Source organism: Lasioglossum baleicum, chromosome 20 (genome assembly GCF_051020765.1).
Source record: "Lasioglossum baleicum chromosome 20, iyLasBale1, whole genome shotgun sequence".
NCBI classification, from domain to species: domain Eukaryota; kingdom Metazoa; phylum Arthropoda; class Insecta; order Hymenoptera; family Halictidae; genus Lasioglossum; species Lasioglossum baleicum.
This window is the reverse complement of record NC_134948.1, coordinates 4,609,738-4,839,668: the sequence shown is the minus strand read 5'-3', so window position 1 is coordinate 4,839,668 and position 229,931 is coordinate 4,609,738. Positions and strand designations below refer to the sequence as shown.

Below are 229,931 nucleotides of genomic sequence, written 5' to 3'. Positions count from 1 at the left end.
GCGGCATTCCTAACGAGACATATTTCCGTTTACAGAGCGTCCGAAGAAACAGTTCTGCGGCAGGGCAAAACTATGTCCAACTTCACTCCGTTAGCAGGTTGATTTAGAGTTGGAGGATCATTCTCCCGGTGGGCGTCCGGGAAATTCTTGTCCCCGTTTACCGATGTTTAACGCGACTTTGTCACGCCAACGAAGCAGGACGCGTTCGCCTGGCTGTTGTAATTCCAGCGGAATGATTTTCAACCCTCGGTTCAGTTGGATCGCGTGAAACGTTTTCTTGGAAACTATACCAGGCAGCGACTAATTATTCCAGGTAATACTAATAATTCTGTTTCGATAATGCAACAGATTTTTCTGGAGTGGCGAGAAAGCACTTCTTTTGTTGGAAACACGAGTAATAGTAACTGAACCCTTTTTATTTACGAAAGCTTTGTTATCTAGGATTAACTGAAAATTGGAAATGGAACACGGAATTGCTTGGTTCCGGAGACAAAGCAGCTACATATTCAACTGCAAAGGCTCGGAGATAGAAAAATGGGAATGGGTCAAACGGAGCAGAAGAACGCAGCAATTTTCCATTCTTTTGAAAAATTAAATTTCTGAGAAATTGTAGGGGTTGGAGGAATCCTATGCGTTGGACAGTGTTCGTCGGGGAATCAAACGATTCCCGTTGAACAGAGCACGAGAGATACAAAGTGAGAGGAGAGAGATAGAGATAGAGAGAGAGAGAGAGAGAGAGAGAGAGAGAGTGAGCGATGCAATGAGAGAGGGGAAGGGCTGAATGAAACCTGGAGGGTGGGGAGCGAGCAAGAGAGGGAGCCGGGCGAAGAGGATAGAAAAAAAGGGACACCATAGCTCGATTTAGTACTCCCATACGCCTATCCCCGCCCACCACATAGAGCAAACCGACCAATCGCCGGCACGCGTTCTACTAGAGACCGGCTAGATCGAACGCACGTTGTGTGCACTCTCTCTCCCTCTCCTCTCGTCGCTCGCGAATTGCAGGCCTGGATGGGACCTCGTCCTCGTCCTCGTCCTCGTTCTCGTTCTCGTCCTCGGTGTGCACGGTAGCCAGCTCGCCTCCTAAAGAGCCCAGGACGGTTCGATAGCCTCCCGCACCGATTTTTCAAACTGTCCTGGCTTCCCGCGCTTTCCTGATCCCTCCTGTCACCTAGCGAATCGTTAATCGTCCTCCAAACACAAGTTTAGTCCTCTCTTCCATAATCTTTGCACCCCACAACTGCGCGAAGATCCTGCAAACCCCATTTTTCTGTAGGAGAAGTTGTTCCTCCTGTCCGTTGTATTAAACTGCACTTAGGACACAGTTTCGCCATAAGTGCATAAAACCCACAGTGTAGTCACTGCCATCAAAAAACATTGCCTTCTTATTGTTAGATGACCTTGTGAATTAACGCAGTTGTTCATAATAGCCATTATTCGATCATAGATAGAATTCTAGATTTTTCCTAGCTGCACACACGTTACACGGCTCGCGTGTCCGTTTCCGGAAGAAGCATGTACTCATGTGCTCCCTCAATGATGGCCGCCATTGTTCTCCAGGCCGACGCCATTTTTATCACCGAGGGATATACCGAACCTAGGCCGGGTTTATTAAAAATAGTAATGGACCATTCTGAGAAATATGAAGCCGCCCAGCTGGCTAAATTATAATATAATGCAAAGAACCGACTTTTGTTTATAACGAAGGAGTCGTTCCGAATGACAGAGGGTCTTTGGAAGTTTCGGGCCATGAAATTGCTGGTCTTATGGCCGTCCCGTAAGTTGCTTTTACCTTAACCACTTGTGAAAGTCACAGGGTTTATTTGAATTTTCCTTTCAAACGGGTACATACTGCGTGTACAAAGCAGATCGTACTAATAATAATTTCTAGCAAGTTGATGAGTTACTTATTGTTGGACAATCGAATGTTTGAAAAGAAGTATCCTAAACGCTTCGAATACACACTGTGGACGAGAGGGTTCTTGAAGGCGAAGAGAGATATTTATTTAGCCAAGTGCAACAAATAAAATGTTGACTAAATTACTGACGCGTGTTCATACACGTGAAACGCAGTGAGCAATGACCTGAGACGACGCGTACTAATTTTTTATAATTTAGATAGGCAATTTATTAGGTCATTGGAAAAGTTCGTGCTCGATTGCTTGTTGCGCTGACCTGATACTAACAATTATCGTTCAATTTACAGGTGGAGGAACGGAATTGGATTAGCGTAGCAACGGATCGGAGGAAGCAAGGCGAAGTAGAAGAAGAGATAGAAATCGCGAGCGGAAGAATGGGCATGCAAGTCAGCCGGTTTTCGTCGATTCTATTAATGAAACTCGATGAACGACGGGCGTCGCGACGGTGACCCACGCCGGCCGATATTGAATTATCTCGCGAACGAAACGACCGACGGGGATCACACCGATAGACGGAAGTTTATCGCCGAAAGAGGACCGCGTACAGAGCGTTTCAGCTTGTTATCTTTGCTCGTTTATTTGTATCCTGTCGAACACGCCAGGCGCAAGTATCCACAAAGTCGATCGACTATAAAAAGAATACGAAAAATATATTTTCCAGATATGTCTTAAACTATTTCACCGCGTGGTTTCACGTAGACATGAAAATTCTGAACGACTTGCAAAGATCTTGCGTCCATTTCGACCCAGACAGACGTTCCATCTAAATTCTAACTTTCTAGGAACCAGATCAAATCATTAGCTATTTTCATTAAGTCCAATAAGGAGATTAAGTCTAAAGACGTAGGCTCGAAAATATATTTAAAAAGTTGACACGTATGAATTGCCCATGGATGTAACTATCGCTGCCATGAAATTCTCAAAAGTATCCGTCTCTAGGAAATGTTCGAAGGCAAAAGAGTGGTTCGCGTATTGTAGATTAAAACCGTAGGAGCGTTCTCGATGGAACGATGCTCGGCCAATTACCCGTCAAAGCCTTGTTAATTGCAGCTGTCCTAGACGTCGGCAGGTGTGTAACCGTGCACCGTTCACTGTCAATGTCGGGATCGGGTGACGGTCGTCGTCGTCGTCGTTCCAACGAAATTCTACGCGCGCGTGTTCGCGTGGTCTTTTATTCTGTTTCCAAATCGAACTCTCTCGCCGTCGTGTAACGCTCGTAAAAAAAAACTGCACGCTCGGCATCCTACCGCGGAGGAGCGAGTGAAAATCACGGCCGGGATTTTATAGCGACACACGCAGGTACCATTTTATGGCGGAGGCCGCGGCGCGGATCGATTCCGGAACGCGTTCTTTTTCCTCCTTCATCCCCGATTAATTTATCAAACGCACTCTTTACTCCTCGAGGATATCGGCTCTTCGTCGGCTAAATATCTGACCTGCGATTTCGAACTCGGAATCGGAGGATAGGTAGTTGCACTGCAGGCTCTGCGTTGCGTCGACCTTGCTGTTCGCAATTATCCAGTTTGTCTTTTAAGAAGGTTAAGCTCGGGTTTTCGGAATCAAAATTTGTAGAGCTCGATGGAGGAGGATTCCGTAAAAGTGGGCTTGCCTGGTTTTCCATGCCAAGGTCTCCCCTCGAGGAGATTGTCCGCGACAATTCGCCGGAACGAGATTAACGTCCAGGTTGGCAGTCGGTATCGATAATACTGACCTGAGCCAATACGCAGCTAGACGAGGGCTAGGCTGATAGTTTCGTGTGCGTGTATAAGAGAGAAAGAGTGACCGGGAGAGAGAGAGAGAGAGAGAGAGAGAGAGAGGGTTTGCCCGTGACGCGGTTGGAAATCGTGGCATTGCACGTTGCACCGGTTTGCAGCGGGCGTTGCACGCGCACAGGCCACACGCAACGCACAAGGCTTGCGCCAGACAGTCTGTTGCACAACTTAGGTATTGATCTTGCCCGGAACTAGTTTCCGTTTCCGTGTTCAGCACGTCTTCGCAGTCTCTCCGCGCAAACAACCGTCGCACGATCCACGATCGATCTCACGAATCGCCGATCGATTTGGTCCGTCATGCAAATACTTTGAATTTGAAACACTTCCAGGTTTCTACGATGAATGGTTGCAGCGACGCATTTTTTTGTCGCAGGCTAAATCGATTAACTTTCAAGTTCTGTCGCATTTTACGGCCAGAGCACCGAAGCAACTTTTTAGAATAGATGTACCGCTTGGACGACTTTCTCTGGTTTTTCCTTCGCAGAGTCGATCGGTAGATTTTGTCCGGAAAATTGACACAATTAGCAGGTTCCTGGTGGCCTCGTTATTCGCCCAGCATTCTTGTTCTTCGACCGAGCGAACGCGATGGTCAGCGATTCGAGCAGCACGCAGATGTTTTCAATGGCAATTGGCCGGCGCAGAAATAAATCAATAAGTGTTAAACAGCGTGATATCGTATCACCGCGGTAATGAATCAATCGCCTACTGGGTCGCCTGCGTGTACAACATTAATCGAAATCGTTGCTCACCGGAAAACGCGGCGTGCAACGGAATAATGCGACCGAGAATTATTTGCCAGATTGGGTCTAATCGTGCGTCATACTGTGCAGTTTAGAGATCATTCGAAAAGAAGCGAAAAAGACCACGGTGTAATTTGATCGAGGGCTGATTGCTCGTCGAACGAAGATTTTTTCCGCGGCTAATTCTGCATCGTGTACTGCATGTTCCAGGCCGAACTAGGAACTGTTTTCGAGCGGCGCGGCGTGGCGACACACAGACACAGGGTTTAGCGGAGTGGTGCGGTGAACAATCGCGCTGCAACAAGGAGCGAGCGCGAGTGCATTGCACCGCTGAGGTATTGATCTCGGTCGCGCTCGTGTTTTTTTTCGGTCGGCTGTCCCTTCCTTGAACCTTCTCCCTTAAAGTTTCGCGGCGTCTAGCTTTCTGTCCTTTCGTTCTTTTCTCGCGAGCCACCGTTTCCCTCCTGCTGCTCCCTGACCCTCTTCCAGGGACCATTCTCAACTACCCACTTCCGCTTCTCGAACTGCACCGTTTCCAGACGATTCCATTCCACCCGGAGATACCAAACAATCTTTTCCAGAACGTGCTACTGATTTTATCCCATATTTCTACTTCGCTCCTTCTGCAGCACACGACCTACGATAATTGTTCCATTTAGTCAACCATTTAAGCGTTGCTATTATTAGCATACTATTTCGAAATCGCTTATACGAGGTCATACAGCTGTACATTAGATGTAAGGATATAGACGAACATTGTGTTCTCATTTTCAACTTATTTACCCTGCAGGGATCATACACTGACCCAATATTTTTCTCCTGTTTTAGGTGAACAGATGCACGCGAGAAAAACGACGTTATTAGGCGAAGAACAGGCGAAAGCGACTCCTCTTAGTTTCTAACAATCGGCTGCTGATACGTTATCGCTCTCCGAACGACAATGCTCGCTACAGTGGCAAGAGCACGCCGATAAATCTTCAATTCCCGTGCATTTATCACTCCTCCAGTGGAGCTTGATGTTTGTTCTGTCCTCTTTCCTCCGCTTCTTTGTTTATTTCTCCCGGTTGGCGTGTTCGCGCTCGACTCGATCGAAACGCAGAGAAGAATGCAGGTTTCTCCACGAGAAGAATGACGAGCCACTTCTGCGGCGTGGAAATTCGATCTTTAAACAATTAGTCGGACAATTGGAAACACCGTCGAGGGACCGTGTTTAAAAATCAACTCGAGCAGCATAGAACATTGAGCTTCGAGTACATTTCTGCGGCGACTCGAGCCGGCCGTCTTTTATTATCGACGACTGTAGAAATATTTGTTTGCTATCCGCAAACATATGCAATTGTTCAGAGAGCCGACTGTTTACAGAATCGGAACAGTGCCGGTAACATAAAGAGCCACACAATGGAATATCACGGCCGGTTCTCTCGGAATTCCATTTAATCGGAATAATCGAAACGAGTCCTCGCTACCATCCAAACAGACGATAATCTTTTTATCATTTCGTTCTGGATAAATTCCTAACATTCGAGTTCGAATACTAGATTTGGAGGATGTTAAAAATGGCGGTGGCTGCTGAAGAACGGCCACAGGTTTCGAAATTAAATCTGTTTACAGCACAGGGTCGATTGAAATACGGGCAATTATATCTTCCAGGGCTATTCGAATAAACTGGAATTAACTATGAATCTTCGTTGCGTTTCAGAGTTTCTGTTTTGACTTATTCGGTAGCCGGAAGTGGGCATCTGGCGCGCAGGTAGCAGCGGCAACTAGTTACGGAGGATCTTTGTTGCGGAGAATGGCAGCAATGTTTTGCTGGTAATTATCGGCGAGACAGGATCAGATATTATCAGCACGGTCGGCTTTGTATCAACAATGTGTATTGCATGCGAAGAGCCAACAATCAAGCAAATTGTATATCGATCTGAAATGCAGACCTTCAGGTTGGACGTTACGATATTAGTTGAGTCGATATTTCTTTGTGACATGCTACAATTTCTTTACAATTTTAGGAAATCATATTTCCCCGGAATGTTTGCCTACGAAAGTGAGCGATACACCGATCGAATTTTACATGTCAGAGGTCGTTGCGACCCCCGGTCGAAGAAATAGTTGCAATTAACGCGGAATTTACCGGGTCAGGTCGTGGAATACGAGAAATCGAAGTATATTATGCGTTTCGCCGAGGGAGAGAAAGAGAGAGAGAGAGAGAGAGAGAGAGAGAGAGAGAAGCATCGTTGACTGTGCACGGACCTGTCAAAATCTGCGCATGCGCATCGCGAAGCGACGCGAGCGCGGGGGCAAGCGAAACAACAGGGAATGTCATTGACCCCAGCCGTATGTATCCAGCGCGAGAGGTTAAGGTTAATTTTATCGCTGGATGGCGAAAAATACTTCCTTCCTCTACTCGCCAGCCGGGATTTCGCTTGCGAAAATCCGCGGAGTGGGCCGGGGAACGTTTTCGTCAACGGGAAACGACCCGATCCTGTTCTCCCGGTCCTAATCGCCGTCGTAAATAATGCGTAAATGCTGGCTGATAATTCGGGGCCATGTCGCGTCACCCGGTCCCGGTTCACGGAACGATACGAACACCACTCTGCTTCTGCTATGGCGACCTCTGACCGACCCTTCTTTCGCGCGCGAAACCGAATATATTTTTTTGAAACTTTCCGCGATCGGCCACTGTACGGGAAGAGACATACGCGCGATTAGGAATATGCAGATATCGATTTTCCGTTCCTACCTTGAAAATTGCGACGTTACGATTGAAACAATAGGATTCGAAGACGAACGTGGTCTGTAACGTAGAATTAAAAACAGCCTATCCGAAGAAAGTGGTCAGGTGCGGCCAGGGCAAGGGTTTCAGAAAGCCTGGAAAAGTATTTGCGGTCGATACCACGTGCTGTACGACGCCAGGACGGAGGGTAATGAAATTTACACCGATCGTTTATTATCGGAGCCGGAGCCCCGCGGCCCCGGGGAACGTTTCCCGATGCCGCGACGACCGCAGGGAATGGAAAACGATATCGCGAAACATCGACCGCAGTGACTCGCGGCCAGGATGATTCGAGGCGATGGAAAAATGGGAAATGGATGCCTCGTTAATCCCCAATGATTCGTTTCCAGAGGCCCCCGGGTCGATAGCGACCACGAATCTAGTCCACCGTTACTATTGGGAGATTTCTAACTTGACCGTTTCCACCGGTATGCGCAACTCTGTGCGTCCGTTCGCTGGGTCCGCCGATTTCAGCGATTTTTCCATTGTCTTCGCGAGGAAAAATAAAACAGACGGACACTCTTTTCAGCCACTGTTCGTCGAAGATAATTGGTGCAAAAGCTCCTGCCCGATGTCGTGTTAACTCTTGACGGTGCAGAAGTATTTCAAGTTTACTTACCGCTGGCTCCAAGCTATTTTTCGTACGAACAGTAATTATAATAATCAAATATTATATGTATTATAATAAGTAAAACTGTCATGCCGCATGTATCGTGGCATTGGACCGCTGAAAGTACGAATACAGCAAGAAGACAGCTAGGAACTTTTGCACCGACCTAATAGTTTTGCTATTATTTCTGGGAAAATACAGTCACGATTGTGACTTACCGCAAGGACGTCAAGAGGAGGGTTCTCTGAGGCAGCAACCGGCCGAGTAGAGTCGAGGCGAGTCGAACCAGGTATCCGGTCTCCGGTGTATACACGGAGCTCCTGAAAGCCACATGACACTACGAGGACATGGCGCGCAGCACTGCACACACCCGGTATCACAAATCGCGGCACTACGATGCACAGTAGCAGCAGCAGCAGCGACGAGGGAGAAACAGCAAAACCCGTGCGGAGCCGCATGAATCCGGGGAGGCACTGCCACTTGGCCGTAGAGAGAGCGTCACTCGGCTGCGTGTATGTAGTTCCCCGTTGGGCATCCTTGCGTATACAGGCCCGCGTCACGAGAGGGCAGACGACAGACCAGAAAATTCACCGGTGTGCTTTCCGGGATAGCCTTGAGAAAAATGAGCCTGCTCGAGAGTGGAGAGGGTACGCGGGGGTACGGAGGGGGGATCGGAGAGAGAGAGAGAGAGTACAGAGGAGGGGGAGGGAACAGTTTCTTTTCGGGGGAGAATGCAGCGGAGAATTGATAGGTGGCGGAGGAGAGCTTGGGCGGGCAGCGATTGGATCGGAGGTGGGTCGAGGGGCAGGCCGGGGCTCTCGAAAGGGCAAAGAACTCGACCGGCTGGAGCGCGCTCGAGGCCCGAACAACACTCTAACTACTCTCTCTCTCTCTCTCTCTCTCTCTTCGATATAACCGCGCGCACGGCTCTGCACGGCTCTGCTCGGCTCGGCTCGGCTCGGTTCGACGCGGAGCGGAACGGAGCGGCGGGACAAGAATGGGCAAAACGCTACTCTTGCTCCCCGGGGCTGTACGGGGATGCTTCTGCCGATCCGAGGAAAGAAAAGTGAACCCGACCGAGGGTTGGGACACCGAGTCTCTCTCCAACAGAAGGTGAACAGCACGCGCGCGGCGGACAGGAACGAAGGATGTCGCGAATGTCTCTCTCTCTCTCTCTCTTTCTAATTCTGCTACTCCTTGAAGCCGAGGAGCGATTCTGCTCGGTGACAGGGACAGACTGCCCGTGCCCGTGGGACGCTACGTTTACAGGAGAGCAGAACGCAGCACGGCAGAGCCAAACGGAATCGAGCATCCAGCGAACGAACCACAGACGAGAGGAGAATCACGGGAAGGGACGAGCGAAACGGAGCTTGCACCTTCGAAGCGACAACGATCGACGGGGTGCACTCGCAATTCGGCGGCAACAGCGACCGCATCCGACGGAACACTCCGTTCGACCTGGACAGAAGAGTACTTCTTGGAAAACGCTAGAACAAATATACCCACCCTGTACGCTCGGATCTGAACGTGTCCTTACCTCTGGAGATCTCGCAGACGTCCTCGGTAGAACGCGGGGTATATGCTCGGGTGTGCCTAGACGGTTGCAAAGACGTGGACCAAGAGATGTACTACGGGAAAGAAACGACAGATATCAAACGGGTGAAGAAAGAAGCCTGCCTCGGGGTCCTCTCATTTTTACTTCCGGACGAGGTCGAGGCACCTCGTGCGGAAAAACCGACACGACGGGGTCAGACGGCCGGGTTCACTGACACGGAGAGAATTTGCTTTTCCGCGGGGGTGGAAAGTCGCCGGGGGAGAAAGAGAGAGAGAGAAACCAGGGGCGGAGATTCCTGAGGGGAGAGGGCGGCGGTGAAGCGGAGGGGGAAGCTATCGACGGGGTAAACGTACTTACACGCTAGCACGAATTCGGCGCGAAGGAGAACGAACCGAAACGTTCCTAGCCGTGGTAGAGAGACTGTCTCTCGGGCGCACATGGCTGCCTTCTCCGTCTCTCTTTCTCTGGTTCGCTCGCATGCGCGTGTGCATCGTCCTACGAACACACCGATGCACGCTCTCGCAGACGACGCACCCCGTTCATCTCTCTCTCTCCCCCTTTCCCTCTCTCTCTCTCACCCCCTTCAGCCGGTGGTCCGTCGCGTTCCATCCGTCCCTGTTCGCACACAGCTCTACCCGTGCGAAATTCGCAGCCAGTGGCGTAACCAGTAGGGGATCGCCGACCCCTGTATAGTCTCGATCTTGCCCCCCTACCTCCCCCTTCCACCCGCCCTACCACCGTCGAACAGCGTTGCCGCTTGCCAATGGCGTTGCCAGCTCGTTGCAACGAGTGGGAGGGAGAGCCCGTTAACCACCCCGTCCCTTCTCGCCTCCCAAAGTCATCTTATCAAAGGTCGTCTTCGAAAATCAGCCAACAGTCTTAGAAAATTCCCGTCAATCGCCTAACGTCTCTGATCAATTTTTCAGCGTTCGCGAACGCAGCCACGGAAAAAGGGATCCTTGGATCCTCGAAGGAGATGGTCCCACCGGACGGCCGCCATTTGGAATTTCGAAGAACGCGTCGAGGACTATCGGATGCACGATGCACTCTCCGGACCAGTTCGTTCTCTCGAGGATATCTCGGATGGATGCGTGCGTACGATCACCGCGTGAACACAGCGGAGAGGAGCGCAGCTTGAGCAGCTTGAAAAGTGCAACGGACAATATCTCGGCGGTCGGACTGCATATAACGCGTGTTCCAGCGTTATGGTGGGGGCGGTGGAGGCCGGCATGGCGGCCAGTTTTCTGGAACGTGCACCACCAGGTCTGCCATCCGGCAATTTTCTTTCTCTACCTCCGAATCTTTATCTCCTTGTTCCGTGTGCGCGGCGTCTCAGCCTCCCTCTCCCCGTTTGCCCCCTCTGCTCCTCCTCCTCCTCCTCCTCATCACCCCTGGTTTCACGGCGCCGATCTTGAAACGGAAAGGGAACGACGACCGGTGCGCGCCGAGCTCAGCCGAGACGAGTCGAGACGCACCGAGCCGCGTAGAGGCGGTCTCGAGATCGAGAACCAAGGAATCGAAAGCGCGAGGAGATTACCGCCGGGATTCTCTATTGATTTCGAGAAGAGGAGTCCGACAGACGTCGTCGACGACGACGACGACGGCGACGACGCGAACACGCTGTGAGGCACCGCCGTTGATTTATGCTCTTCCACCAAGACAGTCGACCGAATGGGTACACGGGGTCTCGCGCGAAACTAATCGGCCGTGAACATCGGCAGGCGAAGGATCATAAAGCGTATCTCCGGCGAAGAGGCCGGCTACGTTAAATATTTGTCGCCACAGGCTTCATTACTCTCGAAAGGTTGATCAAGGGGCTGGCTGCGGGAGAACGCGCGGCCCCAGGAGTCAATAAGCACAAGGGCCGAATGTTGGCGAAGGTTTCGCGCTGATGAAACTTTGATTCGTACCGAGTGAACATCACTCGATCGAACGTCTCGTCTCGGGGATGAACATCGTCCGAATTGTGAATAATCGAGCGAGAATCACGTTCAGAAATTACGAAGACCGTTTAGTAGTTAGTAAGAGGGCAAAGCGCACAAAATTCAGATAAAGGGAGAGAGGGGGGGGGAAGAAACTAGAATTTCGTATGCAGCAACAACCCGTACTAATAATATTCATTCTTTCCCGCTGCATTGTTGCCCCCCGCTTCTCCCTCGATCACCGCTGTTCGACACTGTCACGGATAATCGAGGGTGAAAGAGCGAGCAGGAAAGGAGGGGACGAGGGGACGAGATCGGTAAAGAGAGAGAGAGCTAACGAAAGAGGTGGGGGGGAGGGAGAGAGGGAGAGCAACGAGCGAGCGAGTGCAGTTCTCGCGATCCAGCGTGCGTTGCACTCCACAAGAAAAAACATCGTCCAGGCGGGCCGAGGAAGGAGGAGGTGGGTCTTCGTGCATCTCCGGCCCGCGTCGCCGCTTATATTGATCACGAGAGAGTGCACGATATTCGAGAATACATTATACGCGGACTCTAGCCTAGCCGGACCGCCTATAGTCGCGCGGAGTATAGGCGGCCAGGCCGCTGCACTCTGGCTCTCCCCTGTCCCCGTGATCCCCTCTCGGCCACCTCTCGCCGCCATCTCGCTCCAATCTACCCGACGAAACCCTCTCGTCCCGCCGTTTCGCCGGTCTCTCGTCCCGTCTCTCCACCCTGCCTCGCTCGCTCCTTTGATTATCTATCCGTCCTTGTCCGCCCCGCGCGTTCTCATCCCCGTTCTCGTTCGTTCTTTCGTCTTCCTCCCTCAACCAAGACGGTCTCTGCAACCTTGTCTAGCGATGGGCGCCGTCTGTTTCACCTCTCGCCAGTTTCCGAACAATCTCTACCCTCGGCGTAGGCAGTCTTGAACAATCGAGATTCCGATCGCTACTGTACAGTAAACGGTAGCAGTTTCCTCCTGCAATACCGAAGCTGCCCCGTGGGGCATTGCCCTCGCTCCCGGCTCCCGCCGAGGGCACAGTAAGCCACGCCTTCTCCCCAAGCTGTAAGTAAGTACTCGCTTCTGTTCTCTGTCGCGAGATCGTTGCCGTGTCCCGCGATTCGAAACTCCTCTTCGTAGGGAACGTCTCCAACAGTGTTACCAAACTGTGCGTATTCCCCTCGAGATGTTTCCCCTCCTACTGCTAACTGACGCCGGATTCTCCTCGTAGTGGGAATAATATGATGTCACGTATTCCGTCCCGCCACCGATACATCGGAGAGAGTCGCGAGAGGGGAATCCATGGTGGAGAGGGAAGCGTACAGACTTTTTCTGGCAACGCTGATCTCGAGCCCATCGCTACCTCTCCGCCTCACTCGATTCTCCCTCCGAAACACACAGAGCTAGACTGCTCGATCTCTTTCCGTTCCAGGCGTGTTCGGTCTTCTTTTTCTTCGTTCCGTATACTTGCACCAGCGTGTGTCTGTGCCTCTCTCTATCTCTCTCTCTCGTTCTCCCTTCGTCCACCGCTGCACATTGTCTTCCATCCAGCTCTCTCGCTCCTCTTTGTCGTACACCTCCTATCTATCTCTCCGGCTCGGCGTGTTTTCTGTCGTTCTTTTTCTCTCCGTTTCTCTCTCTCTCTCTCCCTCTTTCCCTCTGTGTAGCGAGAGAGCATGAACCCTCTCTTTCGCCGATCCTCTCTCGGTTTCGGCCCTCTACACCCCCGCCGGAGGGGCGATCGTCTCGCGAGAGCCGATCTTCCTTCGACAATGTCTGCGACGCGCACGGGAGCCTCCGGCTCTGCGCGAGGCGCTCTTCTTTCTTCGAAATTTATCGTCCGCCCCTCTCCCGGGACCCAAATCTCGCGAGATCTCGAACAGGGTGCGCGACCACAGCTCTATACTTCGTCCGACGAGACCTGGCAAGGAACAACTGCACGTAGTAGCCACTCGAGTGCCCGAGAGTTCGAGTTGCACTTGTCAGACATAGTTAGCAAAGGACTAGTGGTCCACTGACTCGCCTCGACGAAGACCTGTGTACAGTCCTTCGAACGAGACGAGGCAGTAAGATACCACCGTGCATCCTTTGCCAACTGTCTCGGAAGGGTAACTTCAACTCTGTCGCATTCGAGCGGCTATGTTTACAGAGGAGCGATCCGGGACCGGAGACGTTATTCCGCATCAATTTTCCCGAATGCACCACGACTGATCTCGGGATCGGGTCGCATCGGTTGCAGCCAGCTAGGACACAGCAAGAGGGACGAGGACGTCGGAAAGTTATCGCAGCAAGTTGGTTCTCTGAGTGAGAGAGGAGCACGTTCAAGGGACCATACTCTCCCGAAACGCGCGGGTATTAATCCAGAAGGTTCTTCGTAACATCCCCCGGGAGTCTCCCCACTTGTCGAGAAGACGCAGACACGGAGGACGGAGATGGAGGGGAACGGGAGGCCGAGGGAAACGGGCTAGGCGCGGGGGGCAGGGGACTGTCGGGTATGCACGGTAGGGGCAGGAGAGGACCTTGGCCTTTTCGCGGAGCAAAAATAAAACCTGTTGACACCGAAGCCCCGCGGACGCAAAGGAACTTCTCCTTCTCCTTCTCTCTCTCTCTCTTTCTCTCTTTGCTTGTATCCCTCTCGGCTCCTCGCCCCTCGGTTGCTACTCATCGTCTCCCCCTCTCGAAGCCTCTGTTTCCAACCTCTTCAGTGTATATCTCTTCTACAGACACGGGGTGCGATTTCAAAATTTCAACGTGAGCTCTTATCCTTTTATTCGACAGCGGCGCCCCTGTCCTCGGGAAACCGACTCGACGACGCTCGGGAATCACAGGGCCATTTTTACCCCGAGTTTCAATCGACGCGCCATCGTCGTCGCAGTCGGTGCGCGTGAATTCGACGCCCCCGCATCGGGCTCCGTCGATGGACACCGGTCCCTTGAAACTCGAGGTTCTGTCCCCGACGGGCTTCCAGATACTGTCGTACCTCGATTATGAAAAATACACGAAGATATCCATCCTTCCTAGGATGGATCAAGCTCACAGAGAACAGTCTGGATGTCCTCTTAGAGGCTCGGATCCCTCCACCGATTACATTACGCAGGATACAAGCACGCGTTGCAGTAATACCGGTTGAATGCACGCCGTTCCGTCAATTTCCCCTCGAGGACTGCGTTCGCTGGCCGCCAGGTTGCAACGAGCGCTCGCGTTCGATTGTGTGCGCTTCATCCACGGTGCACACTCGCCGAACGCATCCACCTTGGCCCGACTAGACGACCGAGAGACGACGAGAAACGGGCTGCGGCAACCTCAACCTACCCGCGGTGATAAGTATGAAAAATGGGAGAAAAATTATTTTTGGAGCTGCGGGCATGTACGAGTCGTTTCTAAGCTCATTTTTGTTCCTATTCTTAGAAAATGGACCACTGTGCGGCTCGTGAATGCACCGTCCCAGTTCTTCTTCTACATCGACATGCTCCTACCGGAAGAAAAACGGGAGGCGTGTGCGATGCACCGAGGATCTCCATTGCGAGGCGTTCCCTGTTGCATGGAATCGGGAAGGAGACGCGGGGCCGCGTCCGGAAAATTCGGATTACGGAGCCCGACCAATAAGAGACCAGGTGGGCCAGCGATGAAAAACCCTGCCGCGGGGAAAGGGCCACGCCTGTTGCCGTCCCGGGGGAGCTTAAATGGGGCCCGTCCGCTCCACACGGGCCCTATTCCCGGTGCATCTGCATCCGGGAATTAAGACGCACTCGGCCAGACAATCGAAAACCGCCGAACCTCCGATTCGTCTCGCAACGCCTGTCCTTCTCGAACGATCCGATGAGACGCGTTAACTTCTGCTGGATGGATGTCCATTGTCTTTCGAGTCCTGGGACGAAGGATGAAAATTTCGCCGGCTGCGAAAGTGGCAGGGATAAAGAGAACACCGAAGACAAAGAGGAACTGAAAAGGAAGAGAGAGAGAGAGGGAGTGAGAGAGGTAGATGGTACGTCGAGTAAAAAGAAAGGAGAGGAAGAGAGAGAGAGAGAGAACCTTGGCCCACAGGCCTACTGCAGCGCTAGCTGCAGCCTGCCTGGCTGCACACAACGCACCGTGCCTCTGCCATTCATGTTGGAAACTCCCTACGTGTCCGTGGGGTTGGGCCAACAACTGCCGGAAAAATTTCCTCTCTCTCTCTCTCTCTCTGTAGCGATGCAACTGGAAATGCCCCGCCCCGTCCCGTCCCGGTGTCGTACCGCAGGGCGGAAAAGTTGATCGGCTGCGCTGCAATGTCTACCGGCCTCACCAGCTTTGGTAGCCAGGTACAGCAGCCAGCCAGCAACGATCCCTTTACGATTGGCTGGTTCCTTCGTCTCTCCAGATGTGCGATTAATCGACGAGTTTGAACGGTGAACTGCTCGATTGGTAGGAAATTGAATATAATAGTTGAAAGGATTTTGTTTACCAACGGTGGAATTTTCTCAGGCGAATTTTTACTATTTTCCAGTCGGAGCAGGAAGTGGAAAATGAACGTTTCGGAACTGCGAGAAACCGCGAGAAGTTAGTGAACAATCTAATAGTATATGTCAGGTCGCCGCTCCCTGAGAGATCACTGCCCTCGCACGCACACCCGATGCTTGTGTGCCTTCTCTCGTTCCTACGGCCCGGCCGGCCGGCTCGACGTCGCGTCGTCGTTCGTCCCTCCATCGCGACCCGACGGGGGCCAGGGACGTAACGCGAGAACCGCGGCCCGGCGCTGGCCACGAAACCGTTCCGTTTCCAAAGATTGTCACCGGCACACCTGGCGTACGCGCCGTGCATGGTCCCGCGGGGAGCGAACGTGCATGGGAACAATCTCGAGATAGCTAGACCGACGACCACCCGGTACAAAACTCGTCGATCGACTGGACAACATGTATTTTCTTGATCGCCGATTGACAGCCTATTCTCAAAGAGACATCGTGTAACGTACCAACCACCGTATGTACCAGTAAATGTCGAAGCGATAGTTGTTCGAACAGTCATGCGAGACCATTGTAATTTTTCAGAGGAATTACGTCTGTCACGTATCTGTCAGCTGTGCAGGCCACAGGACGGAATAAATACCTTATGGAGAGATCGTTGATGTATCTGCTGGTCTGATTCCGAGACACCGAGACGACGTCTCGACGAAATCACAGACAAGGAGAGCACCGGATAGACATGAGAGAATGATATCACTCGCGAAAACGCCGGATCGTTGTGCGGGCTCTCGCTCGAGCCGAGACCGGTCGATTGAGACGTGTACTCGGCGCGTGTATTCGCGCAACAACTGTCTTCTACACGCGAGATCACAGTGTGCACGGGACTCGGACTCAGGCGAACCGACAGGTCGCTGAAACCGTCGTCTTTTCGCGGGAGATCAGCCGGAGGGTTTCAGAGACCCCTCGGCTCGAGACACGTGCGCCTGTGTACGTGCCAAGGTGTACGTACATTACTGTGTAAGTACACACGCACACAGCCCACCAGAGAACGAGATGTGCACGAGCCGGCGACGAGACGACGATTCCATTCGACCGACGGCACGCGTGGCACCGCGACACCACCAACCGGCGCAATGTCGCCATCTGTATCGCGAATTTTACGCCATAATCGTCGGCCACGATTTGACCGACGATTATGCCAGCCCGCGAGGGGAATCCTGTGCGAAGAAAGCGGACCAATCGTACTCGCCTTTTTCGCAACAATTCGATCTTGAAAGATGTCTACGCGTATTCGTACGATATTTTCTCAGCGATATTTCTTCTCATTTCTGGAACACCTTGTATACATATATAATCTGCGAATTGTCTGTTGCAGATTCGAGATGAGAAAGGATGCTTTAATTTTCCCGCCTTTCTTTTTCGTTCAGCCAGTAAACCTCGGAATGATGATCGGAATTCGTTGATATTAAACGACCAATAAAAGAATGAATATTAACAATGGGTCCAAAACTAGTTAACAAAATTTACAATTAGTCAATATTAAAGTAGGAAGTCACATTATCAACATCTTGACAACGTAGCAATCTATATTATCGACGTCCGCCACAGCCTGATTTGCTCTGTCCGTAACATTTGGCTAGCAGTTTGCGCGTTTTCCAGAAAAGTGGCAAGAATCATTTTCACTCGAGTAAAATTAATATTTCAATACTTTCTCTTTGGAGTTTGTTAATTTTTGAGGTCTCAAATCAAAGCTAAAAGAATATACTTTTCGATAGGTGTATAACCATTTAAAACCAATTACAATACATTTCATTCTGATTTCATGTAGTTCTCGAATGATTTCCTGTCGGAATCAGTGAGCCGCACTAGAGCCTGCTAGAGCCCCTGTGAACTTGTCATGAAGTGATAAATATTTATTTACGTCGCTAAACGAACGAGTAGAAGTGACATTTTAATTATTTTTTTACACGAAATAATTTTATTCTGTTTGTTTACGTGTTTGTTAGTCGATATTGACCATATGTAAGAATTATTGAAGAGCGTACATTAAAAAACGCACCTGAACTCGCAGTTATCAGCTGTCTAACCTATATCAAGAGCAACGTTTATTTAGGCTTGGTTCTGTTTCCTTGAGTGAAATCGAAGAAATGATTACTTCGTTTTGAAATGTCGTATCAGGATTCACCGTTTTCGACCATGTATGGTCACGACGATTATGATCTTGAGGAAGATAACGAGGAGTATTTAGAAGACGACCGCGATGCGGAGGAACAAGATGAGAGTGACGAAGGTAATAATTAGAATATAAACAACGATTCAATGGTTTTTTACGAGTTATACATATTTGTAGACACTGAAGAGGCAAGTGAGACCGACTTGGGGAAGTCGGAAGAGTACACAGAGATAAAGGAGCAGTAAGTCGAACGATTGAAAAATCTCAATCCAATCATTCAACGATACATATACGTTTTCAGAGTATATCAAGACAAATTGGCTAGTTTGAAGAAACAACTGCAACAATTGAAGGATGGTACCCATCCCGAGTACAATCGCAAGTTGAAACGCTTGGAGGCCCAGTACAAAGAAAGGTTGAAAATTTACAAATGCGGTCATAATTAGTTTGTACGCAAATCGCATTGTACAAGTTTTGTTTGCAGGCTACGGTTGAATACAATTTACCGGGACTATCTGACCGAGTCGGTAGAACGAGATTACATATTGGAGAAGAGAGCGGCGGTGAAGGAATTTGAAGAAAAGAAAATAGACTTGAAGGAGAACTTACTGACTGATATGGAAGAGAAGAGGAAAATGATAGAGAGCGACCGACACACTATGGAGCTCACAGGCGACTCGATGGAGGTGTAAATAATAGCACAAGCATTTCTTGGTTATAACTCTGCTCCAGCGTGTATGTACTAACTTAACCGTCTTGTAGGTGAAGCCTGTAATGACGCGAAAATTGCGTAGACGGCCCAATGACCCTGTCCCTGAGAAGGTAGAAAAGCGTAGGAAACCTCCTCCGGCACAGTTAAATTATCTCTTAGACGAAAAAGAAATCGAAAGTGATTTGAAAGCTATCAGCAGGGGTAAAGTACTGCCTACTGTTCGGAAACCAGGTACTGATTGGAAATTCCAAGTCATTATGCATGGTTTAACGACATTCCTTTAATTTTAGCGGTTTTTCCACATTATAATACAGTAAATATACCTTCGCAACATATTCCTCCAGCTTCCGAGACGCCACTTGTAGAGACTAGGATAGAAGACGGGAAACTTCTACACGAGAGACGATGGTAATTTATGGTAATTATAGTTTCGAGCCGATAATACATGTCGGATAATTACAGGTTTCACCGCGGCCAGCCGGTCTATGTGGAGGGGAAAGACTTGTCGAGATTCGCAGCAAACATTTCCGCTATCGGAACCGAGGCTGTAAGTAAATAATCGTGAGATTTAACATAATTTGTCTGTCATTGTTACAATAATCTTCTCGATCGATAGATCTGGGTGAAGAAAGTGTCGGACGGGAGCAAAGTGCGTATATATATATCCCAATTGAGTCGGGGGAAGATATCGATTAAAAGACGAGCGTCCTAGTGGGGAACTGCTCGTCGCCACGAGCGGAAAACTGTCCAGTAATTGTTCAACTTGTGATACGTTGTATTTATAGATTGATGTATATTTTCGAGATCGAATAGAATTTTTTACTGTACTTGACTTGTAGCATTAATAAAAAGCAGAGCTTTCGGTAATGCCGGAACGCTAGATGCATTTTTACAGAAGGAAAGAAGTGAAGGAGTTTGTACGGAATTGTTCCTCTCTTACGTGTATAAAAAATTTGTATTATGTTACGAAGAATACAGTTAAGTTAGCCGAATCAGATAATATTAACGCAATACGTAATTATGTGCAATTTGTAATTAACCGCTAAACTATAAACGAATGTGTGTCACTCAGCCATCATGTCTACGCTGAGACAATCTTCACCCATATTGCTGGGAGATGTTTCCAATTCTCCGATTTCGTTAGATTCGCTGTGAGCAAAATCTAATTAATACAGACATGTCGACGATTACAATTGTACTTTCAGACAATTATTCACCTATCCAGGGAAGGGTCATTGCTAAACATCTCTGTTGGAACTGTAGGTGGTGCTTTCTCCGGTACTAGTTCCAAATATGTCTGACGAGACTCCAAGTGCCTTTCCACTTCTTCCGGCGTCATATGGCCGTCCGACATTAAAGACATTGGTACTATATTATTGGACGATTGTACCTGGACGAGTACACAAGCGTTATACAATTGTTACACACAATATCGTTACGATACAACTTACTATGGGTGTACTGTTTGATTTTGTCACTTTAGGAGTGGGCTTCTTCTTTTTAGCTGCATTGAACGATTTTGTTACTGTTGGCATGTGGTGGGAAGTGTGATTGCTAATGCCCATCTCCATCTTTTTCCTAGAAGAAATGGTCTCATTTCACTGGTAGGTTCGTTAAAAACAACAGCACCTTTTCTCCATATACCTTTTCGACGTATCCAGACGTGTGACTTCTTCGTCGGATGATTCTGTTTCATCGCTTTCGCTGAACGAGGCGTCTACCTTTTCGTACTGCAATAAACGATCCAATAAAAAACTTTTATCTCTATTAACTTTAAGCAGCTTCCTTTGTGTGGACCTCAGAGCTTCTTGGAAACACTCGTTCTCCTAAAATTAAGCATTATTAGCTATATGGAATATAGTTGTTATCGTGGATGCACGTACATAAATTAAAAACTTCAATTTCCTCTTAAGATTCCGATACTGATCCTTGTAATTAGGCACTTCCTCCTCTGGGCTGTCCTCGTCATCGTCTTCTGCATCCGCATTGTTGTTTGCGATTGAACGACAATACCATCCTTCCAACATTGATCATCTGCAACTAAGGATAAAAACGACGTAATGTTAGAGAGCGAAATTGTTTACCAACGCGTTAATTGTATTGGTGACACTTAACGAGTTTCCTCTTCGCTTTACAGTTATCGAAAACACTGTCGCGCGAACGTATCAGTACGTGTAACAAATAAAACGAAATGTTTTCTGTCAATATTATTCCAACACTACTTGAGGTTAAGTCCTCGGCGATAGAAGATAAATGGTGAACGACGAGACGGAACGCCTGGGAAATCAGAGCGCACTCGACGACGCCCGGCAAACTTGCGATTCAAATGTGGAATTTCGGCAATACCTCCGCGAAACTTCAAGATGATTTTTTCTGTGTCGTAAATAGCTGAGGCGAACGATTATTAGGAAGATAAATAAGCTGTTTATGACTGGCTTCCATTCTGAACTTCTTTATCGATTCTATAGTAACTTCGAGAATGCTTTCCATGCGGTTCCAATTTGATCAAGCTCTTTCCTCTCGTAAGAAAAAGCAGTAAATAGATCATTATTTTAGCAACAATCGATCGAACAAAATCGAGCAATCGATCAATTTGTGTCTCATTATTTTACGGTTTTACGTACATGCCATTAGAAATAATAATAGTAACAACGGATCCCTACGATAATTACGAAAAATATTTGCGCGGCGTATCGTTTCACGAGGAACAATGATAACGAAGCTCAAATTATATTGGCTGCTTCCTGGTAAAAAATTTAAATAATCGAACTTTGAATTTCGACGATTTCAGGTAAAATCGTAATATCGGTAAAATTGTGGAATTTAATACCAGCGCAACCTAGTGATAGGTATTGGAACTACGCTGTCGGTAAATTTGGCTATCAGTTTCAACGTTTTGCCATTTCGTGATTTGGTGCTGTATGCACGTTCGAAAGGAGCAAATGATTTCCGCCGGAATTTGCGTTACGCGTTATGGGAGGAACGTAAAGAATTATTTAAAAACATTTGAGTGCGTTACCGTTGAGACTTTCCTGAGAACTTAAATGAAAGCTGAAAGAGAATGATGAATGGATTGCGATGTAAAAATAATTATTGACTATCCTGCACGACTGTCCTCATTATAAGAATTGTTTTTCCGTAAAAAACAATTTCTTGTTCTTCTGTTTGACCTTCGGAAGAATTTGCGCGCGAAACGAACGTTGTCGAAAGTCCATAACATTTTCGAACATAACAAATGATCCGGCTAAAGATGAAGAAAATTCGATCGCCTGTGAAAAAGGTATTGTACTTGTTTCACTGTCTATTTAGTTACTGATATTGTTAGCTCGCTCTGACGTTTGATTGTTTATTGTATATCGTTACAGAATAGCCCTGCTCGCAGTGCAAAAGAATCTCAAAAGAAAATATCATTATATTTCACAAAAACATCGAAAGATCAGGCTTCTATTAGTAAAGACACTATAATCGCCGGTGAGTTTAAAGAGAAAGGTAATGAAGAACAAATACCACGTTCAAAAAGGAAATTGTTAGAGGAATTGGCAGGAAGTCCATCAAAAGTTACCAAGTACGACAGTGCACTTGACACGGTCAAGTCGAAGAAAATGCTAGAACCATTAAACAAGTCCAATGTAATTCGCAAAGTGTTCCATGACAGCGATAACAAATTCTCTAAAGAGAATATCGTTGCAGGAGAATATAAGAAAAGCGATGGCTTAGGTGGATCCAAGAATGCATCTTATAACGAACAAAATGAACAGAGAGCACAATCTAGGCACAACAGTGTACTACACAACAGTAACTGTATGAATTCTCCTGTAAAAGAGGATAATAAAGGATCTGTGAAAAACATTGAAGTGTGCGATAATGTAAAAGAGTCCAATGAACACGACAAATGTAAAGATGAATCAGATTTCGAATTAGAATCGTGTATTATAGATGATTTTACTGATTGCTTTGATGAAGCATGGTCTCCAAATAATCGAATAAACTTTCATTCTTTCCAGAGGTGTAAGGTTGTGCATGTAAAAAGAGAATGTAATAGTCTACTGTTGACTGTGGAGCAAGAGAGCTCGGCATCTAGCGGAACTGTTTTGTGTTCAGGTTTTTGGTAAGAGCAAAAATGAAGGGTCGAAGTAGTTATTATCGAGCAAAACACTTTATGCCGATTTAAATTTAGGAAAGACGCAAAAGTCGAAGCAGAGGACATTGTAGCTGTTCAAGCGAGGAAAGAAACTCCCCATTGGGTTGTAGACAATACCAGTGGTTTTCTTGTTGTTCATCCAGACACATTGATATCTGGAACAACGGTAGTTGGCGCCTTATTTTGTAGGAGGAAAGCAGTATTTGCGGAAAAGTTTAGGAAAATGGAGTCTTTGCCATACTTTGAAGGAGATCAAACAGCTATAGTTATAGGTAACTTAGCTCATCAGTTGCTGCAGAAGGTACCAAGCAATAGTTCGCTTCATATTTGAAGTAATTCTTCCAATATTCAGACACATGATTAATTGTATAGGCAATGCGCGAGAATATTCAAGAGATGTCGGACATTAGAAAATTATTGGACAATCTATTGCAGTTTAAGGAAACAGCTAGCATGCTTTACGTGGCGGATATTTCATTAGACACTTGCAAGACACGGATGCTTGAGTTTGTACCGCGTATATACGAATTCATTCAACATTATGTAAAAGGTAAATCAAAATATACCGCATGTTTCCCCTGTCCGTTTTTTAAACGTTAATATCGCCCGCAGATAAAAAGCATCAGGACATAACTACGAAAAAGGACAATTTCAAAGGAAAAATCACTCGTGTGTGCGACATAGAGGAAAATATTTGGCTTCCCGTGCTTGGCGTGAAAGGCAAAGTGGACGTCACGACGGAAGTTAATCTGCACTCGCGGAGAAAAGTTATGCCTCTCGAAATAAAGGCTGGTAGGCCTTCGTTTTCTTTGGAACACAGGGGCCAAATTATTTTGTATATCATGATGATGGCTCTCACGGGTCAAGATACAGATACAGGACTGCTGCTGTATCTTCGAGAAAATAGTATGCAAGAAATTAAGGCTGTACACCCTGAGAAAAGAGATTTGATATTGTTGAGAAACACTTTGGCCCATCACTTTTCTCCGAAGTCGGTGGAGAGCTTGACTTCCGAGTCGAATTGGCAAACGTTAGAATTACCGGAGCCGATCAACCATCACAACGCGTGTTCCAAGTGCTCTTACAACGCGTTATGCTGCGCGTATTTGAGCAGGGACACGGAAACACGATTATCCGAGTCACATCCACTAACGAAACTCGGTAAACAGATTCTTAGCAAAATTACGACTGCTCATATAGACTATGTCTTCAAATGGATCTCGTTGTTACAAGTAGAGGAGAGTGCTCAATTTTCTGATAACACATTGAGATATTTGTGGACGTTGAGTCCCGAAAAAAGGTAAAAATTCGACGTACAATTCGCGCGTATCGCACGACTAATTTTTCTGCTTTTCAGAGAGTTAAAGAAGCTTTGCATCAGCGGCCTAAAAGTAATAGGAAAAGTCGTTGAATACGATTCAAAGTATCAACACACGCTCGTTCGTGCAAATCGCAGTGAAAATTATTCTAACGTTAATATTCCACACTTGGAATTCCACGAAAACGAATACATCTTAGTGAGCACGAATGAAAGGATAAACATATCCGCAGGATTTATAGTCAACATAAAGGAGGATTCTGTAATTGTTTTGTTAGACAGGTACAGAAGCAATGCGGCTGTATGTAGACTAGATTTCTTTTTCTTTAATATACGAAGATCGATTATGTGGTTTCAGGGATATCACTAAATATAATGTCGATGGACTCGTGCACATAGATAAATATTCATCGTCCAATCTAATTTCTTATAATCTCGCCAGCGTAGGTGGATTGATGGGTGACAATGAAATTTGCGAGAAATTACGAGAAATTGTGGTGGACAAGTTAGTACTCGTATAGTTGTTTTTCCTAGAAAGAGAAAAAGAACTACTTCTTATTGTTATTGTTTCGTCGCTTTTATCAGGAAACCGGCAACATTCGCATCAGGCTTACCGCGTTCTGTAATTGGTAAAAGCGCTCGCGTGGTTCAGGGATTGAACGAGAATCAACAGAGAGCGGTTCTTAAGGCAATGGCTGCCAACGACTACGTCTTGATCAAAGGAATGCCTGGCACGGGCAAAACGCAAACGCTGGTGGCTTTGATACAACTATTATACGAAACAGGACATTCCGTTTTAATCACGGCGCACACGAACAGCGCTGTCGACAATGTCTTGTTGAGACTGTTGGACAAGAACATTGACTTTCTACGATTAGGCTCCTCGTCCATTAATCCATCGTTGAAACATAAAACTGAAACGTACGCGGCTGCCAACTGTAGCTCGCCCGAGAGTTTCGACAAAATGTACTCCAGTAAAGTACGATATCATTTCATACAGCCGATTTTGTTCGTCGTAAGAAAAGATCATGATCTTGTTCGTTTTAGAATGTTATAGGGGTGACTTGTTACGGTGCTCATCATGCACTTCTTGGTAAACGAACGTTCGACGTGTGTCTCGTAGATGAAAGTTCTCAAGCGTTGCAACCGATCGTGCTGAGACCTCTGTATAGTGCACGTAAATTCGTTCTTGTAGGAGACCCTGATCAACTTCCGCCTCTCATCAAAAGTAAAGTGGCTAGGTACGGTATCATACTGACGATTAGTTTCATTCGAGAATACAGTAAGTCCTCGATAAACATTTGTGGCGTTGCTTCCGTAGGAAATTGGGCGCAGACGAGTCCCTGTTTGCTCGACTGGACAGTACCAATAATACCGTCAACTTGAAGAAACAGTACAGAATGAATAAAAATATTATGCGCTTAGCGAACAAGTTAACGTACAACGACATGCTAGAAGCTGGAAGTGCATTAATTGAAAATGCTGTGTTGAGAGCCGCACACGCCGACGTAAGTTCTATCGTACATGAGCGCGTAGCGTCTTACGTGTTACAGTCTAGAGAAACGTTTCTGTGTTTTAGAATCTATCGAAACGCGAAAAATGGATGCAGAAGGCACTCTCGCAAGATATAAACGAGTCTGTAATTATCTTAAACACGGGTTGTACCCGCGACCTGAAGACATCCGTACTAGTTAGCGAGAAACATTCGAAAGTCGATCAAAAAATAAGTAATATTTGGGAAGCCGCCATAATCTTTAAACTGTTGAAGACATTACTAGAGGTAAAACTTATTTTCGTACGATGCATCATCGTTACGTTTATGAAGTTTGTATTTTGAACACTGGTTTGCTCGTAGATGGGATTAAAAGCCCAGGATATAGGGATTATTGCACCGTACAGGGCGCACGTTAATTTATTGAAAGAAATTGTTCAGAAAGATGTCGAAGTGAACACTGTAGATCAGTATCAAGGACGTGACAAAGATGTTATAATATATTCCTGTTCCAAAAGCGTAACAGATAACAGTGATATAAATGAGGTACTTCAATTGAAATTGTATCTGCGCGATGTATATCTGAATTACGAAAATTAACTTTTTATTTTTCTTGAGTGTAGGATATCGAGATACTTGGAGATCATAGAAGATTAACTGTAGCCGTAACGAGAGCGAAGCATAAACTAATCGTCGTCGCGGATAAATACACTCTATCGAATTACTCGGCATTCAAGAAACTGTTTAGCTTGGTCGAGACAGAAAACATAGTAGATTTATGCGATGGACAGAATGATTTTTCATGGGAAAGCTTGGTTTCCCAACTGTAATAATATTATTATAGTTTTCACGTGGTCTTTTCACTGTGCTGTATGAATTGGAACGTTTTACACAACTTTATTACATATTTTATACAATACTTAAGCTTTCTGTACAAATGAAAATATAACTATTTACTTTTTTATAAAACCAATCGTCTTGTGACTTCATATTTTTTATACATTACAGATTATACATGTAGGGACCAGTCGAGGAAACTCGAAGTCCTGGAAAATAACTAAGCGTAAAAAAAACAGCTGAACACGATTTATGGTGTACGTGACTAGACAAAGCTATTTTTGAGAGAACTGTTTAATTTCAGAGGCTGACAGGATTTTAGCTTTCGTTAGTCACAGTCTCAATAGCAGCATACGGGTACCATAAATCGTGGAGAACCGAAGGACCTTCGACGAGAGGGCAGAGGTCGTCCGCGACCGGAAGAACCCTACGTGCGTAAGGTCTGGAGGAAAACCAGCATTATTTGGAAGGGATTTTTCCTTCTTCCAAAAAACAAGGACCGAGATAGATAGAATAAGAAGAAGGGTCGACAGTGACTCCTGGTCAGTTGTTAACTAATTGTAAGAGTCAGTCGAGACCCAGTTGATTATATTTACATGCTGTAAGCTTAAAAATAAAATCCTTATACAACTATATATATATCGTGTGTACAAAGTCGGTAATAGTAATACTCTATATACAGATTGACCACTTCAAAAAATTTTAATTCTCTTATCTGAATATGAGATAACTTTTGAATAATTGTTATTCTTTGACGCAAATTAGTCCAGACGTGTACTGCAGAGAATGATAAGATAACAGTTTCGATTATTTTAAAGTTCAATAATTTAATGATCAGAAGAAATTTATTTGAAATAAAGAGATAGCACGATAGCAGTGTTTGATCATTTTTCTCTTTCATGTAATGTAATGTATAAGTATTATACATATGTACAATAGGTAGGAGTACTTGACCGGTTTCGAGTGGTTCAGATAAAAGCGCGTGAAAATTTAAATTCATTAGTGCATGATCGATAAAGACTATTTACTCAAACTGTGACCTCGACTCGATCTTTATCTATTCGTTGATCGACATTGCTTCTATATCTACAATTGATTTTGGTAAACATTATTGTGATTTGTTAATTATCATCGATATGAACTTGGCGGTGACAGAAATCAATATGATCGCTTCCCGCGTAATTAGTATCAGTATCTGTGGTACTGTCTTTTGTTTAACGCTGGACGGTACTGTCGCAACATACATTTCCTAAATTTTTTAATGATAATTTAATACTAAAAAATCATGAGGCTCCTGAAATTTTTCCCGTCCCGGTCAATGTGCACAGGAAACGTTTTTCGGAATAGGTACCTAACCTACTAGTTTCTTATTTTTAGTATGTAAATAGTATTTACGTCGTAATTGTACGACGTAATATTTTAGTAAATAGTAATTACGTCGTAATTGTACGTCGTAATATTTTAGTAAATAGTATTTACGTCGTAATATTTATCCTACAATTCGTTGTTTTAGATTAACCGAGGAACAATTAGACAATTCTACAAGAATTCAGAGATCAACCGTTGATCCTGCTACAGTAGAGCATCATGCAAAATTGAGCAACAAATGGTGGGATGCGAACGGCGAGATGCGTGCTCTGCACACATTGAACCCTCTTAGAGTACAGTTTGTTAGAGATGGTTTAGCTAACACAGGCACAAAAGTCGACACTCATTATTTACCCTTAGAAGGGACTAAAATCTTAGATGTTGGGTGTGGCGGAGGGTTGCTGTCGGAACCGTTAGCTAGAATAGGAGCAGACGTAACTGGAATTGACGCGTCTTCGCAGTTGATAGCAACTGCCAAACAGCACGCGACGTTAGATGTAAATTTAAATGGAAAATTGAATTACATACAGACTGCTATAGAGGATTTTTCTATGGAAAATAAAGAGAACTACGACGCTGTAGTCGCCTCCGAAGTGTTAGAGCATGTAAACGATAAAGAACTATTCTTGAAGGTATTTTATTCTTCTACATTAGTAGAAAGCACGCTAATGTTTCATTCGAGCATATATATACTCAATTTCCACAGTGCTGCGTAAATACATTAATGCCTGGAGGTTCAATATTTCTCACAACATTGAACAAAAGCTTACCGGCTTGGCTCGGAGGTATCATAGCTGCTGAACACGTGTTGAAATTAATACCAACTGGGACTCACGATTGGAACAAATTTATTACTCCAACTGAGATTCAACGTTTACTAGAGACATGTATAGTAATTATTCCTAATAACGATTTCTACTCGCGTTGACAATTGCTAAGCATTATGGTTTTTATAGGTGGTTGCAAAACCAAGTTGATTCATGGGATGTTTTACAATCCTTTGAAAAACGAATGGTTTTGGACGTCGTCTACAGCGATAAACTATGCGGTTCACGCGGTGAAAAAACGAGAATAGTAGCAAGGCATGTATTTTTTATATTAGTTATAATGTATCTGTGAACCGAGTCTATTTGATAATACTGTACAAGGCTGTGATCGCAAATATAAATTACAAATAAGAGAATTTTTATTGCAGTTCATAACTTTTTATTAGATAAGAGATACAGTAGCAAAAAGGCAGCAGATAATAAAGCTAGCGTTATCGTATGTTCAGTACATTTTTTTCTTTTATTTTTCTCTTGAAATACATTATATACAAAAGAATACATAAATGAAAAGAATGGTTTCTTGTATTGTTCCTTATAAATTGTTTCTATGTTACAGAAAATCATTTTACGCTCTTTACAATTATGTATATGTTTTTCTCATACCTAGCGCTATTATCGAGGAGTTCACTATGCTCGTAAAAAGACAGATAACTATAAGTTGATCAAATATACAAAACAAAAATAATTGCTAGACGCGACGAAACGGAAGTATCGCGGAAACAGTATGCAATGTATGAGCAATTCCAAGTATATTATATCTATTTAGCTTCAGCGAAACCAATGCGGTTGTTGCCCATATCGAATTCGGTGTAGTAACGGCCGATGAATACATCTCCCAAGATCCATAGTGGACCATTTGGTGGGGGAATGTCCATTCCCATGAATCCACTCAGACAGACTGTCTTTCCAAGTTGCGTGACCTTTTGAAAACAAAAACAAATTTTTCAGTCATTTTTCTGTCAAAAAAAATGGTTTACATCGATCTATTATTATGTTTGTAACGCGTTTGACATTTTACCTTCAAGACGTAGTCTTCTCCTTTCAATGCGAACTCATGACCGCCAAATGTGAACGTAATCGTTGGCAAGCTGGGGATTAAGTTACAGTCGACCTGCGGAAGTTAAAAAATAATCGTGTAACTTCTTAGGACAGACAACAATGTTCTACATAAAATTTTCTATTTACCATGGCTTCTCCAGCTACGATCGATACTGCTCCAATTCTCTTATTGAGAGCGCTAACTTCATCGACAGGCCCGGCAATTAGAGAGGTGCCCGTATCGGCAATAGCTTCGCATCCTCCTTTACATACGGTAACATCGTTGCCCACTTGAATTCTGTGATTCAAATTTTCAATTACAAGATGATACTTCTACGATTTTGATAAAGTAAAGTATCGTGAACAACATACTTGTCCATCTTGAATTGCCAGTAACCCTTACGGTCTACAGGAACATAGATAAGGTCACCCACATAATGGTTTGGATCTGAACCACCCAAGAGCATCTCTCCACCCGTAGGCGCGTTAGGGTCTCTGAATGAACAAATTCGTAAATGTGTAATTTGATTAATTTTTGTATGTAGACGTGTGATTCGATGAATTGTTTTCTTAGAAAGAAAACTTCAAGAGAAACATATACATGCCTGTTCAAATAGAAACTGAAAACAGGCTGAGGTACCAATGATTGTTTAACCATGTTATAGAAGACTGGTGTTACACCGTCCACAGAAATGGTAGAATATGCCATTCCCATAATACCATCGAACTTGGCAGCCACGAAAGCTAAACCGGGTTCTTTCACTGCCTCTGCGAATGTTTGATCCTTAATCTTCATTCCAGCAATCTGAAATGAATAATAATTATGTCAAACGCGAACTAGTGTATGGAATAGACATATCGTAGGATTAGAAAGTTAAAAAAAATATCCGTTATCTTACGTCTACAACATCGGTGGACAAATAACCGGAAAGGCTACCAGAGCCATAATGAATATCAAACGCAGTGCCGTTTTTCTTGTAAGTGGACGACTTTGTGCTATCGTATTTGTGATGCAATTCTGAAAATAAAAAAGATAAGAGACATTATAACACCGGTTATAATGATCGAATGTATTGTTCGTAGTAGTGTGGTAATAACACATATGATAAAATCACATGCAGCGAAACAATAGACGATTGTTTTCGGTGAATTAGATTGTGCAGTAACAGAATCAGTACATCTGTACACATATAAGTGTATACACACGGTCTTGGTAGATACTCATGAGTACGTGGAAACAATTAAAGCTATCGCCTTGTAAACTATCAATAATGACTTATCATCCAGGCAAAGGTCATCGATTTTTTATATTAAAATATCTGTATCTTACAACTTGGAAGCATTATTTGTTAAACCTTTCAGACGCTTTCTCTTTTATTGCGAGAATATAATTTTGAAATATACTTACTACAAGCGATGTTGATCAAGCTACACTTTTTGGAGGGTACCCAAAGATTTGAGGAGCCCGTATCGAAAACAACTTTGAAGTCCTGTTTTGGAGTACCGATGCTAATGACTCCATAATATTGAGCATCCAGGTAGTTGGAAAGAGGCTCCGGTACAGGGGTAGTACTTTGTACGAGACGTACTTGCGCTAGCTCTGTATCGTATTCTTTCAACTGACTCCGGACAGTTTCCATTTTATGCAATGGAATCCTTTAAGAGAAATAAACAATATGCGATACATCCGTAATAATTGGAACCGTGTACTGACGATAGAAAAAATGTTAAAAGTATAGCGAACGGTCATTTCCTTTGTTTGAATGTTACTGTACTTACCTGACAAAATCTGCATTAGCTAGCGCTGACACAGCGCACAGGCAAGCAAGAAGACCGAACATTTTTAACGTATTTAGAAATTCCCTTCGAAGTGTGAAACTTTAGTACATTCTAAACAAAGACAATTCTCTTAAAATTAACTCTTATTTTGGAGAATTACTTTTCTACGCCTTCCAATTACTGACGAATTCTCCGTTAAATCTCGATATTATATATAAACCTCCCAATCCCAATTCCCAATATCTTTGAGATTCATCGCGCATGCGCGATGCTCAGACTGACGAGTATTGGCCAATTGGCCAGGTTTCCCCGCGCATGCGCTACGATTTAAGCATCAGTAAAGTAAAATTCTGAAATAATAGGGTACCTTGATCGCCCTGCAAAGTTTAAAGAAATTGTTATGATTTGATTGTGAAAAATGAACGTATAACATGTGTATTTGTGTATATACCTGTATCTACATATGAAATATTACAATGTAATATATCATATATAAATACATAATAATTGTACAGATTGTTCCGGTACTTTCCTGCAGAGAGGATGTCCCCTCTGTTTTCTGTCAATATCACTGCTCCACTATCTTTTAATTTTTATGAAAAAGATAGAGTCAGAGAGAAAAGTTCTTCTTTAGTGGAATAAACAAAGTTTGTACTATAAAAAATAACTGGAACATCGAGATGATTTTAGTAAATACTTTGGTTGAATTTTTTTTGGATTGTATGTACGGCACTGTTGGTCAATTGTCTGATAAAATATGTATGCGTGAACACACACAACGTTGTAAATGCGTCATGCGTATTATTGCGTATGCCACCGACCACCCACTCTCACCGACGAGATACGTCGGTGCGTAGTGCGTTGCGATGTGAATTCTGTGATCGGTAAGTCAGCACAGAAATGTCATAGTGGTGCTATCTCGTGAAGAAACGATGTTTTAATTGAAACGTCTACGATATCGGTAAAATCGAATGAACTATCGAGCAGATTACATTTTTTAAAAATATAATTAAAACTACCGTATTATTTCGAGGAGAATCGAAATAATATATGAAACGATACATTCGCATCGAATAAGTATATTTAGATTTTCTCTTTAACGAGAGTTAGGTGTCACGAATAGCAATCCCATTCGCTCACAAAATTATTCATTGACATTGCCATTGCAAATATTGACTCTGAGATTGGCCTAATTTACATTCATACTTCGATATAAATTGCATTTTTGCATGTCACAAAGTATTTTCGATTCTTAGCATTGTTTCGACCTTATAATCAATTCCTTATTTACAGAGGACACGATAATATTGTAAAATATAGTTGCATCTATGCAGTTTCGTTCATGCATGTTGCGTAATCATCTAACTGAATAGTTAAAAGACTGTAATAAATGAAATTGTAGGGATGCATTTATATCTGAAAAGGAGATTCCTTTTGATACAATATGCGATGGAAATCTGATCCGTAAACCAACAAGTTATCTCGAATAAGGTAATCGAGCAACTCGTTTCGAGATTATTATTTGAAAGGAAACGATTAGGCTTGGTTAAAATACGACACGGTCGTTAAAAAGTCTATTTATAGGGTAACGAAGTCGAGCGATTCGAAATTCTAATAAAGCATCGCAGAAGAAACGTAGACGGAACTGTTTCAAAACGTTCCTTATCGATTTCTCGAAATTCATGTTTACGCGGGTTGCTAGCACCGGGGCATGCTGGGTTGATAGAAGACCGTGATAGAAGACCCTAATCGCGGGCCAATCACGGGCCGGGGATCGCAGCACGAGCCACTTCAGTCTTGAACTCGATCGAGCAATAGTCGGGCTGCCGGTTCGAGCAAACGAAATTCTCAGTGTGGAAAAATCAAGTTCACGTCGAATAATAAACAGAAGGAAGCACCCGTGACCGTCCGTGGTCGAACAGAGCTGTCGTTTTCGCTGTGTGTCCGTTGGTGAGAGTGTCAATCCAGGTATGTCCAGTTGTTATTTCATTCGAAACGATATTCCTCTTTCCCTTGTCGACCGGGCGAACAGGCAGCTTAGAGTCTTGTCAAGCTCGCCTTTCGACACGGGATTTTCTTAGCGGAAGCTGTGCTTCAGAGTTCGCGGATCTATCTCTCGATCCTTTGCACGATATCACGATGATCGCGTGCGGCCCGATTATTATTCTTATCGTCGCCCCGTATCGACAAAACATTATCCTCCCGCGTTTCGCCTCCGCTGCCGTTCAACCGATCCCCCATCGAAATATCGCGCTCGTTCATTAACCTGAACACCGATTTATGCTTTCCCGTGTATTCGCCAATCGTCATGCCGGCACATGACGTTTACGCTACTGTCAGAATCGCCCGTGTTCCTCTGTCCAGGTTCAAAATCTGTTCTCTCTCTTTTTCTATCTTTTTTTTTCTCTTTCCCTGTCTCTCTCTAATCCCACCCTTCTCTGTTGCTCTCTCCTGTCTCTCCTGCCAACAGTATTCCTGTTGCTAAAATCTGTTTCTCGAGAGAAGAAGTTCAACAGCTGTAATAGATGTCCATTGTACACATATGATCCATGTATTACGTGCCCGAAGTAGGCTGGACTCTTCTCTGGAAAAACTTTACGTCGCGTAAAGTTCTCGTGCTTCCAACTATCCCAGACCAATATTCGAGACTTGTTTGGTCTGCCGAGCACAGCTGATTACAAGTAGACAGACTCTTTGAGAGAAGCTGGAGAGAGAAGGATAGCTCAAGGAACATTTTAACTGTCCGCACTTAAAAAAGTGCAGCATATCTCTTGCAAAAAAGAGTCTATAAATAGAGAGTCTACATAAATCTCGATGGATACGCGTAAAAATTCAGCCAGCTCTGCTTGGTAACCGAACATCAGAAATTCTGAAAGTATTTGTCCGTTCTTCTGTGACTTCTAGAACCGTTAAAATGTCTGACCGAAAGGCTGTGATCAAGAATGCTGACATGTCAGAGGAGATGCAGCAGGATGCAGTTGATTGTGCGACTCAAGCGCTCGAAAAATATAATATTGAAAAGGTATGTTGCCAACTCCCATCTATTAGAGCTGTGGAGATATACGATTGACAAACCCGTGACCCTTTCATATACGTAGAAATAACATTACGCACAAAATAATAATGCCAGAACAATCGTAACATAGACTACTGTTTGTTTGCAGGACATCGCAGCCTTTATCAAAAAAGAATTCGATAAAAAGTACAACCCAACGTGGCATTGCATCGTAGGACGTAACTTTGGCAGCTACGTGACGCACGAAACAAGACATTTTATCTATTTCTACCTGGGCCAGGTAGCCATCCTCCTCTTCAAGAGCGGATAAACTCAATTCTTATTCTATGTTCTACCATCCTTTCTTCCTCCCTTCACACACGCTACATGGAATACCTTAAAATCACGTCGCCGTCTGTAAGAGAAATTACATTTTGTATACAATGGAAATTTGTTTTACAAGCGAAACTGCCGCTCCCAGTAAAAGAGTAAAAGTATATATATACACACACTAACACTCATTGGTACTATTGTCTTGCTGTTTTACTTATCACGGGAGATAAGACAATGACGAAAAATTGTGTAGAGAAATACAAAGAGAGACAGGAGAGGTAATTAGCCGAACGTAAATGAAGGGGTAAAAAAAAACCAATTTGACATACGATCTTACGTGCTAAGATTTATCATGTATGCCAGAAAGTTTGTTGTGTTCTTGTTTTATATTAGGTATATATATATAGAAACGATGCGAGGTTGAGTTCAATACTGGCGATTATGGAAAATTTTAATAAATTTTTAGTGTTCACACACTATGAAATGTACATCCGAGTATGCGTAACATGTTTTATACAAATTATATGTATGGTTTTTATTGTTTTATGATGCTTGGAAGAACAGTGGGAAAAAAGCAAAGAGATAAAACGAACTGTGTGTACCCGATAGTCGTCAATAATGAATGTAAGCCGCGCCCGATGGATTGCCTACAATTCGTTATTTAAACGTGACTTTGTATAAATTATCCTTTTGTTCTGTGATGCTGGACAAGAAATTTGTTAACTCTGTCTCGAATTCATAATATATTTCCGACACAACTCGCTCGCGAATTTAAAGAAGACCGGAGAGCTGAGGGGACGTTTAATTAATTATTGTATACAGCGCGTCGTGTTACTCCGCATTCGAGCATAATAACTCTATTTAAATGAATATAAATGCCTGTACACGATGCCGCATAATATCGATAATCGAGTCATAGTCATAGTTTTGCAGTTTTTTACATTACGCACAGAACCTTTGCAAAAATGTATTACACCTTAAGGCGATATACACATAGAAAGAAATTTTTTTTTAAATTTTATTTCAGTCTTCTCTTTTGTTTGTCTTTTTTTTTTTAAATTTCGTTTCTTTCGAACATATTGGAAAATTTTGAAGAATTTCTATGTATTCGAGCCGACCACTTGAATTTCTCTATCCTTTATGTAACATCTAATACTCAATACCTACGGTACTTATATATATATATGATAAACATAGATTATACATATATATTATACTATTTATATATATAGTGCATTCTTCAAATGATTTTTTTCATGCAGTATTTGATTATCACAACGTTGCTGTATTGTTCAAATTTTAGACTGATTATTAAACATCACAAAATATATATATATGACTTGCATGGTTCTTTTATGTAAGATTTCACAAGCCATTTGTATAACACAGATATTCTAAGAGTTAACAAAAGAAAGAAAAAGAATAATAAGCTGGGAAATGAGGTTCGCCGATCACGCGTGAAGTATGTATACCTAGAACAGCAGAACAGAGGGAAAAGGAGAACAACGATTCAAAAAGTCATGCTCGAGCCGATTCTCCAGCAACATATTTTTCAGTCGACGGTAACTTCGATGTACTCTCTCTCTTTCATCTGTTAACGCACATAAGCGAGTAGAGAAATGTTGTTCTAGAGGCATCTATTATTATATATATATATATAATGAAAAGAAACAAAAAAAAAGTACGATAAAAGAGAAGAAAAAGTAAATGGGAAAACTGATACTGTTTAGAGTCGAGGTTTGTTAAATAATAAAATTAAGATTCAGTATAGTATTACAAGATAAACTATGCTCAGAAAGTCGACACACCGCTGATATATGAATATATACATATATAATATATATATATAGAAATTCCCGCAAGATTTAAATACATACATTTAAATATCACTGTGTTATATTGTATCGAGGAGAGCCGGTTCATCTCGAACGAATCTCAATTTTCATATCGAAATTGCGTATTGAAATATGTGATGATGATGATGATGATTACGATGATGATGGTGGTGATGGTGATGATGATGATGACGATGACGACGATATATGATATGTGATGACGATATATAAAAAACGAAGAGACAAAGAACAACACAATTTTCATGTGTGGAATAAAAACTTTCATGTTCGAGCATATGGAGACTTGCAGTTTTATAAACGATTAAATCGTACGTTAAGTTTGAAGGAAAATAAAGAAGTACGAATGGGCTACCGTATTGATTGTCTAACTAATAGTTTCATTTTAAATAAAACGAATATGATTATTTCTGAATCAAATCCATAAGTTTATTTGTGGGAGACCAACGATAGTTTTTAAGAGGCGACAAGTTCAAGTCACAGCAAAATTTCGTTTAAGAATGATCTGAACTTTCGACTCCGTTATAACGGCTGTTCAATGATTGTGCAATAGAGAAAAATTTAATGTACGATTTCGATGATATCCCCACCGTTCTTAGAAGTATATATACGGCCGATAAACGTCGACCGCTCTTTTTTTTCGCACGGTTAATTATTCTGCGGTTGCATCGCAAATTAGTCGAGTACAAATTGCTCTCGGCTCCGGCAATCGATACCGATACGGTGCACGCGAGCTGCATCAAACAGTTACGCGTAGTTGAAAATTAAATGACCTTTCAGGAGTCTCGCTCTCTCCTGCACCGTGCTGTAACTTAATTAGCGCACTAATTTTCCCTGAAAGGTCATCGTGTGCAAACTCCAAATACTCCTGCCGTGTGATACGTGCGGCGCACACCGGGGGCTGCATTGTATGCACGCGTTAGATTTTAAAGAGGCCGACCGAGACACGACGTGCTGTCGTTGTCAGGACGACGTATTATGGCAACAAACGCTAGATTACTTCCATTTCTAACCGAGTTATCGTAGCCCGACGAGAAAGCCCAATCATGAAGGAAAACATGAAGTTCATTGTGTCGGAGGTGAACAAGCTGCTCGGCCGGAATTATAATATTATTTACTTTAATTCCCTGAGCCCCGAAGAACTGTTGCAAGTAAGCGTGTCCCAGTTTTGAAAATGTTAACTGTTCTCTCTGATTCGCGAACCGTCCACTCATCCGCTGTTCTTTCCAGGTATTGAGAGAGGTGTTGATCAAGATACAAGATCAGAATGCCCCGAACGTTGATCCAAGAATGGAGACACCCGAGGAGATCGCTATTTACATTTTAAACGTGTTGCGCGTGTTTAATTACCAGCCGCAGACAGATCCTCTTAGCTTTAGGTATAGATCCATATTTATTCGAAATCACACGGGGCCGGGTCCCGGTTTGAAAAACCGCGGCGCTGATTCAAATCGATTCTGATTAATTTCTGTTCACTTTCGTTTGTTAGACAAGGCCTGATTCGAGGTGATCCTGAAACGATTCATCCCATCCTGACGTGGCTTCTATCTCACGTGGACGTTGCTCGAAAGAGAGCCTATTTGTCTCGTTTTCTAGTGAAGGTATACATACATATACTTTATTATTTAACAGTCTTAACCCTCATCCGTTATTTTTTTTAATGCGACACACATAAACGAACAACCTAAGATGTAAATATTAACTCGTCAATTTGACACCGAGGGACGGATTCAGTTCGCGAAATGAGGGACGGATGAGGGTTAAACTGATTCGCGCCGAGTAATTCAATTATTACTAATTAGGTGGATGTTCCCGCCGAGTATTTGAGCGATCCTGAGGTCGCCGCTTTGCACGAACAGTACACGGCGTTGATCGATCGATTTAAAGCGGTCCACAAGGAGAGAGAGATAGGAAAACGGGTAAAACGAAAAAGAAACGAAGCGTCTATGTATCGCGGCCGTCGTCGCGATCCTTGCTAGTTGTTAATCGTTCGTTGTTGTTGAACGTAGAACTTCGAGAATGCCAGCGAGCTCACCGCGGACCTCAAAACGATGGAGAAAGAGAAAGAAGTAAGGAAAGAGAAAGCGTACCTCTCGCTGCTCGTCGAACTAATCCCGTGATTGATTTGATTAGGCGGTCACCATACGCATCGAGAAAATGAAGGCGAAAGCGGAAGCGGGAATTCATTTGTTGGATGCGGCTAGATCGTTGCGCGTCGAAAGGGACAAGGAACGGGATCTAGCGTTGCAGGAAGAGCAGGAGAAGGAAATTACGTCTAGACTACAGGTAGAAGCGTCTACGATCTATATCGTGAAATCGTGTTCTTCGACAAATTTGAATACATCTCGGTGCTGACGTTTTAGACTGCTCTCCAAAGATTAGAGCGAGAGCTGGAAACGCTGAGGAAGGACGAGAACGAAGTTACCGCGCAGACATTGTTGCAACAGCTGTCCGAAATGGTGACCGTGCAATCGATGGTCGCCAATGAGAAGCTACCGGCCGAGTTGAACGCGAAGAGGAATCGCATGAAAGCGTTGCAAACCGTGAAACAGCACTCGTATCTGGGTCCGGATCAGATCACCGGGATGCGAAATAAATTGGACGCGATGGGCAAGGAGATTCAGGACCTTGTGGAGAACAAGGTAAACCACGAAGACGCGTTGATTCCGTCCTCCGAATAAAATGACAACACGGACATTTGTTTAGATCTCGAAGAGCAATATCGATAAAATGGAGCCTTTCCGGCAACAAGCGGCCGCCGTTGCGAACATCAAGAGGAACGTTCTAGAACGATTGGAGAAAACGGACAATTCTTTGCAAGAGCTGCAACAGAAGCTGGAAGAGAAGCGGGAATTGTCCAGGATGATGATAGAAGACGTCGCGCCGAAAGGAGAGGAGTTGAAACAGTATATTAACCGATTGAAAACCAAAAGTACTCTCTACAAGCATTGCAAAGGCGAGCTGGCCTGGCTCAATGCGGAAAACAGCGTGCTTTATCGGACGGCCGCTATTTTGGAGAATCAGGTAGCTCTCGCTCGTAGGAAATTCTTTATGATAACTAGACCAACTGTAACCGTTCGTTGCTCTCCAGCTCGGCCAGTGTAACCAAACGAAAGAGATGTTGGAAATGGTCGAGAAAAGCACGCCGACCGATTTCACGGAGGAGAATGCGTCCTCGATAAATCATCAGTTGTCGAGGGACATCTCTTCGCGTCGAGCGAAACTGGCTCCGCTAATAAACGGTATGTTTGCTCGATGCATCTCCATCGATGGGCGCTTAGTGATTTAAATGCATTTCAGCGGTGCAAAATTTGCGGGAGAAGTCGCGGCAATTTGAGCAGCAACACGAGAAGGCGGAGAAGGCTCACAACGACGTCGAATCGAGCATGAACGTATCGATTAATAGTCTGCAGTCCGAGATAGAGGCGATCAAAACAGAAATAACGGAAGCCATCGAAGAGAGGAACAAGCTGGAGAGACTCGTGGCTCACATAAAAAGCACAGAGGAGAGAATAAAGCGCGAAACAGAGGTTGTTCAATTTGATTGGGAATGTTCAACATTGTTGTTTTATAATATAGAATCGAATGTTTCCTATAGAATCCCAGTAGCTTCGATCCGAGCGAGAAAATAAAAGAGGAATTGAACGCCGTTATTCGGGCCGAGGAAAGCAGAATTAAGAGTTCTGCGTTGGAAAAGGAAGAACTAATGAAAACTAGCGCGGTACAGGAGAATCAAGTTCAAATGTGGAACGATATTGTTTCGTGAGTAGACTCTTGTTGTTAGCTGTATTCATAAATATAGAATTCGTTTGGAGACGGTATCGCAATTATATTCCTCGTTCTAGGATCTTTAAGTGTAAAGTGAAATCCGCTGAGGAAAGCAAACAGTCAAATGGTATCGTAGTGCGGCGAGGAGGTGCTGAAACCTTAGTTCTACAGTAATGATTATATCGTCTCAGTTTACAAAACGTTCGGAGTAGAACTAACAGTGTCGCTTGCGCGTTCGACTTAACAAACTTTTAATTATCTATAAAATACAGTCTCAATATACAGATGTAGTTGATCACTTTAATCATAATTTTAGAATCAGAGTACAGGAGGACGTGTGTGTATAGATATCGATACCTGTCATCTACAATTATCAACCGTTTCTCGCACGATTTACAGTGTCTCGTCAGCGAATTACATATAAAAATAGTAGATCAAGAGATAACGTCTAAGTAGCAGTACTTTTGGAAGTTTCTTAGAAACTAGTCATTTTATTAATCGAAAGAAAAAGACAGATTCGGATAGCACATACCAAATTATTTGGTATCGTATGTTGTCGAGTATTTTACTTTTCGAATACACACACACACACATGCGCACACTGTAAACATATTCGACTATTATGCTATAAATTGTACCCATATACGTGAACGATAGAGCTGAATAAAACGAAGATTCAGACTACGACAGATTGATTTTTAAACCAGGAAACGCGTTCGCGTTTCAGTAATCTCACAATCAGTTCTATGTTCATTGTCATCTAGCTCGCATTATTGTTGCTGCCGGAGTCATAGCAATTCTTGCGCTTCCAAGACAATTAATTCAATTGAATGATATGTCATTGAAATCTATCACTGCACTATAATAATCTACCGAGTCAATTGCCGAGATTGCTATAGTCTAAGATACAAAATACATTCCTCATATCAGAGCTCTTCGGTTGCCTCGGATGTATATAGGAAAAATATTTTTATTGAAAAAATAATCAGTTTTTGATGTTCTCTGACTGGGTGTTCCGTTTAGTGCATGTTGTCAAAGATAAATGCATCGCTATTGTTTAATACTTATTCGTCAATAAATGCAGTAGTAAAATAAAAGGATCTATACGACCTAAATAAACCGAGAATAGTTGTAAAATTGTTCTATCTCTGTCTTAGTATTGTTCCACGTGAAAGAACAACGTCGGAACATCTATAACTCTATTTTATCGGATGCGTCTCATCTATTTACATATAATCGACTACCATTCAGTTTCACCTATCAATGTATTCCTTCTACTGTACAAAAATGTGATTTGGTTCGTAGTATACACAGTGAGCCAACACACATAACGCGCGCACGGTGTTCCCATTGTGTTAACAACGAATAACTATTTTCGAACGATAGTTTTCATTGTATGGAACACGTTCTCGTTTAGTCGGTGGAGTCCGCTGAACGAGAGCGACGAATTACCGATAGGAACATCGCGCGGTCTTCGACGACAATTAACTTGGGGAAAAACGATCCTACGGTCGCTAAACACCTACAGAAGTATTTCTAGTTGTTCACAGCTTTTTAAAGTATCTCAATAATTGTGTCTCAATTGAAGGAGGAAACGAATACCACCCGGTGAAACGATTCGTACATATAAGGTACAGTGCTATTTATCGTGAAATAGTCACGGGGTAAAAACCTGTTGCCCTCGGGATGGTGGCAGTGTTACAAGTTCAGTGTTTTACAGTCGTCGTACAACATATCGTTCAACTTCAACTGACCGTGCATTGTTACCTACTTCGAACGACCAGTTATATATACTACAGTACAGCGATCCGCGTGGTCTTCGTCTCGATGCACGGCTCAAAATAATCAGGCTACTTAATATAAAGTATTTTTTACTAAATATATGTGGCTCGTCCGTTGGACCTTCTAATTATTTTGAGCAGCACAGGGATAGGGGGTGGATAATTCAATTAAATATGTACAACCTATAAGAAGATACACGCCTCTCTCAACCCTTGACCGGCATCGGGTCAACCGGCTCGACTCTATTGTTGCTAATGTTATTGTTATTTTTAGATCCGACGGCGCTCAGAGCGATTCCCAACTGGGCCGCGTAGTACGTCAGCATGATAGATACCTGGAAAATCAATGAATCAAACACCAACATTGTATCGACGATTTACATAATGCATCTCCGCTGTTACCGTACCTGGGAATAAGGCAACGGGGTGTGGAAGTAGTGGAAACCGAGCAACGTATCCGATATCAAGAAACATATACTGCCGATGCAACTGCATAATTTAGTCCACGTCCATAACTCCTGTCGGGGGAAATCATTTATTGAATACATCGTGTCGGCCGATTACAAGAAATCGAATGGCCCGTTGTCTTTCTAGGTCAGCACTTTCCGATATCATCATATTGCTTAAATAATATATTAATCGGTTCTCCGTTTCAGATTCCCTTTAAATCGCCGAAAATTTCAAAGGCCGGCATTTTTAACATTACTAAATTAGTTTGTGTTTAATCAATTCCTAAGAAATTAAGTGTCGTACGAGTGAGTGTTCAATTTGAAGAAATGTCTTTCGAGGCTATCTAAAAATTGCTGTACCATTATTTCAAATATTGTGTAATATAATAAGCTTCTGTAAGATATGAAAAAATATTGTCGGTCGCGCATACCCTGTAAAACTGCACTCTTGAGATCGCTCTCCACGCCATGGTGGTGAGTAGCACCGTGTACACCGGAACTCCAATGACCAGGACACCGTTCAGACCCGGCATCAGTGTGTATATAACTGCGAAAGTACAGAGTTCGTTTTTCTTTTCAGGTGTATTTCGTCAGAAGAAGAAGAAGAGGACACGAAAAAGATAGAGAGCCTTACCTATGGAACACATCGCGTACAGCACCGTGCCCAGTATTATGTTAAGCGGTATAAAACCGAACGCGCTGATGTACATGATCTGAGCGAGGGCAAACATGCACATCCCACCTATAAAACAACTCGGCCAGACCAGTAACGCATCCCCTATGCAGCTGAATATCAGTCCAGTCAGTATGCGCCTGGAGAACGTGTATCTGAAAGGAGCAGACGATTCTTTGCGAGCATCTGTTTCTGTTTGTTGGTCGGTTTTACGCGAGAGAGAAGCGGACACAATGCGGTTCGACGAAACGTGTACGAGAGAGAGAGAGACTTCTAGCGAATAATAGTTCAGCGGAGAGAAGCGGCGAAGAGGAAGTCTTGCTTACACTTACATTTTCAGGTGGCGCTTTTTTTTCTATCGACACTCTATATCCGAACAAGTTTCACAGATCAATTAACGATTTGATTTCTCTCGTTCATTCTCTGCTGTAGGCTCACCCGGGACACGTGAGGGAAACCAGAGCAACGGCCTGGGCAACCATCGTGATCAAGAATTTCGATCGCGTTTCGTTTTCATTTTCCCGAGGGAAAACTTGCTCGTGCCGTAATTACTATTCGAAAATACGTATTCGTCGTTAATAAAAAATAGCGAAGGAACTCTGAAACGTGTGTGTGCGCGCGTGAGTGACCTATTAGGGCAGCGGTTTCCAACTTGGGAAGCGCGGACTATTGCCAGGAAAGGAGCCAAAATTTTTAAAAAATTAATTTTCATACCGTAATATCTATTAAAAATTTAAAAGGCAGGGAGGCGCGAAAAAAAATTTTTTTTGGGAAGTCGGTAGTAGCATAAAGATTGGAAACCGCTGTATTAGAGAAATTAAAAAAGAAGCGACCTGAAAACAAGCGTGCAAGCAAGATCGTACGTGGAAACGCTGCGGCTGGTCTCCAGCACCTATAGTGGTCTAGGAAATGTAACGCGCAGCCTCGATTAACTCGTTACTTCCGGCTCCGCTAAACGTTTGCTCGTTAGAGGTGTTGCCTGTGAACGGTTGCACCGCGACGCAACGTATTTTGCACATGTAATAAAAGCTGCAGAAGAAGCCATTCGTTCGCAAGTTAATTGATTATCTATAGCGTTAATCGTATGTTGTTATGCCTCTCGTTTGTTCGTCGAGAGAGCCGCGTACCACGAGAGCGGATGAGAATTAATTTGGATGTTTTCAAGGCGAGCACACACTAGAGGGAGATCAGCACATGCGAAAATCGGTTTCACTTACTCCTGCGATAAACTAATTCCGTGAAGGAGAACAAAGACGATAAGACTTATAATTGGCAAACACTTGAAGCATGCCGTGAGTAGGGACGGCTGCTCGGCTAGCAATATAAAATACACGGACACACTTTTAAAGAACGGGACTAGCTTTGGACCAACGCTTTTTAACTGCAACAGACAAAACAGGGACGTTCGAGTCCCGGTTATTGCTCATGGTGATTCATAATAAAAAAAAACACATTAACACGATTTTCCGTTAGTGACACGTTGATATTAAGGATATGTATATTGATGCGATGTTATCTTTCGGTGAATGTACGAGATCGTTTGTTAATGTAATTTCGAGTTAACACCGTCGTATTTATGCGCATGAATTATGATTCCACGCCGAGGGCGAAAAAGACGATGATTTAAGGGAAAAGTCGTGTAAACAAACACAAGAGATAAGATAGTGGGACCGTGTATCGTTATAACTTGACAGCACAGGATGCATTATCGTTGCTCAGTTTGTATATCTCTGTAATCGCAATGTTTGTTTGAAGTTGAACTGCATGAATGGAGGAAGCTTGTAAACACGCATTCTTCCCATCAAATACAAACAATTACGATCGTGCTGCATCGTGTAATCTGGCTGGCTGTTTATAAATACATGCCATATATGTACCATTGGACCTTGTTCGATTGTACCGATGATAAAAAACTCTGAATAATTTACGAGCAACTGCAGGAAACCTCTTTTGACTCTACCGACATCCTTTGTTCTCAACAGGGAAACGTATAAGGCTATATTTGGCACAATGAAAGAAAGCATGTACGATTTCAGTTCTCGTGTCAGGAGGACACTGATTTCAGCAGAATTCTGTACAGAAGCATAGTGTTGAACAGCGAATTAAACAATCATTAGAAGATTGCAGCAAATTAGTCAAGGTGGACATTCAATTGGTCGTTGAATTGATTCGAAGTTAATGCGATACAGTGACGTTCGGTAATTTATTGATCCAATAAATCGAGGACTTGTAATTTTTCATAGCGACAGCGGTGGCATCGATGTAGAATGTAGAATTTCTTGTCAACATAAATGTTGCACCGAGGGAATCATCGTTTTTCTTGTTTTCTCTTTTTCGTTGATTCGTTCATTCATGGAAACAAGCAAACGCGTGAAAACAGAATTCGCAATAGTGCCAACGTTAGTTATTTTAATAGTCCAGAGAAACGGAAAGGAAAGCGAGCAAATGCTGCGCGGAAAAAACATGATGACAGCCGTCGTTCAAAACAAAGGGAACAGCTGTTCGACAGGAAGTTTGTTTCTGACGTTTGCGTATCTTGTTTCTCGAAGCGATATAAACAAAGGCATGACTTGTCCGATGAACGATCGGACGAGGAAACAAAGAGAACGGAGATATTGTGCGGCAGATGTGTCAAGACGAAGGCGAATATTAATGAAAACATATAAATGCATCGGGGGTAATCGAAGGGAATGACGTGAACGGGTCGATCAATGAGAAAAAATGACGCTCACCACTTGCGTAGGCGATGACATTTTCGTTGAGATCGATTAATATTCCCAGTGGATATAATGTTACGCACTCGCATCCACGATATTTTCCGCTGGACTGTCAATTGCTATACTATACAATTATCACAGCAGGCTGCTGCTCCCCCGACGACTGCATTATTTCTCCCTCGCGTTCGCGAACGACGCTGCATCCTATTGGCCGGCCCGTCGGTAATTACCGACATCGACCAATGAGCGCGAATCTCTTTTGTTTTGACGTCAAGATTTACACGCTTCTACGTTTATTAACAATGTTTTCAAAATTGCGTGCGATTATTCGACGAACATTCGCCTGAAAGTCGGTCAACCGCGAGTAAGAATATTCATTCGTGTATAAGGCTTTCCTTTCAGGAAAACAATCGGAATACATATGTAAATATTCACGGGTACCGTACAAACAGGTTTAATTATGTTTTTATTATTCTATTGCGTAATTGAACATGAATGATAAGCATTTATATTTCTGATTTTTTGAATCGAACGGGGGAAATGCGATCTGCATTTTCGACCGAGTATCAGGGCATGCAATCCGATGCGCTATAAACTGTTTCTGTCCCTAGGATTAACAATTCTGAACTAGGATGATAAACAATTGTAAACAATATTGAACAATATGCTGAACAATTTAAATGCACTCTTCTTCGCGGAGGTAAATGTTTTGTATTGAATAGGATTGTTTGAGACAATCGTGCCAGTCAGATGATAATTCAAAAGTGTACCGTTTCCCGCGGACAGTTATCGCTTTGCGCGCGAACTCGTTTTCAAACATTTTATCCACACGGATTTTCTATTTCAGCGGAGAAACGACCGATATTACCACGATAAAAGTGTTTCGTTGAATTTCGTGCATGCTTTGACCATCGGATAGGTATCAATTTTTAACCGGTTGCTATAAATATGTTTCTCAAACGTTGTTTCTTCGCAGTAAGAACGTGATTTTGACTGCAGTTCAAACAGGCGGAGAAAACGTGTGCAATTTGTAAGAGGAGTTTTTGTGAATCGGCATAATGTTGTTGCAAAAATATAAATGCGTAACAAACAGCAGATTCAAATTGCTCGCTCGTAATTTCGGAGTTTTTCAGGTAATTATGATACGTACAAAAATACAACGAACCTTAACCTATCATATCACGAGCATGTATCTTTTACATCGTTATCATTATTTCTTTGAAATGATCAGCCGTCTTTTGTCCTCGGACATCCTGCGCCTCAAGTAACCGTAGCACAAGTCAGACACAAAACCAGTGGACCTATAAATACCATTGTAATGTTTGTCCCGCAACAGGAGGTAGGTTTGTCATATTTGTAAACAAGCTCTAGTAAATGATATGCTGACAAGTGCAATACTTTTCCAGGCATGGATCATCGAAAGAATGGGAAAATTTCATAAAATCCTGGAGCCAGGATTGAATCTACTAGTACCGATAATCGATCGAGTCAAGTACGTTCAATGTCTGAAAGAAATAGCTATAGAAATCCCACAACAATCTGCAGTGACTTCAGGTACGTGTCGTAAACCATACGCGTGAAAAGAATATTGTGAATTAACTAGAAGATCCTTACTCGTAGATAACGTTACATTAAACATCGATGGAGTATTATATTTAAGAGTAGACGATCCGTACTTGGCGTCGTACGGTGTCGAGGATCCAGAGTTTGCTATAATCCAATTAGCTCAGACAACAATGAGATCGGAATTGGGAAAAATTTCTTTAGACAAGGTATTCATGGAGAGGGAGGGCCTCAACGTTTGTATCGTCGATAGTATCAATAAAGCGAGTAAAGTTTGGGGTATTACCTGCCTTCGATACGAAATACGTGAGTGGAGAGAATATAATGTCGTCAATTTTGTTAAGCACAGTTAAACTACTGGATCGTTTTTTCCGTCAGGTGACATAAGATTGCCACAACGAGTACAAGAAGCGATGCAGATGCAAGTGGAAGCAGAACGCAAGAAACGAGCTGCGGTTTTGGAGTCGGAAGGTCAAAGGGAAGCAGAAATAAATATCGCTGAAGGAAAACGTTTGGCACAGATTTTAGCGTCAGGTTATTACCGTTTCTGTTTTCGATTAAAAATTAACTTGATGTCGGAATTAAAATTGCTTCGAGTCCAAAGGGTTAAGAGTCTATTCGTATGAATTGAATTTTACAGAGGCCGCGAAGCAAGAAGAGATAAATAAAGCGGATGGTGCAGCGAAAGCGATGGTCACCGTGGCCGAAGCACGTGTAAAGAGTTTAAAGCTAGTAGCTGGTGCTCTGACGGTAACAGATGCGAAGAACGCGGCAGCGCTTAGTATAGCAGAGCAGTACGTCAAGGCGTTTAAGCAAATGGCGAAACACAATAATACTCTAATATTACCCAGCAATGTATCCGACGTGTCTTCCCTAGTAGCGCAGGTAAGTTAGGAATGAAATAAACACAACTCATCTGCAAACTATTTTACTGTATTTGATGTTTGCAGGCAATGACGATTTACAAACAAGTTGTAGCTCAGCCGAATTTTAGCGACGATCAGCCGAAATTAACGGACAGCTCTCATGTGAATATCAACGATTCGGATGAAACGTTTGAATATTTCAGTGATAAGGAGGAAGCGGAAAAACATAGAAAGAGTGGAAAACGAAATCCGTAAATCTTATAAAATATTTGTATACAATGCATTTTATTTTAACTTTACTCGTCTACCTACACTTGTAGCAGTATAAGTATGTTGATACAAAAAGATAATCACGTATATGTTTTCGTCGGACACGGGAAGAAGAATAAACGATTAGGAGCCTTTGATAGGAAGATACTTAAATAGCCGAATTTTCGATTGAGCACGTGGTTGTAGTGGAAAAATTGCATTAAATTAGTACAATTCTCTCATTTCCTTTTTTTTGTATGCACAGCAACTGGTACAGGCATTGGCACGGAGTATGTTTCCTGAGAGATTCGATTGATATAATACAATGCGATCATAGAAAATAAGAAACAGGTTGTAATTGCAACACGATGCACCAGTCCAGATGCGATTAAGCTCATTATCAGTGAGAAGACAACTGTAAAGGGAAGAATACTTTGATTACTTTGCTACCTTGCGTGTACGGACAAATGAGTGGAAACTGTTGTTTACCTTCAGGGAATAATTTCTGTTGGAAAGATTTTCCAAATATCGTAGCTTCTAAATTTCCTATAGCAGTTAATATACATATAAACAATATGGAGCCAATGTATCCTCCAAGTATGGTGTACAGTTGTGAAGATGCCAGCGAAGATTTGTATATCTGCATTCCGGAGAACACAAGCACCGTCAGAATCGACGATAATGCGAACGATACTCCACTGTTAACAGCTGGAAAATCAGAAAATTCAACTTAACATCGACTAAACATAAACGCCGACGTATACGATCGCTTTATTGTGGTTATGTCACGTGTTATCAAAAATGAGATCTGGTACGTTGTTCCTAGATCTATTTTCTACCGGTTTGATAATAGTCGGCATTGTTCTGGCTCGTTGAACCGTTTTATTTTATAAACCAGAGATCGTACGTACACATTTTGACAGAAAAGCTCGTTTATCGTCTTCGTGTTTTGAATTGATTCGTGGATCTTTTGATTTCCACGGTGGCTAAAGTTCGTACCAACATTGGTACTCAATTGTACTCAATTGCCTGCATTTGTGCGAATCAAAATGTTCCTTGGTTTCGTGTCGGCATCGATTGGCTGATAGGAAATTAGTTAGAAACGTGTGATAAGTGTATGCATACACGTTTAAAAACGTACAGGCAATAATAAATTCTTTATCTAAAGCAGATGAATTTTCAGAAAAATTTCGAAAATTCGTGGTTCCGTTCGATCATTGGTAAAATGATACGCTAGATGGAGTATCCGGCAGGAAATATGCATGCGCAGAAATTGGACTGCCATTATCGATTTGGACCTCGTCACGGTGACACCCTCCTCGATCGATTTTTTCAGCGGGAACTCTCGCTTTCTTCGTACTTCTCTCGAACGCATTATGTCTACAATATTACGCAACGTGTCTTTGGAACACGTTAAGTTCGCCTTAACGTGCTTGGACATAGAATCTGCGAAGAACGAACATTCGTCGCGTATAGTATATACGAAGGACGGGCTGCCTGAAAAATAACTTCGAGGAGTTTACGATCGATCGTGAACATGAAGTTTCACGAATCTTTTGCTAACGCATCTTTGAAAACATCGCATTCAAGGGTGGTCCCTTTATCGCTGGCATAACAAGTAAATCAGTATCGCTGGAAAAATGTTTAAAATTGCCGGAAAAATTTCTTTCGCTCTAAACGATGAGAATAGCGTTTGGTTGCAACCGATTTTACCATAAGCGCGATTCGGTATTGTCCAGCAAGGGGTTGAAAATTTTGCGAGACGCCTAAAATTCCGTGGGTCGGAGAGCGCGTGCGCGGTGATCCGTCACTGCTTGTTTTGACTAGCGTGGTATGACGTCAAAGGCAGTAGGCCGTGTTTGCGTACGGAGGACCAGGATTGGCTGTCAGGAGTGTCCGGTCCGGCGAAGGAGTAGGAGGTCCGGGTCGCCATATTGGTTGGTCGAGCGAGCTTTCTGTCGTTCGCGGTGAGAGCTGAGAGCTGTCGTCTGCCCAGCTGAGTTGTTAACGCGCGCGTACCAAAGAGAGACAAGGAGAGAGAGAGAGAGAAAGGGCGAACGAGGAAGAAAGAGCGAGAGAGAGAGAGAGAAAGAGTGGGAGAGCCAGATTCTCTCGGCTCGATCGAAACGCGATTTCGAGGGCAGCCACCGGTTCTTACAAAACCGATCTATCAGAAGGGAACCGGATCGGGACGGGACCGGCGCGGCGCGGCGTATCTTTTTTCTCTCTTCACATTGCTGGTCGCGCTCTCGCGTATCGCTGGTTACGGTTTGGTGGTGTGCGCGCCTGTGTGTCTCTCCGTCCGTCTACCGTTGTGTGTGTAACACGTTGTTCGACGCTGTCGTCGAACCCGGAGAACAGCCTCTCTCGGTGCGAACACGCTACTCCGGTCGTCGGATCGGGCGGTGTGCGTAAGCTTGGATAAAAGTTCGAGCGTGACAGCGGCGGCGACGACAGTATGGCGGGACAGACGATAAACGACAGGCTGCTGGCAGCGAGACACAGCATCGCCGGGCAGGGCCTCGCGAAATCTGTCTGCAAGGCTACCACCGAGGAGATGATAGGCCCCAAGAAGAAACATCTTGACTGTAAGTACGCTGTCTTATCCTCTGTGTCTTGTCCCTTGATCTTGGCACGATCGAACGGCCGAAAGAGTGAAAGAGAGAGAGAGAGAGAGAGAGAGAGAGAGAGAAAGATAGGGTGAGAGGGAGCGACAGAGAGCGAGAAAGAGAGAGAGAGATAGCGAACCGTGTCTTGGATTCGTTTCGAGGCGAATTGATCTCGCTGCGGGGACTATATCGTTCGACTTTTTTCCACGGATAAGTCAAACAAGATTCGGCTGGTGTTCCCGACAAGGTTTACCGATCGAGAAAAGTGAAACTCGGACCAACGGTGGGACAGGCGTGTTCTTTCTTTCTTTTGAGCTGCGCAAATAGAAAAAAAATTCTAAAGTGCACGAACTTCGCGAGGAGGTGTTGACATTACTGTATTAGTCACGTCTGATGCACGGGAATCACCTTTCATGAATCCGTCCCCCCACCCCAGACTCCCGTGCACGGGTTACTTTCCATTTCGAGGCGTACCACGAAGGAAAGTGGCTGGTGTTCGATGGTTAATCGTGCATTTTCCGTGGGAACTATCCGAGAATCTCGTGTGGTCGTCCGGGAAACGGACGGGGAACGTCTCGGTTACCGACCGGGTCACGCTTTGACACATTGATTCGAAAACCGACCCGACTCGACTCGGCCGTTGTAACCCAACGGGGCCAATGGGAAAAATCAGCATGCGTCATCGAGATTCGACATAGCGAACGGTCTCAAGCCACGGTTTCCCATTTACCATTTCGCTGACGAACACTTTCGTTCGCGAATCATCGAAATCCCGAGCGAAGGCAGCTCGGGGAGAACAAGAAAGAGATGGGTCTAATTTTTGCTGGAACACGGGCAGAACTGCACGCGAAGAGAGCTGTTCGTATCGATTCCACGGTTCGTTGCAAAGCACCTGCCGTCACGTTACATGTCCGTCACCGCGATCACGTTAACGTGCGTACGTACGCGGGCGCTGATAACGATCTGCGTGCATTGTAAAACGATCATTTTCTTTCAATATCCAATGTCGCGCAAACAATTTCGCCGAATCGCGAGAAACCGAGTCGCTGCTGGCCTAACTGCAAGGTTCAAGCAACTGCAGAGTTGCTGAACGACGTTGTAATATCGTGTCCGCAAGCTACGGTTGCATCATCGGTATCGGATTCGCGAATAATTACTGCTCGTCGATACTCGGTTGCGACTCGGTTCGATTCCATTCGAATCGTATCGGCGTGTTCTTAGTTGAGCAACGGTGAAAGTTTTTGCACGGCAGGATCCTTATTGATAACAGATGTCTCACGCGAAAGTAGCTCCCCGCGGTACCGTCGTGACAGCCGCCAAGTCGTCTGCTAACAATGTATGTATGTATAATGTAATCGGTCTACAAATGTTGCCGTTCATGACATAACGTCCCGGGTATCCTCGCCACAAGGAAAAACTGTTTATTCGGAAACCACGAGCCTCGAAATCGCTTCGAAATTGTCGTTGGCAGATATCAGGGTTATCGTACATTTGTTCCGGTTAGCATCGTTGTTATGAACGGAACGCTCGGCCGTATTGTCTCGAACACGGCGAGCAACTTTTTTCCCCGATTGTTAGTAAACAGCGTACAATCGATCCTCGGATAGAATATCGCCCATTGCTCGATCGTAAATAATCGTAACGATCGGCGTACGCTCCTGATCGAAACAATGGAGATATCTCTCTCTCTCTCTCTCTATCTCATTCTTGGTATGTACCGGGCGTCGATCGATTTTCGGTAACAGTTGGCGTCGCGAGCATTGCAATTATCGATAGGAGAGAACGTCTATTTAAACTGAAGACCAGGAAACCCCGCACGAGTTCTTCGCGATTATCGATTCCATCGTCGCATGGTTGCATCAAGGTTTATAGGATACTTGCGTAGGTGCTGTGACCTGTATCCGTTCCAATTGAAAAAGTCCACCCCTGTCGAAGAGCGCGACACGTCAGGTCTTTGCACCTTCCAGTCGCCACGAATTGTTTCCAATTGCCCCGTTTGAACCCCGTCGCTCGAAAATCATGACGAATCGACGACGTTCGCGTGCTTCGCCGCCTCTGCCCGAATCTATGTATACATGTACCTCGGACCACACGTGCCCGTAATGATGAAAATCACATTATTTTAAACTAAATGAATCCAATGTAATTTTTACGATATTGTAAATATCAACATTATGTGGAATTCGTTTAGGGATAATGTCCTTTTCCTGCAAATATCTCGAAACAAGAAATCTATGACAATCTGTACACAGCGCCCGCTCTAGTGGTTACGTCGCCCCGGACAAATAGACAAATTGCCGCCCCTTAAGAATATATATATATTTTTTAAATAAAGGAATCATTTTATTTAAATTTTAATAATAGCAAATTTTCTATTAATTGAGTATCTAAAGCGTGTTTATCTTTCGATTTGGCCGCATCTCAACATTCGCCTCGCTGTCCGTGAATCTGTGCGTTCGAGGATTGATGCAACGTCGAATCTCCCCAGTGGAGTCTTGAAATTCAACAGAACTGCCGTTAGAAGAATTTTTTTTTCCCGCTAGTCATAGAATATATCTCTCGTTGAATATTTACACGTGTGCAAACACGCTCGCGCGTGCGTCTCGTCGTTTCGGCGGGCGAGAGCGCGTTTCCTTTTCAGCGGAACGGAACTTGCGGTCTTTCTTCCGGTCTGCTAATTTAGATAGCGAAATGAATTCCCGTCGATGATGCTTTCGTCATCCTCGGACGCTCCCCTTGCTCTCCGAATGAATCACTCTGTTATCTGTCCGGTGTGGTCGATCCTTTTATCAGAATTCGCATCTGCCTGCAATTCGCATGTGTATAATTGTAACGTGTGTACATATGTACATTTTCTGATTCTTCTCGGGAATCGAGGCTCGCCATCTGCCGGTTCGACGGAGCCAAAGTGTCGTCAACGGATCACCGTGACTTCTTGTTTCTCGTGTGCTGCGTCGCGATTAGGTTACCGATAACCGATACGGCGTTCTAGAATTCCTGGTAGCCGCCGATGAGAAAACGTCCTCCTACTTTTTCTTTGTTTTCTCGGAGGCGGTGTCTCCGTCATGAGAAAGTCCCATTAACAGGTTGCATAAACCGTGACGCAACGCCGACGACCGATCAGCCTGAAAGGATCCTGCAATTATTTCCGATTGTGGCAAAACGCTAGTCAGAGTCTAGCCGCTTTAAGGTTTATTTTTAGGCCGAGGACACCGGGGCGTAGAATTTTTAAGCCCAGCCAGTCGTCGTTTCGTTTACGTATGGGAAAATGTTTCGTCGTGGAAGTCGCGAGATCTCGAAAGGATCGCATCGATCGCGCGATAGACAGGCATCGCGTATCGGCCGCGCTCTCTTTCGCACATGCTCACTAGCTACGCTACCCGCCTGCCTAGGTGTACTGTTTCGTCCGAGATTCTGTCTGCGTATCGATCGACCGTACACTTGATTCTCAGACGATGACCTCGCGATCGTTCCGTTTCCTCGTGCTCTTTCTCGCAGAGGCCACGTTGACGAACGACCTCGCCTCTCGAAAATCAGCTCGCGCATTCGATCCTCCGTGAAACCCAGCGTGGTCCACCTTTCCGCGTTCCCTTTTCAGCGCCGGTCAACTTTGAACTTTAACTCGCGCGCAACGGTACCGATGGTTACCGATGCGCGATGCTTGAATATCAAATATCGTCCGACCAGGATTATTGATATTTTATTTGTCGTTTATTCATCAGCTTTTCCGTGACCCTCGAGCCTCATCTCCTCGATCGGCAGATTGCCTTTCCGACTCGTTCAACGACTCGTTCGTCGATCCATTCATTATCGACCGGCATTTATGTAACGTGGTCTTAGTCATACATTTCTCGTTTCAAGATGTTTAAAGGAAAAGGATACGAACACTAAATGGATCTCAGTTTAGTTTATCTTGCCGTGTTGTTGTTGTTTGCGTCAAATCTTGTAATCGAATTTTAAACCTCTTCCCATAGTCCAATCTTGCTGAAATTTTGTATACACACTTGCTTCCGGTGACAATAAAAATAGAAAATAAAATATATTGAAAAAACTGTTTAAGAACCACGCTTATATTAAAATGTACTAAAAAGAAGGATATAAGTTTTTCCCTGGTTCCCCATAAAATACCGAATCCAGTTAAATGATTAATAATATTTTTCCCCAAAATTTCTTCTGTTATGAAATTATTGTCGGAATAGATAGAAGCATAAAATCATGACATTAGCGAGTATAAAAATAAAAGCGTGGAGCGCTGAACTATATTGACGTAATCTTCGTGGGCGCGCCACGCTTTTATTTTTATAGTCACTAATGTCATGATTTTATTTATTAAATTTTTCTATCTATTATCCGACACTAATTTTATAACGGAGGAAATTTTGCACTAATTGCTGAAAATTTCGGGAAGAAAATATTATTAATCATTTCACTGGATTCGGTAAGTACCGAAAAAATATAATATTATTCCATAAAATTATGATATATATTTATATTATATACCGGGTATTTTTTTCACCTAACTTGATCACCTCAAATATCTTTGTTGTTTTCAAAGATACGTCGAATGTCTGAAGGACAAAGTTGAATGGTAAAATGGGGCTCGTACGATACCAAAAAATTTTCGTTCTTATGTAATTTTTTTTTAGAGATATGAAGGTCACCTTCATCTTTTTCAATAGAATGAGGTATTTTTTAATACATCAATCGATGCAGCTTGACATTTGACGTATCTTTAAATACAACAATGATATTCAAGGTGGTCATGCTAGATGAAATATCCGGTATAGTATGTTAGAAATATACTCCATAAAATTATGGAGAACTAAGAAAGAAAATTATTTTCTCCTTTCTAGTGCATTTTAATATAAGCGTGGTTTTTAAACAGTTCTTTTTCTCAATTTTGACGTGGACCACTTTCATAATTGTGGCCACACGTAAACGCCATCGCCACTGGAAGTACCCACAATTATCCGTTCCGAGATCCGTGCAATTTAATCGCCTGTGTAATTGCGAGTCGCGGGTATTGCACGCGGTGCCTGTGAATCACGCCGAAGATTTTTACAATAGACGTGTAGTAGCCTTATCCATTGAATGATGATGTTGCACCGGCATAGATCGATGTCCCGATCCTCTCACGTTTTTTATCTCTCATAGTTGGAACGGCCATCGACTGTCCTTCGGCCTGTTCCATTTTCCGTTTCGAATCTCGTAATCGTCCGACTCGGTAGTTGTGGTCCGAGCATTTCCATATTTTTCGAACGACTGTCGCATGCCAATTATTTCGAATGATTGACAGGCCAGATACCGCCGCGAATCGTAGAGCTGGACTAGAAGAAGCTATGTACTTCTTGGACGAAACTTCATTGGGGAATCTAGGGCAACAACCTTTGACCTGTTATTAAATAATACATTCTTTAGATAATATTCCTAATGTTTCTGTACTTTCAATTTGAAATTCGCGCCTGATAAGTTTGTACCGAAGCGACGGAGCATAAATTTATGTATCGACCTTCTGACAACGGACGATTTTTACCGCCATGTAATTGGTAATGCTTAGGATCGTTCACAGCTCTAATAAATAATTTTTTAAAATTTAATTTTGATCGTATCTCGTGAAACAGCTATTTAGTTAGTTTAATTGCCATGAATTGAGTACTCAAACGACAATTTGTATGTTCCCCGTCGCACGGTGGTCTATTTGGCCTGAAAAAGTGGAAAAAAGTTTTGCGTATGTCATAAAATTTTTGTTGCCCGTCGTAGTTAAAGTAAGAATAAGGCTTCGATGTTGTTTTTTCTATTTGTACACCCGTGAAGTAGTACTAATTACTATAATTGAAAAGTATACATTTTATGCAAACTGATATCGAACCTCGGAACGAGTACTTACAAGTTTCGAAAAGATTGTACTTATACATAAGTACTTCGATGTTGAAAGGGATCGAATCTTTCACAAGTAGTACTCGATTCTTGGAAATCAGAACTGCATAGTAGGTTTCAAGCACTTTCTTTATTAAATTCGTAACTACTTAAGAATAATATTTCCGATAGATTATGAAATTGTAGTCATACATGTTGAATGAAATTATGCACTAGAGGACAACATAATTGATGTTAAAGGCAAAAAAAAATAATGATTAGAAAAATCAGAGAATTTCCGGTACGATATTCATAAAAGTTTCGAATCTGATCGACCAAGATTCGAATATACTTGCAAGTATTATTTCCGTTTACCGAAGTACTTGTAAAAGGTTCGAGTATACTTAGGAGTACTATTTCTGTTTTTCGAAGTAGTTATAGAGAGTTCGAATTCAATCAATCAAAGTTTGAACCTGTTTGCGGGGTACTTGATCCCATCCCTACCAGTGACGTATGGTTCCAGTAGGGTTGAATGTAGGGATTGCAATCCCGCGATGCGGGATCCCGCGTCATTAGTCCAGTCAACGAAAAATCGTAGAGGAAAATGGAAGGAACACAATTTTCAACTTTGGGACTTTGTTTGGACTAGTTAGGAGGTAAACATACTAAAAGTCCCCACTCCTAGGAGGTGAGCGGGTGCAGGGGGCACGTAGAAGATCCCTTTTTCGGTTTTCCGCTTATATTTCGGAAACTATGTGCCCCCTGCACCCCGCTCACCTCCTAGGAGTGGGGACTTTTAGTATGTTTACCTCCTAACTAGTCCAAACAAAGTCCCAAAATTAAAAATTGTGTTCCTTCCATTTTCCTCTACGATTTTTCGTTGACTGGACTAATGACGCGGGATCCCGCATCGCGGGATTGCAATCCCTAGTTGAATGTGCCTCGCGCGGACAGGTTCAAATGTATTCCCGCCTCGAGAGCGCGGAGTGGAGGGAGGAAGGTTGTGATTCGTCAGGTTTCGTTCGGTTTCCGATCATCTGGTTCTCGTTAGTGCCATTATCGCCTTACCAAAACACGCTATCGGTGACGCCCCCGGTCAAGCTGGCACTCTGGAGAAACATCTCAGCGTACACACCCCTTCAGCTCCCAGATAAGTCTGATAACGGCGATGTTCGTCCGCATCGTTTTGCACGATTACGGTCACGGCAGGCTCGTGTTCCCAGGCCGTAAGTTTCCCTCGATTTATTTCTTGGATGAATATTCCACAATGTTATCGTCGCGCCGTTATAAACACGTCGTTAATTACCGTCATCGTTATCGTTTCTTTATTTATAACGGCGACGATGAAAACAAAGGGGACCAAATCAGCCTCGAGACTCGATCGATTTAGCGAGCCGCGGCTGCAGCCTTGGAAAATCAGTTCCTGTAGAAAATCCCCGTTCTACAGTCGAATCGGAAAACATTACTGGTTCAAGGTCACCGACGTCGGCTCCACCCCCCTCTCCACTTCTTCCTTTTATTCGTTTCTTTTCTTCTTATTCTCTGGCCACTGCTTTACTAACACACTCCTTCTCCTCTCTTTTTTTTCAGTACTTCGCGCGATATCCTTGCAAGGTTATTACCGCTGCTGCCAAATTATGACAGTTGCAATACGTTCAACGTAACGCCATCGGTTTTGTAATGATCCCGTTGCGGCGAAGTCTTCGGACGTTGTTCATCCAGCATTTCACTTTAACGTTATTGAGAATGTTATTAAAAAACCAAGAACGTCCGACCGAATTTCATGGAAATGCACGTGCGAGTCAGCAGTTTGGGAAACACCCAATCTTCGCGGCGACATGTCAGCCACTTCCGATATAATTAATCTAGCAAACCAACGTTCCCAAGAAAACTTAATCAAAACATATTCAGAATATACAGGGTGTTCATTTGAAAACTTTCCAGCCGAATATCTCGAGAAGTATGAAAGATATTAAAAAAAGTGTAAAACACTAGTACAGGAATGCAGAGCTATTCCAACAGACACATTCAAAAATGTTCGTTCAGAGTTTGAGAATCGTCTGTATTGTTGTATAGAAAACAACGGAGAACATTTTGAAAATCTGATATAGTTATAAAGGCGACTCGCAGTAATTCTCTTTAAATATCTCCGAAACTAGTGCGCTGATAAAAAAAGGATCCTACGAAAATTGCTGGCCTTTTTACGTACAACAAGATTCTGTAATAAAAAATATAGGTTTCCATCTGAAAAAAACAAAGTTGACCTTCAAATAACCTTGAAAACGCCACCCACATAAAAAACTGATACTGCCCCCCTCTTTCCCCCTCGAAATCCTTGGACACGTGGTTTACACTTTTTTAATATCTTTCATACTTTTCGCGATGTTCGGCTGGAAAGTTTTCAAACGAACACCTTGTATAACAATTCGAGAAACAATTTTTCTTAACGGAAAATCAAGGCTACTTTGATTCCTTGAACATTCAACATCCATTTCTGATCTCAGGATGTTGTAGCTGACGATAAGGCAACTCCAACGACCTACTGTAGCCTTGAATCTATAAATAACGCACGGGATAGTTTTTCCCCGGTTTTTCTCTGGATTAGGTGTGCAGGTCTTCGGTTCCACTTGTTACTCCGAATCGATCCGAATCGGTGGAAAAAGCGGTTTACAATGGAGTCTAGGTGTTACGGTTAGACGAAGGGTTTGCGATCCCGCGGGACTAAGAATTTCGTTCTTCGATCTAATATATGTCAAGTATTCGAATAAAAAATAATTATATCAATACACCGAAGCTACAATACGGTATAATAATCGCCGAGGTTGCTCGAAAGAATTTTCTCCTATATCAAAATGTTGGTGAAGGTCTCGTTTTCGAATGATGAATGAAGTTAAGGAAGTGAAGCAAAGGTAAAAATTGTTTAGAACGAATTATATCAGATGATTGCACAAGTTCATTGTTAAAATAAAACTCAATGGTTAAATTTCAAAGATTGGATAAAGATTGGTTAGATTGAAATTAAAAAACGGTTAAATTTTCTACAATTAGAAAAGAATGAATATAATTGATTAATAAAGTTGCATTCTTTAAAACTTAACCATTGAATTTTATTTCCAAATCGGACACGAACTTGTACAATCATCTAAGAAATAAACCAGCTGTCTGTAAATATAGCTTTAATGAAATTGATACCTTTAGCGGCGCCTCAGAGCCACCATCCGAGCGCTAAGGATTAAGAAATGCGGGACTGAAAAATTACGCGGTATCCTGCGGGATTGTAATTCCTAGTTGGACGTCGCGGATAGGGCCAGGCGAGTCAGTTGGGACATCGACAGCCTCTGTTCGCGTTCAGGAGGCGCATTATTAGAAGAGGAAGCGCGACAAGGTCGAGCGTGCCGCTCTCCGGTGTGTTTTGGCACATCGCGGTTGCACGCACGCACGCGATGCACTTTCTTCTCTTTAAATAAACGGTTGCGCCTCTCCCCTTCTCGGCTACGGAGGATTCACCATCGGCTTTTGTTTTGTTTTTTAGGTTGCACAACCGCGCGCGACGACAAATTGTGCAAGATCGAGAGGACGCCTCTCGCCGGCGACGCACACACGCGCGGGGAACGAGAAACGAGAATGAGAATGAGAATGAGAATGAGATTCGCTGACAGCACTCTAGTAAACAGAGGAGACACGTGGTTCATGATCGTTCTACGCGTTCGGAACCGCGAGACGTACGCGTCGGGCGTGGATATTATTAGCGACCGATTGCGAAATCACTTGGCGATTTTTAGCCCTTCGCTCTTCCTCGTTGTCATCTCTAATCTTGCATCGAAATTTGTTTTATTACTCCGAATGGGTCATGGTACCGGACAGAGGAACCTCGTGAAAGAAATACAAACGGCTTGCAATCTCGTAGCTTATACAGGGTGGCGCTAAATGACCTTTCTGGTTCGAATTCGTAATAACTTTTTTAATTTTAGAGTGAAACAAACACATTATTGGAAAAAGATATAGTGTACAGAAGAGGAATCTCGCAAATGGCGGCCTCTTTCTAACACATTTTCCATGACTTTTCGCAAAACTTCAGGTGTTATTGCACGGATTTCATTGCGAATATTGGTTTTCAGTTGGGGAATGGTTGCTGGCTTATTGACGTACACTCGCTTTTTCAAATACGCCCAAAGAAAACAGTCGGCAGCGGTTAAGTCCGGTGAACGCGGTGGCCAGTTGAAGTCACTACATATTGCTTGTTTTTCAAGCAACGAAATGGCATAATCCATCCGTTGCGCGAAGTCTGTCGGCTTCAATTCTTGCACAAGCTGAACCTTGTATGGGAACATGTGCACTGTGGCTAAAATTCTCTGAAGAGACCTCCGCGATAGCCCCAGTTGAGCCGAGCGTCTCCTTGTCGATGTTTCTGCACTGTCCTGCACACTGTCCAGTACACATTGGATATTTTCATTTGTGTGCGCCGTACGAGGTCTTCCTGTACCGGCGAGGTTCCTTACTGACCCTCCTTGCCGAAACTTTGCAACCAAACGACGTATTGTTGGCACTGTGGCACATCGACGATATGCACGCTGCGTCAAAACAATTGATCGTTGGTTTTCAAAATAAAATTCGATGATTTTTGTTCGTTGCTCTGTTGTGCATCTTTCCATATTAAATTCTAGAAGCCTTGTATACAAAATTCTGAAGAAAAAATTGAAAAACATGTTGAAATGAAAAAGTTATAAAGAATTCAAACCAGAAAGATCATCTTGCGCCACCCTGTGTTTGTCGTGGATTATCGTAAAACCTGGTCGGCGCTTGTTCTTCGCTCCGACTCGAGAGCGATCCACGTTCCGGTCGGACAGAATCGGTTGCCGCTTTGCTCTTTCAATTAGCGGTTATTGCGATTTTCTTCATCCCGAGAGGCTGCAGATGATTCTTTGACAGAGAGGGGGCTAGGGGGGGCTGTTAGAGACAAGCGAGTAATCCGGCGGCGTCGTTTTCTAGCGGGAATAATAGCGGAGTAAGAAGCGCGCGATTGAATTGTTTTGTATCTCAATCGTGAGCGGGTTTTATTCATCGGCTTTTCCAATGAGATCAATTCACTTGGTCCGACACGTGTCAGTGAGCCTGTATGGATGGATTAATCACCATAATTCCGACTGTTATCGATTCCTCACGGGGAACAATGTGCCGGCGGTAATAATAATGGAAACATGCTCTCTCTCGTTTCAGATTTACTTCACTGCACGAACGAACCGAACGTGTCGATACCACAGCTGGCGAACCTCTTGATCGAACGGTCGCAAAACACAAATTGGACGGTGGTTTTCAAGGCTCTAATCACGGTGCACCATATGCTCTGCTACGGCAATGAGGTAAAGATTGTTCGTCCGATCTGCAATGCAGAAATGGGAATCGACGAAGTGCTCCTCCGTCGAGCGAGGTCCCCTTGAAGCCGCACGAACACGGACTTGCTTCGGTGTAGGACAGAAGGCGCAAAAGTATTCAATTAGAAAGAAATGCGACGGCGACGGTACCACTCCGCTACGTTTAATTGGCTTTCCATTGTACCGGCTTCATCCTAATTTTATATTCTGATCGCTCTGGACCCGGGAACTGAGGAAACTCCTGTTCGGAATTCGTAGAACCCGGAAACTTAAAATTCCAATTTAAAAAGGGCTCTGGGAATGTGCTCCCAACGGGGGAAATTGATCTTTCATCGTACATATACTCTCCGTGCCTCGCAAGAAGCAAACTTTGTGTAAAAAGCAAAGCACTTTCGATAGAAATGAGATAGAGCGATGACTTACCATTTTCGTATCATAATCTCCCTATAAAAGATGTACCGATTCTCTCGGCGCACTGGTTCGATCTAATTTTACATCAAAGCAATTTCGCAAATTGAATCAAATTTTCGATCTATGTTTAGATCATTTCCAAGAAAAATAATAACTGCGTCTGTGAATTGTTAAACAGAGAAACTAGCGTTATTACCATCAGTAAATTAAACCTTGAATGTCAAAATTGTGTACTGTGTTACTCACTTGCTTAACGAAATTATTTTAACTAATTTGGAACAACGGAACACGTGCTGTTCTCATGCCGTTACACAAGCCACTGAGGCAAACGTGAAACCAATTGAAACGGACCAATCAGATCATCGATCGACATACGAACCAATCGATATTTGGCGGTTATTTCGAACCGTGAAAGGTCAAATCACAACTTTTAGCTGCTTGTATACCAAGATGTCATGGTAATATTAAATTAACATCAATTTTGACCAATTTGTGAACATTTTTCTTTGCAAAAGATTACATTTAGGTGTTATTGCAAGTGGCAAAGCCACAGGATAATAAAGTTGTTTGGAAAAAATGCATCATCAAACATTACTGGTTCCTTATATTATATAACACGTTCCTTAATGATGTTTGATGTAAAATCAACCGGGTACCCGTTTCGCCTCAATACATCCTTTATCAAAAGTAAATTATCCGATCTAAATTCATGATTTGCCAGTAGGATTGCACGATCAATCAAACCTGTAATCTACCTGACCAGCTGGATTTGTGATATCAATTAGTTTTTAACTTTTTATCAGCTCTAATAACTCTATTATTCCCACGTTCTACAATATTTTAGCTTCAATTGAAAACGAAATCATCGCTCTATCTCATTTCATACGAATTACCCAATCTGACGGCTTGCTGCCGCATTCCTTTCGAATTCCTGCCTGAAGACGTCTTGCGAGGCGCGGCGAGTAGCCATTCTCTGTGTGGCAAGTTTGAAGTCGGCACTCGTAATGGTATGACGAAAGATCAGTTTGGTTTGGGGGCATGTTTGACCGTGTTATCCGACTATACCCTTTGTAGGAAACATCGCGAAAGAGGATAGTTGGTTAGAGGTCTACGTAGTATCCGAACTCGAGCATCCGGGACACCCGAGTAGCGAAAGAGACCCAGCTGCTCTGTTTCGAGGGAGCTCTCCTTCAGCCCGTGATGAGCCCGTTAACAACGCCATTGTGTGGAACTTGTTTCTGTCGGTTCGCGGCTGTTGGATCGCAACGAATCTCGAGCCGGGGTATTATTTACATTGGTACAGAGGTCGTCCAACTCATTTCAGGTTCAGTAATGAGTTGAAGAGGGGAAGTGTCGTCGCCCTTGCTCGCGCGAGAGAACGTGCTCCCGGGATCGAAGTCCGGCACCCGCGATGCCCGCCGATTCGAGCACGATCTGCGGGTTCAGGACCCGCGCGTGTGTGTTACGTGTGCGCGCACGCCGCAACCTTACTAATTTGCCAAGAATTCGCGTCGTGATCATGATCGTGAACGTGAACGTTCCGTTTCAAGTACCTCGGGACTCGAGGGCAGTGATTATCGCAGCCAATTCGACAGTGGTCGCGTACATCGTATTAACGGTGCATTGACCTTTCTGTTGCAGAGGTTTACACAGTACCTGGCATCCAGCAACAGCACGTTTCAGCTCAGTAATTTTCTCGATAAGAGCGGCGTGCAAGGTAACTTGGCTTTGTTTAAAGGACCACACCGACGACCGTTCGGTCGGTCCACTCTCTCTCAATCTCTGTCGGGTGGTTCAATTAAACGTACGATCGTTCTGGCGCGCAGTTTCCGCTGCTCGAAATCCCAGGGGACACGCATCATCTCCGGGATAAATGTGCATACGATAATTGAACCACCCCGAGAATTATGAGAAATCGGGATCCTCTGTATCTCCTTCGTTGAATCGTCGAATGCTGATGCACGCACGCGAGCACAGTCACCGTAAACTGTCAATCACTTCTCTACGGATCTCCGCATTGATATCTTCAGGGAGTCTTTTTACTCACACACTGAACTTCTGATCTCTCGATAATGCAAAGATCAATCTAGGGCGCTGTTTGCACCAAAAGTCCTTCGTTTACATTTCCGAGCAATGGTTTTGCAATATTCAGCCGCATGTTGCCCGTCGGAGAGGCTAGTCGCCGGCGTGACTGCAGCGCCATCTGACCGGCAACATGCAGCTGAATATTGCAAAACCATTGCTCGGAAACGTGAAAGAAGGACTTTTGAGGCGAACAGCGCCCTAGATTGATCTTTCATCTAGCGATTTTGACTACTAAAAAACCCCCGTCTCTGCATTATCGAGAAATCAGAAGTAGTCTAGCGGTGTGTGGAATGTTCACGCGCGAGCGTCGTCTGTTGCAAAAAGACTCCCTTAACAATCTCTTTTTGTTTAGTAATGCATGTCGCCGTTTAATCTCTCCTTAAATAAGAAACTTGACTATAAAATCTTCCCGGCTAACCCGTTAGCATTCCGCAGCTATCTGTATCTGGCCTTTGTCTATGATTTACTAACCTGGAACTAATTTTCTCTCTGTATTTGGCAACAGCAGGAGCACGCATCGGTGAGTTTTTCCATTTAGCCGTACTACTACTCTCCTTTCGCGGACACTTAATTGTCCCTCTCTCCTTAGTCGTATACTAACCATAAGCCTAACAATAAGCGCGCGTCCCTACGGGGTCGGCAAAGCATACTGAAGGGTGTTGGTACTTGATTTCCCATTGGGAAACGTTGGTCCGCCCTTTGCTGAGAATTTTACCGGGTATAGAGTCGCGGTGTATCGAGGACCAACAGCTCGTTCGTGAGATCTCTGGGTTTCTAATTAAATTGACGGCGTTCTTTCTTTCTGATTCACAGGGGAGACCGAGACGATTCTATTCACCGTAGAGTTGCGTGACGCACTCTTCCCGTGCTCAGAGACTGGAAGCGTGTCGGGATCGATAGTTTTAATAACGCCCTCGCGCTTCCACCTGTGCTGCAGTTGCACTCGGACGTGTTCGCACCGGCACTAATTCCTCTCGGTCTCCCCCTACACGCGGAACAAATAACGCCGTCACTGGGGCTGATGATCCGGTGAAAGTTATCCAATCGATTGACCGGTCCCGACCAACGATGAATATCAATGTACACCTTCGTGGATACGCCATGCCAATCATCGACGCTTTACCTACCCGGAAGCCTGTCCAATGTTATTCACAATCACCGCGCAATCACGAGAAGCAGCTTCGAAATTTTCAAAGGATCGTCGGACCCACGAGCATGAGAAATAATATTCGGTTGGCAAGAAAGTAATTTCGATTAAAGCTCATTGCTTGGATAAAAATATTGGGTTTTATCTCACCTTAAAACACCGAAATGTCTTTCTTGCCAACCCAATATTTCGTATGGGTGATTGCCTCTTGTTATTCAAACCCCGCGATTAACAACCGTTCGTTGTAAATGCCTTGGAAAGGTTTCCCTTCACCGTAGCTTTGACATTTAATGAATGAACGTGTCTCTTGTTCGTCAGGCTATGATATGTCACCATTTATCAGGCGATACGCGAAGTACCTCAACGAGAAGGCCCTCTCCTATAGGACCGTGGCGTTCGACTTCTGTAAAATGAAAAGGGGGTAAGGAATTTTGTCTTGTCGAACGATTGTTATCTTCTTAAAGAGCGTGTCAACATTTTGCCGTTCGGTTCCAGGAAGGAGGTGGGCACCCTGCGCACAATGAACGCTGAGAAATTATTGAAGACTCTGCCGGTGTTGCAGTCGCAGCTGGACGCGCTCTTGGAGTTCGATTGTACAGCGAACGATCTGACGAACGGCGTTATAAACATGGCTTTCATGCTTCTTTTTCGGGACCTGATTCGATTGTTCGCCTGCTACAACGACGGCATTATTAATCTATTAGGTAAAACGCTCTCGAAGCTTGTCTAATTTGTATTATTCGGCGAAAGTCCGACGGATCCGCTGATCGTCGTGTCTTCTCATTTCAGAAAAGTATTTTGATATGAATAAAAAACAATGCCGCGAGGCCCTGGACTTGTACAAGAAATTTCTTATAAGAATGGATCGGGTCGGTGAATTTTTGAAAGTAGCCGAGGTAAGATCTATTCGTTTTTCTCACGGAGAACATTATCCTAATTTTGAAACTGATTGTGAAAGTAATTTTTGTTGTTGGTTCGCAGAACGTCGGAATCGATAAGGGAGACATACCTGATCTAACAAAGGTAATGAGACATTAAGGACACTATTTAATTTTCAGAAAGATGATTCAGGATATCAGAGTGAATTTATTTTGATATAATCGAAGCGATATTCTCTAGCCGTCGAGATATTAAAACTAGACATTTGTCAGGCCCCAAGTAGTTTACTGGACGCGTTGGAGCAACATCTTGCCTCCCTGGAAGGGAAGAAGGGCTCCGCGGCGAACACGCCCACGCAATCCGCAAGGTATGTCGAATCAGAATCTCCCTATACGATTCGAGTTTATGTTAACGTTCAGAGTATGAGTAAAGAGAAACTAACTTTGAAGAATATTTTGCGATATCTGAACGTATATTCTCTCTCTGGTTAGTCAAAGTCAAAGGTGTCATTGTTGTCGAGAAACCAACGAGATCTCTGTTCATTCAGCGAAAAGAAAAGAAAAGATCAAAAAGCGCAGACGCATCGATCAAACAAAGAATAGGCATTGAACATCCCAAAACAGACTTTCTCCCCACGTTTTTTCTGCCGTTTCTACAAATTCTGCAAAACACAAAAATACAAATCCTATTGATCATCCGACCGATAATCATATTCTATTCTCCTCGCAAAATGTTTTGTCAGTTTGTAGGGTGAAAGGTAATGTGGTCATTTGTTTTTTATCGCTTGCAAAGATGCGCTTTTACGTTGAACGATTCTTTTCGATCCCCCACCACCACAAAAATCCCCCGCCGAACCCGCCCCACCACCCCTCAGTTATTATTTTTGGTTGATTAGTCTTTTACGTTGCGGTCTACATAGTTGCAGTTCCTCGATATTTTTCTATATATGTTTCTATCTGAATTGTGTTTGCTTTCTGACTTTTTAGATATTGGTGAAGCATTTCCAGTTTTCTTGTTTGAGCTGCGTACCGTGTACACTGCTGCTCAAAAGTTGTGGATCATTTAGTCGACGACGCTTGTATGTATGGCACATTTCTTTTTCTCTCTCGTTCCAACGATCCAAGTGATCCGAAACTTTTGAGCGATGGTACATATATATGTATACATGTATACGCGCGCATGCACGCACGCATCAAACGATCGTGTATGTGTAACATATATGTATGCATATATATTGATATAATTTTCGCTGAATTTTCACTTAGCTTGCAAATTCGTACCTTTCAGTTCTTTTTTCTCTGCGCAAACTATGTTTTCTGTATTTTTCCGTTGATCGTCTCTCGCACATGTCCAAGGTTCTCCTTCTCTTCGGTTCTCACTTCTTAATTCTGTACAGTGTTTCGGAAACAGCACATTGTCAGAGTGCACCGACTCGCGAGAAACGACTCATTCGTCGGGTATCGATTCCGGACAAGTAAAAATACGTAGCTTCTCTCTGAAAATCTTCACCATCGCGATGAAAATTCTGTTGGCGAGCAACGGAATTGATTCGTTTTGCTACCGACGAGCCAAAGCACAACAACTCTCTTTTCCACGAATTCTCCCATTCAGGAAAGCTAGAAGCTAGGCGATACTTTGTTGCACACAATTAAATCTGTATATAAGTGTACGTGTGCTAGCGGGAGCGTGTCTGTGCGTGTGCGCGCCGCGTGTGTGTGTGTATGTGGATAAGAGGATACAGTACCAGTACGCTGTAGCCAGTAGCAAAGACAAAAGAAGGAGCGTCTTTTTTCTGTTGTTTTATTCGTTCGTTGCAACACACATTGTCACTAGGTGGAACGAGTTCAAAGTAACCGCTTGCGTGTGCTTCCGTTTAACCTGTTAACCGGAGTAGAACGGATATACGCGTCGGTTCTACTCGCCTGTGAATCCTTCTCTTCTATCTTCGAGAATAATTGCATCTGCAAGATAGTTTCTTTTATTACATAAAATCAATCGAAGCGAATGCTGCCTGTAATTATCGTCGACGGTTAACGGGTTAACAAGATACGGGAAAAATAGCCTAGCTAAATATGGTCTGGCGAAAATGATGTATGTGTAAAAAGAAAGAGAGAGAGAGTGACTTGGTGAGAATGCGTGCGCGTATGGGAGCACTGACTAGTTGAAACTTTTTTACACATCGTTGTATCTTTATACATATTACACCGTTTCTTTGTTTTTTTGTTTGTCTTCTCCTTTGTTTTCAATGATCAACGTTCCTTTTCGCTCCTTCTCGGCCACACTCGTCGTCGTCTACGTTGAAAACGGCTTCTCTGTTCCCATCCCGGTGCGAATCCACGACGCTCTCCATCGAGACACGTCCATTGCCCCGCCCCCCTCTCACCCCCGCCCTTCACCCCGCCCACAACCCCCGCCCCTATCATTCTCCAAGCAGCAATAGAACGAATGTAAAGTCGGGAGTGTCCGCCCTGTCTTCCACCAGTACTGCGTTTGGAACAGCAGCCAGTAATAACCGTCTCGACCACACCGGAAATGGACACATCGACGAAGCACTCAGGCAGCAGGCCCTCGCTGAAGAGGAGGCCGCGATGAACCAGTACAAGGTACCAGCAATTACAGTGAATTCTGTAGGTTCAGTCTTTTGTTGAAAGAAAATCGCCTACTTCCTGCTAGAGCGTGCTCGTGTACCTTAAACGCGTTTCATAGTGTCTATGAATTTCAGGCGAAGGTGCAATCTCCGTCGGGTGGGCCCAGCACAAACCCATTCCTCAGTTCACCGACAAACAATGCCGATCAGCCGATCGTGGATTTGTTTGGCGCACCGCAAGCAGGAGCGGCCAACGAATCTCAGGTAGCTCGATTTAGACCCTCCTCTCGGTGGTCCTGTAAATCAGAGGTCGACGAGAAGAGGGCGTGGCCTTTGAAAATCAGCCGAAACGAGCACTTCTTGACGGCCTCTGCTGTAGATCAAGCATGAGCAGAAATTAGCGCTTACGCCCCGGCCGACTCGAGAGCGAATAAGCCACGCCCACTTGAGTAGGCGTTACTCTCGGGAGACACGCCTAGTCCCAACGGGGCAAAGAGCGCTCACTGTCCATGCCTGACCTAGATGAACGTGTTGAACGTTCAGAAATTGATTTGATTCGTTTGAGCCGCAGAAAGCGTCGGATGATCTGCTCCAGCTAGCAGGTAATCCGTTCGCGGACATGTTTGGTGCACCTCAGACTGCACCCGCCCAAACAGCGCAGCCACAGAACAACATGTGGATGACTAATGGTAACGGTAAATACAAGTTTGTTTTTTTTGGTTTATTTCTTTTTGTTTGTTTGTTTGTTCGTTCGTTTAAATCGTTTGTAGATTAGTGATTCACGCATTTGTTCACACCATCGAACATATTTAGATCGATTGGCACGATTAGATTAATTCGCATTGTTCATTTAAATGCGGGACACTTGTCACGAACAAATGTAGGAGTCACTGTATTCTCCCGCTCGATCATTTTGCGTTTGTCTCATTTGCTTTTTTATTTTTGATTTGTAGGTTTCGCGGCAGTACCACCGGCAAATAATAACTTTGTTACAGATAATAGCTTCTCTTCCGTATTCGGTAATCAAGACTCTCAGTCTGGTAAGTATCAAATCCTTCGTTTCTTTTATATCACTCTTTCTTTCTATCTCAGTTATAACATGATTTTATTCTGCACCGTTTCTTCTCTATCTTTCTATCTATCTATCTATCTCTCTCTCCCGTCTCTCTCTCTATCTCTATCCTCGTTCACATTGTACATATACATACCCCCGTTTCTCTATACTGCAAACAGTTTCTTATCGCTTAACTATTTATCTTTTTCTCTCGTATCATTGCATCTGTGACTAAATTGCCTAGATCCATAGGTGACGATGCCTGTGCAAGTTAATCCTCGTTTAAGATTTTCGACGGGAATGCCCCTGTGACATTCCTGTCCAGCAACACACAAGGACAACACGCTCCCATAGTTCACATACTCGACAGCGATTTAACCCCTCGGATCCGACATCAGTACGCCGTACTGGCCCCGGGGAATAATTTCAATATTGATTACAGAAGCGCGCGCGTTATTGTTCGCATTCTAGAATTTCAAGATAACTTAGCGAAAATATAAAGAAAAAGTGTACGTCGTCGCCGAAGGGTTATCTGTCGAACCGTAAAAGTAAATGTGCTTCGTAGTATGGGGTCTAGCGGATCTCCAGCAATCTCGGGACACCTATGCCAGCGTAGGAAGAAGTATCGATGTTCTAACCGAGTGTTCTGCCGAGGAGAGGACGCTGTCTCGATCTAAGGTGCTAGTCCAGACAGTGTCCTCTCCATAGAAAGCCACGCAAAGAGAGTCGAATCCAAAAAGATCAGAGTCATTCGGTCTTGTACTAAATGCGAATAATGTTGCAGCGCGTTAGCCCGAAGAACAACGATGTTTCTTACCCACGTGATCATCCACACATCATCTGCTCATCATCATCATCACCACCATCACTACCACCACCACGATCATCATCTTCATCATCATCGTCATCGTCATCATCCTAACCATCATCCCAAATGAAGAGCGTGCACGCAATAACACTCTCATGGTCTCATCGAGGAACTCGAAAATCATTCTTCTAATCACTCTGAAAAGTCGCAAAATTAACCCAAGGCGTGAATGCCGAAGCTAATCAATGCACACCTTGATTTTTGCGCAAGCTGGTGCTCCAGGAACGTCCGGATCCGTACCGAACCCATTCATGTCCGACTTCCCCTCCCTCGGCGGTCAACCACCGCAGTCGAACGCTCCTGCTTTCGGTCTGTTCGATCAGCAGCAGCAACAGCAAGCTGCTGGTGGAGCAGACGGGAGCGGTGCGATTGGCGGCGACGGTCAACAACCGTCGCAGACCGGAGATCTGTTCGGTGCCGGCGGACAGGCGGACCTCTTCGGAGGTGATTCGGCGGTCTCGATGGCCGGGGACGGGGTCGCCGGGGACCATGCCGCGGAGACAGCGTCCTCGGCGAACCTCGCGACCGGCAAATCGAGTGCAACCCCGCCTTCAAGACCGCCACCTCCCACGACAACCGGTAGCAGCACTCCGCCAGCGGGTCAAGGTACTGCTGCTCCCGGCAAACCCGGCGCTGTAAACCCAGCCTCGAACGCATCCAGCAAGAGCGCTTTCGACGATCTAAACGATAGCATTCGCATGGCACTGGGCGGGTCTCCGTCGCGATCGGCACCCCCTGTCGCTCAACAAATCCCAACCGCGCAACAAGCACAGCAACCTCTGCAACAGGGTTTCGGCATGTTCGATATGGCCGCTAATATACCAGCCACCGGGCAGCCTGTTATGCCTGGTGGACCGATGATCGGCTACGGTATCTCTAGCCAAGTCCCGGCTGGATACGGTTCCCCGGCAAAACAGCCGATCTCAGGTGACGGGAAATGTATGGATGTTTCCTCACACACACTCTCTTTCTCTCTTTCTTTCTATCTCTCTCTGTCTTTTTCTTTCTTTCTGTCTTTCGTTCGTTCTTTCTTTCTTTCTTTCTTTATCTCTTCGCTCTCTGTTCTCTGCATGCTCGACAGGAATCGATGATGCTTCGCGTGGATCACCGGCTATCGTACTCTGTTCGACACTTTGAAATTTTCTTCAATACTGCTCAACTTTCGTTGGGAACATTTATTCTTTCGCCGGGAACGAAGTACGTGCTGCGAGAAGCGAAGCGTCAGCGACTCCTTCTGTTCTACGCCGATCGAATTCTAGACCGCTTTGCTTGAACGTCTCATCTCATTTGTAGTGTAACAATTGATCCACGATCTAACACCGTGTACACTATCACCAGTAGATCAGATTACTTCTGTCCACGGTGCATTATACAGGTGTGCCGACTTAGCATTTCTGTAACGTTGACGTTTTGTGATAGATGGGTAGTAATTCTCTGGCCGCCGCCAGACGGCGCATGGTCTGTAGGTACCGTACGTGTTCGAATGAGATTGTGTGTATTCAACAGCGCGCTGAATACGCACAATCTCATTCGCACACGTACGGTACCTACGACCCATGCGCCGTCTGGCGGCGGCCAGAGAATTACTACCCATTTATCACAGTTTTCTGAGGGAAGTCGCCACACCTGTATAATGCACCGTGCTTCTATCACGTTTGGTTTGCTCGAAAAGAAGCATGGCATCTTTGGCGTGTTCAAAGTGTATACATAGAGAAATCGGTAGACTCTCTTACGTGCAATCTCGGAGAGGGATAGCACGTTGGAATAGTGCTTTCGAGCCGTTTATTTCTTTTCTTTCCAGTTCTAGACTCTGTGGCACAGTTATGTTTTAGTTTATCGTTAGCAAGAGAGGCAGTAGTTTTATTCTCCGTTCGAGATCCATGCTTTTGTTAAGGTACAGAATTATGTTGTCACTTCTGTAACCAGCAAACTATTGTCGTTCCCGATTCTTGGTTTACGGGGCTTTGGCTGATGTAGATGTTGCTTAGGTTTTGACGGTATAGGCTCGGTGATAATGCCGACCGCTGTAGCTGGAGATAATCACATTTCAGCAGCAGGACAGCAGCCTAACGCCGCGTCCACCGGCAAAGTATTGACCGGGGACCTTGACAGCAGTCTCGCCAGCCTTGCCCAGAATCTGACTATCAACAAGAGCGCGCAGCAGCAGGTCAAGTGAGTTGAGACCGCCCCGCATCTGCAGAGTGTACCGAATGGCCTAGAAGTTATTCCTCCACTTGTTGAATTAAATAGTTTCATCAGTCTGCTGAGTTGTACTATAATATTTCTCAAAAATTTTTTTCACGATCAAAAATACCATAACCATGAAGATTGAGACCGTAGGTTTACAACGACACCCACCTAGATTGGGCATTCGGTACACTGCGCGGTAAATATTGACAAATATGTTGTCAAGGTCATCATTTTGAACAACTTCTTCCTGTATATGTACGTCTTAGTTCAATAAATCGAGATTACGAGCACAGTTCATTCCGCAATTTTTATTAATATTAATATCTTGAATCGAAAGTATAAAGTCTTTTAAATAAAAATTCTTGTAGGAGGATGAAGTTGTCCTTGAATGTTGACCTTGGCAACATAATATGCGAAGATGAAGGTCGTCGGAGTCTTTTGTCAATATTCGCTCACTGTGCTTTTGTCAGGACCGTTTTTGTTAACGATCGAATAAACTTCCAGGGGAATGCAGTGGAACTCGCCTAAGAACGCTGCGAAGACCGGTGGCTCGGTCGGCGGATGGACACCTCAGCCAATGGCAGCGACCACGGGCGCTGGTTATCGTCCAATGGTAAGCGGATCTGGATCGTCCAGGCCGATCCGTTTTTCCAGTCTCGATTTGTTAAACCGGCACGTTGTTCTTGATCGTTACCGAACTGTCTGCCCTTAGTATCGTTGTATCGCGATCCGTCTGTGTTGTTTACCATCGCACGAATGCTCCGCGTCCATAAGATTTCGATGAGCGCTGACAAATTATCTGCTCTTACAATTTAACATTGAACCGTTATCCGCATGCAGTTCTTTTCTCTCGTTATTACGATAATCAGTGATTGCCTTATCACTAATGTTATTACAACATCGCGACTATGTCTTTCCGCATAGTCACGATGCGATAAACGTTTTCGCTTTCTTTTTTTCTATTTTCGTTGTCTACGGTGCGGAACGCGATCGAACGGGACGCAACCGGATCACGTCGGTAGATATAACAGAGGGGAGCGAGTTCAATGACAGAAAATAGAAAGTTCCGCGGAGAATTTGTACTTTGCTGACCCCGGGTCACTCTCGTGAACCGGTACACGTGGTGTACGCGACACACTGCGTTGGCACGCTTGCTTTATCGCTCGACAAGCTTTCGCACAGATAAATCACTGTCAAACACGGGGACGTTTTCCTGTTCTTTTCGTCGAGGAATCCGACGATCGAAGGACTGTGTTTGACCCTCGATCGCGGTGCATTCCTCGGAGGAACTGTCGCATAGCTTCCCAATCCGACTATTTGAAGATAATCATAGCAGAAACGCGAATATGCTCGCGGATGTGGTTTACAGAAACGGTTGGGAAGCTATGGATTAGAATTAGAGCAACGCTGGGATAGCATAAACATTCATAGTTAGGATTATAGACGACGAGAAGGTGATTGTTGATCGGCGCACTTAGTACAATGCATGCATGGCGTATGGCATGCCACATGGCTGTTGCAGGGTCAAGGAATGGCGCAGCTTCCTCCAACTACCCTGGGCTTCCCTAGCCACGCCGCAGCGTTGGTAAGTTAGTATTCCACACTCCGCGAGAAAAAAAAGAAGTCCTATCTGTTTCACGTGGCTGCCGTGTAACAACTGTCCCCACTAACTCTGCGTAGAGATGAAAAGTATATACGAGCGGCAACCGAACGGCGGAAGAAACGATTGATTTTGAACATTGTCTGTCCACGAGTTTTCTTTCCACTATGTTATGCTGCATCTTGCTACTCTCTATCTCTGCTTCTACTATATTTATCTCTCTGTTGTACAGTTGATATGCACACGTGTGTTTTTAGTTCGGAGACTAGTCTTTCTAGTTAGAATTCTTGTATCTTTTCTCTGTGTTAGTCGCACGCGATGGTACCTTATCGATCACCGGTATACATACAGGGCGAGTCGTTCGATCACCTAGATCGTAACCAACTTGTTGCACACAAAAATGGTACATACAATGTTTTTATATTTAGTAAAAAGTTATTAAGGTATACTTCGATGAAATTTCAGTGGAAGTATAATGACGAAACCCTTCTTTTCTGTTTTTAATTATTTTTTTACGAAACTTCTACCATTTTTCCGATGAAGCGATTCGCCCTGTATATTCTATATAGTGTACATAACGAACTACCAGCAGCGATGCAACACTGTTTCCATTGTACATAGAGAAACTTTGTAAATACACTATGGTTGCAGCGGGTCCTCTTTTACACGCATCCGAACGAGTCTAAAACCACTGTACCATCTGTATCTGTCTCCTATCTCGACCCACTGTCTCAAAAGACCTATTAGACACTAACAAACTCTAAAACAACACTGTACACTTCTAAACGTTGCGACCCGAGAACGGTTGGGTCCTCCGGACGATATAAAAAAAGTACCAAAACAAAAAAAAAAAGAAAAGAAGATTACATGGAAACAGGTGGACGTGAAAATGGTAAACATTCCAGAAAAGTACAGGCTGGATCTGATTGGGCGGCTTTCTGGTGTCCCTAGGGAATGCAAGGTGTCCCAATGGGCATGCAGGGCATGAGGCCGATGATGAACGCAATGCCTGGCGGTGGTCCCGGCGGCATGATGGTTGCAGGAGGAGCCGCGCCAATGATGATGCCCAATGCGAATCCCATGATGGGTGCTAATCTACAACAGCAACCGCAACAGCAACCGCAACAACCTCAGCCTGCTGCGCAACCACCGCAAAATAACGCGGTCCAACTCGATCCGTTCGGTGCTCTGTGAAGCGATTAGGTATCTATCCTCCCAACTCATCGAGTAGAGATTCCGCTCCAGCGACACAACAAGCAAACGAGACCAAGACCGTGTACATATATATAGTTTTTCCGATTAACTGTAATTAACGCTTCCGTTGTGATTAACAAAGCCAGAGTTCGCTCCCAAACACCGATCTCTCCGAAAGTAGATTGATCCACTAACTTCTTCTCTTTCTCACAGTCGAGTCTTGTTCACATGCTCGGAATAATTAGAGGCTTCGACGGCTCGCTGACAGGTATTCGACACGCACAGCGTGTCGGAGCAATGCTATTATCATAGTAGAAAACCGCCTGGAAATAACGTAAACGTTAGGTTTCTATCGTATTCGAAATTGTTTTTCGTCGAACCTGTTTCCCGCTAACACATGGTCTGTGTCTGTTTTCAGGAGTTCGGGTTAGAACCGAGCGGACGAAGCACCAATTCTGTACATACTGTGTAATATGCCTAGGAAATGTGCCCTGCTTGCTCTCGTTATTCTACGTAATACCCGTGACGACCAGGCTCCCCGTCCCCAACCTCCCCGAAACGCAAGTGTCTGCACGACGTGGATCATCGTCATCGATCAGCGGGAGTACGCGAACGACGGACGCCCAACCACCTCTCCCCCACCACGTTACATTTCTACATGCTGATTGAGTATAATCGCGTATACGGGTTTATTCGGTTTACGGCGTTGTTGCCTTAACACGAGAAAAATATATGTGTAGTCTCAGAGAATTGTAAACACGCTTACGAAAAAAAAAATTGTACACACACATAGAAGAGAAAACTAACGAACGAACAATATGTACAAGGCAACTAAAAAGCGAGAGAGAAAGAGAGATTAGAGAAAAAAATCACGCTGCAGAGAGAGAGAGAGAACGAACCGTATTGCGTTTAGAATTTCATGAGCGTGGATGCGACTATTCCGTAAAAAGAGTTGACTGTGATAGTACTGCATCGACATTGTAGCGTTTTCCAGTAATTTAGCCAGGGAAAGATTTTGAATGAGGATCGCGTGTGATGAGTACGTGCGTGTGCGTGTGTCTCTGCGTGCGTTTTCGCGCTCGAAAAAATGGGGGAGAGAAAGAGCGAGAGTCAACGAAAAAAAAACAAACAAACTGCGGCCGCGAAAAGAACCTTCATTCGTAGACGAAACAGAGGGTGTCTTGAATAGTAGCTCCGCCAAGCTTTATACACAATACTGGAGATGGTGTCGAGTAAACGAGCATTCCTTGACGCAAGGGAGCCCGTAGATCGGTGGTTTGTCATGATTCTAAACGTACATACGTCTCGGGAATATTCTATGTATATTATACATATATATATATATATTTAAATATATATATACATATATAGTATATGGTGAGCCAGGCCGTTCTCCGGCTAGATTGCACGAGCACGTTCCCCGCTCGTCGAGATACGATTTAGTGTATAGCATTCTATTCGGAGCCGAATTCGCTGCGAATCACATTTGTCGGGCGTCCAAGTTCTCCTCTCCGGTTGTTGTTCATCGAACGTGCTGGCGCAGTTCAACGGGAGAATTCTGGGACACTCGATTATACTTGGCCGATATGCATGCATCTACATTATTGTAAAATTATGCGTACCGCATGAGCGTGTGGGCCGTACGCTCGCGATCGAATTCGCGCGCGAGATACAACGTTGAAGATATAAATATATCTAAATGAAAACAAAAAAACAAATAGATAAATATATACACGTACATAATGCGTATAAGTTAGGTCAGTGCAGAAGATCACGCCTTTGTTGTATTTTCGCACGAAATCCGGCACGAAATTTTGCACTGACGTAACAACATATGTATGTGTATATGTTTATTCGTATTTACATATATATGTATATATAAATAACTGTATATGTATATGGCGTAATACTAATCTAGCGCATCCGTGTCGCTCTCCACGTTTCATTTTCGTACTCTTTACCATGTATCTTTGATTTCGACTCAGGGCGCTGAAGCAGTTACGACGTATCCTTTGTTAAAAAGTATTAAATACTAAATGAGAAGTATATATATAAATATACATATATATATATACATATATAGATAGGTATACATATAGAGGGGGAGAGAAAAAGAGAGAGAGAGTGTGTGTGTGTGTATATGTGCGTGTGTGCCTGAACGACGAGTGTATGAAAACGAGAATGAGCGAAGAATGTGGAATATTAGTTAGTCTCACTAATGTTCTTTATCCGTATACCGTTCCGAACTGTCTTAATTAGGTATTCGAACGAACTATCTACGCAAGTTAAGGTTTATGATACTCATATGGTTATTATGAATGTAATATCGCGAGTCTACAATTCAGTATGGTACTATTAATATAGTCAATAATTCCCGTTCGAAGGTCTAATTCGGGATTCGTTCTCGTCCCTCCCTCGCGTTGGGAATCATGCGTGCGCGCGCGATACGTTATCGGTTCCGAATCGCAAACAATCGTTGTTTCCGTCGTCGAAAAGAAAAAAAACGGAGGCCGTAAGGATCCTAAGGGGGGCGACGATTCGGTCGCGCGTTACACCGACGCGTTGAACCTTTGTTTTTGTTTTTCCACGGGCTGTCCGTGGGAGTGGCTCGTGTACAGATGAAAGAGAGAGAGTGTGTGTGTGAGAGAGTCTAGAGTTCAACGGAATCGCGGGAACGCCGTTGCGTACCTCTGTGACCACTGCTTTGCGCCCGATCTGACGTCGAAATTGTTTTCTCGATTCTCGTTTTTGTTAACGGAAGTCCGAGTTCGTTTGCTTGGCGAATTAAAACTGGTCGATTCGAAAGAGTTCTATCTTGGCTCCCGCGAACCCTTGCTTTCCAAAATGAGAACAACAAATCTTTCTTCTGTAATCGACGAGCGATGGAATTAACGCTTTACCTACCGATTTAGCAGAGTCCTTGACATATCAAAGGTGAATAGTTTAGCTCTTCTCGCAGTCGAAGCTGTTTTGACTCCAAAATTTGAGTATATTTCCATTTTGTTTATGTGTAGTGCATTTTGTTGGATTGCGGTAACTATTAAGTGGACGTAGCTCGGAGATGTTAGGAAGCCTGCCGATAGGTTTCCGGTAGCTAAAGCGTTAAGGATAATCGCATGATCAAAGCCAGCAAACGTCAGACCGTGATGTTAATTTAATGAATCGGAACGCTGTTCGTCGAGATCGCGACGCTGGTTGTCGGGAAGCGACGTCTCGATGGGAATGACGTCGATCGGAAAACGTTGGACCTTAAACGTGAGAAGCCAGGGGTGCGCAGGCACGTTTCGTTGGATTGTCAGTGATCGGTGACAGGAACGAGTCTAGATCAGTTTTGTGCGGCCTGCTCCGAGGACACAAGGAACCGATTAAAATGGTAACTTTTGATCAGTAAAACGTGTGTACATGGTCTATTTATTACTCTCCAAGCGAACCTATCTGTCGAATAAAACGACTGTCTATATGTACGTGTACAAGAACGGACGTGTACATTTTTCAGCCGTCATCCCTCGACGATTTGCACCCCTGACCCCCCACCAGGTCCAAGTCTGCGACTTACTTAGCTTAGGCGTCCTTGTATAATACGAATACGGTTCCAGGATTTGGCGAGAACAACGGCCATAGGAGACTAAATCATAAATCACGTACGTTCAATTAATGACTATGGATCACGCGAGAAAATACTGGTCACCAATAAGTTTCGAAGAACTCGATGCACTCGTGGTAGCAAGCGAAGAAGTCGTGGACCATCGTTCACTGGCCTCTCGTCGCAAAACTAGGGACAAAATCTGTAGAATCGTAGCGACGGTATTTGTTTATATATGTATGCATTGTATATACAGGGTGAACCACGAATTATGATCAGTGGAGATTCCTCTGTTATTAGCAGTCCGATCGAAAATGTTTTTATCAGACACGGCATGGTTTCAAGAGAACTTTCACGTGATTATAGCGATTTTTTTGTCGACTCTTTTTTTTCGTGATTCTTCAAGATCACCTTTTGTTGTCAATCTTTTGCTAATACGCCTACAATTTTTTTACGCTTATCTGTTAGAATACTTCGAAACGAATTCGGTAAGTATCATAATCGGACTGCTAGTAACAGAGTAATTTCTACGGATTACGATTCGTGGTTCACCCTTATATATGTATATATACAGCCTCGTTAGTTCGGACCAGACCAGTTATATCAACGAACGACTAGCAGAGATGAATGTAGCGTCGAGACAGGAAAACGGTGTAAACTTACTGGTGATCGAATGTAACAGGACAATATTACATGTACATGCATAAACGCATATTTTATCGAGAATCATAGAGCAGTAGCGATCTACGTATCTCTCCCTTGTAAGTTAGCGGAAGACAACGCGAAGTTCAAAGCGGAGACGAAGTAACGAAACGCTATGTCAAATCTTTCGTCGATACCGCCATTAACGCGTTCAGCGCCTCGCCTCGGGTGACCGTAATTTTCATGTCCACGCCGATTAGTCAATTGCGAGCAATCGTTTCGTTTGCTAGATTACGCTAGAACAGGCACGCGGGCGAGAGCTTCGAGGCAACGGAGAAAAATTTTCTATTTTGCTCCGCGGACGCCTGGCTAACTGTCCCGCGGGGCAATCTCTGCCCGTGCCTGCGCTAGACGCTCGTAGGCGTTCTGCCTGCTGTACTATAACCGATCGCATTACGCGAGACTGGAGTATCTTACCGTTGCTTGGCATTTATCATTGTGAAACTACATACTTAAGGACACTTGTAATTATAATTGTAGGATTAGGGGCGGGGTCGAGGGAGATGGCAGCGATGCCGCTGAACGCGTTGAGAGCGCCAGCCTAGAAGAACGTGTAAAGTCGCTAGCACTTAGCGGACATATTTTGTTTAACGAACAAAGAGTGTAGCCGGATTAGATGGTCACATGTGCCCCCAAACTAAATTGGTCTTTCGTATCGTTCGACTAGGTCCCCATAGAAAATCCGCGATAATGATTGTCATAAAACTAGTAGCGCTGAATGATCAATCAACTAATGTCGATCGTGCCCCCAAACTAAATTGATCTTTAATTTTAAAAATTATTGTCATAAAGCTAGTAGCGTTAGATATCAATTTATTCGTTCCGAGATGAACGAAATTACAGTGCAAGGTGCAAACATCTGGGATCTTTCTGAAAATCGAATTTGCAATCGGAAATTCGGACTTACCGACTTGAAACTCGGCACACAGATTTTCGGGGGCGCGTTTGACCACCCCATCCGGCTACTGCCTTACCAAGAGAACGGACGAGCCCTATCGAATCTATATCGGTAGCCTAGGAATCGAATAGAGGACGGAGAAGCTGCTATTTTTTCGGACCGCGATACATACGTGTCTGGTACTACACCTCTGTCATGCTACGTTATCTCGATTTTTCCGTTCTACCTTCCCTTCTGTCAAGGACGTCTCTCTCTTGAATGGTAGCGATAAGCGCGCGCGCGCGCGCGCGTACTCGAGTGAGCGCGAAAGCTCTTATCGATTTCAATGGGGACGCGATATACATATACACTGTGTACCAGTCTTGTAATATTAGTTGAGACGCTATTATTTACCATTTTACTTTGCATTAATTGTCATTGAACGTCATTATGCGCTGCGGATATGTTGTAACGATTATTATGTAAACATGAATGGCGTTTAATAGAGTATTTATTGAAATTAATTCTTTGTTCTTTAATTCGCGGACGGAACGCGACGAACGGTCGCCCGCGAAAATGAAATCTGTCTTCGGTCTCGGTTTACCGACTGATAGGCACAACTGCTTCTAATTGAACTTATTCCGCAGGGATCATGAGCAAGAGGAGGAAGGTAGATTATCATCATCTAGTCGGACACACTCGGAAATTGCGCGCCGGTCAGAATTGTTCTCAGCAGACTTTGATCTTCCACCCTTTTTCGTTCGAACATTTTTCCGGGTGTTGGAGGTCAGCAGGAAAGAAATTGTTAGAAACATGTCCGGCACCATTCAGCACTAGACGAATAATGCCAGAAGCTAATGGAAATTTCAGAAGTACTCACAGGTTCATTATTTTCATTTCAAATTCCATATCGGAAACCACGGCACAAAACGATTACTTTCAGGGACCATAATTGTTCTAACTGGACTGCGGATCTTTATGCATTCATAGAAAAATTTAGTAGATGAGATTCAAAATTGTTGGACAATTTTTAAAAGTGAAGTCGTCTTAAAATCATTAAGGGAAGAAATAACATTCAATTTAGTTTCTATTTCTTGTAATCGATGCAGACATTTCTTATTTTGCATAAAGATCCGTAGTCTAGTTATAACCAAAAAGAAGAAAAGTCATAGAATAACAAGTATTTCATCGACTAAAGTCGTATTGGTTGCAAATAAGGATTATAAGTAACCGAAAATTTGTTCTGTTGTTGGTAAATGTTATCGTTGAGGGAAATTCATTTCGATCACTTATAACTAGACTGCGGATTTTATGCATTTATGACAAAAATGGGTACATACAATTTAAAGCAGTGAACATGTTAAAAATATTTAAGAACATCAATGTATTAGTTTCAGCTTGATAGGATAATTAAAGGAAGAATAGAATTTTTATTTGGCTCTTGTGACCTGCAATCGATGCAAATATATTTTATTTTGCATAAAGTTCCGCAGTCTACTTATAACACAGTTATCAATGAGAGAAATTTATTTCGATCGTGCTCATAACAGTTATTGATGAAGGAAATTTGTAGTAGTTATTATTAAACAGTACAACTTTCAAATGGTAGACAATCAATTATTTCATACAATTTTTATTCGTAAAATTAATTGCTGCAATCAAAATTGAATGTGCAAACAAACAGATTTTGTGTTGTTCTTATGGTCTATTGATTCGTCTTGTTGTACGAAACCTTCACAACCTTGCTCCATCCGAAAAAGAGTAGACAACTCAATAATTAAATTAGCAACCAAAATTAATTTTCTCATCAATAATTATTATGAACAAGTGAGATAAATTTCGCTCATTGATAACTGCTCTGAGCAATCGAAACAGTTTTTCTTCATCGATAACAGTTATCGAGGATGATAACAACAGGATATCAGGACTGGCTCGCAGGACTGTGGTTTGGTAGCTTTGTGAATAACTGGTCGAGTGTGCGGATATTCCTTGAGTTTATTATAAGAGCCTGACAAGCTCTCTTACTGTAACTTTCAATACGGCGATTCGATTCTCACCGATCTCTTGAAACCGGCACGCGAAACGGCAGCGATTCGGCATATATTCGTTACAATTCAATTTCGCCGATCAGGAGCTGAGACGACACTTACAATTAGCTAAAGACGCAGGGTCATGTAACAAAAACTGTCAACAGTCACTAGTGACTGAATCTCCGGAACGCTTGGAAACAATACCGGCTCAAGCAACCGGCGAGCTATTAACAGCTATTTGAACGATATTTCGCTCACGTAGATATGGTTTTAAACAAGGAGGATCCAATTTTTCCAACACTAATAACTGTTATTTACAACCAAAAAGTATAAAAATCGATATTTTTTAATCATTTCGTACTCCGAATTTTTTAAAAAATATTTTGTCTACATTATCTGAAATTTCAATAATAATCAACTTTTTATGAATGATTTTTTATCGTGGAAAATTTTAGAATAACTGTTATTTCTGGTCCCTGATCACTACATTCTTCCGCTTTCTTCCATTAGGTGCACGCTGTACAGAACGTCAAATTTTATCGTCCAGTAACAAATACCCGAAAGAACTCGACCCGAAGTCATTGCAATAAGCGAAGCAGTGAAAGGACTAGCGCTGAATGTCTACGGAGAAGATAACAATGGATACGGGATAGCGAAGAAAATGAAATGACACGACAGCAAAGTAATGAACTTAATGCCTATTAAACACGGTCATTGAGATAGGACAGAGCTCTCCGCTAGACAATATCTAATAGGGGCCCGCGGATGATTTGCCACTTATGCAAGCGTTCTTGTTGCATATGCTGTAGTGGGAGATCACGATACAGATGTCTGCGAACGCTATAGCAAACACTTTCAACGAGTTGCCGCCGTGACATCGGTCGAACGTAGTTGCTTTCGACCCGCCGGTGTCGATTGATCGTGATTGACGTTTTACGCTTATACTTTGTCTCTGCCAGTTGCTCCGAGAAGCATCTCCGTGCCGATCATGCACTGCATCAAGAAAGACGTTGGGTGAGTTCATCCAGACACAAACGATCCTAATGTGTAAATAATAAGAGTGTATATAGAGGATTGGAAAGAATTCGAAATTTCGTGCAATGCGTTTTATGTAAGCGAACTGGAATTCCACTAAAGGGAATACCTTTAATGTTGTAATTCCCAGATAATTGCTATACCGAGGCACGTTCTAGATTCGAGTCACCGAAAAAAGGAATAGCGCGCGGCGGTTCGAGAGAAAGTGGAATGCAATTCTGCAACCCTACACCAATGTTTGTAAAGTGAACAAAGGAGTGAACGTGCTCGTGCGCTGCAGTTGTATACATCCTTTCACAAACAGTGAAAGTGCATCGTGCGAGCACGTGCGGTCCTAAACAATCGGAGCACGCCGCAGTTGTTTAGAGAAACAAACGAAAATTAATCCGCAACTTCGACCCCCTTGATAATGATTAATAGACTGCGGATCTGTGTGCAAAATAAATTCGTCAATTGCAACAAGTGACTCCGTGGATACCATTATCCAAAACAGTTTTAATATTATTAAATTCGTCTGTAAAAAAGATTACACAGAATGAAAATGGTCTGGGTTGAAAGAATTGTCTTGATTTCCGAATTAAAATTGCTTCGAGTCCAAAGGATTAATAATTCTTCTAATTTGCCTGCTACTTTGAATCGCGCCTAATCATTTTCGTCATGAATGCATCAAACCCGCGGTCTATCAATTGCTCTCTTAGTTAGTATCCCATTTACCTTTACTTTAACCCCGTATTATCTTTAGCTCGGTTGCATGAGTGCACGGTCTTCCGAGACGCTTCTTACTATTGTCCTGTATGGAATGTTATATAATCATGATGCATTACCACACTTTAATCTGCGGAATATTCCGTCGAATCACGTAGATGACAATATAACCGTACATTTTGTATACTAACGCATGTAAGACGACGATGCAAACGAGTAAAATTATATGAAAGATTGTTGACGGGGAATGAGTTTAATTTTCCGAGTTGCGGAGTTCCTTGAGAATGATAGGTAATTAGACTGTGCCGGCTGATTATCAAGTTGCTTGGAAAGAATAGGAAGTTCGTCATTCTCAAGAGCCTCCATTAATTTAGTTAGCGAGGCATGCAGTCGAACGAGCCTGATACGGTTCTAATAATAATTAATAGGACCCCAGTAAGCGAAAATGCTCGATTCTGCCCTCGGCACCATACCGGCACAATACTGGCCGCTCGGTCCATTTTGCCGTTATACAGGGCATTCGCCACATTAGTGCGACCGTGCAGCCCTCTTAAAATGAGCAGAATTCAGGACCGAGCGACGTTCGGCCAGTATAATGCCCCTTACCTGCCCTCGGCACGCTGGGCTCGATTTCTGCTACGGCAAGCCTGGTTGACTGGGACGTTATCAAATTGCATAACGATTTGATAATCGCTATTAGTCTAGCTCAGCGACCTTGTAGATACGGAACAAGAAACACAGGAGTGTCTTGTCCACGGTGCATCAATCTATCGTGATTTGATATGTGGAATAGATTAGATAATAATAGGAATAGGAAGTTCATTATTCTCAAGAGTCTCCAATTGATTTAGTAAAATTTAGTCAGCGAGGCATACAGACGAGCGAGCCTCATACGATTCCGATATAAAGACATTATCGAGTTGAATAACGATTTGATAATTGCTGATCAACATAGAATTATTATTAGTCTAGCTTAACAACTTTGTAGTCAGGGAACAAGATAACACAGGAGGGTCTTCTAAATATAGGGAGCGTCAGCGTAATGATATTTCTCAATAGTGGAATAGATTAGATATAGCAATATCCATACTCAGTCATTTTCTGCTGATTAATTCGAAGCGTATTTATTATATAAGTTGGTCCGGGAAAAATTAATTTGATTTTCTCGTTTCTAAAATGGCATACCGTCCCGCTTTCCCACTATTCCCTTTATCAGCTAATGAATTTTATTGAAATTCTGATAAATATAAACAATTCTTTGTGCAATGCTATAAACGATAACGACGATGTTCTACTGAATGGTATGCGATGCAAGAGGCGCGTGTACCAACGTAATATGCGGCACTGTCGCAAGACGAGCAATTACGTAGCGTGAATTGTGAATCCTGTTCTCAGATAATTGAATGGAAAGAAGGAGAATACGTTTATCACTTAGCTCGTGTACGTATTGCAAGATTGACTGCTGAATATTTGTTACAGGGACTCTAAATCCACCGTTGAATTCACCATCAATGGAACACCTTACACCGGTGCGTGTCTTATAATAATATTAATATAATAATAATCAATCGGGTGATTCTCGGGTCGGGTCGGGACCCGGAAATCTATGACGTTCGGGCCTCCGAACAATAAAAATTTCCGGGTACCAACCCACCCCGAAATAAAAGAAATGATGACATTTTGGAACAGGCAGAACCGGCAGAAACATTTACGTGAAGTTTCTTTGCAGTTGATAAGAGTGTACTGCCTGGAACATCATTGAACGTGTTCATCAGGGACCATGCGAAGCTGCGAGGCACCAAGGCCATGTGCCTCGAGGGTGGCTGCGGTGCTTGCATCGTATCCGCGACGGTGAAGGGCGTGACGATGTCCGTAAATTCCTGTTTGGTACCAGTCCTGATTTGTCAAGGGTGGGTGGAGCCTTCATCTACTTCTCCGCTCTTCTAATTTCTGATTTCTTACAAAATAACATTTTCTTGTCGTTACAGCTGGGCCATCAAAACGATCGAAGGACTAGGCAACCAAAGGGAAGGGTACCACGCGTTGCAGGCAGCCCTGGCTCAGAAGAATGGCTCCCAGTGCGGTTACTGTTCTCCAGGCATGGTGATGAACATGTACAGGTACGCTGTTCCTCTATACAGAGTGATTTTAAGAACTGGTACATGTTACTGCTCTTTTTCAAGTAAAAATTATAGAGGAAAAAATCATTTGCAGTCTTCATCAGGACAAGAAGTTGACCATGAAAGAGATAGAGAACTCGTTCGGCAGTAATATCTGCCGATGCACCGGCTACAGACCGATTCTGGACACGTTCAAGAGCTTCGCTTCGGACGCCCCCAAGGAGCTCGTCAAAGAGCTACACGACATCGAAGTGAGTCGAACGAATTCAAGGGATACATAATCATCTGCTCTGCTGTCGACTTTCTTCTTGGCAGGAGTTGTACAAGATCAAGATCTGCAAGAAAACCGGCGAACCATGCACGAACGGTTTCAACGGGTGCGCCACAAGTGATCCAAATGCAGACACCAAGATCGACATCAAATTAGATGGAGCAGAGTTCCGTAAAGTTCTCTCGGTGGACAGTTTGTTCGAGGTGTTTCAGAACAATCCCGACGCTAGTTATGTTCTTCACGGTGGCAACACCGCGCACGGTAAACCGATCGCGTTTCACAATGATATTGTATGCGTTACGTACAGTAGTACTCCCGTATAACGCGACCAGAAACTTCTTTGAAAAGACAGCAAATGTACTGCCGCAGAAGATATAGATACACAGTAGTTTTGAACAATTTTTTCATCGCGTTATATGGGAGTCTACCGTACGTGTCATGGTCATTGTAACGCCTACCCGCAGGTGTGTACCGCTTAAAGAGACCCGACATGTACATCGACATCAACGATATTCCCGATCTGCGTCGCATTACCAAGGAGAACGATTCCTTGATCATCGGCGGCAACGTCTCCCTCACGGTGGCCATGGAAACCTTCAATAAGTACTCGAAAGAATCGAAGTTCGAATACTTGCAACACTTAGCCAAACACATTGACCTCATCGCGAGCGTGCCCGTCCGAAATGTATGTACTGACAATTAGACTCTTGGATAATCGGTGCAACGACGACCTGCTTACATCGCTGATTGATTGCAGATCGGTTCTCTAGCCGGGAACTTGATGATCAAGCACCAACATCGCGAATTTCCCTCTGACCTCTTCTTAATGCTGGAAACGGCTGGTGCTCAAATACACGTTTGTGAGTAGGCCCGTTTCATTGCTGCTTTAATTAAAATAATAATTGCTGGACCTCTCTTCTCTGTAAACAGTGGACGCCACTCTCAAGAAGAGCATGAATTGCCTGGACTTCCTCGATTACGATATGAAGCACAAACTTATATACAGCATAATGTTGCCGGCGCGCGGCAGCGAGTACTCGTACAGGTCCTACAAGGTATACTTTCACGCGTTAAGAAATAATCAACCATAATTATATTATGATACTAAATACGATGGATAACACGTCAAATGATTGAGCAGATCATGCCGAGGGCTCAGAATGCCCATGCCCTCGTGAACGCCGGATTCCTGCTGAAGTTGGACGGGGCTGGGAAAGTCCTGGAGAAACCGAACATTATATTCGGTGGCATACACAAAGATTTCGTAAGTGGCTTTCTTTCTAATGTTCGAAATCCGGCTATTCACCTTCGCGAACTTCGATATCGTTTGATTTCAGCTCCACGCGACGCAAACTGAGAATTACTTGGTTGGTAAGTCCGTCTTCGACAAGGAAGTTGTCAAGCAAGCCTTGCAAACTTTGGACACCGAGTTGAAACCGGATCATGTGTTGCCTGATTATTCTCCAGAATTTAGGAAGACCCTTGCCGAAGGGCTCTTCTACAAGGTACTTTTTTCAGGTATTCTATAGATCGTATAGGATACGAGGTACAAAGCAATTTTGCAATCGTTGAATTTCTGTAGTTCGTCATCAATTTGAAACCGGAGAACGTGGACCCAAAGATACGTAGCGGAGGCACTGTCTTAGAGCGTGAATTGTCTTCCGGAAAGCAACAGTACGACACGGACAAGAGTCTGTGGCCTTTGACTCAACCGATTCCGAAGATTGAATCCGCGCATCAAACCTCCGGCGAAGCGCAGTATGTCAATGACCTGCCGCCCTTCCACAATGAAGTTTTCTGCGCGTTCGTTCTCACCACTGTGCCGAACGGAAAAGTCGCAAGCATCGACGCATCTGAGGCGCTGGTACGTGATTTACATCGGTCTGCTGTTCTTCGACGATCGTATCGCTAAATTTAGACGAACTATTATTCCAGAAAATGAAAGGAGTTGAAGCATTCTTCTCAGCCAAGGATATTCCTGGCAAGAACTTCTTCATCCATGGGGTCTGTCAGGAGATGATGTTGCCCAACGACGAAGTGGTAAACGCAGGAAGTTCATTCGTCAACGACAGTCGCTGCGACGTGTCCACCACACTCAAATTGTTCATTGCACTTCGTAGTTGTTCGCCGACGATAAAATCGAATTCCATGGTCAGCCGGTTGGCGTGGTCGCCGCTATTAGCCAAGCGATCGCCAACGAGGCAGCGGAGAAGGTGAAGGTCTCCTATGCCGATGTGAAGGAAGACAAAGCGGTGTTCACCATAGAACAAGTGATCGCTTCGAACGATGCAAGCAGACTGTTACAGTCGGGGCATTACGATGCCAAAAGCAAAGGTGATTCGCGTTTGTTTCGAACGAAATGTTGCGCATCGAATAGAAAAATGTATTTAATCGAAATATCAATGTATAGGAAATGACACGAAGCACGTGATAAAGGGCGCGTTCCGTTGCGGCGGTCAGTACCATTACACCATGGAAACGCAAACTTGCGTTTGCGTCCCGATCGAGGATGGTTTGGACGTTTATCCGTCGGCGCAGCATATGGATCTGATTCAAGTGGGCATAGCTCTGGTCCTAAACATACCGAACAACAGGTAAAACGTTCGCAGGATAAAATACTTCACTCGCCTCGGCGCTCCTGGCCCGATTAACCGAGGCTTTGAATCGCAGTATAAACATCAAAGTGAGGCGACTGGGTGGTGGCTATGGTGCGAAGATATCCCGAGCTGCCCAGATAGCCTGTGCGTGCGCGTTGGTCAGTTACAAGCTGAATCGACCGGCTCGTTTCGTAATGTCGATAGAGAGCAACATGCAGGTGGTAGGCAAGCGATTCGACACCCGTCAAGAGTACGAGGTCGGCGTGGACGACAACGGACTCATACAGTACTTGAACGCGAAGGTTTGGGGCAACACTGGTTGCAATTTCAACGAGCCTCACGAGTACTTCACGCTGGAGCACATGAAGAAGTAAGCGTTGCAACAGTGTCTACAAACAATACTCAATTAGGAATTTAGGTACAATAGTTTATTTTCTCCGTGGAACTTTGCAGCTGCTACGACACCAGCACTTGGACCTGCGACGGTTACGAAGCAAAGACCAATTTACCAAGCAACACCTACTGTCGAGCACCAAGTATAACAATCGCTTGTTTCTCCGGTTTCTTTCGTTTCTCGGTTGTTACTCTTCCAATTTCTCCACAGGCTCCACGGAAGGATTAGGTATGACAGAGGTCTTGATGGAGCACATTGCCAGGGTTGTTCAGAAAGATCCCATGGAGGTAAGGATGACGAACATGAGCTCGCTGTACAAGGATTCATTGAAGCCTATGGTGGACGAGACGTGCACGAATGCGGACTATGAAATGAGGAAGAGAGCCGTGGAAACGTTCAACAATGTGAGACGCAATTGTATCCGTGCTTTCTAGTTTCATGGAGACAGAGTGTTGAACGACTTGCTGACGACTGTTTAGGAAAATCGATGGAAGAAAAAGGGATTGGCCGTGGTACCGATGATGTACCCTCTCAGTATTTGGGGACAGTTCAACGCGCTGGTATCCATTTATGCTCGCGACGGTACCGTTTCCGTCACACACGGTGGCATCGAGTGTGGCCAGGGAATTCATACGAAGGTGGCTCAAATAGCGGCGCACACTTTGGGAATCGATTTGTCGCTGGTGTCTGTCAAGCCGAGCAACAATTTAACATCTCCGAATAATTTTGTCACCGGCGGCAGTATTACCAGCGAAAGCTGCGCATACGTAAGTCGTGCTAACCGAGTTTGAACTATCGCAACACCGATTAACATCGTTTGTGTATTTTTAGGCGACGATGAAGTGTTGCCAAGAACTCATGAAGCGGCTGGAACCCATCAGACAGGAACTGAAGAATCCCACTTGGCAGGAATTGGTGTTACAAGCGCACCTGAAGGACGTTGATCTATGCGCGCGTTACTTGTATGCATAAAACAATATATTAGCGTAATTTACGAGTATTTCTCTTCGTCCAGTATGCAGATATTTAACGCATGATCTTCAGGTACACACTAAACGAGGACATAAAATCTTATGAAATATATGGCGTCACGATAGCGGAGGTCGAAGTCGATATTCTGACCGGGCAACACATCGTAAACAGGGTGGATATAATGGAGGATGTTGGTGTTAGCATGAGTCCGGAAATAGACGTAGGCCAGATGGAAGGTGCTTTCGTTATGGGGCTCGGATACTGGACCTCGGAAGATTTAATTTACGATCCGAAAAGTGGCGCGTTAACGAATTACAGGACATGGGTTTGTATTTGTACTTGGCCAGCGTGGGACTATTCTTCACAGGGATCATTTCACGCATGATATTTTTTGTTTGCGTAGAATTACAAACCGCCTGGAGCGAAAGACATTCCCGTCGATTTTCGAGTTTATTTCCGTCGAAATGCGACTAATCCATTGAGCGTTATGCGTTCGAAAGGTAGTATTAATTACGAGCGAATTGTATCGAGATTATGTATCGCGCTAATGCCATAAATCTTACAGCTATTGGGGAACCGCCTCTCATTATGAGTATTGCAGTTCCAATAGCAATTCGTCATGCATTGGATTCGGCGAGAAAAGACGCTGGAAATACCGACGCGTGGTACCGGTTGGGTGAGTTCATGTTACTTTACTCTCAAGTTTTGTTGTCTTGCAGGTTTGTCCACTTTATGTTTGCCATCGTCGATTTTTCCAGACGGTCCTGTAACCACGGAGAAGATTCTACTGAACAGTTTAACTAGTAAGGATCAAATGGTGCTTTGAACCGAAAGAAGAATTGAGTTTTTCTTAAATAAAGTATGACATTCTTATTTGATATTTGTATCCTGAAATCACATAGTCCTATCGTCCTCTGTCTCTCGAATAAGAAGCTGCTGCTATTTACGAGTTCATTTTTGAATCACTTCTACCAATCTTCGTAAAAATCTTGTTACAAATTCAAACTTATTATAGTATCCTGCCTAATTCAATTAACAGTAAATTACCCATGGTCCGTTGCAACATGTACAATGCCCGATCCCGATTAAACGGGCCACGTTCAAACTCGGAAGTTGAGAAAACATAAATATAATTCTGTGTATTTACCTGGGATGATTTTAAATGGTCTACAATTACGAAAACAAATATTACTCTCATCATACTGGCGACAGTTATCGCCGTTGACGAAATTTAACTTCGTATATTTCATAATTCGAATGTGCCATGCATTTATACATTCCTGAATCAGAGTTGCGCGGTAGACGATTTCACGTTCGGTGCGCAGGACTCACGAATGGGAGGACAGTTCGCGCGTAGCAGTGGTCGAGTGAGGATTGTAAAAATTCTTCTCCCGTCAGTGTTAACGATTGATGTCGTTTTTAGTGATTGAACCTGTGTGAAACGTGAAGAATCGACCTCGACACGAAGCAGCACGCCTCCACGAAACACGGAAACAAGCTGGGTGCATGTTGTGGCCATGGAAATCGTCAAAAATCAATGTCGGTGAGTGACGCTCTCCAAACTTGTCAGTACACATTTACCCGATGCGATCACAATGTTCGCTGCCGTCCTATACCTCCTCCGTAAACTGAAATGGCGTCTTGTCTTCAAATTTCGCAAGACCCATGCTTTGAATCGCGTATCTCTGCCGACAAGTACGATATTTCGTTATTGTTGGTACGCATTCGAAATGGCACACAGTGACTATCTTGTCCCGCCGAGCATTTGGCGGTTGAAACTTTTGAACCATGTAAATTTCACTGAAATTTCCCTCTCGAAGTACAAAACGAAGCATCGTTCGAGTCGTTAGCAAATTCGGAATATCGTTTTTGCCAGCAGTACGCGAGGTACGCTTTCTAAAAATAGTAAAACGACAATCAATTTTGTTAACCTTTAACACATTATTCTAATCGAATCGTTCTAACAAAACAGAATGATAGAATCCTGTAGCATCGGGTTCAATTGACTCGCAAACATATCCGCTGAAACCATAGCTAGCATCGAAACGTTAAAAAATCGGCGTGGAGGACTGTGTAAATATTCTTCTTATTAGAACACAGAAATCAGAGGTGGTCGTAATGGCGGCAAATTCAAATGGGTACAAGTTGTTCGAGCGCGAGCAGTAGGGGCGCGCATGTACCGACCGTACAGCAAAGAGTAGGGATATAATAAGAGGCGACACTCCGGGCGGTACCTTTGATGTCGGTCGTTCGACTGTCCCTTTAAATTGGTTGCATAGGCACGCGGGAAATTTATCAACTGGATCTAATATGCTTAGATCGCGGCAATCTGTGTATTTGTGGTTACGGAAAAACGTCGAATGTCACAATTTCCAAAAATTTCAGTTTACAGATTTACGTATTTACCAGAAAAAGGTCATGAAAATAAATAACCGATGTCCAATGTCAAAGCATTAGTGATCACAATTTGAAACTTTCTTACGTTCTTCCTTACAACCACAGATATACGATCGCCAGTTCCTCTGTCTTCTGTAACGGTAGAAAATCTCGAAACACAGAAGGCATAGAAAGTTGAAATTTGGAGCACAGGTAGCCGGTAGCCCAAAAGGGTGCACGAAAATATTTTTATCCCGCGAATCCTACAGGATTAAGCGCTAAAAATAAATTAGTGGCATACCTGTATAAATAAGCCAGCCGTTGATTTTCCAGCGGGAATTATGCTAGTATATTTATAATTTTAACCTCACAGAGACTCATACTATCATTCTTGCACACCGTTATTTTATTATACAAATATTTCCAACTATTATTGCTTACAATCTTTATTTACAACAAGACTGCGGATCTTTATGCAAAATAAAGATTGTCTTCTTCTATTGCAAAAAATAGAATCGAAATCGAATATTATATATCGACATTTTCAATTTTTAAAACTATCTTACAATTTCGAATTTCACCTACTCAATTTTGCTATAAATGCATAAAGATCCGCAGCGTATTTATAACTAATAATATAAATATGTATTGTATGTATAAAATGTAATTTTATTTATAATAATTTCGAGCTTTCAACGAGCTTTGCCGAAGTTCACCGATCCTTACCGAATGGACCTTCAAATTGGTTGTATGGGTTGTTTCTTGTTCCTAACAATAAGTGTCGCCTCTTGTTTTATTCTTACTCTTTGCCGACAGATTCGTTTACCGACCGCGCGCGCGATACTTGCCAGAGAGTAATGCGTGAATTCGTAACGAGATGGCGCATTGAGTACTTCGCGAATATGGCAACTCGGTCAGTTGGCCACTTTTACCTTCGAACGTGAAATGCTGATTGCTAAGTAGGTTATGTCCCACGAAGAATGCCTCGTGACCGTCCGATTATTAGCGTGGATACGAGGGAGACGTGATGAACAACGAGTTTCATAAAAACTGGCGTTTCCTTTCTAGTTGGGAACGGATCGTCCGGCCGGTGCTCGTGACGTGCGCGCCGTTTGACGTCACGGCGCGTCTACACGATAATCAAGTGAAATAGATCGCATTAATTCGCGGCAATGAAATTAATTTCGCCCGTGGATGTACGCGCGCGTCGAAATTAACAGCGGTGGCGTCGGTGGTTTTAATACGCGCGTGACGTCAGAATTCCACCAGTTTCGTTTCGTTGGGAACTCGTTCGAACCGGAACACGGCCGATAAGCGTATCGTATAAATTTTTTCTTCCGTCTGCTGCCTGTTCTGTCCGCCAGACGGGCGAACTTCGCGATTCTCGTTACAACGCGGAACGTCGGCGACGACAAAATTTTTACTCTCGAGATAAACGCGTCTGCGAGCTCGTGTTCGATCGTTAAAAAACCCAACCCACATATACAGTCGTCGGCGGCGGACAGGCGTGCGAGCGCGCATGCGAGCACGCCAGAAAATATGGTCAAGGAATGGGACACGGCGGATTTTTCTTGGCAGAAAGTGTTTCGAGGTTCCGGAACGGCGTTGCCCCGTAAGAGGTGAAACGCGTGCGCACCGCTCGTCCCGCAGAGACCCGATATCGAAGATCATCGCTCTTACCCGACATTTCCCCGACAAAAAAAAAAACGTGGAAAAATCCTTGTAGACGAAACCACGCGTTCGCAAACGAGATGCGATCCATTTGAACGGCGGGAGGGGAAAGGGAGCGAGGGAGGTAATCGAACGGAGAGAGAACGAAGCAGAGAAATCGTAACCCGTATTCGAGATCTTGTATACGGGTCAGGGACGTACCGCGGTGCATAATTCCGCGCTGGCATTTTCTCTGAACCGAGCGACAGAGTGTCGGCGACGGCGCGACGACGGCCGCCAGTCGGGATTCCGCGGAACTGACCGGGTACGTCCCCGAGAGCATCCCGAGTTATTAAGAAATAACCGAGAATCGTCGGATCGTGCGCGATCTTTTCGCACCGGAAGGCATCCGAGGTTTTTGACATTTCCCTCGAGTGTGCGCGCGTGGTGTTCGATAGGCGGGGCGTGGCGGGGCGGGCGAGGATCGTGGGGTGGGGGTAGCCCCTCGGCGATCCTGGACAGAGCGCGCATAAACACGGAACAGAACGGAACGGAAAGAGAAAGAGAGGGAGGGAGAGAGTGCCTAGAATCGTTCCTGGGGTTCTATGTTTGAAGCTCGGTCGAGTACGTGAATGAAATTGTCAGATAATTTTCATGCGACGATCGGGATAAACGCGTTAGGGCGTGGGATGAATGGGATATGTGAGAAATGCTGAGCGAAACGAAAAGGACACTGGTGGGAAACGGGGGTACTGTGTTAGAGGGTTGGACGAGAGAGAGAGAGAGAGAGAGAGCCGAGGCCGAGGCCGAACGGGGCGCGTGGCAGGTGCGCGTGCGCGCCGACTCCGAATGCTTCGAATAGTTTAGGCAGGACGGCACGACAGTCGAACGGAGACCGCAGTCCCGTACGGACCGTGCAGTGGTTCGCACCGAATTCGTGCGCACGAAGGACCCTTTGGTGGTCTCTCGTTGTCTCGCGCGCACTCTTATCCGTGTCGCTTTTCTTCTACCCCCACCCCCTCTCTCTTTTCTTCTCTGTTTCTATCTCTATCTTCTGTCTCTTCTTATTTGCACAAGCCATCGAAAGGATCAGGCACACACACGCACGGCTACGTCCTCGAGACGCACCGAAAAGGAGAAGAGTCTCGGGGGCCACGCGACACCAGGTACACTGCTGGTCCAGCTCCTCCTCATCGGTCACAGACCGTTCGGTGTAGGTCTCGTTCGCGTAGGTCGTGTGTATTTACACAGGATGACAGGATGCACGCGCGACCGCCGACCACGATGACTCGCGTTGTTTGTCGGTGGTGATTCATCGAGACTTATTGCCGATAACCGGAGGGGGTCCCGGTCGGTTTTGACGTCACGAGCCACGCTTATGATAAAGTATTGTAGTTCATAAGCGGGTATCTCGATTCCTCGGTCCGGTTGAGTCATCGGACCTCGGAACTCCGCTCGAGGACGGCTTATCGTAATTCGAAAAGTTGGAGAAGGTCTCGCCAGATCGAGAGAGACATCGCGCTCTCTTCGATAATTCCCCTATTCGATCTGACCTTGCGTGAATCTAGATGCGCGATCGCTTTGAACCGTTTTGTCTCGCCTCTGATCACACGCGAGAGCAGGGGCGCGCGCGCGCCCCGGTTAAATATTTATGAGCGGAAAGATCAGTCGGCGAGACAGGGCTGTTCGACGCGACCCCTCGACTCGAACGTCCTCGACTCGGACTCGAGGGTCCACGGTGCGCGCACTCGTTCGAGAACGTTTGCCGATCGAGAGAGAGAGAGAGAGAGAGCGATATCTTCGGCCAATTGGAACGATCACCCTCGTCCGCCGGTTCTCGGCTAATTCCGAGACGGGAAGAGAGAAAGGAAGGAAAAGAGCGCATATCTGGGCGGTGCGCGCACGGAGAGAAGAGAACGGAAGAACGCGCGCGGAGGATCGTGGTCGCGGAACGCGTCCTCGCCGCTTCTAAAGATACCCAACATACCCGTACCGTAGGGACGCGATAAACCGAGTGTGCCTGGGGGTATAGGTGTTCCGCCGATGTAGCTAGGGGCGGAGGGGGTGGCAACAGGAGGAGGAAAGTAGGGTGTTGGGAAAACGGTCGTTGAGGAAGAGGGCGGGCGGGGGTGGAGGCGAATTTCCAACGTCGGTCGGTGTAGCGCAGTGCATGCGCGGCGCCTCGCGAGGAAACAGTAAGAGAGGATCAAATCCTGTTGACAGTTTTCTCTTCCCTCTCTCTCTCTCTCACTCTCCTCTTTGCTGTATTTCTCTTGCAACCTACCCGAAACGCTCGCGCGGCGTCTCTTCACTCCTCTCGTCGTTGCACCGTCGTTCTCGAGCCCTCGAAACCGAGTCCTATTTCCTCGCGAGCCGCTCTTCTTCTCTTATCCTTTTTCGAGCCCCCACCCCTGGAGAAGGAGTCAGAGGAGAAGGAGGTGTTCCCCTTCTCTCCTCCTCCCACCCGTGGTCTCGTCGTTGCCCCTCCCCTTCTCCGGCCGCCCCCTTCCCCTACCCGACCGTCAGTGTTTTACACACATAATACTACCGTCGGTTACACTGGCTGGTCGGGAACTCTGGTCGGGTGTCGAACGCGAAAGCTCTCCGTGTTCCGGGGGCCGCGTGTATTTTCGTGCGGTGCGGGCCTCTCTCCCTCGGGTTCCTTTTGTTGGTTCGTCGGCGGCTCGTCGTCGGTCAGTTTGATTCAGTTTTCGGTTGCGGTTCGACGTCGACGGAAGAAGACGTTCGTCGCGCGACGTGTATCTGGCGCGCGCGGGGTGATCCGAAACCTGGAAACGAAACGAAGAAGGGAGAGGGGGGGTTGTGCGTCGCTCCGTTATCTCCGTCGATCTGGCTGGCTGGTTGGTTGATTTTCTCGCTCTCTTTCTCTCTCTCTCTCTCTCGCGTGTTCGATCCCGAGGCGAGAGCGCGTTGTCCTCGTCTCTGTCCGTCCGTATCTCGGTAACGGAGCGGGACGAATAGACGCGACGCGGCGCGTCGGCGACGGGCACACAGCACCGTGTCTCTCGAGATCGTGTCGGGATCGTGTTGAGATCGTGTCGAGAGCGAGTCGAGAGCGAGAGGATCGGCCACGTACGCCGTACGTTCTCGTTCGTCTTCCTTTTCTCCTTCTGTTCCTTTCCTTTCTTTTTCGGCAGTCCTGTTCTCGCGGCCGTGTCCAGGCAGCAGCGGCGACAAGCGGCAACTGCCGGCAACACATTGAGCGAGAGAACAGCCGGGCGGTTGGTCGTTCGTTCGTTCGTACGTTTGTACGTACGTTCGTTCGTTTGTTCGTTCATTAGTTCGTACATTGCGTTCGGTTACGTTCCCGGTTGCGTTCCGTTCCATTCCGTTCCGTTGATTGGTTCTGTTGGTTCTCTCTCCTCGTTGGTGCGCGTCCGTGACACGGTGTATATTTCTCTATCCAGGGAATCGAGCGAGTCTGTCTCTCTCTCTTTCTCTCTGGTGTCCCGCTCCTCTTTCTCACCCTCTCTCGCTCTTCTCTCGTAGATCTCTCCCTCTCTCTCTCTCTCTTTCTTTCTCTCTGTTTCTATCTGTATCTCGCACGATCTCCGTCTCTCCCTCTCTAGTTCTCGCTCTACCCCGTGTTTCTCCAACGTACGTACGGCTCGCGTTCGTTCGTGGTTGCGAGTACGAGTGCCACCGAAACCGCGGATAAATGTGTCGGTCACGGTACAAGACGTGAAGCGGGGGCATACCACGGCAAGTGAGTATATTTTTAGTGGCAAGCGCGAATCGCTAACCAGAGTGGTATAAACGGCGCGCAGTGGCCTGATGAAGCGGCGTATGTGACATCAAATTTCTCTCTCTTGCCACCGGGAAACGACACCGAGACATCTTGCTGACCATCCGCGGTGAGTAGAGATATCGGCCCCACAACAGCACCTGCTCTCTCTAACCTTCCGCCGATTGATTCGCCATTCCGTTCCCCACACGCGCACGCAAACACGTACACACACACACACATGTTCTCTCTCTCTCTCTCTCTCCCACCCCCCTACGGCCTCTCCGATCTTGCCCAAGTCTCCCTCCCCACGTAACCACCCATCTAGCTTTCTCTCTCTCTCTCTCTCTTACATTACATATACACGCGTGAGAATCTTCGATTTCCACTTGCCGAAAAGTCTGTGTCGCCACCCTCGTCCCCGAAGAGAGCAGAGTGTCGCAACGTATTCTAGGACTCGGCAGACGCTCGAGCTTCTTTCTGAAAGAACGAATCGACTCCGATTTAGGGGGTTCAGAATTGTTCGCTGTACACGCCTACAGAGGAGAGACTCTTTCTCTCGCTCTCCGACAGAGAGAGGATCTCTCTCTCTCTCTCGTTGGTCGGAGAACTGGAAAGAGGTGTCCAGATCATAATAGTTGGTCGAGGGCTGGTTTCGGTTGCGACTCGGTATCGGCGGTGCGCGACACGTGTCATCTGGTGCCGATCGAGCCCTCGCCTCTCGGATCATCGCCATTTCCCCGGGTTACGCGGGTGTGTGCTCTCGTCCACGCGGTTCTGCGCTCTTCGCGTCTCTGTCTGTCGGTCCCTCTAGCCCCCTGAGCCCGGTCCCTCGCCCCCGGAGGCACACGATATCCCGAGAGACATTACGAAAATTATGTAACCATCGTCGGCACGGGCGTTCGGCCGCGCGATCTCCCGTCCTTCGGGCTGGTTCCTCTCCTCTTCCTGTGTTCCTCTTCTCTTCCTCGACCTGGCCACCACCATCGCCGTCCACACAGCGCCCCTCCCCTGCGCCGCTCCTCTCGCGGCCCCCTCCTACCCCGCCCACCCTAGATTGTACCACTTCTGCTTCGCGGTTGAACATTATTTCGGGAGTGCCAGCAAGCCTGCCAGCCTGCCAGATCCCGACACAGCCGAGACCGACGAAGACGGTGGAGAACCAGCCCGTACGAGCCCGACAAAGACGCGCTCTGTCTCCTTGTACAACCCTCTCTCTGCTTCTCCTCCACCACCTATCCTCTCCTCTCTCTCTTTTTCGCCGCGTGCTCTCCTTGTTCCTCCTCGTCCTCGTCATCCTCGCAACCCTCCCCTTCTCTCGGTCGACTCACCTCGTGTGTCCCGGGATCGAGCAGGCGCATTATCGCACCGGCCCGCGCGCAGCTTTTCCGTACTGAACGCGCGAGCGTCCTCTCTTTCTCTCTTATAGCTCCCCACTGTCTCTTCCTCTCTCTCTCTCTCTTTCTCTGTATATATATACACGTATATTTTCCTCTCACCCTCTCTTCTCTACCCTCTTTCTCTCTTTTATTCGGTCGCTCGTTTCGCGTACCCTTGGAGGAGAAAGCGCGTCGATCGAATCTCTCCTCGATGACTCCGCGCGCGGATATTCTTCTGGATCGTCGCTTCCGCATCCACCGCTTCCGATGTCCGTTCGACACTTCGAACTTCCTCGACAATTCCAGAAAATCAAAGTTGAAGCGTCAACGCGGGCGTCACGCCGATCGTACTCCTTTCTCGACCTTGATTGCGAATCCTCGCGGATTCGACACACACGATAACATCGATGAATCGACGAGTCCGGAAAATCCGCCGTTCAGGAGAATTGGTTGGAAGGAAAAAATTCGTGAACCCCCTCCCCCCCGGGTCCTGGTCGAAAAATCAATGTTTTCGTTCGGGGAACGTTAACGACCGGTGACTTTCCAGCGATTCGTCTTTCTCCCCGTTAAGCTCGCTGCGCCGCTACCCTCTCTCTCTCTCTCTCTCTCTCTTCTACCGTTCGAAGTTCCGAGTCTCGGTTTCCTAGGAATTCCGCGGCGAGAAAACAGAGGATCGTAATAATAACGTCTTTATCGCAGGCTGCGCGAAAGGTACGCACGCACACGCGTATAGATAGACAACAACGACGACGACCACGACGACGATGACGGTGTAAAGGCGAGGCAAGGCGAGCCAAGCCTCGCCTCGTCCGCAGCGAAGCCTGACCTGAATGCATCGCGGCGGGCTGACAATCGGCCCGAGTCGAACACAGAAGATACAGAAATTGGAGCGATAAAAATGAAGAATGGACCGAAGATTCGCGAGCAGATAATAAGCTTGACATTAGATTAGAGGCGGCGTCGTGTCTGCGCGACGCACGGTGGGCTGGAGACACATTTTTTTCATGACCGAAATCAACTTTAGCATTGTAGGGTAAACTTTACAACGATCGGCACTGTAGGCCAAAATTTTTATCTAATTTTGAAATGTTTAAACGAGCTTAACTTTCTATTGTTATGAGCTAACGGAGATTTTTCAGCAAAATCAAACAGTTTTACGAGTCGTAAATCTTTCATTGTAAAATATATTCAGCGAATAACAATATCGTAAGACAAATAGTAAAGTCATTGGCACATCTGCTAAAACTTACTGCGAAAACTTACAACGTTGCTTTGAGATATGAATGAGAAGCAATAAAAAATGATTTTCTATACCAGGAATTCTTAATATTTCCCGTTTAAATAAAACATGCCAATAACTACCGCAGTGCCAGCAATAGTACAGTTTACCCTATCACGGTTTAACCCGTTGCACTCCTTTGTCGAGTGTGACTCTAAATCGGAGCAAGAAAAATGAAAATGAAACGGGTTTTCATTTTCATTCCTCGGGGAACTATATTTAAAATAAGTAGCGATCAAGGATCTGTCCTTTGAAGTAAATTTCAAAGAGAACACTTAAGGATGTTCTGGAGGTATATAAAAACGCAAGAAAATTTTTGAAAATTTGACAAGATATAATTCTTACTAAATTAATGCAATTACTAAAGCTTGGGTTCGATTCACTGCACCGTTTAAGAATTATAGCAACTTAAAGTTCGCACATCTTAACACGTCTTCTTATTGAGAATTCATAAAATTCCACTTTAAACCCTATTTGAACCTTGAAAAAACGCAACTAGAAACTCCAAAAACAAAAAGAATACACTTAAAAACAAAAATATACTCATGAATGACTTCCATTGCCAGTATATTGATGGATCTCGAATTTCTTGTATCTTTGTCTCCCATTGTACCTCCAGAACATCCTTAATTCAGTAGGAAATTGTCGGCAACAAAATCGAGAAATAATTCGGAGTGCAAAGGGTTAATGTCTTCCACGCATTTCCGAGTGAATTTCGAGATCCATTGATTTTTTTTCTCGATCGCACGGGTAGGAGGTCTCGTCTGGCTCGTCGAATTTCAAACGTCTGTGTCACGGGTTACGTAAAACCCGCGCCACAGAAGAGGAAGAGCAGTACGAGATCAAGGAGAAGGCGGTGGCAGAGGAGAAGGGGTGGGGGTCGGTGGTAGCGGAAGAAGCCGAGAGGAAATGTTGTTACAACGGGATCCACCGATGATTCGGTGGTAAACGGAAGCCAGACAGGCTCGGGTTACAGCAACGCGGGGGAACCGAAATTAAACGGAACTCGCCGTGGCCGCGGGCCTCTCGTTCGCTTCTCTCTCTCTCTCTCTCTCCCCTCGCCTCTGCTTTTCTCTTCTGCTCGGAACGAGCACGTTTTCCGCGCCGGGGAATATTTATTTTCTCGGGCAGCGCGATCTCAGGTTACCAGGAACACCACCGACAGAATCGTCAGTCGGTGTACCTTCTCTGCCGAGATTTCCGTCCACGGAGTCTCCTGGGCCTGCTGTTCTAGACACTGGCTTCTCGGGGCGGCGAAGCCACGCCTACTCGGGGCCCGGTATAGACAGACGAAGCATAATTTTTAGAGAACACGAGTTCAATTAAATCTGTTCCGATTCCTTTAAGACCAAGGAAGTAGTCACCTACAAAGCTAGATTTTTAGAAGATGTAGAGCTCGGTGAAAAACCGAAATTTTGCACTCCAGTCACCCAGGTGGTTTTTTGAAATGCAGGGAATTGTCGACTTGCGGTTTGCGTTACTGCGAGGAGCAATCGAAAGCGCTCCTCTGTTCGAGACACTGGCTTCTCGGAGCGGCGAAGCCACGCCCACTCGGGGCCCGGTATAGACAGACGAAGCATAATTTTTAGAGAACACGCGAGTTCAATTAAATCTGTTCCGATTCCTTTGGAACCAAGGAAGTAGTCACCTACAAAGCTAAATTTTTAGAAGATGTAGAGCTCGGTGAAAAACCGAAATTTTGCAACTCTAGTCACCCAGGTGGTTTTTTGAAATGCAGGGAATTGTCGACTTGCGGTTTGCGTTACTGCGAGGAGCAATCGAAAGCGCTCCCCTGTTCTAGACACTGGCTTCTCGGGGCGGCGAAGCCACGCCTACTCAGGGCCCGGTATAGACAGACGAAGCATAATTTTTAGAGAACACGAGTTCAATTAAATCTGTTCCGATTCCTTTGGAACCAAGGAAGTAGTCACCTACAAAGCTAGATTTTTAGAAGATGTAGAGCTCGGTGAAAAACCGAAATTTTGCAACTCTAGTCACCCAGGTGGTTTTTTGAAATGCAGGGAATTGTCGACTTGTTGTTTGCGTTACTGCGGGGAGCAATCGAAAGCGCTCCCAGGGCAAAGAGCGCTCCAGTGGCCGATGCCAGGGCTCGGAAAAATCCGATCGTAGCGGAGGCCGGCTCGCATCGCTGGAGAGAGAGAGGTCCGGCCGTGTATAGATACATACACTCGGTTCGCCACAGTAGAAAGGGTCGCGATTAGTCAGACCCGAGCAGTCCCGGTCCCTTTGCCGGCCTTTGCGATACTCTTTCCCCCATGAAATGTGGGTCGCTTCGGATGTTGTCGATGTTTGCGCTTAGCAAGCTACTCCGGTGAGCCTGTCGAGCTCGCCTTTCGCGGTTTCAAAATATCCGTATACACGCGAGTCCTTGGCGTCAGGATTCAAGCAAATATCCCTTATTGTTTTCCAAAGGGAAACCCGGCACACTGACGTCTCCGCGTCTGGATTTCAAGAGGATAAGGTGACAAGACCTTTCCTTCGTTCTCGTGTTCTCTATTCGGCTCGATCCAAAGGACTTTTCCAGCCGCTTTCACACCCTGTCCCCGATACAGCTCTTCACGCGAAACTCGACTTCCTTCTATTGCTCTGCGTACACGTTGAATATCGCAGCCTCGATCGAAATGTGACCGATCGGTCACACCCCGTTCGTGGGGAAAAATCTCGAATCTTGAAATTATCGGTCTCGTTTTCAACGAGCGAGTACCTAATGTATATCTGTGGAGGAACGATCGGTGGAATGCTCGCACCGCCGAGATGGACTTACCTCTCCGTTAACGACTCACCGTGAAACGCGAGGGAATTTCGTCGGGTTCGCGACTACTAATAATAACGATCGTTTTGTTCGGAAATAAAGACTACGAACCTTCCTTGCGCTCACCTAATAATCGTGCATGAAATTCCTCTCCCCATCCGTGTGGCGTCTATCCCCGCCACAGCGTTAGCGGGCACACGCCGTCGCTCCCCGATTCGCTTTGTCCTGAAATACATCGATGGCTGCCTCCCTCTCTCCCTCACTCCCTCTCGCCCTCTTTCTCTCTCTCTCTCTCTGGTCGTGCTTCCCCTTCGCGCCCTCGCACTCTCGGTCTCTCTCCCTTCGTCCGAGCCCCACCATGAGTCGATCTCTTTCCCCGTCGCACGTTCGGTCTCCGTCCTCCTCTTTGTCCTGCTTTCATAGTATCGACCCAATACGGTTGACCTAGACTCACTTGCAAGGAAGTGTACTCAACCTTTGACACTTACTCGTGCGCGCTGACGAAACCGGCCTCCCGCTACCGACCGACCAACCGATCAATCGATATCTCAGTCTAAACTAATTACACACGTGGAAATCGGTCTGCTCTGATCTCTCTCTCTCTCTCCCTCTCTTTCCTGCATCCCGATGAGGTACACGGTCTGCACGGCTCTGTGCTGGTCGTCACCCTGCCCCCGATAATCCCCATCGGTTGGCTCGGTTTCAGCGAGAGCCGAGCAGAACCGAAGCTTTTTGGCGTCCAGACGCTAGAGCGGAGGCGGCCGCCGCGACGCCCCGCGCCGTTCGATCTACAGGACGAGCAAAAGCTGCCGGACAGCACCGGTTACACCCCTTTGTCCCAAACACTTCTCCTTCCTCTGTCCTTTACCACAGAACTTGCTTTATGAATGCTCATAAGAGGGGAAGGAACACAATTGTTAACTTCGGGTCTTTGTTTGGACTAGTTACGAGGTAAACATACGAAAAGTCCCCACTCCGAGGAGATGAGCGGCGTGCAGGGGGCACGTGGAAGGTCCCCTTTTTCGGTTTTCCGCGTATATCTCGGAAACTATGCGTCCTAGCCATAAGACCATTCTATAGAAAATTAAAGCTGACAAAATGTGCCATCAGATTGACTACATTCAGTTTTTCGCTATCTCGCATAGTTTCCGAGATATCACGCTTTAATTGACAATGACAAAAATGAGTAGATGCAACATAAAACAGTAAAACATTAGAAGGATTTTATTTTCTAAAATTCCAAAGATTTCTATGCTGTCCCCCATCTCTTGCTGCCTGAATCCTTAAAGGTCGGTTTAAACATACTAAAAGTCCCTACTCCTAGGGGGAGCACGTAGAAGGTTCTCTTTTTCGGTTTTCCGCTTATATCTCGGAAACTATGCGTCCTAGCGATAACACCATTCCATACAAAATTAAAGCTGACAAAATGTGCCATGAGATTGACTCTATTCAGTTTTTCGCTATCTCGCATAGTTTCCGAGATAAAAGATATTTTTGCCTCACGTTTCTTGCCTTATTTGACTAGCTAACTCTTCAGCACAATTAGTGAACTTTCAGCGCGGATATCTCGGAAATTATGCGAGATAGCGAAAAACTGAATCGAATCAATCTTGTGGCACATTTTGTCAGCTTTCATTTTGTATAGAATAGTCTTATCGATAGGACGCATAGTTTTCGAGATATACGCGGAAAACCGAAAAAGGAGAGTTTCAGTATGTTTACCTCCTAACTAGTCCAAACAAAGACCCAAAGCTAAAAATTGTGTTCGTTCCATTTCCCTCTACAACTTCTCGTTGATGGACCAGGGTCGGATTAAGCCTAATAGCAGAAGTAGCAAATGCTACGGGCCCCGTGCTTGAAACAGAAAATATTTAGCTACCGTTAACAGGTATTTTCGCTAAAACAAAAGAGGAGGTCATTCGTTGGGTTTTATTTTATTATCAAAAAATCCTAGGGTCTCCTGGTAACATTTGCTACAGGCCCCACGCTGGCTTAATCCGCCCCTGGACTGGACTATGAACCAAGTTGCCAAATCGTCAAGGAACCGATCGACGATCTCCGTTTCGATCTCGAATAGGCTGGTGACTCCTGCCACATCAGGATGCTTAGAATCGGGCGGGGGCGTCGCGATTAGGCGATCGGGATGTGCTCGCGGAGGTCTGATCGACGCGCGACGTTCCGTTACGGTTTTGTATGCTTCTCCGATGAAAAGTTAAACCGTAGCCATGAGTATATCGACCTATCGACCTATATCGGCGGTGGTGCGGCCACGGATAGAATTACGTAGCCGGTTTCCGAGGAATTGGTCTCTGCGCGTCACGACCGACAGAAAACTCTGATGGTAGAATCGCGACTCCCTCGCATCCGTTCGATTGTTCGATCGTTGCACGTAGGAACCTGCCCATTTCTGATCGACTTCGAACACTGGGTTATCAGGTTCGATCTTTTTCCCGTTACTCCGCAACGAATGGACCAATCGCGACGGAAATTTCCTTGTGGCTCGTTTTCTCTTGTGACTCGCTGGAAATCGGGCAGCTCGTAAGCGTTCGACGAGCACACGCGAAATAATTGAAAACACCACGGGGTCGCACGCGTGCGCAATAATATTCCGCAGTGCCATGCCGGTGTCGCCGCCGGTTCCCGTGGTCTTATTTTAGGATGTAATCGACAGTCTCGCGAGGGAATCGATCGAGAGGGGTGCACGTGCCGCGAATTTATCGACCCGAGCCCAGTTGTCGCGCGTCACCGTTCCGCGAACACCAGGAAGCGTGCTCGTGCGAACGGCTTCGACAGAAATCGGACGATAGACGATCGATGGAAAATCTGGGATCGGGAGATCAGCCCCTCCTCGCCGTCGGAAGGAGCACCGGTTATTCGAGGATCGATTAAGGCCCGATCTTTATCATAAATTAAAATGTAAATGTCTGCTTGTTCATAATCGAAGATCTCCGAAACGGCTGAACGTAGAACGCTGGGGTTTGAGCCATTAAGGTTCTCGAACAATCCGCATTCGAAAAAGTCCATTCGTTCAAAAGTTGTGACGCAATTAGTGACCAGAGGCGACTTTTTCGCCCTCTTTTGGGCACGTTTCTGTTTAGAGCTTTTAACTGGTAGCACCAATATTCAATTTGAGGCACTGGTTGGATTCCGCTCGCCGAGTTCTTTGAAATGGCCGCTGATCCGATTCTGTAGGTTGCATAGTTTAGGAGTTATAACACGAAAAGTTTGCGTTTCCCTTAAACTTTTTGGTTTACCTTTTTAGCTGTAGCTTTTCAATGGTAGGCTTCAGAAAATCTGGGATCGCCTTCACGATTGGAAATTTAATTCTCGACAACTTTCGTATGTGACACTTTTTTCTCCGACGCGATCTAAGGCGTAATACTTAATACTTAGTGTTACCACTAATACTTAGGGTATTTTCGGCCGTAACTTCTGAACCGTTTGTCGGAAATGAGTTTTGAAATGAGACCAACAGTTTTAGAGAAGTTGGAAGCAGAAATATGGTCAAAACGGTAAAATATGGTAAAAATGGTACATGTTTAATTAAATCGCGACTGAGCTACAGCAACGCGTGGCCGGGTACAGCTAGTCCAAAATAAAAATTGTCCAAGTCAACTGTCAGGAACAGAAACAAACATTTCTCTTGTAATAATTATAGCTGGACTGCGGATCTTTATGCAAAATAAAAATTGTCTGCAACGATTGCAAGAAATAGAAACTAAATCGAATGTTATTTCTTCCCTTAACGATTTTAATAGAAGAGAAATCATATGATTCGCATCTTCAATTTTTATAAATTTTTCAACAAATTTGCAACTTCATCTTCTCAATTTTACTGTAAATGCATAAAGATTCGCAATCTAATTATAGCAAATCGAAAATACATTTTTAAAAATGTTTTTAGAATATTATATTCGACCATATTCGTTGTATAAACGCATCAAATCCGCGTTCTAGTTACATTTTGTTTGCGGTTTTATTGGAGACCGGCTATTTATTGTTTTGCTGGTGGTTGAAGCAACGTCCATGAATCGGGTTCCGAAGAGGCAAGGGCTCGCAGGCGTGCCGTGCCTTCTTCCTAGCAGCTGACGCGCTTTTGTATAACAGGTGCCCCGGTTGTTTGCGATTCCGTGCAAGTAATCACGAGAATCGATCCGGAGCAGATTCGCGGTCGGGAAGCCTGACTTCGTTCTTAAACGAGTCGAGCCATTCCTTCGCGTCGGCCGTAGATCGTCAATGTCCTTGGCGATTTTAACACTTTACCTACCGAAAGCCTATTAACCCCTTGTACTATAAAGAAATTCACTAAAAATTATGAAATAATTTCCATTTAATTTATGTGAATACACACGAACTTAAATACAATAGAATCTTCTCGGAGGCGGCGCAAAATCCGAAGTCGGATAATAAAATCGAGTTTGATCATTACAATTATATTGAAATGCTGAAGTTGTTTTCGTGGAAATTAATTAGTTTTTACTCCAGGACGCAGAGTAGGGCAATAATCAACTGATATTTAAAAATGACTACTGGTCTTTTTGAATATTAGTCATAGCAAAATAGTAATTGGTCAAAACTTTTTGAATAGTTAGCGATAACCAATTAATAATATTAATTTATATTAATCGCGCAATAGTGACTGATGACTAGACTGCGGATTTTTATGCGAAATAAAAAATGTTTGCATTGATTGCCAGACACACAGGAACCATATAAAAATTTCATTCTTCTTTTAATTATCTTATTAAGGCGAAACTGATACACTGGTGGCCTTCAATCTTTTTAATACCTCCACTGTTTCAAATTGTACGTGCCCATTTTTGTCATAAATGCATAAAATCCGCGGTCTACTGATAACTAAAGATTGATGACTGATCAGCAAGTACTAATTCACTAATAAGCAATAGCTAACGATCACTTAGAGCTGTGGCTAACAATTTGCCATTTGGTTATCACTAACTAATCAAAAAGTTTTGACCAATGATTATTTTGCTAACACTAACATTGAAAAAGACTATTAGTCATTTTTAAATATTAGTTGATTATTGCCCTACTCTGCCAGGATGTATTATGATAAAAATCGCACAAAATGTAAATAAATTTAATCTTGTTTTTTGTTCATATAATCCAATGCACACATCAGTCACTTTTTATGGTCAGCAGGTTTAGTGTTAAGGTGGAAGTGTAGTCACGTGACTTTTAAGATAGGGAACTGGTTTTGGGTGGAAACACGGGCTTCTATTTTTTATCTTTATACGAGCATATTTTTGAGCCGCACAAAGGGTCATCTGATAGAGGAAGGTTTAGCACGGTCAAAAACGTTTTTTAGCGACAGAAAAATACATTAGATTTTGCGAGTGTTTTCTTGATTTTTTACTTTGGACGTTCATACTATTAGAAATAAACATAATCTCGTTGAATCATGAGCACAGCACGGTGTATTTAACCTTCCTCTTTAGAATAAGCCCTCACCCAGCCCAATATCTACTCAAATAAGGACAAAAAACCGAACCCTGCGAACTCATGTTTCGACCCAAAATCTAACAAGTTTTTTGTCCCTATATAGTTCCTTCCGTAGCCAACTTCCCCTTCAACGGGTCGAAGATTCTCGAATGATGGGGAATTTTCGATTTTTGTGGGAATTGAAGTCACCGTGGCGCGACGTTCGAACCGCTCGGCAGGTGTGCCGTGCGCAACTTCGATTCGAGTCGTGGTTCAAGGCTGCTTCGATCGCGAGTCCCGCGATTCCCCGTGCCCCGTTCCCGTGAGACAAGGTAGCCCCAGGGAAGCCCGTTCGAACTCGTTAGTCTCTGTCGATTTTTCACAGTTGGATTTTCGTGTCGCAAAAATTGGAGAAGATTTTCTGATGCTTGTCTCTCCCAAACACTGCCCCTTCCTCTCCGTGACGCCTTTTATGTCTGACAAGGGAAGGGCCCCAAGTGTACGACTTCGATTTTGATAAGTTTTTGTGAGACGATGGTATATGGATCCCTAATGATGTCTGCAAAATATTAGGTGTAGTTACTCAATAGTTTTAAAGATATAAACAATTAAAGTTTCATGCTCATAGTAGTTTTCGAAGTTCCATTAGCCGTAAGCAAGTTGCGTGAAATTCAATTGTTTATATCTTGCAAACTATTGAGTAACTACACCTAATATTTTGCAGACATCATTATTTTGTTTTGTTCTCATAAGATTAATAATCCTATGTCAATCTTTGATCACGATTACTCCACAATATTAACCATAGTCAACCTGGAAACATTGTCTGCTCGCAGAAGAGTAACCGACCAGAGCTTTATTTTTAAATTAATTAATAACCATATAGATTGTACCTCTCTCCTTATGCAAAACAATTTTTACGCACCTGAACGTGCTTTGAGATCTCGAGCAGGTTTTCAAACACTTAAATGCAAATCCACATATGGATTAACAAATCCTATAAATCGAATTATTGCGAACTCCAACACTCTGTATAATAGTATTGACTATTTTAATGGGTCGTTACAAACTTTCAAAAAAAAAATTACGCAGGATTAACTCATAATATCAGTACCTTTATACCAATAGTTTTTTTTTCTTTTGTACATGTCCTTTCTTAGTAATTTATGTTAAGTCTTTATTCTATTGTAAATGGACCTCGGTCCGTTCATAATAAATAATAATAATAATAATAATTATTGATCCATACACCATCGTCTCACAAAAGATTATCAAAATCGAAGTTGCGGTCCTATACACATGTACAAAGTGTCATCGAGATCGATCAAAAATTGTGAGGATCTGTGATTTCAATGAATCGCGAACCCCAAATTCAAAGATTTTTGAAAAATTGGAGAACATTCTCCGATGCTCGCCCCTATGCATGTATACTAGAAGACATCATGGGGGTATATTGTTCCTTTATGGGGATCCATCGAATGATCCATCGGGCCGGTGTAATTTGGTTCAAGGGCGATTTCGACCCCCTTATCCGGCTCTACCCTTTTACCAGGAAGCGTATCTAGTTCCCGTGTGTGGCTGGTACGTGTCATGGTGGCTTAAAAATAACTAGACACGTGTGGGAGACTGGTGGAGCGTGCGCCGCCTCCAGAAATAAAGCACAGCGACCCGCCGCGACGAGCCGAGCCGAGCCGAGCGAGCGAGCAAGCCGAGCCGATTAACTTTTTCCACGGCGAAACTGTCGGTTTTCCTTGCCGTGTTCTCGTGTTCGTGCTAGCGCGTGCCTTCGAGACGGATGCGTGTGCACAACCGTGTATTGTCGGCTGCCAGCCGAGAGAGAACAGAGAGAAAGAGAGCGCGATGCATCGTTGAAGCCCCCGACGGTTTTTCACCGGGCGTCAGCTATCCACGCCGACGGATATATCGTCGTCTTCCTGTTAACAGGACCGCGAGCTTATTTTAACGCTCGCCTAGCCCGGCTCGGCCTGGAAACTCGTTTTGTCGGACAACCGAACCTCCCTTCCTTCCGCCTCCCATCTTCCACCTCGCTGCCTTCTGCCTTCTATATGTCCCGGGAATTAAAAATATCCAAAAATCCGGAAAAATGCAATTTCTCATAGAAATTTTCGAGACACCGGTTTTATAATAATTCCATAGGAGGACAGTCTCTTCCTTCCGCCTCCCATCTTCCACCTCGCTATCTTCTGCCTTCTATGTATGTCCCGGGAATTAAAAATATCCAAAAATCCGGAAAAATGCAATTTCTCCTAGAAATTTTCGAGACACCTCTTTTATAATAATTCCATAGGAGGGGGGACAGTCGCTGCCTTCTGCCTTCTATATGTCCCGGGAATTAAAAATATCCAAAAATCCGGAAAAATGCAATTTCTCCTAGAAATTTTCGAGACACCGGTTTTATAATAATTCCATAGGAGGACAGTCTCTTCCTTCCGCCTCCCATGTTCCACCTCGCTGCCTTCTGCCTTCTATATATATGTCCCGGGAATTAAAAATATCCAAAAATCCGGAAAAATGCAATTTCTCCTAGAAATTTTCGAGACACCGGTTTTATAATAATTCCATAGGAGGACAGTCTCTTCCTTCCGCCTCCCATCTTCCACCTCGCTGCCTTCTGCCTTATGTATGTCCCGGGAATTAAAAATATCCAAAAATCCGGAAAAATGCAATTTCTCATAGAAATTTTCGAGACACCGGTTTTATAATAATTCCATAGGAGGGGGGACAGTCGCTGCCTTCTGCCTTCTATATGTCCCGGGAATTAAAAATATCCAAAAATCCGGAAAAATGCAATTTCTCCTAGAAATTTTCGAGACACCGGTTTTATAATAATTCCACAGGAGAACAGTCTCAAAAGCAATGCTCTCGATTTTTTTCGAATTTTTCCGTAAACTAGTTCGTAAAAGAAGAAATCGATTTTTCTCTAATTTATTGTAACCATTGACACAGTGCTGGATTAGTTTATTTTAGCTATTTCCCCAATGAAGTTTATCTTAGCCAGTCCGGCAACACCTCACTACCCTAGTTTTGTATCCAGTATTTTCCTTCCCCTTTTTTTCTACGATCGTAACTTCTGACCGAATTCGAATTACTTGCCGATTTCGGTGCCATCTGGAAAGAGCGTTCTTTTATGAATAGTCAACGAAAAGTTGTAGAGGGAAATGGAAGGAACACAATTTTTAACTTCGGGTCTTTGTTTGGACTAGTTAGGAGGTAAACATACTAAAAGTACCCTTTTTCGGTTTTCCGCTTATGTCTCTGAAACTATGCGTCCTAGCGATAAGACTATTCTATACAAAATGAAAGCTGACAAAATGTGCCACAAGATTGATTCGATTCAGTTTTTCGCTATCTCGCCTAGTTTCCGAGATATCCGTGCTCAAAGTTCACTAATTGTGCTGAAGAGTTAGTTAGTCAAATAAGGCAAGAAACGTGAGGCAAAAATATCTTTTATCTCGGAAACTATGCGAGATAGCGAAAAACTGAATGGAGTCAAACTGATGGCACATTTTGCCAGCTTTAATTTTGTATAGAATGGTCTTATCGCTAGGACGCATAGTTTCCGAGATATAAGCGGAAAACCGAAAAAGAGAACCTTCTACGTGCTCCCGCTAGGAGGTAGGGACTTTTAGTATGTTTAAACCGACCTTTAAGGATTCAGGCAGCAAGAGATAGGGGACAGCATAGAAATCTTTGGAATTTTAGAAAATAAAATCCTTCTAATGTTTTACTGTTTTATATTGCACCTACTCATTTTTGTCATTGTCAATTAAAACGTGATATCTCGGAAACTATGCGAGATAGCGAAAAACTGAATGTAGTCAATCTGATGGCACATTTTGTCAGCTTTAATTTTCTATAGAATGGTCTTATGGCTAGGACGCATAGTTTCCGAGATATCCGCGCTGAAAGTTCTAATTGTGCTGAAGAGTTAGCTAGTCAAATAAGGCAAGAAACGTGAGGCAAAAATATCTTTTATCTCGAAAACTATGCGAGATAGCGAAAAACTGAATAGAGTCAATCTCATGGCACATTTTGTCAGCTTTAATTTTGTATGGAATGGTGTTATCGCTAGGACGCATAGTTTCCGAGATATAAGCGGAAAACCGAAAAAGAGAACCTTCTACGTGCTCCCCCTAGGAGTAGGGACTTTTAGTATGTTTAAACCGACCTTTAAGGATTCAGGCAGCAAGAGAATTGGAATTTTAGAAAATAAAATCCTTCTAATGTTTTACTGTTTTATATTGCACCTACTGATTTTTGTCATTGTCAATTTTCGGGTCCCGACCCGAACTCGAATTTCCAGGTACGCACACACCCCTACTGCTTACGTGCACATGAGAGAACTCGAACTTTCGTATTTTACAGTCGAATTATCGAATAATCTAGCCTAATCGTACAGGTCCGCCGACACTGTGCGTCGAAGGATCAAAATCTTTATCACTGTCTTTAAAGATCTTAAATCTAGGGGCCGGAGAACACGGCCCCGGCGATATTCCTTGGCCGGATGAAATATCGGTTCTCGTCTGGCCGCGAGCCACTTTGCTGTGTGCTTCTTATTCGAAACTTTTCTATTCGTAAATTTGCACGTCGCGCGCCGACAGTTATGGTCGCGTTGCCCGTTCCTATTTCTCATAGTTCTTTCCACTGGAATCCGACGGAACTTCGCCTGGCAAATAGGTCAGCGAGACACAGGATTTCGGAAAACTAGAACCGACCTTAGCGATTGTATGGTTCTGAGTACACCCTAGTATGTAGCATTTATGGTTGGGAGTTGGTTGGAGGATAGGGTTGGTGGTTTCGTCTACAAATCCGGATGGACTAGCTGCCTATAAAAAAATACAATTTAATTTATTATCTGTCGATACAAATAATAATTGAAATTGTATTTGTAAATAACAATTAACCTTATTATCTGTCAATACAAATAATAATTGAAATTGTATTTGTAAATAACAATTAACCTTATTGTTTTCAATAATTCTATTTAGACTTGCTCAAATAATAAATAAATATTTCTGCCTTTTATTTGAATATCCAAGTAACAAATAACTTGTTATTTAAATTTTTATTTAAATGATTATTTATTTAAATAAATTTATTTATTGCCCAACATTGCCTACGATATGGCCGCCTGAATGTAAGAACTAGGTAACTTGAAATTTGGACATTTTGAGTTACCCGCTTCGTATTGCAGAAGAAATCAAGTAGAATTTAATGGGAAAACTGGGTATAACCTATCAAAGTAATCTACGACATCTAGCGAGCAGTGTTCAAAGTAGACAAAAAATAAATACAGATTTCTATTTATGTTATAAACGGGCAACTCGACTTCTCTAAAAAAATTGTAATCCAAAATGATGTTTTTTCATGTATTGTTCCACTTAAAATAAAGAAATATATAGGCAGATGTTGGCATTATGTTTAAAATAACGGCGCCTCCGTACCGTAATCTTAAAACCTTAAAATACTGTTTCATCAATTTCTCTAAAATAAGGAATTGTAAGTTACCCACAGTTCTTACATTCAGGCGGCGATGTACATACTGCAAAAAAATAACCGTAAAAGAGAAGATCAGAGTAATACGTTAGCGAGTTCAGTTGACCGTTTGTATTATAGCGACGTTGGCCCTTGGTTGGCCCTCCCGCATAAAAAGGTGGTATTTCTAACGGTTGCCAACCAACAAAATGCCAACCATCGATGCTACCAGGGTAGTTTCGCAGATCGTGGAAGAGAGGTGGGCGACGGGGCAATTAGTCGCGGCAAACAGGATGATTCACGGCCACGAAACGTTCGTGATCAAGGATCGTTCCGGGGGAAAGGTCGACGCTCAGACGAGACAAAGCTTTCCGCTCCCGGTGCCGGTTTGATAATGTCGCGCGCGTCCACGGTCTCGGAATAATTGGATGGAAACCGATACGATATCGGCGAGGGAGAGAGGGCAGGGAGGAAGATTCATGTGTGTCTCTTTCCGTGTTTCCGTGTGTGTCTGTGCCATGTGCGTGGTATCGTGCTCCCAATCCCCCGGCCAACGGGTTTCTTTTTCCCCGGCGGAGAGATCGGCCGGCCAGAAAATATTGATCGCGAATGCGGGGGCGTGCGGAACCGAAAAGGCTCACTTCGAGTCGACTCGAGTCGAGACGAGACGAGACGAGTCGACTCACTGTCTCGTCGTGTCGTCGGTTGATATTTTGGCAACGGTCTCTCCCAGACACACTCGGCTCGGCCCAGCCCGCGACACCGTCTGCCAACTTTCTTGATTGGCGCGGCTCATCGCGTAATCTTCGAGTGTCCCGAGACCTCGAGCAGAGTCCTCGGCTTCCTCCGACTCCCTTCCCGCTGGTTCGACGTCTCTTAAGGGGCTAGTATACCCTCGATTTGTAACTAGAAAATACCTAGAATCTTACTAGAAAAATGGCTCGAAACATGGGTTTGCTGGTTTTCAGTTAGTGTCCTTATTTGAGCAAATTTTGGGCTGGGTGAGGGCTCATTCGAAAAAGGAAGGTTCACCGCAGGGGGCTCTGGTCATGAGGTTAACGAGAATATGTTTATATCTAATAATATTAGTGTCCAAAGTAGAGTAAAAATCTAGGAAAAAAAACCAGCAGATTTCAATGCATTTTTCTGTCTCCAAAAGACTTTTTGACTGATGGGATGACCAGAGCCCCATGCAGTGAACCTTCCTCTTTCGAATGAGCCCTCACACAGCCCAAAATTTGCTCAAATAAGGACACTAACTGAAAACCAGGAAACCCATGTTTCGAGCCATTTTTCTAGTAAGATTCTAGTTATTTGCTAGATATTTGCTATTTACTAGGATCTTACTAGATTTTGGGTCGAAAACATGGGTTTCCTGGTTTTCAGTTAGTGTCCTTATTTGAGCAAATTTTGGGCTGTGTGAGGGCTCATTCGAAAGAGGAAGGTTCACCGCAGGGGGCTCTGGTCATCCCATCAGCCAAAAAGACTTTTGGAGACAGAAAAATGCATTGAAATCTGCTGGTTTTTTTCCCTAGATGTTTACTCTACTTTGGACACTGATATTATTAGATATAAACATATTCTCGTTAACCTCATGACCAGAGCCCCCTGCGGTGAACCTTCCTCTTTCGAATGAGCCCTCACCCAGCCCAAAATTTGCTCAAATAAGGACACTAACTGAAAACCAGCAAACCCATGTTTCGAGCCATTTTTCTAGTAATATTCTAGGTATTTTCTAGTTACAAATCGAGGGTATACTACCTCCTTAAGGGGGTAGTATAGGCTAGATTTGTAACTAGAAAATACCTAGAATCTTACTAGATTTTGGGTCGAAAATATGGGTTTGCGTCCAGACGTTGATTGACCTTATTAGAACAAACTGTGGGCTGTGTGAGGGCTCATTCGAAAGAGGAAGGTTAGACGCAGCGCGCTTTTCTCACGAGGTTAACGAGATTATGTTAATAACTAATAATATGAGGGCTCAAAGTAGAGAAAAAATCTAGGAAAAAAACCCGCAGATTTCAATGCATTTTCTGTCTCTAATAGACTTTTTTGACTTATGAGATGAGAAAAGCGCGCTGCGTTTGAACCTTCCTCTTTCGAATGAGCCCTCACACAGTCCACAATTTGTTCTAATAGGGTCAATCAACGTCTGGGCGCAGATCCATGTTTCGACCCATTTTTCTAGTAAGATTCTAGTTATTTGCTAGATATTTGCTATTTACTAGAATCTTACTAGATTTTGGGTCCGAAAAAGTGGGTCTGCGCGCTGTCGGTTTTTGTCCTTATTTGAGCAAAGTTTGGGCTGTGTGAGGGCTCATTCTAAAGAGGAAGGTTCAACGCGCTGCGCCCTGGTCATCTCATAAGTCATAAAGTCTTTTGGAGACAGAAAAATGCATTGAAATGTGCTGGTTTTTTTCCTAGATTTTTTCTCTACTTTGGGCCCTCATATTATTAGTTATAAACATAATCTCGTTAACCTCGTAACCAGGGCGCAGTGTGTTTAACCTTCCTCTTTCGAATTAGCCCTCATCCAGCCCACAATTAGCTCAAATAAGGACGAAAACCGACAGCGCGCAAACCCATGTTTCGAGCCATTTTTCTAGTAAGATTCTAGTCCCTTTCTAGTTACAAATCGAGCCTATACTACCCCCTTAACCCTTTGTCGTCCGGACTCTGTGTCCTCTCTTTGATTTCAGAACTTGCGTCAACATGTGCATTTCCTTATACACGTTGACTCAGCTGAACGAGGCCACCTAAACATCTCCTTTATTTTGAATGGCACAAGAAACATTTATGCCATAATTTAAACGGCATCGAAGGAGGAATATCATGGGAGAACAATTTCTTTCGTCCGGTTATTTTTCCATAGTTTTTTCAAGGTTATTTTTTTATCGGGAAAACTTATTTCCTTTATTCCATCTTACAGCGGCTGAAAAAACACATTTCAATATGCTTAAGTCATTAACAAGATGGAATTTAAAAAAGATAAGTTTTCCCGATAAAAGATAACGATGACCTGGAAAAAACTATGAAAAAATAGCCGGACAAAAAGAAATTGTTCTTCTATGATATTGCTCCTTCGATACCATTTAAATTATGCCATAAATATTTTTTTCTGGGCTGTTAAAAATAGAGGAGATATTTAGGTGGCCTCCTTCAGCTGAGACAGCCTGTATTATACCATATGGGGCTTTGGTCATGTGAAATAGCTAATTGGTGTTCTACGTTATGAATAAACTGCGCATTTTATGCAGTCATGCCAAACTGGATAGGTAAAATTTAAAATGAGAATAATGATTACGAGGATTTTTAGAGAAATCTGTCTTTATCGGATAGTTTCCTAGAACATCCTAGAACATCGCATTCCTATCGGCAACGCCATCAGATTCTACTAGCCCGGAGACCCGTAAAATCAATCTTTGCCCAGCTTGTTGCTACATACGAGTGAGTACTATGCGTCGCTTAGGCTCGCGATTCCTAGGCTCGTACTACTGGAACTCCTCCCGCTTCTCGCCGTGAAAACGACCGGACCTCGATCGAACTCGCAAGGGAAGGACCCCAAGTGTCCGACTTCGATCTCGACAATTTTTTGTGAGATGATGGTGTATAGATCCCTGATCATGTATGCAAAATATTAGGTGTACTTACTCAACAGTTTCAAAGATACAAACAATTAAAGTTTCATACCTGTTTACACGGCTAATGGAACTTCGAAAACTGCTACGAGTATGAAACTTTAATTGTTTATATCTTTAAAACTATTGAGTAATTACACCTAATATTTTGCACACATAATCAGGGATCCTTCCATAATCCTTCCCTTGTCAGAGTCACCGCTAAAAATTGCTGTACCATTATTCACAATATCGTTTTCATTATTAAATATCAATTACTACACATTTCACTATTGTACGAGGTATCATATCGATTTCATATCCATAAAATGAAAAAACTCATATATATATACAAGGGAATTATTCTAGGTCGGAAGAAATGTTTAATTTTCGAGTTGAAAAAGCTCTCACTGTACAGCGTGTGCCTGAGGGGTTGAAACTTCGTTCGAATACCCGGAATGTTTCCAGAAGCGCGAGCCTTTGTGACGAGATCGGTTGAAAAATCAGTGCCAAGCTCGAAGAGTAGTCTGCTCCTCTTTAGCGCGTGATTCCAGGTCGATGTGAAGGGTGTAATCCCAGAGGATTCTTGGGGAATCCTGGTTCTCGAGCATGTCGCGACGTCGTTCGGTTATTTTCAGGGAGAATAGCGATCAAAGGTGTTCGTTAACGAGAGGCTCGGGCCGGTCGCGTTCGAAACTTTAATTAAAAACTAGCATCGATTAGCGATACAATGCTCTCTCTTGCTCTCTCCCTCGGCGTTTATCTGAAACTGTTTGAATGGCACAGTATGACCCAGTTTCGCCGGTGGGACGGCCCACATATAGCCGACCTTCGTTATTCCATTTGCTTATTACGGAAAGACATTTGAAACGCGCTCTGCTCTGCTCCGAGCCGGGCGGAGCGGAGCCGCGCTGGTGTCGATCAATTATCGGTAAGAAAGAGGGAAATATCAGCGATTATAATCGACGCGCTGAACAACAGCACGAGGTGGAGGGAAGCAAGAGAAGGAGGAGGAGGAGCCACTGCTTTTATAATATGCTCGGGGATAGGAAGCCGTGTAATTACCTGACGCGTATGTTTTCAAGGTTTCCCTGGTTCGTGGCTCGCTGGAAAAGGCCGCGCACGGATCATATACCGAGTTCCGCGAATTACTTCGGAAAATCGCGTTTGCTCCTCCCACGATAATCGCCTCTCCTCTCCTCTCCCTCGCAAACGTCCGTGGCATCGCGTCGTTCGTGTCCGTTCCGCGGAAAAATCGCTCGATTAAACTCCGCGAATTTCCACGCGATAATACCGCAGCTTCCTAGAGACTCGGATCTGCTCGGTCACAATCGAACCGAACGATCGGGCCGCTGTGACCGACTTCTCGGTGACCGGTTAAAATGTGAAACGCGTGCAAATACAACACAAACATAGCGGAAAACGTTGCTGCACGCCGCGCCGCTCTGTTGTAAATATTTTCGTATCGTGTTTGGTTTTCAGATTAGCTGAACTTCCCTTCTTATCTTCTGCACAGAATTACGCATCCGGCCCTTGAACCCACCGCTGGCGTTTAAATCACTGCATACTGAATCATAGCTTGACCCGCTTAGCAATACCTATTCGAGAAGCCCTATCAAGCTAAGATGTATGACACCGAGAATGCTCTGTTCGAGCCTTCTCGCATACTTCAGATCCCAAGCGAATTTCGTGACTCGGTTACAAGAGTCACGAATTCATTCATAGCCGGATTAAATGGTCGACAGTGCCCTTGAGCACTGGGTCAATCGATAGGACATCAAGAAAAAACATACCGTGTAAAATTTCAACGTCGTACCTCGATCGGGAGGGTGGTTATGGAGTAAAATCGAGAAATCAGTGAAAATCAAAAACCTTTATTTTACGTGGAAGTCTTCGTGCGAACATCGTCTCCTGTCTGAAGCCGTTGAAACCGTTAAACGGTTAATTTTTGCGAGGTAACGTGGAGAGAGGAGAGTTCGGTTCGCGATGAAGTATTTGATCGGTTCACGGTCGTCGAGGAGGGAGGAAAGTTTTCGCGTAAAGTCTTCTCCACTTTAAACGATCCAGGGAACAAAGAAGCTTGAGAAACACTGGCGCGGTTTACGTTGGAGCAGGTCGTCGCGACGCGGAGCGCGTTGGCGTGGCGAGGCGTGGAGGGTGTCGAGAGACCGCGCTTTAGAGTGCAATTTCCAATACATCTCGAGGCCTCTTTGGCTGCACTAGTGTCCTTAATGCGCACATAGTTGATAGGGATCGATAACGGGAATTATTTTTGCGCTGTCTTTCGTGACCCATTTTTCACCGCTCGACGTCCCTCGCCTCGCCTTGCCTCGCCTCGCCTCGCCTCGCCTCGCTCGTCGCGACGCTCTCCACGCCATTCACGCTAATTCCTCGTCAACCCCCCCTCCCAACTTTATCGCGAAACGCAACGCCCTTCGCGTGAAACTTGGTCCTGTCCCTTTCACCGCTTCCATTTCGCTCGTCTCGGTCGTTTTATCGCTCGCGGTCCGATCCGTAACCCGTTATGGAAGACCAACAACGCGAAATCAAGGACGCCGCTTATTATTACTAAGGGCTTCGATACCGATCAATACCGTATAATCCAGTGCCGTATAACATTCGTCTGCTCTCTCGCGATTTTACTCTCCGACCACTCTCCTCCTTCCCCTCTCGTTCTCTTTCGGCGCGAGCAGCGAACACCGTTGTTCAACACTAAACCTATCGAGCACTAACAGCGATTCGTGGTTTAGCTTGCGAAAAGCTCTATTTATTTAGATTTGAAAATTTAAAGATGGAGACTTCTGACCCGTGCAGTAAGGATCTAATATCTTTGGCAGAGTTGGGCATTAAACGATTAAAATTTTCATCATGATCGATTGGTTATGCGTACGATTAAAAAAAGAAATCGTCGAAAAATCGGCGATTGATTTAATCGTCAATCGTTGATTTGAAAAAGGAATCATCGAATAATCGAATGACTTGATCAATTATTGAAGTTAATCGTCTCACGGTCTATCCATAAATTGTAATAACGAGGTAGAGAGAGGGAGCAGAGAGCGGATGGAGAGAATGGACAGAAATAATCATATATTTCAACAAACACATGGTCGTAATTTTCCAGGAATAATAACTTCAAACATAAAAGCACGTGAACAGAGTTTTTTTTTTATTATAGACCAAAAGACGATACACCTAAACTCAGTTTATATTTTCTTCAGTATTCATACAGTTCTGATTACGTATTTCATTTCGAAATTTCAGCAGTTAATCATTGATCAATTATCCGATTGACGATTAATAATCGTTAATCGCAAATTAACGAGTACAGTAGAAATTTAATCGTTAACCACAATTAACGATTAAACGAGGAGATTAATCGTTAATTCCGATTGACCATTGAAGTAGAAATTTAGTCATCAATCGTTGATTAAATTTTTCCTCAACTCTGACCTTTGGAAGCATAGATCACGGTATCGCCTCGCTAGATGTTCGGTTAAGGACCCGGGAAGAAAACAGGGCAGCCTCGTTGTTAGTTCCCGGCGGGACCCGCGCCAGTAGCGAGTAGCGAGGGAACGCCCGGATCGATAGCAGTTTAAAAAGAACAAAGAAGCGTCGGGGCGGCGTCGAGGCGTCGGGGCGTCGGTCGACGCGTTGCGTCCGACGCTTTTAATTTCCTCTTCATCGACGTCTGATGTGAATTAACCTTATTGTTGCGCGTTTAACGGTTTATTTAGCATTCCGGTCTAATCTTAACCGGCGCATTAAATCGCGCGTAATGGTGTCACGATTGTTACGCTCGCCCGTAACACTTTCGCCGGCAGCGAACATGCGAATACTTATGTGAAGAGAGACACCCGCCCGGGCCCCTGTGTACGTATGTACATACACAACTTGACGAGAGAGTACCTATTTGTATTTATACGGCGACCAGCCTGGAGCGAGGCGGCACGCGCCCGATATCAAATTAATATTAACAACCAACTGGAGCACGCCGCGAAACTACTCAGAAATCCCCCGGATTCATTCGATCGCTGCTATCCTTGCCTCGCGGAAATATTATCGTGCCCGGTTTTATTAAGGGGCTTCGCGCACCTTGACGCGTGGAAAATAGGGTCAAAGGAATTTTTATACAACCGTATGTGCAACTATCGTGTATAAATGTGCGCTGCAATTTTTAATGAAAATGTCAGGAAATGAGTCCTGCTGATGCGACCTCGTCAAGGTTAAAAGGACGTCAGAAAAAATGTTCTCTTGAAGTATTGGGTTGGCAACGGTGTTGGGGAAATTTTATTTTTAATAATAAACGAACGTGTGATTTTAATTGCAAATAATAACTAAACTTTTTATTTAAACAAAAGCAATTCAAATAATTTCAAAAGTGATCTATTTATTAATTCGTATTTGCTAATGACAGATTATTTATTATCTGCATTTTGAGGTGGAAATCAAAATAGTTTTTGGTCTTCTCTTATTTCTTGTATTTTGTATATTACAATGAACACGTGCGCGTTTTTTGTCTGCTACAGCAACCTTTCCAGGTATAAAAGAATACAATTTAATTTATTATTTGTCAATACAAAAATAACAATCGAAATTGTATTTGTAAATAACAATTAACTCTATTATTTTCAATAATTCTATTCAGACTTGCTCGAATAATAAATAATTATTTTTGCTTTTTATTTGAATATCGAAATATCAAATAACTTGTTATTTAAATAATTGTTTATTTCTTTATTCAAGCGATGGACTGTAATCAATAAAATATTATCTTATTTATTCTTTCTGGCAAAAGATCATCGAACAAAAGGTAAAATATCTTATTCATTAAAATTCATTGCTTGAATAAAAAAAATTCGAAATAAAATGAAATAAAAATTTAGAATATTTTTTAAAATATTGATTTTTCGGAAAATGGCACAATTTCAATTCCACCGATATCCACGAGTGATACAGGACGCAAAAGCGAAAGAACGCTCGCATCTTCTGCAACAAATATCGTCGGCAGAACCGTGGAACGTCGTTTCACCGTCTCCGAGTCCCGCGAAAGTCCGACTATCGTAGAAGAGGTTCAGAAGTCCTGGAATTCGTTGGATCGTTCTGCCGGAAGATCTCCGATTCGGCGATGGACAAAAGTTGTTCGGGCTTGAAAGTTGCTAGACAATCTGGCCGGAGAAGTTTGCCTTTTGTCCGACTGGGCATTTTATTTATAATTTCCAGAGCCGTGGGAAACGAGTCGATCCTGCGCCTCGACGAACTTTTCGCGGAGTTTTCCGTTTATTTTTAGCCGGCCAAGTTGGTTAACTGGAGAAAGTGAGTGTCTACACCGGGGCGACTCGTTCGATCGGTTGAGCCATCCGTCAAATTTTTCTCGTCGCGCCTCGACGACGCTGTTCCCGTGAAACGATTAATTTTTTACTGTTTCCTTGTTGTCTTTTTTCTAATTGATCGCGCACTTGATAAGCCGCGCGATTATTATCTTTCGAGTTGTCAGGAATTTTCTAAATATAGCTATAGTTCCGCGGTGAGTTTCTTCGGGGAATAGGCGAGACGGGCATGGTTCGATTCCTTAGTGTCATTTATGGCTGGCATTTTGTTAGAAATGTGTAGTGATAGTGTGCAAAATTACTAACCGTGATTTATCACGGATTAAATATTAGGTTGCCAACTGACAAGGGAAGGACCCCAAGTGTCCGACTTCGATTTTGATAATTTTTTGTGAGATGATGGTACATGGATCCCTAATTATGTCTGCAAAATATTAGGTGTAGTTACTCAATAGTTTCAAAGATATAAACAATTAAAGTTTCATACCTGCTTACACGGCTAATGGAACTTCGAAAACTGCTATGAGTATGAAACTTTAATTGTTTATATCTTTAAAACTATTGAGTAACTACGCCTAGTATTTTGCAGACATCATTAGGGATCCATACACCATCGTCTCACAGAAGATTATGAAAATCGAAGTCAGACACTTGGGGTCCTTGCCTTGTAAGTTCGCGACCATCACATTTTCTCAAACAAAGTAATTTATATATATATATTTTTAAGCACGAGTATATATATTTTATATCGAATTAATCGCAAAATTCAGAGCTTTCCAATGCAGTTCAAAAGGTATGGCCACTGAATGAAGTTATAATGATACAATAAAAGAATTACGAAACAGAAGGTCGCGAATGTAGTAAATTTCTAATCAATTGAAATTGAATAAACTTCAATCGTTAGTCGCAATTAACAATGAATCTCCTAGTTTAGTCGTTAATTGCGGTTAAAGATTAAATACTTATGAATCGTTAATTGCGGTCAACGATTAAATACTTATAAATCGTTAAAATTGCGGTTAACGATTAAATACTTATTAATCGTTGGTTGGGAATAACTGTTAAATATCTACTTTAGTCGTTAATTGCGATTAACGATTAGATTCCTTGCAATTGTAATCGTCAATTGGATAATTGTTTAATGATTAACTGCTGAAACTTCGAAATGAAATACGGAATCAAAAATGTATGAATACTGAAAAAAAATGTAAACTGAGTTTTTGTTGAGATATATTTCTGTCAATTCTCCATCTTCGCTCTCTGTCTCCCTCATTCTTACAATTTATGGCTAGACCGTATGGCGATTATCTTCACCAATCCATTGAATTAGTCTCCGATTTACAAACATCTAGTAAATGCATTTTTTAGCTCGCCGACACAATAAAGTCAATTTCACAAAATTTTACAGTTGCGTCATTATACTTCCGGAGAAGCGATATATCCCGACCGACTTCCAACCTTTGGCCTGCCATAAATGCTACTAGGGTTCCGCTGGACTCGAAATGGAGAGGAGGAGAGATAGATAGATAGATAGAGGGAAAGAGGGAGAGAGAGAGAGAGAGAGAGCGAGTTGGTCGGGCTTTTTGTCGTTGGATGATAATACGAGCCACGTATCGATCGGCCATCCGGCCAAGATTCGTGACGTAATAACACTGTATGCGTCACGGTTCAGGAACACGAGATATCCTGGCCGAGCTTCCCAGCGAGAAACCGAATCGCGCGAAAGCGATCCTCTCTGGGGCCGAAGGTCTGCTCCAGTTATCCCGGAGCACTAAACGGACCAATCACAGCTCCTGAACCGTCCACGAATCGCGGAACGGTCGAACGAATCCCAAAGAAAAATCGACTCCGCGCGCGACGAACCTCGACAGAATTCTCGGAAAGTCGATTTTCGAACCGTTTGTTCTATAGAGTTCGAGGCTTTCCGACGGTTTATCGACTTCCGAGAGCAGGAACGTATCCCGGACCAGCCTGGACCAGGGACTCTCTGCTCGCGGGAACAAGCGATGGCGCGATTTTGGGCGTGGACGACGCACCTACGTGGGCGAACGCCCAGACGTTAGGACAGTCGGGTAAAAATAAACAGGCTCTATCGAATCTATCGAAATTTTCGGAGCGTCGCCGACGTGCCAGACAGATCGGCCTGCGATCCACGAGAGCGCCTAGGATCTCTGCGAAACACAAATTCGATAATCGTGCCCATAATTATGAAAGTGGTCCAAGCCGTTACATTGAATTAATTTAGTAAATAAATCGTGTGGCGTGAAACGGAGTTGGGCAAAAATCAACTAATTTATTAAAAATGACTAATAGTCTGATTGATTGTTAGTCAATACTTAAAAAAAGTTAGTTAGAACTTTTTGATTAGTTAGTGATAACTACATGGCACTAGTTAGTCACAGCTCTAAGCAATCGTTAGTTATTGCTTATTAGTAGACAGCGGATTTTATGCATTTATGACAAAAATGAGTAGGTGTGATTTAAAATAGCAAAAATATTAGGACAATTTAAACATACTATTATATTGTTTTCAACCTAGTAAACATAATAAGGAAGAAATTAAATTTCTATTTCACTCCAGTTTGTTGCAATTCAGGCAAGAAATGTTTATTTTGCATAAAGATCCGCAGTCTACTTATTAGTAATGATTAATAGTTAGTTTACATGAGCAGTCATCATTCACAATTGTGCAATTAACATGCATTAGTGTGTATACTTAAACTATATCGGAATTTGCAGTGACCAAACGTGTCATAATCTGTATTTTATATGTTTACAAACTAATAGGATACTTCTTTGTTATTGTTATGTCTTACTTTAACTTATACCCATTTTTAGTCATTAGTCATAGTGAATTCTGATTGTGTAGTCATTAGTTATGCCATTATAGTCACTATTCAATATTCATCCTTAATAAAAATTTAGTCATTATTCATTAGTCATTACGTTCAAATACTTATGCAGTGATTACTCATAGTCACGCTCAAGTATTTACTTAGTCATTAATTATTAGTCACTTTTGTAGAGCTTATGAAGTTATTAGTCAATAATTATAATTGTGACTACCGTTTGCCCAACTCTGGCGTGAAATAACTGATAAACTCCGCAGTCCATTTATGATGATCCAGAGCCCATAAATAACGCTAGTTTTTCCCGACTTTTCACCAAAACTCCACCGTGCGACGCACAGTGGTCAATTCGACCCGAAAACGTGGAAAAATATGCCACGTTTAATATTCAAATATTAATAACTATACTAATTTAGATGATAACAAAATGAAATCTGTGCGAAAGTGCTCTGTACACCTATCTAAAATACTTCTGTAATACAAGAATTTACACAATTTTCCTTTAAACTCTTGGAAATCGGCAAAGAACGCACGCTGTTTTAGAGACTGTTTAAGAGCGCAAAGCACGCCTTAAAATCTCCTAGACTTTCGATACAAATAGAAAAAAGCAACATTGGAGCCTTTTATTCTTCAGACGTTCAACTGCGACGGACAACAAAAATTTTATGACACACGCAAAATTTAGAAATCGTCTTTTGTCCCACGTTTCCGAGCCAAATTGACCACTGTGCGACGGTGGTTGTAGTTTCGAGTAGAAAAGGTATGTACAGCGATCAGACGCGGAACGACTCGCAGTCGGTTGCGGGAGGAATCGCGAGCACGCTCGCATGCGGTCGAGCGGAGAAGCGGAAAAGCGGATGGAAGGTTTATTGCCTCGACGAGTATCGGACAGCTGGTTCGAGCCGAGTTACAATTCGATCCGTGAAGAAGAAAGCAAACGGGGGATCGGTGAAATGAGGCTTTCGCGGAACTCGGTTGGAATCGCAACTAACTTCTGTCCGTCGAGCCACGCTTTCCCCGTGAACGATCGCCGGTTATCGTTTCCATCGTGCTTCGAGAATCGTGACAAATCGATCGTCGAATCGGCGGAGACGCGAGAGAATAGTCACGGTGATTCGCACCGAGGTACGAGAATAAACACGATAGATTCTTTGCGCGAGGCGTCATAATTGAAAGGAGCGAGGAATCCCGAATGGAACGGAGCTCGCGCGTGGCGACAACCGATATACACACGACACACCGGCATCGAACCCGCTAATCGGTATTCGTTGCGCGGCATGCGTTCGATGCGGGTTCGCAGAATCGGTGGGAATCGCGCGCTGAATATATCGAGCCACGCCACGTTTCAACCGCGATAACTTTATCTCTCCGTTTGTCTTTCCACGGTAGTACGTCAATCGCTCCACGCGAAACAATTTTCTCTACCGCACGATACCTTTCGGAGGCGATGCCACAGCTTTTCGAGAGACCAAAGCCGCGTTCGACTTTGAAAACTACAGCATTGCGCCCCCTATCTGGATGTACTAGACAGAAGCCACGCCCCTGGGGGAAGCGATGCCACGCCCATTGGCTCAGCGACGTTGTGTCGCTACGAAACGAATGCGATATTTCTCGAATGTTCGGTATTGTCGTGCTCCCGAGGGCGGTCTCGGGGCAAGAGACCTCTCGAAACCACGCCCCCGTGGGGACGAAGGCCACGCCCATCGGAGCTGCGTTGCTGTTTCGCTGCGGAGGGACTTCGATCTTGGAATATAAATATTAGAGCGTCTTTTAACCGCGATAAACACGATAAATAATGGAATCTCGCGAAGAAATCGGGAGTGGCTATTTTCCACGAAATAGTTCCGGTACCGTAGGTTCCTGTTTATCGGCCCGTGGATGGTTCCATCGGTCGGTAAATTGCTCGGCCCGGCCCGTTATCGCTCTTATCAACGTCCAATCAATTAACGTTACAGATTACGTACCGGATTTTTTTTTTCTTGTTTCCATGCGCGAACGCCGAGAGATAAAGGGAAAAGGAGGGTAGTGTGTCTCCGGTTATCGTGTAATGCAAATGCTCCGCGGGCCGTGTAACAGATAAACGGCGACGGTTGACGATCGAAGAGCAAAGAAAACACACACACCCACGCGCACACCCACGCGAGCGTGCGCGCGCGGGCGCGGACGCGGCCGCACACGTGTACGCGTATGTTCTGCCAGGCGAGAAGACGAAACTGTCGGAATCGAACGGTACATGGGTGGGGATGAGAGAATCGCGAGCCGAGATCCCGCGGACAAACACATAAATCCGGAGTAGGCATTTTATACGGGCAAGTCAATAAAATATTTTTACTTCGAACCGTGACTGGGGAACCGTGCGATTCTGTTTGCGCTCGGTTTGACGTGCGCGCGATTCAAAATAGGATTCCGAGGTTCGCGCGATTACGATACCGCGAGCTACACCGCGAAAAACTTCGATTTCACGGAACTCGACTCGTTCTTTCCGCTGAAGACCGCGTCGAACGTCGACTGCTGCGCGATTTTACGATTTTCACGAGTTAGTCACCGGTCTCGAAAGTCAGCGAAAACGATGCTCGTTCGGAACGTCTCGGAATGCGCTGTTTGACTGAACGCTGCGGAGCTTGCGCATTTATAACACGCATTTCGATAAGCAGAATGCAAACGAGGACGCTGGATGGATCTAGGAGTGCCATTAAATCGATTCTAATTTATTGCAATTATTCAGTCGCTTGGAATTCGATAATTCTCACTGCGCATGGAAATCCGAACGTCCGTCTAAAACGTCGACGCATGTGCGGAGTAGAATGTGTGGCAAAAAAAAAAAAAATGCGTATGAATGGCAGCATCGGTTCGGGACAAGGCTTCGTTTGTGGTCCTTCCTGTAGCTCGCGAGCGATGCGAGTCATGTCATGGTAGACTGCGGATTCTATGCGTTTACGAGAAAGACGAGTTCGCGCAATTTCAGACAATAGAAGAATTCCGAGAATTATGGAATGCTGACTTCAACTCGTTAGGTTTATTAAAAATGGTGAACAGCTTCTACATGACTAGCGCGGGTCGCGAGTCAACTAGACAATTTTTATTATCTCGCGATCCGCAGTCTAGACATAAGTGTCCGAGGCTCGGCTGGAATTATTTTTGGAACGAAATGCGGACGAATCGTTGATACACGTCGATCGAGTTCGTCCCGGAGCGAAACTGACCCAGCTACCTGCCGGTCGTTTGCCCGCGCGAGATCCCGACGTCATGTCAGCTCATTGTTAGTTAGTCGCCCCTCGCCGCTTCTCCCGTCTCTCGGAGAGAGACACATCCGCCTCGTTCTTCGGTTTCGTGAGATCCCGATTGACGTCATAATACGACGAGACCGCGGAACGCATTAGCGTCACCGAGCGTTTACACAATACTTTACTTCGGCACGTTATCAATCGGTTTGCTTTGTAACTCACTAGGCTCACCGGTATGATATCTTGAGATCTGTCAGCGCGTTATTATCGGCGATATCGTATACGCGCCTCCGTATATCCACCTCTCTCTCTCTCTCTCTCTCACTCTGCCGCTGTTTTTCTCTGTCTCTCTCTCTCTGTCTCGTCACGACGATCCAATAAATGAGTTTTTGCGGAAGAGTTAGCCGTGTCCAAGTCTCCCGGCACTGTACGTGTCCCCTCGGGACCTTGAGTTTATAAATATTCGTCTGTCTACGAGCCGCAAGATCCGAGAGCGAGAGAGAGAGAGAGAGAGCAGAGGGCCGAGAACCGCGAGCTGCACATTTTGAAAACGCGATAGACCTCGCCACCGTAAGTAGGTTCTTTGCTGTACTTCGAATAGAAATAGCCGGGCGAGGATTCTTCGCTTCGCGGGTCTACAGTCGACCAGAACGCGTTCTCTTTCTCTCCGAGAGACTCGCGAAACTGTCCCAGCGACCTTAAGACACATCAGTTCGCGACGATAGCTCCGAATTATTCGTTGTTCGAGGGCCACCGGTCTTGAAAATCACGCGAAAAATGCCATAGTAGTCCAGTCGCCAGGTACTTTTACCTGGGAAAATATTCCGAACTTAATGAAATTTTGACACGTCATTTAGGGGTACTCTGGGGTGTCGAATCTCAGTTTTCGACCTCGAGGACCCTGTGCTAACTTGGGGAGGGGGAGAAAACCACGATTTTTATTACCTTGTTTTGGTTTTTCGTCTATTACTCAAAAACTGTGGGTCCTATGAACTTTTGTCTTCCATTTTGGGAAAGAGCATTAAATTTCCTTCAAATTTCATTGGTCAATCTTTTTTTTCGACCAAATAGGCACCGAGAGACTCGCGAAACTGTCCCGGCGACCTTAAGACACATCAGTTGGCGACGATAGCTCCGAATTATTCGTTGTTCGAGGGCCACCGGTCTTGAAAATCACGCGAAAAATGCCATAGTAGTCCAGTCGCCAGGTAATTTTACCTGGGAAAATATTCCGAACTTAATGAAATTTTGACACGTCATTTAGGGGTACTCTGGGGTGTCGAATCTGAGTTTTCGACCTCGCGGACCCTGTGCTAACTTGGGGAGGGGGAAAAAACCACGATTTTTGTTACCTGTTTTTGGTATTTCTTCTGTTACTCAAAAACTGTGGGTTCGGAATATTTTCCAGGTAGACGCCTTTTTTCGACCTGCCGACTGGACTATAGTGCACGATAGTGATTCCCTAATTGACTAGTTGACGCTCTAAATACGCCGCGGAGAAGACGGCACACAGTGGTCTGAATTGGAAAATCGTGTGCCTTTTTGCCCCAAAAACGAACTTTCTTGTATCAATTGCTTCCCAGATGTCCACAGACCTCGGAAATGAAGAAAATAGTACAATTTAATAAATATTATAGTTGTAATAAGCATTGAAAGCTGGACATTCTAAGAGGAGTATTTTTCATGAGAAAAATTGCTTCTCTTTGATGCAATGCCCTGACGTTCCTATTTAATATTTTCTCTCGCTTTTTTTTTATTAAATTGAAGAGCAGACTTTTCTGATAAAAATCATATCTTTCTATTATTAATTAATGCAAATACTCTATTTAAATATTGATGGTCAATGCTGTGAGAAACATTTGCGAAGTCCTCCGAAAATATCAATGAAAATTAATAAAAAATGATTGTTTAACAAACGCAAAAAATATTTAATTACCTATAGTTAAAAATGACTATTTTTCCAATATTTTTAGCGAAAATTTCATTGCAATATCCCTAGTGGTTCAAAAGTAATAACTAGACTGCGGATCTTTATGCGAAATAAAAAATGTTTGCATTGATTGCCAGACACAGGAACCATATAAAAATTTCGTTCTTCTTTTAATTACTATCTTATTAAGGCGAAACCGATACACTGGTGGCCTTCAATCATTTTAATACCTCCACTGTTTTAAATTGTACGTGCCCATTTTTGTCATAAATGCATAAAATCCGCGGTCTAGTTATAACAAAATGGCACACGATTTTCCAATCCAGACCACTGTGGCGGCAGTACACGCTTCGATCTAATACAGCTTCGGCGCGCAGCAATAATAGCGAGGACACTCGTTGGTCGAGTCCAAAAGTGGGATCGGTTCGATTCCGAAAGACTCGGAACACCGATTGGCACTCTTATAGTCTAGGACAGAAGGGAGTTCCCCAAAGACAGCTCGAACTGCTCGGGGACATTGGAACCAGCTGCCATATTTTCCGAGTGTATCCTGAGCCTCCGAAGGATCGAGAGCCGCGATATCCGAAAGATATCAGACGAAATTCAAAAGAATTCCTTGCCGGCAAGGTCCCTCGACAAGATACACCGCGGACTCGTAAAATCCTAGTATCTAGAGGGAGCACTCGTAAAGCCGTAGTATATCTGGACTAGACCTCGTAAAATCAGATCCTTCGGCGCTGGCGCCATTGATCGGCCGAGATCCACCGAGCGCCCAGAGCCAGGCCTCGAACTCGTCGAAATCTTCGTTCCCTTCGAGACACGATCTTTCTGACCTTGATCGGCGTTTTATCACGAGGCTTGGTACAATTGTGAAAAGTCGCGGGTCACCGGAGAGGTCCAAAACATTTTTGAACGGCGTTATCTTGTTTACTACGCGAGGTGACGATTTCTTCTGCTTCGTTTTCTCGAACGTGTTCATTCGTACGATACATCGTTCGGACGAAATACCGATCTTCTAGGTTCGACCGCTATGTATGTAGTCTAAAGAAGGAAAATATTTATGGTCTGGTTTCATGTAAATGCTCAGGCTTCGCAGTCTACTTACATGTAAAATTAAACCGACTTCGACAAAACGCACTAAAAAGTATGAAATAATTTCCATTTCATTTATGTGAATACAGAGGCACTTAAATGCAATACAGTCTTTTCGGAGGCGGCGCAAAATTGAAGATTGTCCAAATGACAGACGTTACTGATTATGATTTCATTGGAATATGGTGGTCTTGGAAATCAGTAGGCGGGAAGAGGAGATACATTAATGTGTGAAAACATGTAGAAGAGAATTTAAGGATTTTCGTAATTTCCAGTGTCGAAAATTTGCAATTAACCGCAAGGAATAAAGAAACGCAAAATTTGTTTTCAAGGGACCAATCCGAAAAAACATACCCTACAAAATGCAGAACGTTTCGTCCAGATTAGTTCATCCGCTAGGCGTAATCGGTGAACAATGTGAACATACATAGAAAAAGAAAAGGCACATACAGATCGAATTGAGTAACCTCCTCCTTTTCCGAAGTCGGTTGAAAAGACAAAGGATCGCAGTGTTACCGGCAATGCAAATTAACTGTGATGTGTAAATTAGTTCCAACTGATCAAAATTCCACTGCGTTCTCCTTGTATTCAACACTGAATCTACCGGGAACATATAAAAGCGAAACACACCTTGCAGAAGCGAAAAGATTGTGAAATAGAAAACCGGCCATCCGACCGTGGTAGACTCAATGTTAAAAAAGAATTGCAAACCGGTGCAAAAATTGAGTAGGTCTAAATCCTACCGTTGCCGGTCAAATCACCGGTTTGGTATTTTTCGTCTTACAATTATTGAGATTATGAAGTTGCTTATACGTGGAAATTGACTCGATAAATTCACAAAGTCTAACTAAATAGAGCCTTGTCACTTTCCTAAGCTGAAACGTTTTAATCGCTTTTACTGCTCGGTAGGTTTAGCGTTAACACTAAATCTATCGATCCTTCAAAGTAACTGGCACATGTTCACTTATATAACAAAAATGACAAGATTGATTTTATTTAGTCTTTGTGCGGCTCCTATTGTAACACGTGCACTCTACTAAAAAGATACAGTGACTAAACTCTTAAACACTCTTAAAAACACCATAATTTTTTTAATATTGGAACATACGACTTGATATTTTTGGGGAAGTCAGAACAATTAATTTGTTACACGACGTGATAAAGATTTTTGAAAAAACTGCAAATTGTCGGAATTCCATAGAAAATACGAAAAGTTGTGTTTTTCATCGTTTTTATGTGGGCTTATACGGAAAATTTCGAAAACACGTTTCGTAGATCTGTATCAATGAAACATATTCTGAAAATTTAATATATAAACGTTTAAAGACGGTAAAAATTGCAGTTTTTCACGATTTTCGGCCTCCGACTGCAGTAATTCTAAGGATTCCTACATCTTTCAATGCCTGTCGTTTGTTTCCCGCATCAACCGATTTCTACGAAACATTCACAGTGCATATAATTGACACAGATTTATAAAACGTATTTTTTAAATTTTCAGTATATGTCCGCATAAAAAAGTTGTAAAATGCAACTTCCAGTATTTCCTCTACAATTCCGACCAAATTGAATTTCTGAAAAAATTTCTTTTCGCATCCTGTAGTAAACTAATTGCTCTAGCTTCCCAAAAAAAGTTCAAATCGCATAGTCCAATATTAAAAAAATTATGGTGTTTTTAAGAGTATCCAAATATTTTTCTAATTGTAAAATGAAAAAAGCTGGAACCGGTCACTCGAACCGGTGTTGGTAGGTTCAGCGTAGAAGTTCGACTTCCGCATAAAAATCGTTTATGCAAACGGTTTCGCTAAAAAGCGGACTTGGCCAAGATCTTCAATTTGTCTAATTATCATAGCGCGGCCAAACATGGTCGGGCCGGGCAGAGAATTTTTCTAGAGCTGCGAGAGAGATAGCGTAATGTTTGACCTCGAGTTGTTCGCGCGCGCCTGGCGATTACTGGGTATTATAAAAAAAACCGGTGAATTCGGCGTTGCGTCATCGGCGTTGGCCGAAACGAGCATCGTTATCGTAGCGATCGTGCGCGCTGGCTTGGTCCGGAGGCTGAAAGTTCTTGTTGTACGAGCAAAGTGAAACGAGACGAGACGAAACGAGAGCTCACCGGACGAGAGACGACCGACGACAATTAAGCTGCGGAACACGCGAGATTTACAACGCGCCGAGGCATTCGCGTGCGTTCCTGCATTCGTATGCAATTACTCGCGCAATACGCGGTCGCGCCTCACCGAGGGCCTTACAATCCATTCACTGTTCACGTTCTCATTACTCGCGCATACTCAAGCATGTACATATGTACAAGGCATACTCAGCCGTATTCAAGCACAGCCCCGGCCCACGGTCGTCCGGCAAATCGAATAAAACAACGCGACGCCACGGTTCCTTTGATCCTCCTCCGGCTTCGGATCTCGCGAATCCTTGTCTTCTCGCGCGACAAATTACGCGGAAACACATCGCGCGTACTGCCTTCTATTCTCCAGTTCTATTTCCGTTCGACTCCGCTCATCCGAACGTTCGTCAAACTCTTCAACCCTTTCAAGTTCTGTAGACTCAAAAGACCGTAAATTAACAGCGAAACACGTACGACGGTTTAATTCGATCTAAGGTTCTCTTTTACTCGCGATTACTAGCCACGTAGTAGTTGCTTACTGGCCACCCAGTACAGCAACATTTATCACGGTGTCTTTTTCCCTTCTTCGATTTATCGCTATCGCTTATCGTTATTAATATCATTATCATTATTATGGTAGCCGGACCGACGAGTAAGTTTGATCTCGTTCGAGCTGGCATTACCACCGCGGAGGCGTTATCGATCGGCGATCGATCGCCGATGATAGATCGTTAACGTGCTCTCGCTAATCGAGTCACGCGATACAATTAACCGCTAGAGTAATGGAAATGATCGTAATCTCTCTAGATGCCTGAACGATAGAGGATCGCGACAAGAGCACCGGTATTCGATCGATTTGTAGCCACTCGAGATTCGACCGGATCGCGAGATCTCTTCTCTAGCTTGTTTCTTTTTACCGTCGTCGTTCCTAGATGGAGGCGTCGTCGCCGAAATCGCTGCCTCGAATCAGCTCTGCGCCGGGGATCCGAGCGAATTACACGAAAACTAATGGAATTAGTGAGATTAAATTCCGTCCGCTCGACTCGATCCGCGCGGGACCGGGTGTGTCGTTTTAACAAGGACGTTAACACGCGATCGATTCTCTGAAAGATGACAAACCAGCACAACGCGCGCGCACCGATTGCCCTACAGGGCAGTGCCCTGGCTCCGAGCTCCGCGCCTGACCCCGCCTACTCTCCGTGACTCGCAACAACTGTCTCCTGGCAGGAATTCGAAAGGAATGCGGCAACAAGCCTTCCGATTGGATCATTCCACACGCACGAAGGGCCTAGTTGCCTATAAAAAATACAATTTAATTTGTCTATACAAATAATAATTGAAATTGTATTTGTAAATAACGATGAACTTCATTATTTTCAACAATTCATTTAGATTTTTGCTCAAATATTAAATAACTTGTTATTTAAATTTTTATTTATCAATAAAAATGTATTTATTGCCCGACACTGGTGTTAAGTGAAATCCTCTGCGCGAATAGTAGTAAATGCCGTTTTTTAATTGGGATAAACATACGAGGTCGATTACCGAGGCACGGAGAGTACTGCAAAAGGGAGCGATCAAGGATGTCGAAAGGGCTAGAGTTGTTCCTTCGCTTGAAGTCGGCGCTATCGCTTTAAAATCACAGAAATAGACAAGGGGATGGTACTAATATAAATACATGCTGGGAGAGACAGAGAGAGAGAGTGAGAGTGAGAGACACGTGCGCGCCTGTGGTTACCCGTGCCGATACACGGCCAATAGAGACACCTAATAGGGAACCGGCAGGTTGAATTCCGAAGGGGTCCAGAAATAAGGTGTGCACGGTGTGTACAGCGGCGGCTAGTGGCTCCCTTATCTCGTCTCGAGCATGTTCCTACACTAATTATACACGAGTCGGGCGCACTGGCCCGGACCGCTTGTCGAGATAGGTCGATTTTATCCGATTCAATGGGAGTCGATCCCGAGTGCCATTATAATTAGACGCTCGATAAGTTATCGCCGGGCGAGCACCCGTCTCGATCGAACTTCCGATACGATCGTTTTCGTTGTTTCTATTTCGCGAGTTTGCTTCCGTCCACGTCGGAGGACGACGACGACGACGACGACGACGATCGCGTGTCGCCTCACGGTTGAATGAAATGTAAAATAAGGGCAGTTACCACCTTTGCGCTTAGTAAGGCAGTAGTTAGTCTTCCCATCGAATCAGCTTCTAATTAAGGAAGCCCTCCCCTGGTCAACAACTCCGCACGCATATCGAACCTATACCGTCTCTCTCAGGGAGGGGGATTACTCGATTTCTTCCCATCCCCCCGCGCACACCCACGCCCATACTCTCGCCCCACGCCCCTTCGCGATTAACACCTCGCGATCAATCGAACCGGGGTCAATACACGCTACGCGAAAATCTTCGACGATTCTTTACTCCCCTTACTCATCCGTGGAAAATATTTACCAAAAATCAAACCGGACGATATAACAGTCCGACCATTATCCAGACTTTGAAAACAGATAATTATTGCGAATTCCAACACTCTATATAATAGTATTGACTATTTTAATGAGTCGTTACAAACTTTCAAAAGAAAATTACGCAGGATTAACTTATAATATCAGTACTTTTGTACCAATAGTTTTTTTTTCTTTTGTGCATGTCCTTTCTTAGTAATTTATGTTAAGTCTTTATTCTATTGTAAATGGACCTCGGTCCGTGCATAATAAATAATAATAATGGAGAATCCGACAGGTCGATTAACATATCGGTAATTCCTACAGCGTCATAATGAACGTTTATCTAAATCTCTTAATACTTGCATCGATGGGCATCGTGCAGTTATCATTTGTTTTGAATCTGATTGACGCAAGCTTACGTACTTACTATCTGTCCCGTTCATTTTATATTTGATTGTACACCTGGGAAAACATTCGAGCAAACGCTCTGTATGATTTCGCGAAACGATTGCTTCTCACGACGCGCACTTACGTTGCGCAATGTGCATATTTGATTGCACATAAAAGAGCAGTATCGTTTCTCGAAGGAATATAACGTATAATAATATGTAGTTGGTAATTCGAAGGACGGCAACAGCCGGTAAAACAGTCTCGTAGCCGTCGAACGAGAACGTGATTTCGACGGGGACATCGATCTCGAGATATCGCGTTCGATTTCAATTTGATGTCCGTTACACGTCTCGACAAGTCCCGGCTTTAGTCGAGTGTTTAACGATTAAAATGGTTGGACGGAGGAGAGGGCCGTGCCGCGCGAGAGTGCGACGAGAGTAGTCGATAACGAGAATTTTCCTCGATCCCGTCGACGGCTGTTCGAGTGCTCGAACCACGGTAAACAATGGGCGGGAGGGTGAAGGGAGAGGGAGTCCGCGTGAAAATACGAAAATAGTTGGAATTGAACGACAAAAGGATTCCTTGTCCTCCTCCTCTTACTTTGCCGCTCTGTTTGCCCCGTATCGACTCTCTGACCGTCTCTCTCTCCCTCTCTCTCTCTCTCTCTGCGGCTTTTCAGCTCAATCAACGATATCGAACGCGCGCTCGTCCTGCACCTATACACCCTCTCTGCTCTCCGCGTACCGAAATATATAGAACAGAAAATATCTCTCGCCTCCACGCGGCCAAGGAAATGGCCTCTGACCGCTTTCGAAACAATTCCTTTCAGTTAAACGACGCTCTCGAAACACTGGAGGGCTATCGACCGAGAGGGAGCACATCAAGGAAAGGGAACGTCGATTATTAAAAGCGACACACCGCTACTCTCCCGTTAACGAAAAATCCACGTTCCATCAATCCCTCGCACTTACGGCAAGAATCGCTCGGTCGTTCGATCTCCAGCATCGATCCGCTTTCCGATCGACGGGTTTTCGACGCTGGACCCGCCAATCTGCGCACGCACCCCTCCCCATAAACGTCGATTTATACTAGCCGCACAGACATGGACCGTTTCCGTATCGGCAGACGAAGAAAGACCTTTTCATTATCTTAGAATGTTACAATAACGAAGAGGAACACCTCAAGGAATTTCAATGTAGACGTTTATAATAGGAAATCTGTATTTATTTCCTCGCAACTTACTTCATTTGAAAGAGAGAATTGTCGGAGAACGATATTTATGCGATATTAAGTATGAAATATTTACTTCCGAAAACGTATATACATTTGTAGCACGGTTTTGTCGTTCCTTACAATTCTTTATGCAACAAGTTTCCACCGTTCTTCCGAATGTTTGCGGAATAATACATAAAAAACGCATAGGCTTTTGTAAAATTTTTTTTAAATATTGCATTGTCATCCAGTTCTGAACTATGTTGAAAATTTCAAGTCTCTGGTTGATCGGGAAGTTAGTTTAAAATCAATTGCAACATTTGTACCGAACAAACAAACAGACAGACAGATAAGAAAGCGAGCTAATAAAAACATGGTAATATACTTGAATTACATCTTTGACCTTCTGGGCACGGGCCGCGTGTTGTTGGCAAAAGGTGGTTCGGAACACACCGTAATAAACAGTAGGTCCCGCTGAAAATCAGAGTGGAAGAAGGGGAGAAGTGGTGAATATATGGATTCGAAACCCTGAGGGGACCAAATATCATTACACTTTTTTTTTTAACTTGAATTACATGTTATGACGCCAGTTGTGGGCATCAGAAACTCCGTTATCTTGAAACACTGTGTCCTATGCAAATATTAGGTTGTCCCAAAAGTTTCTTTCCGGAATGTGTTCCTTTAATGTCGCTAAATAAATACAAACAATACGATAATGTTTATGTTAATATTTTTTAGTACTTCTTAATATGAATTTGCATTATGTGCATGCATCGAAAACCAACTTTTGGGACAACCTAATATTTATTTAGCAATATTAAAGGATCTCATTCCGGAAGAAACTTTTGGGACAACCTAATACTATACCTATGCCGGGTCTATTATACAGGGTATTTCACCTAACTTGACCACCTTGAGTATCTTTGCTGTTTTTAAAGATGCGTCAAATGTCTGAAGGACAAAGTTGAATGGTAAAATGGGGCTCATACGGTACCAAAAAAATTCTTGTTTTTATGTAATTTTTTCAGAGATATGAAGGTCACCTTCATTTTTTTTTAAATGGAATGAGGTATTTTTTAATACATCAATCGACGCAGCTGGATATTCGTTATAAAAAAGTACTAACCCATGTATGTCGAAAAGTCAGTAGTTCAGGAGATATTTCAATGTAAAGAGATATTTCGTTTACTTACTTGTGTAACGTTTTAGTACGACACCAATGGTGTTTTCGAATTATTTAAATTGAAATATCTCCTGCTAACTTTCCGACGAACATAGGTTAGTACTTTTTTTATAACGAATGTCCAGCTGCATCGATTGATGTATTAAAAAATACCTCGTTCCATTTAAAAAAAAATGAAGGTGACCTTCATATCTAACAAAATAGTATAAACACAAAGAAGTCACATACGCCATTGTGTTGCATATGAAAAACAGCACTACTTTTACCTTTTACATTTTTTTTCTAATATTTGCTATTTACAAGGAAAACGCTGGCTAGTAATCGCGTGAACACCCTGTATATGAGATAGGCTGAAAACATAGGAGTTCCAGTAAATTGTGCACAGCACATTTTAAACTGATTTATTCAAACAAAGAGATTTTTGAAAGTTATATGCTATTCAAATATGTGTGATACAGGAGATCAAGTTCAAATATAGAGGACTCATATCAAAGATCTGGCAACCCTAATTATATTGTCCGCCTATTATATTTAGTGCCCTGCCCATAACCCGTGCTTATCTACGCGTACGCGCGCGCGTCTCCATCGAGAAGCTCTCGCCCCGAGCAGAAACAATTGTGTGATGCAATTATCCCGACGAATTTGTCGAGCCGTCGATGATGAATTAATTGAAAGACAAGCTCGCGCGCGATCGTCACCCCGGCCATTACATCACCGTCCGTGTCCGCGGGACTCTCGTTACAAAAGGAATATGCTCGCCGCGAAAAACCAGTTGTTTAACCGGCGCGACGGCCGCCTTGTAATGGGATGAAAATAGAGTTGTGAGTAAAAATTACGTAAACGCGATGAATGAATCAGGTTGAACTTTCCAAGTGAAAATGCGCGGGGAGCCGCGGTCGGCTCAGTCGATCGCGAGACACGACGTGCGATGCGTCGCGACTCCTCTCGCGCTCCCGTGTTCCACGTTCCACGGTCTCGTAGATCAGCCAATGCGAAACAAGCATTGTTCCGGTGACAGGACACTCGTTCCGCGACAAGCCACGCCGAGAGAGCCGGATCTTCCCGATCGAGTTCAATCTCTCCTCTCCGCGATCGATTCGATTGCACGCGCCCAATCGAAACCAGTCGGGAACACTCGGAAGACCCGTTTCACCCTCGGCCCTGCGTTTCCCGCGACGTGTTCTATGGCCTCCGGGATTCGAAACGAAATCACTTGTCTGATCCACAAAGGTTTGTACTCCCGGAACATTAAAAAAAATTCCTGCGAAGAAAATCGTACGGTGCGGAGATCGGTTCCGGTCAATTGTGAATTCGCTGTAAAATCTGGCAATTAATCGGAAATCGTGAACGACAATTAAAGAGCATCGGGTATGCAAATAGTTTCGATTGTGTGTTCGAGAAACTGATTCGCCGACTGGCTCTCCCTGTGCGGCCACGTTGTTTGATCCAGCGCTGTGCGATTCGAGTTTCGTGGGATCCCGAATCCTGAGTCCCGAGGAAAATAGTGAACTTGGCGCAGTACGCGTGCGAGCGGCTAGAGGGCAACACGAATCGATTACCGCTTTGCTAATGGCTTATTTCACTTAACACGCCTTTCCGTGGCGACCACAGGTTCACTGCTACTGGATTGTGTGGTCGGCGAATCGGGTTTTCCACGTTCCGCGAGAATCGGCAGGGAAGAATGAAGCTCGAGGGACCGTGTCAGTGACAAGAGAGATCGGTTTGCATGCGAATTCGCGATCCGCTCTCCACGTTAACGCGTACACTGTCACCAGAAGGTAAACGGATCACAGTTTCTCCCTCTTTCTCTCGTTCTTCTATCTCTTTCTCGCTCTCGTTCTGTCTCTCTACTTACCTGTCCTCTGTGTATGTGTATGTGTGTGTATGTATGTATGTATGGTCGTTCCCGTCTCTGTCCCCGCGGTCAGTGTTATTTTTAGACCCGAGTATCGATGATGCCGCCCGTTCAATCGCTCGGTCCCGTTGTTCTTCCTCGTCGTGACAGAATTTCGGAAGTGACCGTCCGGTTCTGTGTCCAGGATCTTCGGTAACGAGCAGCTCCGGACTTCAACGGCCAGCCGCACATAACCTCAAAACCGTGTCGGCGTTCGGTGACAGCCGAGTGGCTAGCCACGTTCCCAGACACCGAAACACGCCGTGCGATCTTACTCTAGAAGCCTCCTACGCGTTCCTCGACGCTGACCAGTCGATAAATGTGTGTCGGGTTCATCGACACCGATTTTCCCTGTTGTGTCTCCGGAAATTCCTTCTATCTCTCTCTCTCTCTCTGTGTCTTGGCTACCGAATTCTCTCGTTTCCAGTCCCTCGACACCTGGGACAGGCTTAAAATATCTATTGTGGGTGACACGCGCTCGAGCTATCTGTAACCTTCACGGTTCTGCAGATTTCTTGTGTCAGGCCTTCGAATAACAGGCCACAGCGGACACTGGGATTATTCCCTCCCTGAAATATTCTTCCCAGTGTTTGTACTATCGATAGTAGTATAGCCGTTAGGGTTTTATGTCTGTGTTTATTGCCGATGCGAAGCATAGGCCTGCGAATATCATTATCAGAGAATGACACACCTATTTGCATTCGTGCGACCATAGGCTTATATATAACTATGATTCGGTTCATTTTATTATACGCTAATGACCCCTGCTCCTTGTTTGGTGTGTTGCTGAGAGATACACCGCAATTGGATATGCAATGTGTTCACGAAGCTGTTTGTTTTTCTGTTTCAGCTGTTGGTCCTCCAATTTACTGGAGGCCAGTGGTGTCAGTGACACCAGAGAATAATAGGAGCTGCTAACTTTACGAAGCGCAGTGGAGTTGGCTTAGGCCAACCTTGGTGGACGAGGCAAAATGGCAACAATAGACGGCCGACCGGCCCAATATGGTGTCACTCTCAAGCAACTTCGCGAGCTCATGGAGCTCCGGGGACGCGAAGGTGTCAATAAACTCAATAGCTACGGTGGTGTGCAGGAGATTTGTAAAAAGCTATATACTTCACCCAGTGAAGGTAAGGTCGCACAGCTGTTCCTCTTTGTGCTTAATTTTTGTTTATTTCAAAAATAATCTTTGCGGAAACAGTGTTCTAATGTGCGCTTGAATAAAACTGTGTTTGTTTCATTGTTAGGTCTCAGTGGATCAGCGGCGGATATCCAACATAGACGAGACACATTTGGTTCGAATCTAATACCTCCAAAACCACCAAAAACGTTTCTACAACTAGTGTGGGAGGCTTTGCAAGATGTTACGTTAATCATCTTGGAAGTAGCAGCATTGGTTTCGTTAGGTCTTAGCTTTTATCACCCAGCAGATGAAGACGAATCGACGGGACGTAAGTAACAATTCCGTGATACCGAGTGTCTCGGTTAAACGGGTTCGGCCAAATAACCGTAACATTTAACGCTGTATGAAAAATATTCTTGGATCAAAATCACGCGATTTTCGACAAGCGCGTGACCTTGAAAAAGAACTCTTCCTGGCGTGACACGTGCCCCTCGAAATAGCATAATTTTGTCCTCGTACAGCAATAAATAACACGAATACTCGGCCGATTCCACTTAGCCGAGTCACTCTGTACATACAATCTACAATCTTTTGCTGATATTCTTTAATCATTGGATAATGGACACACCATGCTCAGATCTCGTACAATTATAAGAAGTAGCATCGATAATATACCTGATAAAAAAATACTTTTCACACATTTCATAACATAGCATTACATAATGGTTTGATAAGAGGCGAAATCTGTTGGCGGCATGTGTCAGGACGTTGAGCGGTCACGTGGCTCGGTTGTAATGGAATATTTGCATGTAACAAGTTTCGAGGAAACCGTTGTCGAGAGGATAATCTCGAGAACTCGTCTTGTTTTGGAAATTTTGCAGCTTCGATGGAAGAAGACGAGGCGAAGTATGGCTGGATCGAAGGACTCGCTATATTGATTTCTGTGATCGTGGTGGTAATAGTAACAGCTTTCAATGATTATTCTAAGGAAAGACAATTTAGAGGCCTCCAAAGTCGAATAGAAGGGGAACACAAATTCTCTGTTATTCGACAAGGGGAGGTCAAACAGGTAGCTGTGTCTGATATTGTTGTCGGCGACATATGTCAGGTAGGTGCAACGGCAACCTCTGCCAACATCGATTTTTTACTAACGAAACACGCCGGGCACGAAGATTTTTTACGATACAAAGGAAAAATTGATTCTGCTCGATTTAGATAAAGTATGGAGACCTGCTGCCAGCGGACGGTGTCCTTATACAGAGCAACGATCTGAAAGTGGACGAGTCCAGTTTAACCGGAGAGTCAGACCATGTAAAGAAAGGGGAATCGTTCGATCCCATGGTACTCTCGGGTGAGTATTCCATTTGACTAAAAATCGATGGCTCGAGAATCCGTTCCGTTGTCGTTAACGATTATTATCTTTTTGCCGCAGGTACTCACGTGATGGAGGGCTCCGGAAAAATGTTAGTAACCGCGGTAGGCGTTAACTCGCAGGCTGGAATTATCTTTACGTTGTTGGGTGCTGCCGTTGATCACCAAGAGCAAGAAATCAAGAAAATGAAGAAAGGTACGTGGACCCGCGGCGTTCGCGGTGGACAGAAAATCGCTGCCTCTCGATGGTCTCTGAAATTTACGGGATTACTTTCCGAGTAGAATAGCATAGCATAGTATAGTGCATACACACGTATTTATTTCCATTTCCATAGAGTTTCTTTTGAGAATGACAATGCTGACTATGAAAAGATCTTTCGTCACTTCTCTATTGTAGAATTATATCGAGCGAGTCGATTATTAGAGATTTATTCAATACGGTTTCTAAACAGTAGTAGCAACCGATGCAAAAAGTTTTCGCACGCATGACTTAACCGTAAGTGCAATCGTAGAGAAACAACAATGAGAGCATGGTATTTATTTTATAATTGGTGTGAACACATTTCTCTATGAATTTAGTTCTACTTATATTACTCTTTAATTTCTTTGGCATGCTTTAGTGTCGCTCTTTAAATGATTTACTGTTTACTAATTGCTATTCGCAAACGAGGAGAAAAAAAAAGAAAAGCGATTGATCGAGAAGGAGTAAAATTATTTCTTGTAATCTCACACGTTTACCACGAATTCGATCACGTGGTGTTTGACGTTAGAGAATGGTTAAGTATTATATTATCTCTCACTTGACTGGCATGTTAACGATCACGTTAGTTTGCATTTTACTGTAAATGTTTGTTTTCCTGTCCTGTATATGTTCCGCACAACATTATTTTTTTTTGTCGAACGATCGCAAAAGAAGACTAGCTTTTTAGTATTTGTTTACCACGGTTGATTCTCGCCGTCGATTGAACAGGAAAAGAGGCTCCGGTCGAACGGCGAAAATCCACCTCCGTACACAACAAATTGTCGAAATAGTCGAAGACTTGGGATTTGCTTTCTTGTGACTTGTGTTGTCGTGTATGTCTTTTTTCATGTTTTTTTTTTTGTTGTCGCACAACCTGGAAGGCTGATTTTGTTTGACACGCACACACCTCGCTAAAGACAACGCTGTATCGAGACAGCCATCGGCATTGCGACTAGAGTCGATGAGTCTTGCTTCCGAGAATGGTTTAGAGCCGAGAACCTTCTGGGCTGTCCACTTTAGAAATTAAGCCGAGTCCCACAAAGACCTGATACCAAGATACTTAGAATATTAAATTACGAATATGGCGTAACTTATTCCTGGCATATTACATTTTTAGATAGATTGCTAATCGATTTTATTTTGCATGCGTTTTTTTATCTAGAGGCTAAGAAGCAGCGGAAGAAGAAGTCATTAACAGGTGAATAAAAAGCACTATCATAAATTATTACTGTCAATCATTTTTCGGTGTTGAGCGTGTACTTGTACATTCAATGAGCACGCCCGCGTTTAATTTACTTCACAATATTTCTATACGTAATATTATTTTTCTATCTCTCTACTTCTCTTCTCTCTCTCAATCTCTCTCTTGCTCTCTCTCTCTGTGACTCGCTCCCCCTTTGATTTTGTGAAGTTTTCTCTTTTAAAGGAGGATAGAAAATTACGCCACAGAGAGAAAGACAACGCGATAGAGACACTATATTTTCATTTCGTATCTATGACTATTCACTCTGTCTCATTTTTCTTACTGCACACACTCTGTTCTCGCCTATAGATTTTTGAGAGTTGTTTGCGTTGATCCGGGTCAGTCTATTTTTTAATTTTGCCAACGATCTTCCGTAAACGGATGATCCGTGTGACCGAGGTAGACACGATTGTTTCGTCCGTGCTTCTCTGTACCTTCTTCTACCACGTTTATTATATACATATCTCTTTGAATGTTTCTTTAACAGCAATGGTTTCTTCTGCATTTGGAATACTTAGCCGGCTACTCGATTACCGTACGAGCTTCTGTTCTTTAGCATTACAGCAACAAAAAAAGAAAATGGTCTTCTATTACGTCCTTGATTTTCCTCCACGTATATGTTCTTTACGTATAATTGTCACTGCCCCTTTAAATCACCTCCTTATTATTATTCTATTTTCGCTTATGTATACTTGTTGTGTATCGTTCACGAAACTTCTTGCCCTTCTAAGTAAGGATACTGATCGTTGATCTAAGTAATCACCTGTGTATCGCTGCCTAGTAGACACGATTAGAAGGTGTAAGCGTACTATAGCTCTAAGTGTTACAAGGGGGCTCGATGCCTGCTCGTTTTACGAGGACTCGTGACCGTTTCACCGTTGAACCGATTTTTCGAACAATCGTGGTGTTGGTCGATTCGAGAGTGACACCTGCGACAGTTTGTTGCGAGGGAGCAGGCATCGAGCTTCCGAGGCGAACGCGTCCGTCGAAGGACGATTGACTAGATCGTTTCCTATGTTGCAAATGAAGGGGACGAAGCTGGTGAGATCACTGGAAACAGCCATGTAAGCAGCGGAGGTAAAGCGGAGTCCGGAGAGCATCAACAAGGTGACGGCGGCGGTGGCGGCGGCGGTGGTGGAGAAGGGAAGAAAGAGAAGAGTGTTCTCCAAGCCAAGCTAACTAAACTCGCCATACAAATCGGTTACGCCGGCTCGACCATAGCAGTGCTTACCGTTCTCATTCTAGTCATTCAGTTCTGCGTAACGACGTTCGTTATAGAGGGGAAACCTTGGAAGAATACGTACGCCGGTGATCTGGTGCGGCATTTGATCATCGGTGTAACGGTACTGGTAGTCGCCGTTCCCGAAGGTCTTCCTCTAGCAGTCACGTTGTCTCTCGCTTATTCCGTTAAGGTAACAGAATCCACTATTTTATTGTCTCTCTGTTGCTCGAAGATCGTCGAGAGAAAAAAAAAGAAAACTGTACAGAGTTTAGCAAAAGCGTGTACGTTTCTAATCGTTGACAGAAAATGATGAAAGACAACAACCTGGTACGTCACTTGGACGCTTGCGAAACGATGGGCAACGCAACGGCAATCTGTTCGGACAAGACTGGTACCCTGACAACCAACCGGATGACCGTCGTTCACTCGTACATATGCGAGAAGATGGCCAAGTCGGCCCCCAAGTTCTCGGACATTCCGAACCACGTCGGCAACCTAATCATTCAGGCGATCTCCATAAATTCAGCGTACACATCCAGAATAATGCCCTCGCAAGACCCTACAGAGTTGCCGCTTCAGGTCGGCAATAAAACCGAATGTGCCTTACTTGGATTCGTAGTAGCCCTGGGCATGAACTATCAAACGATACGGGACGATCAACCGGAGGAAACCTTCACGCGGGTCTACACGTTCAATAGCGTTAGGAAGAGCATGTCCACCGTCGTACCGAGGAAAGGCGGTGGATACAGGCTCTTCACCAAGGGCGCTTCCGAGATGATCATGAAGAAGTATGTATTGCTTTCGTAGTTTACAATGTGCAACTAGTAGAGCTGTATTAACCGAATGTCTCGGTTGCTGTTTCTGTGACGAACGGCAACCGAGATAATCGGGCTGAGTATGAAATGGTTTTCGTGTACGATGCTGACGATTGTGTGAATTGGTTTGTTGCAGATGTGCCTTTATATATGGTCGCGAAGGTCATTTGGAGAAATTTACCAAAGAGATGCAGGAACGTCTGACAAAGAACGTAATCGAACCAATGGCGTGCGACGGGCTTCGTACCATCTCCATTGCTTATCGCGACTTCGTTCCTGGCAAGGCAGAGATCAATCAGGTTCACGTGGACAACGAGCCGAATTGGGACGACGAGGAGAACATAGTGAACAATCTGACGTGTCTGTGCGTCGTCGGTATCGAGGATCCGGTGAGGCCGGAGGTGCCCGACGCGATCCGGAAGTGTCAGAAGGCCGGCATCACCGTCCGTATGGTGACGGGCGACAATATAAACACGGCGCGATCGATAGCACTGAAATGCGGAATCTTCAAGCCGAACGAAGACTTCCTAATCCTCGAGGGTAAGGAGTTCAACAGGAGGATCCGTGACACGAACGGCGAGGTGCAGCAACACCTGTTGGACAAGGTGTGGCCGAAGCTGAGGGTACTGGCCAGGTCTTCGCCCACGGACAAGTACACTCTTGTCAAGGGTATCATCGACAGCACATCGAGCGTGAGCCGCGAGGTGGTCGCTGTGACCGGCGACGGAACAAACGACGGTCCCGCGTTGAAGAAGGCGGACGTCGGGTTCGCGATGGGCATCGCCGGTACCGACGTTGCCAAGGAGGCTTCCGATATCATTCTAACGGACGATAATTTCTCCTCGATCGTGAAGGCGGTTATGTGGGGTAGAAACGTCTACGATAGTATAGCCAAGTTCTTGCAGTTTCAGCTGACGGTAAACGTCGTCGCTGTTATAGTTGCTTTTATCGGGGCGTGTGCCGTGCAAGATTCCCCCCTTAAAGCGGTGCAGATGTTGTGGGTGAACCTAATCATGGACACGTTAGCATCCCTCGCACTCGCCACCGAAATGCCTACGAACGATCTCCTTCTTCGCAGACCATACGGTCGCACGAAACCGCTCATCTCCAGGACAATGATGAAGAACATCCTTGGTCAAGCCATCTATCAGCTGACCGTTATTTTTATGCTTCTTTTCGTTGGTGATTGTCAATTCTTCTCCATTTACATAATCGCACCTATGCCGCACAGTGGGCCGGGATCGATCAAGCATCAGCTTACGAAAGGACTTAGTGTGAACCTATTTCGTGACATGAAAATTTTTTAATTCATTCCACATAGTTTATAGAAACGGCCCGCTGTGCGACGCCGCCTGGCTCGTCCTCTGAATCTATACACTGTGTCCTCAAATCTACACACGCGATTACTTCTCCAACTATACAAAATAAGGATTCGAAGTATCAACGGTACTTTGAATCCCCGTGTTTAATACTTGGGGAAACAATAGCTATTTGAACCGCATATATTTTTCTATGGATTCTGAATCGAGCCTAAAGCTAGAATGCATCTTCCCGAGTCTAACTACGAATCTGTCTCCGATCGATAGGTGATAAGATGCTAGACATCGAAACTGGCCGAGGGGTGGCGCAGGCTGGCGGTGGTCCAACGCAACACTTCACCGTCATCTTCAACACGTTCGTCATGATGACTCTGTTCAACGAATTCAACGCCAGGAAAATCCATGGTCAGCGTAATGTCTTCCAAGGAATATTCACCAACCCCATCTTTTATTCTATCTGGATTCTCACGTGTCTATCGCAGGTAAATATCCAGCAGATCACCGTGTCCGTTAGCTATCGCGTCGTCGCTACATAGTACATACTACTGTAGATTATACCATGCTGGCCCAGCCAGGAAACTGACAGCTTCAGAAAGACCTTGAAACTATGTACAGTGAGTCCTCGACTTACGCGGATTCTTATAAGCCATTATAAGCGAATCAGGAAACCAATTCCGAACTGTGAAATTCATCTTTTAATCGTACCGAAAGCTCGTCCGGATAATAGTTTGAGAATCGAAGTTCGCTGGTCAGTTTCCTCCTAGGACTTTCAGCCGTTTCAATGTTCTTTGCTCTGCCGTTATCGTTTCGTCTCTGGCTGCGCGTGTCAACGTTCACGCCTTCAAAATGGGACCAATGTCGTTGAGAGAATCAGCAGGTTCGTTTGTGTGAAATTTTAGGGCAATTCGGTGTTGAACGTTCGCGCGGCCAGATACGCTCGTTAATCAGCCTATTCTCATGGAAATTCACCAAGGTATTTCTAAATAGTGAGAACGAGGCTGTAGGAAGATAAAGAATCGGCGAATTTGTAGCTCGATCGCAGGCAGATAGGTTGACCGAGCAAGAAGAGAGAGGCGAGGCGAGCCGCAGCTTTCCGGATGGAAAAAACAGAGAAACGCAAGCAAGCTAAGCTCTCTGCGGCCAACCTGTGGTTAATCTCTGATACACGGTGACTGTGAAACGATTCTGATCTGCCTATCCCCGTTAACAGACCCATATGTCTCTTTTCTAGGTAGTTATCATACAGTATGGTAAAATGGCGTTCAGCACGAAAGCTCTCACTTTAGAACAATGGATGTGGTGCCTGTTCTTCGGAGTCGGTACTCTATTGTGGGGCCAAGTAGTTACGACTATTCCTACGCGCAAGATTCCTAAAATCCTTTCGTAAGTGATACATTCACCTATACCAACAACAAAAAAGAAAAAAGCAATATTTAAGAAATTGTCTCTCTCTCTCTATATATATATATATATATATGTATATATATATATATATATTTATATGTATATATATATATATATATTTATATGTATATATATTTATATGTATATATAGTTGTGTCTATAGATGATGAGAGATACTTCTGTTCGATTCAATGGGCGTTCATTTGCTCGCCCGCTATTCAAATTACTTTCGAGGACCTCCGATGTATTATATTTACACGACCCACCTGTGTACGTATAGAGGGTGTCCCAGACCGCGTCACCGTAGACTTCCGGACCCTTTATCGTTTATGTTTATAAGATCACGTGATTTTATAAAGACAAACGCGTGGTTGGCAGTCGGAGAACAGCGGAAGCAACGGGTCTCGGCCACTCTCTATATGCTCTCTCTTCTTTTTTTCTTTCTTTCCACGTATTTTCTTTCCGTTTTGTTTGGTTTCTTTTGCTATCTTTCGTCTATGCCTCGTTTTGAGTTTCTCGGATGCTGGTATAACGTGTCGCAGCCGAAAAGAAAAAAGAAGCGTATGACCGAGGAAAAAGCCGGGCCGTGAGAGATCGTGTACGTGTTCTCGAGAAAAGCCAACGCGCATCGAGAGATATGGATGATTTCTTGCTTTCTTGCATCGGTGCGACGTGCAATCATGCGAATCGCCACGACACGCACGCACGCGTGCCAGTGATGTACCGCGCGAGCTTCTATCCCGACACGGAACGTTGTCGCCGACATTAACCTCCCCGTTTCTTCTCTTTCTTTTTTCGTTGCTCGTAATCGTTGGTAACTAACGCCCATGCCTCCAACCCTTCCACACTCTCTGTCCGGAGCAACCTGTTGTTCGGGTTCGAATCGTACACGTAGCGTACACCGAGTTTCCAAAGAGACCCTTCTTCTGGTACACGATATACAGAGTGAGTCGTTTAACTATAACCACCTGAATCCACTCGGTAACATACTCGTTGCACGATAAAAAGATTCGAGCACAAGTTCCTTCATATCGAACAAGATATGCAATGTGATCATCAGTCTTTTGATGTCTTGATTTTTTGTCGAGATATAAAGGTGACCTTGAGCTTTGTGTCATAATGTGTGATGTTTAAATATTCTTTCAAATTGCATATTTAAATATTACACATTACGAAGCAAAAACGGAAGGTCACCTCCGTATCTAAAACACTGATTATTACATTGTATGTACCGGTTAGTCGCTGACAACTTTTGTTTGGAAGATTTTTCGATGCAACAAGTAGATTACGAGTAAATTTCGGTGCTACAGTGAAGAGACTCGCCCAGTATAGAGCTACCTTTGCATGAACCTCGGAGAAGTACCGACTAACGCGTATCGACCGCACTCGGTATCGATCCATCGCGAGGGACACACGGTTGCGTCGCGCCTTCGCCGAACGAGCTCGACCGTGAGGAGGAAAGTGGGCGGGTCCAGCTCCGCCCGCGAGTTTTGCTCGGTGAACGCCTCCGACGAGCCGATCTCCCGTCGTCGTCGTTTGTTCCCAGTAGATTTTGTCGACAGTCGTTGATCGTTAGTCTTGGTCGTTGGTCGGGCACGGAGAACATTGTCGCGATCTGGAGCATCTCGCGGTACTCGACCAACGTACCAGCTTTCCCAGCCGAATTTTGCTCGTGAAAGGCAGCAAGCCGTGACACGAGCGACTTGTGCGCAAAAAACGTATAAGCATAACCGGTGTTGCGAGATATACGACGCGAGAAGATAAGTATCATCGTGTATCGGTATATCGTGTGAACGTGTAATAGAAGGGAGGCATGCATCGTGGAAAGAAAGTTTTATTACATATATATTATTATAAATATACTATTAACTGGTAGCTGTAATAGCGTAGTGCTTACGTTTGTTTACGTTACGTATATTTTATATGTATACATATATATATTATTTTTTTATATATATATATACATATATCTCGCTTCTAAATGAGCCCTCTCCCACCACCACCCCGCCCCCTTTATATATCGCTTTGTCGTGTCTTTTTCACCTGTTACCTCCGCTCTCTACACCGAGAGAGAGTCTATCAGCGTGTATCGCTTTACGTAGCATGCTCCCTAGACGCCCGACAGTCCGATTCAGCCCAATCGTGAAACGAATTGGACGCTATAGTCGCGACAGAATGATGCTCGGCTCCTCCCTCGCTCCCCCCACCCCTTCTCGATGATTATACGTCACCGGTAGCCCGACACGGCCTTTGGGAGGTTCCAGCCCGACCCCTATTTCTCGGGATAGCTGGAATCTCTCATCGGTCGACGGACCGAGTGCGTCAGTGTCGAAACGGTGGGCTTGTCCGAACCATCTTGGAGGCGTGGCCCTAACACCGGTAGATTTTTAATGGATACAGGGTATTCCCGAAACTAAATCGCTATGCATTGAACGAGTATTGTTAATTGAGGCAACGTAGTTTCCATCTTTGAAAGTTCGCTAGAACTTTTTGTGAAATTTCCAGGGGAATGCTCTGTAGTCCCGACGAGATATCGCTTCCTAATCGCTTTTGGACACTGAATCACTGCGATCCGTGAGACTCGGACCTGCCGATACAGCAGACTTAGCCGTTGCATGCACTAATAACCACCACCCTGCCTACATACTTGTTTGTTGTAACTGAACGATCGAACGAACGAACGAACGAACGAACGGCGTCCCTACGATCCACATTCGTGTCGTTCGATTTTGGTGCAAGGGTTTTCAGTGGCGCATAGAACTAGCCTCGATCTATCGGTGTCTCGGTTCGAAGCCGGTGCAAAAAACGATCCTCGTGCATAGACGATATACCAAGTGGTACCTGCGCTTAGCACTTGTCTGTATCATTCTATCGCTGGTGCTATATTTGATCGTGTTTCTTTCTGTCTGTCTGTCCGTCCGTCTGTTTGTCTATCTTTCTTTCTTGCTTTCTTTCTGTCTGTGTCTCTTCACTCTTGTGTTTCTTTGTCTGTCTGTCTGTCTGTCTCTCTCTTTCTCTTTGTATTTCTGTACTACCCTCTCTCTCTCTCTCTTTGTCTATGCTCTTGATTTCTCTCCTTCGGACCGTTTCTCTCTTTCTGTATCTCTGTCTCTCTCTCACCCCGCCCCGCCCCCACACATTCGTCCATCGCATAACACACATACACGGAGCCAAAAAGAGACAATAATACTTTTCCCGTTCGACACCGGTGTCTACCCTTGGATTCGTCCTCCTTTTTCTTTCGCACGTTCACTTTTAGTCCGTCTCTGTGCTCTTAGGTGACAACCTTCACACCATCTCCTTCTCCCTCTCTCGTCTCGCAACAAGGATACAATGGCGATCCGGTTCGAGATCCGCTTGCGAATCTCCGGGGTGCGATCGAGGAATCGCAAACTAACACCACGGACAACGCTCTGTAACAAAACCCCGTATCACACCGAATCCGTGGTCCGTCCGATCCACAGCGAACGGACCCCGCTTCTGTGCTCTCGCCCCGCCCACCCGTAACCCCAGCCCTACCCCTAGTCCACGGCCGTGTATACGCAACATGCTCATACGTACACTCACACGATCCTGTGACCCGCGAGTCTCCACACCGACACACGCACACAGAGACACGCACGGTGTCGGGGGTTTATTCTTAATCTTCTGCATTCGCTTTGTTCAAGCTTCACAAGCCACTTTGTGTCGTGTGTGTAGGACACGCGTTACGTGTAGATACGTAGCCGCGGTTCTCGAGCTTTGATATAACCCGTCCCTCCGACAGGTAAGGGGAGGAGATGACGCGCCGCAGAGCATCGCTGGCCGATCGATCAACGCCGACGATCCATCGAGAAACGGGCCGGGAAACGTAATCGCGGTCGCGTCCTTCGATTAATCGGGAATCGGAGTCGATCGAACGATATCCCGATCAGCCAGAGGAGAAGGAACGAGCTGGGAGATCGGAACCGATATCCCGTCCGTCCCGCCCTCCTCTCCGTGTCCGTCTCTAGATTCGTTCGGCCTCGGTCCGGCCCATGCCACGCCCACAACCCTTCTCCAGCCCCCGCCCAGTTTTTTTCTACATCTTCATTTCTTTTTCTTTTCTTTTAACTGTGTTTTTTCTTGTCTTGTTTCGTCTCCCGTTCATCGCTGTCGCCTCTCTTACCCGACAAGTACAAAAGTATCTCATCATCTCCGCCACCACACGACCCATATACCGAGTGTCTCGAACACACAGAAACAGAGAAATTGGTTTGTGCATACAGAGCGTCCCGTACAGCGCGACGCCCGCTTCAGCGAGGTGTCTCCGCCCACTTTTTTCCGAGGTGTCTCCGCCCACTTTTTTCCGAGGAGGCCGAATTCGACCCTCCCACTTGATTCTTCTTGGCTCCGCCCATCGCTCGCGAGCCCGCACGTTACGACACGCTCTGTATACGCGTATATGTATACATATGAACATACACAGACACACATACACGCACACAGAATCTCCACGGGTACACGCTTTTCTACAAGTGACATTCGTTTCCGTTCCATCAGCAGAATACGCATTTATCGCTCACTCTGTCTGCATTGCACCTCATCGCATCCCCTCGTTCGTTGGCTCATTCTTTTCACGCCGTAAAACATTATTTTCTTCTATATGTGTATGTTTGTGTACCGGCTGTTTCAAGGATGAGGGAAGGAGGCTATCGCCTGGCAAGCATGAGGTAGAGCTTCTTGCTACTCGAGATCTACAAATACTTGCATTTGCCTATCCGCGCGCACGCTGCTCGCTGATTTTATTTTGATTCTCTGAACGCATCTCGGCTAGAGAACCTTCCGTTTTTCTAATCGGTAGAACGGGATTCAGAGCAGTGTGCGCGCGGGACAAAAACGAAGCGGAAAATACGCGTTTTTTGAATCGCTATGCGATCAGCCATGCCGCTGAGACAGCCTGTACGCATCTCTCTGTCCGTCTGCTTTCCTTTCTCGGCCACTTCCGATCACCGTTGCGCCGCCGCCGATAATCGAACAACTCGCTAACAAACGGAACTAACCGGGACAGAAACTAACAAAAAAGAAAAGAGAACACTGAAAGATCGATTATGCCAGCGCAGCATCGTCGACACACCGTAGCGTGGTCATTAGGTGTCCAAGCTAAGGAGCGAGGGGAAACGTGTAAAACATCGAACGAGTCCAAAAAAAAAAAAAACGAAAAAAAGTTACACACTCACACGTAAATACGATTAAATAAATTTATTAAAAGTGAAAGCCAAAAATCGATAAGAACAGACTCAAAAAAAAAATACAGAAACAGTAATCGGGGTGCAGTGCGTCGAGGAGCCGGCTCAGCGAGAGCTTTTGACGAAAATCCAACGGCGTCGTGTAAAAGCGAGACAAACCAAAAAAAAAACAAACAAAAGCAAACAAAACCATAAAGTTAAAGCGTCCAAAAAAAAAGTTAATAATCTGACAAAAGTCCAATCAAACAGAACAAAAAAAAATCTACTTTGATTATAGACCAATATGTGTAACAGGGATCGAGTGATGAAGAATTGGTTTCATGTTTTTCAAAAACAGATGGGGCCGCGGCCAGCCGGATGATATCGGTGCGATCAATCTCGGAGATGAGAAATTCGACCCTGACTCGGATAAAAAGCCGCGCAAAGGACAAATTCTATGGCTCCGTGGTCTAACACGACTACAGACACAGGTAACTATCCCTATCTCTCACTCTCATGCCATCACTCGAAGTCAGCGTTCTCTCGGGCCCCGCCCCCCGCCCCGTCTAACCCCGCCCACCCCGTCCCCTGGTTAAAAATACCGAAAAACTCGATCGTATCGTCGAGAACACGATAAAGAGAAGGACGGTGATAATTGAGACGTATAGAGTACAGCTGCGCGCGACGCTCCGACAATTCTCGTCGTCGTGCTCGTCGTCGTCGTTGTTCTCATTGTTGTCGTCGTCGTCGTCGTCGTCATCGTCGTCGTCGTTGTCGACGCCCCTTATCGCAGCCGCCACGCCCTAGCCATGCCCCATCGATATTCGGGGCACGGCTGGGTCACGGTTCACCGGTCTGTCGACCATGACCGCTCTACCATATCTCACCGAAAAACTGTTCTCGATTTTTAACCACCATTGCCTGTGCAGGTTGTACTCCCGATTATAGAGAGCAGTGAATACCTTTCCTAAACAGCTGTTCGGTTCTTCGGTGGTACAAGCCTTTAGGAATTATTTTCCCAACTTATGGCAAGTATAGCTCCGTCAGGGTTTGCAAGACACACTCTGATTCGTTGTAGTATTTTGCAGGGCGTTGGGATAATCGTTCCAAAAGGACTCGGCTTATACTGGAAAGGCTCGACAGCGAGAACTGTATGAGCAGGTCTCAACTCTCTGATCGGTGTCCCAAAACTGGCAGCTGTTTGTATGATCGGAGTACACCCTGTACGAGCATTCTGCGACAAGTACGCGTCATATACCGCGTGATTCACGAGAAATGGAACGCTCGAAGCATCTTCGATCGACTCGACGACGGAGGAGGTAGAATCGGCTGCTCCTTCGTTTGGTCGAATCGATCGTGGACGTTCGGAGCGTTCGATTTCCCGTGACCCGCCCCGTACACTCTGTTCCATGCGTTTTCTTTCGTTTCCGTTTTACTCGTTTACGTTCAAACACGTTCTTTACCTTGGTTTGCATTTTCAGTTGAGTTCTTAGCCGCGCGGAAAAGCGATCGTAGCCGCGCGCGAGTTCGCGCCCTCCCGACGAACCTTCGAAGAAAGCCGACCCAGCGAACCGCCCAACCGCGTCTCCAACCAGTGGAGAGCCACGCCCCCTTCTCGAATGGGTCACGCCCCCGACCCCGGTCCCGTCATTCGCTCGGTTCCTCGACGAAAAGGGTACTTCTCCGCGAGTCGAACGATCAGGAGACAAGAGAGGAGACTGCGTCGCGTAGACGAGGCGCAGAGGCGGATCAAGCCGAAAGCTAAATCAGTTTCTTGACCTAGGGTCGAATCCTCTAGGGACTTTTCCTCCGGCTAGGTCTTCCAAGATAACTTCCTCGATAATCTCCGCAGGCTGGCTTCTCCGTCGAGAGAACTCGCTCCCACGGTCCATATGGCGGTTCGAACCGGGTCCATCGAGTCGCGACGAACCGATCTCGAGGTGACACGACCCTTTCCCGTCTACCGAGTCCGGTGTGGACTCTGTAGAAATTGTTATAGGGACGGCCAAGGGTCTCCCAACGAGTTTCGGCTCGCCAGGCTTAGAACAGCAAGTCCCCGGATTCCCTAACCCATCCGAGTCCCTAGGACCCTTTAGACCGCTAGTCGTCGATTTAGCGTCCAGTTAGCACTGGTCCACGCAGTCCTCGGTCCATCCCAAAGCAATCTCTGGTCCCCCGCTCTGCTAGGATTTTGATAAGGGTCAAGAGGACCAGCGGGAAATCTGTTCTACAAACACTCGTTTCAGGGAATCCTCGAACTGCTGATGTTCGACCTTTTGGCGACCGTTTCTACTTGCTCGACAGCAATATCGCATTCCTATACTCTCAATAGTGGGCTTTGATTTCACCCTAATCTGCGAAGATTTTGTATTTTGCCTTTGTTGTAAAGTAATTGCATATTTGGTAGACTTTGTTTAACCCGGTAATATTTTAGAGAAAGGATGAAGCGATTAGTCGAGATTCTATTTATCGGAATTTTCCACTTGGACATTTTTCTGCATAAACAATTATCTGTGCGATTATACGATTGTATATTTGCTCTGTGTTCTTTCGTCGAATCGCCTGTAACAGGTGTCGCGTCTGACCATCGTCAGCGGTTTCCACTCGAGTGGTGCAAGTAGAAACGTCGAGCATCTGTCGGACGTTGAATCTTCGTGATCGATTCCCTCCGAGACAAAGTTCCGCTTCCGAATGTGTTGAATCGAGTTTCGACATGGAACGAGGACGACTTAGGAATCGACACTCGAGCGAGAGTCGGAAACAACGAACACAGCAGCAGCCTTTTCTCGTCGACGGCGACCGTGTGTATAGTTTTTCCGTTTGACTTTGATTTTTCCGGTTGTTTTCTTTCGAGGGAACACGGGTTACACCTGATGAAGCTAGCGCATACTTGACCGAACCGTTGTTCTCGCGATCGCGCGGGATCACGATCCTCGTTATCGCGAGATCGCGGTCGATCCTGATTTCGTCCGAAGATCCTACGTTCGCTCGTGCGATCATGCTCTCTGTCGGCGGTGATTTCGAGTGGGAAATTGTTGATATCGCACGGTCGAACCGCGGATCTGGACGCGACCAATCGAATATATCACCACATTCTTTATTCCGTAACGACTCGTACTTCACTTTTCTCTTACTCTAATTTCCTTTCTTCTTACTCTGATATAACGCTCTACTGTGTATACTATAACCGTTGGTATTTTTTTTTTGTTCTCTCGAACATATTGGGAACAAAGCAAAACGAAAAAGTAAGGAACAGAGAACGTTCACCCGGATGTAAATCGTTCTCTGCGAACACGTAATCTGATAAGAACAAACAAACAACAAGCAATTAATCACCAACGACACGGTTAAGCTAATGATGTAAATTGAATGTGTAACCTACTTTCAGACGAGCAATAGAACTCTGGTGCAGAATGTATCTGTGAAAGGCAGATCCCCCTCTCAGGATTACTATATGGTTAGTCCGCAACTCCAATCTCCGCACTGTTTGACCGTTCTTAAATATTAATTATTGATTTTTTCTATCTATCTATCTATCTATCTGTCTGTCTGTCTCTATCTATATGTTTGATTTTCCATTAACCAGTTTTACGCCAATTTACCGATACACTCTGTTTGGTTGTTCCTCTCTCGATCCAATCTTCATTTCTTTTTCTTTCTCTTCTCACCGTTTTGCTTTCCAGTTTGACGTACTTGGTTTCCCGATTTCACTTCCGTTGTCTAACCGTTCTTTCTCTCTCGCATCTAATTTCAATCCTCACACAACAGTTCTTTTTACTTTCTCGACTACTCCGTTCTCTCCGCTTGATTCGTTTCTTTGTTCATCCTCTAACAACCTGTTCTCCCGTCTCTGTTAACGCGCGGATACGCTGCCAATCAACTAGCGACACTTCTCGCGAGAGCAACTCACAGAAGTCTGTATAATTTTGTTTTTTTTTTTAAATAAGCAAGTCACTTTGCTTGTAAATGAAAAACACATGAAACAGGAATTGACAGGTTATCTGAAAGATGGCAAATTATATCATTGAATAATATTAAACATATGTTTCAACAATTAGTTCAAGTTTTGCCGATCGCTGTTTTCGAGTCGCTCTCAGCAGAAACGTTGCAAGTCAGTTGCTAGTGTATCTGCACCTTGACAGCCGTCCTGTACCCGTTTTCAGTTTTTCTATTCTGGTTGGTTGTCTGCCTCTCTCCGACGTTATATCTCTCTCGCGCGCCTGTCTTTCGCTGTTCCGTTCACGTCGCAGTTTTGCTTGCGAATCGCGAGTTGCTTCTACTCGCTTCATTTTTGTTTGTTTGTTTGGTACGCCGCGCCGGGTTCACACAGCGAAGAGATATATCCACCAATTGGTTTCGCACCGTCACAACCACCCAACAAAATCCGAATTCGAGCTTCACGATTTTCCCAAGACCGCTGACAATTTTCTCGGTTTCTCTCAACTGTGAACCAACAACTCGCCCCCGAAAATACAATCGAATAATTTCAGGTCAGATCCGGTTACATGAAAGATGAATTTTAAGCCTTGTTGCTGATACCGTACAATTATTAACATTATCTTCTGTTCTCTGTATTTTAGATTCGAGCCATTCACAGGACAAAATTCGATCGACCATCTTACTAGGTTCCTTACATTTTATAATGTAAGGAACAATTTTCTTTTTATTTTGAGGAGCTGATCGATTATCTGACAGATGAGTGGCTCATTTATGGTGAAGCCAGGAACCTCTCCGCGTTGCACAGTGTGCACAGTTGTCTTCGGAGAAAATCGTGGAAAGTCTTATCCCAAAATTCGCTACCCCTTCTACTCGACCTGTTGGCTTCGAACATTTCATTGGACGATAAATTGTACTAATCTGTTCGATCGGCGCCAACAGGCTTCTCCTTCGATACTGCTTTGTCTCCTTTGGAAACGACACGTTCAACTTGCCAATGATTTTTTGGTACTCTTCGCTGACTGTACAGTATACCACACGGCGCCACGCCAAGCGTTGATATAGCCGCTCCTGTTTTTTGCTTTCGGTGTGACAAATTATTCGTAAGGACAATTTATATTTGCAGCGATCGCGGTGGCTCGTCGAGTAATAGACTGCTCTAGGCGAAAACTGTTCGAGAGCCGTCGCAAACTTTCTCGAAGACTCGAGGACTCGAGTTGAACGTGTTGGTGCACTGTATGCCACCCGCGCAGAAACGATTTCATTTATAACGAACCGGAGAAGAGCCTGCTTCTCTGTTTCTCTTAAAAAAGTTGTAGGTAGGGGTGGCATACAATAGACCCTGCCCCGTTCGAAGGGACAACCCTCTACCAAAATCCACGAATCTTCTCGACCCAGTTCTCCACCTGATTTTGTTTCTTTCTCCGGCCCCCGTTTACGTTGAATTCTGAGGTGTTGCATGCACGTCTGTGCGTCTGTATGTACGTATACAATTTGCCCGTATATACGTCTATATACGTAGATATATGTATATATACACACGTGTATGTGACATGCATGCGCGTATGTGTACGCGTATATGTATGTGTATGGGTATATATGTGTGCAGGACACACATACACGCGCGACAAGGTACTATTTATTATTATGATTATTCTCTCCCCCCAGACAACCCCCCCCCCCCACCCCCACGATTAATTAATTGATTTTTCGTTTTCTTCGAACCCCTGCAAACAATGATTTTACACGTCGATCGCGTGTCGACGTCTTCTCAGTTTTCTCCCTTCTCTGAACCCCCCTCTCTTCTCTCTACACAGGATATACAACCGGCCTAGAATTATTTTTGATTCCTCTACTCTATCTCTCTGTCTGTCTCGCTCTCTCTTTTTTCTCTCTACCGGTCAATCACACGTCAGTTTCAGTTTCAGGGGAGGATTCTGTTTGACGACAAGAATCATCGAGCTACGACATGGCTTACTTTCCATTTTCCGGAGACTCTTAACTGGGCAAGCACCGTGCTGGGGAGCTGCTGAAAGATCCTCGGAGGACTAGCCGAAATCTAGAGACGAGATCGCTATCCGTTCTCGCGTTATCCGTCGTTCGAACGTTTCTCCGAACTCGTCCCGAGACAATCAATTGGGAAAGGACTTGCGACGGTCTTCCTTCCTTTCTAACTGGCTTTTGTACAATGCCGGCAGACAGCAGATACATCAGCTGTATGTATGTCATCGTAGAAAACCTCGTCGAGTTGGGATTCTTTTCTTCGAGCGGATAACGCGAACGGATAGCCTCGGTGGTTGCCACAACCGGTTCCCCGGCACGGCGCGTGCCAGTCAGAAACGAAAAAGAAAGAAAGTCTGTGATCACCGCGTTCAGAGTTGTTTGTTAGCGCTGAGAATCGCTTCGGGATTCCTGCGCAAATATTGCCAAGACACCTTAAACACTGTCAGAGGTTCTACATGCTTGTTCACATCTCTCCGTCGAGGCCGGCGGTAGCCGACGACAGGAACCGGTGCGAGACGAGCCAATCGAAATTACGTTCGAACCAGAAAACGGCAATTTCTATTGGTCCGCCTTGTACGGGAAGTAGAGCGTCCGCTCGATAAGGGCTCGCGCCTATCGAGCAGCCGCGGTGAATATTAAGAGATACGATGCACCTGCGACAAAAGCATACCGCCCCGCACCACCGGCAAAGCCCGCTCCCCCAGAGTACCTTGTGCGTGTGTAATGCGTGTGAAAGCTCTGCATGCGGACGGAACACGTTCCAATCGTGCAATCGCCAACACAGAAAGAAAAAACAAACAACAACAAACGTGTGATCGGTGATCGAAACCAAAAGGGCCGGAAACGAAGCTAATCCTCCGAAGCCACTTTTCACCGAGTTTCCTGCTGCTATACTACTCCCTTAGTCCTGAGAAAAGTTGAGAGCCCCTGCTCTCTTTCTCTCTCTCTCTGTGCCACTACTTTCTGTCTCTGTCTCTATTTTCATTTCTGTTTTTTAATCGTTGCAGTGTGCCGTTTGCTGTGGTTACCATTAACCTGTTATGCAGTGGTGTATGCATCGCCAAACGCATCGTGTGTCTCTCGATGTGCGTGCGTCTGTGATGTATGTGCAACAACACAGTCTGTTTGTCCGTCTGTCTGTAACGTTTGTCTGTCCGTGTTCGTGTCAGTCTGTGTCTGTCTGTATGTTTGTCCGTCTGTTTGTCTGTTGTGTACACGACGAAGCTCAGCGAAACTCTTCACACAGGGGCATATTTGTACGAATTGGCAGTCAGTTTCTATTTATATATATTATATATATAAATATATATATATATATATATATATATTTGATTTGCATTGGTTCACGCTGGAAAACACTTCTTCGCGGGCTCTCTGACGGGAACTGGAGGCTCCAGATACTTCAAAATGGCCGTTTGGCGTTCCTGTGTCGATCGCGAAACTTGAAACTTTCTCGCAGGGCTGTTCCGAGGTTAACGATCAACGTAGAAAACTGTTTAGAGCCTCCAGAACCCAAGGCAAAAGCAGAGAGCCCTTTGCACAGATACGCACACCCGCGGAACTCCTGTTCAGCAGGCCCACGTGAAGCTTTTCAAAGGTATAGAGAAAAAACGAAAACAAAGAGAAACTAAAATATCCTGGGACACACACTCACTACGCCCAGCGTGCAACGGATGACTCAGAACGCCTAACTCAGAAACAGACTAAAAAGAAATCAAAAGAAAAAAAATACAAGAAAACACGCTGTAAAAAAAAAAAACGTTATCGACGCTAAGGAGAGGATAGATATAATTAAGACTGATGGTATGATTTATGGTGTTTGTTAGCCAGCGGAACCCATTCGGGAGACTGAGGTATAACGGGGCGGCAGTCTTGCCCGCCGCCACACTTATCCTGTCGGAGTACAAACAAGTACGTAGCTCATAGTAGATCGCATCGCCTGCCGTTTAAGATACCGTTGTTCCGTCGACCTCGCCGTCGTCACGTACGCATACACACAGGACGGGATATCCTCGACGTACGTGATTCGCGGCGATCGAGAAACGTCGCCGTCGAACCTGGCCTCTCTCTGACACTCTCCAATCTTCCTCCAAATATCGCTCCCTCAAGGATTCTCCTCCAAGGATCGCTCCTCTTCTCTCCAAACGTTGACGTACACTTCGGAGTCCTCGTAAACACGTTCTCTGCCAGGTAACCGCTATCATCGACACGGTTAAGGCCTTCCGCTGTAAACTGTGTCCGTTTGTAATGATTTCTCCAACATTCCACAAGCGTTGCAATCTACGAGCAAAAAGCTTACGTTACATTTCGTAAGTTATATACATGTAGACAGTTCCGTTTCTGTGGGCATTGTAAGATGTAGAAATCTTTGAGGTGTTTGCGATTCATTTAAAAATCGCAGATTCCTACAATAAAACTTACAAACCTTGATCGATTTCGATGGAACTTTGTACATGCATATAACTTACTTAGTCGTACCAAAGACACCTTCTAAATTTTCGTTATTTCAAATTTTGAAGAAGTTATTCGTTTCGGAAAGGTGTACGAACACTTAGTGTACAGCCACTGTAGCTGAAGTGCTTGCAGAACGTTGAGAGAATAATTCCAAATCGATGCCAGGCTGCGAAGGCTTTAAGAGGGTGTTCTGGTGTTCTCCTTCTGGATTTTTGCACAGTATAATTGATAAAACGGAACAACCAGAATAAACCTTGTTGGTGTCTAGAAGTATAGACAGCGGACGTGCTCCAGGTGCGACGTTAGGAAGATTCCAGTGTGGTGTTTCTGCTACTTGATTTTTCTTTGGTGCGCAATGATCGGACCAGGTCGACGGCGACGGATGCTTCGTGACAGCACTGTGTTTTTGTGTCTGGCCAGGGGGGTTTTTCGGCTGGTCTCTGCTGCTGGCTGGTGTCAGTGCCACCGACCCCCCTCGCTCCTTGTTCAGTAGCCTAGCTCTGTCTGACATGATTGTGTGCTACGTGTATTCCCGCGCCCACTACTTGTGTCGTTTCACGCCGTTGTGTCTTCATGGATACACTACTACCACCACAACCGCCGTCGCAGCGATGGTTAAAAGAAAACTGTCTCCAGAGAACAATCTGTAGAACGTTCTCTCTTTTATCCACGCCGCGTCGTGCTGCTTATTTTCTTGTTTCGTGTTTCTTGTATCTTGCTTTGCGTTTGTTTCGCCCGCATTCTTGTCGAAGACCAGTCGAACTCTCTCCCATCCGCAAGCGTGTCGATCCATCAGCTTCTGTCACCTAACTTCCATCAGTGGGCTCTCTCGAGCTTCGAGGTCCACGGCGATTTAACGCGCGATTATCGCTGAGCAAAGTTACCTTCGTTTCAGTATTATTATTAGACCGTGGATCTTTCTATGCATTTATAAAGAAATTGAAGATCGAAAGATTCAAGATATTATACAAAACATTTCTATCTCGCATAAAGATCCGCAGTCTAATTGCTACATTCAGTATTATAGGCGTTAGGTCAGTGCACACGCTCGCCACGCTTTTCGTTCATTTACTTCTTACGAATCCGAGTGTGTTCATCCTTCATCTTTGCTCAGCAACAACCGCGCTCGAAGTCGCCGTGTGATTAACTCCATCCCGAAGCGTTCCTGGACGTCACGATTCCGTTCGCTTCGAACGTAAGCTCTGGCTCCGCTCACAGTGCCCCGAGGAGCCTGTGCCCGTCCAGGATAGCCGAGAGACGCCCGTCCCTCTCTCTCTCTCTCTCGTGGTTCGGTGTGCGAGTGTGCGTGTGCACGAGTGTTCCGTGTGCGCATTGCGTGTGCGTATTACCATTAACACGCCGCGACTATAGATAAGGGTGGTTGACTTGCAGTGGGTTGTCTGTGTTTTGTTGGCGTGCGAGTTGTGTGTGTCCGTGTGTGTGTGCCTCCTAAAACAGACCGACGAGAATCGCGTCGAGCGGAAGCATCTATAGTTGGCTTGTGTACGAACGGTTTTCCCGATTTACCCGTGCCTCGATCCGGGATCGACGGAACGATCGGGGAGAATGATCATCGGAGGAGCACAAGCGAAAGATTCGCCCGAAATGTTGTTCGCCCCCTCTCCCTCCGAAGTCTACCGGAACTGAGAAGAGTCCGGGACACATTGTTTCTCGAGTACACCGCGTGTAAGTACTGGGATATTTACCAATGAGAACCGGCGAACAGAAATATTTCCCGAGTGGGAAAGCGATTTATCAAGCAACATTGAATGGTTGAGTAGCATGACTACCGAATTCTATTTATGATGTCACTAATGCTCTCTCTCTTTCTCTCTGTCCATCTATCTCTGTTTCTCTCTCATTCTCTCTCTCTCTGTATATATGTATATATATGTGTGTATATATACATATATATATATTTATTGTGTATCTGTGTCTTACTCTGTCTCACTCTGTCTCTGTCTGTCTGTCTATCTCTTTCTCTTTTCAGAATTATACACAACACAGTCCCTTCTTCACTGACTACTCTACTCGCTTCACTCTGTCGCCAATGATTTCACGCTGAATACTCTCTGTCCCCTCTGTGCTCGTCGTGATCGACGGGTCGCTGGTCAAGCGTGTGCTTCATCAAAGAAAAAAGAAAATACATATGTTCGGTTCAGGACTGTCGCGGACCATTCCTAATTGGAATTAGCCTAACGGGAAATTCGGTTCCCAGGCAGTCGTCTAGAATATGTAGAAGTCCTCCGAGAAGACTCACTCAATCCGAGAGGTCCTCTCCTCCGGTCTAGGTGTCCATAAGACCGTTTCGGACAGGTTTCTACGTGCCATCCTACCCGGTTGTCCCTTCGGGGACAGACTAGGCGTGAGAATTAGTGAGATCCAACGAGGCGGGTCGATTTCAGTCCCACCTCGGTTCTAGACTATCCCGAACAAGGTTCTGACCCTTCAGTCTAGAACCTCTTCACTCCCGTTTTTGATTTAACGCTGTTGCGCCAAGGCTTTCAGGCTGATTACCTCGTTACACGTGTCACTGAAACGTGTCACACCGCCAATTAGCATCCAACGAGGCTGAGTCACTTTTGCCTTCGTAAACCGCGACCTGAAGGGTTCGCGGAAGCATCGAGTGCTACGGCACGGTGCAAGCTGCCTTGGGTCCTCCTCTGGAGAAGAAGATGCTGCTGCCGAACCCGTCAGACTCGCGAGGAGACGTTCGGCCGAGGACTGCGCTTCTGGAACGACGCTTCGCATGGTGGACCGCTCCTGTAAAATAGCTGAACGTGTGAAACGTCCCCTACAAGGGTAGTTGGTCGTCCTAGCAACTGCTGTGAGTCCCTTCGATATTCGGACACTGTACGATTTTTACCTTGCCACGCTTTATCTGAGGCGAGGAAGGAAAACTTGCATTGCATCCGAATATTAAAGTGACTCGCTGTGACGAGGACCAATTTCTAAAGCTAGACAATCCCGAAAACGGTTCTGTCTGTAATTGATAACGTACTTTTATTATTAACGTAATTTTGTACAGCTTTGTCGGTCCACCGGGCGCTGCGAGTGTCTCAGCCGGATGACTCCTCGGTCGTTTGTAGACGCAGTCCGACGTCCACATTCAGCGCAAGTAGATACAGAACGATCTCTCGGGCTCCCGTTTGTTTGCCTCCCCTGCGAACGATCCCTGCGGCTTTCCCAATACAGTTATCTAGATAGGTACGCACAGTAAAAGGTAGATGCGCGCATGTTGTACCGCCACAGTGAACGTTGTTCTCGGCCTATTGCTAGGCGACGTAGTAGCGAACACACCACCCACCCTCCGTGAAAGCCTGACTAACCTGTGAACTCGGGTGAAATGCAACCAAGTCCAAGACTACCAAGAGAGAACGATCCACCAACGTGTGCAACATACATACACCCAGACCCGTACAACCTCGTATACTCGTTCCGGAGGGAACGCAAAACACAGACACGAATATACATAATATACACAGACACGTACACAAAGAAAAAACTTCTTCAATACGAGAAGCAAAGCCCCGCAAGAGAACCGGGAAGTACGAGGAAAACGCACCGAAAGAACCAACGACTAGAACAGCGTGCACCGATCACCGTCATCCGGATTGCCAGCACCGAAACGATCATAACCACCCACAGACCGGATTAGTGCAATTGTTTGTTTAATATTATAGGATTTTAGCGAGAGACTCGTAAACGTTAATGCTGATACCGTTCTATCTTTTCTTTTTCTTTTTTTTTTTTTTTTTGAACTTGTTGCACTAAGCCGGACTGTGTCATAAATGCGTTTATACAGGGTGAGTCACGCGACACGGAACGCCGAAATTTTTCTGTTCGAAGATTAGCGGATTGCGAATTTTCAGAGTTTAAGTTGCATTATCTCCAGCTTATAGTAAAATTATTGAGGAAAGAAGTAAATGTCTGTATGTAGCTTTTGCACCTTGACATGAATGCAGACAATTTTTATTTTGCATGAAACGTCGCGGAAATCTGCATTTTTACTGAGGTTCAGGCGTTCCCATTTTTGTGGCTCACCTTACGAATATATATGTATACAGGGTGTTCTCGGAACTGTACAGCTCGAGAATAGGCGAATCTATTTTTGATTTTGTTTGAGGCAGGACAGTGTCCTACAACGCATTCTCTAAGTATAGTCGACGCTTGTGTCGTCGCATAAATTCGCCTGTTCTCGAAGACACCCTGATTATATGTATACAGGGTGTCTCATCTAATTCGAGCTCTTTGAATACCTTGCTTATTATTGACAATGAAAAGAGATGTCGGAGGAAATCACGATTAGGTTTCAAGCGGTGAATATTGTGCTGGGCAAATAATTGTTCTCAGAGCGACATTTTGCAACGTTTCAAGGCTGTCGACATTTTCTAACGAGACTGAAAGAAATCTACAAAGAAAATTATTTTCTTCACGCCAAGATCATACAGTACTTGCAATCTCGTCTACATTAGAAAATATGCATCTTGCATTGAAGTAGTTAATTTTATTGAATAACAATTTATTTATGTATTCGTGTATAAAGTTCCATGTAAACAATTACGTAGAAAACTGAAAGATCGATGGCCTCGAAATCTCCGAAAAGAAAAATGTTGCTCAGCCATAGCGTTTGCCACTTTGAATCCGATCGTGTTTCCCTCCGAGATTTCTTCTGATTGTTAACGGTGAAGCGTGGTATTGGCGGCGATCGAGTCCGATGGGAGAGCCTGTATACATTTGTACACGGGAGAAAGAAACGTCGAGCCAGCCGCGTAACACAATCGCGAGGCCCCAGCGGAGAGCTCGCCAACAAACAAAAACACACACAGTCTCGGGCGAAAAGAAAGAAAAAAAAAAAGATGGGCGTGCTTGTGTGTCGCTAGCTTAGCTCCTCGCTCTCCTGATTAGAACGTCCTTGTTCCCTGTCTTTTGCAGCTTCGAGTAATCAGAGCGTTCAAGTCGACTCTGGAAGATTTGGAGGAGCGTCGCTCTGTCCATAGTTTACACAGCTTACACAGTATGCGCAGCTCACGCAGCCACACCGGGCCCCGACCATTCTCTGACTTCACATACATTGACGAAGACCCGACAAACACCGCGGTGATCGGCATCGGCAGGTTGCCGGCCAAGGGGGCCGACACTGCTAACACAGCCACGGCGATTGCGAACACGGTTGCGGACCACGCTGCGGCCAGGATCAACAGCAACAGCGCCGTTTCCACGTCGCCGCTGTTGCTCACCATCTCCGGACCCGGCAACAACGCTTACAACCATCATAATACCATTCACAACACTACCACTACCACCACTGCAACCACCACCACCACCAATGACAATAGATCCTCATCCAATAGCGCCAACCCGAGCCAAACCAACCATACGCAGATGCCGAGTAGCAACAGCAGAGACAACACCACCACCATCACCGGAAACTCCCCGCTTCTCAGCTCCAATAATCTGGCCCTCCCGGAATTGACGAAGCTCGTGCATGAGACCAGCATTTAAAGGCAGCTTTGCGTGTCGCCACTCTACACAACCCCCAAACTCTTTCTCCCTCACCCCTCGAAAAAAACCACCACCACCACCACCCCCTCTCGTTTTATCTCTATATACCACACTCTGTTCTTCGCGAATCTAGAGAAAGAATCCCACTCTTTCTATTATCCCCTCGTATCTCTGCGTCTCTGTCTAGCGTGACCAGCGAATATCTTCGATATATATATCAGCTTTTTCTACACCGTTCTTCTATCTCCGTGTTTCAGTTTTGTTTGTCTGTTACAGTATACCGATTAGCTGCTGCTCGTGCTCTCGCGCGTCGCCTGCGACCAATTTCGAACGATCGTTGTGTCTCGACTACCCCAGGACCCCATAGCTCTTTGCGGTCCAGATTTTCAGAGTCGCTTTGCCGAACAAAGCTCGAGGTAAATTCGCAAAGGGGTGGACCGGATCGACGATCCTCGACCGGAGATTCAAAGTGGAAGGTGCTAGACAACGGTAGACGATAAATCTCTGATCGATGATCGTCTATGCGGCACGACGTCCTGGTCGAGAGACGGCTTTCGTCGAATAGCGCGGGCCGAGAACACGATCGGCTCCTCGAACCGTGTACGATGCTGGACCACGAAAGCCTCGAACCTCTGACTCGCATTCGTCTGTCGATAGTTTCCTCTTTCTTCGTTGCCGGAGAAAAAAAAAAGGATAAACGACCTCTGTCTCTCGTCGCACGCCCGCGCGTGGACCGATCCTCTCTGATAATTCTATCGTGCTCCGTTTTAAAGTTATATCGTTTCGATTGAGAACTGTTTTTTCGGATCGTTCAGCGCGCGCGCGGAGCGTTCTGTTACTTGGAGAGCCGTATACCGGGTGACTCGCGCGAACCGTTGTTGAATCGAGATTACACGCGGAAACCGGTCGCGCGCGACTCAGCCCGAACGTACTCGTTGTCAGTACACACACGTTATGATACTCAGCTGGCGTTTCGCGAGCTACTCTCTCGGTAGGCCGAGCTCTCGGAGTAGAGTCGGCCGCCGTGATCTTTCTTTTTTAATTCTCGTACACTCGATGATGATTATGATAATTGGACTCTTCGTTTTTTCTCGATGATCGTCTGTAAGCCTCCGCCGTTTTTCTCTTGACGGCCGCGTTTTCGAACAGGCCTCGCGATACTGGCCCGCAATCCGCAATCTCTCTCGGCTTCGTACGGCGCGATATACGTGCGTTCCCTTTCGTTCCTCAATCCGAAGAAGAGCGTACTCTGTTTTTACTCGAACGACTAAATCGCCCACGATCGCATTCCGATCTTCTGCCGGAATCGTGTGTTACGGTTTCGTTCTTTTGGCTCGTTTAACTCGATGTTGGGAGAGCAAGAGAGAGGGAGAGAGAGAAAGGTACAAGTACTTAACGCTCGTTTGGAAGACAATTCTGGGAACGACCGTGGCAAAGGACGTACTTAATCGTCGGATCGAGTCTCGTCGCTGTCCCCACACTCTCCTTTTACCCGATCCGAATTTCTTCAATGGAACGCGCGACGGAATCTTGATCTCGCCGATGGATCTATCGATTGCGTATCGTCGCCGCAATGTTTCGTACAAATTGCTATCGCAGGAAACCTCGGTTACCTCGGACAACAGCTGTTTACGTTCAACACGTTCGCTACCATCTCGCTATTTACTTAAAGACAATCAAATCCATTGTTACACACTTTGCTATTCAAAGTTCAGGGCGCAATGTTCGCGCGTCGCGTTCAACCCTCGTGTCGATAAGCGAAATGTTCCACGATATTATTCAAACGATGTTGCACCGTATATATTTTTGTACTTCGAATGTAAATTAACCTCTAACTACACTGCGGATCTGCATGCATTTATGAAAAGATTCCGAAAATTCGAGAAAGCTGTAAGAACATGTACGATAATTTTTTTGCCATTTCGCGACGAAGATATTCAAGAGATCTCGAGAAGAAATTGATGAGAGGTTGTCGACATAAGGGGCTAACAAGACGCTTTAACAGCGAAGATAAGCAGCGAAACGAATGCTGGGAGCGAACGTTAAAAAGAGTCAGACTTGTCTGACCACTCGTGGACTCGTACCACTGAGACGCTGTGGACGTGAACGAAAATATCATTTAGATATCTTTTAGCAATCGAGGACCTATTTATTTTATTTATTAAGTTCCGTAGATTAAATTAGGCTAAATAATTTTATTAATCTGTTTGTATGGTATTTATTGTATTTTATCGTGCACGTTTGTACATTCACGACCGCGCGCGATCCACAGCGTAGACTTTCCAATCATGTTCCGTTTTACGTCGAGCATTCGTAATCGGAGGATCTACGCGACACGTTGATTTGTAAATAATTTTAATCGAACAAAAAACGATGATTATTTTGTTCGTTCCGCTTCGCGCGTGATCAAGGTTTCGTTCGTTGCTAGTTCCTCGGCGATTTCGTTCCACGAATCCTGATCGAATGTCCCAGATAAGACCAGCAGGGACGGCGAACGAGAAACGCGTCACTTATTCTACCTTTTAACCGCGAATCAAGCCCCGGACGGAGTCAGTCGTAAACAATCGTCGTTTCTGTTCCGTTTCGATCACTTAAAACGTCGACTTAAAAACCGCCGCGCCTAGCCGCGTCCACTGCCAGCTTCGCGGGCCAGAGATACCGAAAGAAAACACACATGCACACATAGAGAGAGATCATTTGTGTGCATTGGAGGGGCAGATAGAGAGCAGCTGCCCCCGAGCAGCCGTCGAACGTTAATCTTCTCTCGAGCAAGATGCTTTCTCCAAGGATCTCGAGAAAATGATCTTTGCGATCGCCGCCTCGGCGATCTTTGCAGGATTTGCGTGTGATTCTGATCGTATTCTTCTTCGACTCGTCTCGTTTCTGTCCGCTCAGGGTTTCCCAGGAAAAGGACTTTTTCTTCGACGACTATCCTACCCCGAAAGTTTCACCCTAAACGAGTGAAGCGATCGCGGAAATCGATAGGAGCTTTCCATCCTCGACGGTGTTAAACCACTTCCCCGGATCTTCGCGATCCACGGAAAGAAAACGTTCGTCTTCGATTACGCGTGATAGTCCGCCGGGTCAACTGGAAAGCGTGCGCGCGCGCACGCTCGCGTGGGAAAGAGCGAATGTGAATGCGAACGAAAGGGAGAGAAGGAGAGAATGGTGTCGTTATTGGAACACACTCGCGAACGAGCACACACGCACACGTTTACGCATACACACACGATGTACAATTTACACCGGCGACCAGCAGCGTTGCGATCGAGAGAAGACGTGTTCGCGATTTTCTTTCGTTTTGAAACGTGTGTGGCGTAATTCCGAGGAGAAAATAAGATAGAAGAAGCGTTTCGTTTCGACCGCGTTTTCAAACGAAGAGAATGAGAAAAGCAGAAAAAGTATATTATATACGTATATACATATAGGAAAGAAAAAGAAACAGATGAAGTGAAAAAAAAAAAAGAAACTGAACGATATTTGACTAACGATAATAACGATCACGTAGGGAGTATAATATATGGACATATATTATTAATTTTTCATTAATTCTTATTAGCGATTATTATTATTGTTATCATATAAAATAAAGTTTAAGACACGTTATCCGAATGTTAATTGATCCAGGCCGATCAGCAGAGGGCGCGTCAACATTCCTTGTTTCGTCGTCTCGCGTTTCTATTTTTCTTCTGCTCTTTTTAAAGTTTGTCCGTTTGTTCGTTTGTTTTTTATTTTGCGATTGTATTATGTACCGGTCGTGTCTCGCCGTTTTTGTTCGAGCGTTCTTTTGATACTGGAAAGCGTGCGTGTTGAACCGTCGCCCGCGTTAATCCTCTGCACTGTTTTCGCCGCTGCGTTTTCTTTTTATCTCACTCGGGTGGAGACGAGCAACAGGTTGTTGTTGACGCGAGAGAAGAGAAGAGAGTAATAACAATAACATTGTAAATATATTATACTGTTCCGCCGCAGAGAGTTTTCTATTCGACTTCTCGTAGCTTGTAAAACACTTAATCCGTAGGTCGTATTAATTTAAACCGCTTCTCGGCACCGATTAATCGGGTTTTGGGTTCTCTCTCTCTCTCTTTCTCTCTCACACGTACACATTGCGAGAGAAACGAGAATCGCGGCGTTTTGCCGCGCGACAAAATCGTTCAGATGGAAACAGACACTTACAAGTACAATTGCAACTCGTGCCTGAACCACACGATTGTTAATATATATATATAAATCTACGTATACATATATTATACAGTATACAGGGTGATCAGCTGAGAGCGTGCCACCTAAATTATACAGGAAACAGTTCACGTGTAATTTAGGTGTCATCCCTCGCGGAATCAGCCTAATAGAGAGAGAAAGAATGTGTGCGGAGTGTAGCAGAACGCGCGGACACGATTTCATCGACGGATCTCTTTGCAGTACGTTCGTCGTTGAAGTGACGCACGGTCCGGTACACCCCGTACACGTGTCTACGTTTCGAAAGCGAAATGGTTCGGTGAACCAGAACGAGAGACGAGACGCTCTTCCGCGTCGAGAGATATTATTAGTATTAATTATTGTCTAGGCGCTTCGCGACACGAAGCGTGCTCGCACGACACGACACGACGCGTGTTCGCACGGTCGTCTTACGGTGTGTATGTAAAAACAATGTTATACGATTCCCCGGCCGTGATTGCAGAGGATTAATCGTGTGTCTCTGCTGGCGATCTCGAACGGCGCCCTCTACTGACCGAAAGGAAGGCGCGCGTCGCGAACAAACATCCCCGTGTTTCTTCTCGATACGTGATCCGTCCTTGCCATGGACATCTGCACGATCGCTCGGTCGAATTAAACGAAAACGATAAAAAAAGAAAAAGTAATAATAAACGAAATCGCTGACTTTTAACGGCAGCCGCCGCCTACTCCTCCGTGTTTCTCTCGTCAACTCCTCCCGCCGGTGCTCTCGGGTTCCCAAAGAGAGTCGCGTATGGATCTGTGTGCGCGCACATACACACAATCCACACAGAGACACGCCATGCGAACACACCGTTATATATATTATATATATGTATATATATATAATGTATATCTGTGGTCTCTATATCCGCTTTTCGCTTGAGTCTGACACTCCTCTCTCTGTCTGCACAAAACTTCCTTCGCTCGTGTTCCTCCGCGACCGGCAGAACACCGTTTGCCTGTGCGTCGCTGCGATGTCGACGCCTTTCGATTAGATCTCTCCCGAGACTCGAGGCAGGGCCTCCGATATATCGGTTTCCGGTCGAAACAACAGCACGTCGCTTCTCCGTTCTCTATCGTGTTACTACTTCCTCTCATACATCCCATGTCGTTCCCAAATTCGTTCCGGACCGTAAAACTCGTGCGTAACTCGCCGCTCTCGCTCGTGAGTCGATCGATCAATCCGCGTGGAAAATCGTCCACGATTATCGAGACGCACCACTAGCATACATCGAGGCGTCCGACTACGCGCGGACTCGTTCTACTCGGTGGTCGTCCGAGCAGGCTCGTTCCACTCGTAGAAGTCCGACCGTGTTTGGACTCTCGCTACTTGGCCGCGACCGAGCTTGTACGGAGCCGTGTCACTGCTCACTGCGCGCGTGTCCGACCGGTCGCTGATTACGCTACTTGTCCGCTAGGTCTCGGCGAGGGCTCCTAACAGAATACGGTTACTCTCGCAAACAGCGTTCCCTGCCACCTGGACGCCGGATATGCCGGCGAGAATGTCTGTTGGGTGGTAGCGAACGCGATTCGACACGTCTCACGATATTCACCCTGTGTCTCGTCCTGTAAACTGTTGTCGTTCGAAGATCACGATCGATCGTATCTCACATAGTCCAACGACGGAGTCAATAGCCTCTCTCTCGCCGTCGAACGCGCAGTGGTTCTCGTTCCGGAAACGGTGAAGCTGAAAGATGATACTCCACGGCGTTCATACCTTGCGTTGCATGTCACGAGCAATCCTCGGTTATTTCTGCTTATATCGATCTCTCTGTTTCACTTTTTATCATTTCGGTTGTTTTCCGTGTTTCGGATCGCGCCTCGTGTCTCGTCCGTTATACATTTCTCGTCTTCTTTCATCCGATCAATTTTTCCGTACCGTCTCGCCTCCCCCCGCGGGTACCTTTCGGCTTGCTGCGTCTCTTGGACCTCGCCAGATCGAAAAGCAACTTCGCGCGAGTGGGATTCGTCACTCGACAAGTCGAAAGGTGCCTGGAAACGGAACGGTGTTCTTGTTCGAAACCGTGTCGAACAGCCAGTAAACGTTTGGAACAAAGATACGATCTTCACACAGTCTATCTGATTTATTTATATATATATTTTTTTCTGGGTAACTTTACCGGACTCAGGATTAGCACCTTTTCCTTACGAATTATGATGTATGTGGTATGTGATCCAGTAGATTTGTACCCGGCGCGGATGCAGATCGAAGTTTCGATCCTCTAGGATCAATGGTTGAGAAGTTATGATCGCTTAAAGTTGAGCATTTTTCACAGGTAAGGGCGTCGCCATATTGGTTTGTAGTGACGACCGCGAGCCGCTGCCCCCGCCCCCTCGACCTAATCCTAATCAACTCGGTAAGCGGCGTGCGACCGTCACTTCAAACCAATATGGCGGCGCCCTTACCAGTCAAAAATGCTCAACTTTAAGCGACCATAACTCCTCAACTATTGATCGTAGAGGTTCGAAACTTCGATCTGCATCCGCGCCGGGTGCAAATCCACTGGATCACATACCAAATAAATCATAATTCGTAAGGGAAAGGTGCTAATCTTGAGTCCGGTGAAGTAAAGAGCAGCCTTTTTTTTCTATTTTGTCTCTTGAAGCGATGTTCGAGGTGGTGTAATTTTGCTAAGTGCGTATTGCTCGTTGCATCCTGTTATAACCATGTTATTATCCTTTGCTCTTGAAGGTAATAGGTGGCGAGTTGCAGGAACGTTTGATACCAGTACCCTACAGCAAGAGTTCGACAGACCAAGCTGTAAGCGCTCCTCTCTGCTCTATCTTTCTCACTTTCGCTAAATCTTTTTTTCTGTCTGTCTGTCTGTCTGTCTATCTGTCTGTCTTCAGTTCTATGTATAACACACACGCACACGTATACATACACGTATATCCACGCGCCAAAGAGAACACACACACGCTCTGGCACCATACAGATACACACATACAGAGTTTCCGACTATTTCTCTCTCTCTCTCACTCTCTCTCTCAGGCATGGTCAATTCGTAGCTCGATCGCAGGAATTCTCGAGGAATACCCCCACTTTTCCGCCCGCGCGTCTCGGCTCCGAGCAATATAATGGCCAGGGGGCGGGGCGAGACGCGCGGGTGGGAGAAGTGGGGGTACATATTCCCCGAGAATGCCTCCGATCGAGCTACGAATTCACCATGCCTGTTTTATACTTTCTCTTTTCTACCTTTTTACCTGTCACTGTTGACGATTCACTGTTTATTACTCGCTCTTTATGTGATACCATCTGTTCGCTGCTGTATTACGACCTCTACGCTTCGACACGCTTCCCATTTCTCTCTATCTCTCTATTTCTTTCTCTCTCTCTCTATCTTTCTCTATTTCTTTCTTCTCCTCTGTTTCTATACCCTCCCTCTTCTTATTTCTCTCTGCCTTTTGGGCCTGCAGTATTCTCGCTCTAGCCTTTTACTTTCTTTTTTGTTTTCTGCCTGCACCGTTCGAATCACTGTCCAGCAGAGATGGGATTAGCAGCGGTTTCCAACCTGGGAGGCGCCAACATTTTTTTTGTGATAAAGTTATTAATATTTAAAGCGTGTCTAAAAAATTTTTTTTGGGGAGGCGTAGTAGCATAAAGGTTGGAAACCGCTGGGATAACGTGAAGCGTGTTCGACTCGATTACGCGAACTCGATCCCATCCCTGCTGTCAAGCCTAGTTTAATCCGTCGGGCTCGGGAAAGTGTACAGATGTTGTATCATAAAGGGAAGAATCGTTTGTTGATTTGTTTCTTTACCGAATCGCTGTGAACGGTGTTCCTCTACCGCTCGCATTTCGAATATGCGCGCGCATTGTTCCTGCGTTCCCTCTCCGTGACGCGTGTCCCACCCACGCAGTGATGCCAGATGAGGGGAGTCACGGTGAAATGATGTACCCCCTCTCTGATGACGGGGAATGAGTGGGGCGAATGGGAGACACGTTGCACGTGCGCGATGGGGACCGTGGAGTGTGCGCCTGCGCACGATGCTGGAATAGAATAGTGGAAGCTCATTCTGGCATCACTGCACCCACGTGATCGGTGTCCGGAGAAGGAGAAGGAGTAGTGTGCGAGCGACCTTCCGCGGGTCCGTCTCTCCGTGAACAAAAGTGATCGTGTCGATTTGAAAAGTTAGCGACGATTGTCTAGTCAGTGTTCAGTGCTTCAAGACAGTTTCGTCGGCCAATGGGAAACGTATCTGACAACGACCGAGCTCGATGGGTTGCTGCATCGACGTTGAATCGCTAGAAAAGTAATCTGTAAGTTTTCGCCAGGCTGTACTTCACTTCAGAGGACCAAAAATATTTTTAACCTTTCTTTCGTACAATCCTGTAGACTTCGACGAGAGAATGCTGAAAAACGAAGTGTTCTCAGGTTAGCAATTCACCGGTTCAAAAGTTGAGCGATACCAACATGGCGGCGTCGTTACAAAAATGCTTAAAATCGTTCAACTTGAAACACTCATAACTATTAAACCAGTGAATCCCTAACGTTAAAACTTGAATTCCTGTAATTTCCTCGTGAAAATCTACGGGATTATATTCGGAAACAGTTAAAAAATGTTGGTCCCCTCAAGTGAAGTTTAACCTCACCGCCAGAAAAGACCTATAGAGACTTCCGGTTGTTCTTTTACTTGTTGCGCGATCGCATCCCCGTCCTCCGATCCGTGAACTCGCGTCTTCTCTGTATCTTTTCGACTCTCTTAGAAAGACTACGTACGAAGCTGTACATCATCTCTCTGGATCTGTATTACACGCCATGACACGATACGGAGACAGACACGCACACGCACACAGCGATATACACACACAGAGAAGACACACACACTTCTGTCACAATCGCGCGCTCGCTTATCTTTGTTCGCTTTTACGTCTCGGTTGTTCTTCGTTTCTGTTTTCATGCTGTTGTTGTGCCACGCGGCGTTCGTTTGACATTCGATGCGAGCCGATCTATCGATTTAACGTAGAGCGTAGAATGTTTCCATAGCTTTTCAAAATTGTAGATCCACCTAGACGCGATCTAGGAGGAGTCCGTAGGAATCGACGACTCGCTCGATGATCACCTGTGGCGTTTAGAACGCGCGACAGCCGCCGTGTATCGATCGATAACGCTCGAAACTGTTTTGCGAGTCTTTCACCGCGATGGCACGCTGCACTCGCGCGCTCTGTTCAAACTTGATTCGCTCTCGTGCGGTTATCGTTTGTCTCCCAATGTTTCCATTGTCTCTGGTAGAGAGAAAGCAAAAAAGAAAAGAAATCGCCTAGACATCGAATCGCTTTCTTACGATTCCGATTACGCTTACACGCAAGCAAACACACGATCGATTGCATTCGTCTGTTCCCGCGCATTTACTGCCATCATTCACGAGAGCCGGCGACCTTCGCAAATCGATTTATCGATAGGACAGGAGTTCGCTGCTCGAAATCGATCGTTTGAATGGATTGACCACCGATTTTTCTCGTTCCTCTCCTAATCCTGATCTCCTAGTTACACGGCTTTCCTGAATCGCAGCCGGTTCGATCGACGTTTGATAACCTCGTCGAGTCGAGGTGACAAAACGCGTACAATAACGCGCATGTATATAATATCGGGTGAGAGCTTCTCCAATCATCCTGACGAGTACACGAAGGCCTTTCTTCACCCTTCAGCCCTCTCTCGCTCTCTCTCTCTCTCTCACCCTTTTCTTCTATACTTCTCCTCCTATGTTTGTCTCTATCTTTCTATTTTCTCTCTCCAACTTCTATTTTCATTCTCTCTGGACTAAGTTCACTCTACTGAGTCTACTTCCGGCCGATTCCCGCCGCGCGCACGTGCGACTCGGTCACCGCTATCCAACCTCTCTTTCGATCGATCGAGTTCGAAATTCAAGGAACAATCGGAATTAAGGGGGTCGACTCGTTTTTCCAGGATTGCAAGGGTACGCGATGCGCGTTATCATTGCTCGATGATACAAAGATGGGGTTTCTCAGTGGTCAAACACGCTAGATGGAATGAAGAAGAATCGGGGCCGCGATTTTTACGTTTACGAGGCGTAATTTGCATTATTCCGAAGCATACAGCCGCGCTTATTTGAATAATGCAAATTACGCCTCGTAAACGTAAAAATCGCGGCCTCAATTGATCTAGCGGTTTTGACTACTTTTCTTTTTGTTTTTTAAAGACGTACGGAAAAAATACGTTTGAGGTGCCTATTCACGGTCAAGCATGTTGCGCAACAATGCCTATTGCGTAACATGATTCATCGTGAATGATAGTGATTTATTGATTAATACAATGTGTGGATTTGCGTAGCATCATGCTGCACAATAATTGTTGCGCAATACGCTTGATCGTGAATAGGCCCCTTTATGTACACCCCTGAGGGGGGTAGTATGGGACTCGGAGGACACAGATGGGCGGTGTCCCCAATACCCATCAATACTCTGTTCTTGGCTCATAGCACTTTTGACCAGGGACCAGGATTGCCATCTGCGAGTCTCGCCAGGCCGCTTACCCTTCTGCCCCTCGACCAGCTGCGCAGCGAAGCCCGCCTTTGCTTCCCCCACTCTCCGACGTGGTACGCGTTAGTGGGAAGAGTGGGAGAAGCAAAGGCAGGCTTCGCTGCGCAGCTAGGCGAGGGGCGGAAGGGTAAGGGACCTGGCGAGACTCGCAGATGGTAACTCTGCCAGGGACTATAACTGTTACAACCATAAAGAGACTAAGACATAGATAAATTTATTTCATCGAATAACTGTTATGAGGGATCGAAATAAATTTCTCTCATCGATAACTGCTTTGAGCAATCGAAACAGTTTTTCTTCATCGATAACAGTCATCGAGGAGGATCCAATTTTTTGGACAATAATAACTGTTATTTTTAACCAAAAAGTATAAAAATCGATATTTTTTAATTATATTGTTCTTCGAATTTTTTTCTTTATATTTTGTGTACATTATTTTAAATTTCAATAACAATCAACATTTTATTAATGATTTTTATCGTAGAAAATTAAAAAATAACTGTTATTTTGCTTTTGACTACTGAAACGCTCCATCTTTGCATTATTGAGAACGCGCATCCCGCACCCTTGCAATCCTGGAAACGAGTCTACCCCCTCAACTTGCAAATTCGTCTGTCGTAAGTTCGAACGAAAAATAGTTGAATAAACGCGCTTCCGAAGAGGAACGTTCTCGCGAGTCGGCGAACGATCGACAGGGGGTTCCCAACGATCCTGAAGCGACACGGTAGACCGTGCTCCTTATCGAAAGCGTTTCGAAAGAGGGGTGGGGAAGCGTGCGTCGTTCGTCGCGTGGCAACTTCCACCTGTGTCGACCTGTGATGGGCTGCTCGAACAGTAACGATATCCAACCCAACGAAAAGAGAAAAAGAAACGATTTATCTATCCGCAATAAAAACCGTACAACAAAAGGAAAGGGAAGAAAAGAAATATGCAGAAAAAAAAGCGTGTCCGAGCGAAGGGCCATGTGTTGTTGTGTTTGTCGCCTAGCCCGGTCTGGCGAAACAGTTTTTCTTTGCAATCAGCAGAGCGCATTGCGCGGTGTAGCGTGCATGTTAATCGTGCCACAGCGCGTTGATGACGCATTTAAACCGGATATTCGGCCATGTTAAAGAGTCTGACCGTCAGCCTGGTTAGGGGACCTCTTCGTCAACTCATCGTGTAAGTATTCCCTAAATGTTTGCTGTCGACCGATCGAATCTTTAAAAAAAAAAAAAAGAAAAACTCAAACAAATCCACAGAAGGATTTCGTGAACACGAACGAAAGAAAGGAAACGATCGCGACATACATATGTACAGGGTGGTCCACCTAAATACGATTACCTAAATATCTCCTAAAATAATAAAAAATGTTTCGTGTACTATTTGAATGGTTTCATTATATTGCAAACAATATTTTTCTCCGAAGGTCATTCTTTTCGGAGTTGTCAAGGTTATCAATGTTTTTTGATACATAACCACATCTCTTTTTTTGTTGTATCGTGTAACTGATCGAAAAGTACATTCAGATATGTATAATAACATGACATTGACCTTGATCTGAAGGTAAAACTTTACTTTTCGAAGATCGAGGTCATGTCGAGGTTATGCTATTATAAATATCAATGTATTTTTTGATCAGTTACACGATTCAATAAAAAAAGATGTAGTCATGTATCAAAAAACATCGATGAACTTGATAACTCCGAGAAGAATGACCCTCGGCGAAAAATATTGTTTGCAATATTCCTTCAAACCATTCAAACAGTACACAAAATATTTGTTGTACCCCCACAATTGGAGGAGATATCTAGGTGGCCCTATTTAGGTGGACCACCCTGCATATACATATATTTCTGGCACTTTCGTGTGAGAAATGCAAGAAAGGAAGGAAGAAAAACAAGAGAGAGACATTAAATGTTTCGTTGATAAATAGTCGATGTATAAAGCTAATACTAGTTGTGCCGAGAAACTTCGAGGAAAAAGATTAACTGGTTTTTTTTTATTTTTCTTCACGAAATGGTGTTTATCGTCTTCTTCTTTTTTTTGTTTCTTGCCGCGCCGGGGGTCTCTGTATATTATCATATATATATATATATATATATATATATATGTATATTGTTTTGTATGTTTATTTTCTTGCGATCGGGAGTACATATATTATATATATTGGCTGACCGATAGCAATGTTCGTCGAGTACGTGAATCGCCAATTGCATGCCAGTTCGCAGTTTGCAGTCTGTCACGCTCTATTACAGCTCACCTTACCGATGCATAAGTGTATATGCGTGGAATTTTTCCTGTTTTCTATAACCCCCTGACCCCGTTTTTACATGTCCCTTTTGTGCCGGGTTCTCAGGCTCGCTCCTGAAACCAGGAAGAGTTGCCACCTTTTCGAGACAACCTGTATATACCCAGCACTCGAGAGACACTGGCAGCAACAGTTTACTTTAACTCTACGTATATTGTACATATGTGTATCCGAGGAATCGAAATGTCGCGAGCCAGTGCCTTTCGAGTGCGATATCAGACTTTTGGCAACGTTGCCGAAGATGCTCGTTAGCTTGTTTGGAATATGTTTGTCGAACGGACCGACGAGTTGCGCTTGAAAGCAGTCTCAGGAAATTCGAGAAGCTTCTCCGCCAATGGAGAGAATCCAGTTTTTCCGAAACCGTCGTCCTCGCCGCTTCCCCCATTTCGGGCGGAGCGGCGGGGATACGATAATTCAAAAATATTTCGAGAAGCTTCTCGGCAAAAGCCTCGCATATCCGCTTGCCGTATCGAGACGAACGATTCCGGAAACTGGAAACCGGAAAGGTCGGGATTTCGCTCCAGTTTCCGGTGGTCAACCGGTGCATGTGGTGTTGCGTGACATCGCATCGATAATTCGAGGCGGTGACGTCGATCGATCGAAAAAAAGCATTACGCGCGAACCAGGAGAAAGGTACAGTACGAAACAGATCACACGGAATCACCTTGAAGAACGAGGATTAGAGAAACGGCCCGTTTAACCCTCGTTCGACGAACCGCGCCGGGGACGCTCTTCGATCGAGAGTCTTCCACCTATTCGTTTACCACCGTTTTCAATTCAAGTTTCAGATACACACGGGAACACGACGAAGAGTGCGGCCCGTATAGAAAAGATCGAGGGTTAAACGAGAGCGAATGAAATGAAGGAAAAATTGGTACGACGGGATCGAGGATTCAGCGATCGACGTTGCTCCCCGAGTTCAGTGTCTAACTATCGCCTCGCTGTGCAGGGTGACGAAGCCCCGCTAGTTCTTCTAGTAATTCGTGTGGCCGCTGCTTTCTGTCTCTTCATACATACACATAATTACATATACATATACATATGTACGTATGTATGTATGTAATTGCATATATATATATCAAAATATACACGTATATGTTATAAATAATATATACATATAATATATACATGTATATGTCTATATATTTACATGATTGTCCCCTGTGAAAAGTTCGCAGGATGATCCTCGCACCTCCCCCCCGGAAGCAAATTAAAAATGTGTGTGTGTGTGTTGAAAGGAGTTTGATTGGTTCATGGAAAAGAAAGGTAATCGAGTGTGAGGGGGGGAGGATGGAGGATCAACCTCGATCCGATAAACGGACCTGTCGATACCTGGTGTATCTCCTCCCAAAGGTGTGCTAGCAAGTAACGAATGCTAGTCGTCCGCTGTGTGTACCCGGCCCGCTGACAGTAAGGTTTCCGTTTGCAGATCCGCGTAGTGAACGCATTTCGGCAGGGCCTAGACGCGCGCTACACGAGCGAGCACAGCAGCACTCCCTTGGCGGAAGTACTGAGGAAGCAGTCGTCGTTGAACAAGCGGCTCTCGCAGACGAGCAGCATCGAATACGCCGACAACAACCCGGACGAGCTGACCATACCCGAGATCGACATCGAAAGGCTCTCGAGTCACAGTCACACCGAGACTGCCGTTTAGAATGGGACGCGGATGGGCAAAATAAAATAAAAGTATAAAACAAACAAACTGAACACACGAGGATCGTCCAGCAGCCGCAGCCGCAGTCGCAGCAGAAGCAGCAAAGCAACAGCAACCAAATAGCAGCAGCAGCAGCAGCAGTTTCGCGGCGTGAAACACAAGCCACGAACGAAAGAAAACAAAAAAAGAACACACGACACGACGGTCAATCGTTCAGTGTTAAACTTTATTCGATCACCTTCGACCGATGTTAAATCAATAATCTCTCTCTCCTTGATTCTTGTTCTCTCGTGGCCGGCGTGTTCGACAAATTAGAACCGCTGCTGCGCGTGCGCGTTGATCGTTGAGAAGAACCTTAGCCTCTTCGATCCTCGAGAACGAACAGGATCATTCCTAACCTAGTCAAGCGAACGATCGTGACGCGAGTTTAGGTCCTCGTCATTCGAACACGACCGTGGTGACGACGACAACGACTAACGACGACGACTACGATCACGACAGAGACGATAATAAATAATAGTAACGTGTTTACGAGTATAGTCGGTCATCGACGGTCGTGTTCAAACTCGACGGACGACGAGACGGGATATTGGAATCCGACGATGACGATGACCTTCTTGCCCACGAGAACATCGTCTCGTGGACCTCAGTCGATCCGTGCGGAAACACCAATTACGATGCTGCGTGTCGACTCGGGAGCACCGAACGGGTTTCGCTCCGCCTCCCGCCCCGCCTCGCCGGCAGACAAAAACCACCGCACCGTCCGTGTCCGATGGATTACTCCACCTCTTCCCGCGAGGGGGCGGAACCGTGGATGGCTCCACCCTCTCGCGGACGCGAGAGCCCGGAACCGTCGAGTGGACGCGTAGCATAAAATACCAAAATAACGCACCACTGCCTTCCCTCTGTTCAGTTGTTACTTACGTTTCTTCTTTCCTCTGTCTCTGTGTCTCTCTCTCTCTCACTCTCTCTCTCTCTCTATCTCTCTCTCTCACTCTCTCTCTCTCTATCTCTCTCTCTCTCGCTCTCTCTCTTTTTTCCACTACCACTATCTATCTATCTGTCTATCTATCCATCTATCTTTCTGTCTCTTTGTTTCTCTTCCCCCACCCCAGTCCACCTCAGCCCATCGTGTCTCTATTCGTCTAATTTCTTTCTCGAATATACAGTTGTTCGCGTAACTTTCCTTCTTCCTCAATGAATAGTCTACGTCTATGCTGCACGAGTGGTTCCTTTTTCGATTCTCTTCGTTTTATTTGTCTCTCTCTCTCTCTTTCTCTCTCTTTCTCTCTCTCTCTCTCTCCCTCTCTCTCTATCTCTTGTTCTTTTCATTTATATTTTAATATAATGTTAAACCGCATGGAATTTATCTTTTCTACCTTACAATCGATGGACGTAGGTGTCCTAGACCAGTGTTGTCCACCGGTGGACGCATTCACCGCGTTCTGTTTGCGTACAACGTGTAACGTGTGTTAGCGAGATACAATGGTGCCAGAGAGAGAGAGAGTCCGTTCGACAAAACAAACCGATCCGTGGTCGAGACGTTTTCTACACGTTGGTTCGCGTTCGCTTGTGCATGTATTTATTTAATTAATTAATTTATTTATTTATTTATTTATTTATTCTTTCTGTCGTTTTTTGATGTCTGTTTTTGTTCCTGCGTCGTGAAACCGCGCCTAAAGCGACACGAAGCCGACGACCGTTGACTTGTTCGATCGGATTCGAACGACCGCGTCGGGCACCGCCCACTGTAGTGTTGCACCGCCCATCCACGATAAATAACAGGTGTCGCGCGTATGAAACGAAGAGTAACGCCGTCTGACGTTGGCCCGACCGAACCTCTTGTAACCGAACGGAATCGGGAGACCATTTGTATCCAGAGAAAAATATTCAAGTGTTGCACCCTGTAGAACACGCACACGCTGTACCGTGTTTGTAGGCACAGAGTGCGGGAAGTTCCTTGAATCCTCGGAGGTTGTGTTGGACTGCACTGTGTTGTAGATTCTCATCTCGAAACCATCGTTAGCCTCTTTGAAACGAAAAGAATCACCCCCTATATTATTCTGTCGTTCTCGTTACCTCGCACAATTCTACTTCTTCCGCTTCTATCCTCTCTGTGTCTCTCTCTCTCTCTCTCTCTCTCTCTCTCTCTCGCTCTCTCTCTGTACTTTCGCTCCTCCTCGTCCTACTACTACTACTTCTATTACTGCTACCACCAATAACTCTTTCTCTCTCTCTCTATTTCTATCCCTCTCTCTGTCGGTTTTTCTTGTCCCCGCTCTTTCTCGCGTGACTTAAAGGATGATCTAGTCACTAGTTTGTATCGCTAAATACTTCCGTGAATATACTCAGCCCTGGGGGTGCCTTACCGAAAACAAAGTTTAATGAAGAAACAAAAAAAACTAACGATACGAGTGCGCATTGTTTTTTAGCCTTACTTCGCGTGTTGAACGAGGTTATGATGGATGAAAAGAAAAAAAAAGAAAACCATGGATGGGGAAACGAAACGGAACCAAGGAAAATCATAAAGGAAACGGGGATATATCTGTTAGGAGAACGCGAGACACACGGGAACGTTTTCGCGCCGATTCTCACCGATTCTGAACTGCGCGTGAACATTTTCGGCACGGGTGTGTTGTTGTTGTTGTTGTTGTTGTTTCGAGGTACGGTGAAACACGGACAAACGGTAGAGCATATGTTTCGTATGTCTCCGGGCACACGCGTGTCCCCGTGAAAGAAAAAAGAAAAGAAAAGGGCATCGATTCGAACGAAGGGAAAACGGATGCCACGACATTGCCATTAATTACGCTTAAATCGATACGAAGATCCTGATAGTAAAGACGTAATCACGCCACGGTACGAAACACTCGCATGTACTTTTAGTAATAAATATATAGCTACGATCTACCCAAATGTATGAGAGACGCAACGTTCTTTCGACGAGACATCCTACGCACAGTATTCCCTCCCTATAATCGCACCGCTCGACTGCCGAGAGCAGTGGTCGCGGTCCCGCGACGGCTCACCACGCCCCTTTCTATCACGTTTCTCCGCCCTCTGCCTTGACGCGCCACGCCCCGCCACGCCTAGCCCCGCCCTCCTTCTCTAAAACTCTGACGAACCGTCGCGCCAGCAAAACTGAAGCAGGGCACCCCGCCCATCGTTTCAGTCGATCTGATCGCGCGTGCCGGGGATCACGACGCGAGCGTAACGTGGTTGACGAGGCGCGATTATACGCAGTGAATACTGTGTATCGCTGTTTTCTTTTTGCTTTTTTCTTTTTTTTATAATATCACTCTCTATCTCTACCTCTCTATCTCTATCTCACTTTCTCTCTCTTTCTCTCTCTCTCTCTCTCCCCCTTCTCTCTCTCCCTCTCTCTCTCTCTCTCTTCTACTGATTCGTTTCCTTTTCTCAAAACCCCGTGCATAACCGAAAAAAGAGAACGGAACAGAGAAAACGTACGTTTGTCTTCTGTCTGCGTGGCTACACTGTAATTATTCTCAGGACCTATCGATTTCAATAATACCGGGAACGAGTTCGGTGTAACGAATCCAAATCGAGAATACTGTCTCCTCGCTCCGATGCTGTTCGATCGCGCGATGCGTTCGCGATTTACGCGGAATATTCGAATGAGTGTAATCACACCACGGATACACGCACGCATGTACACACACACAAACACATACATACACACGTGGACGACGTAGGTCGAGAATACAGCGCGCCGCGGGAGGACACGCCCACTCGCTGGGCGTGGCCGAACGAACAGAGACGAGCAGAACATTTTTCTCGAATGTTTTTCCGTTGTGAAAGAGATTTAGACACGTTTCAAACGTGGTTGAATCGTTAACGAGCTTCTGCTCGGTCTCTGGGCGGGAACCTTTGGAGCCAGAGGCGTCGCTTCGAACAGTCTTGCTCGAAGCGGGAAAACGTGTTTACCGAGTCTTCATGAAGTCAGTAGCCGATTCGGATCCGCGAGGTCGTGCGTCGTATAGCTCCCCGACGTACACGTTGTATTCGTTCGTGTTGCGGTTTCGAAACCGAGCAAAAGAAAGGATCTCGGATCGGAACTGTGTTCGACTCGTTGTCACGGTAGCTCGCGTGATACGGTCGCGTTCACACGGACACGATTTTTGTCGTCGGTCCGTCAAAAAAGATTGTGTATAGGACTTAGTTTGAACAGGCTTCACGAGGCCTATTTACTGCACCATATTCTAGTCTTAAGCACTCTATATGCCTTACACTGCCAGTTACAAAGACGCGCGCTGTTCTTACGGTTACCTTCGCGGTATCTACGCGTTTGCTGTACGCGTGCAAACCCGCATACATACACGCGACGACGCCCGCGTCGCGCGCGCGATAATCTCGTTTCAACTTTGAATTCTCCGGACAAAATCCTCCAACGTGTTCGCAATCGGTGTACCAGGGTTACCATATTCTAGTCTCGTCCAGCTGTGCAGCGGAGCCCGCCTTTGCTTCCCCCACTCTCCGACGTGGTACGCGTTAGTGGGAAGAGTCGGGGAAGCAAAGGCGTGCTTCGCTGCGCAGCTGGCCGAGGGGCGGAAGGATAAGAGGCCTGGCGAGACTGGAATATGGAAACCCTGCTCGGTACAATCTCAAGCGTCCAAGGTCACCGTAGCCCCGTTACCCCTTTCCTCCGACGACTTCGAGCCGGAAGACGGGGGTGGTGATTTTGTACCAGCAATTTCAACCGTTCTTCTGCTAATTGTTTTTCATCGTCCTACGTACACATACGTACCCTCTCTTTCTTTCCCTTCATCCCCCCTCTTTCTCTCTCTGTCTCTTCTTCTCTACTTGTTTCTTTCGCTCGCTCAATTTCGTTCCACCCAAACGACGATCTCCGTTTGTCCTTTCTAGTCGGGAAATCTGCACAAAACGAAAAATATAGGACGAGGGGAGGGGGGGAGGGATATAGATTCGCGTGATACGTGACGAATAAAACGACCGCTACTAATTTCACGCAGGCTTCGATAGACACGGTTGCGCGTCTCGAGAGCCGTTAGAGAAGGTGGACTCTCGAAGAAGGGACGACGATCTGTCGAGAAACACAAACATGGTTCCGAGCGACCGTGATCGGTATCCGTAACGCGTGCGCGCGCGCGACTAGTCATTCGACCAACCGGAGGTTTTCACGGGACTTTTCCTTGTTATACGTTACTCCGAATGAACCGGCTGAGAAATTGTGCTCGAAACAACCTCTTTCCGCTTACGTTGTTGTTTTTTCGGACCTGGTTCAACGAACTCCTCTCTGGTTGGTCCCAGTCCCGGTCGATCGGACCATCGTACGCGCGTGTACACACTTACATATATACATATACAAACAAATATACGACACGTGTTAACGATATCTTGCTGTTATCGAAATCTTTGCATGCTCGATATCTCACCGTTACCGTTATCGTCGTTACTATCTTTTGCCCCCCCGACGTCATTGTAATTTTATCCGTTCACGTGCCCGTTTTTTGCCCGCCGTCTGAGAGACGATCGCGCTACGTTATTGTCATCCGCGAGAGCAAATCGCGCGCTATACACGACGAGAGAAGAAACACGATATGGTCTAGCGAGAAAAAAGGAAACAGAAAAGTTACAAAAAAAACACATACACACACAGACACACACACATATGATAACAAGAGAATCGTAATATAATCGACTCGTCTCATACACACGTCCCGTCCCTAACTCGCGTTAATAATCATCCAGAAAACTTTTTACGCGCGCTCCGGTTGTTCTTACTCTGTACTCTGTATTTAAACGCGACTCGCTACTATTGTAAGAATTGTGTAGATTAATCCACGCGCGCGAACAAAAAAAAATATGGAAAAGAAAAAAAACAAGAGAGGAAGAACAAACCGAACGAAACAGCAGTATCAGAGAACAAAAATGTAATCGCGTAATGACGGGAACCGCGGGGAGTTTAAGGAATTGAAAACCGTGACGCGATCGAAAAAAATAATATGAAATATACCGACGAGAGAGAATCGGGCGGGTGCCCGATATGTTTTTGGGCGAGTATAGGAGCGGCGTTGTTGCTTGCGCGCGAGAAGTATCGAGTGCAAGTAGAGGGGAGGGACACGCCCTCAGCGGCAGGTGCGGCCACGCCCCCCACCGGTGGATGTTGCCCCGCCTCCTACGATCGTTGGTTACGCGGTGGTTAGAGACGTAGAGAGGTGGCGCACGCCCCTCCCACCGGAGCTGGCTAGATAGGCCTCGGAGGAGTATATAAGTAAAATACTGTCCTCTTGTATATACCTCGCGAAAAAAATCGACTCCGGTACGAGAATCCTGTGAAACCTGTGAATCCGATGAATATATCTACCGGGGGACATCTGTGTTATCCGGCTCACTTCTTCGTTTACCTTCGACGTTACTGCGAGCAAGAACGAAGCCGAGAGAAAGAACACACCGGGAAACGAAGATGGAACAAGACGAGACGAGACGTGACGGGGACAAGGTGGATAAGAGAGACAGCGGCCGGAAATCAAATCCACGGAACAGTGATAAAAAGATAAGAAAAAAAAAAGTACCGTTCTCGTTAGCAGCAGTACCGGATATATGTATATACATATTCCATGTATGTATGTATATCGCTTCGATCCGTGAACGCCGTTCAACGTCTCGTGCTTCGAACTGTTCGACGATCCAAAAATACGAGATCGAGAACCGTTTTCACCTAACAAAATTGTACATATACTACATACGTATACGCGCGTACGCACGTACACGCGCGAGCGCGCGTACTCGCACGCGTTCGTGTACATGCGCGCGCGTACAAGCCTCTAGCCTTTAATCGATTAGCGATCGTTGGAATCCTTTCGCGCGAGAAAGAAACGTACCGATGAAAATTGCACATTGTTGGCAAAACTCGGGGATGGAAACATCTCCCCGATGCTTCGCGATCGAGATTTGGCTGAGCTGCAAAGCATAGAAGGGATTTCACCGATCGACCGTGCTATCCGATGCTTTTCTTTCTGTTTCTTTTTGTTATCGAACGAAAGAGAAAAAGAACTAATGGAACTCGAATAGCCGCGACGACACATTGTATATCCTTGTAAAGTAAAACCTCATCGCTGTACCAGAAAATCGAACGAAAAAGAAAGGGGGAAGAAATGGCGAGAGCCCGCCATGTTTGAACCGTTCGTCGGTGTTCCCAGATCGGGAGATTCTCGTTCGACCGATTTTGCAACACGGAAGAAGAATCGATCCCTCTGGCAAAGAACCATTCGACCGCGCGTATGCTCGCGGAAAGAAAGGCTTATCCGTTCTCCGCCCCGAGTGGGCGTGGTTTCGCCGAGCAGGCGGGGCGATTCGACTAACGGGAAAAGCGGGTTTCCGTCTCCCGATCTGGCATCACCGAGCTCTATCGTAGAAAACCGAAACGTGCCACTGCCTGCGGTACCGAGACGTCGGATGTTGACACTTTCCTCGTACTGGCATTTAGCGTACGCCTGCAGTTTGTCTTGGTTTCGCGTTCCGCCATTGTTCGATAATCGTACTTCGCGTGCCTCGATGTCCTCTGAGCTTTCGTCTCCGCCTTTCATCTATCTGTCTCTCTCTCTCTCTCTCTCTCTCTTTCTCTCGCTCTCTTTTTTTGTTTTTTCTCTTTCCCTCTCTCCGGCTCACTCTCTTGTTCTCTGTATCCTTCCAAAAAACCGAGAAACAGCCAGTATAGCGTATATACATATAGTTATCGAGTCTCAGGAGAATATCGATGCGCGTCAGATCGACTCATGCGTCCTTGTACCATAAGCAATAAGAGAAAAGAAAACACAGAGAAAAGAAACGAGAAGAAAACGTTGAGAGAGAGAGATAGAGAGAGAGAGTGAGGGAGAGGGAGGGGGCAACGATATTGACGCGCGAGACAATTCCATTTCTAACCGTCGCGACGGTCAGGGTATGGACGCTGGAACGAGAATTGCAAAAGAAAGCCGTTTCATTAAGCTTTTCGATACGCGCTCGCAATTTTCCCCCGTTGGCATTGTCGCGTGACGACGGCTGCCGCGAGTCGCTAACGAGAGAAAACTGTATCCAACGAGTTCAGCGTGTCGCGCGACGTTCTGCCAAAGATCTATTTTCCATTTGTCCGCCTGTAAACCGCAACCACGATGGATTACGCATGAGAAAACGAGACCGCCCTACTGCCCAAGTAGGGTTGGCAAACGTGTGAGAAAAAGATACCCCTTTCCGTAGACGCGTTCGGTTCCACTCGTATTCACGCGAATCTATCGAGAAAGTTCTATTTTACACACCACGTGCTACACGTATCATGTAGAGATCGCAAGTTGCCCAACGGCACGGGAGCAAAGGGGGCGGGGCTGAACTGCTTGCCCCGCCTCCTCCCATCGTTCGGTGCTGGACGGCCACGCCCTGCGTACCAGTAGACTCTAGAATCGCGTCACAACTGAAATTTCTTCGAAAATCCGTGGCCGATGGAGAGAAACGACATTTGCAAAATTCACGTTGGATAATGTAGTTGATATTCCGATGAATAACTATGCTTAATACGTTCTCTGGTCTTCGTTCTCTATCGCTTCGTCTCACTTTTGCCTCGATGCTTTTCCTCGGCGATCTCTGTCTCGCGATCGATTCAACCAACAGCGACAATAGGTGCGACACGTGACTCGTGGCAGTGTAGATCATATGATTTTCAGCGGCTTCTTACGATCGCTGCATGATACTCGCGTACACGTACACGTACACACACACAGACACCTAGCGTTCTCCGTTCCACCCACCGCCCCCAAATCCCCCCCACCCCACCCCCCGTTGTTAGATTCTCGTCATTTATTTTAGTAAAGTGCAAGGTCACAAAAGTACGATTCAGGATGTTATAGAATGGTGGACAGTTTTCTGTAAAAAAAGAAAAGAGCAAAAAAAAAAAGAAAGAAGAAAAAATACGCCGAGGTCCCTATCGCCGACACTGGTCGTGTCTTCGTTGTTAATCGAGTCGGCAGAGATGGGCTACATTTTCCTCGAATAGCATAACGATAATAATAGTAATACCGATAATATTAATAATAATAATATTAATATTAATGATTAATAATAACGATAATAATAAACAACGTTTGTGCGAATTCACGTTTTTAGCATGACGAGGGTTTAAACAGACATTCGTTTCCTTTATCAAGTATTTTATTAAATCGAAAGAAGAGAAAAGAAAAAAAAACGCAAAAGAGATGAATAAAACAGAAGAAATTTATTAAGGTTTGTTAAAGTTTTCGATAAATGTAAGACGCCGACGAGCCAACGTCTATGTTCGCGATCTATAGGCGAACAGAGTGCAGTATGTACAGGGTGTCCCAGGATTTCCGGCCAAACTGAACCCTGTCTGCTCTATGAACGAATACCGAGACGAGAGAAGAGTTATATAATGAAAACTGTATTAAAAAGTTCTAATAAAAACATCGAGTGTGCAGGAAACTATATCGATCTCGAAGGTTTCTTTTTCTTTTTTCGATCGATCGCTATTTTTTCTTTTTTATCTTTCTCTCTCTCTCTCTCTCTCCGTTCTTTTCACTGTCGTTTCCATGGTACCTCACGATCTTTTGTTACAACTTTTTAATCGGTTGCCGCGCGGCGGGAAAAAAAAACGAGTTTTATGATTTTCTCCGTTCGCGGTCGTGTGCGCCACGCCATATTGGCCAGTAGATCCTGAGGCACGCTCGCGTTCCAACACACCGAAACGAACGACTGCCTGTTTTTTCTTTCCTTCGTTTCCGTTCTCTGTTCGATCGAGAGACGTTCGCCCATCTCGGCCCCGAAACCTCACCCGTTCTGTGGATCCTTTTTCCAGTCGTTTTCGCGCTCATTCGCTGTCGGTACATTGTGTCGGTAACCGTCGGTAAACCGGAGGATGAACCGTGTAGAGACAAGATCTAGATATTCGGGATACGATCGATATATCCCTCTATCGACTATAGCGGATCCAGATACATACACACACACACACACACACGAGAAATTAAAAAAAAAAAGAAACTCACCATTCGCGGTTGGGACCAAGTCTCGACGATCGTTACAAGTATAAAGATTAGTACGAGGAAAGAACGATTCCTTTTGCGAGAACAACAAAAAAAGTAAAAAGAAGAGAAAAAATTAACTGATAAGAATAAATATAAAAAAGGAGCAAGGGGAGAGGTGGCATTTTCTTAGTGCGAGCTTAGTCGTGTCTCTAACGAATACGTAAATAAATCGCATAAGCTAAACTGGATCGTGTGTGGAGCTCGCAACTCGAGACGGCGCTCGCTCGAGGGTTTGTCTCTCGTGAGTCTGCGCGCGCGGACTTTCCCGGCAACGGTGTGCCGGGTTGGCCTCGAACTCGCCTCATGCGATCCACGGATCGAATCAGAAATCCTCGCCCTCCATTTCCTGTAAAGTAAGACACAAAGATCAGGCCGAAGGAAACGCGCGAAAGCTCACGAGGTCGCCGGATGTAATCTCGGGACGTCGGTCGACATTTTTCTGTTCCTTTTTTCACCCTGCCCCGCGAGAATCGCAACCCGGTGTGTCAACGTGTCGAAGCGTCGCGTATCGCTTCGGGGGAAAAGCCGAGGAGGATAAAAAAAAAAAACTGGAGGAAATGAATCGGGATGAAAACGGAAGCGAAGACGTTGGAAGTATTCGGACTTTCTATGTGTGCGTCGAGAGACTAACCGGGACATGTGGCACGATATTATGCACGCACGGTGTACGTATGCGTATACCGAGAGAGAGGGAGATCGGCGAACCGAGCTCTGTACGGCCGAGCCTTCGTTTCCAAATAGAGACTACGAGCGAAAGAGAAAACTGCAGAAAAAAAAGAAGATATAATACGCTAGAGTTATGCAGATTGTTTTTTGCAGAACGTATTGTGCGCAACACTTGGCAAACACTAATATATTAAGGTAGTTATTTATAGAGAAAGTTTGACCCGAACGTTTGGGGGAGGGGGGGGGGGTATTCGAGGCTAATTCCATTGTCCATTGGTCTACGCCAGTACCGAGATGCCGAGAGAAAGCGAGAGCGTGTGCGTTTTAATTCTCACAGTTTGCATCAAAGACATACCAGATATAAAAAAGAAAAAAACACGAAAAAAAACAGCAAGAGGAAAGGTATGACAGGTGTATTTGGTGCGCGCGTGCACGCGCGTGTGAACCAAGGACAAAGGGAAAGGGAAGAAGGACGTGTGACGCGCGCGCGCGCGTACGCGCGTAGACAAACCGAAAAAAAAGTTGTACTGTGCCAGAATATGTGTAATATCCTGTGTTACCGATTGGAAAACTGTTGTAATTCAAAAGTATTTTGAGAGAATATCCTTTCTAGCGACGAGTCGGAACTTAACCGGTTAAAATTAAGCAAGTAATATATTTATTGAAGTTAAAAGTGTGGTAAATTTTAGAAACGTTGGAATTATGTTTCATATAACGAGTTAATTGATTTTTCGATTCACATGTGCAATCATATAATGTGAAATGATATATTGTGAACACTAAAAATAGGTAATGGACAAATTATATTATGAATTTGAATTTACAAAAGTTTAATTGAACGTTATAAATAAAGAGAAATACACAATTATACAGAGTCAGTCGGCCTGAGCGCAATTGTTGCTGTTCGTATAGTATAGGACAACCCTTTTCGCGTCGCAAATCGGTTTTAATTTTCACCGCGGACACACACATTTTGTCTTATCGAATCTACAACAATTCAATGTCGTTCCATTCGACGATACAACGATTCAACAATATTGTACAATTCATCCAAGTGTGCGAAGTCGGCGTACAAATTCATTGGAGGGCGAGGAAACAATTATATACAACATACTGATCACGAGTCGGTCGCGGAGATATGTTTAAACAGTTCCGAGCGCTGTGCCAGGGCAGAAGACAGGAACGATCATTGCACCACGGATTGTTCTTTTTGCAAGATGCCGTACCTACGTTGCAGCTCTTCCTCCATGGCCTCCAGCTGTTCTCTGTTCTGTTCCTGCGTCATCTGCTCCATCAATTCGTGATTGTAAGTCGAGTGCAGCATCAGAGCGAGCACGCCAGCACGGGAAGCCATGTTCGCTCGGATCTGTCTCTCCTGTTCCACCAGCTCGTCTATCTTCAACCATTGTCTGACTCTCTCCATGTCGATTTCGGCTCTTCGCAGTTTCTCCCAGACGTAATGTTTCACGCAGCTCTTTTTCGGAGCGCGACAGAATTCTCCGGTAGTGTCGAACACGTTCGTGACCAGGGGACAACCGCAGACCTCCGTCTCGCTGATCTTCGGGTCCTTGCAGTGTTCCGGACACAAGACGCGCAGCCTTTTGCAGTAGGTCCGATTCGCAGGGTTGTAGAAGTCGCAGAACATCACTTGTCCCTCGATGCGCGTCTTGAAAATCGAACCGAACGACGCTTGGGACTCGTACTGTAAATACAAATGAAATAAAACTATAATTTATCGATCCGATAATGCCTGCTAGGCATTGTGTGTCGTTATCGCGTTACCTTATTGAAACACTTTTCCATGTGCTTGATGGCGGTCCTCGAATGGATCTCGTGGCCACAAGTGATACAATACATGCTCATCTCAGCGTCATCGTTATCGTCCACTTCCGCCAGAGGATCTATAGTCGCGTGTTTCGCCCGTTCTACGATCCTGTCCAGCTCGGCATGCCTTTTGTCCAGTTCCTGAAGTATCTTTCTAACGTCTTGTTGCTGTTTCCTCACGGATTCTAGCGCTCTTCTGTTGTTCTGCTCCGCAATGCAAGGCGTCAGCGACCATTCCTGTATCCGTTGCGGCAACACCTGGTAAATTCGGTTGGTCGCCAGCTTCAATCCGCACTCGTCCGAACAATACTTGCTACCGGATCGTGATTGTTTCATGCAAGCCGGCCCGTAACAGTGCCTAGGCACTTCCAAGTGCTCGTTCCTTTCGTTGCTTGAATCCCGTTTTCGCTTCTTGATGAACTTGGAGCTCTTGTTGAAGCTTTTCGAGGGCTTCAACGGATCGCCCACCACTCGGCAAGTTCTCTGCACGCACCTCAGCTTCAATCGCACCGACGGTCCGAACTTCTTCAAATGTCTAACAAACGAAAATGCGATCAATGCGGATACGGTTGATCGCGATCAATCTCGAACTTTCAAATCTACCTGCACGCGTCGCATTTGCCGCAGTTCTCGGTTCTCAAGCACCCCGTGCATTGTCCGCAACGTTTCGATGATTTCTTCACCAAAGTCTGATCCCAGGACGCATCGTACTCGTACCTATGAGCACGTTCTTTCTCTTTGTGCTTCTTCTCTTTGTACTTACGATCTTCTTGCTCTGTCCTTCGTGGCTTGTACCGGGTCACCAAAGTGGGATCTTCTTCTCTGCAACGCTGCAAGCATACAGTATTAATAGACAGTCTTTCACGAGAATGTTTTCGATATCAGAAAATTCCCTACTATGCAGAAAAATTGTTTTATGTGCTTGGCATCCTTTTCTGTGATGTTTATGCAATCGCCATGGTACCATTCTTCGCACGCGTCGCATCCTCTAGAATTCAAATAAATTCATTAATCGATATTACCGGGCGAAGATCCAGCGAAGAGACGATACGTACATCATGAAACGGGAACTGTCCGAACTTCTACAAATACAGTACGCTTGGCCATCTTGTTTCAATAAAGTAGCAATTTTGCTCTTCCTCTCCGGTAACATAAACTGTTTAGCTATCTCCTCTTTCTGCAACAGTTTCATTTCGCATTCAATATTTACTGTGTAATAAGCGTTATAACTAGACTGAGGATGTTTATGCAACTTCAAATATTCTTAAGCAAATTTTGAGAAAGTATATTAGTTTTGTAGCTCTGAAATAAATAAAGATCCTACCGAATTCTGTGGAATTTTATGTTCTGGCATTTATCGAAAATTTTCAGAACCCATAAATGCATAAAGATCTGCAGTCTATTTATAACAAAGCTATACAAAACACAACAAATTTACTGCATCAATAACAATTCATATTTACACACAAATCACTTACCGACAAATTCTGTTGTCTTTTGTCAGCCATGATTTTATGTTATCGGTTTGTTAAATTTTTCAGAAGTTTGCTGCTCAAAAACGCCTGTTACGTCTCAAAATTTGTAACTTCTGTTCCTCAGTCGAACACAACGAAGCGATCCGCAGCCATTTGTGGCACACACTGCCGTCATACTACTGTTTTATCATTGAAATAGTTTAACATCATTATTTTACACGATAACACGCGAAATAATTATTATTTCTTTACACTGCAGACTGAATCAAAGACATAATTAGTCAACGTATCGTATAAGAGACATTCGCAAAATCAATTCGTGTTCTGTTCGAGTTCGAGCATAAATATGTGCACATATGTGCAATGTGCATGTACTTTATATTCAGTCATAGAACAAGCGAATACAAAAAGGACGGGAAGATAGTAAAATGTAGAAGCTACAGTTTGTATTTCATAATTAATTCGTTTTATTATTCGAGTCCATTTATTCGGTTACAAATGTTACAATGTCAATGTAAAAAACACGAATATTCGCGTAAAACGTCACCAGTGATTTTTGTGTAAACAGTTCTGCAGCTATGTTCACAGCGTTGAAAACATGGGCGCGCATGCGTACTGGAAATTATAACCTCTATGAAAGTGTAATTTATGAATTGCAGACTGCATAGATTATATATAGAGACAGGCGATACAGCTGTAACCTGCTGCAGCACAGCACAGGACAGTAGTGAGGTTAATGTCACCGAGGAATTCTAATTGTATCAATCGTAAAGGAGTTTCGATCTCGATTATTGAGATCGTAGATCCAAGCGACGGATCGACTGTTTGAATTGTGATCGGCTACCAGCGATAAAGTTAACTGCCATGGTCGTGTCGAAAAACTTTTCGCTCCCATCAGACGAGGAACTAACCGTGCAAGAAATAACTGTAAGCTATCCGCTTCTGCAAGCAGCATCATTTTACATCGGAAAGAAATGCGAATGGTCCAACAACGTAAGCAGTCACAATTTTTTCTCTTCCCTTCGCCACCAATTTCATGCTCGAGTTTCATTCATTTCCGAAAGGTTATATAACGTTCTGAACAGTTATGTAGAATACGTTGACAGCGTACTATTTGGTTTAATTTTTAGGAATTTACATTATGCAAACAAGAAACGAAAGATCCGCGGAAATGTATAAACGAAGGGAAAAATGTAACTGCCTGTGCGTTAGAGGTATTTCAAGGCATTAAGAAACATTGCCAGACGGAGTTTAACCAGTATGTGAATTGTCTCGAACAATCCTCCGGTACCATGGAATTATCTCAGTAAGTAATGTCTATTCTTGGCAATTATTAAGCTGGAAAGCATTTTTTTTATTCTAACTATTCGAATGTGATGATTAGCTGTCGAAAAACTCAGGCAGTGATAGACGATTGCGTTCTGAAGAATCTGAACATAGAGCGACCTCCGTTCGGTTACTTCTGCGAAGCTAAAGTTCACGATTCACCAAGACCAAAGCCAGCAGAGCAAAAATTAGAGTTTCCTGATGCTGTTCCCGAAGCGAAAAAGGGTCCATATCCCGAAGCGAAATACCCCTTCCGATCATATATGTTTTAAACATTCTTTGTTAGTACCATTGCAAATCCATGTTTGTAGTCGACACTGTACCTACCGGGAGAACTGAAGTTCTCAGAATATTTGTACTCGTTTCTCGCATGGTCAGAAATGAATACAAGCGATTTATTCTTCGAAAGCTATAGACTACTAAGAAGAAATAAACAGAAATCTTTACCGAGAATCAGATTGGCTTTACTGGTCGTATTTACGAAAACAATATTGTTTAGAGTGGCTTAGACGATCATCCACAAATAAGAATATCTTTTGAGAAGAATGTAAGTACTTGTAAAACGTGTGTATGAAACATTTTGGGAATTCACGATCGCTCGTAAATGAATGGCATCGTTAATATCAGCACTTTTGTATGTTCTTTATTAGTAGAACATTCCTTCACCGTTGCTGGGCAAAGAAAGCAGAAGACGACATCGATCGACATTCTCCTCTGCCTTGCCGTGTAAGTCAAGACAACAATTCGTGACAACACACAAATCGCCACTTCGAAATCCTTCAAGTTTTCTTTTTTGTTTTCGGTAATTACCCGTGAGCAACACACACGAAATGCAGATTCAATCGGAAACATCATTTCTGGACTAACGCGTCTACCTTCCTTCGTATGTCCTATTCGTCAGTTCCAACGGACGCGAACGAAAGTAAGCCGAAGAATAAAATTAGTCCAAAAATTGCGTTTGCTGTCGAACTATGCACGTGTGATATACAATATAAACATTATGTACATCATGGTAGAGTCTAAATTATTCGTGCAACCGTTAGATATATATATATATATATATATATCACCCCATTTGCTAGAAAAAAAGAACAAAATTAACCTTACGCAGAATCGATCTTTACAGAAGTAAGATATATTCGAACAGTCTTTCAACGCGTTTTTGGAAGAGATGCGTTCATGGGAATGGAAGAAGAAACAATTAAAAACCAACAGAGTAGTCTTTGTTGCCTGTACGGTTGCACGAACAATTGAAATTCTTCATTATCAGTCCTTTTACATCTTAATGCTCAGTGCTATGCAAGTACAATGTTCCACGGTAGAAAAAGCGAGCATCGTTACCAGAACTATTTCCATCGAATCATCCTGCATACAAACCCGTACCCCGGCTTCTCTGCATAGCACTGCCAAGTACAAACAGTGAGGCACTATGCAAATCTCTCACATATCAACGGTACCGCGCGGTTTCAATTTTTTTTTCTTTTTTCGCTCACAAGTTTTCTGCAAGAAAAATTACAAGCAGACGAACGTTCGTGGGCGAGTGTTTGTTCAATGAAAATATTCACTCGGTTCTCGACGAACGTGTCATGGAAGCAATAAACTCGTACGGTTTAACAAATCCCTCTGCTGCACCGGATTCTCTGTTAGCTCCAGGTAATGTCGTAACCATTCCAGTTCGGACTGGGTGCTAGGTGCACCCTCCTCCCCTTGTAGAAAAATGTGACTACTCCACGGTACCCGGTTCTGGGCACGCCGCTCTGCCAATAAAAAAAAGTACCATCAGGCCAATAAAAAAGAAAAGAAGAACCAGGCCTCGGAATTAATGACTCGCAGCGCCGGATTTTCTAGAGTATCGCGACGGTAATATGAAAACCTATTGATACGGGTGTCTCCTAATGCGTCACGAATAGGATCGAGAACTAGGGCCACTACGGGGAACGAGACGCGCGGCCGAGTCAAGGGGGCGTAGCCTTCGAAAATCAGCCGTCGCGAGCCACTAATCCCGAGGCCTGAAATAGACGATAGAACGCCACTGATAGTTACCCTAAAGTCGTCCATCAATCCGAACTGCTTGGCAGTGATTTTATACGCTTGACGACTGTAATAAGGTATTCGCACCGCGCCCGGCGCGACTACTCTTCCGTTTTTTAATTCTGAGAAACTAACCACCGTTGAACGGTACACTTTGTTGACGAAACCTATATCGTAATTGTCCTGAAACATACGATTTCGTTAGTGTTTTCCCGATGTCGGCGAAAATCGAACATCAGCAACGCCGTTGTTTACCTTCAACAGGTAAGTCAAGTTCATCCTGGTGAAATGCACGTATTCGGTATTTAGCTTGATATACTTTAAATGCCTCTCGTAAAACATTCCGCTAGCAACCAAGCAAGCAAGCAGTCGGTTAGCTACAAGAATATCTTGAAAACCTACATCGACGATATATTGTTATATTTTCGATACGTACTTGCTCACACCGGTTTTACCAAACGTTCTCGTTCTGGATATCTCCGGTCGAATGCATGCTCTGTTACGACGTTGTTCCGGTTGTCTTATCCAGTCGTCCCAATATCTGTCGTAACGATCGTTCGTGTATCGTGGTGATCGAAGGGATCATTTGAAACAGCGAAAAGACATTTTCTACCTACGATTTCGGCCATTTCGGTGATAGTTCGGTCCACAGTTGACGAGTCAGCATCCAACCCAGTCCAGGAAAAAAGTCTGTCCTGTATAACGCGTCGGATGCATTCTCGTCGACCAAACCAGCTTTTCCATTGTCGTTCCACGCCGACACACACCATAGAGAATTATCGGACACTAACAGGGGATACGTACCCAGGAAGTATTCAAAAAAATCTGGGGCTACATCCAAATCATCTACAGGGAAACGAATTCTTTCGTTTTACATAAAGAACGATTTAACAGTCAAGATATTACGGTGTAGGGGGATCTACCTTCGACTATTATCACAGTGTTGTATCCAAGTTGAAAGAATACATGATTGAGAGCCCATCCATAGTGACGTGCAATTTTGAAATACCCCTTGAACTTCTTCTCCTTCGGTGGAACTTCTATATCCGATTGATCGGGTTGCTGCAACACGTTTGTTAACTTCAGCGATCTTTTCGAATCAGTAATGATCGGTTTAAAAAGCAGATGATGCAGCGTCGTACTTGTATGTGCATTATTTGATCTCCGTATCTGGCAATTACTTCGGCGGTCTGATGGTGTTGACAGTCTTCGGAGACAATAATCGGGAACTGTTCCATGCTGGGCCTGTACTTGATCAGTTGATCGAGACATCTTTGTACTGTGATACGATTGCAAGAAAACACCAAGACCGGTATTATCGGAGATCCATCTGGTAGTTTTCCATTATTAGGAACATCGTAAGAAACTTTGCTCTGTTCGAAACGATAAAATGTAGAATCTGTAATGCCGTGTAACTTGATCGTAGTCGAGATACCTTACCGAATGTGTCAATGTTTCATGCAAAGTTTGCGCATCTTTATCGTTGCTTCCCGTGTCTTTCTTTTCCTCTTCCAGTAGAACTTTGTCCTGGGCGACCTCATTCTTGTCCTTCTGCTTCTCATTGGTATTTGTGTTCGCAGTTATCGCATCTAGCTTTTCTGCTCGTCGAGAAAAGAAAATAATGTTTAACGCGTTACATAGAATTCCATAGAATTCTAAGAAACATACTTCTACGTTGCTCTTCTTCTTTGATGTCCTGAAGAAGCTCCTGATTCAGCACTATCTCTTGCTTCACTCTCTTTTCCAATTTACTAATTTGTTTGGATACTCTAGCCTAGAACCGATAAATCCATTAAGCTGCTGGAATATCTCTAGAAAATGTTACGCGTGTAATTACTAAGGCATGCGTGTTGGCAAAGCGGAGTTTGCATCGACTATTCGAAGGAAGAAAGTCCTTTAATCTGTCAGTACACTCGTCGACTCTCCGACCGCGTTTAACTTCCCACAACAAGATCCGCTTACTATTTCAAAGAGCTTACTGTATCTCTTTCCTTGTTCACCGGCTGATCAGAGATTAGAAAGTATGTAATCAAACCCCATAGGACAAGAGAGCCAAAAATAATGCTGACTGACCTGTTCCGCATGGCAGAACCAGTGTCACCTCATCTGTAACAGGCCAAGGCAAACATGCTTTATTTTCCAATGATTTTTGTGTGCTCGGTGTGAACACTGTGAACTGTGTCACGGCTATAGAATTCTTACAATCAATGCTAACAAAAACGAACAGAAAAAAGCAAACAGACGTTTCAAGTTGAAGGTACTTTGCACTTGTTATCTATAAGAGATAAGAGAGAACGGAAACACGTAGCTGTTTTCTGTCATTGCTATTTTCCGTTTGAATCGTTGATCGAACGAATACTATTTTGTTGGGTTGTTCTTTCTCGAGCGGACACGAAATTCGTTTCTCGCGTTAGGTTACTCTATTACCTACCATTATGATATCCACGTAATCGCTCCTCGATTGTCGTTACACGAGGACGACCTGCATTCTCGCACACGTAAGCGATAATTGGCTCGCGAAGCGATCTCACTGCCTCCGCTGCCTCCCAGTTTACGTTTGTCCGAACGGTGTCGACGAGGACCAACCGTTTTGGCGTGTCGGTAAACAGTTCGCTCTCTAAACAGTATCGCGAAGTCTCACGCGCTGACAGGCTCCCGCAAACTCCATTGTTGGCCTTTGCGCTGGACGCGGAGAAAATTTATTAGAGAAGGAATGCATCGTTTTCCCTCGTGGAAGGTGGAAGGGCCGCCTATAGAAGGATCCGGCGGTGGAGCCACATATTTAGTGTTCGCGACTCGTGGATTTTATCCAATTTTATCCAAGAACCATGAAGAACCATCACGAATCGTTCATAAATTTGTCTAAACTTATTGTTATAAAAGGAACTACTGGTCTACTCTTATATTTCTTCTAAAGAATGCACTTCATGATATAAAGTAGATTGCGATTTATTATTCATTATTTCTCTTTCAATTTCGTACATTTTCCCTGAATTACGAGTTTCTTAAAGAATGATTGTTACAATGATCAACAATAAGTTGCATAAGTACGCATGAATCTTTTTCCAACACGGTATTTTGACATTCGATTTTTATCTTGAATACACGCCAACTGTAAATAGGATACACGCTGTGTATCTGTCATTTCTTGTCTATACGCATCTAACATAATACAAATTAATAAATAATATTCATGTTATGATTGGAAGGGGTAGAACTTAGTCATTTCCTTAGAAATAAACTTTAAAAAAAAAGGTTGTTTTGGCGAGATTTGTACAATAAAGAGCGTTAGATGAGTACAAGATGATTGTTTGATTAGATACATAGAGAGATATATTCACGTTTAGCTTCCGTGAATCCCGGAGATATTTAGAACCGACTTTTCTTACTCACGAAAACGGGTCAAGAGACGTGCGACGTTTACGTCAGTTTACGTTTACCGTGAGCAAGAGCAAGAAGGATTGTGTATCTGTTGCATTCTGTGCAATTCTGTGCAATTCTGTGCCCAGCCAGCGGATGTGAGCGGGTGCAACTTTTTTCGCGCATGTTCGGAGATTTTAGCCTCAGTGAAATACGATTCTCGAGAAAATATGGCGCCTTGAGCGCCCCGCAGAATTTTAAGAAATTGATATGATTTGATTATGAAAAACGAATCTATGACAGGTGTACTTTCGTATATTTTGTAACTCGTAGGACACGTCCTGGAGTCTTTTTGTCCGGAACAGATTGTTTCGGTACATTTCTGCCTTCTGCCAATATAACTGCCTCAGGGCTCTGCTACCTCATCATCCTAATATGGATACGTTACTGTTTTGGCCGCGCATGCGCGAGAAAAGTTGCACCCGCTGGCATCACTGCTGACGCTGACTGCTGATCACTGCCGACAATCACACAAGTGCTCACAAGTGATTGCTGCCAGAATCACTGCCTACAAGTGATTAGTTTTACGTTTTACGTACGTTTCAGTACGTTTACATATTCACGAGTGACGGTTAAAACATGGATGAGGTTTCGAAGCTCGAACACTTGTCATTAGTGTCGAAGATATGCACGGAATTGGAGAATCATTTGGGACTGAACGACAAGGATTTAGGTAAACAATAAAATCACTCTATTATTATTCTGTTTGTTCCCGATTTCGTATTAAAATACAACAAGGTACCAGGCTCGAACGTTTGCAGTTTGCACCCCAATATTTCGTCATTCAACAACATCCCATAATTTCGCGATGTTTCGTTCTTGTTACAGCTGAGTTCATTATTCATTTGGCAGAGGAAAACAGCGCCTTCGACAAATTCAAGAGAGTCCTTCTGGAAAATGGAGCAGAATTTTCAGTAAGCGATTCGTATACTCAATGTTTTCCTCATTTTTATACATTTTAACACATTTTAACACATCATTGTCTCTTTAGGAATCGTTCATGGCCAATCTCTTGAGAATAATACAGCACATGAAGCCAACTAGACCAATGCAGGACAAGCCCGCACTGTCTGCAGCAAAACAAGACGAATTAGCACAAAAGTTCCCTGGTTTAGCTCTGCCGAACGACGAGCCGAAAGCACCAGACCCTAAGGAGCTCAAAGATGACGATATAGTCAGCAACGCAATGGCAAGCTTGGAAGAGCTGGCTCCGTCGCACAAGAAGTCTAGCGGTGATGTTAAGAAAGAGATCCAACCAGAAAAACCAATAGAGACTGAGAAAAAGATTAAACACTCGAGACGGAGTAGATCTAAAGACAGAAAAAGACACAGATCGCGTTCATCGAATCGCAAAGAGAAAAGACATAGATCTAGATCGCATTCGAGATCGAGAGGACGTTCGAAATCTAGAGAGAGGAAGCATCACAGGTCGAAGGATCGCAGAAGATCCAGATCACGAGATAGGAAATCTCGGGATTACAAAGACAGACACTCTGGGAGGCACTCTGCCTTCAGGAATGGATCGGATCGTTCGAGATCGAGATCCGTGGAGGAGATGTCCATGGATCCTGAAGTTGGGAAGATCTACTCTGGCAAAGTAGCTAATATTGTTCCTTTTGGCTGCTTTGTGCAGCTGGAGGGCTTGAAACGCAGATGGGAGGGACTCGTTCACATTTCACAATTGCGTAGAGAAGGAAGGGTTGCTAGTGCTAGCGACGTGGTATCTAGGGGCCAGAAGGTCCTTGTGAAGGTTCTCAATATTGGTGGACAGAAGGTAATACACAGACCACTAAATCTTCGCTCGAAAGTCTACTAATAATAATTCTTAACTAAAATATAATACTTTCAGGTATCCTTGAGCATGAAGGACGTGGACCAGGAAACTGGCAGAGACTTGAATCCTGTAGTGGCTGTTGCTAAAACCGAAGAAGACGAGAAGCATCTGCGCAATCCGGACAGGCCAACATCGTTATTGGAACTTCAGGGTAACTGGGATGAAGACGAGACTTGTTCCAGGAAGCGAGTGCAGAGACTATCGTCCCCAGAGAAGTGGGAGATAAAGCAGATGTTGGCAGCGTCCTGCATCGACAGAAGCGAATTGCCAGAGTTCGACATGGAGACTGGAATTCTGCCACGCGAGGACGATGAAGAAGAAGACGTGGAAATCGAGCTTGTCGAAGAAGAGCCGCCGTTCTTGCACGGCCACGGCCGAGCACTTGGAGATCTGAGTCCTGTGCGCATTGTGAAAAACCCTGACGGTTCTCTGGCGCAAGCTGCGATGATGCAGAGTGCTCTAGCGAAGGAGAGGAGAGAGCAGAAGATGCTACAAAGAGAACAGGAGATGGACTCGGTGCCTACCGGGCTCAACAAGAACTGGATCGATCCTCTGCCGGAAGCGGAAAGCAGGACTCTGGTAGCAAACATGCGAGGCATTGGTCTGCAAACTCAGGACCTTCCTGAATGGAAGAAGCACGTTATAGGCGGCAAGAAATCATCCTTCGGAAAGAAAACAAACTTGACTTTGCTGGAGCAGCGTCAGAGCTTACCAATATACAAGCTACGGGACGATTTGGTAAAGGCCGTGACTGATAATCAAATTCTGATAGTAATTGGAGAAACCGGGTCTGGAAAAACCACTCAGATCACGCAATATTTAGCTGAGGCTGGATTCACAGCTCGTGGGAAAATCGGCTGCACCCAGCCAAGACGAGTCGCAGCAATGTCGGTCGCCAAAAGAGTGGCCGAAGAGTTCGGTTGTCGATTAGGCCAAGAAGTAGGCTACACGATCCGTTTCGAAGACTGCACCGGCCCGGAGACTAACATCAAGTACATGACTGACGGTATGCTGCTCCGAGAATGTCTCATGGATCTGGATCTGAAGACCTATTCGGTTATAATGTTGGACGAGGCGCACGAGCGTACGATTCACACCGATGTTCTCTTTGGCTTGCTGAAGCAGGCAGTTGGAAGGAGACCAGACCTCAAGCTCATCGTCACCAGCGCCACTTTGGACGCGGTGAAGTTCTCGCAGTACTTTTTCGAGGCTCCGATTTTTACTATACCTGGCAGAACGTTCGAGGTAGAGGTGATGTACACTAAGGAGCCAGAGACGGATTATTTGGACGCTGCATTGATCACAGTGATGCAGATTCATCTGAGAGAGCCACCGGGAGATATATTGCTCTTCTTGACCGGTCAGGAGGAGATCGACACAGCCTGCGAGATTTTGTACGAGAGGATGAAATCCCTGGGACCGGATGTCCCAGAGCTGATCATTCTGCCGGTGTACTCTGCGTTGCCTTCCGAGATGCAGACCAGGATATTCGAGCCAGCTCCACCGGGTTCCAGGAAGGTGGTGATAGCTACAAACATTGCTGAGACCAGCTTGACCATCGACGGGATCTACTATGTTGTGGATCCGGGATTCGTTAAACAGAAGGTGTACAACTCCAAGACTGGCATGGACAGTCTCATCGTGACCCCGATCAGTCAGGCTGCTGCTAAACAGCGGGCTGGAAGAGCTGGTAGAACAGGTCCAGGGAAATGTTACAGACTTTACACCGAGAGAGCTTACAGAGACGAGATGCTGCCCACTCCAGTTCCAGAAATCCAACGCACCAATTTAGCCACCACCGTGTTGCAGCTGAAGACTATGGGCATCAACGATCTGTTACACTTCGATTTCATGGACGCACCGCCTGTAGAATCGCTCATCATGGCCTTGGAGTCCTTGCACAGTCTCAGCGCGTTGGATAACGAAGGATTATTGACAAGATTGGGTAGAAGAATGGCAGAGTTCCCGTTGGAGCCTAATTTGTCCAAGATGCTGATCATGAGCGTTCACCTGCAGTGCTCTGACGAGATACTGACCATCGTCAGTATGTTGTCTGTGCAGAATGTGTTCTACAGACCGAAAGATAAGCAGGCTCTAGCAGATCAGAAAAAGGCAAAGTTCAATCAACCTGAAGGTGACCATTTGACTTTGCTAGCAGTGTACAATTCCTGGAGGAATAATAAATTCAGTAATGCGTGGTGCTATGAGAATTTCGTGCAGATTAGGACACTGAAACGCGCGCAGGATGTGCGCAAACAGTTGCTGGGCATCATGGATAGGTGAGTTATTTGATTAGTTTGCTGCTTAAGCAAACGTAACTTCTCTTTATTACGGTTTCTTAGAATTTTCTATATTCGGAAACGAAAAATTGTGTTGTCTCGGGGAATAAGGTGTTTAACTAATATTTTCTATATCTTGAACAAAAATTATTGTAATACTTTTCATTAATATACAAAGGGGAATACTTTTGCTTTGAATAATTGATTGCAACTCTTAATTTATTAATTCAACAGGCATAAGCTGGATGTTGTGTCCGCTGGGAAGAACACTGTAAGAATCCAGAAGGCTGTGTGCTCTGGTTTCTTCAGGAATGCTGCGAAAAAGGATCCTCAAGAAGGATACAGAACGCTGGTGGATAGCCAGGTGGTTTACATTCATCCGAGCAGTGCGCTGTTCAACAGGCAACCTGAATGGGTAAGTGAATTAGTGAATTAATGGGTAATTGAGTAATTCTTTGCGACAAGAAATTTATATATATTTTTACCACAGGTCATCTATCACGAGCTGGTGCAGACCACCAAAGAATACATGAGAGAAGTGACCACCATCGATCCAAAATGGCTGGTGGAGTTTGCTCCGGCATTCTTCAAGTTCAGCGACCCGACAAAACTCAGCAAATTCAAGAAGAATCAACGACTGGAGCCGCTCTACAATAAATACGAGGAACCAAACGCTTGGCGAATATCCAGAGTCCGTAGAAGACGTAATTAAGATGTTTATTATACAGTCTGTAAATAATTTTTGTACATAGTTTCGTATCATATGCAAATACGAACGAGATTAATTAACTTGTAAGTCATTAAGTAATTAATTACATAATGATGTAAAGAGAAACGTAAAAACGCAAACGTAGTTAATTTTTCATTTTCCTTCGTTCGCTATGCACGATATACAAAATTGAATGGATTATAGTATAACATTAAAACGAAATCGGGAAATACATTTAACACGTCGGACATTATTCCATATTTACATCGATTCTTTTTTGGTAACACTTTTTTCGTTCCTTATACAATAAAGTAAAGTATACAACGAGTTATATAGAATTAATTTATGCTTCGTATAAGTGTATCGTAATCGTGTATTAAATTAGAGAATTGATAAAATTTCTAAAAATATATATGAAACGAACTGCGTTCTACACTATAACGCAATCCCATTTCAACAAATGCGATATATCGATACTTGTTCGAAAGAATAGCAAAAGTATCCGTGTGCTTTGGCATTGTAATATTATTGTACGTACTATTCCTCATTTAAGTTCGGAAGGTGAAACGCATATTATTTGATCAGACGAATGATTTACTGATTTTTCGAAGTCAGTCTCACAGAACAGGAGAGTGTTCAATCATTGTGTCTTATCAGTCTTTTCCTCTTAATTAATTATTAAATTTATTAAATAAATACATTCTCCAGAAACATTTAATAATAGAATCATGTTTAAGAGCAATATTCCTCTTCACGTATAAAGTTTCGTCACTCTTAATGCAATTATATATTTTCATTTTCTGTATAAGGGAATCCTTAAGAAATCTGTAATTTATCCGTATGAAACGAGAGTCAGTTTCACGTGATATAAATTGAATACCATTTCTGGACTTGATTGTATGGACTACACACTTTTGTCAAAGGAACATCTTGTACATGGCAGGCTACTGAGTTTGTTGCTTCTTCTTCACCAACTCCACCAATTGCCTATACCTCACTTGGCACTCATCCTTCAACAAGAAACAAAACGAAATCAATTCTCCGGTCAATTATTTCGTATTAAAATGTAACATAGAATCGGGCACGAACTTCTTCAGTGACCTAATATTATTTTAGTGAACGCTGTACCTTTGTTTTCCCTTCGACGCAGTTCGCTATCTTTTCCCACCTATCTACAGACGCGCCCTTAGGATATTTGATGAGCGCCGCTTCGAACGCTTTCTGTTGCTCTTGACTCCAATCGCCGATATTGTCCACGTTCTCAACGCGGGTTTTTACCTTTTTTGGACGTTCTTCCACCGCAGGCTCCTCCGATAGAGAGCTGGGCTTCAAGCCTTCATCCTTCACCTAGTGAAAATAACGAAGTCACAGTGTTTATCCCCCTTGACCTAATTTAGGGGTATCCTGGTCTTCCATTTTTAACAAATCAGTAAAAAAAAATTCACACTCATACTCCAAATACCAATAAATACGTGTGCAAAACGCGAACGCAAAAGGATTAATAGATTTCCAAAAGTAGCCTCGAAAACTAGAATACCGCCATAAGAAATTAAGACAGGCACCTTCTTCGCCATGTACGTTACATCCGCAACCGTGCGGTTCATGGCGTCCGCAATCTTATCCCATCGCTCTGGTGTACCGCTAGGGTACTTCTTCACGAGCTTTATCAACTCCAAAATATCATCGTCGACCCACAATCCTCCGCTCGACGGAGCAGGCTTTTGATAGACGTGATTAGTCTGCTCGCTAGGCTTCTTCGTGGCTTCTTTGTAATTGTTGCTGTTTCTTTCTTGCGGAGTGAAACCGGGTCTCCTTCTTCTAGTGCGAGGCACCGGCTCTGGTTCTTGTTGCTCGTTCTCTTGTGCTCTAGAAATAGCAGGAAAATTGTTAGAACAATAGGAGAACAAACGTCGATGTGTATTCAGGCATTGTTCGCTCACAGCGCCTCCTCTTCTTCCTTTTTCCTACGCTTCCGCTCTTCTATCATATTATACATTGCACGCACGATACTGGGTATGGACAACGTGAAATTTACAATCCACTTCGGAAACTGGAATGGAAGAGTATTCCAAATGCTCGGCGTAGGTATCTTCTCCAAAATATCTGCTAGATCCGGTACATCCATTTTACCCTTTTTGTTCTTTTTCTGCATCTTTTGGAGCTTACTGCCTAATACTTGTTCCTACAATCAAATTGTTCATTTGTTATCGATCCAGAAGGATTCTCTACAATTTTAGAATGCTTTACGTACATATGTATATCTCTTCTCAAAATATGCACCCCAGGCTACCAGATATTGTCCAACCGTAAACACTAAGAATAAAATTATACTTAATTCTAAGAGCCCCATCTTCCGCACATGGCGGTAATAATATACAGCTGACCGCCAATTCGGCAGGCCATTGACCAGCACATTGTCATAGCGTTGCCTCTTTCCCGAGTCCTTCAGTACATCGTACACGGCAACTAGCTGTAAAAATAGAATTTAAAGATTTCCTTCAAGATTTTTTGGATTTCTTAATTCTCACCTTCCTGAACTGCTGCTCCGCATCCTCGGCTGGATTCTTGTCAGGATGCAGCTGCAGGGACAGCCGCCTGAATGCCTTTTTAATCTCCGACGCATTTGCAGTCTGCAACGTGTTAAAGTGGTGACATAAAATATTTGAATTTTCAACCGATCTTCAACCAGTTTTTGAATGAAATTTTAGAAAGATCCCGAGGATACAAAGAAAACTTTTATTCTATGTAAAGATTAACAGGCTGGTAATCGCTATGGTGAGGGTTTTCTTTCATGAACTAGATTTAGAATTAAAACATGTGCGCAACAGACCTGCGGGACGCCGAGGACCTCGTAAAAGTTTTGATTGACTTCTTCGACGACATCGAACACCTCGAGCTCGTCATTATCCCAGGCGTTCGTGAATTTGTACAGGTCGAGGAAAGAGAAAACACCGAGAAACAGTAATGACAATCTCATCTTTTTGTGTTCTCCGCTACGTATGTACAATCATATCCGTCGGCAACGTTCACGTTCGACGATCTATAATATTTCTCGACGACGGTCGTTCACGCCACGACCATTGCTTTTCTCTCGACGGACTCGTCGACCAACCAGGAGGGTAGAAATATGTTAAAACGGAAGGTGCCACATCGCAAGCACTCGAAGAGGTTACGTTGTTCAGGAAACGTAGGCTGACGTAGGCCGTCTGTGTAGTGGTGGAGGACTATCGATGCTAATATCGAGAATCATCGATGAACATTGCTATCGATAGTTCATTCGCATTATCGATACTTATTTCAAATTGAAAAATAATCGAAGTGACACACTTGGAACGTATTTCAGACGATGTTTTACTATTGTATTGTAATATTGTAATGCTATGTTTAGTGAAAAATAAAGAATGTTAGTTATACAACAATTAATGTGTTCTTTTTTCTCAACCCTGCATATGAATATATTCGATAATAGAATTAGATTAACATCATCGAAAACTTTGAATGCACAAAACACGATCAAATTTTCGAAAGATTTTCGGCAGTCTGACTTGTCGTTGACTCGTACTACTGAATTTCGTGCCACCTCCTTCGATATCATGTTCTCCTAATACAAAGTTCAATTTTCGAGATTTTCGGCCGTCTGACTTGTCGTTGACTCGTACTACTGAATTTCGTGCCACCTCCTTCGATATCATGTTCTCCTGATACAAAACTCAATTTTCGAGATTTTCGAAAATTTTCGCCAATTTTCGGCCGTCTGACTTGTCGTTGACTCGTACTACTGAATTTCGTGCCACCTCCTTCGATATCATGTTCTCCTGATACAAAACTCAATTTTCGAGATTTTCGAAAATTTTCGCCAATTTTCGGCCGTCTGACTTGTCGTTGACTCGTACTACTGAATTTCGTGCCACCTCCTTCGACATCATGTTCTCCTAATACAAAGTTCAATTTTCGAGATTTTCGAAAATTTTCGCCAATTTTCGGCCGTCTGACTTGTCGTTGACTCGTACTACTGAATTTCGTGCCACCTCCTTCGACATCATGTTCTCCTAATACAAAGTTCAATTTTCGAGATTTTCGAAAATTTTCGCCAATTTTCGGCCGTCTGACTTGTCGTTGACTCGTACTACTGAATTTCGTGCCACCTCCTTCGATATCATGTTCTCCTGATACAAAACTCAATTTTCGAGATTTTCGGAAATTTTCGCCAATTTTCGGCCGTCTGACTTGTCGTTGACTCGTACTACTGAATTTCGTGCCACCTCCTTCGACATCATGTTCTCCTAATACAAAGTTCAATTTTCGAGATTTTCGGAAATTTTCGCCAATTTTCGGCCGTCTGACTTGTCGTTGACTCGTACTACTGAATTTCGTGCCACCTCCTTCGACATCATGTTCTCCTAATACAAAGTTCAATTTTCGAGATTTTCGAAAATTTTCGCCAATTTTCGGCCGTCTGACTTGTCGTTGACTCGTACTACTGAATTTCGTGCCACCTCCTTCGATATCATGTTCTCCTGATACAAAACTCAATTTTCGAGATTTTCGAAAATTTTCGCCAATTTTCGGCCGTCTGACTTGTCGTTGACTCGTACTACTGAATTTCGTGCCACCTCCTTCGATATCATGTTCTCCTGATACAAAACTCAATTTTCGAGATTTTCGAAAATTTTCGCCAATTTTCGAACGTCTGGCATGTCGTCGACTCGTACTACTGAATTTCGTGCCACCTCCTTCGACATCATGTTCTCCTAATACAAAGTTCAATTTTCGAGATTTTCGGCCATCTGACTAAAAATTCCAAAAATCTATAAATATGAGTTTTGTATTAGGAGAACATGATATCGAAGGAGGTGGCACGAAATTCAGTAGTGCAACTCAACCACGAGCAAGACTGGAATATATTTGTATTTCAAAGTTCCGCTATTTTTGCAATTCCAAATCAGAACAGTGGGACGTTCGGGAAAAATTGTTGGTTCAATAAATATAATACGCAGATATTCCTTTTAATACATTGTCTTTATTTATTCATTGTAAATTCATACATAAAATGTTTGTATATTGTACATGTAATATATAACGTATGTATATTACATGCTAAACATTTATAACACGAACGTCTCGGAGAGACTGGGCACACCGTTAGACTTCTAGTGTAATACTGCAGTGCAGGGCGGGAGGTGCGGACAATTATATTGGATGATCATCAGTCCACTGCAGCTGATATCTTGTCGGTGTTGGAGCGAATAATTTTTGCCGGTATATTTGCCTGTCGAATTTAGCGACAGTTGGTATAGGTCGATAATTACGAAAATTAAGTTTTTTAAAAGTTTCCTTTGGTAAACATGTTTTTTATGCGAAACAAGTCTACGTGCATAATTTTAGCTCAATCCGATTTGACCGATTTTCGGAAGTTTAGCCGACAATGTATCGACAAATAATCGACATACCCTTCGAAATGCGGCAAAAATCATTTAACTTTAAATAAAAAATAATATTTGAATGACCTTCCGATAATATTTTTTTAATCTCTCAGATGCATTCCATATGAAAATAATTCAATTTTGTCTATAAAATCATTTTTCTAACACAGCTCCTACGTTTCCTCGTATTCCACACATTAACAAAGTGCACCCCCATAGATCATTAAACGCGGGGGTTGCTTGCCCCCCATACGTTTCACGATCGTCGCCCTATAGTTGCCCAGGCGACCATGAAACCGGCAATAAAATAAATAAACCTTCAAAGTCTCTCGTCTTACAATGACAAGGGAAATGATAAATATTTGCCACCCAATGATCCATAGCAAACCGCCCGCGAAGAGATCCTTTGCAGCGAAGGATGTCCACGTGGACCAAAAGGGTATCCCCAACAACAAAGAAGCAAAAAGGATAGAAACGCAAAAAGCGGATCACAATCAGAATGTCATCGAGTCATCCGACGTCTCCTTCGATCAGCTATGTGATATGATCACCGTGATCGAGAAGGACATCACCGGTGATGCACCGGAAGTCGAAGGACCTCAGGTTTGAGATAAACATTCTTGGATTTGTTCCTTGAAAAAAAATCTTACCTGTGTTTTATCTGTAGCTGGAGCCTGAGAAGGATGACTCCAGTACAAAAGGCTCTAGCAGGACCACCTACGAGGACATCATGTCCTTCTTGGCGAAGCTTGAAGAGGGTAGCTGAGCAGTATAGTAATTTAATAAAATAATTCAAGTATTCCTCGAATCGTTTCACTGTCAACTGATTTATTCAATGCCATAGGTTCTCTGGACGAAACGAAGGCTAATGTACCGGAAGTAGACCCTGAAATGCTGCAGGAAATCTTTGTGAAGTCACAGACTCTCAATTATAGCAATTGCAATGGGTAGGAGTAGAAATTCTCAATCGAGTCCTTAAAAAATAATTCAATTTAATTATCTTTCTTGAAGAGTGGTTCCAATGGGAATTGCCAATCCTGCGTTTGAAGAAGACTTGGCCACAGCTCGATTGCAATTAGAGGAAAAAGATGCTACGATAAAATTGCTGAAGGAGCAGCTGAGGTCTGATAGGAAGTTAGTCTGCGAGAAGCTGGAATCTCAGAGGAAAAGCACCGCTACCAAGCTGCATGCTCAAGAGGACAAGTATAAAGCTATTGTGAAGCGGCACCAGAAGTTCATTGAACAGTTGATCGATGAGAAGACTGAGCTGACTGAGAAATGCACCTCCCTGGCACAGAGGGTGAAGGATGTTGAAGTCAAGATGCAAAGGGATCTGAAAACATCAGCTGAGAGGCACTCCGTAGAGTTGCAGAGAGCTAAGGAGCACTTTGCTGCTGCTGAAAAGATCAAGAGGGAGAGGTGGATCGAGGCTAGGACCAGCAAGATCAAGGTATCAATTACGATTCCCTTTGATCCTGATCTAGAATGCTCTTCAGAGTAGTTTGAATAGCTGATTACACTTTAAGGAGATGACAGTGAAGGGACTGGAGCCGGAGTTGAGGAGCATGATGGAGCAACACGCTGAGGAGATCCAAGGGCTGAGGAATGCTCACATGAAGGAGCTGCAGGATGTGGAATTGCGTGTGATTCGCAGGTCCAATCAGCAATTAGAGCAGCTGCGGTTAGAATTGACTGCCAGCCACGAGAGGATGGTAGCTAACGAGAAGAATATCCTGTGGACCAGGTGCAGAAATGCGAACAGTGTAATTTAAGGGGTAACACTGCTTTCCTCTGGCTATTAAGATTAATAATAATGACTTCTTCAGGTACAAGGAAAAAATAGAGGAGCAAGAGAGCCAGTTCAAGGTCCAACAGGTGAAGCTGATGGAAGAGCTGCAAACAGAGAAAGAGAAGTTCAACAAGGATTTAACTAAACAGAACACTGAGTGGGAGGTCAAGTTGCAGAGGATGCATCAGCAGTACCAGGTGCAATTGCAGTTGAATATTCTCTCTAGTTTAAATCGTGAAATGATGATTGAATCGTGGTGTTTCTTTAGGGAGAGTTGCAGGCTCAGAAACAACAGCATCTGAACGAGAAAAAAGCTCTTCAGGAGTCCTTGAAGTCAGAGTGGGAGGCTTGGATTGCTGACTATAAAAAGCAGCAGACGTTGAAGCTCCAGAGGGCTGAGAATAGCATCAGAGACGAGTGCAACAGAGAAAGAGATCGACAAATCGAGCTGGCCATTGAACGTCTTGAGAAGAATTCCCGGGAGACGAAAGTGACTCTTCAGCAACAGTTCGACTGCAAGCTCGGGTAATATGAAAGCGAAAATGACTGGAGAATCGTTCAGCAATTTTGACGATTGATTCTAGGTCTTTGAAGGAGAAGTTCGACGTGGACTTGCAAGCTGCAGTTGACAGCGAGCTGTTGCATAAAGCGCAACTGATGCAGGCCCAGGATAAGGTAGAGAGAACCGAGGTTCTGTTGCAGAAGACTGAGAGGAAGCTGCAGGAGTGTACGAATGAGCTGAAGAGAGCGAATGAGGTAGGCAAATGAGGCAAATATTGATTACTGGAAAAATATCAGAAATCTGGTAGTAAATAATAAATAATTTGTAGAGAGCGAAAAGATTAAGCTCGGAGAGAGACGACGCGAAGAAATTGGCCAGACAGGAGATCGAGGGCGAGAAAAGAGATCTAGAAGGGAAGATCGCGTCGCTTTACCAAGAGATCGCTCTAATCAACGCGAACAGGGACGCTTCACTTGCTCAATTACACAGCAGGTATATTACTACGGTATTTAAACAACCAAAGTAATATTTCTTGCTTCATACAACTGTTCTATATTTTTTTAGAATAAAGCTGATAATGACTCAGAAGGTCCTGACGATAAAGAATCTCACCAGAGAGCTCGGAAATGTTAAATTAAAGTGCGAGCATTTGGAAAAGTTGCTGGATCAACAACGAAGAGAATACATTTTAAAAAGTGTATGAACGATCACTGTTAGTTAATAATGCGTTTTATATATATTTTTTGTGCGCTCAGGAGCATTTCACATATGATACAGTGTTCTTCAAACAGTTAACGCGAGTTGCAAGTAATTTTGTTTTATAGAAAACTAGTTTCTTAATTATTCTTATTGTAACTTTTAAATATATTTATAGTGAAAAAATTTGTATGTATATATATATATATTGGCGCACCTCGTTCTGGGTTACAAGAAATCATACGACTTTGACAATCGCGATTATATACTGTGAAATCGCTGTAAACGTTCCGTTTATACTTTCTTCACGATTTGGACGACGTCCTCGTCGGACAGCACGTGATCCTTTCCCACTTTTTGAGGCTGATGCTTCACGGACGAACCCCAGACAAGGGCGCTAAAAAGAATTGACAAATCAGAAAAACGACGATTCTACAAGTATTAGGTCAGCGCGAAAGTTCGAATGTGCACATACTATTTGAATTCTTTTGCAATGGATCTGTGAAGCTTATTGCAAAAATCTTCGACCGCTCTTTTCTCTCTGTTTAGAACTACGGGAGAATTGTAATCCGGAAGTTGTCCTTTGGGTTTGGTGTAGCTGTAACCAAATAAAATCGTACGATTAAATGTATTCTTCACAGTTCGTAAAGAAAAATAAACTAATCAAGGGCTCACATTCTAACTAGCTGCAGGTAATCCCACATTTTCTCGAGCAGATCGTCGAAGTTCCATTTGTGGTGAGCAGAGATCGGCACGCAGTGAGGTATTTTGTAAATGACATCTAACTCTTCGATACTGATTTGATCTGGAAACAAGAATAAATCAAGTCAACGCGTTAACATTTGTTCGATGAATCACGTTCGACAATTACCTATTTTATTGAGCAAATAAATGCACGGAACATAAACCCGGTTTCCCTCGATCACGTCGATCAAATCGTCCGAAGTGGCATCGTATCGCAGCGTGATGTCTCCATTATTTATTTTATACTCTGAAAGAATACTTTTAACCGTCTCCAAGTCCAGTTCAGATTGCGGGCACTATAAACGAAAGAACAATTGAAAATACTGCATAGCTTTCCCCGTTCTCCCGGTGTTAGTCTCAATTACCGTGGTTTGCAAATTGATGCCACCTTTATCCTTCTTCCTAAAGGTAATGTTTGGTGGTTGCTTGTTCAATCTCAATCCAAAACCTTCCAGCTCGTGTTCGATCAACCTCTTGTGTCCGAGAGGTTTCAGCACATCCAGGACAATGAATATCAAGCTGCAGGTTCTGGCAACTGCTATCACTTGTCTTCCACGTCCTTTGCCGTCTTTTGCGCCTTCGATGATACCGGGCAGATCCAGCAGCTAAAAACAGCAAGAAAATTGAATGATAAGTTGATTCTTAACCCTTCGGGGACGACAATGGATTGTTACAATAATCTCTCGAGAGAGTTAATCCTTTAATCCTAATTTGAATACCTGTATCTTTGCTCCTTTGTATTTTATGCAGCCCGGGACAGTAGTGAGAGTGGTGAATTCGTAAGCAGCAACTTCAGAGTACACGCCAGCTAGGGTGCTCAGCAGTGTAGATTTTCCGACTGATGGGAAGCCTATGACAATGAACAAGGTATTCATTGATGTTACTATCCATCGTCTCGCGTATGGACGGTGTATTTTATTTATTTGTTTTACAATGCATCAACATGGGTTCCGAACAGGGTTCCCTGTTCCCGCAAAATATGGCAACCCTGGTTCAGAACCACCTTGACACCACCGCTTTAGATATCACATAGAATCTTTTCACAATGAGAAGACTGCATTGGAAATATTTCCAGAGCTGCTGGCAGAATTCAAACCCACGAGACCACGGTACAAAATGGACTGTGTACAAAATTTTCGTACATACCAACAAAGCCTATTCTAGCATCACCGGTCTTGGCCACCTCAAAACCCTGTTCGCCACCGCCACCACCACCTTTGGGGGTGATCAGCTCTCTCCTTAGCTTGGCGAGCTTCGCCTTTAGTGAACCTAAATGACCGGACGTGGCTTTATTCTTTTGAGTCCGGGCCATCTATTGGAAAAGCAATTTTATTAGATGATCTATGATACAATGAACAGCTGGGAAAGATTTGATGATGAAAATAGAGGTTACCTCGGCCTCGATCGAGGCGATCTTCTCCAGTATCGTACTCATCTTGAATAGAGTTTAATACACTCTTTTTAATTGGTATTTAAAATACACTTCCCGTTTAATATCTCTCAAGTTCTTCCATCACAAACCTCAGTGCACTGCTGTTCTCCTAGCCTCACACGTGCTGACAAGTTACACGAACTGTGTTGCACACAGTGGAAAATGGCCTAAACACATGTGCGGGAAGCGCAAACTTGAAGAGACTTCGAATTATTAGTATTGTATCTATGTAAGTGTCAAACTACATACAAAATATGCAGTTTATCCTGAGGAATAATTACAGGATTCAAACCTGCGAGAAACATCAGTGCATAGAGATTTTTTAATACATTCTCGTATGCGCGCGCACGGATAATTGTTGCCGCACTCGCCTTGCATTCAAAGTGTAAATGTGTAAATTGCGGCAAGAATTATTCGCTCGTGAAATATTAAAATAGCGCCCGTAGTGGGCAAATGATTGAACCGGTAGATAGAGCGACTGATAAAACAGATTTGCAAACAGATTTACGGGAGATCGTGTCCCTCAAATAATTACATTTGTATACTCGGAGAGTATACTCAAATCCATGCACTTTATTAAAAATCGTACAAAGACGTTCTAACACTTTCGAAGGATTCGCTGTCCTGCACACACAATCTTAAAATATTCTGCTATGAACATTCTCCTGACCACCGGGAATTTACGTTCTATTTTACAATAACGCAACAAGAATTTGCGCTTATAAATACCATTACAAGCAACGAGTTAAATTAAATACATCTCCTTAGGTGTATAAAATACAATACAATACATTGTAAAAGGTTGCTCCACTTAACGCTATACGCATACGCGATCCTTAAAATAGTTGGATCTTAAATTTTAATATAAAAGATTGATCCAAACGAGTAGCACAGAGACAAGGGGAGAGGAAGAACAATACTGAGATTGACTGATTGTGAGATCAAAGATATTGGCAGAGACCTAACGTGAGGATCAAGATGCTGCTTATAGTTAGTAAAAGACACAGGTATCGACCTGTGATCGGTACTCTAAACAGTCTGGCACACATTTTCAGTGATGATGTGTACAGAAGTATAGTGTCTAGATCCTCGCCGGGCGTGCACTGATAAACAAATGGTCGAATGCGCACTTCGTGTCCAATGTTTTGGATTATCGAGCAGGCAGTAGTCAAACGGGCCGCCTAGAATAAAATACACCAATTAATTAATTGGTAATTATTTTTTAGATAAATCATTTATTCGTACCTGAATAAACGGAGCCAACGATATCAAAATCCACAAGACAACATTCAATATGCCGACCCACGTGACGGGATTTTGTTGCGGGTTGCTCTTATTGTACGGCAACAACCACACTGTTCCTGCCGCAGCCCACGATAAATTTACAACCGTGTAAATGCACACGGCTGGGCCCAGTTCGTCGTTGAAGTACTTCAACAGTTTCTTGAACTCGCAGATTTCCTGCACGAAAAATCAGCTGAGATCTCGATGCTTTACTACACTCACTATTTAATGTTGTACGACAAGGGTTCTGAGTAAACTGCGGATCTTTATGCAATTATGGCTTTCTGAAAACTTTCAAAAAATGTATCTCAGATCTACAAAGGCTGCTACCACTGAGAATGATATTCTATTTGGTTTCCCTTCTTAAAAATCGTCTCGACAAATTGCAAATTGCATAAACTTCCGCAGTCTAGTTATAAGTGAAAAGACAATGGCGATGAAATCCATCAAAAAGAGGGGTCGAAGAATCTTTTAAAGGGGGGCTTGCTGATTCGTTAACAAAATAGCTAACCCGCATCCAATCGATGGCGGGTAAAGTATGATGAAGCAGCTTCCCGCGAAGGAAATACAGATGGGCCAGTAGAAGTTGTCCTTGCAAACAATAGCTAGTTATGATTGTTCCCTGGACCATGTCGTGCCACAGCGTGCACACGATTAGAAGTACCTTCAGCGTTATCTTCACTTGATGCGGGCTGCAAACAAAATGAAACGTCGACAGTACATTAAATACGTTGGTATCTAATCAATTACTAAACATTTAAGTATTAGAGGAGGTGTTACATCAATTAAAAATATCCATAAAATAAAAAAAAATTATATAGAATGGAATTACCTATGATCCAGCCACTGGAACACGATGTTCCCCTGCGCCATTAAAACGTTTACCGTAACCAGTGCGGTAATTATCCAAACGACGCTCAGCGCTATGAACAACCATAGTATTCGAACAAGTCTCCTTTGGTTCCCGCGATTCACGGGATTCGAAGAGAGGAGGAACGCTCTCTCCATCAGATTTTGTAGCTGCTCGTTCTCCCGAATTCGAAAGAGATACACCGTATACAGGTACGCCATCAAGTGCAATATACTGGGGACGAAGTAGCTGAAGAAAACGTTGCCGAAACACTGAATATCTTGTACTTGGTCCGTGTCCGATGGTATTTCAAGTTCAAACGGCGCTGCCTTGTAACAAAATCCTCGGTCTCTCCTACAAGTACAAACACGTTCGAATCAGAATCGTGAATATTTTCATTGAAAATAACATGGGGTTCCACGGGTTACCTGAAGCATGCCATGTACTGCAAAATGTATCCAATGCACATGAATATCGTGACCTGGGAGGTGTGAAGATTCACGAAGATACAGTAAGGCGAGCAACGATCGGAATCGTCGGTGCTCATCGGCCTTAGTCCCATCACTCCCAATAATCTCAGATACGGTCTCAGTATTTTGTGCTTGCAATAATGAAGCACCGCGGATGTACTCAGCATCTCGAAATCCGGCATCTCGGTGATCTCTCCCATCTACGATTCATTCCAAAATTAGTCCCAATCACTTCGCCCGCGATAATTCATACCGAATACACGTGTACATGCTCGAAACAGTAGAGGATATTATGTAAAAGTTTCGATAACGAAATAAAAACGCGATTACTTTTATACGAACGACGAGAATATGTCTATCCAAATTTATAATATACCTTCTCACGCGTTCATCGTCACAATTTCAATAATCGTAAATTAAAAATATTAGAACGCGTCCCGTAAATATCCCCTGATTGTTTTTATCGCATTCTACACTATAAACTGTAGAAGGAGAGTACTTACTTCTGTGCTTTGCAGCTGCAAGTCTGATAATCCAGATGGTGTAGATGCCGGTGTTATCTCCTCGTGATTCTGTTGAGGTGGATCCTTCCCATTTTTCGACTCGTTTGAACTCTATGAAAAACAACACGATCCTTTAGCAAGAAGTTTTCCTCCGTTGCCTCGGAGCTTTTCCCCATTTTCCCCGAACGGAATTTCCCGTTCGCTCGTAAAAACCAGATAAAAGCGAGCGACGTCGCGACAACACCGAATTTTCGGACTGATTCCAATGGCACGGATGGACCTTCGGAATCAAAATAAACAGTGACGGTCACGGATCGAAATTATCAGCTTAAAACTCGGCTCGCGTGTTCGCGTGAACGATACAGGCCCAGGCAAATCAAAATTCGGTGCCACGCAATCTCTTCCACGTAGGTGGAAAAACGGATTCGACGAACGGCGAAGAATTAAATAATCGTCGGACTTACCAATGTCATTTTTCCCGTCAGCTGAGCACAATGCTTTTGAACTTGAAAAGAAAACATTTGTATCGGCATCTTGTACGTGATTCACCCTAACGTATGAATTTAAATTATATCTGCCTTTTGAGATGACACTTCACCTCTGTCAAGATATACACGTACGCATACACTCCGAAACGAATTATTTTATTTACGGTTGACGCGCGGCTTCTAACACGGGACAACATCGGGAAAGCAGAGGAGACGGCTGGCTGTTGCGTTTTCGTTTCCTATGCTGGGAAGTGGCCGAACAAAATAGAATCGTTTGTAAAAAATAACATTGTTTACTGCTTCTCTAGAGATAGAGATGAAAAAAACAAACGGTTTGTACAACAATAAATATATTAGCGTTTCCTTTTCCTGTTCAGATTCCCAGCCGGTCTCAAAAGGTGCTTGTACTCCTTCTCGTGCCGTTTCATTTGCAGTTTCGCGCGGCCGGTTGGTTTTTTCTGCCGGGAAAGCATAAGCATTTGTACAGAGAACAACAAAATTACGCGATAAAGATGTGGAATTAACCAGAAATGTACCTTTTCTATGCGGAAACTCATTTCCCTGTTACCGCGGGAGCCAGAAACTTTAACATCGTGGGCATCTTCGCTTCTCAATCTCTCTCCGAGGGTCGCCCTGCAAAAATACGTGAATGAGAGATCTTCTCTGCTGGAACTCTATATTAATCCTCGTGCGGTCTTTTAGTCATGTCTGACACGTTCGAATTTTTTTAAAAATAAAATTATAGTTATCTGCACTGTAATTAAGTAAAAAAAGTAAAATATTGCATCATTTTATCAATTATTGCATGATCTTACGAACTCACTTTAACGGATTGTATTGTCGTATAAGAAACATAGAAAATACAAGCGTTTGCAACTCACAGGAAAAATTCTGTGCAAGGTAGACGACTGTGCAAAGTAAATTATCAGTATTATATTTAATTTTTTCCTTTTTATTCGATCCAAGTGGTCGAACATGAAGACCGTACGAGGTTCAACTAGCAACACGTACTTGATCCGCTTCTTCGCGATCGGTCTCGCGTCTTTGAACTGTACGTGATCCTTAATTTCGTAAAGCCGGGCCTGATTCTCGGCGCTCTGCTCGTCGTCTTTCGCGTTCTCCTCCTCTTCCTCGTTCTGTCTTTCATTTCTGCGTATCAATCGATAATTCCTCTTCACTTCTTTCGCCCACGGTTTCTCGTCGTCCGAGCTGCTATCGTCGTGGATGAAGCTCTCGTCCGAACTGTGCTGTTCAACGTTGTCCGCTTCGCTTTCCATTTTCTGTCGAGCCTCCTCCGCGGCCAATTGAGCCTTCAATTTCTTCTCTCTGCTCTTATCGAGGCGAGAGATAACAGGGTTCAACAGAGAATACTCCTCCGAAGTCGTATCCACTTGGAAGTCGGGATTGCTGAACAGTGCTTTGAAACGATCGTCCTTCAGAATATTGCCAGAGCTCTTCTTCTTTTTCTTCGCGTTTGACTCGTCGTCCATTAATTTCAAAGCGAGCTCCTTGTTCACGCTCGGCATCTTTTGTATCTGTAAATAAATGAATTAATAATCGTGGGATACAATGAGATGATAAAACAATGTAGAGTACCTGCACTCTGCTGCCGCAAGTCTCCTGTATCTTCTGCTGAATCCTCTTCTTCTTGTATTCCTCGAACTCGAAGGGTCTCATCACGTCTCTGGCTTTTTTATACAGTCGAATGTCGACGAAGTAACCGTGCATGTAAGCCCGGAGTAGATTGGTACCTTTCAAGTGCAACAATCCCAGCTCGTCTAACTCCTTCTCGGTGACGAATTTATAGTCGTCGTAGATAGTCTCGTAATTCAATTCCTCCAACTCTTCCGTCAGATTGTCCAAGAAGCTGCACCAGTAAGGAGCTGGTCCAAGAGACGGTATATAATACGTCTGCATCTTCGTGTTTTCATTAGCCAGTAAAAGCATTCCAGTGTTCGGCATCACGCACATGTCGTTGAAGTCGTGCTGCGCCTCGATCGATGTATACAATTTACCCTAATTACAAAGAAATTAACTCTTAGCACTCGAGTGGTGAGTCGAAATCATATATATTATTAGTCGGAGCATTAAAATAGTTCCGACTGCAAAGAAATTAATATCTTTCCACTTCTATCTTGTTCATCGTTGAACTCAATCTACTCACGTTATTCTTCTCCCATATTTTCACGATCGAACTGTCCATAGAGTAAACCAAATCCATCGTCCGATGGAACTCTATGTTCTTGATTGGTAGTCCATACATGTGATCCTTCGTTAAAAACGGCCTACTCGAGCGGACATCGTATAACAATATCTGCCCGGTCGAAGTGCCTACACCTAACGTCAATCCACCTTGGAATTTCAAGCTAGTTACTGAGGGAACCGATTCCAGTCTACAAAACGACAGAAAATGTTCTACTTGCGAAAGACTGTGTAAATAAAGTTCACTGATTAACACCTACTTATTGTCCTGCCCCACACAGTGCAAAGCACAATCCAAGGTGCCCACTTTGCTTCTCGTTCTCGGATCCCATGCCTCGACTTTTCCATCCTCGGTTCCGACAACAACAAGTTGATGCACCGGATTGATTTCACATTTGTTTATCGACGATGCTTCTGTGAGGAAGGGTTGCAGGAATTGTCCCCTCTCAAGATTTATTCGGTAAATTTCATTGCTGCAACACGGATGCGTATTAATATGAAAAATCTATATTACGATTGCCAGTTCCTCTGGCCTCTGTAACAGTAAAAAAATCTCGAAACACAGAAGACAGAGGAAGCTGAAATTTGGTACACAGGTAGCTGTTAGCCCGAAGGGGTGCACGAATATGTTTTTATCCCAGAAATCCTACAGGATTAAGTGCTAAAAATAAATTAGTGGCATACCTCCAGAAATAAGCAATTTTTCAATGGGAATTATGCTATATTATAGTAATTGAAGGACAAACCTGTCTCCAACCACGAATAGATCACACTGAGGGTAATGGTACTTGATGTCTCTACCGAACCTTGGCACCCTCAGCCTGAAATACCTTCCATGGGCTACATGAAATTCTATAGTTCGGTCGCAGTGTAAAAACACCAACTGAAATACGCAATATCGTGTTAAAAGAGTTGACGACTATAAAAGTAAACATACGTGGTAGAATAAATGTGAAATACCTTGCTGTAATCGTCCGAGAGTATATCAAAAGTGACAACCTCCGAGTCGAAACATCTTTCGAATTTTAATGATAGATTTTGAACGTCGAAACACTTTACGCGTGGCTTGTATATCCCAGTGGCTAAAATGTATTGTCCATCTTTCGAGACATTGATAGACGTGCTAATCGCAGGCATATCAAAGTCCTGGATAAGTTCGATCCTTCGTCGTATATCTGTTGAAACATCAATATTAAGAAATCGGTTCGTGCATGACGTAAATAGATGAATTGTCACACGAGTTTACTCACCGACATTTTTCTTTAACAAACTCCGCCTTTTCCTTTCTGACAACCACTGTCCAGATAACAAGAACAACAAGAATTAGAAAAAGATTCGAAAAATACGAGAGATAATACTAGAGAAAAATCATAGATAAAGCGTTACCTCCGGCAAAGACTTTCCGGCGCTCAAGTTGTAAATCTTCACATTGTTCGGACAGGAGACCTGCATCGTGACGAAGCTCTTAAAAAATATTAAAAACTAATCAAACTTTGCATCGCTGCAAAGTGATGTTAGCGACAAAGCACGTGGAACGTTATCACACGTTATCATAATAAGAAACAATTGACACGTATCGCACGTGTGTGTGTGCGCGTATATATAGACGATATAGCATTCTCGTCCTTAGGGAAAGATGTCGCCCTGGTCGCTATAAATTCACGAACACGAAAATCACTACACGAAACGTTGGAAGAATAATTCAAGTTTCCCCTAGAACTCCGTACACCGTTTTCTCAACCGTTTCCATGAACCGGTCCTTCAAACTTTTGCGAAATGGGACTAAAATTCATCTTGAACGAAGTGCTCGACAGCAATGTTCTGACACATGAATGTTAGACACGAAAGAAATAATAGTATTATTATTATATTATTGGAGAAGAGCAGAGAAGAGGATTCTTATTATCAATTCTTATATAGAGAGAAAACTTTGTTAATTTTTCGAGGACCAGTTTCCAACGCGACTACCTGGAATATTCCCCTAGAACTCCGTACACCGTGAACATAGCTTCACAATCGTTTCCATGAACTAGAGGTTCTACAAACTTTTTAAATCTTTGCGAAATGGATATAAAATTCATCTTGAACGTACAAAGTGCTCGACAAAAATGTTCTTACACATGAATATTAGCTATGAAAGAAATAATATTATATGTTTCCTGGATATACATTTCTCAACTGTATCTCGTTTCAAATATTCCCGCGCATTCCAACATGTCTCCAATCCTTCGGGCGC

At 44.5% G+C, this 229,931-nt stretch overlaps 22 protein-coding genes across 75 annotated transcripts; 12 read left to right on the top strand and 10 right to left on the bottom strand.

Annotated features, from left to right (window-relative positions):
- The first annotated feature begins 17,347 nt into the window (after positions 1–17,347).
- Positions 17,348–19,518, top strand: LOC143218843 (sin3 histone deacetylase corepressor complex component SDS3). Of its 3 annotated transcripts, none has more exons than XM_076444362.1 (8): positions 17,348–18,015; positions 18,076–18,139; positions 18,200–18,313; positions 18,383–18,584; positions 18,661–18,841; positions 18,925–19,018; positions 19,073–19,157; positions 19,227–19,518. In XM_076444362.1, the coding sequence occupies exons 1-8, from the start codon at positions 17,892–17,894 to the stop codon at positions 19,320–19,322; spliced, it is 960 nt and encodes a 319-aa protein (XP_076300477.1). In that variant the 5' UTR covers positions 17,348–17,891; the 3' UTR covers positions 19,323–19,518. The 3 variants fall into 3 exon arrangements, with proteins under 3 accessions (XP_076300477.1, XP_076300478.1, XP_076300476.1); XM_076444363.1 differs by having other exon boundaries at positions 17,360–18,015; positions 18,955–19,018; positions 19,227–19,517; XM_076444361.1 differs by having other exon boundaries at positions 17,365–18,015; positions 18,901–19,018; positions 19,227–19,516.
- A 13-nt stretch (positions 19,519–19,531) lies between these two features.
- On the bottom strand, positions 19,532–21,021 carry LOC143218847 (uncharacterized). Of its 2 annotated transcripts, XM_076444370.1 has the most exons (6): positions 20,726–21,021; positions 20,494–20,650; positions 20,255–20,436; positions 20,062–20,188; positions 19,828–20,000; positions 19,534–19,759 (listed from the first exon to the last, which is right to left on the bottom strand). In XM_076444370.1, the coding sequence occupies exons 2-6, from the start codon at positions 20,635–20,637 to the stop codon at positions 19,675–19,677; spliced, it is 711 nt and encodes a 236-aa protein (XP_076300485.1). In that variant the 5' UTR covers positions 20,638–20,650; positions 20,726–21,021; the 3' UTR covers positions 19,534–19,674. The 2 variants fall into 2 exon arrangements, with proteins under 2 accessions (XP_076300486.1, XP_076300485.1); XM_076444371.1 differs by lacking the exon at positions 20,726–21,021 and having other exon boundaries at positions 19,532–19,759.
- Positions 21,022–21,531: 510 nt separating this feature from the next.
- Dna2 (DNA replication helicase/nuclease 2) lies at positions 21,532–26,530 on the top strand. 2 transcript variants are annotated; one of them, XM_076444305.1, is made up of 13 exons: positions 21,532–21,890; positions 21,976–22,718; positions 22,788–23,052; positions 23,124–23,301; positions 23,364–24,051; positions 24,109–24,351; positions 24,428–24,574; positions 24,655–25,048; positions 25,117–25,310; positions 25,391–25,577; positions 25,649–25,849; positions 25,925–26,107; positions 26,185–26,530. In XM_076444305.1, the coding sequence occupies exons 1-13, from the start codon at positions 21,846–21,848 to the stop codon at positions 26,389–26,391; spliced, it is 3,675 nt and encodes a 1,224-aa protein (XP_076300420.1). In that variant the 5' UTR covers positions 21,532–21,845; the 3' UTR covers positions 26,392–26,530. The 2 variants fall into 2 exon arrangements, with proteins under 2 accessions (XP_076300420.1, XP_076300421.1); XM_076444306.1 differs by lacking the exon at positions 21,532–21,890 and having other exon boundaries at positions 22,337–22,504; positions 22,615–22,718.
- A 1,031-nt stretch (positions 26,531–27,561) lies between these two features.
- Coq3 (ubiquinone biosynthesis protein COQ3, mitochondrial) lies at positions 27,562–28,949 on the top strand. Its single transcript, XM_076444368.1, has 4 exons — positions 27,562–27,745; positions 27,912–28,398; positions 28,473–28,653; positions 28,723–28,949. The coding sequence occupies exons 1-4, from the start codon at positions 27,684–27,686 to the stop codon at positions 28,839–28,841; spliced, it is 849 nt and encodes a 282-aa protein (XP_076300483.1). The 5' UTR covers positions 27,562–27,683; the 3' UTR covers positions 28,842–28,949.
- An 83-nt stretch (positions 28,950–29,032) lies between these two features.
- Cathd (cathepsin D) lies at positions 29,033–31,668 on the bottom strand. The gene is made up of 8 exons (XM_076444352.1): positions 31,411–31,668; positions 31,040–31,287; positions 30,531–30,649; positions 30,237–30,436; positions 30,004–30,126; positions 29,779–29,929; positions 29,612–29,704; positions 29,033–29,513 (listed from the first exon to the last, which is right to left on the bottom strand). The coding sequence occupies exons 1-8, from the start codon at positions 31,470–31,472 to the stop codon at positions 29,352–29,354; spliced, it is 1,158 nt and encodes a 385-aa protein (XP_076300467.1). The 5' UTR covers positions 31,473–31,668; the 3' UTR covers positions 29,033–29,351.
- A 1,546-nt stretch (positions 31,669–33,214) lies between these two features.
- LOC143218854 (dynein light chain 2, cytoplasmic) lies at positions 33,215–35,226 on the top strand. Its single transcript, XM_076444378.1, has 3 exons — positions 33,215–33,378; positions 34,315–34,432; positions 34,575–35,226. Exons 2-3 carry the CDS (start codon positions 34,325–34,327, stop codon positions 34,734–34,736), a joined length of 270 nt encoding a protein of 89 aa, XP_076300493.1. The 5' UTR covers positions 33,215–33,378; positions 34,315–34,324; the 3' UTR covers positions 34,737–35,226.
- A 546-nt stretch (positions 35,227–35,772) lies between these two features.
- LOC143218846 (lysoplasmalogenase TMEM86A) lies at positions 35,773–46,182 on the bottom strand. Its single transcript, XM_076444369.1, has 6 exons — positions 45,995–46,182; positions 44,480–44,643; positions 43,224–43,417; positions 43,021–43,136; positions 42,548–42,658; positions 35,773–42,475 (listed from the first exon to the last, which is right to left on the bottom strand). The coding sequence occupies exons 1-6, from the start codon at positions 46,013–46,015 to the stop codon at positions 42,347–42,349; spliced, it is 735 nt and encodes a 244-aa protein (XP_076300484.1). The 5' UTR covers positions 46,016–46,182; the 3' UTR covers positions 35,773–42,346.
- On the top strand, positions 37,436–44,155 carry LOC143218831 (intraflagellar transport protein 81 homolog). 3 transcript variants are annotated; one of them, XM_076444342.1, is made up of 15 exons: positions 37,436–37,742; positions 37,822–37,970; positions 38,081–38,192; positions 38,394–38,510; positions 38,601–38,660; positions 38,725–38,877; positions 38,955–39,233; positions 39,298–39,615; positions 39,683–39,833; positions 39,892–40,121; positions 40,190–40,353; positions 40,437–42,734; positions 42,797–43,063; positions 43,170–43,602; positions 43,695–44,155. In XM_076444342.1, exons 1-12 carry the CDS (start codon positions 37,638–37,640, stop codon positions 40,531–40,533), a joined length of 1,935 nt encoding a protein of 644 aa, XP_076300457.1. In that variant the 5' UTR covers positions 37,436–37,637; the 3' UTR covers positions 40,534–42,734; positions 42,797–43,063; positions 43,170–43,602; positions 43,695–44,155. The 3 variants fall into 3 exon arrangements, with proteins under 3 accessions (XP_076300457.1, XP_076300458.1, XP_076300456.1); XM_076444343.1 differs by lacking the exon at positions 42,797–43,063; XM_076444341.1 differs by having other exon boundaries at positions 40,437–43,063.
- A 773-nt stretch (positions 46,183–46,955) lies between the features above and the next one.
- Positions 46,956–48,691, top strand: Stoml2 (stomatin like 2). Of its 2 annotated transcripts, none has more exons than XM_076444353.1 (7): positions 46,956–47,112; positions 47,211–47,318; positions 47,386–47,533; positions 47,600–47,848; positions 47,921–48,076; positions 48,183–48,427; positions 48,493–48,691. In XM_076444353.1, exons 1-7 carry the CDS (start codon positions 47,038–47,040, stop codon positions 48,661–48,663), a joined length of 1,152 nt encoding a protein of 383 aa, XP_076300468.1. In that variant the 5' UTR covers positions 46,956–47,037; the 3' UTR covers positions 48,664–48,691. The 2 variants fall into 2 exon arrangements, with proteins under 2 accessions (XP_076300468.1, XP_076300469.1); XM_076444354.1 differs by having other exon boundaries at positions 46,976–47,112; positions 47,245–47,318.
- LOC143218851 (protein KRTCAP2 homolog) lies at positions 48,675–49,727 on the bottom strand. The gene is made up of 3 exons (XM_076444374.1): positions 49,569–49,727; positions 49,147–49,365; positions 48,675–49,072 (listed from the first exon to the last, which is right to left on the bottom strand). Exons 1-3 carry the CDS (start codon positions 49,570–49,572, stop codon positions 48,897–48,899), a joined length of 399 nt encoding a protein of 132 aa, XP_076300489.1. The 5' UTR covers positions 49,573–49,727; the 3' UTR covers positions 48,675–48,896.
- Positions 49,728–50,517: 790 nt separating this feature from the next.
- Positions 50,518–82,195, top strand: Lap (phosphatidylinositol-binding clathrin assembly protein lap). Of its 25 annotated transcripts, none has more exons than XM_076444317.1 (19): positions 50,518–51,245; positions 62,340–62,482; positions 64,547–64,622; positions 65,496–65,510; positions 66,456–66,558; positions 66,633–66,841; positions 66,927–67,033; positions 67,119–67,160; positions 67,289–67,383; positions 69,499–69,619; positions 69,739–69,867; positions 70,175–70,298; positions 70,557–70,643; positions 71,736–72,452; positions 73,514–73,697; positions 74,220–74,328; positions 75,238–75,300; positions 76,267–76,518; positions 76,928–82,195. In XM_076444317.1, exons 1-18 carry the CDS (start codon positions 51,116–51,118, stop codon positions 76,507–76,509), a joined length of 2,697 nt encoding a protein of 898 aa, XP_076300432.1. In that variant the 5' UTR covers positions 50,518–51,115; the 3' UTR covers positions 76,510–76,518; positions 76,928–82,195. The 25 variants fall into 25 exon arrangements, with proteins under 25 accessions (XP_076300432.1, XP_076300436.1, XP_076300437.1 ...); XM_076444310.1 differs by having other exon boundaries at positions 50,520–51,245; positions 69,451–69,619; positions 70,175–70,292; XM_076444315.1 differs by having other exon boundaries at positions 50,520–51,245; positions 69,451–69,619; positions 70,599–70,643.
- A 140-nt stretch (positions 82,196–82,335) lies between these two features.
- On the top strand, positions 82,336–92,673 carry LOC143218823 (xanthine dehydrogenase). 2 transcript variants are annotated; one of them, XM_076444303.1, is made up of 25 exons: positions 82,336–82,553; positions 84,212–84,715; positions 86,921–86,970; positions 87,171–87,351; positions 87,430–87,561; positions 87,656–87,812; positions 87,877–88,093; positions 88,297–88,517; positions 88,590–88,692; positions 88,763–88,887; positions 88,974–89,096; positions 89,170–89,337; positions 89,415–89,696; positions 89,768–89,872; positions 89,953–90,166; positions 90,243–90,426; positions 90,503–90,799; positions 90,883–90,965; positions 91,034–91,227; positions 91,303–91,590; positions 91,655–91,785; positions 91,868–92,120; positions 92,199–92,295; positions 92,361–92,471; positions 92,554–92,673. In XM_076444303.1, exons 2-25 carry the CDS (start codon positions 84,690–84,692, stop codon positions 92,619–92,621), a joined length of 3,810 nt encoding a protein of 1,269 aa, XP_076300418.1. In that variant the 5' UTR covers positions 82,336–82,553; positions 84,212–84,689; the 3' UTR covers positions 92,622–92,673. The 2 variants fall into 2 exon arrangements, with proteins under 2 accessions (XP_076300418.1, XP_076300419.1); XM_076444304.1 differs by lacking the exon at positions 82,336–82,553 and having other exon boundaries at positions 84,067–84,383; positions 84,511–84,715.
- A 485-nt stretch (positions 92,674–93,158) lies between these two features.
- Positions 93,159–197,292, top strand: Pmca (plasma membrane calcium-transporting ATPase 3). 20 transcript variants are annotated; one of them, XR_013011177.1, is made up of 16 exons: positions 98,029–99,696; positions 144,071–144,348; positions 144,466–144,669; positions 145,223–145,449; positions 145,557–145,692; positions 145,774–145,908; positions 147,116–147,151; positions 148,226–148,608; positions 148,722–149,206; positions 149,370–150,415; positions 150,820–151,034; positions 151,784–151,935; positions 157,501–157,633; positions 160,531–160,599; positions 164,909–164,993; positions 185,475–185,616. XR_013011177.1 is itself a non-coding variant. In XM_076444286.1 (15 exons), exons 3-15 carry the CDS (start codon positions 144,192–144,194, stop codon positions 171,039–171,041), a joined length of 3,879 nt encoding a protein of 1,292 aa, XP_076300401.1. In that variant the 5' UTR covers positions 98,028–98,682; positions 99,565–99,696; positions 144,071–144,191; the 3' UTR covers positions 171,042–176,083. The 20 variants fall into 20 exon arrangements, 18 of the variants coding, with proteins under 18 accessions (XP_076300405.1, XP_076300401.1, XP_076300398.1 ...); XR_013011175.1 differs by lacking the exons at positions 160,531–160,599; positions 164,909–164,993 and adding an exon at positions 177,949–179,517 and having other exon boundaries at positions 98,028–99,696; positions 185,475–185,609; XM_076444286.1 differs by lacking the exons at positions 160,531–160,599; positions 164,909–164,993; positions 185,475–185,616 and adding an exon at positions 170,472–176,083 and having other exon boundaries at positions 98,028–98,682; positions 99,565–99,696.
- LOC143218832 (CXXC-type zinc finger protein 1) lies at positions 186,950–200,047 on the bottom strand. Its single transcript, XM_076444344.1, has 6 exons — positions 199,717–200,047; positions 199,294–199,415; positions 199,136–199,226; positions 198,842–199,068; positions 198,197–198,773; positions 186,950–198,116 (listed from the first exon to the last, which is right to left on the bottom strand). Exons 1-6 carry the CDS (start codon positions 199,744–199,746, stop codon positions 197,601–197,603), a joined length of 1,563 nt encoding a protein of 520 aa, XP_076300459.1. The 5' UTR covers positions 199,747–200,047; the 3' UTR covers positions 186,950–197,600.
- A 331-nt stretch (positions 200,048–200,378) lies between these two features.
- Nd-19 (NADH dehydrogenase [ubiquinone] 1 alpha subcomplex subunit 8) lies at positions 200,379–201,660 on the top strand. Its single transcript, XM_076444372.1, has 3 exons — positions 200,379–200,706; positions 200,844–201,019; positions 201,098–201,660. The coding sequence occupies exons 1-3, from the start codon at positions 200,578–200,580 to the stop codon at positions 201,309–201,311; spliced, it is 519 nt and encodes a 172-aa protein (XP_076300487.1). The 5' UTR covers positions 200,379–200,577; the 3' UTR covers positions 201,312–201,660.
- A 596-nt stretch (positions 201,661–202,256) lies between these two features.
- Positions 202,257–205,863, bottom strand: Mgat1 (alpha-1,3-mannosyl-glycoprotein 2-beta-N-acetylglucosaminyltransferase). Its single transcript, XM_076444345.1, has 11 exons — positions 205,502–205,863; positions 205,050–205,176; positions 204,739–204,844; positions 204,511–204,668; positions 204,213–204,443; positions 203,994–204,132; positions 203,688–203,916; positions 203,507–203,611; positions 203,326–203,416; positions 203,083–203,253; positions 202,257–202,796 (listed from the first exon to the last, which is right to left on the bottom strand). The coding sequence occupies exons 2-11, from the start codon at positions 205,152–205,154 to the stop codon at positions 202,683–202,685; spliced, it is 1,449 nt and encodes a 482-aa protein (XP_076300460.1). The 5' UTR covers positions 205,155–205,176; positions 205,502–205,863; the 3' UTR covers positions 202,257–202,682.
- A 795-nt stretch (positions 205,864–206,658) lies between these two features.
- On the top strand, positions 206,659–211,966 carry LOC143218825 (ATP-dependent RNA helicase DHX8-like). The gene is made up of 6 exons (XM_076444307.1): positions 206,659–207,163; positions 207,319–207,404; positions 207,482–208,264; positions 208,340–210,603; positions 210,838–211,018; positions 211,094–211,966. The coding sequence occupies exons 1-6, from the start codon at positions 207,070–207,072 to the stop codon at positions 211,313–211,315; spliced, it is 3,630 nt and encodes a 1,209-aa protein (XP_076300422.1). The 5' UTR covers positions 206,659–207,069; the 3' UTR covers positions 211,316–211,966.
- Positions 211,967–211,971: 5 nt separating this feature from the next.
- LOC143218837 (dnaJ homolog subfamily C member 1) lies at positions 211,972–214,536 on the bottom strand. Of its 2 annotated transcripts, XM_076444350.1 has the most exons (8): positions 214,143–214,536; positions 213,841–213,942; positions 213,564–213,782; positions 213,253–213,494; positions 212,875–213,178; positions 212,441–212,659; positions 212,225–212,322; positions 211,972–212,137 (listed from the first exon to the last, which is right to left on the bottom strand). In XM_076444350.1, the coding sequence occupies exons 1-7, from the start codon at positions 214,287–214,289 to the stop codon at positions 212,257–212,259; spliced, it is 1,299 nt and encodes a 432-aa protein (XP_076300465.1). In that variant the 5' UTR covers positions 214,290–214,536; the 3' UTR covers positions 211,972–212,137; positions 212,225–212,256. The 2 variants fall into 2 exon arrangements, with proteins under 2 accessions (XP_076300465.1, XP_076300464.1); XM_076444349.1 differs by having other exon boundaries at positions 211,972–212,322.
- Positions 214,537–216,468: 1,932 nt separating this feature from the next.
- Positions 216,469–219,757, top strand: Dila (centrosomal protein dilatory). 2 transcript variants are annotated; one of them, XM_076443906.1, is made up of 10 exons: positions 216,469–217,338; positions 217,403–217,493; positions 217,580–217,682; positions 217,747–218,185; positions 218,262–218,479; positions 218,562–218,721; positions 218,793–219,049; positions 219,109–219,280; positions 219,355–219,518; positions 219,591–219,757. In XM_076443906.1, the coding sequence occupies exons 1-10, from the start codon at positions 217,075–217,077 to the stop codon at positions 219,727–219,729; spliced, it is 2,007 nt and encodes a 668-aa protein (XP_076300021.1). In that variant the 5' UTR covers positions 216,469–217,074; the 3' UTR covers positions 219,730–219,757. The 2 variants fall into 2 exon arrangements, with proteins under 2 accessions (XP_076300021.1, XP_076300022.1); XM_076443907.1 differs by having other exon boundaries at positions 216,471–217,338; positions 217,403–217,509.
- On the bottom strand, positions 219,738–222,189 carry 128up (GTP-binding protein 128up). Its single transcript, XM_076443909.1, has 8 exons — positions 221,860–222,189; positions 221,613–221,778; positions 221,186–221,316; positions 220,832–221,071; positions 220,594–220,762; positions 220,398–220,527; positions 220,198–220,320; positions 219,738–220,119 (listed from the first exon to the last, which is right to left on the bottom strand). Exons 1-8 carry the CDS (start codon positions 221,899–221,901, stop codon positions 220,017–220,019), a joined length of 1,104 nt encoding a protein of 367 aa, XP_076300024.1. The 5' UTR covers positions 221,902–222,189; the 3' UTR covers positions 219,738–220,016.
- Positions 222,190–222,417: 228 nt separating this feature from the next.
- Positions 222,418–225,611, bottom strand: LOC143218615 (uncharacterized). Its single transcript, XM_076443908.1, has 7 exons — positions 225,470–225,611; positions 225,006–225,116; positions 224,461–224,702; positions 224,015–224,386; positions 223,694–223,874; positions 223,144–223,359; positions 222,418–223,079 (listed from the first exon to the last, which is right to left on the bottom strand). The coding sequence occupies exons 1-7, from the start codon at positions 225,536–225,538 to the stop codon at positions 222,840–222,842; spliced, it is 1,431 nt and encodes a 476-aa protein (XP_076300023.1). The 5' UTR covers positions 225,539–225,611; the 3' UTR covers positions 222,418–222,839.
- An 81-nt stretch (positions 225,612–225,692) lies between these two features.
- L(2)34fd (nucleolar protein 10 lethal (2) 34Fd) lies at positions 225,693–229,294 on the bottom strand. Its single transcript, XM_076443905.1, has 10 exons — positions 229,082–229,294; positions 228,946–228,991; positions 228,656–228,870; positions 228,442–228,578; positions 227,956–228,168; positions 227,658–227,886; positions 227,090–227,509; positions 226,505–227,028; positions 226,030–226,126; positions 225,693–225,951 (listed from the first exon to the last, which is right to left on the bottom strand). Exons 1-10 carry the CDS (start codon positions 229,145–229,147, stop codon positions 225,847–225,849), a joined length of 2,052 nt encoding a protein of 683 aa, XP_076300020.1. The 5' UTR covers positions 229,148–229,294; the 3' UTR covers positions 225,693–225,846.
- Positions 229,295–229,931: the final 637 nt, after the last annotated feature.

Coding starts and splice junctions, on each gene's coding strand:
- LOC143218851 (XM_076444374.1), bottom strand. Junction 49,073..49,146: donor ACAGAAATTATTCCCTGAAG/GTAAACAACAGT, acceptor TTCCCTTTACAG/TTGTCTTCTCACTGATAATG.
- Pmca (XM_076444302.1), top strand. CDS start 144,192: ATGGCAACAATAGACGGCCGACCGGCCCAATATGGTGTCACTCTCAAG. Junction 144,349..144,465: donor ATATACTTCACCCAGTGAAG/GTAAGGTCGCAC, acceptor TTTCATTGTTAG/GTCTCAGTGGATCAGCGGCG. Junction 145,450..145,556: donor TTGTCGGCGACATATGTCAG/GTAGGTGCAACG, acceptor TGCTCGATTTAG/ATAAAGTATGGAGACCTGCT.
- LOC143218832 (XM_076444344.1), bottom strand. CDS start 199,746: ATGGCTGACAAAAGACAACAGAATTTGTCG. Junction 199,227..199,293: donor GACAGTTCCCGTTTCATGAT/GTACGTATCGTC, acceptor TTTGAATTCTAG/AGGATGCGACGCGTGCGAAG. Junction 199,069..199,135: donor TAAAACAATTTTTCTGCATA/GTAGGGAATTTT, acceptor GTATGCTTGCAG/CGTTGCAGAGAAGAAGATCC.
- LOC143218615 (XM_076443908.1), bottom strand. CDS start 225,538: ATGCCGATACAAATGTTTTCTTTTCAAGTTCAAAAGCATTGTGCTCAG. Junction 224,703..225,005: donor TGCAGCTGCAAAGCACAGAA/GTAAGTACTCTC, acceptor AATGAATCGTAG/ATGGGAGAGATCACCGAGAT. Junction 223,875..224,014: donor TTCCAGTGGCTGGATCATAG/GTAATTCCATTC, acceptor TTTTGTTTGCAG/CCCGCATCAAGTGAAGATAA.
- LOC143218825 (XM_076444307.1), top strand. CDS start 207,070: ATGGATGAGGTTTCGAAGCTCGAACACTTGTCATTAGTGTCGAAGATA. Junction 207,405..207,481: donor AAAATGGAGCAGAATTTTCA/GTAAGCGATTCG, acceptor TTGTCTCTTTAG/GAATCGTTCATGGCCAATCT. Junction 211,019..211,093: donor TCAACAGGCAACCTGAATGG/GTAAGTGAATTA, acceptor TTTTTACCACAG/GTCATCTATCACGAGCTGGT.
- Coq3 (XM_076444368.1), top strand. CDS start 27,684: ATGAGGCTCCTGAAATTTTTCCCGTCCCGGTCAATGTGCACAGGAAAC. Junction 27,746..27,911: donor GGAAACGTTTTTCGGAATAG/GTACCTAACCTA, acceptor TCGTTGTTTTAG/ATTAACCGAGGAACAATTAG. Junction 28,654..28,722: donor TCAACGTTTACTAGAGACAT/GTATAGTAATTA, acceptor TGGTTTTTATAG/GTGGTTGCAAAACCAAGTTG.
- LOC143218843 (XM_076444361.1), top strand. CDS start 17,892: ATGTCGTATCAGGATTCACCGTTTTCGACCATGTATGGTCACGACGAT. Junction 18,016..18,075: donor ACAAGATGAGAGTGACGAAG/GTAATAATTAGA, acceptor ACATATTTGTAG/ACACTGAAGAGGCAAGTGAG. Junction 18,140..18,199: donor TACACAGAGATAAAGGAGCA/GTAAGTCGAACG, acceptor ATACGTTTTCAG/AGTATATCAAGACAAATTGG.
- LOC143218837 (XM_076444349.1), bottom strand. CDS start 214,289: ATGAGATTGTCATTACTGTTTCTCGGTGTTTTCTCTTTCCTCGACCTG. Junction 213,783..213,840: donor CGGAGCAGCAGTTCAGGAAG/GTGAGAATTAAG, acceptor CTATTTTTACAG/CTAGTTGCCGTGTACGATGT. Junction 212,323..212,440: donor GCGTCGAAGGGAAAACAAAG/GTACAGCGTTCA, acceptor TTCTTGTTGAAG/GATGAGTGCCAAGTGAGGTA.
- Mgat1 (XM_076444345.1), bottom strand. CDS start 205,154: ATGCGGAACAGGTCAGTCAGCATTATTTTTGGCTCTCTTGTCCTATGG. Junction 203,417..203,506: donor GGTAAAACCGGTGTGAGCAA/GTACGTATCGAA, acceptor CTTGGTTGCTAG/CGGAATGTTTTACGAGAGGC. Junction 202,797..203,082: donor GATTGATGGACGACTTTAGG/GTAACTATCAGT, acceptor TTTTATTGGCAG/AGCGGCGTGCCCAGAACCGG.
- LOC143218823 (XM_076444303.1), top strand. CDS start 84,690: ATGCACTGCATCAAGAAAGACGTTGG. Junction 87,352..87,429: donor CCAGTCCTGATTTGTCAAGG/GTGGGTGGAGCC, acceptor TTGTCGTTACAG/CTGGGCCATCAAAACGATCG. Junction 90,167..90,242: donor TTACGATGCCAAAAGCAAAG/GTGATTCGCGTT, acceptor ATCAATGTATAG/GAAATGACACGAAGCACGTG.
- LOC143218831 (XM_076444343.1), top strand. CDS start 37,638: ATGAAGGAAAACATGAAGTTCATTGTGTCGGAGGTGAACAAGCTGCTC. Junction 38,661..38,724: donor CGATGGAGAAAGAGAAAGAA/GTAAGGAAAGAG, acceptor TGATTTGATTAG/GCGGTCACCATACGCATCGA. Junction 38,878..38,954: donor AAATTACGTCTAGACTACAG/GTAGAAGCGTCT, acceptor CTGACGTTTTAG/ACTGCTCTCCAAAGATTAGA.
- Cathd (XM_076444352.1), bottom strand. CDS start 31,472: ATGTTCGGTCTTCTTGCTTGCCTGTGCGCTGTGTCAGCGCTAGCTAAT. Junction 31,288..31,410: donor GCTAATGCAGATTTTGTCAG/GTAAGTACAGTA, acceptor TTTCTCTTAAAG/GATTCCATTGCATAAAATGG. Junction 29,514..29,611: donor GAGAAGACTACGTCTTGAAG/GTAAAATGTCAA, acceptor TGTTTTCAAAAG/GTCACGCAACTTGGAAAGAC.
- Dna2 (XM_076444305.1), top strand. CDS start 21,846: ATGATCCGGCTAAAGATGAAGAAAATTCGATCGCCTGTGAAAAAG. Junction 21,891..21,975: donor TTCGATCGCCTGTGAAAAAG/GTATTGTACTTG, acceptor ATATCGTTACAG/AATAGCCCTGCTCGCAGTGC. Junction 24,352..24,427: donor GTAATTGTTTTGTTAGACAG/GTACAGAAGCAA, acceptor ATGTGGTTTCAG/GGATATCACTAAATATAATG.
- LOC143218847 (XM_076444370.1), bottom strand. CDS start 20,637: ATGTTGGAAGGATGGTATTGTCGTTCAATCGCAAACAACAATGCGGAT. Junction 20,189..20,254: donor CGTCTGGATACGTCGAAAAG/GTATATGGAGAA, acceptor CATTTCTTCTAG/GAAAAAGATGGAGATGGGCA. Junction 20,001..20,061: donor AATCAAACAGTACACCCATA/GTAAGTTGTATC, acceptor GTACTCGTCCAG/GTACAATCGTCCAATAATAT.
- 128up (XM_076443909.1), bottom strand. CDS start 221,901: ATGAGTACGATACTGGAGAAGATCGCCTCGATCGAGGCCGAG. Junction 221,317..221,612: donor TGCTAGAATAGGCTTTGTTG/GTATGTACGAAA, acceptor TCATTGTCATAG/GCTTCCCATCAGTCGGAAAA. Junction 220,120..220,197: donor ATTGCAAAAGAATTCAAATA/GTATGTGCACAT, acceptor AATTCTTTTTAG/CGCCCTTGTCTGGGGTTCGT.
- Stoml2 (XM_076444353.1), top strand. CDS start 47,038: ATGTTGTTGCAAAAATATAAATGCGTAACAAACAGCAGATTCAAATTG. Junction 47,849..47,920: donor CTGCCTTCGATACGAAATAC/GTGAGTGGAGAG, acceptor TTTTTCCGTCAG/GTGACATAAGATTGCCACAA. Junction 48,077..48,182: donor GGCACAGATTTTAGCGTCAG/GTTATTACCGTT, acceptor TGAATTTTACAG/AGGCCGCGAAGCAAGAAGAG.
- Dila (XM_076443906.1), top strand. CDS start 217,075: ATGACAAGGGAAATGATAAATATTTGCCACCCAATGATCCATAGCAAA. Junction 218,722..218,792: donor GGATGCATCAGCAGTACCAG/GTGCAATTGCAG, acceptor GTGTTTCTTTAG/GGAGAGTTGCAGGCTCAGAA. Junction 219,519..219,590: donor CTTGCTCAATTACACAGCAG/GTATATTACTAC, acceptor ATATTTTTTTAG/AATAAAGCTGATAATGACTC.
- Nd-19 (XM_076444372.1), top strand. CDS start 200,578: ATGGTCGTGTCGAAAAACTTTTCGCTCCCATCAGACGAGGAACTAACC. Junction 200,707..200,843: donor AATGCGAATGGTCCAACAAC/GTAAGCAGTCAC, acceptor TTTAATTTTTAG/GAATTTACATTATGCAAACA. Junction 201,020..201,097: donor GGTACCATGGAATTATCTCA/GTAAGTAATGTC, acceptor TGTGATGATTAG/CTGTCGAAAAACTCAGGCAG.
- LOC143218854 (XM_076444378.1), top strand. CDS start 34,325: ATGTCTGACCGAAAGGCTGTGATCAAGAATGCTGACATGTCAGAGGAG. Junction 34,433..34,574: donor AAAAATATAATATTGAAAAG/GTATGTTGCCAA, acceptor GTTTGTTTGCAG/GACATCGCAGCCTTTATCAA.
- LOC143218846 (XM_076444369.1), bottom strand. CDS start 46,015: ATGTCATCGCCTACGCAAGTG. Junction 44,644..45,994: donor TGTCATCGCCTACGCAAGTG/GTGAGCGTCATT, acceptor TGTCTGTTGCAG/TTAAAAAGCGTTGGTCCAAA. Junction 43,137..43,223: donor GTACGCGATGTGTTCCATAG/GTAAGGCTCTCT, acceptor GTACTTTCGCAG/TTATATACACACTGATGCCG.
- Lap (XM_076444309.1), top strand. CDS start 51,116: ATGGCGGGACAGACGATAAACGACAGGCTGCTGGCAGCGAGACACAGC. Junction 67,161..67,288: donor ACATACCTGATCTAACAAAG/GTAATGAGACAT, acceptor GACATTTGTCAG/GCCCCAAGTAGTTTACTGGA. Junction 70,299..70,556: donor GTGGATGACTAATGGTAACG/GTAAATACAAGT, acceptor TTTGATTTGTAG/GTTTCGCGGCAGTACCACCG.